This window comes from Thamnophis elegans, chromosome 9, assembly GCF_009769535.1.
Source record: "Thamnophis elegans isolate rThaEle1 chromosome 9, rThaEle1.pri, whole genome shotgun sequence".
NCBI lineage: Eukaryota > Metazoa > Chordata > Lepidosauria > Squamata > Colubridae > Thamnophis > Thamnophis elegans.
Window position 1 is genome coordinate 61,289,159 of NC_045549.1, and position 288,358 is coordinate 61,577,516.

The 288,358-nt window shown below is 37.4% G+C and overlaps 4 protein-coding genes across 7 annotated transcripts in view; 1 reads left to right on the forward strand and 3 right to left on the reverse strand.

Annotated features, from left to right (window-relative positions):
- The window catches only part of NAF1 (nuclear assembly factor 1 ribonucleoprotein), a 10,150-nt gene extending 7,993 nt beyond the window's left edge, over nucleotides 1–2,157 (reverse strand). Inside the window, exons 1-2 of the mRNA XM_032224617.1 lie at nucleotides 1,564–2,157; nucleotides 478–610 (exon numbers count right to left, since the gene is read on the reverse strand). Coding sequence (XP_032080508.1) covers nucleotides 478–610; nucleotides 1,564–2,123 — 693 coding nt within the window. The 5' untranslated portion in view covers nucleotides 2,124–2,157. The remainder of the gene's footprint in view (nucleotides 1–477; nucleotides 611–1,563) is intronic.
- Nucleotides 2,158–49,287: 47,130 nt separating this feature from the next.
- On the reverse strand, nucleotides 49,288–50,958 carry NPY1R (neuropeptide Y receptor Y1). The gene is made up of 2 exons (XM_032224618.1): nucleotides 50,263–50,958; nucleotides 49,288–49,743 (listed from the first exon to the last, which is right to left on the reverse strand). Exons 1-2 carry the CDS (start codon nucleotides 50,956–50,958, stop codon nucleotides 49,288–49,290), a joined length of 1,152 nt encoding a protein of 383 aa, XP_032080509.1.
- A 31,596-nt stretch (nucleotides 50,959–82,554) lies between these two features.
- On the forward strand, nucleotides 82,555–97,850 carry TMA16 (translation machinery associated 16 homolog). The gene is made up of 7 exons (XM_032223589.1): nucleotides 82,555–82,654; nucleotides 84,845–84,957; nucleotides 87,794–87,831; nucleotides 91,981–92,065; nucleotides 92,765–92,913; nucleotides 95,765–95,807; nucleotides 97,444–97,850. The coding sequence occupies exons 1-7, from the start codon at nucleotides 82,652–82,654 to the stop codon at nucleotides 97,613–97,615; spliced, it is 603 nt and encodes a 200-aa protein (XP_032079480.1). The 5' UTR covers nucleotides 82,555–82,651; the 3' UTR covers nucleotides 97,616–97,850.
- Nucleotides 97,851–100,889: 3,039 nt separating this feature from the next.
- On the reverse strand, nucleotides 100,890–226,101 carry MARCHF1 (membrane associated ring-CH-type finger 1). Of its 4 annotated transcripts, XM_032224061.1 has the most exons (8): nucleotides 225,170–225,251; nucleotides 187,762–187,901; nucleotides 161,117–161,167; nucleotides 142,735–142,814; nucleotides 141,749–142,483; nucleotides 124,621–124,801; nucleotides 107,879–108,026; nucleotides 100,890–103,993 (listed from the first exon to the last, which is right to left on the reverse strand). In XM_032224061.1, the coding sequence occupies exons 2-8, from the start codon at nucleotides 187,861–187,863 to the stop codon at nucleotides 103,695–103,697; spliced, it is 1,596 nt and encodes a 531-aa protein (XP_032079952.1). In that variant the 5' UTR covers nucleotides 187,864–187,901; nucleotides 225,170–225,251; the 3' UTR covers nucleotides 100,890–103,694. The 4 variants fall into 4 exon arrangements, with proteins under 4 accessions (XP_032079952.1, XP_032079953.1, XP_032079954.1 ...); XM_032224062.1 differs by lacking the exon at nucleotides 187,762–187,901 and having other exon boundaries at nucleotides 225,170–226,101; XM_032224063.1 differs by lacking the exon at nucleotides 141,749–142,483.
- Between the last annotated feature and the right edge of the window lie 62,257 nt (nucleotides 226,102–288,358).

The window sequence follows — 288,358 nt, forward strand, 5'->3', positions numbered from 1 at the left end:
TGACCAAAAGCGGAATTATTAGCACTTTTATATGAAAGATCATTTCAAATCAATTAGAAAGTACATAAAATATAGCACAACTGGATGAAATTCCTCATCTACAAATAATTCCACTTCAAAGCAACAATTCTCAAGGAAAAAATAGATATTTATAAGGGGAGTGAGCATAACCTAGCATTTTTCCTCTTTGTTCCTGCTTATATTTAATTCACCAATTCAACCTTGCAAATACCTACTGCAAAGAATTATTTGCAATTGTTTTCCATGCTAATTTAAGCTATGAATAAGAATATCTGATTGCAAAAGAGTCTGCTATAAACAGTTATATGAGGGATCAAAGAAATAAAATACCTCAATTTGCACAATATCCTTCTATCTGTTGTCCCTCCCCATAGTCATTATTTTACTAAATGTAGATTGGTGATAATTTTTCCTAGGTAACACCCAAATGTGTTTTACAACAGCAAAAACACTTACTTTTTTAGTCAATTCACTTTTTTTTTTAGTAGCAGTAGAATTGTTTTCATTTTTATCTTGTTCATCATCATCAGTCAATAATGGAGGAGAGGAAGAAGAGGAAAGAGAAGATGAACTGTCTGCATCAGTATCACTGTAAAGGGAGATACTATTTTTCAACATATGTTCTGCCACATTAATTTGAAAGAAGCATTAGCAATGATCATAAGGCTTGACTTGGACTGGAATCTCCTTTTTAGTAATAAGTCACAATGGGCATAAAGGACTTGTGTCAGGTGTACTGCAGGTTGTGAAGTGGCTATTAAGAAAACCCCCTCCATTTTGCATAACAACCTACAGTACTGCCAAACTGGAAGAGGGAAGTTTTTAATAGTTCATTGTTAACTGTAAAGTTAGAGTTATTAGGGTTACCTGTTTAGTCTTTAAACAGCTTTAAAAAGGGTGAGTGTCAATGCATTATTTGCCTTATATTTACAGACCCCTCGCATCTTGGACATAAATTGTTTCAACTCCTACCCTCAAAACGACGCTATAGAGCACTGCATACCCAGACAACTAGACACAAGGAAAGTTTTTTCCCCCCAAATGCCATCACTCTGCCAAACAAATAATTACCTTGCCACTGTCAAACTATTCACTAAGACTGCATTACTATTGGTCTTCTCATCCTTCCTATCACCCATCTCCTCCCACTTATGACTGTAGGACTGTAACTGTTGCTTGTATCCTTAACAATTTATATTGCTATTGTTTCCTGATTGCTTATTTGTACCCTTTGACTATCATTAAGTGTGGTAACTTATGATTCTTTACTAATGTATCTTGTCTCTTTATTTACAGAGAACATATGCACCAAAGGCAAATTCCTTGTGGGTCCAATCACACTTGGCCAATAAAGAGTTCTATTCCATTCCTATTTTTTTCTATTATTTCTTATTATTCTTATTCTATTATTACTCACCTAAACTGGCTGACGTGACTGTAATAAAATAATTACAGATTACAGCTCGCTTCCTCTGGCTAAACCAGACTCAGAAATAAAATGTGAAGAATAATAAAATAAAATGGGAACTTCCCCGAACTAACCTGTCCGATTCCGAAAGGCCCAACGACCCCTTCTCGCTCCGTTGTGCCACCGGCGTCTCCTTCGACAGCGCCTCTTCCTCTAGGAGACCGAGCGTTGCCGGGTGGCGGTCGAGGCTCCCGTTCTGTTCGCTGTTACCGTCCTGAAAATCAGAGGAGGAGGAGGACGGCTGAGGATGGTCCGCCACCTTGGCTTCCTCGGACGGCTGGCGCTCCTCTTCTTTATCCGACGGTGCCTCCTCAGCCGGGCAAGCGGGAGAGATCCGGCCGTTGCTATCTCCCACAGCAGCCGGCTTCTCTTCAGCGGCGTCACTGGAGTGAGGAGCATCTCCCGCCACGCCGCCGCCTCCCTTCGGGGCGACCCAGGGAGGCTCTGGCTCTGCGGAGTCTCCTTCCCAGAGGCGCTCCGGGGAAAGCGGGACTTGCTCGCCGGCCTCCTGCGGGCTCCCCGCCCTGGCATCGGAGCTTCCCTCGCAGGCGACCCTCAGCGCCTGCAACTGCTCTGCCATTATGGAGCCGGCGAGGCCGGAGTCGCCGTCCGGCGGGGCCGAAGAGGCTTCCATGCCCGATCCACGTGTGGCTACACGAACCGATGACAACAAGAGAGGGCGCGCTGTACTGACGTCACGTCCGGGGCGGTTTCTTTACAAGGGAGCGGGTGTATGCGGTGTAAACCTCGGCAACTTGCAGACTTGTGGACTTCAACTCCCAGAATTCCTCAGCCAGCTTTGCTGAAGAATTCTGGGAGTTGAAGTCCACAAGTCTTAAAGTTGCCAAGGTTGCTGGTGTAAACAATGGGAGGCTCGTAACTTCTGGGGGATGCTCCACGTCCATCTTCATTTAGATCAGCTGTCAATTACAGTTTCCTATAGTACACACCATCAGTCTCGAATAATGTCATGACCCGCCCACGCCCACAAAAACACACTTATCAACCCTCTTGTGTTTACACAAGCATTTTGACATCCGCAGAATCTTTGACACACATGATTCAAGGGGTTACGAATTGCCCCATTAACTCCAGTTTAAGAACCATGGTTATAGATAGGTGTGAAGGCTTGATGACAGGCCCAGAGCTAATCTCCAAACTGAATTATTGTAAGACCTGAAATTCTGTATTCTGTATATCAGTGTTTCCAGCCCCTCACGTGGCACTTAGGCAATTGCAAATGGAATCCCGTTACAGAGAAGCTCAGGTTCTTCATGCGGTAGGTAGGTAGGTAGGTAGGTAGGTAGGTAGGTAGGTAGGTAGGTAGGTAGGTAGGTAGGTAGGTGGTAGGTAGGTAGGTAGGTGTGTGTGTGTGTGTGTGTGTGTGTGTGTGTGTTCTTGAATAAAGTGTCACAGAGGTATCCAATTTGGGTTGGTTTTGCATGTATCTAAAATTCTCACATAAGGACTCAATCTGATGTGGGTTTTGTGTTTTTGTGTAAAACGAGAAAACACTGGCTAAATTGGATTTATGTTATTTATTTAAATGACTTATACAGCTCTCCCATCTCTCAGGAGGGATTCTGTGCAAGGTACAAGGCTTAAAACCATCACTACAACATACTGTCTAACTATTGATGCCCTGGTTATACGACACTCACAATAAAAAGTCACACCACCAGCTGAAATTATTAATTTCCTGGCCTAAATGCCTGCAGAACCATGTGGATCTAAGAAAGATGCTATTCCACAGGGCTTGTGCAAACACAGAGATGGCAGGATCCTACAAAGTGGCATGTTTAATGGAATGGACTCTGAGCATGTCTTCTCTGCTAGACCTGGTTTAGATGTAATAAACACTAGGTATATTGTTTCATTCTATTTCATTGATATTTAGAAAGCTAAATTATTAAAAGTTTGCTGTGCATTCCAGAGGTTGGTTTATCTTTTCACCCTTCTCATACTACATATTATAGGAAACTCAGAAAAACATAAACTATTGATGGTTGTTTAATGGGTGAGTGGCTTCAGAATCTAAATATGAGTTCCTACGTAGTTTTATGTGGAAGACATAAGCATTTTAAATTTCTCGTGTCAGAAATCTTCAGCCCTAGATTCTTAAAATAACTCATTTCTATTCTTGACAACAGCGAAGCCCCTGCTATGGTTGTCTATTCATTCACTGAAACATCATAATGGTCCTAAAGGACAGCGCTCCATATTAAAGATAAAGGCACTAATAGAGCAACAGACACTTTCAATAAAAATTAAAACAAGAAAGAATTATATTTAACACATTAAAGAGTTGGAAACTTTAATGAAATAATTGACAGATTGAATATAATAACCATTTTATCATTTAGGTGATTTTTATGAATTGCATGGTGAATTGTATAAGAAATTAATTTATATGAAATGTAGACAGTATTAATTTTTTTGTAAATTACTGTTTAATATTCACATTAGTGCTGTTAAATGCAGTACTCCAGCAGGCTGTAACCTTAATTATTTCTGTAGTTTAACTGCCACTTTCAATAAGCTTCTATTACCACAATATGTCAAGTTCAATAATATTAAATAATCTAAAATTATTGAAATATGCATTTTTCTCACTTTCCTTCCAAAAGTACACTTTAATCTTTCATTTGTTAAACAAAAAGGAAAAGTAGTCATTGTAAATCTTAATAAATACTGAAATCCATATTAGAAATACTCAAATCCATGCAACTTAGAAATCACCAAATTGCATATGTTTTTGAAAATTTCAGGATGTTATATAAAGATACATTTTATCCCATCATTGAAAATTATAGTTTTCCATAATTCTCATTAAATTTGTGCCTCTAGATCTATGTTCCTTAATTATTCCTATTGTTCTTGCTCCTTTTAGTTGGCAGATTTTGATGTTGCTAATGAATTCCATTGTGAAAGGTGTTATGGAGATTTACATTGAGGATCTGATAAACTAGTCATGCCTGAAGGAGTGTGGATGACATTGCAATAGAAGTTAGCAACTAGGGGGTAGATTCTGACCACCAAAATTTTTCCAGAGCAAGAAAAGATCATCCACATATGTTCTGACCCCCCTCGTCCTACACCAAAGCACTCCAAGACAAAGATACTTCAAGGATTTATTAACACACAGACAGGACCTTGGCAGCAATCCAGCACAGTCCAGGCCTTGGTAGCAATCCAGCACAGACAAGACGTTGCCAGAAATCCATCACAGACTAACCTTGGCAGCAATCCAGCCTGCCAAGCTAGCCATGAGAGTTCTCCAGCTCTAGTGAATACGTTGACTCCTGCAAAGGGGGTGTGCACAATTATTCCTTTTATAGTCTTGAGAGGAGCCTAATTACCACCAGCTGAGTGCTATTATCTCCTGTAACTGCGTAACTGTTCCTTACGCCTATTAGCTCTCCGTTGCCGGGCATCCAAGAACAACTCCCTTGTCTCCTCCCCACTGCTCCAATGCATGACGTCACGATCACACTCCCTTGTCTCCTTCCCACTGGTCCAAGGCTTAGGCGCCTCCTGGTGGCCAACTAGCCTCTCTGGTCCCTGCTCAGAGTTGGAGGTTCCAAGGTTCTCCACATCCTCCAGAGCCGACTCATAAGGCCCCTTACTGTCGGAGTCTGGTGGCAGCTCCAATGGCTCCTGCTGGGCCACAACACACATGTATCCTGGACTGCTTCTTTCAATTACACTAGCAGGATCCAATTTTTTGGTGTGTGGGCAGCTGGTGAGATGAGCAATTGGATTCCATCTAAGCTCACAGTTGTAAAGTAGCCCATATGGACATAATGTTCAACTGAGCCTCATTTTTTAATTACTTTTGGAATTAGTTTTTTATTGCTTTTCAAATATCAAGAACTTTGAAAGAGCGATTTTTAATCTGTTTCAAGGTTCCATATGGAAACAGACGTGGTCTGAAGCTGCAGCAAATAACTGCAGACAGGAATATAATTCAAATGCCTAGCAAAGAGTGCATGCCTGAAAAATGCTAATTACAACCCACAATATATTAGCATACTCCAAATACATTTCTAGAGTTACAAAGCCAAAACAGGTGGTCAACCAGTCGAAGAATCAAAGAGTCACAAACAAGAATCAATAACAACAGTCATAAATTAGGATTTTGAATGGTTGTTTACAACAAAAACTCCAAGCAATTGCAGTGGCTGCAATTATTTATTCTTCATCTTTTGCTCACTTCTTTATGAATCTAGATCTTTGACATTTGCAGTGGTGGGATTCAAATAATTTAACAACCGGTTCTCTGACCTAATGACCAGCTAGGTAGGCATGGCTCGGTGGTCATGTGACTGGAGGGTGTGGCCAACTCAAGGTCACTCACATCGATGGGCGCTTCGCCTTAGCTGTTACAATGTAACAAGGGTTAACAGGAGAGGCAGTTTCTATAAGCAGGGCAGTAAAAATTAAGCTAGAAACAACACCAGAATGTTTCCTTCCTCCCTTCCTTACAGGATTAGCCCTGGAAAGTGGAAAAAAACAAGATGGGATTTCTTCCAACAACTGGTTTTGCAAACTGCTTAGAAAGTTACCAACCGGTTCTCCCGAATAGGTGCAAACTGGCTGAATCCCACCACTGTACTTGTGGATTATGTGTCATCATCTCACTACTTTAGCTGAACAGGAGATACCTGTGTCTGATAAGCCTCTATTGAATCCTGCCTTAATGATTCCTGAGGTTGACAATTGTGAAGCACTGGCTCAGCTGGACCTATATTTGGAGGGGGGAATAAATGACAAAAAGATGGTTAGAGTGTTGCTTTTGGAAAGTTATAAACTAAGTAAAGGTGCAGATGGGCTTTAAATATTTTGAAATTAATTTTAAGAATCCTTTCTGTGTCTATGGAAATGTTCAAGCAAAAACAAAGCAAGCTCCAGTTGCCTTTTGAAAAGTACCCTTTGGTACAGTCCTTCCCATGGAAAATAGCTGTTGAATTCTGAAAAAAATCACAGAAGTTAAATGTTGAAATTAAACATTAAAAGAGAACTTTGGACATAGTGAAGACAGGTTATTTCTGAACAATGGACTCAAGTTACTTTTACAAATGTAAAAGTAGTGTGCAGTAGATGTTAGGGAAGAGAAATAACTTCTATCAAACAAGACTTTGATTGATTTAAACCTAGAATTAAAAATGATAGACTACAAGAATGATCCGGAAAAATACAATACACTGGACATACAAATGAAAGTGGCTGATAACATTGAAAAAGGATGTACAAATAATAAATTAGAAAAGTGACTTGGATAACTTTCCTATATTAGTTTACAAAAGAGGCCTGTTAAAGGTTTTGAAAGATTTGATGAGAAGGGACAAAGAAAAAGAGGGAAAGAAAATCAAGTTCTAGAATATTATTTGAAGGGATTAAAATCCAAGATTGTTAAAAGTAAAGGGAATTTTGTGTTACTGGACCTACTTCAACATCTTAAATACAAAGATTTGTGATTAGGTCCAGTTTTCAGTGTTTCCATCGCTATAAAATTCCTATCTTGTGAAACTTCTAGAGCAGACCTTACGAGCAAGTTACCACTATTACTTCAGAAAACCTATCCTTGTTTAGGATTGTGGTCTGAGCTGTTAAAGGGATTTCGAGAGCTGCAAACTGAGTATTTTATAAGGGACTTCATATTTCACACAGATTGTGTAACCCTCTAATAAATGTTTCTCTTAAAAAAAAGTAAAGGGAAGGAAGATAACATGGCTTTATTTTATGTTGTTTTTAGTAATCATCATCATTATCAGAGTTGGAGGGGACCTTGAAGAGCCGAGGTGGCGCAATGGTTAAATGCAGCACTGCAGGCTACTTCAGCTGACTGCAGTTCTGCAGTTCGGCTGTTCAAATCTCACCAGCTCAAGGTTGACTCAGCTTTCCATCCTTCCGAGGTGGGTAAAATGAGGACCCGGATTGTTGGGGGCAATATGCTGACTCTGTAAACTGCTTAGAGAGGGCTGAAAGCCCTATGAAGCGGTATATAAGTCTAACTGCTATTGCTATTGCTATTGCTATTGCTATTGAAGGTCCTCTAGTCCAATTCCCTGCTTAAGCAAGAGACCGTACACATCTTCAGACAAATGAATATCCAATCTCTTAAAAGCTTCCAGTGATGGAGCATCCACAAACTCTGCAAGCAAGACAATCCACTGGTTGCTTTCTCACTGGTAGGAAATTTCTCCTTAGTTCTAGGTTGTTCTCTCCTAATCTAAATGGTTACTTTCCATCCATTTTTCTTGTTTTGCCTTCTGGTGCTTTGGAAAAGCTTTAATGGACTTTGCTGATCAGGGATGAAAGCAAGATTTTAGTGTTTGTTATATAGAAATGAAGAGATTGTTATATTTTAAGACAAGTTAGTAAGTTGTTAAAATTGTCTGTACTTGTGAAGCGGGAAGAACTTACTTCTTTATATATTTCTTTTTTCCCCCTTTGCTATCCTTGTTTTTCCCTTTCTTTTCTAGTTTTCCTTTCTGCAGCTGGACCTAATCTGTGATTATCAAAGAGAACATATCCTATAACCCTAAAGTTATGGGTAGTTATCAGCTATTTGCCCTCATAATTAATTTCACTAAATCTAAAATACAGATACGGTACTATTTCTTGAATTCTGCTGAATTGCTGCCTATTTTTGCTGTCACTTCAAAGCAACACACACCCCAAATCATCAGTTACACCTTTAGGCAAAAATACTCCGCCATGAAACTTCTATTTTACTTGTTCAGAGCCTTTTCCCCTCATTTTCATGTGCAAATGGTGGATACAGCAATAAGTGCATTCTTAATCACATACCAATTCCAAGAAACTGAAAGTGGTTTGTCATGGACTGCATTGAACTCGCCAGAGCTCTGACTATTGGCTCTCTTTGACTCATGCAATGTTTGTAAGGGCAATCATATCACTCTCACCGAGAAATGATGTTAAGGATGATGCACTTACACTACTACATACTTTTGAAAGTCCTGTATTCACATAAAAACACAACTGTTTCCATAGTGATCCAAACTAGTTGCATTGGTTGCCTAGTGACAGAGTTTATCAGTAGCCTACATTGCAGTATTTTTTACAAGGAAATAGTTATGCACAGGCATCCAAATAGATGCTATTTCTACTGATACTCCCCATGTAATAATGGGAAATGTATTATTTAATGTGCATTAAATATATATTATTCTGCCTTGGAGGACTGATATATAGGCAGATTTCCGTATTTACTTGCATTGTGTACTGAGTTACAGATTTGACTTTGCAAAAAAAAAATGTAATGTTCAATAAAATATGTTTTAAGTTTGGGAAAAGAGAATATTAGGGAAAAAAATTAAACTGGTTCCACCTTAACTCTGATCAGTATAAAACTCAAGAAGAGAAAACTTGGTCAGCCTTTCAAGAATCTATGACTATAGCCTATAATCAATAAAGTAGAAATCCAATATTTCTTGTAATTTTGCTTCCTGATCTGGTCTACCTTAAAAGGCTGACACATTGACAGGAATGTGTACATGTACTGAATGTGTGATTCAAGGGGGCTTCTTACTCAGTAGCTTATATTCCATTTTTCTCTGCTACTAAAGTCCAGTTCATTGTTTGAACAGACTTGTAGATTCCTCATTATCTGTGCATGCACATTCAAGCGAGACTGAAAAAGCGACAAATTGGAACTATTTCAGCCATGTCACCTTTGTTCTTTCTTGCCTGCTCCATCCTGAAAATATACAGGCGATGCTATGATGACGGAAAGTAATGTTTTTGAGCCAAGAGGGTCAGCACAGATTGTTTTGAAAAAGAAAATAATACCGTGTAGGCATCAAGAAGGGCATCCAGCCAGTAAATGCTGGACCTCCATTCAGTCACCCCATTCCACCCCATACAAGGGATTGCAGGATCATTGAAGGAAAAGAATACCATGCTTCTTTATAGCAATAGCAATAGCAATAGCAGTTAGACTTATATACCGCTTCATAGGGCTTTCAGCCCTCTCTAAGCGGTTTACAGAGTCAGCATATTGCCCCCACAGTCTGGGTCCTCATTTCACCCACCTCGGAAGGATGGAAGGCTGAGTCAACCTTGAGCCGGTGAGATTTGAACCGCCGAACTGCAGATAGCAGTCAGCTGAAGTGGCCTGCAGTACTGCATTCTAACCACTGTGCCACCTCGCTCTATAACTAGAGCAGCCTTCACTTAAGGTGTTTAAACAGAAGGTAGTAACAGACTAAGTCCAACCATTTCAAGTAAACCATTTTAATGGAGACCGCCTACTGCCAATTACCTCCACTAGACCGATAAGATCGCATAGATTAGGCCTCCTCCGAATTCCATCAGTCAGCCAGTGTAGACTGGCAACTACCCGGAGGAGAACCTTCTCGGTGGCTGCTCCGACCCTCTGGAATGAACTCCCCGTGGAGATTCAGACCCTCACCACCCTCCAGACCTTCCGCGCCGCCCTTAAAATCTGGCTGTCCCGGCTGGCCTGGGGTTAAAGACTCTAACCCCACTCGAATTGTATGACTGATGTGTTCTTAAATGATGTAGTGTCTTTATGTTGTAAATTGTTTGTCCTCCCCCCCCTTTTGAACTGTGAGCCGCCCTGAGTCCCCCCAGGGAAAAGGGCGGCATACAAATAAAATGACTATGACTATGACTAATATATTTTCAGTGTAAGTACCACCAACATACACCTTGCAGGCAAGGAAGAAAGGTAAAGTGATATCCCAATGCTGAAAATATTATCTACTCCTGCACACTGGGTGAGACATGAAGTAAGTCACCAAAGGAAGATGAAAAGGAGTAAACTGAAATACAATACAGTAGGGATATCAACATCCAAGGTACCTTAGAAAATATTCCTTACATACAGGCATATCTAATACTAGAAGTTAAAATTAGATCAGCCCTCCAGTCATTACCAAATTGGAAGGCTACAAGAACTGATGCAATATCCACTGAATTGTAGCAATTAACAGAAGAAGACTCAATCAAGGTTCTCACCAAGCTATACCAGCAAATATGGTATATGGAGAGCAGGGGTGGGTTCCTGCCAGTTCTAACCTCTTCTATAGAAGAGGTTCCACAAATCTACAGTGCCGTTTAGAACCGGTTCCAGCTCCCTCCCCCCGCCCGTCTGCACATCATCAAGATTGTTTAATTGAAGATATGCAGACAATGCAGGTGTGGGTTCCTGCCAGTTCTAACCTCTTCTATAGAAGTGGTTCCACAAATCTACAGTGCCATTTAGAACCCGTTCCAGCTCCCTCCCCCCGCTCATCCGCACATCATCAAGATGAAGAGTGAGAGGATGAATTCTGGGAGTTGAAGTCTACAAGTCTTAAAGCTGTCAAGTTTGAACACCCCTTGGGGTTTTTTTTTTCTAAAGGGTTAAGGGTGCAAGGTCTTGTAACTTGACAACTTTAAGATTTGCATGCTTCAAATGCCAGAGTTTCTGAGCCAACATTTTGGTTGCTAAGCAAGAGTGTTTTTAAATAAGTTTCACCACATTCTACAAGTTGGCCATGCCCACCCAGTCACATGGCTGGCAAGTCATTCCCACCTGGTCACATGGCCAGCAAGCCACTCCCACAAAGCAGGCCACACCTACAGAAGAGGTTCTAAAAAAAATTGAAACTCAGCACTGATGGAGAGTAACACAGTGGCCAACTGATTAGAAGAGGTCAATCTACAAGGAGATGTAGCAGAGGATATTAACTATCTTACAATACCCGTTTCATAGCAGCAACATGGACATATTGAGGTTACAATGGCAATGAGTGCACCATTGGAGTAGATACTGTAGATTGTCATGAAGAAAATCTGTTCATGGAATCAAAAACAACTCAATGGTATATGATTAGTTAAAGTAAATGAGACAAGTTAATTGATTTCAGCATAACAACATGGTGCCAAACTTCAATTCTACTGTTTAGCACCTCAACTACATCAAGCTGTTGCATTTAAAATAGAGCTATTTTTAGTTGTGTAAATTCTGAATGTAGGTAGCTGTTTTCCAGACTCTTTTTTGATCTGCAGCTTTTATCTAAGAGAAAGGATCCTTTGTAGTTTTATTTCAATAGCAACTATTTTGCGGTTTTTATGACTCTGTTGTATAACCTGCATATTTGTTTGTCCCCTGCCTCACATAAGTCTTATGTCTTTAAGAATTCTTTTCTTAAAGGTTAAAAAACTAAACCATTAGGTTAAATAATAAATTAAAAGCTAAACGGTGAGGTGATAATAAATCCCATAGCCTTTTTGAGACTGAGATCAATATGTGCAATTTGAAAAGACTATGAATTAAAAGTAGATATTTTGGTCAAAATTTGTTTCCAGTTGTGGAAGATTCTGTTTCTAATTCTGTATGTGCAAATATGGAGTGCTCTGGGATACCTGTGCATATATGTGAAGGTAGATGCTTCAAAACCACTGCAGGTACTTCCCACCAATGCCAGTTAGGGCTGGAAATTCTGTCACTAAGTGGCATCACCATAAAATGAAATGTCACATGACCATGCCAACTTACATTAATTCCACTGAGGTTGTTAAATAAATTACCATGGATTGTTAAGTGCAATGTCACATGACCATAATTTGCAACTTTCTGCTGGCTTCCCTATTAATTTTGCTTGTCAGAAGCCAGAAGTGAAGATCACAAATGGTGATCACTTGGCTGAAACACTGGAAAACTGGTGGAAACCCCTTTGGAAGAATCTCCCTAAGTGTAGAGAGATTCTAATCTAAATGTACATTTAGTTTAGATTGAAGGCTCATGTCTCAGATCTGGTACAGATTTCTGGGATATAATGAGGCCCCTTTGAGTAAAAATAATTCATCATAGTTATTTGTGATTGAGCTTCACTGAGCACGAGCTTCGTAGGAAAGATGTGTATTCCTAGACAGAAAGGTGTGGAACAGCATTTTGACATATTTAGAGATATGCCCTTCAATCAGAGACCTATTTATTTGCCACATATGTAATTTATAATGATGTCAAGAAAATACTAGAACTTTGAAAATAATTTATTAATAATCTTCCTTCTAAGCAGAAAAATATCACATCCCTTAGTGCCCTTCTCACTCCTATCTGTAAAACAAACATACCATAACTATATCATCTGCTTACAAAAGTGAGATAATTGCTTATAATTGCTAGAATGGGATGACAATGATCAGGGATTGTGAATGCTTTTATTATGAAGCAGTTGTTTTAAATTAAGATGCTACAACCTTGCTTTACTCCTCTCTGTGTTATAACAAGTTCATAAAGATGGTCCCAGGAACATTAACTCTCAGAGTTGTATTAAAGTAAAAAGATTGGGCAAGAGGAACCTTTTATCAATGGTAGATGTCTTAATCTGTTCTATAGTCTTTCCCATTGGATTATGTCAAAGGTTGATTTAAAGTCAACAAAGATTGCAAACAAGGAGCCTCCAAGAAGAGTGGAGCAGAGTATTTTTCAAGTGGATGATGAAGGACCATATAATGGTCCAAAATTGATTGTTCCCCTCTGTGGCCAACATGCTCTTCCACAATAACATTATCATTTTGGATCCATTCCAGTAATTTTATATATAAAAGTCTGGGATATAACAAGTAAACTAATGGCCTGGTAATTTGTAGGGTCAAATCTATTGCCATTATTTTTATAGAATAATATGACAATAGCTTGGCTCCAGTCATATGGGAAGTATGCTGCGTATGAGTAAATAAATCAACCAAAAATAAGGGTCAATCAATCTTTATTCTTTCTTATTAGTTCTGCGGGGATGAAATCTCCTGATGCCTTATCCAATTTCAATTGCATAATGAAATCCTTGACATCAGCTGCAGACACAGGTGGCCAGATCAGGAGATCATTGTAAAATGTAATCTAACTAAGGTTTTCTAATGACACCCTTTTAAGCATATTTTTGAAAATAATTGTCCCAGTCTTCCACAGAAATCTGAGGCAGTGCATCTGTCAGTAAAAGCCTGGTTAATTAGATACCAGAACCAAGAAGGATTCTTAACCTTGACTGCTGCAATTAAATTCCTGCAGTCCTCTCTCATACACTGTCTTTTCTTTAATTTTCAAAGATCTTTATAATTTTGAATAGCTGAAAGGCACTTCGTAAATTGCTTTGTCGGAATGTTTTGAGCACATAGAGGAAGACCCTTTTTAACTCTGATGCAGTTTGTAAGGTTTGAACCTTATAAAAGATGGATGTGACTAGCAAACTGATAAGTAATATTGTTGTTCACTAGAGTAAAATGAGCATATTAGAGAACGCAATTGAAAAATAGTGTATGTATTTAAAAGACCAGACAGATAGTTTGCTTGGAAGACCGTTTGTTCTGAAAACAGCCAATTTGTTCTGAAAACAGCCAATTGTTATAACCTCAATAGGGGAATTGCTATTTCTAAAGACTCAGGTTTTGTTTTAAGATGCAGCTAACAAATTAATGTCGCTTTAATTATCACTGTTGGGACATCCACCACTATAAAGTGGTGAAAATAACTCCAAGGAATAATTATATAATCTATCACTGTAGCCCAATAATATCTAGCCTGATACACTATAGAACATGGGAGGATCTAACACTAATGCTAACACACTGGAGCTATATGAGCAACAAATGTAAATTCCCCATTGATATCTCCTTCGCAGTGCCATGTAGCACAGCTAAATCCAGTCTGTCTACTGACTGAGCTAAAACGGAACTTGCAAAATTGCAGAATTTGTCATCAGATTGTCTAATCTGAAGGTGACACACACCTTTGCAGCTCAGAGGCCATTTAAAATGAGTTTAAATGCCCCATATGAGCATTTAAAACCTTGGCAAGACTGATGATGGTATCTGGGTACTGACATATTATCTCATGAATTACTTATTCCTAATGTAGGAATATATATATTAAAAATTAACATGGAGGAGGGGGAGGAGGAGGAGGAGATTATCCCAACAGAAATATGAGATGGACATAAAGCCAAAACTGCAGGCTCCCACCAAACCTGCCAAATTTGTCACAGAGAGACCTGGATTTGGGGATTAGCTTCAACTGAATAGCTCGGTAACTTTTATAGCGTGCTCCACATTATAAAAATAGGATAATATGCTTTCAGAAAGTAGAACACTGGGATCTAAAAGATGACAATAAAAAATTTAACAAATAATCTGGTCTGACAAGCTTCAGCTAGCTTCTGTTCTGCTACATTAGAGCCAGGACAGATAGCATTAAGAGGACATACTCCTGCTGAGTCTTTATCTGTCGCAGGACGGAAAGGGCTGGGGACAATGGGAGACAAAAGATCAACAGGGGCTTGGCAATTGTAGCTAGTAAAGTTTTCTTGAGTTTATTTAGCTTTAGTATAGTATTCTCTTGTTCACCCTTAATCAGGGATACAAGGGCTGATAAGACCAGTTTCAACATCATGTGGCTTAGCCTTATTATATAGAGTCTGTTGCAGTGGTGGGATTCAGCCAGTTTGCACCTATTCGGGAGAACCAGTTGGTAACTTTCTAAGTAGTTCAGAGAACCCATTGTTGGAAGAAATCCCATCTTAGTTTTTTCCACTTTACAGGGCTAATCCTGTAAGGAAGGCAGGAAGGAAACATTCTAGTGTTGTTTCTAGCCTAATCTTTATTGACCTGCTTACAGAAACTGCTTCTCCGGTTAACCCTTATTACATTGTAACAGCTAGGGCGAAGCGCCCATCAACCTGAGTGACCTTGAGTTGGCCACGCCCACCCAGTCACATGACCACCGAGCCCCACCTACCCAGATGGTCATTAGGGCAGAGAACCGGTTGTTAAATTATTTGAATTCCACCACTGGTCTGTTGACTCCCAAAGCCTTGCGTTGTCAAGGACGGGCATGAAGAAGAGGAAATATTGTTACCAAGATATGTGCTGCTTAAAAAGCGATAAAATCTAGCTGGTATGGATCTAACCAAATAGATGGTTTTTATGTCATAAAAACGTCTACTAGAAAAATTATTAAGTATCTTAAATGTCATTAGAAGCAAAATAGATTGCCGAAAGGTCAGCAAAATTCATGTGTATGTGGTGAACCTGGGAGCCATTCAACTGCACATAAATCTGTTGTTAATGGCAATAGAAGAGTTGTTCCAGAGAAAGTATAATTGCTCTTGTAGAAACCCAGCAACCAGAATTGACTGTTGAGAGAAATATGAAGAGAAACTGTTTTGTTTGAAGAGAGTGATTTTGCATATAGGGGTCAGCTGATTTTTTTTGAAGTTATAAGAACTTTGGATTATCTAAGACTACCACTACTCATCTTCATAGCAGGTATTGATTTATTAGGTTGTTTTAGTTGTTGATCATAGCTATCAGCTTTATTAACTTTATTAGCAGTGCAGTTTTTAGTTCTTTGTTCTAATGAATTCTCCTTTTTTATGAGCGTAATGAGTTTAATTCTGCCTGGGCTTCAATACAAGCAGAGAGTTTTTTTAGTTTATATTTTTGGACCAATGCTTCTAAATTATTTTACCCTGAATCCAGATTGTTGTTTTGGTTGCTTCTCAAACATGGCAATTTGATCTGTAGAAAGGCATTATTTTGCTATAAATTTAGTGGAATTTTCTCATGGAAGTAACCTCTCCTTTGCAGAAAGTAGTAACTGTTCTGCAAAGCCTTGCTTTTATTTTTATTCTTATCTTAAGAGTGACAGGTAAGCTGACAAAGTTAATTGATATTAGGAGGAAGTTAAATTGGCCAGTTATTTTTTGTTTTTTAAAAAACTGAAAGATCTAAGAATTATTGTTTTGGAACTTCGGTCTGAAAGTCCCATTCAAATGCTATAGATTTATTAGACATAGAAGGGTCTATGATCTTCTCACAGATTTGTTGCATGTAAAGTGATTCACTATCTTTGGTTGTTTAAGTAAAGTGAATGTTGGGTGAGAACAAGAACTATTACCATGTTATTTCCTCCTTTTCCTTCATTCTCTTGATTGAAAAGCTTTAATAACCTACTGTTTAATTATGGGAATCTTATTTAGAAAATCAATTGCTAATACTTTTGTCACTTACACATCTTCATAACTTAGCTGAACAAGCAGAAGATTTTTCTCATTATACTACGGTATATGTATGGACCAGAGGTGGGTTCCTACCAGTTCGCACCAGTTCGGTAGAACCGGTTCATCAAATCTACCAAACCGGTTAGAAGAGGTTCCACCAGTGGACCCAGAAAGCAGGCCGCACCTACAGAAGAGGTTTCAAAATTTTTTGAAACCCACCACTGGTATGGACCAGGGGCAATGAAAATGTAGAGATCCTTATAATTGAAATAGAGACCTAACATGGCCTAACATGAAATAATACCAAGACAGTGGATTAGATCACTATTTCGTTTTGCATAGAGGTAACTTATAGCATCTTTAGGGTAGCAATTGCTTATGGGGATTATTATAAGTCAACATATAAAATAAAATTATACTCAATGTTACATCATTCCCATCAGGGATTGGTTCCTATACCAGTCGGTACTGGTTTGCTGCATGCATGCGCATTGCTAGCACATGTGCCATTGACAAAATATTGTTCTGCGCATGTGTAGAAACATGCCAGCAATGGCATAGGAGATCAGGGAACCAGTTCGGGAGCATGGCGAGCCTGGATTGCTGCCGGTTCTGCAACCCAGGCCACAATTCCACTACTGGGTTGGTGGAACCGGGCCAAACAGGAAGCAACCCACCTCTGATTCCCATTCTAACATTCTTCAGTTGGGGGAGTAATGTTCCATGGAATTCAATTTCTATTATTGTCAGCAGAACTCAGTCTTGAATTAATTATTGCCATCAATATGGATAATTATTAGCATGTAATAGATAAGCTACCTGCTTATTACACAAATCAGGCCTAAATATGATTACCATTTCTGTTTATCTAATATGTTGTTTTTTTCTGTTATCATTAATAGCCTCATACCTTGCTGATAATAAATAAATATTTCCATTGACTTAAGATATATTTAAGTCTACACTAAACATGGCTATCTCCAGATAAAATCCAATATATAAAATCAGTATCTTTCTTTTAAAAACAGTGCTAGCTAAAAAAAAAAAAAGTATTAGACTCTGCAGCTCTGATTCTACTAAACTGGTGGTATCTCGGATGAAATTTTCTAGAGTTATTCATTTTATAAAAACAGTATTTAAAATGAACATTTTATTTGAAGGATATTGAAAAGTAGAGTGTGGTTCTTTTTGCCATGGTGGTGCAGTACAGAGGTGGTATTTAGCCAGCTCTGACAGCTTCTGGAGAACTGGTAGCAAAAATTTTGAGTAGTTCAGAGAACCAGCAAATAGCCTGGTCCTGCCCCCGCTGCCTCCCAGCCTCCCAGCTGATCTTCTTTTGTTGCCCTGAATAGGAGAACGGAGCTGGAAAGCAGGTTAGTGGGGTGGAGAGGGAATGGGAATTTTGCAGTATCCTTCCCCTGCCATGCCCACAAAATCACGCCCACAAAGCCTCCAGGTAACCTGAAACCGAAGCAGCCTTTGAACTGAACAATGGAATGCCAAGCAGCATTTGAAAACCTTAAATGGCTGTTTTCAGCAGAGTCAATTCTAAAGCACCTGGACACATAGAAACCATTCATCATACAAGCAGATGCCAGTGATGTGGCAATAGGAGTGGTCCTGCTTCAGAAAAATGAGCAAGACCAATTACAACCATGCGCTTACACATCCAAAAAATAGAATGAAAGTGAGCAAAGGTGGGCCATTTGGGAGAAAGAAGCTTATGCAGTTCAATGGGCACTTTTAACCTGGAGGCACTTCCTAGAAGGGAAGTCTGTATGGATCATAAAAATTTAGAAGCCTTAAAGACCCCAAGGAAACTCTCCCCAAAACAAGTACGATGGTTTCAGTACTTTAAACAATTTGAATTTATGCTCAGGTATCTCTCGGGGAAAGTTTTTTTCTGGCAGATGCACTATCCAGAAAACAGCAATACAATAGTACGAAGCCAGATGTAATCAAACCCATGGTCGAAAACAATCAGCTAGCTGCTAAAGTAATCACCAGATCCCAGGCAAAACAAGAAACATTGATGGACAATGATACTACGTAAACTTTTAAACAAGCTTTAGCCACCAATGAATGGTTTTTGAGCCACAAATCAGCTGCCTGATAAAAGGTAACTTAGCTTGGGTGGGAGGGAAGTTGTATGTTCTAGCTAGCCAAAGATTGCACTTAATGGCAAGGTGCCATGACTCCAAGTTACCTGGACACTTTGGTTTTGTGAATACTTTACACCTCATTAAAAGACAATTTTGGTGGCCAACACTAAAAAAGGAGAAAGAGAGCTATGTAATTAACTGCCCTATTTGTGCAGCAGCTAAAATACGTAAAGGGAAAATCCCAGGACTCTTAAAGAAGCTAGCTGAACCTTCAGACCCTGGAGAGAGATTCTGTAAACCGCTTAGAGAGGGCTGAAAGCCCTATGAAGTGGTATATAAGTCTAACTGCTATTGCTATTGCTATTGCTATACAATACTATAAATACAATAAAGTAGAGCTACCAGAAAGTGCAGGGAATACTATCATTTGGGTCATAACAGGCACATTTTATACCTTGCCAAACGGTCCCAACTGCCAAAAGTCTAGCCAAATTATTCCTGATACATATTCATCATCTTCATGTAGCCCCAAAGAGAATCATCTCTGACAGAGGGGTCCAATTCACCTCAAAATTTTGGAGGGCATTTTTAAATTTACTTGGCACTGCCCAGGGGTTGAGCTCATCACACCACGCCCAAACTAACGGTCAAACTGAAAAAAATAACTCAGTCCTAGAACAATATCTAAGATGTTTTATTAATTTTCAACAGGATAACTGGACTGAACTTTTACCTTTTGCGGAAGTGGCATTCAGTAACTCTGTACACTCAAGCTCTGGTTTTACTCTTTTTAGAGTAGCAACAGGCCAGGATTTCATGCCTACCCCAGAAGAACCCACTATTCCCTCACTTAAAGAATGGATAGACAACCTACGAACCTACACATGGCCAGTAGTTAGATTAGCTTTAGAGGAAGCTAGAGCGGCTTTTAAAATTCAAGCTGACAAGAAAAGAGTGGAACCCAAACCTTTCCACATTGGAGATAGAGTATATTTATCTACAAAATTCCTGCAGTCATTGCAGCCATTGAATAAATTTCATTGGATCTTTCCCTATCACTAGAGTCATCAACCCATTAACAGCAGAACTACTCCTTCCAAAGACACGCAGGCAAGTCCAGGCAAGCCCAGTATTTCACATTAGTTTACTCAAACGAGAAGTAATCTCACCACTCAGACCACCTGCGCCTACACCACCTGTTTCTAACATAATAGAAGGTGAACAAAACTTTGAAATCAAGGAAATCCTTGACTCTAGGATCCACAGGGGAAAAACCCAATACTTAGTTGCTTGGAAGCATCTAACCTCATCTCCAAATGAATGGATAGCTAAACACCATGTTAGGGCCCCTACCTTATTAACAAAAATTCACTCCCAATACCCTGACAAACTTTGTTAAAATACTATGATGGATTTTTTGTTCCTATTTTTTCACAGGTGGATCTCTCATTTTTCTAAGGAAGGCAGCATGTCAGATCCCTAAAAGTGATACTGCCATTCAATTGGGAGGAAGGGGATCTTGGAGTTGATTTATTAGCGGTGCCTGTGACAACTGATATTTTACAACAAGTTTCCTGGTGCCGAAGTGCCTTGAGATCCCCTCACCTTTTGGGGGAATGTTTTTGATGGCCATGTGGGATGGTTCAGTTTAATGTCTAATGAAAGATAGCTAGTGGTGGGTTCCAGATCCCGTTCCAACTGGTACAGTTGGAACGGGCCCAGTGTCATCCACATGGCACGCGCATATGCGTCTTACTGTCCAGCGATGCCTCAGTGAATCTCCACTATGCTCCAGGTGTTCAGCAGAGCATTGCACAGGCACTGTACATGTTGTGCACGTGCGTAGAAGCGCAGAAGCCTTTAAAGGACAGGTAAGGAGCTTGGGCAGGCGGGTGGGCTCTCCAGAGCACCATACTGGAATGGTACCCGGTGCTCCATGCAGGTTCCGGTATGCTTGTACCGGGGCGTACCACCTGCAACCTACCACTGAAGATAGCCATAGGAATGTATGTTTATTCAGTTCTCAGGACAGTTGGTAAAGGAAACATCTTCACACTTGTGTATTGGCTAAAATCTGCATTCTAACTAATGGGAGGAGTCTCTATTGCTTTAATTCTACTCACATTGCCTAAGGGGATTCAGACATTGCTTTGAACTTAATGATTTCCATTCTACTTAATAAAAGGTTCCTCCTTTCAAGAGTCTTCCCCTTTTTTAAGCTAGGAGAGGAACCTTTATATAAAAGAGTTTTGGACCTATGCATTTAAACTTCTACAATCCTCTTTAAAATAACTGATGAAAAAGATATATATATATTTTATGGCTTCTAATGGTTATACAAAGGGAAAATAAAGTTTCATTTGCTGTTATTTCTCTCTATAAATATGAAAACTATTTTTTCTGCCGTATCTCTATTATCCATCCTAGCACAGATGTGATTATTTGCTTATCGTCTTTGCAAAGAGTAGTGGAAAGTAATGTAACCTTTACATAGTATTAGACAAACATCATGGATATAATTGTATTGGTATAACTAAAATCACAATGGTTGAAATATCTAAGCTAAAATAGAGTAGAAGAGTTTGTAGGATTTAATTTTTATTTAATTTAATTTTACAGTATTGAGAACCTGACTATAAGCTTGGCAAGACTTCTACTTCTGAGTAGCCCCCTTTCAAATCAAACAAAGCTGAAAAATACAATTTCAAATCAGGTAAACACAATCCTCTTTCCCTTGCATCCTGTAATACTTAATAATGTGGTTTTTGTCTTGCTACACAAATGTAAATTTATCCTATTGCTACTCTTTAAGTGGTGCATAAATTTTCAAAACTGGTAGTCCTTTGGGATTGGGCGGCCTATAAATTTTATTAATAAATAAATAATGAATAAATAATTGTCTGAAACAGAACCAACCTTTTAGGCAAAATATTCATTTTAATCACAAATTCTTCCCAATAATGACAAAACATATCATTTTTGTTTTCTTATAGCTTGCTACAAACCACATTGTTTTAGAGATTAAATTAATACTACAAGTATTATTTGGTTCAAAATGCATGTCTTAGTATATATTTTCCTAACATATTTAACAGAATAACAGAGTTGGAAGTGACCTTAGAGGTCTTGTACTCTAACTCCCTACTCAGGCAAGAAACTCTGTTCCATTTCAGACAAATAGTTGTCCAATCTCTTCTTAAAAACTTCTAGTGCTGGAGGATTCACAACTTCTAAAGGCAAGTTTTCCACTGATTAATTCTTCCAACTATCAGGAAATTTCTCCTAAGTCTAGGTTGATTCTCTCTTTTATTAGTTCCCATCCATTGTTTCTTGTCTTGCCTTTTGGTGTTTTGGAAAATACAGGTTGACTTTAGTATCTCCTCAGATATTGGAACAGTATTATCATGTGACCCTTAGTCCTTCTTTTCTTTAAACTTAGCATACCCAATTGCAGGAACTGTTAATAATTTATGTAAAACAATAGCAGTGTAGACCTATTGGATTAAAAATAACTTATTAGGCATGAAACATATCACACAACATAGTCAACATTTTAAAAAGAAATCAATTTGGGAGTATGATAACATTATTCATCCTGTTGGAGGAAATTAAAGATAGGAATTAATGAAGAACAAATAGATAACAGCTGTATTTTGTCCAGTAGATAAATAAATACTAAAAACATTTTCTCCTCACCCACCCTTTCAATCAGTGTTTCAAGAAATGGCTTAGTTGCCTGTAGCTTCTGATTTGCACAGCACCAGATATGATCAATAACTAATAATCAGTTCAATTTTAGGCAGATGTTTCCTTACTCTCAGTGCATGACAAATATTTCAGAGAGAAACAACATATTATATGCAACTACTGCATCTTTATGAAAATCAAATACTCAGATACTCTTCTATAGATTAAAGAAATACTTTATTTATTTAAAGTATCTGACTTTATGACAAAATGCTTCTAAGGTGGCTAATTATAGCGACCGTTAGAAGTTGTACACATTTAAAGTCATTCTCCATGAACCCATCAACATGCTACTCATCTAATTATGTTATTATGTCTGAAACACTGTCAAATAGCATACCATAACCTTTTAAAGTAATGCATTTGTATTGATAATACTCTGTTCTTTAATACATTTTGTCCCCCACAAAAACCCAGTGAAACTGGAGTGGCTAAAGTAAATTAAGCTTTCAAATCAGACTTTAATTACCATTTTGAGCCTAAGGTGCGGCAAAATACTCTAATTCAGTTCAGTCTACAATGAAGGGTTTTACACGAAGATCAATCTGTCTCTGAGCCTGTAAGATTACCACCTTCTGTGTGGTAAAATGTCTCCTGTTGTGGCAATTCAAAAGATAGCTTCTTAAGCTGTCTTAAATTCAAAGGCATTGAACACTTTATGCCAACGCTGTCGAAGAGCCATGCTTTTCCTGTTAAAATTTAGTCTAAATACTAAAAGCAGATAGTAGCAAATACATTTTAGCAAGCTGAATCAAATGCTTTTCGAAGGTGTAACTATGTGCAAAGAAAGAATACCCAGATTTTGTAACAAAGGGGGATGCAACCTTTGCTGTCCAAACTTAACACCAGAGAGAGTTGAGACTAAATTTGCCTTGAGACTTAAATGGTTTCTTTGAGTTTGGGGGGGGGAGGTGTTATGTTTTCATTGAGAGGCCTATTTTAATTGTTTCATGTATTTTCTAGCTTAAAGTTTCAATTGTGCTGCTGGTTTTCATGAGCCTGAGATTTCTAATTGATTATCCTTCCACAAAAAGGTAATCATGGATGCAGAGGCTATTTAGCAAATATTGTGCAGATCCCTGGCTGCTAATTAGCTGTTCATTCTTATATAGACCATTTAAATTAACAATCCAGAAAACAGAGCAGCTCAAAGTAATCTTTACCACCATTGTCATCCTCCCACAGGAGCCTGAATCTGCGGAGGAGGATGAGCCAGAGCTGATGGAGATCATGGAGATGACTTCATTGGCTTTGGAGGAATGTGGAGAGGAGCAGGACGAGGCAGCCAAGAGTCCCTTAGGATTGGGGCAGCCTGATAGCAGGGAGGAAAAGGGACAGGATAACCAAGAGAGGGCAAGCAGTGGAAACAGGGACTGATAGAGGTCAGGCGAACAGCAAGGACCACCCCCTCCTGATCCCAGAGCACAGAGAGTGGAGAGAATGTGGGAACAGTGCAAGCTGAGCTGATGATTCAGGAGGAGAATGCCACGCCGCTCTTTAAGGAGACGCTGTGGGGAGTTTTGTATGCCATTGCAGACTTCTGGCACTTGCAGGTCTGCTTGCCTTGTTCCTTACTTCGTGGACTTAGTGCCTTGTTCCTTGCTTTGTGGATTCATTTTCCTATTCCTTTGCTTTGCTGGACTGCCCACAGCCAGTCTGTCTCTCTCTCTCTCTCTCTCCCTCCCTCCCTCCCTCCCTCCCTCTCTCTCCTTTCCTCTGGGACTTGACATGAATTTGGGAGTGTTTGGGGGGAAAGTTGGAGCATTAAAGGGGAGTTTGAACTCTCAACTGGCCTTGTCCCGGGTCATCACATAAGCTTCTAATAGCTTCTACTAAGAAAGGCAATCTTCCAGCATCCTTGAGTGTAGTAGTGACTGGTAGTTGGAAAGAACGAGTGGATTAACAGAAGAGTTTCTATTGTGACTTACCCTAGTTGTCCTATGCGAAAATTGGATTAGACTTAAAATAATTAGATTCTGTGGTTCCTAAACCTGAAATGCTCTGGCATGGCATTTTTAAATAAATTCTCAACTTTCTTATTTATGAGTATCTGTGAATTAATGAAAATTAATTAATGAATAGTTATTAGATGAAGATGAAGTGGATGAAAACAGAATAACAGCCTATCAGCATACCCTGCTCTGAACAAGTCCTGCTGAATTTCTCAAGTGAGTGTGTATGGCTCCATTCATGAACTGATAATTATGTCATCCAAGCCAACAACTCTGGCCTGCTTCTCTCACAACAAAGCAGAGAAAGAACAGATTGGTTTCTTTGGAGGCCTTGAAAGGAAAAGGCTAGGTTCCATGACTCTCAGATGTATTAGTCTATATGGCTTATTAGCTATGCCTACTTACTTCACAGAAAACAATAGTACAAATCAGAAAGATGTGCAGGAGTACACTGTTCACTGATGAGCCATAATTTAGATTAATGTGTCATTAATGTGGATTAATGTGTCATTCACAGTCTAATTGAAGACAAAACTTAACTCAAAGAATGAAGAAAATTAATATAATATATAGAGTATAGTATAACAGAGTACTGTATACTATTTCACAGAGAGATACAAGTACTCATTCCATTTTTTTTTCTTTCATTAATGTAAACTGAATTCAGTCAGGTCAAAATATTCCCTCTGGGTGAATCAGTTACCAATGTTTTTCTTTTTCTTTTGGAGTGTATTTTACAAAATAATGAACACAGCATGCAAGACTTATACTTTTCATCTGATATAATAAATCACTGCCCCACAGGAAATTATTTAAATTACTAATTGTCTTGTGAGCTAGTTTCAGTCAGTTTAGCACAGGGAAATATAACTATTATTGGAAGAAGGAAGATTAACTATGCTGTTTTGTCTTCATCACATAGAATATAAACAATTTAATCTAACATATACAAATACAGTCTCTATTAAGGTATAAAAATTATCTATGGAGGAGGGTGACTTTTGACATGCAAATTCAAAGAAGAAGTTATTAACAGACATGACTGGCAAAATTATATCCATAAGGGCAGTGGTGGGTTTCAAAAATTTTTGGAACCTCTTCTGTAGGTGTGACCTGCTTTGTGGGAATGGCTTGCCATCCATGTGACTGGATGGGAGTGGCTTGCCGTCCATGTGACCAGGTGGAGTGGCCAAGACGATGTCACTGAATTCTTTGCCCCAATGGATAAACTACAATAAGATTAAAATAAGTGGACAAAACAATAAAAGAACTACTTACAGAATGAAGATGACTGTCCTTGCCAGTCTTCAGTATCACTGACTCCAATGAATGGCCTGCACAAAGAAGAGACACAGAAATGAACTCTTCCATTGCATGCACTGCGTTAGGATGAAACAAGCACACAAAACAATAAAGACAGCTACTTACAGAGGGAAGATTACTGCCTTGCCAGGTCTTCTGCACACCACCACCTCACCATCTTGCTCCAATAACCTGCAAAAAGAAGAGACACAGAAAGGAAGACTTTAATCGCATGCACTGCATTAGGATGAAACAAGCACACAAAATAATAGAAAAGGGAGGTTACTGTCCTTTCGTGTGTTGAAGTCACCCACTGACTACCTTGCTCCAATGAATGGCCTGCACAAAGAGATACAGAAAGGAAGACTTTAATTGCTTGCACTACTATATTAAGGATGAAACAAGCACACAAAGCAATAAAACAGCTACTTACATAGGAAAAATGATTGTCCTAGGGGACATACTCTGTTGCCTCTTCATCCTGTTAAATAATACTAACTGCAGAAGAAATAAAACAATATTGGACTCAATTGTGGTTGTAAGCTGAGGGCTACACTACAGGTAACAGAAGGGACCTCTGTTTTCACCCAACAATGTACAGTCTTTTCAGGAAGGATGTCCCCCAACAAACAGGAAAGATATAGTCATTCATCCAAGAGGTTAGATCAAGAATGAATGTCATAGGTAGATTCACAGAGTAATACAGATTTCTTTTTCTGAAATTTAGTTTTCAGTTCAAAAAAACAGGAATATATGAATTAGGTTCAGTACTCAGGTTGGTCCAAGTAGCTATTCAAGAGTTAGTGGTTAGAAGCAATGGTAAAGCAAGATATGGATTTAAAACCAGAAATATTTTGTTGACTATTTGAAAGGGAATACAATACATATTTAATTTTACACATGTTAGCAGCTGCTGGAATTGTGTTTGCACAACAGTGGAAAAAAGAGATATGAACATGAATAAATATTAGAATGTGCAGGAATAAATACATTGACAATTAAAATCAAGAAGGCTTTGAATACTTTTTCATGTGGGATTTGTTTTAGCAATTGCTAACTAACAGAAACAGAAATTAGAAATCTAAAAGTATGAAAGAAAATACCAATTATGTAAGGAAAGGTCACTAAAATGGATAAGTAAATATTATTAGTACTTGATCATTATTAATGTATAGATAACTGCAGGATATTACACACCCACAAACTATGACAGTACCAGGAAAACACCAACAAAATAACAATTTTCCCCCAAAAGACTTCAGATGAAAGGACAGGAAAGACAAAGCCACTGGAATAAAAACCATCAAGGCATTGTGGGAAATTATAAAGGACAGTGCCAGGAAGCTCACAGAACCAACAACCACCTCACAATTACCCAAACAACCAGGTATCACACAGAAACACACAAAATCTGGCAAAGCTGCCTTGCACTAACCTGGCCTGCCCATAGAAAAGCAGCCACTTTGAGACACATAAACCATGCACCAATCTGCACACTTAAAAGCAACATATTGCATCACAAATAAACCATTTGCAAAAAGGAATAACATTTCTTGTAATAAACATATTCTATAAACAATAAATAAATAAAAATTCCCTAAAAATAATTAAAATATGTATTCTATAAATAAAAAAGTCCTTAAAAACCATTAAAATATTCTATACACAATAAATTACAATAAAACCATTTAAAATATTCTATCCACAATACTTTTAGATGTATTGAGTATAGAATATTTTTAAATGGTTTATTTTAATTTATTGTTGATAGAATATTTTTTAAAATAGTCTAACACAATTTTAAAAAAGATTCCACATACAATAATATAAAATGAAACCATTTCAAAGTATTCCACACGATAATTTAAAATGAAACCATTAAAATATTCCATACACAATAAATTACAATAAAACCATTTAAAAATATTCTATACACAATACATTTAAAAGTATTGAGTACAGAATTTTTAAAAATGGTTTATTTTAATTTAATTTTGATAGAATCTTTTTTAAATAGTCTAAGACAATTTAAAAACAGAATCTACACACAATAAATTGAAATAAAGAATTTTAAAAAATTCTATACTCAATACTTTTAATTAAAATGATTTTAAAAAATTGTATACACAATAAATAAAATATTCTTTAAAAATCATTAAAAACATAAAAGAAAAAAAAACCCGGGTCACTTACCAGCAGGCAGAATCAGCAGCTCTCCGATGCGATGGATGCAGCAGGGAGCAGGCAGACGACAAGGCAGCAGGTAAGCTGGACTGAAGGGACAAGGGACAACCAGGTCAGCTAGGTCCGCCGCCTGGCAGCATTAGCCAGCCAGGCCAGGCTGGAGATGGGAGGGCGCGGGAGTGTGTAGCAAGAAACCCCCTTTGGGCCATGCAGTGTACTCCAGCTGGCGGCTTTCACAAGACAAGGCCTGAAGGCCTTCCCTTGTGAAACACGCGAGCTGGCGTAAGTTAGCCTCCTGCCGTCATCTTCTCCTTTCAGCCATGCGGCATATGCCAGCTCGCAACTTTTGTGAGGAAAGGCCTTCCCTCGTGAAAGCTGTGAGCTGGCGTAAGCTAGCCTCCCGCCACCCTCACTGCCCACGCCACCCCTCCTCACAGTTAGTTGCTTACCTGATGGAAGCACCAAGCTGTTGGAAGGTGAAACAAAACAAAATGAAATGAGGGGAGGACCCACCGTGCTTTAAACGGGTGTTAGAGATGGGCGGGTCGACTCCAGTCCACTCACTGATTGGCTGGAGTCCAGCCAATCAGTGAGCAGTGGGCTGGACTAGTTTAGTGTGGACAGGCGGGGGAGTAAGCGAGCTGCAATGGAATGGGCAGGGAGAGCGAGTGATAGGGCCAGGGCAGGCGTTCCAGAACTTACTTCCGGGTTCACCTATGGAACCTACTTCCTGGTCCACCAGTGGAACCTCTTCTAACTGGTTCGGTAGATTTGACCAACCGGTTCTACTGAACCACTGCGAACTGGTAGGAACCTACTTCTACATCAGAGGTGGTCACAACTGAATCACAACAGTCTAATGCAGGACTTTAAGATTTTATTTAATTTTACATTTGTGAGTTGTAAATTGACTGGCAAAGTCCCTAAATATTGCATCAGCACTCAGCAATCTAATAACACTCCCATTATAATTCAGTACTATTCTCAACATTACGATATTCATTTGTGATTCAGAAAAATGGAATAATGATGCTTTGGCTCACAGAAATACTGTAGGGTTTAAATCACCACCATTTCTACTTTGCTTTTGAAAACATTATTTTGCATATAACTAATCATTTAATTCATTTATTCACTGGTGAATGAATGGAATCAACATGTTAAATAACATAGATTATATAATGAAAGCTATGAAAGCATATGATGGCAATTTAAGATGCTTACATGAAGCCAAAATATAAAAAGAAAAATGAGTACCAGAAGCTGAAAAATATTCTGTATTAACATCATATTCAATACAACTGATTCAGCGACCTAGGCATTTTATGTTATGATACAAGTACCAATCCCAAACCAACAATAGGCAAGTATATCAGCAACAAATGTTTTGCAGGGTTTCGGCAGCCCAATGCTTATGTTTTTGCACAGGAAACCAGAAGCAGAAATACAGACAGTCCTCAACTTATTACCATAATTGAGCCCAAAATTTCCATTGCAGGACAGTTGTTAAATGAGTTTTGCCCCCATTTTATGAACTTTCTTACCACAATTGTTAAGTGAATCACTGCAGTTGTTAAGTTAGTAGCACAGCTGTTATTGTGCTAAACTGACTTAATCTAATGCACAGTAACACAGTTGTTAAGAGAATCTGGTTTCCCCATTGACCTTACTTATCAGATTAAATTAGATTTTAGATTTATTACATTTATATGCTGCCCTTTTCCCCGAAGGGGACTCAGGGCGGCTCACAATTCAGTCAGGGAAAGGGGTACAGACAGGGGATAAAAAGACGAACATAACAGTACATAATTTAAAACACACAACAACCATACCATTCGAGGAGGGGGGCAGAAGCTCTTTAGCCCCAGGCCTGTCGGAATAGCCAGGTTTTAAGGGCTTTGCGGAAGGCCTGGAGGGTGGTAAGGGTTCGAATCTCCACGGGGAGTTCCTTCCAGAGGGTCAGAGCAGCCACAGAGAAGGCTCTCCTCCGGGTAGTCGCCAGTCAGCATTGGCTGGCGGATGGAATTCGGAGGAGGCCTAATCTGTGGGATCTGATCGGTCTATTGGAGGTAATTGGCAGCAGGCGGTCTCTCAAGTACCCAGGTCCAATACCATGAAAACATTTACAGCAGGTGATCACATGACCCCAGGACACTGCAACCCTCATAAATACACGCCAGTTGCCAAGCATCTGAATTTTGATCACATGACCACAAGGATGCTGCAATAGTTGTAAATGTGAAAAATGGTCATAAATCACTTTTTTCAGTGTTATTGTAACTTTGAACAATCACGAAATAAATGGTTGTCAGAGGACTACCTGTATAAAGAATAATTTTAGTTTGTTGCTTTTAAAAACTAGAAACTAAAAATCTTGCTAATCTATTGCAAATTACCCAAAGATCTGTGAACAGATCTTTGGGTAATTTATAAAGCAGGAATAGATCATTCCTGCCCTATATTGGCAAGCAGCAGTTTTTAGAGACACCTTTGGCTCTCAGCATCATATTTTAGGAAGGTTCTACTGAGACAGTATTTGGAGTCTGGTTGATGAAGAAAGATCTTTTCAAGTGTCAATCCTTCATTTCAGTTAGAAAACTGTTCTTGGACAACAGTTACAATTCTCATAACTCATTTTTATTATCTGCTACAAGACAAATATTTACTTGCTCATTAATATTGAAGTATAGAGCATCTATAAAATTATGAAAACAACATCATTTTAAAGACAAAAAATAGGACACTGGAGATCTGCAAATATTTGGAAAAGATTCAATACATAGCAATAAATATAGCTGTTGACTTCTTGTTATAATTGTCAACTTCAGTACTGATTTGCTGCCTGAGAGGAATGTCCTAATGGGCTGTAGAGAAATAGGGAGGGAGGGAGCAACTTAACTGACAATATGTTCTCTACACTGCGGCTATTAGATATGAATTTGAATCTGCTTGAGAAACTTAATTGATCCGAAAGGCACTATATTTCAGCTGTCTTGTATTTCTTAGTTGAGATATTTTTACTTCTTCACAAAAAGATTAAGAAACGACACTTTAGAATCCAAACTGCAAAGAAGATAGCAAGAAAGGAGGTCCAAAAGCAACTTAGAAAAACTATCTCAAAGGAACTTTTTTTCTTCAAAAGGCAACAGGACTGATTTTTCCCTGGAGGAAGAAAAAATTTCACTTCTCCTACCCTTCCCCCTCCTTCTCCCCCTCCCTCCTCCTCCTCCTTGGGAAAAACAGTCCAGTTTCCATTTGAAGAAGCACTAGCAGCACTATCTCCAAGAGAGAGATTCCATTTTCTGTAGGATTACATAATCATGTTTGCAGTGACGTGCGGTGAAGACGAGGAGGAGTGAGGCAGCGACGGTGGCTCCTCAGGGACAGTGACAGAAGGGGCTCCGGACACCTGCACCATCTCCCGCCCGTCTTCCGGGATTCGCTCAGCCCTTTAAAGTGCATGCCGCCACCCCGGCCATACAGCAGGACCTGCTTTATGTCCGGAAGGCACGCCGGCACTTTAAAGTGCATGCCGTCTCACCCCGCCATAGAGTGAAACATGTCCTGCTTTATAGCCGGGAGGCGTGCTGACACTTTAAAGTGCATGCCGCTGCCCCGGGCCCAGCCATACAGCCCACCGGCACTTTAAAGTGCATGCCACTACCTCGGCCATACAACGGGACCCGCTGTATGGCCGGAAGCCGGCGTGTCCCGCTCTATGGTGAGGCGCAGCGGCATGGCTTTAAAAAATAAAAATTAAAAAGTCATGTGAGGGTTATAGCTTGCTAACAATATTCTATTATAGTTAGTTTGCACAAAGAAGCAGAAGCAGACTAGAACGAGTAAGGCTACCAAGACAGGCAGAAAAAATACAAAGAAAATTGCATTTGTAGTCCAGCTATTGGTATATCATCAAGGTCTTCTCATAATGCATAGTTTGCACATAGTCATTAAAATATAAACTGGTGAAATGACATTACAATTTTCCCTGAGAAAAAGTCATACATATTCCTGACTCTGACTCTGAACTGTATAGGTCATTGAAAGATTGAATATGCATACTATATCAAGAGACATACCTTTATTTTTATAATGAGGAGCTAAAGGTCAGAAGTCATATTTTTCTCTCAGACATTCTCATCTCATTTTAAACATTCATTTTAAAACTGCAGGGGGATAAAAACTAAGGAAACTTACATTGCCCATATTCAGTAGCTTAGCAGATAGATCTGTTTTAGTCAGGAGGAAAAATTGAATTGAATTGAATTTATTGGTCTTGTATGCCGCCCACTCCCGAAGGACTCCGGGCGGCTTACAATAAACAAAGGAAGGGGATAAATAGACAAATGGACAAACAACAATTTAAAATACAAAACATTCATAGTTACCGTGGGGCTGACTATTTCAACAGCCCCCCAGCCTGCCGGAACAGCCAGGTCTTTGTGGCTTTGCGGAAGGCCGGGAGAGTAGTAAGGGTCCGGATCTTGATGGGGAGCTCGTTCCAGAGGTCTGGAGCTGCAACAGAGAAGGCTCTCACCCGGGGAGTCACCAGCCGACATTGGCTGGCAGATGGGATCCGGAGGAGGCCTAGTCTTTGTGATCTGATCGGTCTATGGGAGGTAATTGGCAGGAGGCGGTCTCTCAGGTACCCAGGTCCGATGCCATGTAGGGCTTTATAAGTAACGACTAGCACCATGAAGCGAGTCCGGAGACTAATAGGTAGCCAGTGCAGCTCGCGGAGAATAGGTGTAACATGGGTGTACCTGGGTGCACCCACGATCGCTCGCGCAGCTGCGTTCTGGACTAGCTGAAGTCTTCGAACACTCTTCAAGGGCAGCCCCATGTAGAGCGCGTTACAATAATCCAGTACAGTAAAAAGAGCTTGTATGTACCAGTAGCGTTTAAGATGGTGTGACTGAATCAATTCTGTTGGGCTTTTTTACTCTACTGCCCCTTGAAAAACATTTTTGTCAGTTTTTTCCTCACTTGTTACCTTTTTTATTGATTAAAAAAAAAACTTTTACAAATGTTTACCTCCCCCCCTCTGCCCTCCCCACCCAACCCCCCCAACCTCCCCCCCTCCCGACTTCCCAGAACCAATACAAGGTATAAATCTTTAACAAAGATGTTCTAAAATAAACTTTAAAAAAGTTGGTATCATCTTTCATTTGAGCTTTAACTCCTCTTTGCTAGGCTAAGTCTAAACAGATTATATCATTCCTTGTTTCTTCAGTCATAAACTATCTGGAATTTCTTAGTCCCATATTTATTTTGAGTATAGTCAATCCATCTTCTCCACTCCAGTTTATATCTCTCACTTGAGTGATCCTTGAGATATGCAGATATTTTAGCCATCTTAGCTAGATTTGTTACTCTCAGTGTCCATTCTTGAATAGTAGGCAAATCTTCCTTCTTCCAGTATTGCGCCACCAACAGTCTTGCTGCCATTATTAAATGCAAAATCAAGTTAATCTCTATAACTGTACAATCAGTAATTATACCTAACAATAATAACTGAGGGGTAAACTTTATCCTTTTTTAAGAACATTTTGCATTATCCACCATATTTTTATCCAAAATGCTTTTACCTTTTTACAAGTCTACCATATATGATAGTAGGTAGCATCGAGACAATCACATCTCCAGCATTTAGGTTGTAAATTCGGATACATACAGGCTAATTTTTTAGGATCTAAATGCCATCTATAAAACATCTTATAAAAGTTTTCTCTCAAATTTTGGGCTTGTGTAAATTTTACATTTCTTACCCATATCTTTTCCCATGTATCCAACATTATTGGTTCTTCAAAATTTTGTGCCCACTTTATCATACAGTCTTTAACTAATTCTGTTTCCGAATCCATTTCTATTAATACATTATATAATCTCTTTATATGCATTGGACTTTGATCAGTCACTTGTTACCTTTTTGAAGTAGGTAGGTCAATGAAAAATAAATAAATAAATATTATACATCAGTGTTTTTCAACATTGGCAACTTGAAGATGTCAGGACTTCAACTCCCAGAATTCCCCAGCCAGCGAATGCTGGCTGGGGAATTCTGAGAGTTGAAGTCTGGACATCTTCAAGTTGCCAACGTTGAGAAACACTGTTATACATAATGTAAATATTCACAATAGTATGCTCAGTATTGGCAATATATATATAAACTTATGTACATTTACTAATACATAAATATGCCCAATATCTGCATGAGGAGATCACTATTAGTCTAAAAGATTTACACGTATTACAGAATGGATGATCAAGGGGGCGGGGGGAGAAAGATATAATGCAGTTTCTTCTTTTGCTATTCCATACTTCTAAGTGGGAAACTTTTTATTTCCCCTGGTTCATTTAGTGCTAAAAATACTTTTGTCTCTATATAATTTAAATGGATCTTTTATCAGATCAAGTAATTGGCCTTTTATATCCTTGCAAATATTCCTGGAAATATTTCACGTTAATTTGAGATTTTAAAAATTGCCTCAGATCCTTAACTTAAATCTTGGATTAAGTATTTCTGTTCCCTTCGACGGCAAATAACAATTGCGGTTAGATTTATATGCCGCCTCAGCATCCCATAGTGGTTTATGAGCGGTTTACAAATGTCAGAACATTGCCCGCAACAATCGGGGTCCTCATTTTACTGACCTCAGAGATATGGAAGGCTAAGTCAACCTTGACCCGATCTGGTTCGACCTCCAGGCTTTGGGCAGAGTTAGTGTGCAGTACTGCATTCTAACCATTGTGCCACCACAGTTCATAATGAACAATAGTTTAGTAATAGTTAGTAAAACCTTTGTTAAAATTCTGCAATACAGTGTTACTGCCTTGTGTCCAGCTTATGCAGAAGAAAAGTAAACCAACAGTTTTACAAGGAGACCTAGAGGGAGGTTAATTATTCACAGTGTAACATCTTGTCTCCTTCTGTTTCAGGTTAAGCAAATTATCATGCTGCCTGGGAACACATGGAGATAAATTCAGAACATTGAAAGATCACGGTGGAGGTGGGGGAAGACCACTGGATCAATAGTTGTAGACTTGGAAATAGCAGGGAGGCATCTCTTAGGTTTTCAAGAAATAGAAGTGAAATGAGGCAGAAATTGAATGTTACACCCATACATCATTGCTCCATTTAATTCTTAGAAGCATTGAAGAACAGCAAAAATCTGCTGAGTTCTCCAAAAATGTAGAAAGCTACTCAAGGGGATAAAGCAATGGCTTTATTCTTATTTTCCAGAAAATGATAGAAAACAAAGCAAAAGATACCAAACATTCATTGCTCTGCTTACAATTGCACTGGTTCCAGAGGTTACCAATAAAAGGAGTGGGGGAGGCCATCACTCCTGCTTCACAGCAAAAGGGAATAACCAAAGAAAAAATGTGCTGTATTTACTGCTGTGTATGTGTCATATATATTTATTTTGTGATGTAACCCACTCTGTTATTTATGTAACCCAATCAATGCCCCAATACTTCCTTGTGTTGTATGGTTATGAATGTGATCAGAAAATGTGATGTCTCATATGTGCATCTTGCAGGCCTGAGTCCTGTTTAATCTCAAGTATTTTGTTACTCCAACCAGTAATACCTCAGATCTTTTTGAATTGGGCCTAGAATCTTATTATATTATTAACCAGCTGATAACCCGGCATTGTCCGGGTATTTATTTATAGGGGGAATATGTCCAGACCAAACATAATTTCTAATGTTTGATTCCCCCCCACCTTACCAGAGGGAGCCCCCTTATGGAGTACTGTGAAGCCTACAATGGCAATTCCACTACGCTGTACAGTAGAAGCCATTTGAAGGCACAACAGGCTGTATTGTAACAGACCACACACCCCAAGGATGTCTTACCCCCGCAATATTTGTTTCCAGAGAGTGATACACACACACACACAATCATAACCATTGATTGATAGGTAGGTAGGTAGGTAGGTAGGTAGGTAGGTAGGTAAGTAGGTAGGTAGGTAGGTAGGTAGCAGGGGTGAGTTTCAACCGGTTTGCGGCGGTCCCCGCAAACTGGTTGGTCGGCGAACCCGGAAGTAAGTACCGGTAACTTCTGGGAACGGCGAAGGGCCCGCCCGCCCGCGCTCCTTACCCGGTTTTGACGGGTTCTGCACTTCCATGCATGCGCAGGACGCATACAGCGCCTGCGCGATCCTCCAGGAGCAGCTGGAGCATCGCACAGATGCTAGTACGCATGCGTGCACTGCGCGCGTGCACGAGGACGCCACCGGCCCCATTCCAACCGAACCGGTTGGAACGGGGCGAGAAACCCACCCCTGGTAGGTAGGTAGGTAGGTAGATAGATGATAGATAGATAGATAGATAGATAGATAGATAGATAGATAGATAGATAGATAGATAGATGATTATAAATAGATAGATAGATTTTTCTATCCTGTCTTTCATTCAGATAGTGAAGGGGCATATATAGTACTCTATCTTCTTTTTTCACCACAAACCAACCCTGTGATTGGCTTGAGAAGGAGTGACTGTGCCAAAATCAATGAGTTCTGCAGTGAAGGTAGACAAGAAGTTGCTTATTGCTATTCCCAGTCCAACATGATAATCACAACATACCCAGTCACTATTTTCAGTTTTGAATATAATTGCAAAAGATGAAGAGCTGATCTGGGGCTTTTGCCTCTTTGGAGCTCTCCTAATTCTGCTGATCAAACAATCTCTTCCTTTTATAATACAATCTATATATCATAAATAATTCCAAATATTTTAAAATATTGCTATAATTTCCATTTACATGTCTTTCTAAATCATGAAGAGGATTTCTTGGTTTTGGCTTAGTTTATGAGTGAACACAGAGATATAGGATACAGAAATTAAGATGAAGTTAAAAATCTATTGACTGCAGAAAGATGTAGTTTTCAATAATTTTCATAAACACCATTTAATATATATGAAAGGAATTGAGAAAATATAAAATGGAATTCTAAATTTAATTTCAATCATACAAATAATGAACATGTAATAGCAAAAGTACATTAAATTTTATTCATATTTGATACAGAAAAATGGATTAAAGATTGCATGACAAAACGGACTGCTAATTTTGGATATAACAGAGATGGATACTCGGATTAGAATGGGATTAACTGGCTCACAATGTGTCATAATCTAAGAGAACATTTCTTCAAAAGGATATACTAATAGCATTTGACAGCAGGGAAATTATAAAAAATGGATAAAGGTATTTCAAACCAGTGCCAGAAATGTTGGAGCATGAAGGAACATTTTATCATGCATGACAGGCTTGTGAGAAAGCTAAGACATTCTGGATACAAATTCATGTAATGATGCAAAGGATTTTTAAGGATTAATATTGTTAAGAAACAAAAACCGTCCTTACTGGGATTTACAGATATTGAATCGAAATTATTTTCTGTAAATTGATACTGTAAATGGTAACTGCAGCAAATTTGTTATATGGATAATTTCCACTGTGGAGGAATGGATTGTGAAAACGTCAAGATTTACAGAAATGGAGAAACTAATCTGTTTGGTCAGAGGAACTTTTTTTTTTAAAGACTGGTAGCCTTTTATGGATTTTTTTTTTTTTTTTTGCTGAAGGAAAAAAAATGAATAGCTATTTATGGATCTGAAGACTAAAGAACTTAAGATGATTACATTCATAAGAATGTAAACATCTGTTGAAAAGAACGTTGGAAAACATTGATATGTTTTCTAACTGGTTTCTTTTCTTTTTTTTCTTTTTTTCAACATTGTTTAAACATAGTTTACTGATATTACTGCAGTTGATTAGAAATGCCCTTGATTAGAATCCATGATTAGGTTCTATAATGGTACGGTTGGTAGAACCATTACACTCATAAATAATCAAATCAAATTTTAGTTCTCTAGTTCCATTAGGGAACTGTAACCAGGATTCAAAAACACACCAAATTAATTACTGTATATACTCGAGTATAAGCCTAGTTTTTCAGCCCACATTTTGGGCTGAAAAAAGCCGCCTCGGCTTATACTCGAGTCAGTGAAAAATTTGCCCGAAATGGAGGAGAAAAAGGGGCGGGACCATGCCGCTGGGTGACACTCGTGAATGGCCCAGTGCCCCTGTGAGTTTCCCCTCCCTCTGTGTCAGTTTGCCGCGCAGCGCGCACCGCACCATCCCCCCTCCTCACGTTCTAATGTAATGCAGGGCTGTCTTACGATTCCCCTTCCTCCCCCTCCTGCCGCTCTGCAACGATGTCCCACCTCCTCCTTGTTATGGCAAGCAGCCACATAGCGATGTCCCACCTCCTCTGGTACAGTGATCCAATGATAGGAATCACTGTGCCGTGTGTCATAGGAGGCGGGACATCGCTCCCGCGGCTGCACGGGACATCATCATCACAGCGGGACATCAGCATCATGAGGTGAGTGAAGTATTTCATTGAATACACCGCTAGTTTACTGTTTTTCTTTGAAATAAATATTCAAAAACATTATTGGTATCTATTTTTATTTTTGAAATTTACCGGTAGCTGCTGCATTTCCCACCCTAGGCTTATACTCGAGTCAATAACTTTTCCAGTTTTTTGTGGTAAAATTAGGTGCCTCGGCTTATATTCGGGTCTGCCTATACTCGAGTATATACGGTATGTGAATTTATGGAAGCTTTACAATTCTTTTAAAGCAGCAGGATACCATCGCCACCTGGCAATGCAATAACAAATTGCTTTGAACCTAATTGGATAACCATTTGTCCGAAATGGATAGAGTTTCCTGGCTAAGCAGTGGGTTGGACTAGAAGATCTCCAAGGTCCCTTCCAACTCTGTTATCCTATCCTATCCTATCCTATTCCATTCCATTCCATTCCATTCTATTCTATTCTAAGGGGAAATCTCAAAACTAAAGTTTAATATGTTAATTAAATATGTAAACTCTTTAATATAGTAAAACTTTCTTTTTTCCTACACTCTGACTAAGAAACAAAAACAATATACACCTATATGCATATATGTCACAAAGAGAAAGGGATTACAAATGCCATGGCAATAGGTATGAATCCAAGCATGCATTTGAGTAACTGGTTGGTGCATCACATTTTTACTCTCTGCCTATAAACATAAAGTGTCTCTCTACTTAAACCATCTCCATGTTTAATTTCTAAAATGGGCACGTCCAGTAATATCAATAAACTAGGTTTAAACAATGTTGAAAGGATAAGAAAATGGGTCTTAACTGTATCAAAGGCAAAAACAGTTAAACTCCATTGCTTTCAGTGGTAAGACCTGGAACAAATACCATTGGTGAAAATCATCTCAGCATAGTACTGCCATCTTAAATATAGGTGACAAGGTAGCAACCTTGCATATATTTACTTAAGATGATATCATGCCAAAATAAGTTTGAAAGGCTTTTGCTTTCCAATAAATGTAGATCAGATCCTCTGGTCAGTTGAGTATAAGAAAAAAATAAAAAAAACAGTAAGAACTTCCATCCTTATTGTAAATGAACATCTTTAGAACAGAAGACAAGATATATAGAGCAGAGACAAATATTTCAAGGGTTACAGTTAGGGTTTTAAAAAAATTTCAGATGCCATGTAGAAGAAAATAACTTTGAAGCAAGCAATAGCAAAAGCATGCAGTTCACGCATTATTTTCCCCTCTCTGGAAGTGAAGATTACCCAAATGAGAAAAAAGATATCAAATAAAAAAAAAATACAACTGGCTAAATAACATATACAATAACACATTTTCATGCTATGCATTGCATTATTTAATACACTCAGCACCATTCTGAGACTTTCAAAAATTATCAAGTATTTGTATCTCTTTCTACATCTTTTCTTTCTTGGCAATTTGTTAATATATAAAGTCAGTCATCTTTAGAGATAGGGAATCTATCTGGCTGAAACATATTAAATAATGAAATCCAACAAGCCTTGATGTAATTTTTTCAGTCTTGGAGTAAAGAGTTACCCAACCGGCAATATTCATTTTAACAACACTGATAAGAAAATGGAATATCGTTGTTTGCTTCATTACAGTTTTATCAATATTGACGATAGCTTGGCAGCTTCTTATATACAGTGGTAACTTGGTACTCATCTGCTTTGAAACTCATCAAATTTGGTATTCAATGCATTTTGATGCAAAAATTTTATCCAGATACTCATGGTTTATTTGGTATTTAATGCACAGGCTAGAACCTATTGTTGTTGGCTGCCTTGTAACTTACTACATTATTCCTTATGGGAATAATTTTATTAGTACTTACCATTTTTGATATTCATTTTGCCCCTCAAAACCAATTAAAGATGAGTATCAAATTACCATTGTATTAAATATTCCAACTTCCTACTACTGTACAGGACAATTATATATACAGGTCTTATACAAAAGAAACAGACGTCTCCAACATATTCTTAAATATGCTGTATTATAATTGGATTATAATTGCTATAATATTGTGCTGTCCCACTCACTCGTGCACATGTACACACACACACACACACACACACACACACACACACACACACAGTGTGTAAGGAGTCTTTATTAAAACTTCGCCGAGTTGGCGCAGTGGTTAGAGTGCAGCACTGCAGGCTACTTCAGCTGACTGCAGTTCTGCAGTTCGGCTGTTCAAATCTCACCGGCTCAAGGTTGACTCAGCCTTCCATCCTTCCGAGGTGGGTAAAATGAGGACCCGGATTGTTGGGGGCAATATGCTGACTCTGTAAACCGCTTAGAGAGGGCTGAAAGCCCTATGAAGCAGTATATAAGTCTAACTGCTATTGCTATTCTGAGCCTGAATTTGTATTCCCCAGCAATTCCCTGTGCTAGCATCAACTCAACCCCAATGAGTTCCACAGGCTACTCAAATGAAGCCAACATTAATCCTCAAGGCAAAGGGAAGTCCCATCCACTAGGCAAAACAAGTTCCCAAGGCAAAGACAAGTTCCAAAAGAAAGGCAAACACAAGGCAAGCAAAGACAACAGCTGAAGAGACACAATCCAAAGTTCAAGGCAAGAATGCACAGCAAGGAAACAAACATGTTGTTCCCAGCATCACCTCCATCTGTCTGCTGTGCTAGCTTCTGGTGCAGCCCATCAAGAAGGGTGAGTAATCTGGCTGACCTTCACTGCTCCTGCCTTTTCTCTGTCCTACATGTTCTTGGATCAGGTGCAGAAGGCAGTTCCTCTTCTTCACCACTGACTGGCTGCAGCTGCCTGCTTTTCCCACCTGAAGTCTCAGGGCTGTCCTATGCAGCTGCACTTCAGCCAACCTCCTCACAGATGGCTGCTTGGAGCACTGACTAACTCCTTTCCAAATCTGCTGGAACTGGTTCACCCTCCTTCGAGCTGAAATCTGGAGAGGTACAATATCTGGGGAAGTGTTCGGGGCAGTTATCACAAATATCCAATGTACACTGCCTCTCTTGGCCCAGAAATGATGGAACCTTGAACCCAGAACCTTGTAGTCTGATCTATCTGTGAAGGTGAAGGCTGTGCAAAGCTCCAGGATTTTTCTTGTTCTACAAACTTTTGCCATGTTCAAAGAATGCTGTGAAGTTTGTATCACAATATATTCCACTAGAATACATTCCAGTATCTGAGGAATTTTTTAGGTAAACATTTTCTCTGCACACATAGAAAGTAGGCAGAACAATATTTCACATTTTGTAGTGCAATTTTTCCACTTGCTGTGAGAGACTCGATATACTAAAAGTACAAGCAAGTCCTTCATATATTTGGACAAATTTCCCATAATCCAAGGCAGCAAGGCATAGTGTAATCATAATCAATAGTATATAGAAATCAAAAGAGTTCCCATTTCAGCTTTAAAATTTTTAATGCCATGATTTTAAAAATAGAACTTTTAAAAATTCAGAGTCTACTGCTTCTTAGTTTTCCCAAAGAATGGTACCAAATTGGCCATGAGAATAGAATGGAGGTAAAGAACATATATTTCTATAGATGTTGCTGTACTACAGTGCCCAGCAACCAATTCTCATTAATGATCATAACATCTGGAGCCTCTTGGAATTATATTTTATCATTTAGAGGCCACAGTATTCTATGACACTACAATGTACTGTTGATAAAATGCAGACAACAGTATGTTATCGTGCAAAATAGGATTTAGAACAGGCATGTCTATCCTACAGCCTATGACTGCATGTGGCCCAGGACAGCTAGTAATGTGGCTCCATGAGATTAACATTATTATGTGATTTATATACATTAACCATATTATTTTATATGCACCCTGAGACAATTCCTTTTCACCCAGTGCAACTCACATAGCAATAGCAATAGCAGTTAGACTTATATACCGCTTTGTTCTGACCGCCCTCTTCCCGGCTCGTTAACAAACGCAGGCAGGAACTTAAAAGGACTTTTCTTTATCAGTTTTGAGTTCAAACTGCCTTTGAGCCCAAAAATAACAGAAATACAGTCTTTGACCAGATAACGTAATGAAAACAAATCCTTCTTACGGCAACTCAAGTTGAACAAAACGAAAGCAAAACATTTCTTCCAAGAGTTTCTCCGAATCAGGGTTACAGACATACAGAGCACTTATCCAAGTGAATCTTACATAAACCACGTCTGATAATCAAACAATGTTGTACAAACCAAGGTACGCACGAAGGAACGACGTTGACTCCAGCAACTGGGGCGTGGCAGCATCTCTCCTTTTATCTCCAAACCTCCTCCCACAAGCCCCAGCTGCATACTGAATTTTGTATCCCGAAAAAACTCTCAGCTGAACTGCTGAATCACAACACTGAATTTTGTATCCCGAAAAAGCTCCCAGCAGAACTGCTGAGTCACAACACCGCTTCATAGGGCTTTCAGCCCTCTCTAAGCGGTTTACAGAGTCAGAATATTGCCCCCACAGTCTGGGTTCTCATTTCACCCACCTCGGAAGGATGGAAGGCTGAGTCAACCTTCAGCCGGTGAGATTTGAACCGCTGAACTGCAGATAACAGTCAGCTGAAGTGGCCTGCAGTACTATACCCTAACCACTGCGCCACCTCGGCTCTCGGCTCTCAAATCAAAAGGTTGGACAACATGTAGAATAAAGACTCCATCTTGCATACAGGAATATGAGTATGCATTTTTATTTTCTTTATTTATCAAATTTAGGCAACAATCATCTCAGTAAAATAGGGATTCTGAGCAGTTATTGGAGCAAAATTTGTCTTTGTTGCAAACTTGACAATATATGCAAAACTGGTTTCTTGTATTATTTACTATTAGCAGAGAAGCTATACATGGCAAAGGCTTGCATAAAACTGATAAAGCTAAACTAGTTTTATTTTGTTAAAAAGGGTTAAATAAAAATTTGGTTGATCAAAGCCATGATAAGTGATGAAAATCAAAGTGCAAGGAGCAAGCTGCTGATGACATTAGATATGAAAGATGGCAACATGAAATGTAAGCAAAATAATGTTGTTATTGTTGTTGTTAGTTGTGAAGTCATGTCTGACCCATCACGACCCCATGGACAATGTTCTTCCAGGCCTTCCTGTCCTCTACCATCCTCTGGAATCCATTTAAGCTTACAGTGATTACATCCAGCTAACTCATTCTCTATCATTCCCTTCTTCTTTTGCCCTCAATTTTCCCAGCATTAGGTTCTTCTCCAGTGAGTCCTTCTTCCTTCTCATTAGGTGGCCAAAGTATTTGAGTTTCATCTTCAGGATCTGGCCTTCTAAAGAGCAGTCAGCGTTGATATCCTCTAGGATTGATCGTCTTGCAGTTCACAGGAGTTTTCTCCAGCACCATAGTTCAAAGGCCTCACTTTTTTGGTACTAAGCCTTTCTTATGCCAAAAGTAATGTTAAGGAATATAAATTAACAAATGAGATAAAAAAAGGGAAATAAATAATATTGTGTAGTGAAGGATGTAATAAATCTGAATAAAAATCAGCTGATTTGGTGGAATGCAATTGATGAAATATGAATGGAAGTGAAGGTATAGGACTGTGATGGTGAACCTATGGCACGCATGCCACAGGTGGCACGCGGAGCCATTTCTTAGAGCACGCAAGGCATTGCCCTGTCAGCTCCAGTGCGCATGCGCACTAGCCAGCTGACTTTGGCCTTCATTTTTATACTATAGGTTATACAATTATTAATAAAGCGTTAAAACAGATGTCACAAAATATGAATTGATGTATTCTAGAATGTTGTGCATGCATATAAAATTAGGAATTAATAACTTGTGGATAGTTGCATGTTACACTCCAATAAACGGTAATAGTGAAGGAACAGCAATGAGTTCTGAGAAGAAGAAAAATGTATAATCTTCTGAATAATTATGATCTGGATAAAATACTCTATAGATGATATAAATATGTGGATGGATAGGACATGAAAGTATTTTTTTAAAAAAGAAATCAAGTTATTTAGAGATCCAAAAAATGAAATAGAATTGTATATTTGTATTTACAATTTGTAAATATGATTTGTATTTCTTTCAAAAGAAATACCATTCAATTATACAGTTTAAGAATCATCATGCATATATAGCTAGAAAATGAATTAATCTAAAACATGATTAATTTGATTATTAGTCTTATGAAGGACTAAGTAATAGACATAAGGAAACAATTTTGGTAGAATTCTTATTCAAATGTTACAAGATATGGCAATGAAGAAACTCTAGAAATTACAGGGCAACTATATCTGGTCATACTGTGTATTCAGACGAGAAATGGGTTGCTAAATTTTTAGTACCCATGCGCGATGCTTCTGCGCATGCACAGAAGCGTCCAGATGGGTGGGTGGAGCCTCCCACCACCGCTACTATCAGTTCAGCTGATCCAGGCCAAACCGGCAGCCACCCACCTCTGATTCAGACAATGTAATGTTGGGCCCAAAAGCCTGAAAGATTATGCAGTGAATGTTAAATATATTATATGATGTAGTAAAAAATGAGCAATTAAGAAAACAAAATGGTTGTGTTTAAAAAGGAAAATCGATGGGATGAATTGCAAATTTTATATGTAATTTTGAAAATTTACAGCAAGTAAATGAACAGGTGTAATGTATGTTTATTAAAGAATGGGAAATAGATGTATAATGTTTAAGGCATACAACAGCTAGTAGAAAAATAATAGGTAATATGTAAGTTATTGAAAGAAAGAAATGCTTTTTAAAAAAAACAAAAATGGTTATGTGCTTCTCTTCAGTTAATGATAGAAAAGTGAAAAAATGGCTCATATCAGAAGAAACAATAAAGTTGAATGAAGTAGTAATGCAGTATTTAAGAAAAGTCTTTGCTAAAAGAAGAAATGCTTTCAGGAATAGTAGCAATAGCACTTAGACTTATATACTGATTTACAGTGCTTTACAGCCCTCTCTAAGTGGTTTACAGAGTCAGCATATTGCCCCCAACAATCTGGGTCCTCATTTTACCAGCCTTGGAAGGATGGAAGGCCGAGTCAACCTTGAGCCTGGTAAGATTTGAACTGCCAAATTGCAGGCAGCCGGCAGGCAGCAGTAGTAGCCTACAGTACTGCACTCTAACTACTACGGCACCATGGCTCAATAACGACTGATAAATAAAGATTAGATTGATAAAAATAAATTACTGCAATAAATAATAATAGTAGTAACAACACCAACACCTTGTGTGATGGTTCTTTTGGTCATAGAGAATCACAAAGCTATCAAGTGAGAAAACAAATATGTAAAGGAAGAGTGTCAAGAAGAAAGGGAAGGTTGAGAAAAACGTGGTTGGAGAAAGAAGAAGGTGAGAAGTTCAAAAAAACCAAAGCAATGTATGAATCAAAATATGCACATGATGGAAACCACATTATTTGCAAGGTCAGGAGGTACAGAAGGTAGAGTGAATTGTGCTGATCTAAATTAGATGTCCTTAGATTTCTTTTTCTTTCCTCTCCTGTTTTAAATTTATTTTGCTGTCTGCCTCTCACTCTTTTCCTGCCCTTTGCATAATATGATTTACCTTGAAAAGAAATGACATGATGAGTGGGAATGTGTGTGTGTGTGTGTGTGTGTGTGTGTATATGTTGTATTTGTGCTGATAAATAAATAAAGGGAGACTCTAAATATATATATATATATATGTATGTATGTATGTATGTATGTATGTATGTATGTATGTATGTATGTATGTATGAATCTATGTATGTATCCACATATGCATGCATGCATATTTACAGAGGGTCTATTTAACTTCCCATGTCCAAAAAGTAAAATCAAGTGTGCTTATGTGAGCAATGGAACCGAGTGTGATCAACATGCATTTTCATCTTTACATCTTCCCCAATAAAAGTGCTTTTAAGTTCTCCTATGATAAAAAAAATTTAGGGGCAAGGGACTGGATTTATTTTTTATTGTGGGAAGGAATATGTATGGTAGTTACAGCCATAAAGATTTCACAATAACAATTTAAAAATACTGCATCATAAATAATAAATATAGCTGATGATAAATGAAAAACCATTGCCAAGAAAACTTTTGAAATGTTCTTACTAGGGTTTTGGCAGATTGGACCTCCAGATTGTGCTCTGACAATCCTACAGTAACAGCCTTGAACAGTTTTGCTCACTGTTATATATCACTGCAGTTAGACAATGAGGAGCTCTAAGTAACTGAATTATTTTTCAAGCAGAAATCATAATGAACACTGTGCCAGATATGTTTAAGAACAAAATAAATCATGAAATCTGAACTCTCATTATCACTGTAAATTGCAATTATGTTACTGATTTATGATTATGAGAGTGAATACCACTATCTTATTATCTTCTACTTCTTTCAAAATATGGATAAAACTGCTTATTAGATTAACACACAAACATGAATTAGTCCTGTAGTGAACGGGCAGATTAATTCCCTCATTATCCTCATCAACAATCAGAGATAATCCATTTCAACATGAGCTACATGCCATGGTCCTATATAGTGTCAGGCATGCACAAAAAATTCTGCTAGAAATAAAAATGGGTTGTATTTTAAAAACAAGACTGAAGTTTGGAGCAAAGGCTGAGAAGACAAATGAGGAATATTTTACACACACACACACACACACACACACAAAACACACACACACACACACACACACACACACACACACACACACAGAAGAGGCAGTTTGAAATATAACAAATCTTCAGAGATCTGGATATAGTACAAAAAGAACTGAGATGGAAATCTCCTTCAGGAAAAATAGCTATCTCTGAAAGAATAAGTTAAAACTGTAAAACTCTATGAAGCCCAGAATTACTGGGTTAAAATCGGCAGCCATGGAAATGAAATACATGAATTTAGCTATGAATATTGCATACAATATTATGGGTCTCTTTATAAAGTCTAATATAGTCTCTGTAATTATTGTCTCCATGAAAGCTTAGTTCTGGGACGCTTCATGCAAATTGGCATATCTGTAGGTCAGGTATTAGCAGCAAAAATGCCATCTAATTTAACCAAGATGATTAAGGGACTGGAGACTAAAACATACAATGAATGGTTGTAATTACATGGCATGGCTAGTCTAGTGAAGAGAAGGTCCAGGGGAGACATGATAGCAGTGTTCCAATATTTGAGGGGCTGCCACAGAGAGGAAAGCTTCAAGTTACTTTTCAAAGCACCTGAAGGCCAGAGAAGGAATAATGGATGGAAACTTATCAAGGAGAGATTCAATCTGGAAATAAGGAGAAATCTTCTGACAATGAGAAAAATCAACCAATGGAACAGCTTGCCTTCAGAAGCTGTGGGACATTCATTGCTGGAAGCTTTCAAGAAGAGACTGGACTGCCATCTATCAGAAATGGTTTAGGGTCTCCTTAGGAAGGAGGATTGGACTAGAAAACCTACAAGGTCTCTTTCAACTCTGTTAATCCGTTAGATTTTTTCCGTTAGATTTTTTTTTAGATTTTAAATAGTTGTGTATGTCTTTTATAGACAATTACTTAAAGCTAAAATGATTTTTTTAACATTCTTTCTTTTATTATATTTCAAAATAAAGTTTCTGACTCTATCATTCATACTCCTGCAGGCTTCAAAATATACATTTTAAATGGCTTACAAAGGCTGCACAGCAGTGGTGAAATTAATTTTTTTACTACCGGTTCCGTGGGCGTGGTGTGGCTTCATGGGCGTGGCTTTGTGGGCATGGCAGGGGAATGATACTACAAAATCTCCATTTCCACCCCACTCTGGGGCCAGCCAGAGGTGGCATTTGCCGGTTCTCTGAACTACTCAAAATTTCCGCTATCGGTTCTCCAGAACCTGATGGATTTTACCCCTGCTGCACAGGCCACATACTTATGGCATAGTCACAGAGAGATACCGTGAGAACTGCAACTGGATCTCTTTTTTTAAAGTGTAATAAGTATCATAAAGAAGAAACTCAGTGGGCTTATGATATTAAGGGAACTATATTGACTTTTTCTCCACTTAAAAACCATATAGTGGCGATTATTTTTACAAAGATAAAACATACAGGAATAGATTGTTCTGATCCATAACTCTTATTTACAAACACAACCATCAATGAAAATGTTGCATTATAAGTATTTAGAAAGACCATGGGTTGCCTTAATTACTACTGAGGTAAATGCTGAAATGTCCCATCCAGAGAAAAACACCACAATGCCATGATTATGATGACTTGAAAAACAGGGTCATTTAGTTCACTGAGAAGTGATTCTTCACAAGTGTCCTAAAAAAAAAGCTTTAAAATATGAGTGTTAGCCTAACCTGTTTCTACAATTCGTTCTATATTTTATTTAATTGCATAGAGGTTTTTAGGTTTGAATACTAAAAACCTTTAAGAAATGCATACCAACCTGTTTCTGTCAATTGTGAGAAAGCAGGAAATCCAGGCAGGTCAAATAAATATAAAGGTTTATTGCAAGCTTAAACTCTCACCAAGAATCTGAACTACTAATGGTCAAAGAAAATTGGTGGTAGATAAGAGTCAATGGAATTCAAGATGGGCTGGAGTTAGATCTCCTGTAGGCGCAAAGTGACTGAAGACTGATGATACATTTGATTGCTCCTCAGGCTCAGTCTGTCCATCTCCTACAGTTTGATTTTATTTTAATATGATGCTCCTAGAATATATGACTAAAATTGACCTAGTTCAGTATGAAAATAAAATTTAAATAGAAGGCTTTATTGAACACTGTACAGCTTTCTTTCTTAGAATTTTTAATTATATAAATTCTATATTAATTATAGAGAATGTATATAATTATACAAAGGAATACTCTTAAATAATATACTGAATTGATAGAGAAATATATGAAAGCACAAATAGTTGGGGGGAGAATTCCATTTCAGGCAGCAAAAGTGTCAATTTACTCTATAATATTAGAAAGAACTCTTCATTTAAAAATAGCAAACATGCAAAACAACAGCAACAGCAGAAACATGAAAATGACATTTCAGAGTTGGTGGAAGAAAAATAAGCCTCTTTAGAATCTGGTGTTTGTTCATGAAACCATGTCAGTCATGACACAGCAGCTATATTTTTTCATCGGCGTGGTCATTAATTTTTTTAAAAGTGAGAGGGCTGGCTTGCTTCAGGGAAGTCTTTGAAATATCTGTGTTCATTGTAGACATGGCTATTGTTTCATAGTCATCGACTCTGGTGTGGAAATCACAGAAACGAAAGAAAATCTGTAGGTCCCGTTGAAAGTTCTTGTTGAGGAATCCATAGAAGATGGGATTCACACAGGTTGAGATCATAGCGGTAAGGTGACAGATTAAAAAGAGCAGATTATGGCTGCAGGCTGCAGGGAGAATTTCATGATTCCAGTCAAACACCGTATTGAAGATGGTGAGTGGTAGCCAGCACACGGCAAATGCCACCACAATCGAGAGCAGCATAATATTGATCCTTTTTGTTTCGGTAGACCTGTATTTATTATCCCTCATCTTATCCACCATGTTGCTTCTTCTTTTTAAGCGAATATAGATCTGTGGAAAATAAGAATTCAGTAACAACCATGTAAGACATATCCGAGAGGTGCCATTTTGATAAGTATTGTATTGTATTGTATTTGGTTTATTTGTATGCCGCCCTTCTCCAGGAGGGACTCAGGGCGGCGAACAACTCAGGAGGGAAAGGGAACATAAACACAATACACATAATTAAAATACATGAAAATCACACAGCCATACCAGTCGAGAGGGGAGGGGAACTCATCAACCCCAGGCCTGCCGGCACAGCCAGGTTTTGACGGCTTTCCGGAAGGCCTGGAGAGAGGTGAGGGTCCAGATCTCCGTGGGGAGTTCATTCCAAAGGGCCAGAGTTGCTACAGAGAAGGCCCTCCCCCGGGTAGTAGCCATATGGCATTGGCTGGTGGACGGAACCCGGAGGAGGCCGACCCTGTGAGATCTAATGGGTCTTTGGGAGGTAATTGGCAGCAGGCGGTCTCTCAAGTACCCTTAAACAAAGAACATGCAAAGTATGTGACGAAAGATACACTTCCTTACCTTTAAGTAGCAGATGAATATAAAACAAAGGGGCCCCAAGTATTGTATCACCAAGAGAATAGTAGTGTAGGACAGTCTGGCTGACTCCCATGGAAATGAATCCAAGCATACATATTTTCCCTTGTAGTCCTCTATGGTTATATTAGTGAAAGGTTCGTCGGTTAAAACATGGTATACGAGGAAAGGCAAAGACGAGGCTATTGCTAGGATCCAGGTGGTGGCAATTCCAACATAAGCATGTCTGTTATTAGGCCTCCAGCCGCGAGGGTTGATAATCAACTGATGGCGTTCAATAGCTATGAGGACCAAGGAAAAAACAGAGACTGTGACAGAGACACACTGCACGAAAGGATTAAGTTTGCACATGGTCTCCCCAAAAACCCAGTGGTCCATTAGAGTATATACAAATGTGAAAGGAAGACACATGATAGTTATTAGGAGGTCTGAAAAGGACAGATTGACAATGAGAATGTTGGTCACATTGTGCATTTCCTTTTGCTTCAAGATTATAATAATTAATGCCAGATTTCCAAAAATGCCAAGAAGGATAACAACTCCATAAGCCAAGGCCAAGGTGAATACTATTGCCAAGGGCACCTGGCAGTCAACGTCCTGGAAATGTAAGAGACCAGAAGCCTCATTGGAGACGTTTTGAATAGAATTATTTCCTGTGAAGGAGGGGAGTGATGTATTCATATTGGATTCTTCTCTGAGATCACTCTGAGCGACAGTCTAATAGGCTGTTCAAAAGGCTTCTCTCAAGAAGTTGATTTTTTTCTTCTCATTACATAAACCACGGCAACGAAAGCTGCAACAGAAATGTTCCTGCCATTGATAATCTTGAAGGATCTGCAAAAAAGTGGAAAGTTCACATAATAATGTTTTAAGGTTATACCAAAAGATAATTCTGCAGGCATTTACTCAGAAGACTGCCCTTAGAGTATTTTGTTGATATCAATACGACATTATTTTCAGTTATGAAAGAGTAATAACACCAAGAACAATAGATGAATTAACATCATGAACAATTATAGGATTATGGTATTAATTTTCATTAAATAAATTTGTTCAATTTCCACTCTGTTCTCCCTAAAGCATCAAGACTGAAAAAAGTCGTATTGTTGTTATTGTACTTAAATAGAATTCATTATGCCTAAAGTGAGAAAGTGTAACCAGACTAAGATTCAACAACAGCAAATCCTCCTGAGGGAAAGTCTCTTAGGATTTTAAAACAATAGTCTAGCTCAGGAGTATCAAACTCAATTTCATTGAGGGCTGCATCAGGGTTGTGTTTGACCTCAGAGGGCCGGCAGGGGCGTGGCTGGGGTGGGCAGGGCCATGGCGGGCACAGCTAGCTCAATGTCATTTGCGCTTTTTGTAAAAAAGTTTTATTTTTTCTTTCCATATATATTCACAAATATACATTCTCAATATACATTCTCTAACTATTAACATTTATCTGTTGACTTCTAACATTTATCACAATTTGTTTAAAAATATAAAAAGCACAATCGGGGTCTCTTTCTTACCACCCCTCATATCCATCTTATTTTGCAATAACCTTACTCCTTTCTTCCCAATCTCCCTTCTCTGCCGTCCTCTTTCCTCCTCTTCTTCCTCTTTTCTTCTTCCCCTCCCTCTCCCCCAGTCCTCCTCTCTTCTTCTCTTTCTTACCCTCTCTCCTACTCTTACTACCCTTCCTTACTTCCTCTCCTTTACCCTTTCTTCTTTTCCTCCTCCTTCTCCCTCCTTCCATTTTTGCCCTTGCTTTTTTTCTTCACTTTGATGGATTTTTAGGGGGTAAAATACAAACTTCAGAAATTCCAGTGATCCGGGCTTCATATTTACATAAAAATAAATTTATATAAAATAAATTTCCTCTTCCACATTTTATTTCCCTATGATAATTCCACTTGTATCATCTTTTAAACTGTATATTTCTAGCTTAGTGCTTTCCTCCCCCCCCCTTTGATTTAATAATGTGTCATCTGGATTGCTTATTCTGTAATCTTCTCTTTTTTTATTTATATTCCTTTTCTAACCAATCCTAAAATCGCCCCCATGTCCTGAAGTACATTGATTCCTCTTTGTCCTTTATTCTCAATGTCAGCCTGTTCATTTCTGCACAGTCCAATATTTTTCTTTATTATCTCTCCTTCTGACAGGATTTTGTCTGTTTTCCAGTTCTATGCAAATACAATTCTAGCTGCTATTATTACGTGTATAATCAAATATGTATCTTATTTACTATATTTCTCTGATAAGATACCCAATAAAAATACCTCTGATCTCAACTCTACGTGTCGATGTTACATTTTCTCTAACCATGTTTATTTTCACCAGTGGTGGGATTCAAATAATGTAACAACCGGTTCTCTGCCCTAATGACCAGCTGGGTAGGTGTGACTTGGTGGTCATGTGACTGGGTGGGCATGCGCAACTCAACATCACTCAGGTGGATACTGAGTGTTACAATGTAGCAAGGGTTAACCAGAGAGGCAGTTTCTGTAAGCAGGGCAATAAAGATTAGGCTAGAAGCATCACCAGAATGTTTCCTTCATGCTTTCCTTACAGGATTAGCCCTGTAAAGTGAGAAAAAACAAAAGGAGATTTCTTCCAACAACTGGTTGTCCAAACTGCTTAGAAAGTTACCAACGGGTTCTCCCGAATAGGTGCAAACTGACTGAATCCCACCACTGATTTTAACCCAATAGCTTCTTGCATCCCTACACGTCTACCACATATGGTAGTATGATCCTGGCAACACTTTCAACATTTAGCTGATTTGTCCTTAAACATTTTTGCTAGTCAAATTCAATTTCACCGAGGGTTGTGTTTGACCTCGGAGGGCTGGGAGGGGGGGTGGCTGGGGTGGGCATGGCCATGATGGGCACAGCCAACTCAATGTCATTTATGTGAGCTAAGGCAGGACTTCCCTGAAACCTTCACTCACTCTCATTATAATCTTCCTTCCTTCCTTCCTTCCTTCCTTCCTTTTTCCTTCCTTCTTCATTCTCCTTCCTTCTTCCTTCTCCTCTTTCCTTATTTTTCTTTCCTTGATCTCTTCCCATCTTTCTTCTTTTTCTTTGTCTTTCCTCTTTCCCTTTCTCCTTTCCTGTCCTTTCTTGCATGCTCAGATGCAAAAGGGAAAACATTTCTACTTTTGTTTTGTTTTTAGTTTGTTTTGCTAGCCTTCTGCCAGCAAAAATGGGACACAGGGGGACAGCCCCGAGTTCCATTTTTACTGGCAGAGGCACCACGGGCCGGTCCTTTGTTGTTTCCTGGCTGGTCCCCAAAACCAGATCTAATCACCATGTGGGCTGGATCCAGGCCACAGACCTTGAGTTTAACATCCCTGGTCTAGCTGGATCTTCAAAGATTAATCCACTTCTATAAATGTTTATTGGTAACAATCCTACCAAATCCTATCAAATACAACGGTTTTGTGTTGCAAAGATTGGGCAGGATGGTTAAAATTAACTCTTTAACCCAGAAGTTGCTTTTTATTGTGTGTGCTTTATTCATTACTCTTTATTGTCCTTATGGACAGATAGAGATTGAGCTCAAAATTTCTGTTGTTAAGCAAGACAGGTGAAAAGTGAATTTTGCTCCATTGTAGGGCATTTGTTGCCACAGTTGAATCACTGCAGTCATTAAGTTTGTAGCACTGGTGTTAAATGAATTTAACTCTCCCATTGAATTGGCTTGTTAGAGATGGCCATAGGATGCTGCAACCCTCATAAATATGAATGAGTTGTCAAGCATCCAAATACTGATCATGTGATTTTCCCATTGTGATACTCCACAAGAATTCTCAGTCTCATCACAACAAAGGAAGCAAAGGTTTGCATCGGGTGGAAATGGTGAAAGTTAGACCAACAAAACAGAAATGTAACAGTGCTATTACTCTGTTGCGTTGTAGCATTATGCAACACTTGGGAATGGAAGGCAAAAAGTAATTAAAAGTGAATGAAGGAAAATATATGTGTCCTGGGATAATATTTTAGGATCCAATCTGAGTCAGTGTGTGGGACCAGAGTTTTTCCCAGCTGTTGGACTTGTACTAGAGGCATCTTCAGGGAACCTGTCCATCTCCAGGATGTGAAGATTGAGAGAAATTCACTGAGGGTGGGCTACAGCACAAGTCTGAAAGCTTGGAAGAACAAACCTCTAGTCAGATCTGATCCTGCAATATTTAAAAGTGCTCCGAGGTGTGCAGTAGCATCTGCCAGCAACATAGCAAATTAAACATAGCTTTTCCGAGATCCCAGGGAAAGGGATCATTCTTTAAGGAACTGCTTCCTTTAAGGAACTTCGGATAGATGCTACATTCTGGCTACTATACACACAGGACTTATCTTTTTACTTCCAGATCTAAAACAGTGCTGCCTAGACCTACTGCTGAGTGTGGCTTTTATGAATTATTTATGGAATTTTATTGGTTTTTTTTTAAATAACTTTATCCTTTTGACTTATTCTTTGACATTTACAGCAGGGAGCAGCTAAAGGCAAATAAAGTTCTAAATGCTGGTTAAGCACATTTTTCTGCTTTTCTCTCTGGCCTTTGGAATCTCCTTGTATGAAGGAAAATAATGAAATGGAGCCATGCCTCGCCCTGCATTATGCTCAGCAATTGAATTTTAAAAAAAAGCTATCCTGAATTACTTCATAATAATGTAATAATTGGGTTAAATGCCATTAAATAACCCTTCTATAAAATATTCCTCTTGTTTGACAAAATATATCATTAGTAACTTGTAAGAAAAGAAGAAGAAAAAAGATCACCACAGTTCCTAGATAGGTTATAAACAAATGAAAACATCTGCATTTTTAATGATAATCAACTTATTTATTTATGCTTCATTTTTAAATACATCTTAGGTTTTAGGTCTGAGCTGCAAAAATAATTTGGTCAAAGTGCTCCAAGCCTTGCAGGGGTACATCATGTTTCTGCTCACTATTAAAGCTGCCTGACCATTTTCAAACTTCCATGAGAGTCTGAAAAAAAAGTCAACCCTTCTCTTTTAAGCTCACCTGAAGTCTGACTTCTGGGAAAACAAGAAATGAAATAACTTGTGTAGTTTAAAATGTTTAAAACTGTTCATTCCACCTTTTTAGGATGCGCTTCTTAGATGACCATCATACAACATGAAATTTAGCATGCAGGAAGTGCTTCTGGATACTGTCAAAAAACATATTTGCCCAGCACTGAACATTTGAGGAGATGATATAGGAAATGAAGGATTGTATTTGATGAGAGCATTTGCCACCATTGTTGACTCTTAGAAACCATATAGGTAGATTTCCTCCATGTCGTGACCCGACAAATGCATGCATGACAAAGCGCGCTGACAAAACCGCGGTGAGAACACCACAACATCATAAATGCGCCCACAACAATGCACTGACAAAACCTTGCCCACAAAAGCGCGATTTAAGTTGAGGTAAGGGTTAGGGTTAGGGTTAGGTTTACGGTTAGGGTTAGGATTAGGGTTAGGGTTATTAGGTTGTTATTAGTTGTTTGTTGAAGGCACGCTTTTGTCGGCACACTGTTGTCGGTGCTCTTCTGCGTGCATTCGTCGGCGCAATTTCAACCTTGCAGTTTTCTCGCCGCGGTTTCGTCAATGCGCTTTTGTCGAGCGCGCATTTGTCAGTGAACCCCTCCATGTAACCCTAACCTGGTCTTTTAGGTGTTCCAACAGGTCACCCATTGCCCCTGTGATTGAGACTCTCCACCTTGAAACTGTTCATTCTCTTCTCTTTTCTTCCAACTTTCTTTACCATCAGAGCCTTTTTTATAGAGCTAGGTTTTTGCATAAGTATCCAAAGTAGGATAATTTGAGCCTGGTCATTTGTGCCTCAAGTGAGATCTCTGGGTTGTTTTATTTGATGATATATTAGGTTTTATAATTATTATTATTTTGGGGTATGATTTGTTCAGGAATTGCAGTAGGATGGAAGAGTAATTCCTTTAAGACAAGGGTGTCAAACTCAAGGTCAATAGGCCAGATCTGGCCTGTGTTTAGATCTGGTCTGTGGGGCCACACTAGGAACAGCAAAGGTTGGGCCACAGTGCCTCTCCTAGTGAAAATGGAGCTTGTGGGGGGAACTGCGTGCAAAAACAGGGCCCAAGAGCTGCATATATCTCCTTCGAAGCTCCATTTTCTTCGGCAGACAGCTGGAGACTGTTGCAGCTGAAAATGGGGCCGCATGAGTCCCTCCTCCCCCAAGCTCTGATTTCAATAGCAGACGGCTAGCAAAACAAACTAAAAGGAGAAATGCTTCTTCTTTTGTATTTGAGCATGCAAGAAGAGACAGGGAAAGAGAAAGGGAAAAAGGAAAGGAAAAGGAAAAGGAGAAAAGATGGGAAGAGACCAAGGAAGGAAAAATAAGAAAAGAGGGGAAGGAACAAGAAAGCAGAAGGAAGGCGATAGGAAAAAGAAGAGAAGAGAAGAGAAGAGAAGAGAAGAGAAGGAAGGAAGGAAGGAAGGAAGGAAGGAAGGAAGGAAAAAAGGAAGGAAGGAAGGAAGGTTGTCATGAGAGTGAGGGAAATCTTGCCCCTGACCCGAGAGACATTGAGCTGGCCATGTCCATGCTGGCCACGCTTACCCCAGCCCCCTGACGTCACAACTCTGATGTGGCCCTCAATTAAATTGAGTTTGACACCCCTCCTATAAGAAAAGAGCCGGAAACATTTCTGCTGTGAAAGTCAGAGATGTTTTACATGTATACACAGAACTGCATAGGTTTTTCAAGCAAATAAACAACAGTTAACAATGTGATTATTTGGTAGAAAGCCTTCTTGTGCCTTCATTATACTTGTCTTCATTATACATTTTCTTCAGAATTTCTCTGAGCAGATTGGCACTTTGGTTCGTTCCTGTAAGAACCTTTATCCATAGAAACCTAAAGATGCTTTTTCCAAAGGCAACTGGACTTTGTCCTTGAAGATGTTTCATTTCTCATCCAAGAAGCTTCCTCAGTTCTGACTAAAGTTCTTAACTTTAAACAAAAATAAAGTTGTGATTTACTTTTGTTTTTCAGGGAGAAGGACATGCCGGTTGTATTTTCATATTTATTTCATATTTTCAGGGTGGTTTTTTTAAAAATAATTGGGGTCTATGCAAAATAGAACTAACCTACCTTTTTTCAAATTCAGAGTGGACTTGATTCAACATGTTATGTGAACATAAATCTTCACTTTGAGATTTATGGAAAGGAGATTAAAACTTGTCCTCGCACAGATATTCCATTACTGCTCTATTTCTGCTGGCATTTATCTTGAGGTGAAGTCGTAACTTATCTTTATAAATTTGAAAACTTTAAAAGTTGAGTTCTGCAGGATGACAATAAATTGTGTTATTATACAGGTTGATTAGAAATCAGCTACATGCTGTACAGAGGTGGGTTCCTACCAGTTCGCACCTATTCGGTAGAACCGGTTCGTCAAATCTACCGAACTGGTTAGAAGAGGTTCTACCAGTGGACCCGGAAAGCAGACCACACCTACAGAAGAGGTTCCAAATTTTTTTGAAACCCACCACTGGTCCTTGGATATGATTATTCTATACTATCATGCTCATATTTATAAAACTCAGTGCCTCTGTGAAAGGTAAGGATGACTACTGCATTTGTGGTGCAATCAGAACATTGCATGTGTTGAAGTTGTTTTAACGCAAACCAAAGATGACTTTTAAAAAACAAGTTTACATCATATTCTTATGCATGTCAGTGCTGTGCGTGAGGTAATTTAAAGTGGTTCTGACAAGTGTCGTCGGCATCTTCATATCCAGTCACATGGGCGGCAAGCCACTCCCACAAAGGAGGCCACACCCACAGAGTAGGTACGAACAATTTTTGAAACCCACCGCTGATGCTATAGCCTCCAAAAGGTAAAACCTTTTTTTCCCCTTGCACACTATAGTTTTCTTGTGGAGCACCAGATCTGTAAATCTGAGTGAGTAAATGGAACAATAATTGCATGTATGCATTGAATGATATGCCAATAACTCCTGTGAATTCTGTGGCCTGAATTCTAATTTTTCCACTACAAATAAATACATTTCTCCCAATTTGGTGAGAATTACCTAAATCCTCTATAAACCTGCTCCTTAAAGCAGGAGGAAGATGAACCTGTTGATCCTGTATGGTTTGGGATTTTGGTCTTAATGGTGATCTCATTTCAGTGTTAAGTTTCTTTTTAACTTTGCCATTTTTTCTTCCCTCAGCAAAGCTTCAGAAAGAGAAAAAGAACAAGCACGGTCTCATTAGTATTGCACTGTCCCCAGGGTTCTTGCAAGAAAATTGTTTTACTAGTTAATATTCCTTCTGGGGATGCAGAAACAGTAAGAGTATAAACACAAATAACCCCTGAGATTTCTTTAATCTCAGTCGGAACGGCCATCTGGGGAAAGGTCAGTCACTGAGATTAAGGGAAAAAAATAAACAAAATAGAGAAATTAAAGGGAAAAGTGCAGAACAATATTTATCATACAAATTAAATAAAGATAGAGAAGAATCTTATGTATTATACAACAGTGTATTATATTTATAATTTAGAAACACAAAGTTACAGTATAGTAAACTTTAGGTTTACAAAGACGACGCAAAACAACAAAACCCCAAGAATCAAAGAAGTCAGCACTTAACCGAGTTGTCTTTCTTCCAGTTAGTCTGGATTCTTGCTGCTCTTCTAAAGTTATCCTATATTATTTGAAAGTGAAATCATTTTGGAGGTGAAAACGTGTTCTTTGATATAGCGTAATAAATTATTAGCTTCCAATTGACTTAAAGCAAGTTATTGTAAATGGTTTCACTCTGTAACTATTCCTGCTTTTGAATTCATCTTTGAATTGCCAAGATATCTGGAAGAATACTTTCAGCAATACTTTATATCAGAGGTGGGTTCCTACCAGTTCGCACCAGTTCGGTAGAACCGGTTCGTCAAATCTACCGAACCGGTTAGAAGAGGTTCCACCAGTGGACCCGGAAAGCAGGCCACACCTACAGAAAAGGTTCCAAAAATTTTTGAAACCCACCACTGACACACACACACACACACACACACACACACAAACACACACACACACACAGAAATAGAAAGAAAGGAAGAAATAAATAAATAAAAAAGAAAAAAAGAGAGAGATGAAAGAAAAAAAGTAAAAAGGGACAAAGAGACAAAAGGAAGGAGAGAGAGAGAGAGAGAGAGAGAGAGAGAGAGAAAACACATGGCCAGCAAGCCACTCCCATCAGGTCACATGGCCAGCAAGCCACTCCCACAAAGGAGGCCACACCCACAGAGTAGGTTCGAAATTTTTTTAAAACCCACCACTGCTTTATATCCCTCATTTTAGATAAACAGCAAACTGTGGCATTACAAACATTGCTGAAAGACGATATTCAGTATCCTCCTCCATCAGCAAGTCTGGTTTGGTCTGTTGGAATTGTCATCATCAGTATCAGACAAAGGGTTCTCCATTTTGTTCGGAAGAATGCACTATGATGCTCAGCATACTTAATGTAAAAGTAATGCTGCAGTCTTAAGGGTTAATTTGATTACATTACTCAAGAAACACTTTCCATTAGATAACAAGTTTCCCTTAGTTAATCATTGTTTGAAACATATACCAGTATTTAAATTGCAGATGAAAAGCTGTTTATTATAAAAAAATCATTCTCCTCCTAAAGGGGGAGAGACACGATTTGTTAGAATACTTTACAGTCTCACATGCTCTAAAAGCAAACAAAGCTTAACACTCTTTTTTAACCTACTTACCTACTAACCTACAAGTGCACATAAGGTAAAGGTTCCCCTCGCACATATGTGCTAGTCTTTCCCAACTCTAGGGGGCGGTGCTCATCTCCGTTTCAAAGCTGAAGAGCCAACACTGTTAAAAGATGTCTTCGTGGTCATGTGGCAGGCATGACTAAATGCCGAAGGCCCACGGAACACTGTTATCTTCCCACCAAAGTTAGTCCCTATTTTTTACTTGCATTTTTTACATGCTTTTGAACTGCTAGGTTGGCAGAAGCTGGGACAACTAATGGGAGCTCAATCCCTATGTGGCGCTAGGGATTCGAACTGCTGAACTGCCAACCTTTCTGATCAACAAGCTCAGAGTCTTCACCACTGAGCCACCACGTCCCTTCTGCAGGTGCACATATATGAACATAAACTAAACTGATCAATTAATGGAATTAAAGTCATGCCAGAAACAGGTTAATGTGTGTATATATGAGGGACAGGCAATCTATCTATTCCTTCAAAGTTAATCCAGTATAATCGCTGAGACAAAGACACTCATTTTAAAACATTTTAGGATTATACTTAGAATTGCTGCTTTATATAAAAGATGTTATATATCAAATGGCATAGATACAGTTCAAGAAACATACAATTGTTGACTAGCAGTGCTTATATCCTACATCGTTTTCATCCAGTAAACCTTTCCTAAATTGCCTGCTGGGCCCAATCTGGACAGATATCTCTTAACAGTCATTTCAAGTACAAGTCAAACCCACACAGGCATATTTTTTTTTCTCCTAAAGCCTAATAATAGCTGCTAATAACCAGATGCTCATTTCCGACCAGGTGTGGCTGAGTTTCCGAGTATTTGCTGCAGCCCAAGAAGATCACAGTCATTAGCCAGCTTATCAATTAGTCCACTTAATTAAAGGATCCAGGAAAGAAGATGGGGGGAAGTGATTCATAACTCAATCCAAAAATCAATTCACACCATATATTGGGGGAAAGGCTTAGTTCTGCAATTATGTGTGCATGCTTATCTGGGAATAATTCCTGATCTCCCTTTTGCTAATACATAACATCTTATGTATTCTCAGAAGTACAGGGTGAGTCAACTATTACTTGAATCTAGTCTTAGCATAACCTGAAATTTGCACAGACCTGTTCTAGCTTATCCCAACAAAATGCCCTTCATATGTCCCCGATTATAATTCCTAAGCAATTTAAGGACACCTGGTGTCCTTAAGGGCCACCCAAGAGAAAATAGCCTTCCAATACCACTTTCTTCTCATTCTCTCTTGTTCCATTCTATTTTTTTTCTCTATTGTGTGTATTGGTCTAAGTCAATGACACAGTAAATACAGTGGATAAATATTTTAAAAATGAAATAACTCTTGGGGTTACATTTTAAGTGATTCAAGAAAATAAAATATAAAGTGTCAGTCAATTATTTTAAAAACGGACGATACCGTTTGTGGGGAACGGGAATAATTCCTGACCCCATTGCTCTCCAGAAGAATATGTGACTCATGGGCTCTGGTCCATCTAAATCCTGTATCTTTTCTTCTTTTTCTTCCAACAATCTGTTTTAAATTTCTGAGCCTGCAAACTGATTATATCAGTATCATGGAAGTCTCTATTTTTCCTTGAAAGACCCTCTGTCTTCCCCACCTTTGTAACGTATTTCCTGAAGAGATGTGGAATGCTTGAGAATTTGGCTACAATTTTATATATTTGGGGTTTAGTATAATAAAGTTTTGGTAGGAGCTAATCAGCACGACTTGTTTCTAAGTAAAATTGCTGTATATTAAACTGCACAACTGAACTATACTGAGCATTACAGTCTATAATTAAATGCAGTCTAATTCATTGGAATGTCACTTCTGGAGAAGATGGGCGGTAAATAAACAAAACAACTGTTGTCATTAGAACTGGTAATATTAATAGTAGAATTTCCAAGGCAGACTCGTACTATCATCCTCAATATTATCACAGTGTAACTTATTTCTAATAAAAGTGTAGACAAAAAGATGCACAGCTACAACTCAGAATGCATTTGTAGGGAGCCAAACCAACCGAAACTCAGGGTGCATAGGATATGCTCATGTCTAGTATTAGGATAGTTGAAAAAAGATAAAGAAAAATGTGTGAGAGTTTGAAGTTTATTTTTTAAACTACTGTCTACAAGGCGCTCTGGCACAAGTATCTCCTTATTAATATATTGTCCCTGAGTTCATGAATGCATGGATAAATCTGTAGGAATGAACAGGCATATAAATTAAAGCCAGCATGGAAACTCCGAGGGTTACAAAGTTGTCATGCTCCAAATATATTAGATTTTAAGTCCCAGAAATCAAGCATTCAAGGTTTTTTGGGAGTGCCAGATAGGTATATTGCGGCTGAAGGCTAACAGTAGAAACTGATTGATTATGGTATCATGGATCTAGCTAGATAATGCTTGGTAGCAATGCCCTCCCTCCCCCCCAAAAAACTATCATTTTGTTTTTCCAATACATGTTTTTGTGATTTTTAGTCTAGCCTACAGCCTGGGATTTTTAGTAGTCTCTGTCAGAGAAGTGTTTCTTCACTGTTCCAAATCAACCCAATTCATTTAGGTTTCCATCACTTTTGATGACGATTCCATATTTTCTTTAATTTGTTTTTCAACTGTTTTCTTATTCTCTTGTCTTTTGAAGCGTACACTGTTACAGGCACAAGTTTTCATTCCCTTCCTTCCTATGCTTTCTCTTCCAGGGACCTCTTTGGTGTCCTTGTTCATTCACAGCAACTTGACAGAGACACGCCCATACTCCATCTCTCTGCCCATCTGCCTCCTTCAGCTCAATATAGAAAATTGAAGTCTTGGCTTGTTTTAAACATTAACCCCAGAATGAACCAAAATTACAGAACACCTGGATGCTTGAGGAACAGTGGGAGAGGTTGAAATATCATCCTTCCCTTTCTCTAGCAAAGAAAAGGTCAAAGTAAACAGATTTCTTGCCTTACATCCTGAGACCTAAAGAAAACCAGGAGCCAGGCAGATATTTTCCATGTTCACTCCCACTGTCCTTGGCCCATGATGGAAATTGGACTTAAAGCAAATGAGTGATGCTCCTTGGCTTCAGAGACTAATTTAGACAATGCTTTTTTTCTCCATTCCACCAAAAGTGGAACTCAGCCTTGGTTTTTCTCTCCTGCCCATGATAGCCTTTCCGAAAAAACCCGGTTATTCTGACCCTCTCTTTATTATCGTAGCCTCACCACCCTCCAGACCTTCCGCACAGCCCTTAAGATCTGGCTATCCCGTCAGGCCTGGGGTTAGATTGTAATCCGTCCCCACCCGGATGATGAATGTTGTGTTCTATTTTTAATTATGTATTGTTTTATGTCTCACTGTTTGTATTCCCCTCCCCATGAATTGTAAGCCGCCCTGAGTCCCCCCAGGGAAAAGGGCGGCCTATAAATAAACTTTTCAATTCAATTAGAAAGGTGACACTCCAACCTCCCCCCCCCCCCAGTTCCTTAATCCAGAGGAATCGTCCCCACCTTGGTTCATTGTGGGGTTAATGTTTGAAACAGGCAAACAGGTCAAGACCTCAAGCAGTACTTCCAGTGATCAAAGACGCACAAGATACTTATTGATAAAATAATCCTTCCCCCCAATCTCCTGCAATATGATTTCCGTGGTTTACAGGCGGACGAAGCTGGGAAGAAACTAGTCTCTTTCTCAGCTGTTCCACGGCACAACAGACGCGCTCCTTCGCAGCGTCTCGCCAGCTTCGAACCTGCCGAATACCAGAACTCTGGCCGGGGTGGGGATGGGGGGGGCTTGGACGGAGAAAGAGATACATTGGCAGGAGCTACCGATCCCCCCCCCCCTCTCGCCTTCTTGCCCTCAATTTCGCCTCCTAATCTCTTCTTTTACCCAAAGATCGGGAAGTTTGGAGGCTGGAGAAGAAGTGTTCAAAAGCTTGTGAGCTGCAGCGGCTGACTAAGAACTGGCTTAAGAAAACTCCAGGCAATTCAGAGCATCCTTAACCGCCACCTCGGTGGATGCATCCCCCACAACTGCACGCGTGGAACACAGAATGGAAACTCGCATCAAGTTTACGGGACTCGCTTCGTTCTCCCCAGTCGGCATGGAAAGAACGGGCAAATTCTGATGCTGCAGAATTTCAGGACGGAGAGGAGAAACGCAGTCATAAAAAAAAAAGGAGCCTTACCTGACTTTTCCTTCCCAGCTCCGCTTGTTTTGAAAGCATCCGGGAGGCTGGCGCAAACAGATGGCGGGGACCTGTCGAAGGCAGACCGGGACAGTTGGGCTGGCACTCGCCTGCTGCCTATCCTGAAGCTGAGTGGGGGGACCAAGAGGCGTCCTCCACCCCCCCCCCACCTTAAAGATGAACACCTTCTTGCCCGGCTGTCAGATCATAGGCGGTGATGAAGGTGAAGAGCACCCGCGCACGGCAGGTCACCCGAAGACCCCCCCCCCCCCATTCAGAAGTGGGTTGTCTAATCTTTCTGGAATAAACGTCCTTAAGTCTTGGGGACTATGGCAGGAGAGGCAGAGGGGAAAGGATGCCTTCTCGGGAGTGGTTTCTGAACGCGGGTGATACTGGGCGTCATGGTTTGCGAGTGAGCGCCACCTTGTGGCCAAACACATCACTACTAAACCAATCTCGGAATGTAATAATTACAGAATAGAATAGAGCCGGAAGGGACCTTGGAGGTCTTCTAGTCCAGCCCCCGGATCAAGCAGGAGAACCTATACTATTTTAGATAAGTGACTGTCTAGACTCTTCTTCAAAACCTCCAGTGATGGACCGCCCACAATTTCTGGAGGCAAGCTGTTCCACTGGTTAATTATCCTCACTATTAAGAAGTTTCTCCTCAATTGCTTCTCTCTTTGATTAGTTTCCTTCCATTGTTTCCCTCTGGTGCTTTGGAGAATAATTTGACCCCCTTCTTCATTGGGGCAGCCCCTCAAATACTGGAATACTGCCATCATGTCACCTCTATTTATTCATTTCTTTAGACTAGAGAGCCAGACCCAAAACCGGCAGCCATTCTTCATATGTTTTAGTCTCCAGGCCTTTAATCATCTTACTTGCTCTGAACTTTTTCCAAAGTCTCAATATCTTTTTTGCAGAATGGTGTCCAAAATTGGTAGCAGTATTCAGGTGTGGTCTTACTAGGGTTTTGTTAAGATTGGGGGGGGGGGGGGTAGACAGAAGGGTGTGGTACAGTTCACTAGACAAATAGAAACAGTGGAGCTAACTCTCCATCTTATGATGTTCCAGATGTTGCTTGCCTATGGTCCTCAAAATCTTTCACTGTGTCCATTCTGGCTGGACAGTTGGAATTTCAAAAGTACCTATAAAGTGGCAAATAATCTAGACTTAGTTAAGCTCAGCTTTCTGATCCAATTCAAAATGTAAATAGTTTTCTGTGTTTTCTTGTTCATTTCTTAATAATTTTTTTTAAAAAAAATTCTATGTTCAGATAAATGGAAGGATAATAATATAATTATAATGGTGGAATCTCATATTCCAGCCTTCCTTTAATATCTTCCAGATATACCAGTGAATGACCTTATCTAGGCTTGTGGGGATAAGTGGTCTTGGGCCTATTGAGGTGGCTGGAAGACTATTTATTTATTTGTCAAACATGTACAAGATAAAGAAGTATAGGTATGGATCAGAGGTGGGTTCCTACCAGTTCGCACCTATTCAGTAAAACCGGTTCGTCAAATCTACCGAGCCGGTTAGAAGAGGTTCCACCAGTGGACCAGGAAAGCAGGCCACACCTACAGAAGAGGTTCCAAGATTTTTTGAAACCCACCACTGGTCCTTGGATATGATTATTCTACACTATCATGCTCATATTTATAAAACTCAGTGTCTCTGTGAAAGGTAAGGATGACTACTGCGTTTGTGGTGCAATCAGAACATTGCGTGTGTTGAAGTTGCTTTAACGCAAACCAAAGATGTCTTTTAAAAAAACAAGTTTACATCACATTCTTATGCATGCCAGTGCTGTGTGTGAGATGATTTAAGGTGGTTCTGACAAGTGTCGTCGGCATCTTCATATCTGGTCACATGAGCAGCAAGCCACTCCCATCCGGTCACATGGGCGGCAAGCCACTCCCACAAAGGAGGCCACACCCACAGAGTAGGTTTGAACAATTTTTGAAACCCACCACTGGTATGGACATAAACATGAACAAAGGAAGTAAATACAGATAAATGGGGACAGTAAGACAGGGACGGTAGCAACGTTGGTGTGCTTATGCACTCCCCCTTTATGGACCTCTTACTATATTTTGCGATATATCAAACTAAAGACTGATAAAACATCCTAGCTATGGCCAGGAAGCTGCATGGAGAAATCAAATGTATCCTTTTTTAAAAGGCTAGAAACATTAGCTCAGTCTACCTATTGTGCTAGCCACATGCTACCTCCATTAAACTACAGTGTTGATAAAAGACCTTCATTACCACCATTTCAATATATAAATCACCCCAACAGTGTGCACGCAACTGATACGCTCCCAAAATATAGACTTATCACTATTTTACTGCATGCCAGCTTCTCCAGTCTATCTATTTAGATTGCAGAAATACAATTATTTTCCATGTATTTAATGATGTATTTCTCCTGTCATGTTAACAATTACATTTTTAGCTGCATTTCTGAACCAGTTTCAGAGCAGAAATTGAGAAAGAGTGAAGAAATAGCTATGCTGTGTGTCCCTAGAAAAAAAACAGCAGATCTATTGATTAGTATCCAGGCTGGCACAGATCTTGCTTGAGATAAATGCACCTATCTGAACTAACGGCTCATCAGTGACAAGGGTATAAGGCGTGGCCACCTTTACGGCAGTAATTCTATACTTGACACTTTCACCTGCTGCTTTACCTGCCAAATATGGAGATGGTACACCGAGCTGATCTGGCCCGGAGAATTGAGCTGGCATATTATAGAAAAGAAAGCTTAAGTGGAGAAAGGAGAATAGTTCTGGGTGTCTGTCATGGAACAGAATAGAAAGGGGGGCTGTACTGATGGAGATGCAGGCTGACAAGTGAAAGTGAGATTAGAAGAACCCAATGATGGTTAGCAGCCAGATCACGTATTCCAGTCTTTTCCCAATTTGCTCCTGTCTAGACCAGTGGTTCCCAAACTTGGCAACTTTAAGACTTGTGGACTTCAACTCCCAGAATTCTCTGCAGAGCTGGCTGGAGAATTCTGGGAGTTGAAGTCCACAAGTCTTAAAATTGCCAAGTTTGGGAACCACTGCTAGATTTCAAATTCCACATAATGTATATAAAATTGAATACAAGACACCAACATAACCCCTGTCGGTTTAAGAACAATCCCTTCTTTGAGAGGTGTTTTTTTTTTAAACGAAAGATTTTTTTAAAAAATAAAATAAATAAATTTGCTATGCAGTGAAGAAGAAGGGCTTGGAGAAAATGCCAAAATTGGAATTAGCACAGCACCGATTAAGAAGTTAATCGAGCAGACCTTTAATGCTCACTGAAATGGCTGCATGGACAAAAAGAATGGGCTTACTTGGATTATTAGTAGGAGCCATGTAGGACTTCTCTGAAATGTTTTGTTCTAGCTTGTGTTCAAAAGGTAGACACTAATACCTTCAGAAAGCCAAAGAGAACTTGCACATTGAAGATTATTCCTTGAAAGGCAAGAAAGCACTTTTAGCTGTTATGGGTCTACTGCCAAGAGCTATCCTGTCAAATTTAATTACCAGATTAATACTGCGCGTAATTATCAATTCTACTTGGGACAAAGCCACATTAGACTAATATATGCCACAGTGTTGGTGGGAAGACTGATGAAACAATAATAGGGGTGGGGGGATTAGAGGCAACGTCCATTTGATGGCAGTTGCAGTATTAACTCTGAAGAGGAAGATGGAGAGTATGCTAAGATTTTTGTGCTTTGTCCTGAATTAGAAATGGCTTCCATGAAGCTTAACTTATCTATACATTTAACTGAATATTGACCAACTACTTTGGTCAAGGCTGACGTATCTGTGAAATTATTATAGAAGTTCTAATCATCCCTGCATTGGAGAAATCCCTAAGACCTGGCATGCTGGCTAAATATCTGACATGTCTCACTTTCCTAATTAAGGAAAAGCTTATTTGGGGCACGGCATAACATCTTGCCATCAGCTTCCTGCCATCACTATCATCCCCTTACTTCTATGGTTCAGAAATTCTGAACTTGCAGTTCAAGATATAGGAAGTTATCACCCAGCCCTCTCCCAGAAAAAAAAAATGAAATATCCTAGAAAATATTGAAAAGGCAGAATATTTCTCTGGATGTGAAAAGGAAGAAACATGTTTTAAAAGACAGAACAGCTGCCTGTAGCTTCCTGCCCATCCCCACTTTGTTAATGGGCCATTAAGAAGGCCAAGCTAGTCCACCTTACATAATAAAGAGTTCTCGCCTTCAGCTCCAGGGGGATGGGATTAAGGCATGATAATATTGGCCCTTTACCCAACTCACCACATGGCATCTGAGAACTCAACCAAACCTGGATTCAAAGCCTAGAGAGTTGCCCCTGCATGGCCCCATGGGAGTCTGACAACCAATCAGAATACATTTCTTACACAGGAACAGGAAACAGAGAGGTGGGACTGAACAGGTTATAAAAAGCCTAGCAAGCCCCTCCCTCAGCCCTTCTCTTCTTCTCCACCACCATTGAAGCATGTGATCATTTTTTCTGTCCAGGGCTCAAGCCATGTGGTCCTGTCCACCAATAAACCATCTTCCCAAGCAGCCTCCATGTCTCCAGTGTCTTTTTCTCCACTTGGAGCTGAACCCAGAAGGACATTTCTTTCATCAAAGAGAAATAAAAAATGTCACTTCTGGATTGCTGGACTGTATTTTTTTTTTAAAGAAATTAGTATTTCACCTATCTTTAACAACTACCTGGATGGATAGATCTTTGATATGCAGGCTTTTGCTCTCTGATTCCAATGATAATATCACATTAATATTGTGGACAAATTATCTGGTCTTGAATGTAATGATGAAAAACCACTTTGACCTCTGGATATTTTTCCACTTATGAGCTCATAGCCTGTGTAAACTTCCCTCCAAAACTTTTATCTGGGAATTCTTTTTCATTGTTTAAGTGTTATCATTTGAGTAAATGTACGTAACATCTCTTCATTCAAGAATGAAATACGTGGCTAGTAAATTTAAATGGCTCTAAATCTATCAAATACACTTTCTTGGGTCTTGACATACTTTCAAAGCAGTCAGGAAATGCTGGTATTCCATAGAACATAGATTAACATTGTGGAGTTTAGCGTTTGACTACGCTAATCTCTACCCTTCAAAATCAGAGAATAATCCTTCTTGAGATTTATGCATGTACTACGGCAGGGGGTGTCAAACTGGTGGTGCATGGGGCGAATGCATCACATGCAGGCCACGCCCACCCCAGCTCCGCAAATGGGAAAAATGTCATGTGATAGCAACGTGACTCAATGAGTTTGAGACCCATGTATTAGGGGATTCAAGATGGAAATAGTAGTGATTAATTCCATCTTTTCCCACAAACCACTGCAATCAATTTTCACAGGAAAAGTGAATTAATCCAGTGTTTCTGTGGATGAATAAGGGGCAGAAGCAACTATTCTTGTCAGTAGCTATGAAGGGTTGTTTTTGATTTTGAGTGAAATTATGAAATTTTAGGACCTACCTTAGTATGAAGATAATTACTTTAAGAATTATATACATTTATGAAAGCATAAAACTTAAAATAAATACTGTAGCCTACCTGAGAAAGCTAGTTTGGTGGACTGGTTATAAACCAGAATATTGTTACTTCTTTCTTTGAAGAAAAACCAAAAAGTCCAGCTGCCTCTTGAAAAACCACTTTTGGGACAAGCATGACCTGGATGACTCCCTAGACATTCAGAATACTGTGAGTTCTAGTCCTATATTAGGCATCAACCCAGCAGGAGCTGTTGGAGCTGCAAACAGACTCCGACAGCGAGGGGACTTATGAGTCGGCTCTGGAAGAGGTGGAGGACCCTGGACAGGGTTCCGACTCCGAGCAAGGCGCAGAGAGGCTGGTTGGCCATCAGGAGGTGCCTGAGAGAGCCAAAGGGAGTGTGCTCATGACATCAGGCCTTGGAGCAGTGACGAGGAGACAAGTGAGATGGTCCTGGATGCCCGGCAACACCGGGCAGATCAACGGAGAAAACAGCTACGCAGTTACAAAAGATAATTGGACCCAGCTGGTTGTAATTAGGCTCCTCTCAAGATTGTATTTAAGGTGGGACTCGGGGATGAGTCTGATTTGCAGGATTCAACTTCATTCTTAACGCTGGAGAAGCTGTTATCTGTCTCTGTTGAAGTCTGAGTTGCTGCCAAGGTTCTTATCTGTTTGTTGTGCTTGGCTTTCAGCCACCGAGGTTTATGTTTCCTGTTAATAAAGTGCTGTGAAATTCCAGTTAAGCTTGTCCCAGCATTCGTTACTGGATGGAGGAGGGGGTCAGAACAGGTGGGTAACCTTAGGAACTATTTCAGATGGTCATCAGGAGTCAGCATTGTACTCACATAATCTACTTAAGCACTTTGAAAAAACTAAAACTGAGCTATGGTGGCGCAGTGGTTAGAATGCAGTATTGCAAGCTAATTCTATTGACTGCTGTCTGCCAACAGTTCGGTAGTTTGATCCTGACCAGCTCAAGGTTGATTCATCCTTCCACCCTTCTGAGGTCAGTAAAATGAGAGCCTAGATTATTGGAGGCTATAGGCTGACTTTGTAAACCACTTAGAGAGGCCTATAAAAGAACTATGAAGCTATATATATAAGTCTAAGTGCTATTGCTATTTTGTGTTAACTAGAATCAGGGTGAAAATATTAAGTCAAAATATATATTTATGTTGTGTTATTGATTTTAGAAACCCAGCATGAATGAATAAATGAATCCTGCAGAAATACAGCGCCCCTACACTGGTAGTTTGTAGATTTACCCTACTCAATATTGTTGTCAACATCAACAGCTATTTTAAGGTTTAGAAAGACGTCTTTCCCAGCCCTTTCGGCAGCCTCACACCATTTAAGAGAGTTAAATGGTTTCCTTGCACAATAGCACATGCCAGCTAGGCTGCAGCCATGAATATGCCATTTTCAAGAAGACATCTTCCTATTCTGGCTGCAAACTTTACAAAAAAAAAACATGAATGCATTGAAGCAGCAGAGGGCAGGCCATGCTGAACATTTGAAAAGAAGAATAGCCCTGCTAAATCAGAACAAAGGGCCAGATGGGCCAGCATTTTGCTATCAAGATAATGCTGGTGGGAAGCTGACCAATACTTTCTCCCATTCATGTTTTCTATCATTTTGTATTGAGAAATATTCCCTTCCTCCTTCCAGAAGGAATACGTGATTCTAATTTTATGATCTCCCCTTTGAAAGTGATCAGAATAACTGAATATGGCGATATGTAAATACCAAAATAAATAACATGAAGAAAGCTTCTTTTTCACTGGGTGACTCAAGTTCTAATGGTATGCAAGAAGAAGAAAACATTCTTTACCCTGGTAAGTCATTTTTACACCACGTATACAGTACATAACACAGGTATGTGGTGGCTCAGTGACTAAGATGCTGAGCTTGTCGATCATAAGGTCAGCAGTTTGGCGGTTCAAATCACTAGTGCCGCATAATGGAGTGAGTTCCCGTTACTTGTACCAGCTTCTGCCAACCTAGCAGTTCAAAAGCATGTAAAAAATGCAAGTGGAAAAATAGGAACCACCTTTGGTGGGAAGGTAACAGTGTTCTGTGCACCTTCAGCATTTAGTCATGCCAGTCACATGACCACGGAGACATATTCAGACAGCGCTGGCTTTTCGGCTTTGAAACGGAGATGAGCACTGCCCCCTAGAGTCAGGAACGACTAGCACATATGTGCGAGGAGAACATTTACCTTTACCTTTTTATATATAACAAACTTCCTGAACAAAAGAATTAGACCCCCCTGAAAAAAGAACCGCCAAAGTTTAAAAATGTAGAGTGACTCACATTTTAAAATGTATTGTATTTAGTCTGTTATGGTATTTCTACTCCACTCTATTCTACAACAACACCAAGCCATTGGGATTATGTTTTTTAAATATATAATTTATTTGGTGCTAGACATTTTTCTGTCTCAGGTCATACATATTTTCCCCTAGATCTTTCATGAGTTTACTTTACAGCTCCAATCCTATGCATATCTATATGGTATTAAGTAGTCTCCTTAAATTTAGTGCCTATTATTTTTTAAATAAATAATGCAAAGCTAAAGGCATCCATTATGCTCCTTTATTCTTTCCAAAATTTAAAAACATGAATAATGCTATATTTTTGTCTCACCTAGCTTAGTACCTGTTCTGACCCCCCCTCCGTACGCCGAGGCACTCCAAGACAAGATTACTGCTAGATAATTTATTCACAGTAAATTAACACACTGACACGACTTGGGCAGCAATCCAGACTTCCAAGATAAGAAATACACCTGAGCGCTTCTCCAGAATTGGTATATTAGTTGAATCCTGCAATCAGCCTCCTCCCAAAGTCTCTCTTTATATACTCTCTTGGGAGGAGCCTAATTACAACCACCTGGGTCCAATTATCTTATGTATCTGTGTAGTTGCTCTCTGCATTTATCTGCCTGCCTTTGCCTGGCGTCCAGGACCAACTCCCTATGGCTTTCACCACTGCACCACACCTCAGGCACCTCCTAGTGGCCAACCAGCCTCTCTGGTCCCTGCTCAGAGTCTGAACCCTGTCCAGGGTCCCCCACATCTTCCAGAGCTGACTCATAGGGCCCCTCGCTGTGGGATTCTGTTTGCAGCTCCACCGGCTCCTGCTGGGCCGCAATAGTACCTAGTCATACCTTTTCTTTTAGTTCAAGTTTAGCATCCATGGTCCAACTCAAAATAGTAGTCACACCCCAGATATCTTGTCCGTATTTCATCAACTGATCCTACCAAGTCAAGTAGGGAAAATATTCCATGGACCCCAATTCTATGGTTAAATAACTAGTTGGCAGAGTCTAGTGAACCTTCTCTGCTGTTACCCTTGCCTTATGAAATATTGTTTTCAATGTCAATTTTCATATTTTTATTTGTAAAACACCCAGACTCACTTAAGTGAGATGGACAATAGAAAAATTTGATAAAGAAAGAAATGATTGCAAGATCATTGCAAGATCGCAACCAAAACACCATAGCATCACATTGAATAGTTAGAAGATATATATTTGAGTAATAGGGCACATTTTTCTTAAATTGAGATTTTTAATTCTATTGCTGATGTCATTCCTAACAAGTTATATTCTTGTTAGGCAGAAGAGCAAGCAGAAGACTAGCAGAGCGCATTTATGAACATGATGAAATTGCCTTAATTTCACAGCACATTTCAGACGTAATTTCCTCACCCAAAACCCAGATGAGCAGAGAGAAACACCAAGATCAATAAACTCAGACAAACAAAATAACAGTAAATAATATCCTAATCAAGGAACCACCAAGACCATTCCCACCAATGCTGTCAGTGTTGGTGGGAATGGTGTATAAAACGAAATCAAACCCAACTTCCTTTAACCAGCATTCATGACGTTAACATAGTTTGATAATGAAATGACAAGACAACAACCAAGCTCAGAGAACACCAAGAACTCCAAGTTATTTTCTTATTATGTGAATGATTAATAATAAAAAGAGACCCATAATTATGGAGGCTTGTTAGAGGAAGGAAGTGAAAACATGATATACTTGCATATTCTTGGAGTGTTGTATTGATGATGGATTCTAGTCAACATTCATTCAATTAGCCATGCATCATTTACTTTTGTTCAAGCTATCTCCTGCATTTAGGGCAGAATATGTCAGGCTTCAAGTTTACAGACTTGGATGAAAAAGAACATTCCATTTCTATCTTAGTAGAAGCAAGGGAGAAAGTATTAGGAAAAGATGTGATTAAAAATGAGAGACGATAAATAAAGTAGTGGAGAAACAACTTTCTGATCTAAATATAAGATGGGAGGGAGATTGGAACCAAATATTTTAAGATGACCCTCTTACATGTTATCTTAGATCTTGGGGCATTGTTTGAGTAAATGATAGACAGTTCCTGCCAAAAAAATATTAGGGGATTTTCAACAATAGTTGCAGGAACTCAAGGCTTGAATAGACACTATTTATCAATGTTATTTGCCAATTTTCCAGTTTCAGTACCAAGAGGATGAATGAAAACAGTACAAAATGTATTCTTCACCCTACTGAGTAATCTATTCATCACATCAAGAGTGTGAAAAACCTTTTCTAAAACAGAGTTTTATCAATAGGTCTTGGGTTTATTATCATTTTAGTGGTATGACCATTTTTTTTTATTATCTTAACAAAACAAAGCGTAAGATGTAGAGAACTATTGAGTTTAAAAGGCTACTTCAGTCAGATAGCAGTAGACTTATATACCGCTTCATAGGCCTTTCAGGCCTCTCTAAGCGGTTTACAGAGAGTCAGCATATTGCCCCCAACAATCTGGGTCCTCATTTTACCCACCTCGGAAGGATGGAAGGCTGAGTCAACCCTGAGCCGGTGAGATTTGAACCGCTGACCTGCTGATCTAGCAGTAGCCTGCAGTGCTGCATTTAACCACTGCGCCACCTTGACAATGTTTGATAAATGTTCCCCAGCTGCTCAAATCACTGGGAAGAGGAAGCATGATTGAGTTAACAAGAAAGGATGGGACCAGCATGGATACTATCAGATTCGCGAGATACTGTTTTCCTGCATTAGAACATTCTGAGATCTGTTGTGATCAGATGATTACTAGGGTGCTGTGTCCAACCGTGTTGGACAGCAATAGAATAATAGAGTTGGAAGGAAATTGGAGGTCTCCTAAACCAACTCCCTGCTCAAGCAGGAGACTCTATATCATTTCAGACAAACCTCCATTGTTGGAACACACACAACTTCTGGAAGCAAGCCATTCCACTGGTTTATTGTTCAGCAGGAATTGGGGCAAGTAATGAGAGCTCACTCCATTGCCTGGCACTTGTGTTCAAACCTGGGCTGTCAGCTTTCGAACTGACAAGTTCAATGTCTTTAACTGCTAAACCATTGTGCCCCCTTGAGCTTAAAATAATGGTTTGAAACCAATTTTGCTAGTGTCATATTGTCATTTTCTGCAGATACGTTTTCTGACCTTGTTTGGCGAATAAGTACCAGGCATCAGCAGCATGCCAGACTATTTCATTTGCTAGTTCTACTTTAATCAGGCTTTGTAGGAGAAGAGCAGACAGAGCTGGAGTGGGGCAGAGTTAAGTGCATCATCAGTTTAGAATCATTCTAAACAGGTACTCCCACAGGCACTCCAATCTCTCCTGGATTCTATTGACCCTCATCTGGCACGAATTTAGGACTGAATTTTAGTTGTCCAGATTCTTGTGAATAGGCTTGAATAAATCTTTTATGCTACAACCTTACAGAAGAGCCGAGGTGGCGCAGTGGTTAGGGTGCAGTACCGCAGGCCACTTCAGCTGACTGTTATCTGCAGTTCAGCGGTTCTAATCTCACTGGCTCAAGGTTGACTCAGCCTTCCATCCTTCCGAGGTGGGTGAAATGAGGACCCAGATTGTGGGAGCGATATGCTGACTCTGTAAACCGCTTAGAGAGGGCTGAAAGCCCTAGGAAGCGGTATATAAGTCTAACTGCTATTGCTATTGCTATAATCATGATTCTTTGTGCCTGGCAAGCTTTCAGCAAATTCATGTTATTCAAAGTATTATAAATGTAATTTCTCTCTTGTTAACTGAAATCAGTTGATAGATACATCCTTACTATGTTATTAGCAATTTTGTGGAAGTTGAGTGACACATCACATCTTGTCAGGTGTTTTTCTTCAAATTCTCAATCCAGTGTCCAGACATGGGATTTCCTAGTGGCCTCCCAGTCAACTTTAACCTGCTCAGCTTTTTTGAGATTAGCCTTACAATAAATTCATTCTTATATATCTTCATTTATTTCCATATTGTCTAAAGATAAATGTTTTGTGACTAAACTACATTTGTTCTTTCTTTCCAAAGCATTTGCTGTCAGAAGCTATTTTCCAATAAACTGCTTATAAAAACATAATGAAGACATATGTTGGCTTTTATCTGCCTCTGCTTTTTCCTGATAAATGTTGCTTTATACCAAGCTATCTTATGCCAAGAAATATACAATGCTTGGTTTTATACATACCACACAACCATAACCAATCTTTATTAATGCCAGTAGCTGGCTTCACACACAATTTAGATAAAAGTCAAATAGACCACATTATGACTAAAAGTTATGGATGAAACGAGTTAGTATTTAATCTAATTAGTAATCACATTTGAGTTCTTTTTAGAATAATTATACTAGTGTACAAATGTTGGGCCATTTTGTCATCTTCAAAACATTTGGACTCCATGAGAATACTAAATTCTAATGGGAATTCGGGAACAAACATTAAGGTCCTATTGGTATGATTTGGTCAAAATTTAACAGTTTAACAATCTTTAAATTTAGTGGGAGCTAAGCACATCTAAACTTCTCTTCCATTTCCATTTTAATTCCCAGTTCTAGTGAGAATTAAAAATACTTGGTTGGATTGCACCCTATAGAGAAATCAGCTTTTAAGACCGAAAGGTTTTGAATTGCCTTGTCAGTTCCTGCAGTAACACTATATTCATGACTAAGAGCCGAGGTGGCGCAGTGGTTAAATGCAGCACTGCAGGCTACTTTAGCTGACTGCAGTTCTGCAGTTCGGCTGTTCAAATCTCACCGGCTCAGGGTTGACTCAGCCTTCCATCCTTCCGAGGTGGGTAAAATGAGGACCCAGATTGTTGTTGGGGGCAATATGCTGACTCTGTAAACCGCTTAGAGAGGGCTGCAAGCCCTATGAAGCGGTATATAAGTCTAACTGCTATTCTCCATGAAATTGTACAAAGATTGCATAACAACTCCTCTCAATCCATTGGGTGAATGTTATTGACTAAAAGTGCACAAAACATCCAAGAGGATGTTAAAATTTCCAATATAATTTGATTGAAGTCATCTACAGCAGTGGTCCCCAACATTTTTGGCTCCATGGACCAGCAGTGGCAACAATGGCAGTGGCAGGGGAGTGGTGGTTTCACATGCTCAACCTAATCCCATGCATGCACAAATAAAGCTTTAAATGCTTGCCCGCTGCCTGAGGGTTGGAGGCCCCTGATATGTAGTATTTGACTCAATGAATCTGTTTACTTTAAAATTCTGTTTGGACATCCAATTTACTAAACAAAAATATGTAATTTTTCAGAGAGAGAGGGGAGAGAGAGAGAGGGGGGGGGAGGGAGGGAGGGAGGGAGGGGGAGGGGGAGAGAGAGAGAGAGAGAGAGAGAGAGAGACTAAATATTCTCATGACCTAGAGAAAATAAAAAATGGTCCCAATGGGAGCAATTAGGCTGTAATTCCTAAGCTGGGAGAGTGGTTTCAACATCTCCCAGGAACAACATCACAGCTCTTTGTCCAAAAAATGCATGGTTAGAAGCCGCTAAGATCCTGTGTAGAAGCCTCTGTTTAGAGGCTTCCTGGGCCTCTCATATTAGACCATCCATAAAGGTAAGAAGGAAAGTATGTATATACATACACACACACATACATGCATGCATGCATACATACATACATACATAGCTACATACACTGTGTATGTGTAATTTGTAACTGAAAACCAAAACAGAATTGAGAGTAGCTACCCATATTATCCAAACAGTACCAAAATCAGCCTTAGGGTTATGTTTGATCTTGGGAGGCCAGTGTGACTGTGGCCACGGTGGGCATGGCCAGCTTGACGTCACTTGTGATGGGGAGGCCTGGGGAAGCCTGAGCACTCTGCCAGCAAAAAGGGCCCTGAGCTCTGTTTTCAGCTGCAACAGCTCCCTGCAACCCTCTGCCAGTGAAAACAGCTCAGAAGGACTGCCCGCGGCTCTCAGGTGCTCCATTTTCACTGGCAGAGGCACCATGGGCCAGTCCTTTGATGCTTCCAGGGTAGCCCCATAGACCAGATCTAAGCATCCTGTGGGCCAGATTCAGCCCTGGTGCCTTGAGTTTGACACCCCTGCCCTATTTCCATAAGAGGCAGATACAGAAGAAAACAGTAGGCAGCTATGCTCACATTTTTAAAAATCCATAAATATGAAAGGAGGAGAAAAGAGGTAAGAATTGGGGTCTGCTCTGAACAGGTAGGCATCCAATGTTCTCTAGTGGGTGAAAACTTCCAAGGAAAACAGAAGATGGCAGCCTTCTAGCTTTATGGAGCAACACCTGAAATGACAATCTTCAATGGGCATGAGTTACTAAGTATATAGACATATAGGTTACACCAGAACAGGTAGAGTTTTGCATGGCTCTGAGCATCAACTGCAGTAGAAAAGAAACAGTAATACAGGAACAATTGCAAGGAACATAAACAAAACAATATGAAAGACCCACTGATTTTTTAAAAACGTTCTTTAGGAAAAAGAACTTGGCAGCACTGGAACTTCATTGAAGTGACTATTCAAAAGCAAGAAAAAACTAGATGATGAGCTTGTTGAAAGCTGGAACTATTTCAAAAGACATGAAAAATGGTTGAATCTCATTTGAATATAACCCAAAAATATTACTGTATATATCCCAGTATCAAAAGACTCAGTGCCTAAACTTTTGTGAGATCCGGAGGACCACAGATTATTCCAAAGTGACACAATTCAATGGTAGAGAAAAGCCTTTGGTATTCCAATCGGAAAGCTGACATTAGCTCTAATTCCAGCCTGCTTTAAAAAGAAACAGAACAAAACTGAATCTCCACTGGCATGAAGTGAAGTTAGTCTAAGGAATTTTGAAATAAATATTGCAAATGTATTATTCTATAACTCAGCCAGAGTTCCATGATTGGTATGACACTTATTGTAATCGTGACTAAATCAAAAGTAATTTCCACTTGAAGTCATGAAATCTATGTGTCATTCTCTACATTTCCATAATGCCCTTTAGAAAATGTGTTTTTCAAAACTCTTGATTTTAAATGAAGCATCAATCAGGATAGCCTTATTTTATAGCTATAGCATTTTTTCGGCTCAGAAGACATAGACATATTCTAATACCTGCAATTGTAAAAACATTTGTAAGAGGTGTTTGCAAAGTGTGCATATCAGCTTTTCTTAAAACATTTAAGTAGCCATCTCCTTTGAAAGTTGTCGCCAGTAGCCTGTCCACTTTTTTACAGGTCCCTATAGAAGTGTTGTTTGTGCTGCACATATGAAGAAATATTCTGCATAGTCACTAATGAATTTAGCCTCCTGTTCTCTTTTGGAGATTATTGGCTAGAAATAGGGTTTGCAAACTTCGATCTTGAGTGCCAAAACTTTCTATCATCCCCACCCACCTTCCAGGAGACCTAACCATTCAAAGCTGAAACCCTTTCAGAACTAGTTTTCAGATTTTACTTTAAAAACTAGCAGCCAGATTATTTAAGCAGACTGATAGTTCTGACAGTGAACCACTATAAACCAGCTTGTGTATCCAAAGCTGGAACTCTTTCAGAATTTGGTCCCATCCTGCCAGGAAAAATAATAGCTGTCTTCTCTAGGATAAGCAGTAACATGGTCTGATGGGACTTCAGCAGTGTGTCTGCAAGTGACATGATCTTGCTGATCTAAAGTTGGATTGTTGCCAGAATTCACTTTCTCTCTGTCTACTCTAGACAGTCAACAGTTGTCTTGATCTAATCACTGAGGTACTTGAGTAGGTCTGAAGGAAATAAATAATAAGTTACTATTTTATAAAAGTGTTAAATGTATCAATAAACTATAGAGTTGTTCCTGTTACAAATTAAACATCAAATGTGCTCAGTAAAACAGTATGTGATGACTTGCTAAAACTAACTTCGTTTGAAAACAGAAACATACACCTGAGACAAGGCCACCGTTTGGTGAGATAGGAACATCCGCTGCCTAGGACAAAACAACACGGAGACACAGATAAGACAACTGGGTTTCTGCAGGAAGGGTCATGTTGACCTTTTGTAGTGCAAAATAACTTAAAGATTAATTTAGGAAAAGGGGAGGACTTCTTAGGCATGGCATACATTGCTTAGAGCAGCAGTTCTCAACCTGTGGTTTGCGACCCCTTTGGGGGTCGAATGACCCTTTCACATGGGTCGCCTAAGACCATCAGAAAACACATATTTTCGATGGTCTTAGGAACCGAGAAACCTGCGTGCCAGTGTTTGGAGCCAGGGGAACAGCGGCGGGAGTGGTGGCAGGGGTGGGCGCTGCCTTGTGAAAGGGAGGAGCTACCTGACAGGCGCAGCAGTGCGAGGACATCCAGTGCCCAGCCAATTGCGACATGAGAGGCACCGGCGGATGGATCAGATGGCTGCGCTTGATGAGGGGAGAGGAGGGGGGGAGAATAGAGCATGCAAGCCCCGGCGAGGCAGCGCCTGAGAGCGTCCCAGCTGCAAGGAGAGAGAGAGGATTCCAGGAGTTTAGGGGCAGAGGGGAAAAAAGATAGCTGTCACAAAACATCTTCAGCAGCCGCTTTGAAAAAAAATAAAGCACTACATCTTTTTAGTTTTAAGCTTCCATGCTTAGAATAGAATGGAATGGAATAGGAAAATGGAATGGGAATGGGAATAGGAATGAAATAGGAATAGAATAGAATAGAAAGAATGAAATAGGAATACAATGAAACAGAAATAGAAATGATTATTGGTGAAGTGTAATAAGACACACAAGGAATTTGTCTCCAGTGCACCAAATCAGTGTACATATAAACAGCAAAAATAGGTCATAGGTCATAATAATAGTTAAAATCATAAGTTACAAACAATAATGGATAAATCATAAAGAACCAGTAGGACAAGATGAAAAATAGGAGGAGATATCCAACCTGGTACTGTATTTCTCTTTGACCCATTTTTTTTTACTGTCTTTCTTCTCTGTTTTATTTTTATTTTGTTACCAACTAAAATGTTTCATGGACTTTTTGTAACAAGGTTATATTATATTATATTATATTATATTATATTATATTATATTATATTATATTATATTATATTATATTATATATATTATATTATTATATTATATTATATTATATTATATTATATTATATTATATTATATATTATATATTATATATTATATATTATATATTATATATTATATATTATATATTATATATTATATATTATATATTATATATTATATATTATATATTATATATTATATATTATATTATATATTATATTATATTTATTATTTTCATTAGCAAACCATTTCACAATATATAATTACATATTGTTTTTGTGATTAATCACTATGCTTTAATTATGTTCAATTTGTAATAATGAAAATACATCCTGCATATCAGATATTTACATTACAATTCATAACAGTAACAAAATTACAGTTATGAAGTAGCAATGAAAATAATTTTATGGTTGGGGGTCACCACAACGTGAGGAACTGTATTAAAGGGTCAAGGCATTGGGAAGGTTGAGAACCACTGGCTTAGGGACTATACATTGTATAGCTTGAAAACTGTTCTTTGCTCTTCTTGGTCTCAATCCAACTTGGGAAGAGAATAGGGGGTCGCGCTTGCAACCACGTTTTCATTTTTCTTAAGTAAATCTTTGAATTGTTAACCAGACTTGTTCCGTATTCTGAGAATTAAACTAGTTGGGTTTTACATCTCACAGGTCTAAGGTTCAATTCCACTTACACTCATTCTCTCTCAGCTGAACCGTCCCTGCAAGGGTGTTGTTCTGTGGAAAAAATGAGGAAAAATTTCCCTTTGACCTCCTGAAGAAAAGTACATCTAACAAATAATATATAATATAAAGTCATTGAAAGAGAAAGCTAGCAAGTCTTGGAAGCCTATTTTTTATTATTATAATTTCATCATTTCTACTTTTAAACATGCTGTAATTCAGACAATCTCCTGCTATCATGCATACATGAAATAAACAGTATTCGAATTCTATTGCTCCATGTTTCTATTATCCGTTACTTCCGAAAAATCTGTACCCTTAAAACAAATGGGTGTTAATGCTGCATGTGACATCAGAAGCGTGTTAATGTTAAAATTATTGTTGGTGGGATGGCTGTCACTCTTTCTATGTCCACGTTTATAGGTGCCATTCCTTTCAACGGCCGAATCAATTGATTCTTTTCCTAAAGAGTAATTTAGCTCATTAGCAAAACAGAGACGCTCGGAAGACATCCGCGATTTTTACCCTTTTTCAGCGGAAGGAATCAGCAGGACACAGCTTAAAAAACCGACATCCTCAGACTTATTTTAACCTAGCAGGGTTTATAGAAGCGATTTCTATACGCCCCGTAAACGCTCCCTTCTGAATTAGGAACAGGAATTAATCCAACGTATTTACTAAAGTCGATCTAATAAATATTTTCTATTTGAACGGAACGGAACGGAGCAGCTGGCGGCCCGTGGATCCAGCCGGGAGGGTTAAAGTGTGGGACTCGCCTGGGTTCAGAAAAGCACATGGGCGCTTTTTGCCCTTTAAGGAGACGCGCCTGCTTTTCGCTTCGTGAATATGGTGAGTTTAGCCGGTGCAACGCGGGGAGAGGGGAGGATTGTATTGAAAAACATAATCATGCATTGCAGTGGACTCGTCAACAGATACGATGGAGTTTCGATGGCTTTTTAAATAAGCACACTTTTTATGCCGAAACGTATTTGTTTAGTTTTAGCCATGCTGAAATGTATTTGTTTAGTTTTTAACGTACTTCAAGCATTGTGCGTTTGTGCGGGCATTTGTGGTGAACAAGAAATTAAATTGTTCTTATTTCACAGTAAACATACTAGAGATTGCCATGGAAATTCTTAAATTCGACTTCCACGTTGAAACTTCATACAACATGCCTGTGTTTATTTGATAAGTTAGTTTTATCATAGCCCGGGCAAAAAGACTGCTTGCATGATACGGAGATTTTGTACTAGGTATGGTCTTTATTAACTCACTAAGTTTATTTATTGACACTAAGTTAATTGGCTTTTCCGTTGAGATTATTTATTAGATTTGTTTGCTGCACATCTCACTTCAAAGATTATGTTTTCTTATTACATTTTTATAGTGTCGCTATAAAGAATTCGGAGTTCTGTGTTCTATATAAACTAGGAAGCATAAAACTTATATTTTTTGATTGTAATCAGGGAAATCAAAGAGGTGTATTGGACACAGGCTTCATTTTTTGGGGGGGGGATTTAGGAAATCCTTTTTAGGAACATATTTTTTATAAACGTTCAACATTTAAAAATCTGAACAATTGAGATCTATTACACTACATTATACAAAATTTATGTTATGTTAAAATTGTGTTTGGTTTACTTAGTGTTTAATAATTCTATATATAAAGGGTTTTAAGCTCTCTGTGAGGGCATGTACTTCATTTAACAGTTATAGAGTAAAAACCCTTTCAGCATCTGGTGGTTACATGGACATATCTTTTGTAATTTTCTTGTAGGGAAACATAATTTGCTTTAACAAACTTTCAGATTTTTTTTTTAAATAGTCTTAAACCTTAAATTTCTTGGTGGCCTCTCTTTCAAATACTAACCAGACTGGTTCCTTCTTAGTTTTTTCAAAATTAGTCAAGGTTGGATAGATACTTCTGCATACCCTTTGAATCTCTCAGTAGATTGGACTGGCATCAAGAGTTGAGAATTAAAGGTAGCATTTTATAATGCTTCAGGTCTATACTTAATAGGCAGCTCCAGGTTTGCGGGTAGGGATAAAAAGGTCAGCTGTGCAGTTGTTTCCTTGTGGAGTGCCATTTTTTAAATCCCCTGATATTTAATCATTACATGAAACTAACAGGCAAGATCATCATCATTTTGGAGTATTCTGTTAATAATATGCTGATGACAGTGTGCAAATGGTGACAACAATATGTTGGTGAAAATGTGCATATGGTGATATCATGTAAAGTTTTTATCTGCTTGTGTCCTGACATCTGACGCAAATATGTAAGTTGTGTCATTTTCGGGATATAATCCCTGCTGATGTCTATAGCACTCAAATGCTGATTTGTATTGGAAAAGGCAGTTTTATAGAAAGGAGTGTACGGTCTGGATATTTGCAGTAGGGCATGGGGAAAAAAGTATATATGATTATTTAGCCCAGTGTCTTAATTGCTCAGCCATCACACCACTGCAATATTTAAACAGTGATATTAAATATCCTGATTTTTTACGTATGTAATTTTATCAGCCTAAATTACGTATATATTGAAAATATTGAAAATATTTGATTATTTTATTTTTCCTTGTGTGTATTTTATCACTTCTTCAAGTATTCATTTTGAGTTCTATGGTTAGAATGCATTCATCTTTCATTATTTTTGTAGTCGGTGAGTAAATCTAAAATGATTCCTAAAGCCACTTCTAGGTTGCCAATGGGGAAGACATACAAAAGTAAAAAACTGAAGTAAAAAAAGTTTTATGAGCTTACAATGAAAGAATACATCAGTTGATTATCGGTATAGAGTCAGATAATAATTTAGGAACAGTATTGATTTCTATATATTTTTAGAAGGCCTCTTTTTATTTTGAATAGAAGTACAGATATATATAAACAAGATCCTTATAACCATCTTCTATAGTTAAGTGTTATGAATACATGGTAGATGCTGACTGATGCTTGAAAGTTAAATTATTTTGCTATGCTTCAGATGATATTTGAAGTAGTTCTATTAAATGTTTTCATTATTTTGACTCATTATTTCAGCCTAAAATTGCCAAAGCAAAAGGGGGGGAGCAGGAGAAGAAAGCCATCCATCCTTACAGCAGAAAAGCGGCTCAACTTACAAAAGAAGCACACAAACAGGTTAAAAAGGAAAAGTAAGTGTTTATATATTTTCTAATGTTGAATGATATCTGGGATAATATTCTTGCTTTAGAAATATTGATGGCTCAATGGTTAAAGATGCTGAGCTTATCAGCTACAAAGCTACCCCAGCTCCCGCCCGTCAGTTTGAAAGCATTCAAATGCAAGTAGATAAATACCTACCACTTTGGTGAGAAGGTAAGAGTGTTCCTTATGCCTTGGCATATAGTCATGCTGGTCATTTGACCATGAAAGTATTTTTGGACAACATTGGTTCCCTCGACTAATAAATGGAGATGAGCACTGCCCCCTGGAGTCAGATAAAACTGTCAGGGGAAATTTTTTACCTTTATCTTATTAGTCTGGCATCTTATTTAAGGATGTATTAAAAATGAGATAAACATATAAGCACAAATGATAGCAATCCATTACTGTCCAGTTTTAAGATCTTTCATCATTTGCAGTGATATAAACCATGATTGATCTTACTGCTGTGTTTTCCCCAAAAATAAGACCCAGTCAGAGCGCAGGAATAGAAGGCAGGCGATCCCGACGACTCACACAAGCCTTAGGCCAGCCAAGAGACACAAAGATCAGCCTTCTGCAGCCACCCATCCATTGTGGCCCACCAACTCTTGGCTTTCCTGCAGCTTATACGGCATGTCTGGATCGCCTGCTTTTCCTCCAAAACCTCTGCCTACATCTGCTGCTGTGCAAAGACAAGCGTCCTGCAGCTGCCCGCCACTCTGGTTCCAACTCTCTGCTTTCTTATGGCCTGCATGGTGCATCCAGGTCGCATGCCTCCCCCCACCTTTGCCTCTGCCTGCTGCTTTGACAGGTAATCAACTCACCTGCACTGCCTGGGCTGCTGCTGCTGGTGGACACCATTGGCTCGCACACGCTTGTTGCCTCCTGTGCTGGGGACACACACTCACACACACACACACACACACTTCACTAGGACTTATTTTGGGGGGTAGGTCTTATATTAGGCACACTTTAAAAATCAGGCTAGGAGTAATTTTGGGGTAGGTCTTATTTTCAGGGAAATGCGGTATTTCATTATTTTATTTTGAGCATGTGATACACCCAAAACTTGCATCGTGCATACTCCTGAATTGTCTTGAATAACTGCCAAAAACTGATCTGGCTCTGATGGTGGAAACTAGATAATTGATTTTCCACTGCTACTAAAAATTTAAAACTCTAGTCTGTAGGTAGGTCACTTTCTCCAGCATTCCTGATCAAGATCAGTGACAAGGAGAAGTTAATATGTGTGTAACTCCCAGCCCAGGAATTTACAATGGAAATAGAATTCTTTATGATATTGATGCAATTTCTGTGCAAATAATCCTTAGTATTAACAGCACAATGCAATACAATATTATAAAACCTTAACTTTGAATCCTGCTTTTTAGATTATCTTTTTACAAGTGATTTAAACAATTTTGCTGTGGTGTTTTAGAAATAAAAGTGATAGTCACTATTATATGTTAAAATGTATTAGTATTAAATCTCTGGTTTATGATAAAATGAGATATTAGTGTCCTATACGTTATATTTATCAGAGACTTTGGTGCAATATATTTAGAGGCAGATATGTAGAACTTAATCTTTAGTTAATGCATAGTGGGCTCCAGATTTTCTCCTTTACTTCCAAAATATTTGCTATGTCACCATATGCTTTCTTTTCATTTAACATAAAAAACCCATCAATGGTATAATGAGAACACACTTTCTGTTCCTGTTCCTGTGTCATTTCAGTAAAATATCTTGTAGACGTTCAGGAGTTCTCCCTCCTCTTTTTTGAGAAGAGGTTTTTAGCAAGTCACTGTATCTTCACACAGCAGATAGGAACGGATAATTTTCCTAGTAAAATAATCTGCTCAGTATTTCTAAAATGTTTTCTACTGTTCATTAGTCTACTAACTTTCTGATCTTGTCAGTTGTCCAATTCTGCACAACTCTTATATTTCAAGGCACAATTAATGAGTCATTTGTTCATTAGGTATTGTTGGAAATAGTACCATAGAAATATGCCGGTATAATATAATTAGCATTATAAGGTAAAGGTAAAGATTCACTTCGCACATATGTGCTAGTTGTTCCCGACTCTAGGGGGCGGTGCTCATCTCTGTTTCAAAGCTGAAGAGTCAGCGCTGTCCGAAGACATCGCCATGGTCATGTGGCTGGCATGACTAAATGCAGAAGTTAATTAACTAATTAACATTGTTAATTATAATTAGCATTATAACTAGATATAACAAATGCACAAGTACAATGTTTACCTTATTTATTTAATTATGTTCTCTTTATCTACGGCGAATGGAAAATAGATCATGCTTAAGTTATATTTATATAGGAATATAGAATATTCAAAGGGTTCATAAAGGGTTCTTAATCACTTTTTAACATGGTAAAATGTGAGTTAGATGGTTGCTTGGGGTGTTTTCAGATTTGTTATGATGAGATTCTGTAATTTCAGAGCTTTTGTGTGCCATAGGGAAAAGCTAATGTTAAAACAGATATTAAAATATATTTTGTAAACATCTTTATCCACCTGCTTGACGTTTAGGGATAAGAATTCACATGGTAAATAAAGTAGGTATTTTCTTTGTTAAACAGATTCCTTCTCTTTCAGAGCAAAATAGTTCATCTGCTTCTGTGTTTACATATAGTTTTTTTAAAAAATTAATTCTTGTATAGTTTCTTCAATTTATATACTTTATCTAATTGGCTATACATATTTTAGAAGTTAGATTGTGCTATTGTAACTATTAAATATGTCCTGAGATTGCAACAGAATATAAAGTTATTAAATAAATATATTGTATTTTTTTCTTCTTGCAGATTGAAAAATGAAAAAGCCTTTCGGCTCAGCATTGTGGGTAAGTGTAATTTATATTTTCAGATTTTGTAAAATTAATCTTTGTTGCATTTCCTTGGAAGAAGTTCTAGCCACTGCTAATATTTTTTAAAAAACTTTTATATCAACTATGTATTCGGTTTAACATTAGGGATACTACGCTACTATTACTTGGAATTTTGGAATACTGGTTCCTTTATACAGTTCTGATTTTTTATTAATGTTTTCTATAACATTTGGAAGTTTTGCATAATTCATAAACTTTCTTTAAAAGAGAATTTTAATCAGTTTTTAACTTTAACTTCACTTAATTTTTCATCTTTGTAAAGCATATCTTTTGGAAATTGTGCATGTGAGAAACTAAATACATTTTGTAATTAACATCAATATTCTACATTAGTAAATAAAATCATTTATTACATTTACATGTTTAATTATTTTTAGAAATAACCAGATTTATTTTTTTCTTCATTTGCCTGGCAATAGATAATACACTAGCTGGCTTTTTTAAAAATAAAAAAAAATAATATTTCAAATAGGAGGACTTCTGATGAAGATTAATTGTGTACTAGACATCTCCAAAGGAGTGAACTTGACATTACGGCCAGATGATCAGCCAGATGGTGAATTCTGGCTGACAAAATATTTGTACTTCTCACAGGTGCTTCTTGTGAGTAAATTGCAGGAACAAATTTTTTGTGGTTGGCTCAGGAATCAAGGAGCAAAGAACTGATGAAGTCTAACTAAAAGCTCTTAGCTGATATATATGCCATGTGTACCCAAAGCTCACCTAGATTTAATCACTTTTGGAAATTGCTTTTTAGCTGCTTTCTAGTCATTAGTAACCAAAGCAATTACACATCTTATAGTGAAAGATTTATACGATCTGAAGAGAAACCAGAGTATCTAGGCTTTCTCCTCCAGGACACTAACCCGGTTACCACGTATGCAGTGGCAAAGTTCTGTGCTGCTGCAATGTCCATAAGAAAAAAATTGGCTACAGAAGTATAGTACCATCTTGTATCAATTATCTGGACATACCTTTAACAATCTTTGGCCCATTATGTTATTATTCATTTTTATTGTCAATACTTATAATTATATTTTAATGTTAGTATTTTTTAATATAGTGTAAAAACAAATGTATATTGCTGGTCTTTGACCGTAATAAAGATCTTTCTTACTTACATCTTATAGCAATATGCAATTCTTAGCAAAGGAAGACATATACAGCAAAAGGGTGATTAAAACATTAATTTTGAAAAATTACAAATGGATTGAAGGTCCAGATGAACTTTTGAAGTAGGAGTTTCAAAATAAATTATAAGAATCCTTTCCATGGGGAAAAAGCCGTTGTTTTGAATTCTTAAAAAAAGAAACATGAAAAGACGTGACTTTGAAAGCCGGATACTAGAGGGAACCAGAAAGAATTAAAGATTGCAATTAAAAGAACAGAACATATTTGATTTATTAATAGAATATAAAAAAGTACTTTAACATTGGATGTGATGAAGGATATTTTTAAAACTGTGGTCCCATAAGTGTCTTGCATTATAGATAAGACTATTTTTAAAGGAGGGTATGGAAGAGACGTTTTATTGGACAAGACAGAGATTGATTTAAAGTGGATTTAAAAATGACAGTATAAAATGGTGATGGCAAACCTATGGCATGTGTGTCACAGGTGGCATGCAGAGCCGTCTCTGTGGGCACATGAACTGTTGTCCCAATAAGCACCACCATGCATGTGTGTGAGACTCCTGCCAGCCAGCTGATTTTTGGGTCTCTGCCGTGCATGCTCGGGGTGTGGGGTGCATGTGGGAGATGTGCAAGCATGCATGGGAGGCTGGGGGAGGTCACATGTGCATGCATGGGGGAGCGCGGGGGCGTACACGCTTATGACACAAGACAACAAAAAGGTTAGCATTCACTGGTCTAAACGAATCGTGTGGAAAAAGATGTTGCACTGCATATACAAATTAAACTGCCTGGTGACTTAATAATTTAAAGGAAATACACAAACAACAAACCAAAAGAGTGACCTGGATAACTTTTCCACATTGGAGCTACAAAAAAACCTTGTTAAAGTTGGACATGTAGACTCTAGTATCAGATAAACATTTTAGCAGGATTCTCTTTTGCAAATTTTCTCAGCATTTTGACAATTGTAGCAACACTTTTTGTGATCATTCAGCATACAGTTACTGTATTTTTCGGAGTATAAGATGCACTGGAGTATAAGACGCACCAAGGTTTTGAAAAGGCTAGTAAGTAGGGTATAGAGGGATAGAGAGGGAGAGAAAGAGAAATACAGGAGGGAGGGAGGGAGGGAGGGAGGGAGAGTAGTTAGGTAGATAGATAGATAAAGGGAGAGAGAGAGAGAGAAAACGCACATGTGCACGCGCGAGAGAGAAGGTAAGTTGGTAGGTAGAGAGATAGAGAGAGAAAGAGAGATATATGATAGGGAAAGAGAGAGTAGTTAGGTAGGTAGATAGGGATAGATAGATAGATAGATAGATAGATAGATAGATAGATAGATAGATAGATAGATAGATAGATAGATAGATGAGAGAGAGAGAGAGAGAAATAGAGTAGGTAGGTAGGGCGAGTAGGTAGGTAGGTAGGTAGGTAGGTAGGTAGGGCCAGTAGGTAGGTAGGGCGAGAGAGAGAGTAGGTAGGTAAGTAGGTAGAAGGATAGAGAGAGAAAAATAGGGAGAGAAATAGAGAGTGAGAGAAGTACAGTAGATAGGTAGGGAGAAAGGGTAGTTAGATAGGTAGGTAAATAGATAAAGGGATAGAGAGAGAGAGAAAGAAATACAATAGATAGGTAGGGAGAAAGAGAGAGTAGGTAGGTAAGTAGGTAGGTAGAGGGATAGAGATAGAGAAATAGAGATAGAGAGAAATACAGTAGATAGGTAGGTGTTTCTGCTAGCACAGCACTTGATCAATGTAATTTTCACCAATCAGTTAAAGAGCTTTCCAAAAGGAAAAAAAAGTGTTTGCACTCTGCAAACCTCCCAAAAACGGCCCATTTTTCACGAAAATGGGCCTGTTTTTTTTTTTTAAAAAAAGGCATGAATAGCCTTGGGGGGGGGGGGGCTTGCAGAGTGCTCCTGGGAAGGGCTGCCCCCCCCCCAAATGAGCAGAAAACAGTCCGTTTTTTAAGAAAATGGGTGTTTTATGTCACACAAATTGCATGCATAGCCTTATGGAGGTTTAAAGAGTGCTCCTGGGGACTGGGAGGAGACATAAATGGTCCATTTTTCACTCATTTCCGCCCTCCTGAGCCCCCAGGAGCTCTCTGAAAGCCTCCATAAGGGTATACCCTTTGAAGCTGCCCTTTGAAGCTGTTTTTGGGTGAAATCCTGATTGAAATCCTGTCAAAACTTTTGTATCTTGTGTATTTACTCTTATTTTGAATTTGTAAACAAATGGCATTAAAGTTTTGTAGGTTTTACAGTATGTGTTCAGATTTGCAGAAAGATGGGTTTAATTTTGTATCATGTAGAAGTTTTGCTTTACTTACAAATTCATTGGAAAACATCATTAGATTAGGAGATTCCAAAAGTTTTACATCTAACTGTGCTATATAGTATTTGCATGCACTGCTTATTGTCCCATTTCTCTTGGGTTATCTTTAATCCTTAAAAAGTATATGCCAAGCATTTGAATTATCTGACTATTCCCGACTATGATGGTGTTTTTTTCTAGAATGAAATTCAGTTCTTTTCTATCAACTTATCCATTCTATAAATTGATGTTTAAATTGCATAAAATATGGTTCATGTGCTCTTTCCTCATAATTTCTGTAGGGATGTGAGCTCTATATTTATTAGCCCTTTCTTAATAAAATATCCTGGAAAAATGAATAAATGATATATGACCTTTTACTTGGCAGTAATAGCAAATTACTGATTGAAACAGATGCTAGTTTTTAGACAGTAACCATGAGCATATGAAAGGAAATTTCAATGGAAGTAGATTTAGTTATATTATGGGATTAATAATTTAGTATTGTTTTACATTTTTATTAGCATTAGAAGCAAGCAGACATGAAAACAATAACTTTAAAGATGTGAGAGGAAATTATTAAACTGTATAATACATTTTTTACACTTTTGTAGGTTTTACAAATATCTCAAAAATTATTTTTGTTCTCTTTTTTTGGTAGGTGAAAAATTGCTGTGGTTTCAATGTCACCTTGATCCTGACAAAATGGAATACACAAAAAAAGAAGCTTCTGAATTAGTAGAAAAGTAGGTTTATAGCAAGCTACCTAAGTCTTCTGTGTTTGGAACAAGAATGTTGAGTTGATGTTCATAATTTTAACTGCTTGGTATGTTTTTCAAAATAAAAATTCCCTGTTCTATGTAGTTCATTAGAACATCTGTTGGTATAGGTCATCTTTAGTATTTATCCATGCAGTGTAATTTTAACTTCATATATGTTAATTATTATAAGTAATTAGAAACAATTAAATTAACTCTTCTAATCTAATTTTTTTCTGGAATAATATATACCTGTTGTGTACTATTTGTATGCAATTATTGAAGACACTTTTAGTCTCAAATATCCTGTTCTGGATTTTGTAAATAAACAAACTTATTTATTTTAAATATGAGCTGAAATTAAAAAAGCAACTTTAATTTGAAACATGCACAAAATAGTTTGATAAAATATATATTTTGTGTATTTTGTGCTTTTTAAAAATCTTTTCCTGGCTAAAGAAAACTATGCTATTCTTTTGTTGTCATATTGCTGTTTAAAATCTGGATAGCTGATGACATTAAGATAGAGAACAACCTTGCCTCTGATATTTAGTTTAATATAAGTGGTTTTGTATATATTCTTTATTCTTTAATATTCAAGATGATTTAATGTTTCTAAATAATTGACAAGTATTGCTTTAAAAAAAAAAACCAATGTTCCTAAAACGGCAGTATACTGTGTTTTAGTTATTTGCAGCGATTTCGTGATGAGTTGGAACAGATTGAACTGCACAACAGCATTAAAGGACGACAGTCCAGACAGCATAGTTCCAGGGAAACTGTAATCAAGCAGACCATGGAACGTGAAAGACAGCAGTATGAAAGCTATGGCATAGGTATGCTGTGTTAAAAAGTAACCTGTTATTAAAATGTGCCCCAAATATAAGAACTCTAAATAAAAGAGCAGTAACATGAGTTCTACCGTATTTTTCAGAGTATAAGATGCATCGGAGTATAAGACGCACCAAGGTTTTGAAGAGGCAAATTAAAAAAAAAGTTTTTGCACTCTTCAGACCTCCAAAAAGCCAATTTTTCATGAAAACGGGCCTGATTATTTTTTTTTAAAAAGGACATGAATAGCTCTTAGGAGGCTAGTAGAGTGCTCCAGGGTTGCCCCCCCTCAAAAAACAAGCAAAAAACAGACCATTTTTTGAAAAAAACGGGCCCATTTTGTCAAAAAAAGGGCATGGATAGCCTTTAGGAAGTGCTCCTGGGGGGGGGGGGGGTGGGAATTGAGCAAAAAACTGGCTGTTTTTTGCTCATTTCTGCCCTCCCCAGCCCCCTGAAAGCCTCCTACAAGCTGTGCACGGCCATTTTGGTGAAGGGGCGGAGTTTCGCGAGGCAAAAATGCTGTATTCAATGTATAAGACGCACCCAGATTTTCAGCCTCTTTTTTGAGGAAAAGTGCGTCTTATACATTGTGCGTCTTATACATCCGAAAAATACGGTACTTCCGAAGTAAATAAAAGTACCAGCATATCAAATCACATACAATGCAATACGACACCACACCAAACCAACCTGGAAGGGACCTTGGAGTCTTCTAGTCCAACTCCCTGCCTAGGCAGGAAACCCTACACCATTTCTGACAAATGGCTATCCAACATCTTCTTAAAGACTTGCAGTGTTGGGCATTCACAACTTCTGGAGTCAAGCTGTTCCACTGATTAATTGTTCTAACTGTCAGGAAGTTTCTCCTCAGTTCTAAGTTGCTTCTCTCCTTGATTAGTTTCCACCCATTGCTTCTTGTTCTGCCCTCAGGTGCCTTGGAGAATAGTTTGACTCCCTCTTCTTTGTGGCAACCCCTGAGATATTAGAACACTGCTATCATGTCTTCCCATGTCTTTCTTTTCATTGAACTAGACATACCCAGTTCCTGCTACCGTTCTTCATATGTTTTAGTCTCCAGTCCTCTAATCATTTTTGTTGCTCTTCTCTGCACTCTTTCTAGAGTCTCCACATCTTTTTTACGTTGTAACGACCAAAACTGAATGCAGTATTCTAAGTGTGGCCTTATCAAGGCATTATAAAGTGGTATTAACACTGATTAATACCTGATTATATTAACATTGATCTTGGTTAGACAGATGCTCATGATTTTCTTCCCTATTTTAACTTGTGTTCCTAACCTGATTTTTTGGGGGCTATTTTTGGTAGGTTGGACTGGTTTTTTCCCCTTTGTGTAAAAACAGATGCAAAAAAATGAATTAAATAGTTCTGCTTTCTCCATTGCTTGTCACCTTCTTGCCATTTTCTCCCAGCAATGGACCAGTTGTTTCCTTAACTCTTTTCTTTTTTTTAATATGTTGGAAGAAGCTTTTTTTTGTTATTTTTTACTTTTGTGGCAAGCCTTTCGTCATTGTGAGCCTTAACTTTCCTCACTTCATCTTTACAGGCTCAGGCTATTTGCTGATATTCTGCCTTAGTTATGTTCCCCCCTTTCCACTTTTTATACTTATCTTTTTGTCTTTCAATTTGTCAAAGAGTTCTTTATGCCGCCATGCTGGTTTCTTTTGGGAGCTGTTATTTTTCTTCTTCATTGGTATTGTACTAGACTGGGCTTTTGTAATCTCATTTTTCAAAATTTCCAAAGCTTCTTGAGTTTTCTCCTTGAGGTTTCTCATCCATGGAATTCTTCCACTTTTTATATTTATCCTTTTTGTCTTTCAATTTTTCAATTTGTTTTAATGAAGAAATATGCAAGGTGGATAATCTGTGTAATCCCTTCCAAATTGTGGTAGTTAATTTGATGCATGCAAAAGATTTTTTAATAATAAATAGATGGTCAGTGTAACCTTGTTCCTGATGAATTGCTACAAGTTTAGACAAGTTTGCTTGAAAAATTCATGTCCATAAGAGCACTTGAAATGTTCTTCAATTCAACTTAAAATTAACAGTAGATATGCTATATATATTTCAAGTCTCTCTCTATAGCCTATTCCTTTAACTTTTATGTATGTATAATTTAATGCACATTGTATTCAAAATTATCCAGGTCCACTCCCCTTTCTTTTACTGTGAAATATTTAACGAGAAATAATCATTTGCATATTTCTTGATTAACTGGGTTCTAATTTGAGAAAAATGATTTATACTTCTAGGCAGTGTTATTAGAGATGGTAGTTTAAAATGAAGTTATATTGACTAATTTTTAAAATGCATATTTCTATTGCCTTTTACTGAGAAGAAATGACCAGTGGTGTGACTTTTCTTTCTCTCCCAGTATTCACCATTCATTAGTTTTTCTTACCAGACAATTATAGTTTTGTCTGGAAAAATTAGGCGCTTTTCCAAATTTGATGTGAAACATTTAAGAACTAAATTAGCCCAATTGATTAAAGTTGGTTAATTGGCTAAAATAATATCCTTGATATGGCAGCATGTAATTTTATTTTCTTTGTTGCAAATAGTTTTCTCCTGAGAAAGTACATATAATGCATGTACGTATTTTTTGTACATTGCTAACAAAGTAAATCTAATAGCCATCCTTTTGAACATATTCTTTGGGGTATCCTGCAATTTGAAATAAGATATTTTGATGAATCAGTTTTAATTTCTAAAGTAAGCAAAATAAAACTGATGAGTTTGTCTCTTTCAACTACAATAACAAAATAAGACAGTGGGAGATCAGTCATCTTTTAATTTTCTTACCCTATGGATTGATCTAGATTCAATTTCTTTCCATAGAAATCCCTGACATTGTAAACTGTAAACATCTTCGATATTTCAGGTGAGTTATTTTCTAACTACCCCCAAATGGGGCGGGCAGAGATACATTACTCCAGCATAATTTCTGTTAATTTTTAAAAGAGGACACAGTCTTTTAGTCCAAAGTAATCTAGTATGAACAGTCTATTTTCCAACAATGACATGCATCAGTTTCAAATAATAAAACATTTTCAACATCATATTGTATTATTCCTTGTGTTATACAGAGTATTACATTATAAAATGGGAATTTATGTATTATAACTCAGAAATAAACTGACAAGTGAAAATTGAGGGTTTATATAGTTGTATCTTTGCCTTTTTCTCTATTTTTAATTTTATAAAAATTAAAATTTTAATATTGATGTTATTTTAATTGCTTGACACAATGCCTGGGGAAATCCTATTTAGATATAAATTCATGGTTAAGCTTGAAATCAGTGAGAAAAACAAACATCATGGATAGAGTCAAAGAGGCTGTTTATGGAAAGTAGGCTTCTTATGTTCCCTTTTTGCTTCATGTTATGTTCCAGGAAAAATTAATAGGAAATCCTACTACCTAGTTGAAGTTTAGACTTCCTTGAAATCTCTAAAAATAAACAAACAAACAAAGATCATGGTTAAATTTGGAGAGGCTGTAAAGAGATAGTGGACTTTTTACATTCCTATTCTGCCTTATTTCAGGGCAAAATACATGATAAATTCTACTGGGATGGAAATCAGCCTGTGGTTAGAGTTAGATTTCCTCGAAACCAATGTGAAAAACCCAACTACACAGAATATGATATGCTTTTATGGCTAGAGCTTTCCTTTACTTTTCCACTCTGCATCTGATTACGTGTGGAGGGAAGGATTTTACTGAACAGTACATCAGTTCAGTGGTTCTTAACTAACCCTTAGTGCAGTGGTTCTCAATCTGTGGGTCGGGACCCCCTTGGGGGGTCGAATGACCCTTTCACAGGGGTCGCCTAAGACCATTGAAAAACACATATTTTTGAAAAAATACGGAAAACATAAAATAATTTTATGGTTGGGTGTCACCACAACATGAGGAACTGTATTAAAGGGCCGCGGCATTAGGAAGGTTGAGATCCACTGCCTTAGTGCATAATCTCAAGAGTTTTCCAAGGTTGAGTCATCCTCGTATTAGAAGTCAGCTGCAGAAACTGATGAGCTTTGAGAAAGCAATGCACATTAATTTCTGTCCCATTTAACAAAATCCAGGAATGAATTAATTGAAAAACAGAGAAAGGAGGTTGTATTTGGGGGGAAAAAATCCTGATAGTGCAGTCAAATTTTCTTTTGAGATACTTTCCTCGGGCTACGATAGATAGGATCAGTTAATAAAGTAGGTAGAGCCTTTTGCATATAAATTGGACCCAAAATTTTTGTTTTTCTTTAATTTGGTGTGGGGTTATATTCATTTAAATATTGTAAGCCTATTTTGGAATATACATAGTAGTTTTCCTGTCTTTCCTGCATCGTAGGAATTTCAGTATAGTCTCTTGAAAACATCTCTTCAATTAGGTGGGTTTATTCCAGGGTTATTTTACAAAGACCTTTCCAATCAGTTTTTTCTTTTTAAATAGGAGCAATGATTGATCACCAACATAAATATTAAAGGGTTTCCATCAACTAATGCTTGCCTTTTTTTCCAGAGACTGGGATGGTGACTTGAAGAAGCTACCAAATATTAAAATGAGAAAGTTATCCAGTAAAGATCTCTCTAAAAATAGAATGGAGAGTGCAAACATTGAAGCTGGAAATGAACTGCCTGCCACACAGGATGTGGATGAAAAAGAAATTGTTGGGAAATGTGAAACAGATTGACAAACCAGTGTTTAAACTGGCAGCAAGAAACCTTCCTTTTAATCAACCAAGAGTACTTGCAGTTCTGATCACTATGACAATTTATACTGTAGTTTATAATATTGCATTGCCTTTTTAAAAAACAGTGCAATGTGGGTAAGGTTCATAAAAAATACTTGATATTATATTGATAGAATCAATTCTGATTAGTCTAAAATAATTATTCTAATTAGTCATAAAATGCAACAAAACAACATTTAAAGGTCATGAAGAAAAAGTCCAATTTTTAATGTTGCACCTCACCTACTACCTTCCCGCACTTGTTGTTCTTCAAGAGAAAGTACTGATCTGATTGTCATTACAATAGGAGCAAAGTATTTTTAGGGGTGAACTTAAATGCATCTTAAACATTTTTTAATAGTGCATTCTGGCATTATTCCTTCTTGAAGAAGCTGAAGATTGGAAGCATAGCGCATAACATCACTTGAGAGGTTGGGATTAAAAAATGTCTAAATTTTGGAGCAGATACAAGTGAAACTCGAAAAATTAGAATATTGTGCAAAATTTATTTCAGTAATGCAACTTAAAAGGTGAAACTAATATATGAGATAGACTCATTACATGCAAAGCAAGGTAGTTCAAGCCGTGATTTGTCATAATTGTGATGATTATGGCTTACAGCTCATGAAAACCCCAAATCCACAATCTCAGAAAATTAGAATATTACATGCAATCAATAAAACAAGGATTGCACATAGAACAATATTGGACCTCTGAAAGGTATAAGCATGTATATGTACTCAGTACTTGCTTTGGGCCCCTTTTGCAGCAATTAGTGCCTCAATGCGGTGTGGCATGGAAGCTATCAGCCTGTGGTACTGCTGAGCTGTTATGGAAGACCAGGAGGCTTCAATAGCAGCCTTCAGCTCTCTGCATTGTTTGGTCTCATGTCTCTCATCTTTCTCTTGGCAATGCCTCATAGATGCTCTATGGGGTTCAGGTCAGGCGAGTTTGCTGGACCAACACCAGTAGATGACATGGCTCCCCAAATCAACACAGACTGGAAACTTCACACTGGACTTCAAGCATCTTGCAATTTGTGCCTCTCCATTCATCCTCTATACTCTGGGTCCTTGGTTTCCAAATGAGAGGCAAAAGTTGCTCTCATCAAGAAAGAGGACTTTGGACCACTGAACAACAGACCAGGTCTGTTTTTCTTTAGCCCAGGTAAGACGTTTCTGACGTTTGTTGTCAGGAGCGGCTCGAAAAGAGGAATACATTTGAAGCCCATGTCCACAATCCCTCTGTTTGTAGTGGCTCTTGATGCATCAACTCCAGCCTCAGTCCACTCCTTGTGAAAGTCCCCAACACTTTTGAATGGCCTTTTCCTGACAATCCTCTCCAGGCTGCGGTCATCCCTGCTGCTTGTGCACCTTTTTCTTCCACACTTTTCCCTGCCACATAACTTTCTATTAATGTGCTTTGATACAGCACTTTGGGAACATCCAACTTCTTTTGCAATTACCTATTGAGGCTTTCCCTCCTTATGGAGGGTGTCAATGATGGTTTTCTGCACAACTGTCAGGTCAGCAGTCTCCCATGATTGTGATTCCTACTGAACCAGACTCTTTTAAAGGCTCAGGAATCTTTTGCAGATGTTATGGCTTAATTAATTGATTAAAGTGAGACACTTTGAGCCTAGAATATTGCATCATTTCACAATATTCTAATTTTCTGAGATTGTGGATTTGGGGTTTTCCTGAGCTGTAAGCTATAATAAACACAATTATGACAAATCATGGCTTGAACTATCTTGCTTTGCATGTAATGAGTCTATCTCATATATTAGTTTCACCTTTTAAGTTGCATTACTGAAATAGGTGAACTTTTGCACGATATTCTAATTTTTCGAGTTTCACCTGTACTATTAAGGATTCTATATTTCCCCTTGAACTCTTCCAAATTGTAAAAATGCATAATGGGAGGAACTGTTTCGCCATTCTCTTAACACACCACATTTAGCTCTTTTCTTTTTACAAAAAAAGCTTTCCTGTTCCTGCTAAGCATACATAGGTACATAATTGTGTGTCCCAGTATCTAATTTATTTACAATATTGTTTTCAGTTGGAAAGAATAAAATATAGGCTATAAAATAAAATTGGAAAGAGTAAAATATGGGCTATAAAACAGTACTGAAGAAAGTATACTAACCAGTATATTTAAGCTTTCTTGGATTTGATCTTTGGGTTCTTCAGTTGTAATATTCTACGTGGTAACTTGTAATATTTTCCCAAAGGTGCTTTTTCAGGAGGTAACTGGACTTTTTTTGTTGTTTTTTTATGATGTTTTGCTTCTCATCCAAGAAGTTTCTTCAGCTCTGACAGGATAGTGGGGAATGGAGAGCTGAAGTAGCTTCTTGGATGAGAATCGAAAGAAAAAACGAGAAAGTTCAGCTGCCTCCTGAAAACCACCTTTGGGACAACCATGACCTGGATAACTGACAATCTTGTAATATTTTCATAATTTAAAATTAACTCATTTTTGGACAAGCAAATAACTTGCCATCACCAGTTTGGCTTCAGAGAATCTACTAGTGGGCTTTCTACTTTGGTACTGATCTCTTTTTAAAACAAAGTTCCTTAACATTGATTTATAAACCAGATTCTGAAGCACATTCATGCTACTGAACTGACATTAAACTACATTCCTGGATTCACCAATAAATGCGCGCTCGACAAAAGCGCGACCAACGAAACCGTGGCGAGAAAACCGCAAGTTCGAAATAGCGCCAACGAATGAGCGCAGAAGCACGCCGACAGCGCACCGACAAAAGCGCGCCTTCAACAAACAAATAACAACCTAATAACCCTGAACCTAACCCTTAACTTAAATCGCGCTTTTGTTGGCGCATTGTGGGCGCATTTGTGACATCGCGGTTTTCTCACAGCGGTTTTGTCGGCGCGCTTTTGCCGTGCGCGCATTTGTCGGGTCACGCATTCCTGAAGAATGGGGAAAGAAGTTCTTGAGTTAAACTTGCTCAGGAAAAGGACTGGACTACATTTGTTTTTAACTAGGCCATTCCTCATTTAATCAAATGTAATCTGAAGCATATAGACTGAGCTTTCATTTAAAATATTCTTCTAAGGGCATTTGACAAGGCAACAATATCCTCAAGTTTGAAACTTAAGACTCGAGTTCTGAAGTTCTTCAGACTGGAAATACAAAATACATAATATAACTACGTAATGGAAACATGATTAGTTTCTATTAAAAAAAAATAATAATTTATAGCCAGTTAAGAGTCATCTGTTTATTACAAATACAAATTTGTTCCACAACAATTAGGTTTTTTTTCTCACCCCAAGAACCTTTTTAATACACAAATCACCCACAAAAGCTCTTCCCAAAGAGAACTGGGAAAACAAGTAACAAACTTGCAAGTCCAATGATTATATATAATAAAATATTTGCATCATAGATTGCAGTGCAGTTTTCAGAAATTGAGAGATAACTTTCAGATAAATGGGGATCTGTGCAACAATGCAATACTCACCTTTTCTATTGATTGCTTTCCACCTGTAGCAATTATACTAATAGTATTTTAGATTTATAGCCAGGATAATTTGGAATTGAATGCTGCCTAAGAATAAACCAACCAACCAACCAAAAAAAATACTGGAATTTAAAAATTTGCTTTTTTTCCTTAAAGGATGATATATTCCACATTTTTCTGGTATCTGTAATACACTTTTTCTTTAACTGGTACTCGACAGCATAAAAGATGGCATATTGCAAATTGTGGTACAAATATAATTTTCAAACACAACTGAAAGCTGTCCCTTCATGCCTGGTTCCATGTGAATCAGCTTTTAAAAATAGCATAATTCCCTAAATTCCATGGAATTAAGCCAAAACAAATCTTGTTTACAACGCTTGCTGGCATAATGATAAGTTGTTTCTAGATCTTGGTATGGGAATCATGTAGACCTTTTCTTCCAATGCATCCATGCTATATAAACATGCCAACATTTCTATGAATCTACCGTAATATTTTACTGCCACTGAATATATGAATAACCAGCCATTTGCCTTTTGTCACATGCATGATAATCCTTTTACGCAATGTTGCTCTGTATGGGCTCCATTGTACGGTCTCTGCAAAATATGCAGTTGGACAAATAACTGCCTGGACTGACATTAACATTAGTATAATGATAAGAAATTCACATTGCAGTATTATTCTGAAAGTGCATTTTGTTGTATATAAGTTCAGTTTTCAGTTTTTAATGCCATAGTGATCTTCTATGCAAAGCATAGTAAAATCATAAATATTTATAGTTGGAGAAGAAGCATACGTTATCACTCCAAATTATAAATATAACCCAAACTATATCCTGATCTTTTATATGTCACTTAGGAAAAAAAAATGCAAACCGTTCAGCTTGAGTTTTATTTCGGCTTGTGGCCAGACTTCTTTTCCATTTGTCCCATTATCTGTATTAAATTATGGGATCATCTGAACCCCCACAAAATACTATAATGGCGTTTTTTTTCTTTTATCTGAAATACTTAGTTTACAGTTCAGTTATCCAGTTTTCATTTCAGAAAGCTTTCCAGCATTATAATTCTTGTCATATCCATCATATTGTATAATATTAACTTTACAGTTAATATGTTTTCAACCAAGCTAGATTTCTGATAATACAAACAACTCTGACTTCCTGACATCAAGTGAGAAAATACCCATTTATCTTAATGAAGTTAACTGCTTTTGCAATTTCTCAATGGAACAAACAAATATAATCATCTCAGGGCAGTTTACTATTTTTTAAAATTTGCAGCATGAATTATAATTCTTTTAGAAATAACCAATTGCAGTTTTCATCATAAGCTCCCCTTATTACTGTTTTCTCGTATTAACTCACATTACTTGGGCACAACTCACAATACAATCAACAAGCATAACAGCGATAGAAATAAGATACTTATTTTTCTGTAAATATCTTACTTTCTTTAAGCCTCCTGGGTAAATACTTCTGAAATGGGATGCCAAATTATTCTTTGGATCCCCTGCAGGCTGCATTCTTACACTGATTTGAATTTAAGCATCTCGTTTAATCATACCTCATTTTATATTAATATATTAAAATAATAGTATCAAATGAACTACTGAATCCTTGACTGTTAAATTCTTTCTTATATAGAAGTTTCTGCATTTACACTGCCAATTAAGTTCACATTGAAGAAATATTGTCATAATGTGAATGCTGTCCACATAGACTTTTTCAAGGCTATTTTTAAAACAATACCTCACCCAAATAAAAAGATAATAGAAATTATAAAGCCTTTTGTTAACAAAAGTACTCTGTTGTCTTAATACTCCGATTTAATGAATTGTCCTTTGGAAGAGTAATCTTACAGTGGCCCGGAAATTTTTAATGTTCTACTATATAAGAATAATTACAAACTAAGTTGCTATTCCAGATGAATGTAGCAATTTGTCAGGGAATTTCTTGTTAATTATTTCTGTGTCTATGATTGACCAAGAAAAATATTCTAATACTCTACTTTACAAATACTCAAAATCCATTATTACTTGATAAGTGTGGTTGTTTTTACATAAATGTTATAGGGTAATCACCTTAGCATTAAATATCACATTATCAAACAGATAATTTGTGCTTCGATGCATACCTTTATAAGAACCTTAAAAAGTTGTTTGATCTCCCCCCCCCAAGTTTACAATAATTAGCAAAAAGACCATAGTAGCAAATACACATAAACTTTTTTTTCTTGTAAACAGAACATAAGTAGAAGTTCTGAAAACGCAGTTCTTGTAAGCCATCAGTAGTAGTGTTGGCATGTCCTTTGCCTGTTAGAAGTTTTTGCTTTTCTATCTTCCACTTTTAACTGTACTTAGCAAGAAAGGTGAAAAAACATTTCTCAGTTACATTTCAGAGGTAATGTGCATGTTATCAATTTTCCTTGCTATTTTTTATATTTGTTCTTTTTTCAAATATAATCTGTGGATTTGATTATTTTTTTCCTTGTAGCTAACAGAAACGTTTCACTTTGTTTTCCCAAAGAAATGCTACTTCCATCAAACTGGCATGACATCAGGAACAGTTTCTTCTGTTTGCTGACAGTTTGTATCTGTCTGTGACACCGGAACCACAACAGTATCTTTAATTTCAGTGTTCTGAATGGTGGAAGAATTTTTCTCTTCCAGTTTTTTGGCAGTATCTGGACAGTTCTGAACAAATATCACACGGTTATAAGCCTTCAGCCTTCGCCATAACTGAATGTAGACTTTACATTGCACATACATGAAGACAAGGCCTCCAGTGAATCCAATGGCTACCACAACCAATTTTGTCCAAAATGGCCATTCTAGGACTCCTTTCCATAAGAGAGGGAGGGAGAGAGAGAGAGAGGGGTTAATGTTAAATTGATCAGGACTATTTCTGTTGCTTTCTCTAATATTTACTATCAACTATATTTGCTGAGTGGTTCAGAAGCACACTTCCTACTATTTTCATATAAAGACAAAAGTTACAAGTAATCCTCAATGACATCATTCAAGACACGAATTTCCACTACTAATTAAGTGGTAGTTAGGTGAAAGTTCTTATGATTGCATCATTTAATAATGGCAGTTCTGGTAATTGCAGCTTTGATTGTTAGGCAAGGGCCTCATGCTTCTCTTGAGCACACTCGTCTCCCACTCACTCCCCCATCTCTGCTTTATTGTTGCCCTGAATGACCAAATATATGCATGGGAAAATGATGGATAATGTGTTATGGATAAAAGGCCTAAAATATAGCTTAAACAATTTGAATTAGCAACCAAGTGGTTGTTTCAGGCATATTAAAGGAGCAATTAGTGGCTATCAAGTTCCAATTACTGGTATGTAATATATCCTTTTTATTAGGTGACAAAAACACAATGAGAGAATATAGAGATCCAGGAATGAATAAGAATTCTGTTTGTTTTGTGAAAAACCTGCTTAGAAAAAATTGTTCTTCATTTTTCATGGTTTAAGTGAATATCTATCAATCAATCAATCTATCATCCATCCATCCATCTATCTATTTATTGTCTGTCCATCCAATATAAATCTAAAAGCATCATCAGTTTGATTGCTTCTGATGAAATAATGAGAAAATTGGTGAATAATATGAGGCAAAGAAAGGCTGCTGAAAATATGGAACAATGATAAGCAGAAATGGACTGTCACTGTATAACTGCTCGACTGTGGCCTGCTTATGGTGTGTCTGTTAGATTTGCTTAGTGCCTGTGACAACTGCCTATGCACCTGTCAAAACAAATACCTGACTTGAACGAATGCATAATTTCTTAAGTTTATCTGGCAAGGTGTTTGGCAGAATTCTGTCTGAAATAATACAAGAGGCAAGGAGAAACAACATTTGGGAAGTGCAGTGAAACTTTATTTGAGGCTGCTCATGTGCAGATTTTTGCTTTTTAGCAGTCACTGAAAAATGTCTGAATGTGAGAAAACATTTATGATTGGTTAGATTTAGTAAATCTAAATAATACAGTGTTTTACATGGATATAGAATGGGAGGTCAATTGCTGAATGCAGTAGAACTGTTATATGTTAGAAGCAAAGCATACTTGAGAATAAATGATACGCTTAGTATGGTTCAAGGTATAAGTCAAGGTTTGTGTAATGTTCCTTAGATTGTTTACTACTTTTTATGAATTAATTTATACGGAATGCTTGCAGTGAATGTGCCTGTATCTTTACATTCCTAAGATTCCATATTGCAGGCCGTGAACCTAAACAATTTACAATAAATGTTATATTGTATGATACAATACGGAACATGGGTCTCGCTATCAGTCAATCAAGGCAATCTAAGCTGACAAGAAAAATCGGATGAATGTAAATGATACAGATATTCTACTTCTAGCAATTAGCAATAGCAATAGCAGTTAGACTTATATACCGCTTCATGGGGCTTTCAGCTCTATCTAAACGGTTTACAGAGTCAGCATATTGCCCCCAACAACAATCTGGGTCTTCATTTTACCCACTTCGGAAGGATGGAAGGCTGAGTCAATCCTGAGCCGGTGAGATTTGACAAGCCGAACTGCAGAAGTGCAGTCAGCTGAAGTAGCCTGCAGTGCTGCATTTAACCACTGCGCCACCTCGGCTCTAGGTTGTTCTAGGTTTTTTTAAGCATTTATGCACCATGTGGAATGCTTACTCAAGATGAGAAATTTTAATCCAAGGCTGGTAATAAGTAGTATATAGTCTGTTACAATGAAATAGTTTGCATATGTTTATATCTACGTTCTTATAAGGAAATGAGAGCTGGAGAGGCAAAGTCTGCAAGATGGCTATCTATAACAGGAATGGATGTTAAGTGTTGTAATAAAAATAATCAAGAATGAATGTAGACTGAAAACGAAGTGATTCAATGATGCAAAACAAATGGTTTGAGTGGATTTGATTGTTGTATAGAGTGAGAGCTGCCTGAATTTCAGAACAAATATATGAAGGACAAATTAATGGATCAAGAAGAAAAAAAAGAAAACTTCATGTTATCAGGTCAACTGAAAATGTACAAGTTTCCATGTTTGAAGCAATCAAAAGAGCAAACAATATTATTTCTAGTGGTGGTAGAAAGCCAGTGTGGGTTTGTTATATACACCTATAAATTATTTTGCAATTTCAATAGACTTTTAGAATCAAAAGATGTTTCCTAACAATAAGCAAGGATATTATTTTGAGATCAGATTTGCCTATTGTCAGATTGTCATTGTTAATCTATCACTGAAGGTTTTTTTTTTTTGACATTTTCAAAAATGCCACACACCATTTATTTGTCACATGGATCATTAAAGGATAAAATAATGCACTTTTTAAAATGAAGATCATATACTTGGCTTTATTAGTGAAAAGTATATAAATGAGAACATAGTGGAAAACAAGAAAAAAAGGAAAGTTTTTTCAGAATAATTTGAACTATTTAAGTTATATCTAGTGGAGCATACTGATGGATTCCTTTTCCATTGTTTATTTTATTGTTCTATTATTTTATTTCTGTTTACACTCCATTTTTTCCCCTTTTTTATTATTGTGAGCCACCTAAAGTGCCCCCAAGGTGATAGGAGACAAATGAATTTAACAAATAAATAAACATGTACACTTGAAAGTAATAGCTGAATTTGTGCAATCTATTTAAGATCACTAAATTGACTATTTTCTATCTTTGCACAACGTTTTGAAAGATCAAACAAGCTGTGTTCACACAATTCCTCTGCATATATCTACATATCTACCCTAACCCTAACCATTTGATAGAAGCAAGGTGATGTAATAAAGTTGTATATCTCTCCCTAATTGAATATCTATATCTAGGAGTGTTTTATTTAATAAAGCAAATAATGGCAGGCAGATACACTGTCCTAAGTAGTATTTAGAGTGTTTTCTATAGAAGCTATATTTTCCTGTGGCAAATATTGGGTATAGGGGAACAATAACATTTGATTCTGCAAATAGTTACAGTATAAAACACCTACAGAAAGCACAGACTCTTTCTGGATTCAGTGTTTGCATGAAACACACAGAATAATATTATTTGCATTGCATGCTTCTGCTACTATAGTTGCGATTGGGAACTATATAGGATCATTGATTTATTATTTCTATTTTGATTTTTCTTGCAAGTTTCCATCCTTGATCTCAGCTGATGGCAGATGTTGTCCAACATTTTATGGATGTGCAGAAGGTTAGGCCTGGTTAGCCTTGGATGAGAAGTCACCAGGCAATAGTAAGTCTTGGACAAAACAAATCCTGGAAGAAGTCAATGCAAATTACTTCCAACTCTTGCCAAAAAAAACTTTATGGGCATGAAACGTTCAGGAAATCAACTTGAAGGAAATTATTTCTATTCAGAGAATTCAAGAGGTAATTCCATGGAATTGCCATCCTTGGGAATCATAACCATTAAAATACCTGTTTGGAACTACTTATTTGGTCTATAAGAGGTAATGATTTGGTTTCATGAAAATATAAAGCACATTCTTAAAGTGTTGGATTCTGTGAAAAAGGGGGGAATGTAAGGGGATATGTTTATACAATCATTAAAATTGTGTTGTTCAAGAACTAATTATACTAGGTAATCAATCTTTGTAGAAAAGATATGCAACTAAAACCCGCTATTGTGTTTTGAGTGTGTGTACTTAGTGAAGTATATTATTAGTGATTCTGCAAGTAGCATAATGTTAAAGTAGAAAATAATCAATATACTCACCATTGTCATTGCCTTGCTTAATTTCCTCAGCAGTCCGATCTATCAATACGTACAATGACCAAACTACACAGGTAATAGCAATAATGTGGAATGTGACTGAGCAAATTATTTTTCTTCTTTCACTTGTTGTCATCTGCAGTTTCTCCCACTGCAAAGTGAAAAAAAGGGTTTACAGGACTTCAAAGAAAGTAGGTTATATTTTTTTTTTCTGCAATGAGTTGAAAATAACTTGGAAATCTGTCATTCTTAGTACATACTGTAGGTGTTCTTTTTCAAAACACACAACTCAGAATTTATTTGATATACAATAATGTTGAATAACCTATTTGTAAAGTATATTATAGTAACGTGGTATTTCCTACTATGGGAGTTAAAACAAAGAATACATTTTCATGGACTCATATATTTCTGTGGGTCAACATAGAAATTTCTTCTTTAGAACATAGCATCAGTTTGAACTGTTCAAAGTAATGTCTCTGATTTGATGTCCTCAAGAGTTATTAGACTACAATGCTAATTGTTCTTATTTGCATTTTTACAATTTATATTATAAGCTATATTGCCTAGATAAAAACAGCAAAACCATGGCTAGATTTTCATGGTGTATTATTCCGTCCTCCATTCTTGATTTCCAGGGATATATACTACAGTTTCTTCCTTGGTGATTCTTCTAATAATAAAAAAAATTCTCTAGTAGCCTAGTGTTTTAGAGTATTTCCAAATTTGTTTTAGAAAACTAATACTATTTGTAACAAATATTGCTAAGTGATATTGGCAGGATAAATATGTACTCAAGGAAATATATTTGGATTATATAAGCAGCACTGTATACAATTATCCTAAAGTGAAGTGTTATTTTGCTCAAATCTAGATTTAAATCATGAAATTGTTTTTCTTCTTCTTTTTCTTCTTCAGAAGCAAAGGTGGGTGAGAGAAAGACCACTTTTTAATTTCTGCTATGGTTATAAGCAATTAAGCATGATTTTTGTTTATAAAAAGGCACACCAGAACCAGTCATATAATTAAAGTTTAATTAAGTTCACATAACAGATATCTAGCCAATAATTAACAAAAATATTTAGATATATTTTTCTTCTATTAAAATAGATGCCATTATCCTTAATAAACTACTTTAAAAATGTGCTGTTAAAAGTTTATAATTTGAAATATTAGTTTTGTATCTTATAAAAATAGTTCTTTGGTTGAACATGGTGCCACACTGCCATCTGCCTGCAATGTGTGATACAGAACATCAAATCTCAAGCAGTATTTAGGTAAACTTTCAAATAAATTCAGGCAGCAGGAACATCACAGAAATAAATAATAAAAAAAAAACCCTGTAAATAAGAATGGAAAATAAAGAGCAAAAGCTGCTAATCTTAAATTAGTGATCTTCCCTAAGTCAATTTTGACTCTTGTGGTTTTATGGACCAATTTGTGTAGTTTTCTTTTGCACAATATGGAAATGGCACAGCATTGCATTCCTCCAGATAGTTTTCTTTTTAAACTTTCCAATCTATTTTGTAATCCTGCATTTTCTGAAGACCTGTCACCAAAACACTAATCAAAGCACTAAGCAGCTAAGTCAGACAACGTTTGTCTAGATACTGTCAACCTGTAAGCCTACTTAAAATGGGGTTTTCTTTTAAACAATATTGAATTGTGACATTGTATTGTTATATTATACACAATAAATTAAAGCTCTCATGACTGTATAAAAATCTTAATAGAAAAATATTTTGCCTACATAACCTACAGAACTGTTATTCATTAAAGTCAGAGGTTTTATTTTTTACATTATCCTTCATTTACCGCTTGCATGAACAACCAAATAGATTGCTGGATCAATCCAAAGTAGTGGTTTCCACCTATAAAACTCTTTATGGATGACCTCCTCCATATCCAGGGGTGGTATTCAGCCAGTTCGGACTGGTTCGGGCGAACCAGATCCTAATTTTACATTTGGTTCACCGAACCTGTAGTTGCAAGGACTGAATGGCTACCCCGCACTGCCCCTCCATGTGGCCCCTTTTGGATGCCAAGTAAGCCTGCATAGAGGTTCTGGGGAGGGCAAAAAATAGGCCTCCTGGAAGTTCTGGAATTCTGAAAACAGATCCGTTTCCGGCCTCTGGAGCCCGGTGGAGGCCATTTTTGCCCTCCCAGAGGCTCAAAGAAAGCCTCCGGAACCCAGGAAGGGAGGAAACATTCCCCCCGCCATGATGCAGGAAGCCAAATAGGCCATGGCCACACCCAGCGAGCAACCGGGCAGAGAAACGGTTGCTAAAATTTTTGAATCCCACCCCCGTCCATATCCATGCAACCAATTTCGTTGTATTTAAGTACAATGACAATAAAGATTATACTTAGTTTGTCTAACCCATTCAGTATATAGTTCACAAGATTGTCTGGTAGTGATCCCTCTCGGCCACTGAGGTCAGAGGGCATGCAATCCACAAGCATTTTTTTTAGTGGTGGCCCCCACATTATAGAATAATCTCCCTTCGGAAGGTCTAACTTCAGAAATTAGATTATCGTTTTTAGGTCATATGGGCAGTAGTTGTTCAAATGCCCTAAAAACGATTTTCAAGAATATTTTTAAAATGAAAATCCAACAGATTTCTCTCTCTCTTTCACAAGCATTGTGGACTCACCCAGAAAAGTTTGGTACAATGTATTGTTCTTTGCTCACAACACTTCCCTTGACAAAAGCTTTATGTTAACTTTGTATCAGTTTTCTTTTTCATTTCAACCCACTTTAAAGTACTGTTAGAATAAAACTGGGGAGGTGGGCATACAATCTCTCTTAAGTTCACAGAAATATATTAGGGTGTAAGTAGAATAAATAATAATGTGGATTGTTTAGATTTAGCCTACTGTAAATTTAGCCACAATAATTTATTCTGCAAACTAAGTTAGAAGAAAATGTAGTTTATCATATCAGCACTGTAACGTGTAAAATATTATTGTATCTATCTAGCACAGTAAGTTTGTCATCTTTACATGTTCACGATCAATTAATTGGGTTACAATCCTCCTGCCATTCCTATATCCATATTTTGTTAAAGAGGTTTTTGCTAAAACCGTAGTAAGAACAATGTTGTATATTCCAAAACGTGACTTATTATGCTTGCCAAACATATGGAATCAGTTTAGAAGTCTATCTTTCAGAATAATAAATTTTCTCTTACAAGCAATATTTCATAGAAAATACTATCTTCATAGTTTTTCCACCTATTTTTTTAAAAAAATCTGTATGACTTTACTTGTAATTTAGTAATTTTTGCAAAAACAAATGTGACATTATGCTATTTGTTTGTCATAAAGAAAGAAAACTCTGTACTTTCCAAAAACTGGGAACAGTATTTTTCCCCAACCTTGCTTTAGAACAGGAACATCCAACCTTGGCAACTTTAAGACTTGTGGACTTCAACTCCCAGAATTCTCCTGCCAATCCTATAGAGACTCTTTTTAATAGGCATACCAGGATTTAATTTCTGTTTGCAAAGCATTCTATAATTAAATTGCCTTAAATTATTTGCATTAGGTTTGTTTAAATCCCCTTAGGACCATGGAAGCATTTTCTCCTAATTTAGAAAGGTTGAAAATTAGTGCAATGCATTATTTATTAGCATTAAATCTGAAATCTGTCTTCTTTACAACTTTCAGCTAAATTAGAAGAATTACCATGCAGTAATTTAGGCTAATAATCCTGTATATAATTTGAAGCTTTAAAACTATATATTAATAGTATGAAAAATTTAATCACTTGGAGATGAAATCTGCATATTTACTGGCAGATTCATGTCTTTGTTGAATTATTTATTGGATTTGTTTCTACTGAAATTGCTAGATTCTCATTAGTAAAAATATCAATCGGTTATTAGTTATTACATGTGTACTCCCAGGCTTATGGTCATTCACTCATAGACTTGGAAAATAGCCACACTCAAATTACTTTCAACCAAACACTGAGTCACAAACAATTCTTTAGTATACACAGAGACCCAGTTAATTTAAAATAACAGCAGAACTTTATTGGTTACAATGTACGTCTATTTGCTCTTACACACAAGGACACATATACTCATCCACACTTAGCGAAGTCCTCAGCCAGCCTGGCAAGCGCTAACCAGAGGGACGGAAGCCACCAAATCTGGATCCAAACATGATTCAAAAGGTGGGCAGGCTCGAGGATCCCTTTTATCCCCCAAAGTCATTGCTTTGTTGGTTCACAAGATTGGCAGCTACTCTTGTTACAATCTGGTAGCTGTTGATGGGGTTTAGGGAGAGATTTCCCATGTGCCCAACTTCTTTTGTTTGGTTTAGGTGACATTTTCCCTTTATTTCCTTAATGACTTAGTTTCTTCTTATTTCTGTCCTGAAGACAAGATTTTAGACAAGATTCTTGACTTAGATCACCTCCCGACCATCAGCTGTTTCAGGCTGCAGGGATTGGCTATTGCCGCCTCCGCGCGCCCCATTTTTGGCCTCCGCATCCTATTTTTGGCCTCTGTGCGCCCCATTTTTGGCCTTTCCATGCCCCATTTTCTGCCCATTCCAATCCCCGCCACCCACAATGGGCAGAAAATGTGGCACGTGGAGGCGGCAATAAGCTATGGCAATCCCTGCATCCTGAAACAGCGGATCATAGGTAGGCCAATCCAACCGAAAATCAGCTGCTTGTGCTAATCAGGCTAAATGGAAACTGAAACAGTCTGTTTGTTGCAAGGAGGCAAATTGCTGGGAGGCAGAAGCAGATTTTTTTTATTGTTTTCCTCCCCAAAAGCTAGGTGCGTCTTATACTTCGGAGCGTCTTACACTCCAAAAAATACGGCTACTCTAAATGCTGTTGCTGTTTCAAGTTCACTGCAAAAGAGTGGTTTCCCTTGTGATCATTTGTAGGGTAACACATTCACAAAAAGTTTTCTGCTTATACTTTCATTTGTCTTGATTATATTTTACTATTCTATCTTCTTGCAAAAACATATCTAATTAAGCAGTTTAAACAGCTTTCTGCAAGAATTAACTACCATCGATCAATTAACAATTTATGGCAAAATTATCTTGCCGGGTGTATTATACCTTATAGTACTTGGACAATTTCTAGGCTCTACAATGGAACTTGAATGTAATCAATATAAAATATCTGTGTTTGTCCTTTCGTACTGTAGTATTCCTCTTAAAGGAAAAATAAAAGACAACACATGGATTGTTGAATTTTTTCCCGTTAAAATGTCATATATGATTTCTTTCAAGCAAAGAAAATGAAACAGATGAGTCAGTACTTAAATAAATTATTTAGGTATAAAGGAAATATATGGCAAGCAAGTAAGAAAATATAAGTGTTATTGTCTAGTTGGAGATATGAAAATGTCCACAAGAGGGTGTAGTAAGTCTGATTATTGTTTGAGTCTTATTTTCCAGAGGCCCATCTGAATAAAAACATTTCCATTTCTTTCTTTGTCTAAGCTTTTTGATAAGAAAGCTTTAGTTAACTGTTTTGATGTCTTTGACTTTCTTCTTTATTCCATTATGTAAATTATTAAAAAGGATGGACATATTTTAATTTTTTTCTTCTTCCCCTCTCATCCATAGGAACAGCAGAGTAACTGTTTTTTTGTTCTAAAAGAATTCACTTATATTTGATTTTGATTGTTTGGGATTGGAGGAAGTTGCAGGGATGCCATATGTTCTAATGTTATTAATGGAGGAAGGGTGACGTTAGTTTCTATGCGTTGCTTTCGTTTGTTACATTGCATGCTACTTAGGTGGCTACAAAGAACGCATAAAAAGAAGCCAAATATAGCTCTGAGCAAAGAACCCTTGTTTTTGCATACTTTTTTCTGAATTGCCTATAAATGTTATAAAATTACTTTAGCTTTAACATGCCTAATCTGTGTACTTCCCCCACGTTGTTTTCTTTAATGACATGAGAACAAAATAAAGAACAAAATCAGCGTCATGCCTTTGTGCATAACTGGTGAAGCATTTGACCTTACAAGTGACCAAGAATGACAGTGATTTAAGGTTAGCCATGTCACAGTCTCACAACCACAGCTTATTGTTGGAAAGAAAACGCTGAGGCAGGTTACCTTGACAACGTCTCCGAGCTGCACTGAGAAGTAAAGGAAACACAGACCTCTCAGTTATGGCAAAGAAGAGCAAAGATGCTACCAGTTTGATTAAAAAATAAAATTGCTCCAGAGAAAATCAGTGTTAGCCATCCCAAACAAAATTACCTGTCATTTTTTTTATCATGGTTCTTACTATAAAACTGATGAGAAAGCACAGAGATTTATAGTTGCACAACGCAATAGGTAGAACAATACTAGCAATGTATTATAGTCAAGACTGTTCAGAAGTTTCCTTTTTCTCTGAAGAAATTATACAGGTCGCCTGCAGGTCTAAGAACGGCTTAAAGTGCTGAAGGGGGGGGGGAACCCCAAGAAGTCCTACTTTCTCCACAGCCGCTGTCTCCACAGGGAATCCTGCTTTCAAGAGTCAATATAGCCTGGCATAATTTTAAATTATGAGAGTAGCTCACATGAAGCAAAACTAGCAGTAAATATTTGCTGTTTATTACAAATACCAGCATATTAAATGAACATAGTTCCAAACGGAGAATGATACCGTGCACAGATTTGTAACTGATTTTTTTTTTTACATACCTTGTTAAAATTCTCTTGAGGTTGAAAGTACGTTTTTAGTTATTTATTTATTTTTAGCATATGGCATGACAATGTCAGGGAAATCTGTTAGGTAAGCTCCCTGTTGGGAGAGCAAGTACATTCAGTGAAGTGTTGTGAGAATTGTGTTGGAGAACACACAAACAAGCATACAGAGACACTGCAGTTTAAATAGGCTTTTACTTTCGTAGGAATAGAGGTATCAGAGTCCATCAAACAGTCCAAGTCATACACGGATAAGACAGTCAGTCATCAATGTCTTTCAATTAAGGGATAATCCAAATAACATAGTCCAGTATCATATAATCAGTTCAGTACTCTAAGTTTGCTAACAATTGCAAAACTTACAATAGCTCACGGCACTTCCAGCTTCCAAAAACACTCAGATCAGATCAGCCCAGCATCTAACGAAACAGAGAGCTAACAGTCCTTCTGGCTCCCTCTTATGGCTGATTGAGGAAAACAGCAACCAATCACATTTTACAGTATGATTTAAAGAAACAGGTATAACATTGTTACATGATTTATACATTGCCAACCGAACCGTTAGATTATATTCCTAACAAAACCTACAAATGATAGACACAATGAAATCCTGAAAGCCTATATTGATTGTTCATTCTGTTCAGCCCTTGCGTGCCTTGGAGCATCACAGGAGACAAACTAGCGTACACCATCTGACTAGTAACACTCGGGTTGCTGGCTCTTCTAGGCTCATCCGCCAGTCTTGGCTCCCCTAGCCTCATTTTATTTATTTTATTTAGTGCATGGCAAATACATGGACTTATAGTAGTTCAAATGTTAATGTCCAGTCCACCCAACCATTCAAGGACAGGGTGATCTATGTTGAAGAAAAAATCAGACATTGGGCTGGTATAAGGTCTTGATGGACATCCGGACACAATGCGATGGATATTTTGTTGAGGAGCTCCACAGTCACACTGAGGGATAGAGACAAGACTCCATTCAAACAATGAGTCCTGGCAGACACGATATTGGATGCGGATCCTGTTCAGACTTGACCAAAGATGAAAGATCAAAACCTGGCACCTTTTGTGTAGGGTCATCTACGTAACTGCCTTGCCTCATGTTGCATCCAGCCAGGTCCAGCGCCAAGTTCTGCTCTCAGCGTACACAAATGCAGCTAGGTTTGTTTTCTCCACCAAAGTGGTACCAAATATCTACTCACAATATTACATGCTTTTGAACTGCTGGAAGGGAGCAAATGGTGGGAGCTCAGACCCTCTCACAGAACTGGGCTCAAACTACTGGAGTGCAGACCATTTCTGGCTGGAAGTTCCAGCATCATTAAGCTATTGTAGCACTGCATCACCATGTTTTTAGTATTATATGTTTTCACAGAAGACTATACAAATTAAATGTATTTTAGCAGGCTATTGTAACTGAAGTAATTGAGAAATTTCTACCTTAATGCTAGGGATCATAATAAAGTTGGAATGAGGTTCACATCCCAGAAATGTTTCCAACTTGGAACCTACCACTGGCTATATCATCTAGATCTGTCTGTTAGGAAATGTCAAAACCTCTGTCAGATTTCATATTTTACTCCCTCTAAACCTAAGGGCAGAAGATGGTACAAAGAAAGATTGCAATAATTCATGACAGCTAAGATTCTTTCCAATTTTGAAGAAAAGCCTTTAAAAAGAATTAATAGGTTATTGAACCATTAAAAAACAGGAGTTTAAGCCAAATCACTACTGAAAATATTGCCAATTTCCATGCCGATTAAAACATTTAAAACACATTATAGCAAATAATAATTCAAATGCAAGCAAACTACAACAGGTGAATGAAAATAAATTAAAGACCAAAGACCAAGATGTATTACCTAGAACAGGGGTCCCCAAACTTGGTCCCTTTAAGACTTGTGGACTTCAATTCCCAGAATTCTCCAGCCAGCATGGCTGGCTGGAGAATTCTGGGAGTTCAAGTCCACAAGTCTTAAAATGGCAAAGTTTGAAGACCTCTGACCTAGAGCAATAAAGATCAAGGAAGAATGGGAAATAATAAAGCAACAAATAAGTTACAGCAAGAAGATCATCAGATATGAAGATTAGATTGTAGGACAGAACTTTGCACTTCAGTAAAATCAGAAATGTTTCTACCAGTGCATCAATGGGAGAGAATGCAATTAACCAGTCAACACGATAAAGAAGAAACAGTGTAGTTCTATGGGACAAAGAAATACAACAAGAATAGAGCTTGGATAAAGGACATGGATAAGAATAGAAAAGAAGCTGAAATGAAAGAACTTCTAATAACAACAAAAATGATGGAGAAAATGGCAAGGAAAATCAAGAACTGATCAGCACTAAATGAAGATGAAAGGCATGGTTTTTGACTGAAACATTTGACTGGTATGCACTCATTCAGTGCCAAGCAGTTTAACAACTAAGCAATGCACACCAAATACTTGTTAACCAATGTCTCAAATTGCTAATATATTAGGTAGCTGATTCAATCCAACAACATCTATCTGAAACCAAGCTTGTTTTCAGCTAAAGCAGAAAGAAAATTACCCAAACAGCAGAAGAATATAGAAGAATCAACTCCTAATTGACAAAATGGTTTTGGCAAACTTTGAGAGAAGGAAATCCAACTTGAATGTTGCATGGACTGATTACAAGAAGGCATTCTACTCCATAACACATGCCTGGAAAATCATCTGTCTAGAAATAAGAGGAATCAGTAGGAATCAGTAGCAACAGCTTTGCACAAAGTTCAGTGGCTGAATGGAAGACACAGTGGTTGATCAACGAGAATAGACTGAGAAAAGTCAATATCAAGAGAGAAATATGTCAAGGACACTCATTAACACCACTATTGTTTGTCATTGAATTGATTCCTCCGTCAACAATACTAAACAAGTCAGCCATGGCTATCAAACATCAAGAACATCTGCCAGGCTAACACACATGCACAGTCTGAAACTGTACATAAAAATACCATTTGAAATTGAATCACTGCTAAATACCATCTCTATAAACAGCCAAGACATTTCAAGGTAGTTTGGATTGGAGAATTTGTCACCCTTACCATTAACTGGGGGGGGGGGGAATAGTGAAAATGAAGGAATCAAGATGCCCTATTTGAAATGACATTAAAAATCTGAATGAAGCCAATCACTACAAATACCTGGGCATCTTTCAAGCTGACAACAACAAGCACCGAATTCAAGGTTAAAATTAAGTATACAATGACAGTAAAGAAAATCTTAAATTCCAAACTTAGTGGATGAAATACCATCAAGGCAATTAACAGCTGGGTCATTCCATTACACAGCTGAAATGGTAGACTGGACTCAAGCAGAACTAAAAGCCCAGAAAAATAAGGACAAAGCTCTTCATTCAGGCAGAGATATTGACAGACTCTAACTACCAAGCAGCATTAAGTAGGCATGGAATGTTGCAAGGAGACTAGAAAGTTGAAAGTTGAAGAAGAAAGGGCATTGGAAGAATATCTGAAGGACAATTAAGACAATGCAATGAAGCTAGTACACCATGAAAGCTTACTGTATACTGGAGATACCAAACTTGCCTGTAAGCAAAAACAAAAGAATAGAAAAGAGACATAGCAAAGTAAAGTATTACATGACTAATCTAAACAAAAACAATTACCATAGTAGACCAATTGATAACAACATGGTTAAAATGGTTTTCCTCTTAGTGCTTAAGAGGATAAAAGTTTAAGAAAGACAGAGAAGGTAATTCTGGCTAATAAATCCTAAGATTAAGCCTTAAGAACAAAAAACATACAGAGTAGGGGTGAAATCCTCCCAGTTCGGCCGAACCTGTAGGGACCATTGCTCTTGGTTCTGCAAACTGGTAGTAAAAAAAAAGCTTCTGAGGATCGTGCGACTCAGCCGTGAGCTGCACGATTGTTGGAAGCTTTTTTTCTGCTTTTTAAAGCATTTTTCCTGCCAGTTTGGGTGAAAAGGCAGGAAAAATGCTTTAAAAAATGTTCATGTGGGAAGCTTCTGAAGATCACGCAGCTCACAGCTGATCCGCGTGATCGTTGGAAGCGTTCCATCCCCACTTTTTAAAGCATTTTTTTCCTGCCTATTCCCCCGAACCAGCAGGAAAAAATGTTTTGAAAAGTGAAAAAAAGTTGGCCACTCCCACCAAGTCACATGACCAAGCCACGCCCACAGGTGGCAAAACAATTTAGATTTCACCACTGATACAGAGCCAGAATTGAGAAGACAAATGTTTCTCCTGCAAGTAAGATGAAGAAACGATGGGCCAACTGGTTACTTCTGTGAGATCACAGAGGCTGACTATAAAAAGAAAGAAAAATAGAAAAGAGCAACAATAATGCACTGAAATATCTGCAAGGAATACCACACTAAGAGCATACCAAGAAGAAAACTATTTTGTGACCACAAAATAGACAAAGTAATAGAAAATGAAGAAGCTAAAGCTTCTTTAGAATTCAAACAAAAAAAAGCACTTGTCACTTGTCACGTAACAATTAGCAATGTTTCTATATGACCATGCCAGCATTTTAGGAACAGAAAGAAAATCAGGATATTCACTCCAAAGCACTAATAAAATTACAACATGCATTTAAGAAAAAAAAATGTTTTAAACAAATATTATTAAATAAGAAAGGCACTTTAAAAACATGTAAGAAGCTTTGAGGAAAACTTTGAACATGTATAATGTATAATGTGCTTACAAGCATTTTAATTTTCTGATCTGTACCATAAGGATTTTAGTAGTATTATTTGAATTATAAGCCACCCAACTCCAATGGACTCGACATTGAAGTATTACTTCAATGAAGTATTCAGATTCACTATATAACTCAAACTTGGCCTGGTGCACAATCTTTGTCAAGCCGGCAGTGGAATTCTGCTGTTTCTCAAACATGTCGCTTAAACTTTCAAAGTCTCTGATGTGCAGGTATAAAAAGAAAAGGAGAATGGAAAAGATAATTGTGTCCTCTATTCCCACCCATATCTTCCCATAATTATACCATAGTCTTGAGAAACCCTGACAAATGAGCTTGATCTTTATTTTCTCTGATAGTCCTTTTTTTAAGCAGGTCCATTAAATTTCTTTAACCTTAGGCCAGAATTAGAACCAACAACGAAAAGTTAGCATTATATTTCTGAGTTGACATTTGAGCAATATAGGTGGAAGATGTTACCATTGGCAGTCACTTGTTTACTGAATCATCGAAGTTGTCCTTCAGATATCTTATAGAATTGGTCTCCCAGCCCATCAGAAGAGTATTTGTAACTCTTTGGCTATAGGACAATTATAAATCCCCATTCATGATTATTAATCCCAAGAGAAAATCTTCAGGCCTTAGAGAGATGTAGCATTCACATTGAGCAAGGAAGCTAAAAATTTGCTAGGTTTCACACTATATTTGCCAGGCATGAAAAAAAATACTTGATGCTGTTCCAGTTGAATAGTTTGGAATTTATATGGGAGTCATTAGCTATGGTATACTTTGTTTTACTTGTTGTTAAATAATTCTTGTTTGGGTTAACAAGCAACTTGGTTCTTAAATTGGAACAAGGGATTGATGACTGTAGCATTGCAAAAGATATTGCAGACATTGTTTAACCATGGTATTGAGGTACAGGTCGTCTTGTAGGATTAGGAATATGGACATGTACTTACTTACTGCCAGACTAAGATACAGTCAAAATAACAAATTTGGAATTTTTGGATGCTTATCATTATTTTCAGGAAGTTGCTTATTACATACCTCGGTACACCCACGTTACACCTATCCTCCGCGAGCTACACTGGTTACCGATTGGTCTCCGGATACACTTCAGTCATCACTTATACCCTTGTCACTTATACCCTTGTCCACCTATACCCTTCATGGTATTGGACCTGGGTACTTGAGAGACCGCCTGCTGACAATTACCTCCCAAAGACCCATTAGATCACACAGGGCTGGCCTCCTCCGGGTTCCGTCTACTAGCCAATGTCACCTGGCTACTACCCGGGGGAGGGCCTTCTCTGTGGCAGCTCCGGCCCTCTGGAACGAACTACCCGCAGAGATTCGGACCCTCACCTCTCTCCAGGCCTTCCGAAAAGCCGTTAAAACCTGGCTGTGTCGGCAGGCCTGGGGTTGATGAGTTCCCTTCCCCGCTTGATCTGTGTGGCTGTCGGTCATTTTTATATGCCTGTATTTGTAGTTTTTGTGTTTCCCTTCCCCCCCCTTGGGTTTGTGCGCTGCCCTGAGTCCCGCTGGGAATAGGGCGGCATATAAATAAAATGAAACCTGAAACCATATATGACATGGTAGATATGATATTTCACTGAATACAGAAAATAAGTCACATTTATGTCAAAAATATGCCTTTTCCACAACACCAAAATCTATCCATATACCCACCCACATCCATTTATACAAATTTGGCCATTCTAGAATGTAAGTTGCTGTATTTGTTAGGTACTTTCATTGTTTTAAATGAAAATAAGGCATAACTGTTTATTTAGAGTTACAAGATTAACATTAATAAATATTAATGTGGCAATTAATCAAATGCAAATAATAAAATATATGGAAACATGTATAATGCTTTAAATAAAACTTCTGTGTATGTATATTCAGGCTGATCAAATTTTAGATTTCATCTGGGTGCTCAGGAAATATGAATGACAAAGAGCCATTCTATTCAGAATTCTGATTCTCACAAATAGTTGTACTGTTTGACCTAAACCTTCTTCTGTTTAACAATTATTACATACTACATATCTAATCAATATGTTGATTAGAAAAGTCTAACATAAATCAATGAATGTTGCCACACCAAAAAATGGGGGGAAACCCAAAAGAAACTAAATCTATGAGGTGACTTTTGAAGTAACTTAAAAGTCAATCCAAAAAGTAATGCCACATGATGAAATAATGATGTGAACTGCAATTTACATAATCACAAAGTTCAGCTTGTTGCTCCTATGAGTCTACACTTGGTTGCCTGGCCTCCTCCCTTCTCCTCCTCCCTTCCCTCTTTCTCAAAGCTCTGATACTTTGTGCTAGAATAATGACAATGTATGTGAAGTGTCAGAGACCAGGGAAACTGTTAAGGTTTTTAGTCATCACAGTAAATTCAATGTCTTGCAAAATATTTGTCTTGACGATATATTGTAGAAGAATTAGAATAACATATAAAACAAGGGGAATCAACTAAACATACTCTTTTTCTATAATCATTCTGCAAGTGGAATTAACCAATGAAAGCGTTGCCCAGATATTTTCTTGCGATTAACATAACTAGTATAAAAGCAGTTTTATTGATATCTGTATGAACATATTTTTAAGCTTTTCTCAGTACCGAACTACTATCCCAAAAATAGTACAGAAAATATATATATACATTATGAAAGGAGTGGAAGAGAAAGCACAGAATAGTTTATAGCTCTGACATGCTCAAATGGCTGAATGGGATTAGTAATCAGTTTAAAAAGATTAGTGAAATAAATCAGGAACATCTAAAGTTCATGTAGGTGTCAATTTCAGCTTGTATAACTGTCACAATTATGAATGCATGTGGAGTTACTGATGCAAAATTATAAAACTGTGATCAATTCATTAACCCCACAATTTCAACCTCTGCAATGCCAAGGCATCAAGTTTATAAATGAACATCCTAGGGTTTCACCAAGATAAATATTCTAGATGATCTGATGAATATTTTTAACTAGAACTATTTCAACACTGTAATAAATAAGCAGATAAGTAAATAAACAAGCAAGCAAATACCATAACTACAGAAAAAATAAAATTATATAGTAGAGTAATCTATATTGTCATGGAAAAATAGAATTTTACCTGCTGGTTATATATTATAACCTGAAATTTTATTATAGAATGCATTACACTCTTTGTCAATGTCTGCTAGGGCTTCCTGCTCTCTTAATAATGGTTTGGTATAAGTGATGGCTGCATTTTGCAAAAATTATGTTTTTTTTCTTCTTAACAAATGTAATTGAGAAAGCTTCTAACACTCCTATAGATAAAATGCTTGGCAAAGCTCCATATTCATACCTTTCGAAGGGTTTAAATTATTTTAATAAACCATAAACCTGTTTTAAAACAATGTAAATAACCATTGGGATATATCTTTTTAAATAATTGCTTTTATTTTTCATTAATATTATCTGTTGTTCTTCTGCAGTTCTATGCATCATAGCATGTATACAGATTTAAATATATTATACAACATGATTAGGTTTTGCAATATATGAAAGAATTTGCACTTCTTTTTCCTAAATTGCTGAACAAATAATTTGATCAAATGAAACAGTAAGAACCCTCCCATAATAGCAAATATTTCGCCAAATATGGCTATAGATAAAAGTCCTGGAAAATCTGCAGAAACGTATGTGGCATGGAATGAGTTAGAAAGGGTTTGTTTGGGGCTTATATCTAAAGCATATTTACTAGGCAATCATATAATCAATGCTATTAAAATAATACTGTTATCAGTGCACTAGATTATAGCAGTAGCAGATTGTAGCCTACAATCTGAGATCCTTGGGCTGTGTTTCCTCCAATCAGAATGTTTGAATATAACTCCTAGACACCAGTTGTCTCCTTGTCAGGTTGCTCCAGGTTTGGTTGGGTGAACCAGTAGTAGTGGCGGTGGGAGGCTCTGCCCACCCGCCCGAACAATTCTGCGCATGCACAGAAGTGTTGTGAGTGCGCCTGAACCAGTAGTAAAAAAATTGGCAACCCACCACTGCTCTGTGTGATGTTTAATGTTAAATGATGTTTAAAGGAAGAAGGCTTGAATACATGACTAGGTAGTAATCATGTTACTGTATTAAATGGAAATTATATTTAAAATATCAATAAAATGAAACTTAGTTTAAGATTATCCTATCTTCTCCCCACTATAGGGTAAACAGCCTCCAACATATTACCCAAAGGCCAATAGTGGCACTCAGTCTAGAAATCCAGTCTCTGTATGCATGGAATGTGATCAGATTTGTAATCCTTTTGCAATAGCAATAAGCACCTAGACTTATATACTTCTTCATAATAATGCTTTACAACCTTCTTTAAGTGTTTTACAGAGTCAGAATATTGTCCCCAACATTCTGGGTCTTCATTTTATCAACCTGGGAAGGATGGAGGGCTGAGTCAGAATTGAACTCCTGGCAGTGAACAATGAGTTAGCCTGTAATACTGCTGTCAGCCTCTGTTTTGCTGCTTGCTTTCGGCTGCCATTGAAACGGGAGGGGGAGGGATGGTATTTGGGTGAGGGAAGTATTCTGTTCAGGAGTGACTGAAAAAAGGGAGTTGTTCTCACCACCTACTGCGCAGGCTGCAGAGAGAGGAGTTGCCGCCAAGGCCAACTGTCCGGCAAGAGCCGAGGTAGCGCAGTGGTTAGGGTGCAGTACTGAAGGCCACTACAGCTGACTGTTATCTGCAGTTCAGCGGTTCTAATCTCACCGGCTCAAGGTTAACTCAGCCTTCCATCCTTCCGAGGTAGGTGAAATGAGGACCCAGACTGTGGGGGCGATATGCTGACTCTGTAAACCGCTTAGAGAGGGCTAAAAGTCCTATGAAGCGGTATATAAGTCTAACTGCTATTGCTATACCAACCTGATGATGATTTTTGAAGATATCTCCCAGATGACACCTGTGGGGTGTTTGGATTGGACTATGGGATGGGGTTACCAAGGGGAGGGGGTTGGGTTACATATTGATACATATGATTACGCGTGCTTTTGCCTCATATCTTGCTCTGCCTAGCTACTATCTACTCATAACCAGTAAAAGTACTCTTAATTCTGCAAAATGGAGTTGAGTGTTTTCTTTCTTGGTTACTGAGGGAAGCAGCCCTGACAACTGCATTCTAACCACCGCACGGCCACAGCTGTCCGATAAGATATCAGCTTACTGGAAGTAACAGCTGGCTTCCTTTTACAAAACATAATACAATGAACAGATAGCACAATACCAAACAACACATATAAATCTATGCTTACTAACCAGATAACATAGAAAAGAAAAAGTAATGGCAGATTACAGTTTCTTGGACTGTTTTCATCTTACCTTTCGCAGAGGTTTAAGTTTAGTCTCCATGATGAAGTCGTACTTGCAGAGTTCACAGCACCGCGTGTCCGAGCTCTTAATCCATTGATGTAGACAGGCCTGATGTACGAAACGCAAGGTCCCTGTGCAGCGACATGGGGTGATGAGGGGACTTTCATCGTCTCCCTCACAGTGACAGATCCTGATAGAAGGACAGCAACTGAGTGAGAAGATCTGAAATTTATTTAGACCCACTTTCATGGTGGCAGCTGACATTTAAAACATTCTAAGCATATCCCCTTTGAGATTGGAACCCATAAATTAATCCCTTTTCCATTTTGTAGCTTTCTATTTCATGGAATAGCTTTTCACTTTTAGTATTTCTGAAAGGGTCTAGCTGCTTTTCTATATTTTAAGCTATTCTGTGAGTAAACTGCTTCATACTGAACATATTAACAATATGTAGCACCGCCATCAATATGAGCCACCACCGCCATCACCGCCTAAGCCCTCCCAGGAGCCAAGCCGAGTGACAGCCCCGAAAGCCAAATGTATCCTTTCCAGCTACCATGATTTCTGCAGTGCCACTGCTGCTCCCACTGGCTGGTCAGGCAAAGGAAGTGGGTGGGCGGGGCAAGCATGGTGTGGATGGGCAGGGCAAGAGAGCGAGCAGTGACCAGGGGGAGCCAGTGGGCCCAGACCAGGAGACGATACTGGTACAGGGGTGTGGCCAGGCCACCATCGCCAATGGTACGCTATGGCCGATTTCTACTACCTATTTGGCCGTACCAATCCATACCTGCAGGAACCCACCTCTGGTGTCAATCTCAAGGCCCGGGGCCTAGATCCGACCCGCAATATGGTTAGATCTGGCCGGCAAGATTGTCCTGGAAACAGTGAAGGACCAGATCTCGGTGCCTCAGTCCCGGCCCAGGTTGGGCGGGCAGTGATCTAAAACTTCGTGGAAGCAATCTGGGCCAGAACGCAGTCAGCCTTAGATCTGTGGGGCTGCCCTGGAGTCAGCAAGGAACTGCCACCATCCCAGGAAACAGGATCTCCCCAGCCCCAGCCGGACCCCCCTGACACACCACCCCAGTCACACCCAACTGCCCCCCCAGGGCAACAAGAACCCTAATGCGGCAATTAGCTTCTTAGAATGATTTTTTTTTACTCATCAGTAAAATTATCATAATAAAATCAGTAAAAACATTTTTTTCATATATTTTTTCTCCTTTCTGTTCTTTTTCCTTTCATTCATTTTACTTTGTATCTGATTTTATTATAATAAAAATTCTTAATAACATTATATATACAAAAAAGAAACTCAGACTTAAGATTGAAGCGACCTGCCCTTTGAAGATATCATTTTCTAGGCTGAACTGCCATTTGAGGATGTTCTTTTCTCATTTGTTTTGACAAGGTCCACTGACAAGTTCAGCCTATTCTGTGAATGACGCATTATGCGCTGCTTACGCATCTTTCTTTAATGTGATTACAATATGTTATCACTATAGCATATGAAATATATTATTTTCTAAAAAGAGCATATAATATATTAAACAGATCGGTAGGAAGCACATTTTTTCAGATCCACCCCTCAACGATTAAGACTCTCATTCATTCTGAGACAAAACAATTAGAGAAACAAATCAACATTTTGAACATTATTTCGGGGAAGAATGTCCGTATAGCACATATACAGAAATGCACCTATTATTATCCAATTTTCCACCATTAATTTACAATATATAATTGTTCATCCCAAACACAACATATAAATCCAATAAAACTAAACCTAAAACTAAACACAACTAACCTGGCCTTTGTAGACTAATTTTCAGATCCATATTCCTCATGTGATCCATCTAACGTTCACTGCAAATCATTTGAGCTCTCAGTTACCAACATGACATTATCTTATACAAAAGTTCACTTACAGTGTCTAACGCCATACCCCTTAAATCAATATAAATATTCCTTGGATATCTATTGCAGACATCCTTTTCTTATTATAGATTCAGTGCTAAACTATTAGCTAAGCATTATCTTTATTTCTGCACGTACTTTAATTCCATCATATACTATTCTTACTACTTGCAATGTTCAGCTCCATATTCAAATATTCCATAATTGTTCAACTTCAATCAAACATCTTTTCTTACACCTTCCTCTAATTCAACTCTGGTGCTCTGCAACATAATTCTTTTTACTTTGATTCAAACCTTTTCTACATCCTCTTTTCTTAAGTCCACTTTTCTAATACTTTTTCATAGGTGATAGTTTCTGTTCCTGTACGGTTTCTACTTTCACACCCATTTCTTTTATTTCTTTCCTTTTTTTCTAAGCCTTTTTTTTTTTTTTTTTTGGTAAGAACCACTCTTAACAAGATCAAAAAATGGTTTGCCATCCCCTATTTAGAACTGTTTATCATCCTCATATTTTTCATTAATTCTCTAATTAGTGAGAGAAACAATTCTTTACGTGGTTGTGATTGCATGTGTGTTTTTTCTAAGTCATCATTTTCATCCACCCTTTTATTTCCAACTGTTCCTGTGACTTTTTCTATGCTCTCTCCTCTCATTTCTACCCATCTATTCTTATTAGGTAGCAGATTATTTTCCTTCTTTCTCTTTCCCATTCCCAACTTCTCTTGTTCAGAATGTCCCACAATTTCCCATATCATCATCATCATCATCATCATCATCATCATCATCATCACAATTGTATCACAGAGGCCAGTTGTTTCGCCGGATTTAGCATTGATTACTAGTCGGGTCCCACTCAGGCCCTAGGACGTCGTAACGTATTTTCATAATATGCGTGCGGATCAAAGCAGTGCGGCTTTTTGCATTTGACTGATGGTAATTTTGTCAATTTTTAACTGTTTTAAAAGTAATTCCAGTGCTTTTGGAATAGCACTCAGTGTGCCGATTACCACTGGAATAACCACTGCTGGTTTGTGCCATAATTGTTGATTTTCTATTTTTAAATCCTAGTATTTTGTGATTTTTTCATGTTCCTTCTCGTCAACGCTGCTATCACCTGGTATTGCGATGTCTATGATTGTAACCTTATTTTTCTCAACCAGTGTGATGTCTGGTGTATTATGCGCCAGTATTTTGTCCGTTTGTTTATGAAAATCCCATAAGATCTTGACCATCTGATTTTCGGTGACTTTTTCAGGCTTATGTTCCCACCAATTTGTTGTTGTTTTAATATTATAATTTTTGCACAAATTCCAATGGATCATTTGTGCTACTGAATTGTGCCACAATTTATAATCAGTCTGCGTGATTTTTTTACAGCAGCTGAGTATGTGATCAACAGTTTCATCAGCTTCTTTGCAAAGTCTGCATTTGGCATCATCAGAGGATTTTTCGATTTTGGCCTTAATGGCATCATTATCATCATCATCATTAGTCCTCCAAATTAGCCCAAGGATTTTCTTGTGGTCTCTCATCATAGTACTGATAAAGACTGGTCCTGTTTAGCATCATGAAATCAGCTATGGTTAGTTAGTTATCTATAAAAGAAAACTATTCCTAATAAATTCTTTTGAATATTTTCTTAACTGTATTATTTAATGAGTAATATCTCATCAGTTAAGACAAGCTAGGCATAATTTTGAATTCTGCATCAAATATTACAAGAAGGTGGCAACATTTTTTTTTTAAAAATGAAACTTATTTTCCAGAGGGGAAATACAAGGCTTTGTTCATTTTAATTTCTACTATAATATAATTTACAGATTTAAGTATTTAAGCCATTTAGTCTTTTGACAAATAAATTAATACTCAGGAGTCCTTTTCAACTACAGTCAGAATTGTTTTAAATTATTTTAAAAGCTAAAATATCAACCTAAATTCCTTTGGGATTGGCAAATAAAATTGACCGAGCTACTTTTAATGGGATGTACCAATTCCTCAGTAGAAACACTTAATAGAAACCACTGGCTGAATTATAATTTAAAACATTCAATGAGAATACCGAATGCTCTGACAAGAGTAAAAGCTGTTGATGACTCTGAAAATAAATTTAAATGTGCTAACTGCTCTTGTCTTCTGCTTCTTTGTGCTTTATTTTGTAATTTATTTATCCGTAAAACCATTGGTTGAGAATGTTGGAGTTTGCCTCAGGATATTGACAATGAATATTTATGCACAGGGCATAGAGAAAGGCAAAACTGCAAGAAAAGGTTGAACTATTTTGTAGTTTCCTTCTTAGTTCCTTCCTCACAACTAAATACTTGAGATTGCATAAGAAACAGAACTGTCTCTTTGTTTAAGCAGGCTATGTAAATGTAGGTGGACAATGGTATAGTACAAGGACCACTACAATTTGAAAGTTTACCTCTTGTGTTGTTTTCAATGCCCTTTTGGCATATGTCACATATTTTGAAGACAAGAAAGGGCAAATAAAATAATGCCAGTAAAAGGATCGTCAATATTTTTAGATAGACCTTTTAATATGGCCAAAATAAAAAAGGGGGTAGGCGGGTGGGTAGAATTTTATATTAAGAAACTGTTGGTGTAATAATTTCTCTCTTACTGTCCAAAATATGTACGTTGAGAACAATTACAGGCCGAGATCTAAATAAACAGTGCGTTAATTGATATAGGAATTTATGGCCTTCATATTCACTGTCCGATAAGTATAACCAGGTTCAGGCCAGCTAGTATTGGCAATATAAAGAGATACGTAAACTTTAATTTAGGAAAAACTAGGAAACCATGGAATCTGCTCCTCTGTTCTTACTTACAACAAGAAAGCAAACCCCTAGATAATTGTAATGCTACTATTATTTTTATTTATAGAAAAAGCTTAATTTTACTAACATTAATTATTAAATCATGCACACAAGGAACAGACAGCCCCAAAATGTTACCAATTGATTGGATAAATAAAGCATATATCAGGACATACAAGGTATACTTTGCATTAACAAGTGAATAATGTATCTTGCATGAAAACTGGCCTTTGGGCAAGAAAGCTTAATAGTAGGGTAATCCTGTCATTTTTACAAATCAATTAAGATCTGATGACTAAGGTTAAAACAACTGAACATTCCTGTAAAACATTTCAAAATTTGTGGGAACAATCATGACTCCTATAATTAGAAATATTGTATTTCCGGATATAAAGGATTGAGAAAGCATATTGTTATTCAGTGACATGAGAAGGCATGGTAAAGAAAAACAGAATGAAGACAAAACACAAAATATAAACTGGTATTTTGATAAAACATCAAAGAAAACTTGCAATTTATCATAAAATCACAGAAGGTAAGGGCTGATACTTCGGAAAACATCTAGTCTCTCCATGACCTAATGAAGAAATACACCCCTACAGCATCCCAACAAATGGCTATCAAATCACTATTAAATACTTCCAACAAAGGAGAGTCACCACCTCTCAAGGTAATCTGTTCCACCATTGAACAACTATTACCATTTGGAAATCATTCCAATGTCAATCAATCAAAATAGAGCTGGAAGGGACCTTGGAAGTTTTCTCGTCCAACCCCCTCCTCACGCAGGATACCTTTTTGTACAGGCATGCCAAAAGCAAGGAAAGCGTGGGGGGGGGGTAACACGTGTGTGTGCCGACACCCATAATGCAATGCCCTCCCCCCACGCACGTGTGCACAATCCCCCCCCCATGCATGCGCGCAGGCCTCACTGAAGCTTCTGGACTTCTGGGAGACGCGTTGGGCTGTTTTTTGCCCTGTGCAGTTTTTTGGGCTGTTTTTTGCCCTGTGCAGGATTCAAGAAAGCCTCCTAAAGCTTCAGGAGGGAGAAAAACAGCCCAACAACCCAGAGGTTCGTTCCCAAACTTCCGGTGGGGCCCATTGGACCGTTTTTCATCCTACCCAGGCTTCAGTGAAGCCTCCAGAAGCCTGGGGAGGGCAAAAAACAGCCCAACGTGCAAAACCAGAAGTCTGTTCCTAAACTTCTTGTTTGCGCATTGGCCGGTTTTTCACCCTCCGGAGGCTTCAGGGAAGCCTCTGGAAGGCGAAAAACGGATAAAAATCAAGGCAGCCAGCACGCACATGCGCACTGGAGCTGACATGGCAATGCCTCGTGTGCCCTCAGAAATGGCTCCATGTGCCACCTGTGGCATGCGTGCCATACTGTAGGTTTGCCATCACGGTCCTATACCATTTCAGACAAGTGATTGTCCAGTCTCTTCTTAAAAACCTCGAGTGATGAAGCACGCTCAACCTCTGACAGCAAGCTATTCCACTGGTTAATTGTCCTCACTGTTAGAAGTTTCTCCTTAATTGCAGGTTACTTCTCTCCTTTATTAGTTTCCATCCATTGTTTCTTGTTCTGCTGTCTGGTGCTTTGGAAAATAAGGTGGTGATCCTCTCCTGTTTTGGCAACATTGGAAATACTGGGATACTGCTATCATGTCATCCCTAATTCTTATTTTCTTTAGACTAGTCAGACCCAAATCTTGCAACCGTTCTTCATAAGTTTTAGTCTACAGGCCTGTAATCATCTTAGTTGCTCTTCTTTGCACTTTTTCCAAAGTCTCAACATCTTTTTTGTAATGTGGTGACCAAAACTGGATGCAGTATTCCAAGTGTAGCCTTACTAAGTCTGCCCAGTTTGTATCGTGGTTTAATGCAGCCATACATTCTAGCGGTTGGCATGACATACTTTATTAAATGTTAAAGATGGTTTCCTTATCATTTAAACTTTGTCTTGTCTTTTGAAACAACACTCAAATATGCATCCTACCTTCTATATAAGAATTCTTCAGCTATCACATTTGTCCACAGTATACTCTTCACAGGCTAACCATTCAAACACCTCTTTAACCATTCCCCCTTTGGTCCTTCCAGGTCTCTTAAGATCCTGGTTGTTGTCCTCTGGAAAGAATCCTTCAAAAATCCTTACTAAAATACAAGGTCCAGAACTCGATGTTCTAGGCATGGTTTATCAATACAGAATAAAAAGGGATATTGCTTATTTTCATCTTGACACCATATATATTTTTATTTAGACTAGCATTGTTTTTCATTTCTTTTGCAGTTGGAACACACTGTTGACTAATGTTCATCTTATGATCTACCAGCTTATTATCTACCAAGACTCTTAGAACTATATTACATCTACTGCTAGATGTAAAGCATGTGTAATATTCCTCAAGCTGTATTGATTCTTTGTATTTTTCATATTCAAGTAAAATACTTTGCATTTTCCTTTTTGAAATTTTGTTATTTTCTATCATTCCAAATTGTCAAAAATTTTTGAAGCTTGAGGCTATCCTCTAAATTTTCCCATCCTATCTTTGTATCATCTGCAAATTTGACAAGAATATTTTATAACTCCAAGTCATTTATATAACTATGTTGAACAATACAGAACCATATTCCGTTGCATAAAAGTAGACATCTTCTTCTAGCCATGCTGGATATGATTGTTCAACCAGTTCTGTATCTAATTAATGTAGCATGGTTTAATGCAGCCATACATTCTAGAAGTTGGCATGACATACTTTATTAAATGTTTTGCTGAAGTCCAGGCACATTATGTCAGTTGCAATCCTGCAATCAATAAAACTGGCATTTTTATCAAAAAGAAGGAGTGGGTGATCTACTTTAGGCCTAGTACTCTTCAATATCATCATCAATGAATTAGAGCAGAGGATAGATGGGGAAACTCATTGTATTTGCAGATGACATCAAGCTGGAAGGAATAGTCAACACACCTGAAGATAGGCTTAATACACTAGGATCTTGACAGACTTGAATATTGGCCACTATTTAAGAAAATGAAATTCAGTGGTAAAAAAAAGGAAGGTTTTACATTTAGGCCAGAAAAACAAATGCACAGGTATAGTATAGGTGGTATTTGGCACAATAGTAGCAATTGAGAAGGATCTTGGAAGTCCTAGTGGACAATCACTTAAATATGAGCCAGCAGTGTGCTGCAGCTGCTAAAAAAGCCAATGCACTCCAATGGGATAGAATCAAGATCACATGAAGTGTTAATACCATTCCATAATGCCTTTGATAAGGCCACACTTGGAATACTGCATTGAGATTTGGTTGCCATGATGTAAAAAATTGTTGCGATGCTAGAAAGAGTACAGAGAACAGCAACCAAGGTTATTAGGGGACTGGAGGCTAAAACATATAAAGGACGATTGCTGGAATTGGGTATGTCTAGTTTAATGAAAAGATGTATTAGGGATGACATCATAGCAGTGTCCCAATATCAAAGGGGTTTCCATAAACAAGAGGGAGTCAACCTATTCTCCAAAGCACCTGAAAACAGGACAAGAAGCAATGGGTGGAAACTAATCAAGGAGGGAAGCAACCTAGAACTAAGGAGAAATTTCCTGACACTTGGATATAGCTTGCCACTGGAAGTTTTTAAAAAGAGACTGGACAACTATTTGCCTGAAATGTTATAAGGTTTCCTGCTTCTAGGATAGGACTAGAAGACCTCCAAAGTTCCTTCCAACTCTGTTATTTTGTTAGTATCATTTTATTTTTGGTAAATTTAATAATCTATTCCAAAGTTTTGTCTGGTATCAACTTCAAGATAACAGTTCTTAATTATATCTTTTTTATTTATTTATTTATTTAATTTGTATGCCGCCCACTCTCAAAGAGACTCAGGGCGGCTTACAAGTAAAAAAAGGGAAAGGGAAGGACATACAAAAACAAGACAACATTAAAAGATCCACAACATTCACAACTTAGGATGGGGCTGACAAAATCAACAGCCCCAGGCCTGCCGCAACAGCCAGGTCTTGGTCGCTTTGCGGAAGGCCGGAAGGGTAGTAAGGGTCCGGATCTCCACGGGGAGATCGTTCCATAGGGCGGAGCAGCTACAGAGAAGGCCCTCCCCCTAGGAGTCGCCAGCCGACATTGACCGGCAGATGGAATCCGGAGGAGGCCTAATCTGTGTGATTTTATAGGCCTCAGGGAGGTAATTGGCAGGAGGCGGTCTCTCAGGTAGCCAGGTCCGATACCATGTAGGGCTTTAAAAGTAACGACTAGCACTTTTTTGAAGACAGAAAGATCTTTTCCAATCCTCTAGCACTATGTTTTCTCAAAAATTACAGAAAGGGACTCCAAAACAACATTTCTGATATTCTTCAAGACTCTCAGATCTAACTGAATGAGTTCTGGAGACAAACCCATTCAAAACCCTAGCCAGAAGCTCCCTAACCCTTTACTTTCTTTGGGTTCCCATTCCTTTCTTGTGTCAATTGTTCTATTTAGTACTGTCTGAATACAATTCCCTTCTGTGTGGAAGATCAAAGCACAGTAGGAGTTGGGGAGTTCTATCCTCTCCTTCACATTGTTTACTATCCTCAAAAGGGTTTTTTTTTTTTTCAGATGGGGGTTGCTTTTAGTTTTGCAAGCTTCAGTTCCTTTCACACTTTAGGGTTTGCCTTTCTGATTTCTTCTTTTTTGGCATATTTCTTTTAACTCTTGTGCCACGGCAGCTTCAAGTTTCATTTCTTTTCATTTAAATCATGTGCGATTTTACTTCTGGGAGCGCATTTCTAAGAAGTTCCTCACCGTCCTGTGGTGGTCATTTTAACCCACAAAGTTTGTACAGGGTAATCTGCCTCTATGCTTGTTAAATTCGCCTTTTAAAAAAATCTAATATGCATGTATGATTACGCTGCAATCTTTCTTGCTGTTGTATCTTAAAATCCACAATGAAATCATTGTTTCCTCCCAACGCAGCCAGTTGTTACCAGTTAAAACAGTTCTTTAGAACTGATTAGAAATAGATCTAGGAAAGCTAATCTCTATGATGCTTCTCCAGCCTTCTGGAAAATAAAACAGTCAGCAGGATTATTTGCAAGAAATTTTGAGGATGTAGCAAACTTTATAAACTTAGATTTACAAAGACGTCTGCTATTATTACTATAACTTTTCACCTTGAACATTATGTAATTTTATCCATGAGATTATTATCTAGATATTTTGTCTGGCCTGATAATCTATACCACAATTTTTTTCTACTTTTTCTTCTTTCTTATCCCAAGTAGTATTCACTTAGATCCTCCTGTTCAAATTCTGGAGGGCTATATGTCTGCACTTCCTTTACATATAATGACATGCCTGTTTTGCCTGGCATATTCATTTAGGATATTCATGAAATTCACCCCATCATGTTTAATGATACCCATATTTCTTTCACATTAAGACTATTTGTTTGATTCTCATATTCAGTGCATTTTTCTGTGGACATGGCAAATTTTGGTTTCTATTACTTGTTCTATTCCCTCCCATATTTACCAGCTCATTAAGTGCCTTCAGATTATTCCATTAATAGACATTGCTGTTGCACTATTTTTTCCTTTTATCCTTCCTAATAAGGTAACTTAAAGTTTAAGGTTATAGTTGCAAACACGCATTCCAAGCTCTTTCTACAAAACTCTTTGTAGTAGATTCTTTCAAGTCTTTGCCTATGACATTTATTCCGATGTGGATCAGTGGAAAAAGGTAATTGTTTAAAAGTATATTGGGAGTCCTTCCATCACATCCTGAATGTGAGCCCAGGAAGGCAGCACATTTTTCTTAACAATCTATCATGTCAACAAAATGTTGCTTCAGTTTTTCACCATTGCCTGTCATTCCTCTTTTTTAGGAGTGACAGATCCTATAAACATAGGATCTTTCCTTCTGCAGGTTGTATAAAAGTTTTGTTCCTCAGTTTCTTAAGTCTGTGAAACTATACTTCTTCCAGAAGTCTAGAAACCCCCTGCGCGTGGAACAATCAACAATCCCTTCTGAAGCTCCAAAGAAAAAGAGGTCTTGACAGCTTCTTCCTTTTCCGCTATATCCTTTGCTAGTCTTTTTTTAATCTTCTGGGAAATTCATCAAGTTTGTTGACTATCTACAAAAACTTCCTGTGTCTGATAAATAATTCAACATCCTCCCTGATAAATTGGAAGGTAGATAGATGTGGCAAAGTTCTTGTTGTCTTCAAAAACAAACATGGCACATTCCACATGTCATGACAATAGTTCTCTCCATTTCCATGATCAGGAATAAGAAACAACTTTCATTTTTGCGAATTCTTCCACAAATGGTTCTGCAGAACACATACACAAATATGTAATTAGCTTTCCCAGTATTCTGGCTTCCCAAAGAGGTAGATTGTTGTTAGTTTGGATCCTGTTTGTTTACCTGGCAATTTCTGGTAGCTGTACTATATAGATAATAGTATTAATGCGCTTTACTGTTCTGATGTGCATGCATATCATTTTAGACAACAATCTTGTGCATGTTCTCTTAGAATTTCTTATAAATGAAAAACTGTAAAATTTTAAATGGAAAAAATAGTAACAACATACCTAATATAGAATTTAAAAGAGGGAGATGATAAAATAGAGAAATTATTCTAGAACAGGGCTGTCAAACTCATGACCCATGGGCCAGATACGTCGTGCATTGGCCATGCCTGGTTTAGCGAAGGGGGGAACAATCCCGATACGCCACATGACATCATCGTGATGACATGAAAAGTTGGCTTTTCCAGCAAGCCGGCCTGGCCTGAACAAAATAAAATAAGTGATTGATTTAATTGTTAACCTTAATCTATTTTTTAAAATGTTATTGTTAATATTAATTGTGTTTGTTTTTGGATACTCTATCTAATTTCCTTTTTAACTTTTGTAATATGTTTTTTTTTAATGTTGTACGCCACCCTGAGTCCTTTGGGAGAAGGGCGGCATATAAATCCAATAAACAAACAAACAAACATGAATTTGACACCCCTGCTCTAGAACATTGGATCATTTTAGACAACAATCTTTCAGTAAATGGGGGGGGGGATCTATTTTTTTTTCTTTCTGTATGTGGCATCTTCCCTGAATTCTATGTAATAAGTTACCAAGTTTCTAATTAACTATATTTTTTCCATTTAACTAAAGTGAAAAAAATTATGGTTATCAGCTTTGGACCAAGCAGAATTGCAAACCATGGTTTGAAGTAGGTTGAAGATGTTGGTCTATTGTGAGGATAATAACCATAATTAAGAACATGTGTCTTATTATTGCAACATTTAATACTAAACAGCAGCAAGGAACAAAGTTTTCTACCTAAAATGCAGCCAACATGCTCTAGTATTCATATTTAATTGCTTGAGTACAGTTAGGTTTTAGATTCTTCTTTAGAGATTTCAAGCAGGGACTAAAACATAACATCAAGAAAATTACTTGGGGTGAGAAAAAAATAGTAATAGATTAGTGCCTTAATGCTAGTGCCTTAATGCTAGTTGATCCCCGGCTAAAGACAATAGGAAACCACAGAAATCTTTTTAATATAATCTCTCGGGGTTATAAGTGTGAAGAGACAAAAATCTGCAAACAAACAGCCTGTTAAATGCTAGCTGTTTCCTGCTTCTGCTACAACTAAGTCATAATTAGAATTTACTGTAAAATGCACCTGGTACAAAAATGCCAACATAGGATTTATTTGGTCTCCGAATAGCTTTTAAATAGCAGAAGGGATGATGTATTTTTAACCAGCTAGGCTATCCACATGTCACCATTTAAAAAAAAAATTTTTTTGCAAATAGAAAAATGAACACAAACATGCATTTTCTTTGGGGGGGGGGGAAGTAGGAGAGAAGTTCCATTACTCAAGGAGCTGCAAAAGTTCAGAATCATGCTTTTTTGTGCATACTTCTATTGCTCAATTGGAGATAAGGCTGATTGCCTCACGACATTTTCTGTTCTCAGTATTTAAAAATGGGCACAACTGACATCTAAGGCAGGGGTCTCCAACCTTGGCAACTTTAAGCCTGGAGGACTTCAACTCCCAGAATTCCCCAGCCAGCTTTACTCCAGGCTTAAAGTTGCCAAGGTTGGAGACCTCTGTTCTAAGGGAGTAAGGACCCTGTCAGGATGAAGAAGTTCCCTCAAAAGCCAGAAGCACCAGGAAAATATTATATTTACCATAATCCTGATTGTAATTACCTCCAGTAAAGATTAGGAAATCCTGTGTAAGTGGGGGAAAAAAAACCTAAGCAATCAGCCGTGCTTGGTTGCTCCTCCCACAGAGAACAATTAAACTAATGAGAAAGTAATGAGGAATAAAAACCTTTCAGTTATATTTGCACCCAGATTCAAGCTCTTTCTCTAGAAAAACTCTTTCAGAGTTTTCTCTGAAAACTACCAAGTTTCCATATTGTATAAAAAGTTAGTTTTAACAGTTCAAGTTAAACATTTTATAATTAATAAAGCATTAATCCTTCATTAGAGAATGGAAACCTTTATGAAATTTTGGGATAGGAAATGCTGTTTGACAAAGAAAACTTGAGGGTCTGCACATTATAAGGAAGGTGTATTTTGGGGGGGGGGCTAGATGTTCTGAAGTATACGCTGTTTTGCAGCCTCACGAAGCTTTGAGACTTAAAAATAAAATCAAACAGGATATGCAAATGAAGTGTAAACATGATACACTTCCTCTAAAAACTATATAGTACAAAACAGTTCTGCTTTATTTTGTATAAACCAGCAACACATAGTACAGAATAGAATTAATAATCTTCAGTATCCTAAAATGTAGTTCTAATTTATCCGCTGTTTCTTTGTGATAAGTGTATGGATGAAGTTCATGGCTGCTATTAAGAGTATACTATACTTACTTGAAACACTAAAATGCTTACTGGAGCTTATAAAGAAATACATAATTTTCTAACTTGGATTCTGTAAACTACAGACAAATTCAGCAAACAGAATTGTACAAAGAATAAAGGATCATCAACCTGTTGTTGTCCAATGTTTGGAACACAGCGTCTTTGATTAGCTTTTTTATGAATAGTATTTTAATACGTAGCTGACAATTTAAAATAGTGAAATGTACTGTATTTTAAGGCCTTTTAGATGCAGTTGTTGAGATGTGGAATACAAGTGTAAATCATGTTAAATTCAAATGAGTCTGTTTACTACTTATTGTCATGTCTTTTTAAATATTTTATTACATTTTTTCTTCTTCCTAGAGAAACTAATAAAGGAGAATATCTGTAGCTCAGGGTTGACATGAGCTTCCTTGTTTCTTGGCAGAAGTTCTATTACCCAAAATAGATGAACGCCAGTAAAGAGTGCTGTTTGCTGTCAGAAGACATGATGAAAATTCTTTAATTTCATAACATATGAAGAGCCGAGGTGGCGCAGTGGTTAGGGTGCAGTACTGCAGGCCACTTCAGCTGACTGTTATCTGCAGTTTAGCAGTTCTAATCTCACCGGCTCAAGGATGACTCAGCCTTCCATCCTTCCGAGGTGGGTGAAATGAGGACCCAGACTGTGGGGGCGATATGCTGACTCTGTAAACCGCTTAGAGAGGGCTGAAAGCCCTATGAAGCGGTATATAAGTCTAACTGCTATTGCTATTGCTATATATATTAGGGAAATGTGACTGTTGGGAGTATACTCCTAGAGTTGGGTAGGATATATATATATATATATATATGTGTGTGTGTGTGTGTGTATATGTGTATATGTGTATATGTGTATATGTATATGTATATGTATGTATGTATGCATGCATGCATGCATGCATACACACATACAACAACAAATGGTCGTTGTTGCTTTAAATGAATGGATGTACTTATCAGGTGTAATTAACTTTACTATAAGAAGGAGTCAAGAGAGCTCACTCTCTCTCTCTCTGCTTGTCCTATGCTTGATGACTTGATGACTGGAATGCGAACTGCGACTGCAAGCTATTGTTTGTTCTTTGAATTGTGTTTGGACTAATATCTACTATCTACTATCACTGCTTGGGAAGCAATTATCAGTAGTAAAGCTACTTGTTTTTACTAGCAGTGTCTGAAACTCTATTCGTGTGTTTCTACTAGCAACATTCTTTCTCTCTAGCTGCAACATTTCGCTGCACTACTTTCTGTCTCCCAACGGAAATACCCCTAACAGTGGCCATCATAAACCAAGCCAAGTCCAAAAATGGCAGGGAATTTCTAGACGTCTGGAACGCTGACAAATCAATAGACAGATAGATATTAACAACATTTACAAACTACTATACAAAATAGACTATGCCCCAGTCTGTTAGCACCCAGTTCAGGGTAGATTAACTCCAAGGATAATATCAGACCAACAATCAAATAAACAATCAGGAAACTGCCAAAGAAGTCAACAGCAAACAGCCTAATCAAAGAATCTCTAAGGCCAGTCTCACCAAAATTGAAAGGCAAGCCGTGAGAATATAAATTGACAGCAAACAGCACTCCTTACTAGCACTGATGATATGAGCCAATTTGGGTAATGAAACATCTGCAAGGAAACAACAAGCTCAGAAAACACCAAGGACCCTTTTCTAAAGAAACTGACTAACCAAAAACACACCAAAATTGGCATTTACTGGAGCATTGCAACTTTTTTTTTTTTTTTTTTTTTTTGCAGTGTAAAAAAAGGAAGCTGACTTTTGGCTGATTCAGGATTACTGTATTATAAATCTTTTTCCTAATGTTTTTTTCAGCTTGTTTAGCTGCAATTTATTGTTGGTAGAAAGTAACAACAGATTTTGCAGCATGTTTTTAAAATGTACTTTATACACATTGGACTTATGAAAAGAAATATGTATGTATCTGAAAAACGGGGAAAGGAGAGACTAATGCCACAAATTCTGTGATGACAGCATAATCTATCATTGTTTTAATCTTTCCCAAATGTCCTCATAGAAGCATGTCAGTTTCCTGGTTTTCTGAGTAACTGACCATACTAAAATAGAAATATTTATTAGGCCATAAATGGGAAAATATGACAAAACATGTAAGAATCCATATGCACTCTAATCCCTTGGTGGCTGTTTCAAGCAAAAAAATCTTTATAGGATAATTCTTGTCCACAATTTAAATGATGGTTAAAATAATTAGATGGATGGGCATAAAAATGTTGCCTTTCACACATTTTTCAAAATGAATTCCCAATGTGTCAAAGATGTTATGCCAAAAAAAAAAAAAAAAAAACCCAACTGCATTTAAATCATTTCCATTTTCAGAGTATAAGGCCATATTTTTTCTAGTCATAGGAAAGGATATGACTATAATAAAATCACTTTATGAGACATATTATGTCTAGAGATTCATAAACTATATGGATTATTCATCCCAAAGTGATATAATTAATAATTTCAGAATTCTTATAGAGTGTCACAAAAAATAGATCTAAAGCAAAGCCCATTTTGGAAAACCGAATAATAAACTAATTTTCAGTATTTAACTTTATTTGTCAGGCATAATATACTAGCAGTTTTCTAATGATCTTAGTTTTCTCCTGAAGCCTTTAAGCTACAATTATCATTGATTTCATTGGGGGAAATTTGTAGAGCATTGATTTCTAGAGATGAGCTGTTTGTTGATTTAATGTTTTGATATCAGACTGAAAAAAATTATTTATTTCCACAGGCACTACAATGTGTTAATTAATTTGAAAATATCTATTTATCTTTATATAATAATATGTAGATATCTATATATCTAGAATAATAAAATTTCAAATATACTTATGTTACCCATTAATGAGTGCTGTCACTAGAATAATATCATTGAAATACATCATTAATGTTTATATTATATTCAGCACCATAAATTCTAACACCCTGCTCTTGCAGCTATAATTCTTCAGAGATGGTTACCACAAATATTAATAAAGGGCATTTTGGTTTGACCCAAAATGGGAGGTCAAAATAGACAGCATAAATTATGGAACATTAAAATTTAGGTCAGGCAAAGAATATATTTATAAAGACTTAACTGAAGGTCTGTAAACATGACAGTTTGCGAATTGGAAAGATGTTCTTACAAATAATAACAACAAAGATTTTCACTGAATTGTTGTTGCACAATTTAGTTAAAAATAAAAAAGAATGAAAAGGAAGAAGAATGTGTTATTTTAAAGAGAAATGTGCTGTGCATCTGTTATTATTAATCTTAGATAGTTCAATATTATGTCTCAAAAGATTTTTTAAAATTGCATAATTAAAGTTTATGCACCATTCGAACTGTTTAGTTGGCAAGCATGTAATCATACTTACATAAACTCCAAAAAGGAACATGATTTATAGAAAAGAAAACATAACCCCATCTTTTTGCGTAATCTATGATAGCCAGCTAGCAATTCCCTTTTGTATTATGAGACAAACCTGCATACGTCAAATTCCTCAGATAAGTCATCATAAAACACAGGACGTTTCCGAGCAGCCACTGTCACAGAAGCCCCTGTCTCAGCAGGTGTTCCATTTCCTGTAACTGTAAAAAGATCTCTGCCTATGCTTTCCTCTGAACTACTGTCCTCCTTGCTTGTGCTACCTTGCCTAATGTAAGCGGAAGGTTCTGAATCTTGATGGCTATTCTGGTGTTTTCCAGACCGTCTCAAGGAGTTGGGTTCCACAGAGGACACAGAAGATAACGAGAGGGAGTTTTCTTTATACCTTCTAATTGTCTTCCTATTATTTAGATTATAGCTTTCAAGATCTGACTTCTTTTCCTTACTTATTCCCATCGTGGCAAGTTCAATAGTGTTCTTATTGCAACGCTCATCTGTAGAAACATTTGGAGGGTTCTGTCTTCTCGTTTTCCTAAGCATTTTGGCTCTATCTTTTTTTCTAACTTGGGCCCAATAATTTTCATCTGAAGTTGAAGAATCGGATGTTGTTTTACAAAAGGCGTTCCATCGAGGATTTGTGATCTTGGGATGTGACTTGACATCCTTGTCTTTTCTTTGCTTTACTATATCATCAGAATTCTCCTCGGCCTTCTTTCTCTGCCTAACACCTTGTTTCACCTTTTTAACATGATTTTTCCTAGCAGAACTCAGCCCCATGACATGGATGGATGTTTCAAATGTATCCTCTGATAGGTCATGTAAAGTGGAAGATCTAAACAGAACAAGAGGACAAGGAGATGGATAGTGATAAAAAAAGAGAGGGGAAGGGGAGACAGAGAGAGAAAGAGAGAGAACATAAATAAAGTAAAAGAGTCAAATGGAAAATGAACATGATATTGAAAATGATAAAAAAAACAGATGGGTGAAAATACATGAAAGTAATTAGACAAAAGTAATATCCATAGCTCATTTGACAAAGAGAACATGTACTAAACAGATTAGGAATATTAATTTAGCACATACCTACAGATGTCCTGAGTAGATGGGCAGACAGATAACCGTGATTGGCTCCCGGGAGCTGTCCCTGTAGTAGGACTACTTGCCTGTTGGAAGAAGTTACATAAATTGGATTCTCTGTCCACAAAATAAAACATAGATATTTTATTACTTTTCCACATGATTTGTATATATTTTGAGCTCTTCACTCTGCTTTCACAGAGGCATGGCTTGTAAAATAAGGAAATTGTTATTAAAACAAAACCCTTTTGAGGAAGTCAACGCTACAAATCACATGAATATTTTCTTTCATTTTTGAGGAACAAGCTTTCAGAAACTGTTCTCATTTGGCTTCAGTTGTGAATGTGTAAAGAAAAACCAGCTGCTAAAGTTTTTTAAAATGGTACTTTTTAAAAATTAAGACAAACAGGCACTAGTATTGTTCTAACTGATTCCTGTATTTAAAAAAATACAATGAAAAAAAATGAGAAAGAAAAATATATATCCTATAGTTCAAATATAATTGTCAGCATTTTGAGATTATTTGAAATTCAGATTGTTTCTTGAAAATACATAAATTATATGATTGTCTGTATTTATTGCATTCATATTTCCCCTTCTATAGTGATATAGCAATAGTGACTGGGTATTTCTAGTCTAGTGAAAAGGACCAGGGGTGACATGACTAAGGTGACAAGACGTCCCACTTTTGGCGGGACAGTCACGGTTTTATCAAAATTTGTCACGTGGCGTGTTCAAAAAGTCCTGATTTTCCAAAAGAAAGAAAAGATGCTGAATCATCAATTTTAAAAAGGACGCCGTTAAAAAAAAAAGTTTTTATTTCTCTGAAGTGTCATTCTTGATGTGGCCTTTAGAGGGCAGTGGTTTTCCTCCCTCCGCTCGGCTTGCTCGCAGCGCCCGATGAGGGGCGAATCTACCTCCCCTCCTGCGTGTGCTGACGCGTGATATTTTTGCGACAGCCATCCAGCGGCCTCGAGTGGGGGGCTTTCCGGTGGTGGCAGCGCGGCGAGGAGGAGGCTTGGTACCGGGCCAAGCGGCTCAGCCATCGGAAGGTTTTTTTTTTGCCCACTTCTCTCGGGCACCACTCTCCCTGCAGCCATGCCGTGCAAGCCGTCGTCCGCAACCTGGTCCGGAAGAGCCGAGGGGAGGCAGGCGGGGATCCGGTTGGGAGAAGCTGGTGATGGGGGTGGCTTTTGAAAGGGTTGGGGGCATTGGGGGAAGGCAATCGGGGGAAGGCTGCTTTGCAACTGCCAGTGAAGTCCTATCTAAACTTCTTGGTTCACCCTCCCCGGCCCGGAGCAGACCATTCTCGGGAAAGCCAGGTTCTTCCTCCCTCCCTTCTCTTCCCTTCCTCCCTTTTGCCTCCCTACCCTCTTTCCTTCCCTCCCTTCTCTCCTTCCTTTCTTCCTTCACCTCCCTCCCTTTTCCATCCTGTAAACTGTTCAAAGAGGGCTGTAAAAGCCCTCTATTTTTTTTTTCTTTTACAGCCCAGGTGCTCCAAGCCCCCCTCCTGTCAATGGTGTCCCGCTTTACCCATCTTAAAATCTGGTCACTTTAGACATGATAGCAGTGTTCCACTATTTAAAGGGCTTCCATAAAGAAGAGGAGGCCAACTTATTTTCCAAAGCACCACAAGGCAAAACAAGCAATGAATTGAAACTAACCAAGGAGACAAGCAACCTACAATTAAGGAAAAAATTCCTGACAGAAACAATCAACCAGTGGAATCAATCAACCAGTCTTCAGAAATTGTGGATATTCTATCACTGAAGCGTTTTAAGAAGAGACATCCATTTGTCTGAAATCATATGGGGTCTCCTAGCTGAGCAGGAGTAGAAGGCCTTCAATGTCCCTTCCAAGTCTGTTGCTTCTGCTGCTATTACTTATTCACAGACCAAATACATTGCACATTGTTAACAAGATTCATCATATTAAAGTGTAATCAGTATACCATGGAATCAGATAGAAATGAGATGGGTGCTGAAGAATCCTTTCCTGCTCCTAGTTCTGGTCTAAATGTAAACATTTCAGACAAATGCTTAATAATAAATAATAAGAAAAGCTTAAGACAATAAGAAAATGCTGTAAACATTGTGAGCATGCTATGTTGATTCCTCTCAATATTTAGGAATTTAATATTTTACAAGGAAATTACAGTAATTAAGTGTATCTAGATATAAATACACTTTGTCTTCATTGTAGTTTTATCATGGGTGTATTTAATTGTTGATATTCTCCTGCTGATTGTTATTGCAAGTTATAATTTAATATACTATAGCTCATTATATGGTACATATGTGAACTAGGGTAAATCATCAACATCACAGACACATAATTTCTTTCCTAAAATGATGAAAATGTTTTCACTAAATTATTGCTATTGTTTGCTAGAAGTCCCACTGGTCATAATTTGGTTTATTTTGCTCAAAATGATTTCCTTTAAAATGAATATTCTATTCTATTTTTCTTTCCAAGCTACATAATGTTTTCTTATCCATCTTTCCACAAGTTTTATTTTCTTCTTCAAAAGGTAGATACTTAAAATAACCTAATATACAAAAATACTGCTTGCCCTTCCTATTATTAATATGCATTTTGTTCTGTAATACAAACCTAAAATATCTCTAAACAATAATACATTCAGTCAAGATGAAGATATGGAATAATTGGTAAAAAAATAGCATCAATAGATTGGTTTGAATGCTTGCTTTTAGTTTCATGAGTAAAACAAGCTTCATTGAGATGATAGAAACACCTGTGGGGATCTTGTCCACTGAAAGCTAGTCCCAATCTAGCATAGGATATCCTACTGCAAGGTTGTTTTAAAATTTATATGTAATTTTCCAATTAAACATTATTTCACTATTTTCAACAAGCAGAGATTGAAATCTATTCCGTTTAATTTCACTAGGGTAAATTCTAGAAATAAACCATAGTTGAGCCGATGATAAAAGACATTTAGCATTGATTAAGCTTTATAACTACTGAAAACAAACGTAAGTTATGCCCAGCTAAACCTCGACATTTATAGGTAATATATGGGGAACAATTAAAGTTTTCCAATTTGAGATAGATCAGTTTAAGACAGCTAAGGTAAATCAGCAGAAGCATCTGACCTGATACCAGGACAAAGGATTGTATTTGCTCCTGTTCCTGTTCACTTCTTTTTAATTTGGAATAAATTTTCTGTTCTTTAAAAAATCTATAATAGCGATTCGTTAAATGCCAAAGAGTTAAAAATATACCATAGGCAATTATCATATCAATTAAAAATAATAGAATCTGTAGAAATATAACACAAAAATAAAAAATCAATACAAAGAGGATTTGACACAATCCATTTTCCATATTGTGATTCCTTGATTGGCAGCTCATTTAACAGGATAAAGAATTCTAAATGTATTCAAAATAGTATTTAAAGTGACATTTACATGAAAGGAAGTTGCACCACATATTAATTTCTGAAAATTTATCAAGAGGATTTTATCAGAGGTGGTCAATGATATAAAATTATGTTTAACAAAAACTAACTTATTAGCCAGTTATCTTATTTTTTGTGGGACAGAATATAGTTTCAGATACAACACACTTTTACAAGCTTAGTTCTAGTATTTTGAAAAGTATTGAAAATAATACACTTATTTTCAAAGTTTTTATTCTAATAGGTTGTACTGAATGCTAAATGTACATGACAAACTAAGTAATCTGACTGTTCTTGCCTTTGCTTAAAAGTTGTTAAACTTAATGAAAGAGATCAGCAAAGCATAAAATTCAGAAAAAATATCTGAATTTTATTATTTAAATTTTCAAATATTTTTTCTGAATCTTATGCTCCTGAAGAAACAAAGCAAACAACTTCTACAAAAGAAAAAAAAGAATTTCTAGAATTTCCTGACAGTGATTGATAACAGGATGCCAAACTGTTATCTACCAACTGACTTCTACTCTAATTTTGGCACCTCATAATCTCCCACCTGTTCTGACCCCCCTCGTCCTACACCAAACCACGCCGAGAACAAAGATACTTCAAGGACTTTATTAACAGACAGACAAGGCCCTTGGCAGCAATCCAGACAGACAGGCCCTTGGCAGCAATCCAGCACAGACAAGACATTGCCAGCAATCCAACACAGACAAGACTTTGCCAGCAATCCAACACAGACAAGACGTTGCCAGCAATCCAGCACAGACAAGACGGCCACAAAAGTTCTCCCACTTTAGTGAATAAAAAGGGCATGTGCACAATCATTCCTTTTATAGTCTTGAGAGGAGCCTAATTACCACCAGCTGAGTGCAATTATCTCCTGTAACTGTGCAACTGTTCCTTATGCCTATTAGCTCTTCAGTGCCAAGCATCCAGGCTCCTTGGCTCCTCCCCACTGCTCCAATGCATGATGTCCGGATCACACTCCCTTGTCTCCTACCCACTGGTCCAAGGCTCAGGCACCTCCTGGTGGCCAACCAGCCTCTCTGTGCCTGGCTCGGAGTCAGAACCCTGTCTAGGGTCCTCCACATCTTCCAGAGCCGACTCATAGGGCCCCTCACTGTCGGAGTCTGGTGGAAGCTCCAACGGCTCCTGCTGGGCCACAACACCCACCCATTTCCTACCTCTGTATAGGAGGAACATTTTAGAGCCTTATATTCACAAGAAGATTTTTCTAGACTTCGATTTAGATCTCAGCACCAACCTGCACACAAATTCAGGTTCCAGTTATAATTGGCTCCTATAATTGCTGAAATAAAGACACCAACTAATCTGCTAAACCCTGGAAAAGCTAAAGACAATGATTTAATCACGCCTGAAATACTACAAAATAATCTGGAATGATGGATCCCTATTACTGTTTTTTGTTTAGATTTGTTTATTGATCGTACTTGCACAAATTCCAGACAAGTGGAGCCTTGACATTATTGTGCCTATTTACAAAATACCTGCTCCACTAACTATTGGCCAATTAGCCTCTTAAATATAATAAGTAAGTTCTATGATAGACATTTATCCAATAAATTAGTCAATTGGATTGACTTAGAATAGTGATGACTAATCTTTTGCGGACCAAGTGTCCAAAGTGTGTGTGTGTAAATGCACACATGCACACCCAACCCCCCCCCCAAATGCAATGCATGAGTGGCCCCATGCATGTGCCCCACTCCTGTGCATGTGCAGCAAAAACCTTAAGACCAGCTGGCCAGTGATCATTATATACTACATTTATTGATTTCAGATCCACATTTTATCTAGTTCCCAGAGAAAGGTAGGATCCAGAAAGCTCTTAATAGACTTGAACAATGGGCCCTATCCAACAAAAATGAAATTTAATGTGGAGAAAAGCAAGGTTTTACACTTAGGCAGGGAAAATCAAAGGTACAAGTACAGATTAGGTGAAACCTGACTCAAAAACAGTAACTGTGAGAGGAAACATGGAGTCCTAGTGGATGAGCCCTTAAAAATGATACAATAGTGTGCGGTAGCAGCCAAAAAAGCGAATAAAACCTTGGTTGTATAAACAGAGACATAACATCAAAAATATGTGAAGTATAAGTACTACTTTATAAAACCTTAGTAAGACCACACCTGGAATTCTGCCTTCAGTTTTGATCACATTACAAAAAATATACTGAGACTTTGGAAAAAGTGCAAAGAGCAACTAAGACGATTAAAAGTCAGGAGTGTAAAACATGTGAAGAACGCTTGCAGGAACTGGGTATGGCTTGTCTGGAGAAAAGAAGAATTAGGGGTGAAAATGTAGCAGTAATCCAGTATTTGAGGGGCTGCCACAAAGAAGAGGGGGTCAACTTATTTTCCAAAGCACCAGAAGGCACAAGAAATAATGGTTGGAAATAAAGTAAGGCGAGAAGCACTATTCCCTAAAATTAGCTAATAGACATATTGCATCCCTGTTGTAACAGATGATATAGTACTTTTATCACAAATAGAAATTGGACTTAGTCAAATTAAGTATCTGGGCATATATTATAATAGCTCTACTAAACACAATGCACATCAAAACTATTTTGGTTTTTCAGCAGTTGAAGTAGATAAATTACACTAATAACAGGCCCCTTTTCAACTGGAAGACTGTTGCAGGGGGGCATTGCGACTGAAAACGGAGCCCGGGAGGCTCTCCTGAGCTCCATTTTCACTGGGAAAGGCACCGTGGGCTGGTCATTGTTTGCAGGGTGGGCTTACGAGAGAGATCTAAGCACTACATGGGCTGGATCGGCATTTGACACCCCTACACTATTGTTTTAATGACATGTTCAGGAAATTAAATATTTTGAATACCATATATTTTACCAGAGGTTTGAAATTGAGGTGATCTTCTTTATTTTATTATTAATTTATCACATTTAACAACCAATTATCTCTCACACAGAGGGAGTCTGGGTGGTGCTAGGTAGTGTACAATAAAATATTAAAAGCAGAAAAACAATATATAAAATTTAAAAGAGGCAACAAATATTAAAAATTAGTTAAAGGAAATGGGACTCAGGGTCTTTCAATGTGCTGGCCATCTTCCTAACCTGTGGTTACTGTTGTGGTCCAGCAGGAGCCGTTGGAGCTGCCACCAGACTCCGACAGCAAGGGGCCCTATGCGTCGGCTCTGGAGGATGTGGAGGACCCTGGACAGGGTTCCGACTCCGAGCAGGGTGCAGAGAGGCTGGTTGGGAGGTTTAAAGGATCGAGGCAGGAACGACGTGAGAGCCAGGACTTCCAAACAAGAACAGTTTATTCAAGAAGCGAGAGCTGACAGCGATTCAAAAGTAACAATTCCGCGCCAAGGTATTTATATTAGCTTTAGTTAACAGGGGAACCAATGGGAGGCCTGGTAGCGTCTAGCAACTGCTGACGCAGTACCCTGGCCAATCAGGTTGGCTTGGCTGGCTAGCAACAGGCTATGCTGTGCCTCAGCCAATTAGGGTGCAGCCTAGACTGTTGCTGGCCTCCCGGTCATAAGTGGAGGATTTTATGAATCTGAGCCTTGGACCAGTGGAAAGGAGACAAGGGAGAGTGAGCCAGAGAATGAGTTGTTCCTGGATGCACGCCATCAAAGAGGTACTAGGCGTCAGGAATAATTACGCAATTACAGGAGGTAACTGCACTCAACTGGTGGTCATTAGGCTCCTCTCCAGACTATAAAAAGCTACTTGTACACACGCCCCTCTTTGCAGAAGTCAACACAGAATCGAATGTCGGAGAACTTTGTAGGAGCTTGGCAGGCTGGATTGCTGCCAAGCCTTATCTGTGTTTATTGCTGCCCAAGCTTGTCTGTGCTGGGTTGCTGCCAAGGACTGTTTGTCTGTTCATTAAATGCTGTAATTTATATCTGGCTCGGAGTGTCCTTTGGTGTGGAACGGGGGGGGGGGGGTTCAGAACAGGTTACTATAAAAGATTTATACCAGGAGAGTGAGTTTATTCAAGTATTATATGTGCTACACACACACACACACACACACACAGAGAGAGAGAGAGAGAGAGAGAGAGAGAGAGAGATTTTGTGATTTTACAGCTTTATTGTGAGATTAAATTTAGCTGCTGTTGCAGGCAAAGTTTGTGGGATCTACTATGGCATTTATTGTCATAGCAACAAGTTCCAGTCTAGCCAAACCACTACTATATTTATAAGCTGTTCAAAATTCTCACTGTCCAGAAAAAAAATACTATTTTTCTTTATACTTCTGCTACTATGTCAGTATGTCTATATTAAGCTATTGTTAAATGTGCAGCTGTTATTAAATTCCCTAAAGAGTTAATTAAGGATTTTTAGTAGAATCTAGCTGGTTTCATGCTTTCATGGCTAACAGTAGTTCTGTCTTCTTTTTGGGCCTTGAATCCTCTTCGGTCTGAGCATCTCCAGCAAGTAAATTAAACTCACATTGTATTGTTTTTCTCTCTGCATTATACTATCCAATGCCAACTAACCTTTGGTGATCTTGAATCACTCAGGAACTTTAATTTATTTAGAAATCTGAACACTCCAATATTATGTTTTCTTGCTAACCTATCCTTGCCCTCCTTTTCTGAGTTAAAATGCATCCTGCCACTTCATTTTGTGGGTCCTAAATTCTGAAATGAAAATCTTATCTGCAGTTTTAGTTTTACTCCCAGTTGTTTCCTATCTACAAACTATCAGTCATAATTAGACTATATTTCTGGGTCAGCAAGCAACAAGATTTAATGCACTATTTAACTTTTGAGGGTTTTTAAAAAAATATAATTTTGTTAAGAATTTTAATTACAACAATAAAAACTAATATAAAGTAAAGTTAGAGTAACCCAAAGGTGCTTTTTTCAAGAGGCAACTGAACTTTCTGTTTTTTCTTTGAAGACGTTTCTCTTCTCATCCAAGAAGCTTCTTCAGAGAAGTTCTTCAGAGCTGAAGAAGTTTCTTGGATGAGAAGCAAAACGTCTTCAAAGAAAAGACAGAAAATCCAGTTATCTCTTGAAAAAAGCACCTTTGGGACAACCATGACCTGGATGACTGAGAATCTCCATAGACATAAAGTTAGAGTAAGAAAAGAAAATTTAAGGAAAGAAGAAAGTGCAAAAAAGGGAAACAATAAAGAAAAAGAAAAATATAATAAAAAAGAAAACAAATATATAATGAACTATCCTCCAACCTTCATAAGTTAGAATAAATTTAATAACTATTCACCTCCATAAGAATAAAATATATATCTTTATTCCATATGCCATTTATAGAGGTAATATAAGCAAACCAATAAAACATCTTTTCAATTTTTATGTCAGCAAAAAGAACATTGCAAAAAAATCTTATTTTAATCTTGATTAAATAAACCAATTTTATTTTCCTTTCTTTTACTTATAACAGTCTTAATTTTTAATTCAATCAAATATTGTTGTAAGATTGGATTTTCCTTCCATTCTTCTTTATTCCATCAGACAGATGAAAAAAATCTGATGGAATAAAGAAAAATGGAAGAAAATGATCTTCAAAATATTTTCTTATAGGAGTTACAAAACCAGTAATTCTCCTGGTTTATAACTTGTTTTTCCTGTTTAAATTTTAAAACTTCAGTCAGTTTCTTTTGTATATATGCAATAAATCATTCTCTTAGCCTCTCATTTGTAGTTCTACATTCTGTACTTTATCTTGTCAGATAAAATTTGTTCCACATCTTTTATTCCTTTATTGATATCTTTTAGACAGTCCAAAGAAACAGACATCATTACTTGACAGGGTTGATAGTATAGTTACTAGCTTTGGCTCCATTTTTCAAAGATCTTCTTTAATATTCCTAAAATCATAAATGATTTGTTTCATTCAGTATGTCCTGATATTTCACGACATCAGGCTTTGTAATTTTTTTCTGTTTAAAATCCTTAATCACTCCAGTGTCCATTACTGAATCCAAGAAGATGCACCAGATCTGTTTTGGGTACTGCAATCCCATCCAGGACCAAAACGTCCGAGACACAAAGGGGCCCACCCACATCTTAATAGGGTTCAATTGAAGCCTGTTGTTCCCCATCCAGGTCTCCTGTCACTGAGAAAGAGTGCTCAGTACCTCTAGATGATGGATGATCTCACCCAGCAGTTTCATGTGGATGTTAAAGAGAAGCAGAGAGTGTTGAGCCCTGTGGCATCCCGCCATGGGCTGGACCACTCACTCCCAATTAACAGAGATTATAACAATTTTGTACAAGTGAAAAAATAGTTTGAAATAAACAAATCACTTATTCTTTGTTATAAAATATCCCTGACTAAGCCATGGAAAAAATATGGGGTTGATGAACACTATATCCCAGGATAACTTGTCAATAAGTTATTACACCTGGCCACATGGCAATCACTAGCAGCATTTTAAAATAAACATATCAATCTAGACAAGCAATTGTAAAACTGTGCCCCATGTGCTCTTCTGGATAATCATTTATATAATGGAAGCATTGTTCAAAGAAGGATGCACAAACAATTTTAATGTCATCCTATCTTGATGACAGTATATAAATCCACAACATAAGTGGGAGCCTTTTATAGGGTACTAAGTTTGCAAACTTCATTTTCTAATCACTTTCAGAAATTCCCTTTTAACTGTTCCAAAGGTACTAGAGATCTTCAGAACTACAGTTATGAAAAGCCTGCATCAGATGAGTTTTATCTTCAACTACAGTGGGGCAAAAAAGTATTTAGTCATCCACCAATTGTGCAAGTTCTGCCACTTAAAAAGATGAGAGAGGCCTGTAATTGACATCATAGGTAGACCTCAACTATGAAAGACAAAATGAGAAAACAAATCCAGACAATCACATTGTCTGATTTGGAAAGAATTGTTTTGCAAATTATGGTGGAAAATAAGTATTTGGTCAATATCAAAAGTTCATCTCAATACTTCGTTGTATATCCTTTGTTGGCAATGACAGAGGTCAAACGTTTTCTGTAAGTCTCACAAGGTTGGCATACACTGTTGCTGGTATGTTGGCCCATTCCTCCATGCAGATCTCCTCTAGAGCAGTGATGATTTGGGGCTGTCGCTGGGCAATATGGACTTTCTACTCTCTCCAAAGGTTTTCTATGGGGTTGAGATCTGGAGACTGGCTAAGCCATTCCAGAACCTTGAAATGCTTCTTACGAAGCCATTCCTTTGTTGCCCGGGCAGTGTGTTTGGGATCATTGTCCTGCTGAAAGACCCAGCCATGTTTCATCTTCAATGCCCTTGCTGATGGAAGGATGTTTGCACTCAAAATCTCACGATACATGGCCCCATTCATTCTTTCCTGTACATGGATCAGTCGTCCTGGTCTCTTTGCAAAGAAACAGCCCCAAAGCATGATGTTGCCACCCCCATGCTTCACAGTAGGTATGGTGTTTTTTGGATGCAACTCAGCATTCTCTCTCCTCCAAACACGATGAATTGTGTTTCTGCCAAACAGTTCTACTTTGGTTTCATCTGACCATATGACATTTTCCCAATCTTCTTCTGGATCATCCAAATGCTCTCTAGCAAACTTCAGATGGGCCCGGACATGTACTGGCTTAAGCAGGGGGACACGTCTGGCACTGCAGAATCTGAGTCCCTGGCGGCATAGTGTGTTACTGATGGTAGCCTTTGTTATGTTGGTCCCAGTTCTCTGCAGGTCATTCACTAGGTCCCCCCGTGTGATTCTGGGATTTTTGCTAACCATTCTTGTGTTTCATTTTGACCCCACGGGGTGAGATCTTGCATGGAGCCCCAGATCGAGGGAGATTATCAGTGGTCTTGTATGTCTTCCATTTTCTAATTATTGATCCCACAGTTGATTTCTTCACAACAAGCTGCTTGCCTATTGCAGATTCAGTCTTCCCAGCCTGGTACAGGTCTACAATTTTGTTTCTGGTGTCCTTCGACAGCTCTTTGGTCTTCACCATAGTGGAGTTTGGAGTGTGACTGTTTGAGGTTGTGGACAGGTGTCTTTTATACTGCTAACAAGTTTAAACAGGTGCCATTAATACAGATAATGAGTGGAGGACAGAGGAACCCCTTAAAGAAGAAGTTACAGGTCTGTGAGAGCCAGAAATCTTGTTTGTTTGTAGGTGATCAAATACTTATTTTCCACCATAATTTGTAAATAAATTCTTTCCAAATCAGACAATGTGCTTGTCTGGATTTGTTTGCTCATTTTGTCTCTCATAGTTGAGGTCTACCTATGATGTCAATTACAGGCCTCTCTCATCTTTTTAAGTGGGAGAACATGCACAATTGGTGGCTGACTAAATGCTTTTTTGCCCCACTGTATAAACAAAAGAAAAATTAATTACAGGCTTAAGAATTTAAAGATTTTGAAACAAACAGCAAAAAGCTAAATAAGCTAAGCTAAATAAGCTTTTGTCCAATCTCTCTCTTTCCCTTTGTAGGAAAGTGAATGTAAGAAAAATGTCAGCATTCCAAATATCATCCAAAATTAAATCAGAGTCCAAGGCAGAACTTTCCTCAAACTTCCAATTTATTAAGAAAAACATGTTGGCACATCTGTGGAAAACCTGAATCTGAAAGCTTCCTGGGTTTTCCACCCAGTTGAAAGTTTAGGATCTTTGGCCTGCCACACTCTCTCTTATTTTACTGTGCTTTTTCATTAGTGAGGAATTGGGAGGGGGAATAGTAAGGAGTCAAATATGTGTTGTCAAAATAAAAAATTCCTTCCAAGAAGCCCAAGGTCATCCTTTGTCTCTGCACCTCTGAGCCTGACTGGAACTGGATAGGTGGAACTGCCAGCGTGGCAGTGAAAGATCGAACCATGTGATGGACTTGTGGGTGTGGGGGCAAGATCATGAACTTTCAACTGGGTGGAAAACCCAGGAAGCTTTCAGATTCGGGTTTTCCACAGATGTGCCAATGTGTCTCTCTTAATAAATTGGAAGTTTGAGGAAAGTTCTGCCTTGGATTCTGATTTAATTTTGGATGATATTTGGACCGCTGACAGGACCCTGGTGGAAATGGATTATCTAGACCATTTATAGGCAGGTTTTAGGGTCAAATATGGGACTGACACTGTATTTGACAGGAATAGTATAGAGATTGTGCATCCATCCTTGCTCTCCTTGACGTCTCAGTGGTTTCGATGCCATCGACCTTGGTATCCGCTTGGACTGGATTGGGTGGCACAGTTTTTCAGTGGTTCACCTCCTTCCTCCAAGGTCAATCCCATTTTCATCTTGAGCGTAAGAGTCCAATGATTATTACTATGGTCTTCTTATCTCCTGTACCTGTACCTCTAGTACCAGAGGTGGTATTCAGCAGTTTCTGACCAGTTCTGGGAAGAACCAGTAGCGGAAATTTTGAGTAGTTCAGAAAACTGGCAAATACCACCTCTGACTGGCCCCACCCCCATTTAGTCTTTGCCTCCTGAGTTCCAGCTGATTGGGAGGGAATGGAGATTTTACAGTATCTTTCCTCTGCCATGCTCACCAAGCATGCAACACTCACAGAACCAGTAGTAAAAATATTTGAATCCCACCACTGTGCCTAGTACAGAGATTTTTGCTATATGAGCTGACAGACAGAGTCTGTCTGTCTGTCTATGATCAGCCAGCTAGCTAGCTGGCTAGCAATATCAGCATACATAAAGTAGTCTGTTAAGAATATTCAAATGAGCCATATTAAATCATACAGCCAACTTGTATATGAACAAGATGGTTTGAGAGTTGTGTACATTTAGATAATATTAGATTCAATAAAATTAATTGCCTTTTTGCTCTTGAATTTAGTAATGGTGGCATGTTTCCAAAATGGCAAATATTAGCTTGGCATCACAGGCAGTATGTTTGGATAATCATGGAAAGCTCATAGATCTTGAAGGGCCCTTCGATTGAAACATCAACACTGACTCTTCTATAACTCTACTCTGATATAAGGTATAACCATTACCTACATAGCAATGGCTTTACCTCTAGTGTATAAACTTTTAACTGCCTATAGTTTATATACAAAACTCTATAAAATTCCAGTATTATTTTTATTTAGCACCTTGTTTGATTTAAATGGCATTCTACCTTGTTTTTGCTATAATTCTGAAAACTCTGTGAGATGTGATTCAGAGGGATCAAGAATGAAAGAACATGAACAGCTTTTAAAAACACACTACATAGCCAGTTGAATTCTTGCCAAAGCCTGTTTACAATGGACAAATATAGCTTAATGCAACTTTTCAGAAATGAAGTCTTCTAGCTTCTTTATTAAATTTCTTCCTACTTGGTTCTCCTCTTTTGCTATTTCTATCTTCAATTTCATTTCTTAAAACAAAACATTATTCCGCTGGGTCAGGAATTGGCAACCTTAAACACTCAAAGAGCCACAAAGGTCCTAACCAGAAGCTCCCTGTTCAATTCTTAAGCCGATTGGAAGACCAATTCCCCCATCATAGTCTTGTCCTAGCGCGGTGTCCTTTTTTCTCTATCTGTCCTAACTGAAAGCCTTATCAATTGTGGAGCTGACTGGCGAGAGGGAGCCTCAGCAGAGGGATGAAAGAGCCACATGCAGCTCCAGAGCCTCAAGGCCCAGGATACCTGCGAGACCACCTACTGTCACCAGTAGCCTCCCACCGCCCAGTGCGATCCCACAGAGTTGGCCTCCTCAGGGTGCTTTCGGCCAGACAGTGTCGGCTAGTGACCCCCAGGGGGAGAGCCTTCTCTGTGGGAGTGCATTCCCTCTGGAATGAGCTGCCCCCAGAGCTTCGTATAATCCCCAACCTCCGGTCCTTCCAACGCACCCTAAAAAGTTGGCTTTTCCAGCAAGCCAGCCTGCCTGAAAAGAATAAAATAAATTATTGATCATTGTTAATTTTAATTCAATTTTTGTTTAAATGTTATTGTTAATTCTAATTGGGTTTGTTTGGGATATTCTATTTAATTTTTTTTTAACTTTTGTATTATGTGTTTCTTTTAATGTTGTACACTGCCCTGAGTCCTTGGGAGAAGGGCGGCATATAAATCTAATAAACCTAAACTTAAACCTAAACTTAAAGTTGCTGACCCCTGAGCTAGGTATTTATCGTGAGGTAGGGAATTAATGATTTACCTTTTCACTATTGTAAAAAGAATTCAAGTTTAGTTGGCAACTAGCAGTAAGCTCAAACGTCTGCCTTGCATCTGGGTCAGTTTCTACTTCGTACTATTACTAATAATGTTATTTTAGTATTTTATGTAGATGAAAGTCAAGCTTTGTATAAAATTTGACCAGGACAGACACAAATAACAGTATGCCAATCACACACAAAAAAAAGTCTATGCAGAAAAAAGGCTGCAGTAAATCTAAGTGACGTTATCAAAATGCTACAGAAACTGATTACAGTACCTCAGTGGCAGATGTCAGAAATAATTCACCCCAAAAAGGGAGTTGAAAACTACTGGACAACAGTTATCTGATGTAATAAGGGAATCAAAATAATAAAAAAACACTTCAACTACATGGCAAGGTCTAGGTTAAATATTGGCATGTATCCAGGTTGATTTGATTTGGTTCTAGACTTCTTACATAGCCACTCGATGTGTGGTTTCCTTCCAAAAGGCCTCCATAAACCTTGTTACCACCGAGAACTGGGCCTTGGAAACAAGCTACTTGAGAGAAATAATTTATAATGCCTGGACACCACTGATGTCAGCCACTTACAAGATGCTGAGTAAAATTGCTCGCTAGAGAGCTGAGAAAATCCAAAGCCCTCTCTAAAAACCTGATGGTCATTTAGGGACAGACTATACTGATCAGTCCCATCACTTAATGGCTACCAAATGCAACTGGACCAGAGCATGATTAACTATGGCAAAAGGATGATGGAAATTTCTTTCACTTCCACCAACTATTGCTTTGAGACAAAAAATGAGATCCAAAATATGAACACCAACATGTGTTGAAGCCAAGATGACCTGACACAAGCGAGGGCTGCTAGGGAAACATGAACTCAACTTTTATCCATGTAAGTCCTAGAGGCTGTCAAATTGAAGTGACTTAACACCACAATACATAGTGCTCCACTACTAATCCCAACGATATATACAGCAGAGAAGGAACCTACTGGACAAGAGATTGGTCAGCACACAAACAAGCTTCTTTTTCTACAAAACAGTATCACAAATAGATGCCATATCCTGATATCCTCACAGCAGTGTCCCTGGTCATGGTCAAAATCTCTCTTATGAGCATAGTCAGCCCCTTTATAGTTATTACTCAATTTCTACAATCACAGATGCCAGCATTTTTCTTCATGCAATGATTCAACACCTGAAACATTTACTTTTGAAATAGCCAATAGCAAGTGCAATCTGGAGTAAATCCAAATTCAATAACGAAACCTAAACAGTCCGGATTTCAATAAGTATATCTTTGTCAGTCTTGCACTACTGAAAAGTAATTGGATATATTCCTAACTTTAATATTGTAACTGTCTTATTGTAACAAAATCAGTATAATAAATTGCCCATTAACAATGTCACCAAGCTGTTCACACAGAGCAAAGTTAACGATTTCTAGGCAAAAGAATAAATGGTCATTAATCAGTTACAAAAGATGGCAAAACAAGTAGCAAACATTTCTGAAAACTACAAGGAAGAAAATTAAGATTGACTCACTGGAAAGGCAACTTAAAATATATTTAAAACAAAAATAATTTTGAAAGGAATATTGCATACAATAATTTATGAACAACGTATTGTAACACCTGTTTTTGTATTTTATATATACATGTGCTCTAGATTAACAATAATTTATGTTACAATGTGTTTGCCATTTCCCCCCAGTACTTATTCCCAGTGTACATTTTGTAACTTTTCCATTTATGCTGAGAAAATATGGAGATATGGATAACATAAAAAAAGAAGAGAATGGGGGACAAAAAAGACAGAATGCTACTTCAGCTACTTTTTTTTTAACTACCCCTTCCTTTGATTAAAATAAGGCCTTCCTCTGACATGCAGCTGCTGAAAAACTACAAGAAAATGAAAGCTTTGTTTCTATAAGGAATATTTTTTACTGGGCCTGTTGCACCCAATCTGGTCACTCTGGAGTGAATATCACAATCACTACTTTCACTACTGGTTTTTGCTATTAAATCACTGCCCTTGTGGGTTTTTTTTTAATTGGTAGAAAATGGCAGCATTTCCTTCTTTTAGCTTGATCTAATATCAAAAACCAATAGAAAGAAACAGATTAAGGCTAAATGAAGGAAATGCTGTACCCTTCTACTAATAAAAGAATAACACTATTTATTTATTTATTTATTATTTTATTTTATTTATTTATTTATTATTTTATTTATTTATTTTATTTTATTTATTTTATTTATTTTATTTATTTTATTTATTTTATTTATTTTATTTATTTTATTTATTTATTTTATTTATTTTATTTATTTTATTTATTTTATTTTATTTATTTATTTTATTTTATTTTATTATTTTATTTTATTATTTTATTTTATTATTTTATTTATTTATTTATTTATTTATTTATTAATTATTGAATTTATAGGCGGCCCAATCCCGAAGGACTCCGGGCGGCTTACAAAGAAGGAAGAAAGAAAAAAAATAAAAGGAAAAATAAAAAGAATAGTTTAAAATTCACAACACACGCACTCGTTCTAAACGGGGCTGGACCATTAACAATAAGGTCAACAGCCCCAGGCCTGCCGGAACAGCCAGTTTTTAACAGCTTTCCTGAAGGCCATGAGAGTGGGCAAGGCCCGGACCTTTGGGGGTAGCTGATTCCAGAGGGTCGGAGCAGTCACAGAGAAGGTTCTCCTCCGGGGGCCCGCCAGCCGACACTGACTGGCTGACGGCATCCGAAGGAGGCCTAATCTGTGTGATCTTATCGGCCATTGGGAGGTAAGGCCAGGTTAAGCCCAGAAATTGGTGACTGAATTGTACAGACCTAGGCCATATGCAAGATTATAAGCAAAATTACAAACTGAAAGACATGGCACTAAAATTTCCCATTTAAAGTTTTATTTTTTCCCCGGATACTAAATGAAAACTAGTTTGATGTAGATGTTAAGACACCACACTAAAAATAGGCAATTCAACTGAGGCACAAACCTTGTAAAGATTTTGCCAAGAAAACTTCCAAGAATTAGTCTACGTAGTCAATGGAAGACAATAATGACTCAAATGCCCTCTCCCCACTATATATTATATATCAATAGTGAAAGAAATAAAAACAGCTGTTAGAAAAAAGTTTTAGATTTGAAGGGGGCAATGGGTAGGTTCTTATAAAATGGAGGCTAAGTCACAGGAAAAACAACTATAGAAGGATTCAGCAAGGCTTTACACCAAATAAAATTAACCCAAATAAAATTAGATATCACATTTTTATCTAATTATTTATTGTGCTCAGAATCCTGAAATAATTCACTTGGAGTGAGGCATTTCTTCCCACTGATCCATTCCTCCATGAAGCTTTCAGAAACAAAAGCATCTACCAAACTTCTTCCTAACTTCAAGGGGAGGGGCAGTTATTTGCCCACCATTTTAGACAAATTGTCCTCCTGAGTTTCTTTACTGAAGCTAGAAATTACTAGGTTACAATTGTGAATACTTGTGACAAGAACCTCTAAAGACTGGCTTGAGGGAGAGATTATAAGGGTGATAGAAGTTGTTAAATTTTGAGAGAAGTACAGTTCAGAAGAGCAGAAGTTCAACTTTTTGTGTATACATGAGAAAATATTTTACATCAGGCATGCTGACTTGTTGAGTCTAACATGAGAGTATAGTGCCCAATTTCAAAGCTTATAAAAATGTGGTGGTTATTCTTGTAGAATCAAAACATATAGTCATGCATCTTTAGTCTTTAGTCAGAACTACACCCCATTTATATCCAACAGAATTCATGTGTACTTACAGTTTAATCAAGATGGTATGCATGTTGCAACAAAAGTCCCTGACAATGATTTACAACTTACCTTTGAAATGTTACTTGATCGACTTGTTGAGCGGCCTGGAGATTTTTCATTCTGTTTAAAAAAAAAGATTTGTTTAGTTTGGACTTTAAAAAACTTACAAGTATTATTATTTCTTCATTGTGAAGTTCATATAATTTGTTTGTTAATAGATTGTTGACTGGAATTCAATGACATACTTTCAGCATGCTGAAGAGCACAAGTGTTCCTACTTTTGCACTCTTTTAACAATAAATCTTTATACTACATTCTAAACTTATTTTTGAAAGTTTCTGCAGTTCAGAAGTGGCATCTCATGGTATGGAGAGCTACTGCCCAAGAAAACCAAATAAAAGGTTCCTTTGTTCAATGAAATTAATTATGCATTTCTTTGGAACCTTGTTATTATTTAACAGACTTAACAATTGAGGTAAATGATACAAAAAGTCAACATAAACAGGTAAAAATACCCAAACTAGAAATAAAGAACATGTAGCTTTTACACTGGGCATGTCAAAGAAGAGAAAGCATATTCAGACTAAAATTTCATACAGATATCACAGTTGAAGGATTACTTTAACCATTCATGGACTCATGCCAAATTAAGCCTTTTGTACAGAACACATTTAGGGGGGAAATATTGCATTAATGTTCATAAAATATGATTTCTTAAATGTATATCAAGGCTTCCCCAAACCATAGTCCAAGATAAGGTAAGAATTAATTTCCTCCATATATCAGTTTTCTAGTTTTTGATGTTTTGCGTTCTGTTCCACTGAAAAGAAAGTCTTTTTGGCACAAACTCTTTGTGTGAAAGATGTAATTGGCCTGGTCTACTGTAATAAAAGCTAGTTACAAAAGGTAGTCCTTATTTTCATTGAAGTTATATAAAACACCTGTAGATTACATTGAAACAAGTTGGCACTCAATCCAGACAAGACCGAGTGGCTTCTGATGTTCCCTCCCAAAGATTGTCCAACTGTTCCATCTCTCAGGCTGGGGGGCGAAATTATACGCCCCTCAGAGAGGGTTCGCAATTTGGGAGTCCTCCTGGACCCACAGCTGTCGGCTGTGACCAGGGGGACCTTTGCCCAGGTTCGCCTGGTGCACCAATTGCGACCCTACCTGGATCGGGAGGCCCTTCAGACAGTCACTCACGCCCTTGTGACCTCAAGACTGGATTATTGTAATGTGCTCTACATGGGGCTGCCCTTGAAGAGTGTTCGAAGACTCCAATTAGTCCAGAATGCAGCCGCGCGAGCTATTGTGGGTGCACCAAGGTACACCCACGTTACACCTATCCTCCGCGAGCTGCACTGGCTACCTATTAGTCTCCGAATCCGCTTCAAGGTGCTGGTCACTACCTATAAAGCCCTACATGGCATCGGACCTGGGTACCTGAGAGACCGCTTCCTGCCGATTACCTCTCTCAGACCAATTAGATCGCACAGGTTGGGTCTCCTCCGGATTCCATCTGCCAGCCAATGTCGGCTGGTGACTCCCCAGGGGAGAGCCTTCTCTGTTGCAGCTCCGGCCCTCTGGAACGAGCTCCCTGTTGAGATCTGGATCCTTACTACCCTCCCGGCCTTCCGCAAAGCCATCAAGTCCTGGCTGTTCCAGCAGGCTGGGGGGAGCTGAGAAGCATCTACCTCCATAGAAATTGTGAATGTTGGTTGTTTTTAATATGTTGTCTTTATCTTGTTCCCCCCTTTCCCTTGTCTTTTGTAAGCCGCCCGGAGTCCTCCGGGAGTGGGCGGCATACAAGACAAATAAATAAATAAATAAACAGGAAGAAATAAAATCATAGTTGGGTTATTAGCCTAAGCTGAGAAGATGATCTAAACAGCCGTAACCCAGTGCCTTATGAATAGAAGTTATCCCACATCATAAACTTAACACTAATTATAATAACTAATATGTACCTGAGTTCCAATAAAGATAAAACTAGTTAAAGCCTAGGTTACTATAACCTTATAATAAAAGAGGGATTCACATGTATAACTTTTTGCTTCCTAGTCTGGTCTACTTTGGAGGACTGACAACAAATCTGAACACATTTCCTCCCCCCACACACATTATCTTCATGAGAACTAGGCAGGGTCTTGTCTGAGATTCATATACAGAACTGTCCCAGAGTAAGATTTTTTTTATCTGAGTGTTGCTGGTTGCAGCTCTTCCTCCTCTTATTTTTTTTTTCTCAAGGTTATTCCACTACATACTTTCAATCAGGTGAATGGATGAACTACCTGCTAAAGTATCTTCACCAGCAGGATCAGCAATACTAACTCATGTCTAGTCTACTTGGACTGGTCAAGAATGTCAAGAAATTCAAGAAGATTCGCAAAGGGAGGAGAAAATGCTACCAATGATGGCAGTAAAAAAAAAAAAGATGGCATACTATTACGATCCACGATAGAAAGTGTCCTCACATATTGTTTAACAGTATGGTATGCTGGTTTAACAACTGAGAACAGGAAGGCACTACAGAGAGTGATTAATTTGGCACAAGAAACCATTGGTTGCCCTCTAATACCAGTGGATGAGATTCACCAGGACTCGCTGTTTCAGCAGAGTAAGGAAGATACTTAAGGATGATTCACACTCTGGCCAGTGTATCTTTTCACTTTCACCATCGGGCAGAAGACACAGAAGTGTTTTGGCCCAGCAGGAGCCATTGGAGCTGCCACCAGATTCTGACAGTGAGGGGCCCTATGAGTCGGCTCTGGAAGATGTGGAAAACCCTGGACAGGGTTCTGACTCCGAGCAGGGCGCAGAGAGGCTTGTTGGCCACCAGGAGGCACCTGAGGCCTGGAGCAGCGGTGAGAGCCAAAGGGAGCGTGCTCCCGAAGTCAAGCCTTGGAGCAGTGGGGAGGAGACAAGGGAGTGTGATCCTGACGTCATGCATTGGAGCAGTGGGGAGGAGACAAGGGAGTTCGTCCTGGATGCCCGGCAACGGAGGGTTAATAGGCGTAAAGAACAGTTACACAGTTATAGGAGATAATGGAACTCAGCTGGTGGTAATTAGGCTCCTCTCAAGACTATAAAAGGAATGGCTTTCCACAAGCTCGTTGCGGGAATCAACATATTTACTAGAGTTGGAGAAGTTATCTTGGCTCTCTTGGCAGGCTGGATTGCTGCAAAGGTCAGTCTGTGCTGGATTGCTGCCAAGGTCTGGTCTGTGCTGGATTGCTGCCAAGGTCTAGTCTGTGTGTTAATAAATCCTTGAAGTATCTTTGTCTCGGCATGCTTTGGTGTATGAAGAGGGAGGGGTCAGAACACAGAAGTACAGCCAGCCGGACAAACAGGTGTAAAAACAGCTTTTACCCATGGGCCGTCAGACTTCTAAACATAATATAGCACCACAAACAGACCAATTGATGAATTTCACTGGTGCCAGCGTAGTGTGTAATATGTATATACCATGATATAAGATTATACACCTAAGTAATATACATGTTGCACAAAATATGACTTACATATGGAAATGTAAGACTAGTTTTTTTTCCCCCTAACTACTTGTCTATGGATTATTCTTTATATTATTCATGTTGTCTTGTATTCTTATATGGACTTGTTGTGGCCCACCAGCTGCCAATGGAACTGGTGGCAGACTCGGATGATAAGGAGGTTGGAGAGGAACTTGGGCCAGTCCTGGAGTCTGGGGAAGGCTCTAATGGATACTCTGTGTCAGAAGCAGAGATAGAGACAGAGCCATCTGACACTTCCCAGCTGCCTTCGGAGACGGAGATAAATGGGGAGGAAGAACAGCTGGGCCCTCTTCCAGATGTCCACATGTGCAGAGCTGTTAGGAGAATAACTGGGGTCAAGGAGCCAATTTGGGAAGAAAGGCAGGCACACAGTGATGCTTAATGGCCCCTCCCTAGCTGGGCAATAAATAGAAGGAAAGGGGAGGAGACAACCATTCGGAATTTTTTGGGAAGATTTGGTCATAGTGTGACTGGAAGTTCCCGGCCTGGCAATTATCTCAAGGAACTGATAAGATCTGTTACTGCAGTTAACCTTTTGAAGGATTATTGCCTGGACTTTTTGGTATGTGAATGCCATTAATTCACAGTAGCTAAACAAAGAGGGGTTTTTCAGAACAAGGAGTCTGTTTATTGGTTCTGCTAAGGCTGGGTCAAAACAGGACTGCACCAGTAGAGGCAAAACCAATTTTGTTGTATAGATGATGTACAACGACAATAAAGGCATTGAAAAAACTTGACTATAGGCAATAATAAATTCCTTCAATAATTACAGATTAGAAAGATAACAGGAAAAGCAATCTTTTTCTCGTTGAGAAAGAAAGCCACTTGTAGTCTTAAATTATTCAGCAGCATGGTATTTCCTCAAGGTTGCAGGGAAGAAGTATATATCTAGTAAATGATTCCAAGATTAAGTTGACATCAGAAAGTCAAGGAGTAGAGACTGAATAAATATGTCTCTCTGTACTTCCATCCCAAAGCCGCAAGGGCTGGACTAAAACAGTGGCAACTAATGTTTTCTCCCAGAACTATAATAATATTTGGCTTTTAGACAATGAAAATTTATTAAGTGTTTATGTAATTCCATGGTTTTTTTTAAAATAAACTCAGTCTTTTCATTATTTTCCATTTCAAACAGATATTTCTACTTAGTATTTATAAATGTTTCATCTATGCTTTTTTTAAAAAATGTTTAAATTCAATTTTTGAGATATTTTATTTCAGTAAATCCTCTTTCCAAAACAATTTTTTAAAAATTATATATTTTACATCAGATTCCCTGAGTATTAAGTACTGCACTTACTAGAAATAAAAAAATAGATAGCAATTGAAAAGGGAAAGGAATCTGTGTTAGTTGTCTACAGAAAAACAATGATTAAATTAATTTGTTCTTGATTTATTACAGATATTTTTATGCTACTTCATCCAATTTAATCTAAGGTGCTTACTGGATCATCAACATAAAAACATTATTGATATAAACTTTAATAAAACATAGATTAAAATTTTATCAAATCAAAACCTAATGCAATATAAAATGATATGTACATTACATGTAATTCTCCCAAGTATATTTATTCTTTAAATTTCTCAGTTCCAAAATGTTCCTTGCAAAACCTAGGGCTTAATTAGTTTCCTGAACATCAAAAGTGAGATTAGGGAATGGTCAAATGTATTGATTTCTTTCTTAGACATAGAGGGTAGAAAGCAGTAGAGCCGGATGTAATCTGTATACTGATAGATTTCTATTCCAAAGTCCTGAATGACCTTCCCCGGTAATTTCACATCAGTGTTAAACTGCACAGGAGATAAAACAGAACTCTGTGGAACATAAAGTCAGAACAGTGGTTTCTTAGCACCACCTGAAATAAAACAGTTTCCTGTTTTACTCTCACCTCACAAAGCATCTGCCAGGACTCAGTATATAACATTTTCATGGTTAGATGGATTAAACATTAGTATTTGAATATAGATCTTTTTAACATTTATATTTTGGTGTGTTTTATTAATCTATGTGAAATGTCAATGTATATTGCAAGCCAATGTATGATATGCCAAACGACAAACAAATAAATAACTGTATGCTTGTCACCTGTTAACAAAATATTTGTAGAAAGTATTTCACCATTCTTTTCTTTAATTATTTCTATTCTTACTGGTCAGCATCTCCTGCATCCCTACTTCCAAATTCTGGAAGTATCAAAAGAACCATATTCATTTCAGAAAAGCATGGAGAAGAAAACTCTATGAAAGCTAGCATTGTAAAAAGAAAGTTCAAAAGAAAAATATCCATGCAAAAATAACATTGGCAGAGTTAGTCTGACGACTTTAGCATGAATACACTTTTTTTTTTATTCTAGCAACCAATGGTTCCATAGAAAGCCAGCCAAATGTGAAGACTGATTTCATTTATAACAAATGGGAAGAGGAGCAGTTGGCAGCAAAAATAGCTGGTGTCAGAAGAAACAAGACAAGGAACCTTTTGCATTTGTAGTGACCCTATGTTATCTTTTGCACATATTTCTTTTAAAAAAGCATTATATTTTTTGTTATGTGCACTGATTTAATACTAGATCTTCCCAATGCCATCTGTATCTATTTGGCTTCTCTCTGTCTGGCTTAGAGACTGGCAATAAAATTCTTCCAAATTTCAAAATAGTGAAGCATTACTGTTTGTAACAGTTTTTAAAAGTCTGGTATCTAAATATTCATATTTAGCTTTTTGCAATCTGCACTGTAGTTATATAAATATGAAAAGAATCTTCATTGGGACATGCTACCAGTCATATAGAAACGAGAAGTATGGAAAATTCTAGAATGATATGTAAATTGGTATAATCCAATCTGTTCTACTCTTTTTTGATGAGTATATACTGTGCTTGTAAAAATTTTGTCCACATTTTAAATTTAATTTGCTTGTCTGTTTAATGGCAGAGGATGGTGGGACTTAGTTTTTAAAATGAACAAGTACCATGCATTCCATGATTACATATTCATTCCAAATAAGCATTGGAACTGACCTCTGGCAGAAATGTTTCTATTGGCTTAGAAGGAATGTTTATTCTAAAAAGAAGGAGGTAAAAATCACAGTTTTGGCGATCCTATGTATATGCAACTCTGAATCAACATTTTAATTTAATTTAATTTATTGAGGGATGGTGGTGGTACTACAGGCTACTTATGCTGCCTGCTTGCAGTTTGGCAGTTCTAGTCTCACCGGCTCAAGGTTGACTCAGCTTTCCATCCTTCCGAGGTCGGTAAAATAAGGACCCAGGTTGTTGGGGGCAATATTCTGATTCTGTAAACCATTTAGAGAGGGCTGTAAAGCACTGTGAAGCAGTATATGAGTCTAAGTACTATCGCTACTGCTAATGTTTTTGCTTGCACTCATATGACTATTATTCCTTTAGTAATGAAAAACCAGAATATCTTCCCAGCAGTTACTGAGTAAAAAGCTTTGGTATTTCTACTTCTTAGTATTTCTATTCTATTGAGTTCTATTGGACTTCCTTTCAGACAAATGTATATAAATTTTATTTAACTCATTTTCTCATTTTTAATAAAAAAATAAATACAGTAAGCATAATAATTAAAAAGTACCCATGACCTTGTATGTCTTCATCATATTTTAAGTAAGTTATATCTCAAATGTCCCCATATTTGATACCAATGGTTGGTCCAAAGCCTCCTGACCTACCTAAGAGCTTAAAGCTCTGCCAGTTTGGGTCCCCAATGGAGTTGGGGGGGGGGGCATCACATTGGAAGTATTTGATCGATTAATAAGAGATTCCACCTCCACCCCCATCCGGCTCCCACTCCCACCTTCTCTTAATCAGATTTTGTATTAATTTATTTATGTTTTTAGTTCATATAGTTTTTTTTTCTTTTAGCATTATAAACCTTGAAGTAAGATAGGCAATCTATAAAGTTTTTAAATAAAAATAAATCAACAAGTATTAATTTGGTATTAAATTGTTTACTATGTTTTGTATGACAGCATTGGAAGTACTTGATTTCTAACCAGGAAGAATTCTTTTTGAAATTGATGCCTCTGCTGAGTTGCACAATCAATGCCAGCATTCTCACCAATGTATTGATCATGCAAGGTAAACATTGTGATGGTTGTAGCACAACATATTTGGGGGCACCAGATATGGAAGGGCTGCCATATATTAATGTATTTAAGAAATCTATATGGCTACACAATTCACCTCCAGGAGGCTTACACATTAAAATTATACAAAGTGAGAAATCCATAAACACCTTCCACATCCAGCAAGCAACAACAATCAAACAATTTTTTGTCTATCAAGATTCTTAGGCATCCAGGTCATGGTTGGCCCAAAGTTCCTTTTTCAAGAGTCAACTGGAATTTCTCTGTTTTTCCTTGAAGATGTTTCACTTCTCAAAGAGGCTATCTATATTAAAATTGAACAGCCCTGCCTTAATAGAGGGGGGGGGGGAAATGACACCACCTTTCTCCTGTTTACAATGCAATCCTTTCAGCAGTTTCAAAAATGTTCCATATCAATTTGTACTATTCAGGTTACCCCGAGGACAGAGATAAACCTCCAAGTGGCCTCAAACAACTCTCAGAAAGAATGCTAAAGACCAGAAGCAAGGAATACTAGATGATTTTAAGATTGATCATCAAAAGATGAAAATGTTAACAAAAATATTAAAATGAAGGATCAAACTCAATTGATGAAGAAAACTGATTTAAGATTTTTTATATATATATATATATATATATATATATATATATATATATATATATATATATATATATATATATATATATATATATATATATATATATATATATATGCGTGAGAGGGGAGGTTTGAAATTACCCAACCTAAAATTATATTATGATGCAATAGCATTATCTGTAGTTAGTGATTGGATTGATTTAACAAATGATAGGATACTTAATATCGAGGGGTATGATCTGGTATATGGCTGGCATGCTTACCTGTTATATAACAAAAAAGTGGACAAGAATTTTAAAAGTCATACCTTAAGGAATGCTTTACTGCGGGTTTGGAAAAAATATCAATATAAATTAAATGATAAAATACCCATGTGGACAATTCCTAGACATGCAATAGAAAATATGAACATAGCACAAAAACAAGATATAATTACTTACAGACAGCTTCTTACCCTAGAAAGGGGTGTATTACAACTAAAATCCTTAGATGTATTAAAAGAGGAAAAGGTAATTCAAACATGGTTCCAGTATGGACAGCTACAGGCCAGGTGGAAAGCAGATCAAAAAATTGGTTTCATGCAAGTCGAGGATAACTTATTTAAACAAATAAGAGATCAAAGTTTAATGCATATAAAGAGAATATACAATGTATTAGTACAGATGGATTCCAAAACAGAATTAGTTAAAGACTGTATGATAAAGTGGGCTCAAAATATTGAAGAACCAATAATGTTGGCTACATGGGAAAGAATTTGGGTAAGAAATGTAAAATTTACACAAGCCCAAAACCTAAGAGAAAACTTTTATAAGATGTTTTATAGATGGCATTTGGATCGTAAAAAGTTGGCTGCTATGTATCCAAATTTACAACCCAAATGTTGGAGATGTGATTCTCTCGACGCTACATATTTTCATATATGGTGGACTTGCAAAAAGGTTAAGGCATTTTGGATAAAAATATGGTGGATTATGCAAAATGTTCTTAAAAAAAGGATAAAGTTTACCCCTCAGTTATTTTTGTTAGGTATAATTACTGATTGTACAGCTGTAGAGATTAATTTGATTTTGCACTTAATAACTGCAGCTAGATTGTTGGTGGCGCAATACTGGAAGAAGGAAGGCTTGCCTACAATTCAAGAATGGACACTGAAAGTCACAAATTTAGCCGAGATGGCTAAAATATCTGCATAACTTAAGCATCACTCAAACGAGAGATATAAACGAGACTGGAAAAAATGGATTGATTATATACAAAATAAATACGGGATTAAGAAATTCCAGATAGCTTATGATTAAGATCAGGAATGATATAAATTGTTTAAAGTTAGCTTAGCAAGGAGAAGCTAAGTTCAATGTAAAGATGTTGTCAATTTTCTATTCTTTTTTCTAATATATTTTAGACTGTTTTTGTTAAAGATTTATACCGTGTATGGGTTCTGGGAAGTCGGGGGAGGGAAGGCTGGGGAGGTTGGGGGGGAGGGGGGATATATATTAGGTTTGACGAGAGGTATTAGATTTTAATGTAATTTGATCCCACATGTATACTGTCTTATCTTATTTTTTCTTTAAAACTAGGATGTGTTAAGTATATTGATATGGAAGCGGAAATACACCAATGAGAGGAAGAGTGGGAAACAGAAGGGAAAAGAAAGATGGGAAGAGAAGGATAGGAGAGAGGGTAAGGGGGGAAGATGAGGAGGATAAGGAGGAGTGGAATGTAGAGAGAGGAGAAGGAGAAAGGAAGGGGAAGTAGGGTAGGAAAGGATGATGGAGGGAAGAAAGGAGGTAGGAGAGAGGTAGAAGAAAGAGGTGTATGGAGAGCAGAAGAGCTAATAATGGGTTTTTATCTTTTTGGGCGTTGATGACAAGGGAAACTGATGTAATTACTATTTAATACTATAGGATACTGGCTATGTATAGTATACATGTAATTGTATCTTATGAAAATGGAAAATAAAAAAGTATACAATAAAAAATGTATATAAAACAATGTACTGTTGGTAAATGACACCAGAAAAATTAAGTAAAATATACTTTATATTTTTTATTGAAAAGGTGACAAATAAGAAGTATTATTTTATCATGTTTGGTGAATGTACAAGAAAGCTTGAAAATTATTTATTTATTTCATTTCTATAGAACTCAATAAGTGACTTGAGATAGGTTAAAATGAGAATGTTCTTATAGTGAGGAAAATCAGAGTGACTTATCTTCTATATCTTTCTTTAGAAGATATTATTTGAAGCTCAGGGTTAAGCTGTGGGATCTTTGGTGTTCTCTGAACTTAGTGGTTTTCTTGCAGATGTTTCATTACTAAACTAAGTAACATCATCAGTGCTAGTAGAGTGGGATTTGCTCTCAATATATATTCTAATGGCTTGTCCTGTGTTAGTGGGAGTGATATTGGTGGTTCTTTGGTTGACATTTTACTGTTAGCTTGTTTGGAAGTTCGTTGATTGGGGCATGATTTGCTTCTTGATTGTTAGTCTAAAGTCAATCTTGGTGCTAATCTCTACTCATTTGGATTGCTGGTGAGGTTTAGGTCATTTTGTTCCCTTTTTATCTTGCTGATTGAATCTTTTGAATGGTATGTGAATATTGTTTGCCTTAGTGAAGTGATGGCAAACCTTTTCGGCACCAAGTGGCAAAAAAGGAGCACTTCATGCCCGTGTGCCAGGCAACATGGCTCCAAGTGCCACTTCGAGCACGTGTGCAATATGTTGTCCATCATGGGCTTACTGCCTGTTAATGGCTGATTAGTTCCACGCTTCCAGGAATTTTCTGGCATTGGTAATGTTTCTCCATTGGTTGACAAGCTGCCTACCTACCATAAATATTTTGAAAATAGCATAGGCAAATTAAAAACCATTCAAGGTTTGACACATTATATGCATTTTTGTACAATATCATCATCACTCACTCCCCCCCCCCTCCAGTCTCTATCATCTAAAGTGTATGATGAAGGGTAAATGCAAATAAAGCTTATCTTCCCCATTCATGGCTTGTGAAAGCTATTTATTATGATCAAACATTGACCTGACTTTCCATTAAGATGCTGCATTTACTGAGCTATTTCAGCAAATGAGTCACATAATCAAACTGCATGCTGATCTCCATGGCAACCAGGTTATAGACTCTGCCAATATAACTACTAAATCCAAGGTTATTCCATCTGTACAGTTGGAATAAATGTAAAGAAAGGCTTAAAACTTCAATGATTAGCAATTTGTTGTGAGATTAGCTTTAATAACAAGATGTCTACAGCTTGAAATGTCATTAAATGAAAGATTAGGACACTCAATTACAGAAAATGTAATAGTACATCATTGTAGTTTGATTCTTCCTGATAATCTCAATCTTTGCAGCCAAGGGAATATAATTAAATTAAAATCTTTCTAATAGATAAACTCTAATCTCAGTAATATATACTGTTAAGTATTAGTAAATTCTTTTTTAACATTACTGATTTTCAAAAACACAAAATTAAAAGATAAACAGAAAGAAGAAGAAATAATAAAGAAAGGAAATAGATGTACAAAAAAGAATAAAAAGTAAAGAAAAAAATGATATCTGACCTTTTTTTTTGCTTCAGATATGGATAAGTAACATACATAAAACTTTTACTTTTTGATTGCATTATTTCTTGACATTCACTGGAGATAGTAATCATGTTTGGAAGAGTCTGCAGTAAAAGGAAACCAGGCCACCAAAGAACATGGTGGTAGGATAACATCAAAGGTGGCACCAGACAGAGCATAGGAAAACATCAAAGAAATAGTGAAATATTGGAAGATATGGACATCTGTCCATAGAATTGCTAAAATACAGACATGACATCATCATCATCACTACATTGGTTCTATATTCCCATGTAATTCTAATCAGATATGAAAATCAACATTTCATTTCTTTTTGTTGCAAAAATTCCAAGTGTTTTCCAAATAGAAACAACATTAAAGTCTTTTCTTTAATCGAGGCTAACAATTTTGACATATCCACCAATTCCATGAGCTTCACCATCCATTCTTCCACTGTAGTATTTGTGAATCTTTCAACCTTTGTGCATATAAAAGTATTTCTGATATTGATATATATATATATATATATATATATATATATATATATATATATATATATATATATATATATATATATATATATATAGTGTGTGTGTGTGTGTGTGTGTGTGTGTGTGTGTGTGTGTGTGTGTGTGTGTGTATGTTCCAGTATAAGCAATTTCAACCAAACTTGGTACACAGATTACTTACTCTCTGGAAAAAAATACTGTGAGGGTGTGTGCTCTGTTAAGATAATGCCTGTTATGCTGTATTGCCATACTGGCTTCTACTGTACAGATCAGTGGAGTTACCATGGTAATAGCTTCACAGTATTCCACAAGGGGGCTCCCTCTGGTAAGGGGGAAAATCCAACATTAGAAATTACATTTGGTCCAGACATTCTCCTCCCTATAAATAAATACCTGGACAACGCTGGGTTATCGGCTAGTCACATATAAAAGGAAAGTTTCACAAGAGGCATCTGTTTATCAGTTAAACCCAAAACAAATGTTTCAATTGGTTTCAATTGTATATTTACTTTTAAAATCTTTTGTATCAAAATACATATTGATTCCTTGAATGTCCACGAAAGATGGAAAAAAATACCTTCAATTTAGTTATATTTCCAACAAATATTTGAAATTTTCTTATACATTTTTGGCTATTTGTCCAGTGTCATATACCAGTGATACATCATTCAATATGGTATGAAAAGGTGCAACAACAACCTGCGTTTTCCCTATGATCACAATTTTCTAATTTCTTCTCACTTGATTGGAGACCATATGAGCAAAGCAAACAGGTATTCTAGTAGTGTGAATCTATTTATGCTTGAGTCGGGTCGCGCAGTGGTTAGAATGCAGTACTGCAGGCTACTTCTGCTGACTGCTGGCTATCTGCAATTTGGCAGTTCGAATCTCAGTGGCTCAAGGTTAACTAAGCCTTCCATCCTTTCAAGGTGGGTAAAATGAGGACCCAGATTGTTGGGGGCAATATGCTGGTTGTGTAAACCACTTAAAGAGGGCTATAAAGGACTGAGAAGTGGCATATAAGTCTAAGTGCTACTGCTACTGCTTGTCATTAATCTTCCAGTGCATCACTGAAGAAATGGTAGATGTTTTCTATTAAAGGGAGAAATATGTTATATTAGGATGAGCAAATGGAGAATTCTCAGAACTATTTTGTTTTTCCCCAAAGCCTGTACCCATTGGAATGGCTAATCCAAGCTTTTAGGCAATAACTTACACATTTCTTTAAGTGTATTTTCTAGAAATATAGCAATTATATATCCAAACTAGAACTGCCTGGTGGCTACGAAAAATCCCAATAAATGCAGAACAATATATATTTTTTGCTACCCTTATCATTACAATGCAATCTCTAATATGGGTTATGACTTGTGCTTGATTGCTTTTCTATAATGGAGCTCCAGAACACTCTACTTGGGCTCAATTTCTCAGAACTACTCATAAAATTAACATACACTCTAGGGCAGTGGTTCCCAAACTTGACAACTTTAAGACTTGTGGACTTCAACTCCCAGAGTTCTCCAGCCAGAAGAGCTAGCTGGAGAATTCTGGGAGTTGAAGTCCACAAGTCTTAAAGTTGCCAAGTTTGGGAACCACTGCTCTAGGGTATTGGGGCAATCTGTATACCCATTGCAGGATGCAATGAGATTTCAGAATTGTTCACCTGATCTCAGTGAAAACCCCAAATTTTCACTAAACCCAACCAACTCCAGCAATTGTCTACCCTGTTTTCCCCAAAATAAGACCTTCTCAGATAATAAGCCCAATTGGGCTTTGAGCGCATGTGCTAAAATTAACCCTCCCCTGAAAATAAGCCCTGCCTGAAAATAAGCCCTGCCAGAAAATGTTGCAACACAGAAACAGCCATGGGGTGACCATGCTCGCTGCCTCTCGCACTTCAAAAATAATAAGACCTCCCCAAAAATAAGGCAAAGTGCTTATTTCGGGCAAAAGAAAAAAGACCCTGTCTTTATTACTACACGGTAATATGGGCCAAATTAACAAGAGTGGCAATAGTAGGTGGAAAAGCAATCAGAAAATGATTTAAGCAACTATTTATATCCTTCAAAATCACATTTCAACTGCCATGAGAACAAGGTTTCATGTGCGACCTCCAATTTGTATCAAGACCCAAACACCTGGAAAAAATCCATGATTTATGTGATTACCACAAATTCCTAAGTTGTTCAGACTCAAGATTGACAAGTGGGAAACTGAAATCCCTGGTCTCAACCACTAGCCCTGCAATGGAATCCAGTAGTACAGGCAGGCAACAATGAGAGCAGTCGAAAAGCAATAATCCATCTGTTCTGTTGTAATAATCGTGAATAAATATTTGCATTTGCAGAAAGAAGAAAAGAGACAACTCTATATCAGTAATAAGGTTGTCAACCCACTCTGTCACTTTAGTTTTGTCATTAACCCTGATCAACACACTTTTCTATTTTACAGCATTACTTTTTTCCACACTTCTCTCCAAAATGCAAGTTTGCACTTTATCCATCTTCTTTATCAGGGAAACTTTAAACTTTACAGAATCAAGGGACATTCTGAACTCCAAAAACTTTCTTAGTTCTACTAAAAATTTCTATGGACAAGATAAAGATTATTTCAACATAAAAAAATATAAAAGTCTTAATTAAGCATTGGTGCAAAATATTGACTGTAGAAGTGAAATCATCATTTATAGAGGAAAACAAAAATAGCATATCCACAGTTATACTTATCAAACCTGAAGCTAGGAGCACATAATATTTCTTGATATTTGCTTGCTCACAAAAACATCAAGTCAAAGAAAGTTCTTTAACCTCCAGGTTTTATGAATTTCAATGAGGCAAAAGCCATAAGCCAGTTAGACACACTTGAAAACACCATAATATGAAAAGAGCAAGTACAAGCTGATTTCAATTGAACCTTGCACAGTAAGTTCTTATATTAATAATAAAGGGAATAAATTTTGTTATTAGGAACACTTTAACCACAACAATTTTATATCAAAATAAGTCAAATGCTGTAATATCAAATATAAGCATCAGTTCATTGCAAGAAACAACTAATATATAGCATGGCTGCAGTTATAACTCAATACCTAGGGCGCAAAATCAATGAAGAAGGAAAAAAGCCAAGCAGTGTGCTACCAGTATGGAAGATCAGTCTGGAAAATGAGATGCAAGCAAGCTGAATAGATGAAATAAAAGAAGCTGAAGACCAAAGAACACCTGATCGAGAAATATCACATAAAAACAAAGAAGATTAAGGAAGCACTGGAAATAATAAAGCAGAAATAATAAGAAACTATAGCCAGGAAGATCCACAGACATGAAGTGCAAATTGCATATTATAGGCAGAACTCCACTTTCAGAATAAAAGACACACATATCAATAAAAGTGATTGCAAGATTTTTGAATGTAAGTCAAAATATCAATTAACAATCTCTTACACATATTATGTAACTGAATGTATAATTGAATAATATGTAATGTGTACCTTATATATTTTCAGTAATAGTTGAACAGTAGTTTTTCTCTTGTTCTCTTCTGAGGAATACCCATCTGAACTAAGCACTCCCATTTTTCTGGAATTAGTATTGATTATTTAGCACACACATGCTTTTTCAAAAATTCTGTTTGTATCAATGGTTTAGCAACCATTTGTCTAAAATAGAAGATGGCAGTGTTCCCCAACCTTTCGCGGTTGGCAACCTGGCATGGGGAAGAGGGGAGAAAGAGGGAACGTTTTTGTGTGAGGGGCAGGTGCATGTATAGCTTCACTTGTATGAGCAGCTGATATATGCACCTACTGCTTGTGCAAGCAGGGTTGCACGCACACCGACCCATCGCTCACGTGGGCCAGTAGGAAATAGCCATGGCCTGATAGTGGACTGAAACCCAAAGGTTGGGATCCCTGGTATATGGTCTCCTGCTAGAGCAGTGGGTTGGACTAAAAGACCTCAAAGGTCCCTCCCAACTCCGTTATTGTTATTCAATACGTGGCGTAAATGTAAATATGTGAATATATAAATGATTTGAAAACTATAAATGGTTTAATTGTTTGACATGAAAGATTGATATAACTGATTAAAGACTAATGAGAAGTTCTGAATGTATTAATATTAGAATGGGAAGGAGAGAAAAGGATATAGTATAAAAAAGACAATTGTAGGAAGAAATAATTCAAGTTCTGTATGAAAACACTCTTTTTAAGATAGATTACTGGAAAGTGGATGTGTCAAAACTCAACAAATGATCTGGAAATGAACACCTAGGGCAGTGATGGGCAACCTTTTTGGCGTGGTGTGTCAAAAATCAGCAAAAAATCGAGCATAACTCGCGTTGTGTGTCACTTCGACAAAAACATAATTTTGCGCAATTTATAGTTGCTGCTAATGGCGCTCACAGTTCCCGTTGGCACTCCGCTGTTCCCTGCTGTGGTGCGGTCGTAACCGACAGTCCCAGGAGTAGACTCTCTGTGCCGGCCTGACTGGAGAGAGGCGCGCACTATTCCCGTGCTCCTCTCCTGCGGGTCCTCCCTCGCCGCGCTGATGACGTGTGCGCGCATGGCACGCACACCTTACCAGCAGCCCCTGCGCTCAGAAAGGGGCGCGGCGATACAGTAAGTGAGTGTGGGCAGGGGAGATCACACGTCCCGCCCCCCCCCCATTCCTCCAGCACAGATTCTTTCATCCTCGGCGGCCGTGCAGGAGCCGAGGATGAATCGCATGAAATCCTGTGTGTGTCACCCCAAATGGCTACGCGTGTCAGCACTGACACGCGTGTCATAGGTTCGCCATCACTGACCTAGGGAAACCAATCTCATTATTTAGATTTATTAAGAAAAGATGACAATGCAAGAATTCCAAGCAGTACCTTTTCTTTCCTCTGTGATTAATTTACATAGAGGCAAAGTCTATGTAATACTTACTACCCTCTTTATCAGTGTGCAAATTTACTCCTTTTTTTAAGCGAAAGCAGAGAAGAATGTGTTTTGCCAGTGGAAAATACAAGATAGGATCTATAGAGAAATGATGAGGTTAAAGAGGTTTTGAATGAGAAAAAATGTACGTGTGATAAAGATTGCTGCATAAAATGGATCAAAGGAATACATTGTATGCAGAGAGAAAAGATTGCAAAGAATGTAGTCAAAAAAAGCAAGCAATAACAGCAGTTCCACAGAGCATGCAAGAAAAGGTCAAGATGTTGGTTGGAGAAATGTGATCAACGTCTTGCCACGTTGCATGTGACATCAATGCATGTATAGAGTTAGGACTTTGATTGTAGTGCCATATGCAGCGTATTTACTTCTTTGTTTACATGTTTTACCCAACCTACAGGCACAATTGAGAACCACAGAATGAGAAAATTCAGACTGGAAACAAATAAAAAGTAAACAAATGTTTTGAATGAAGATGAAAAAAGCTAAGCATCTCCAATGAATGAATAAAATGAAAACAAAATAATGACATCTATCTATCTATTTATCCATCCACCTACCTACCATCCATCCATCCATCCATCCATCCATCATCTATCTATCTAATCAATTTCTACAGCCACCCATCTCAATCGATGACACTGGGTAGCTTACAATTAAAAATATATTATAATCAAAATACTAAAACATTTTAAAACAATAAAAATAACAGAAACATCCAAATTAAATATACATAGCAGCCAAGATTATTGACCAGTTAGCAACATAGACAGGAAACGTGGCTTTTAACACATTCAGCACCTAGGTGCAGGATCATAGCCAGGCATTTGAGTCCTTATGAAAGGCTAACATGGTTAAGGGGGGGGGGGGATTCTAATCGCCAAAGGGAGAATGTTCCATAGAACAGGGGCCACTTCAAAAAAAAACCTCATCTTTAGTCCCCAACAGCCAAAACTTTTTTTGCTGATGGGATGTTCAGGATGCCTATTCTGCTCAATCTAGTTGGATGGGTAGACACTCTTGGACAAAGGTGATCCTTCAAATAGCAATAGCAATAGCAGTAGACTTATATACCGCTTCATAGGCCTTTCAGGCCTCTCTAAGCGGTTTACAGAGAGTCAGCATATTGCCCCCAACAATCTGGGTCCTCATTTTACCCACCTCCGAAGGATGGAAGGCTGAGTCAACCCTGAGCCGGTGAGATTTGAACCGCTGACCTGCTGATCTAGCAGTAGCCTGCAGTGCTACATTTAACCACTGCGCCACCTTGGCTCTTGTCCGGCCATTTACAGCTTTAAAGGTACCATCAGCACTTTTGCACATGGAAACAAAGGGGTAACCAATGCAGCTTATGCAGTAGTGGTTCTCCTAAGCAGCATGGGCGGCACCACCATCTTGTTTTTCAGTTCTGTGCATGCGTAGAATTGTAATTGCATTTATGGGCAAATGTGTATCCATGCAGAGCAAAATTGCGCAAAATTGCACACCAAACCTGCTAGTAGCAACCCAACCCTGGTATGTATTGTGGATCAGCAGGAGCCGTTGAAGCTGCCACCAGACTCCGACAGCGAGGGGCCCTATGAGTCGGCTCTGGAGGACCCTGGACAGGGTTCCGACCCTGAACAGGGCGCAGAGAGACTGGTTGGCCACCAGGTGGCACCTGAGCCTTGGACCAGTGGGGAGGAGACAAGGGAGAGTGATCCAGAAGCCAGCAGTGAGTTGTTCCTGGATGCACACCATTGAAGAGCTACTAGGCGTCAGGAACAATTACGCAATTACAGGAGGTGATTGTACTCAGCTGATGGTCATTAGGTTCCTCTCCAGACTATAAAAGCTACTTGTGCACATGGCCCTCTTTGTAGAAGTCAACGCAGGTTTGAATGTCAGAGGACAGTACTGTGAGCTTCCCAGGCTGGATTGCTGCCAAGCCTTATCTGTGTTTATTGCTGCCTGAGTTTGTCTGAGTTGCTGCCGAGGTCTTTATCTGTTTGTTATGCTTGGCTTTCATCCACCGAGGTTTTGGTGTTTTGCTAATTAAAGTATATTCCAATTAAGCTTGTCTCAGCATTCGTTACTGGATGGAGGAGGGTGTCAGAACAGGTATGTATGAAGATATGTCTCTGCATACAGTATATTAGACAACTTTGGAACATCATTTAACTTTCTCATGATAGACAGTAACTAGCAATAGCCTCAAAGGTTTCTCCTGCAGATTATACATACTTGATTAGCAGTTTTTCAAAGTCCTGTCCCCTTCTGTTTATTAAGTGTTTAAATATAAATAATATCTTTAAATATTTTAAATGACCTATGAATTCAAAGTTCTCCCTAAATGTTTTTTTTTGCTTTGTTCTCAGAATTTTTTATCTAACTTTTCCCCAAATCCCCAAATAATTAAAAAGAAGTGACAGAAAGCATTACATTGTTCATTTTGCCCACAGGCTCTTGGCAGGTACCCTTTGTTCTCAGGTAGCAAATTACATTCTGCTTTCTGTCATCTCTGTTAAGTGAGTAATAAAAGTCAAGTTCTAACACAATGCCTGGGACTTGAGGGGTAACCATGTAAAAAGCAAGGAGTAAAAATGCAAAAATCAGTGGAAGCAGATGCTAACAATTACTTCTAAGCTTTTGGAAACACATGGAAGAAGAAAAAGGGGAGAAAGACCTACACACTTGATAACAGAATATCAAAACTAAGGACGATCAGTAACCGCAAAACTATTCTCCTCTGGTACCAAGAAAATATCTGTGAGATCGTCTTTCTAAATTACACTTAACAGTTCTGAAAGAAGAAACATGCTTAGAATTCAGTAGAAACTAGCTGAAGATGTTAATGATGAAAACTGAATTAGTTTTAAAGGCAAAAGAAACTGTATTTCAGTTAAGTTCAAATACAGGCTATCTTTCTTCTTAGTTCTATGACTGTAGGCTTGTAAGCTAGTAGACCAAGATGCACCAATGAGCTACATTTTCAGAGGAATATTTTGTTATATACTTCAGTGTAGTTGCTTCCCTTTAATGCCATCTATTTGTTGGGAGATATATTCTTTCCTGCACAGTATCAAGGGGTAGACTTACTGGAAAAGAATAAATAAGGGCAACATGTAATGAAGGAACAAACAGCCTAAAAGCAGAGCAGTAGTTCATTGTGAAAAGAAGACAAGACAAAGTGATAAAAAAGGGGTTGAAAGTTAATTGTTTTTATATTTTATTGTTTCAGACAAATAGTTTGTAAACTGACTTGCAGAATATTCACTTTACAAATGATATAAAATATTTGAAATATATTATGTAGTATTGGAGATGAAAAACCATTAGTTTAGTATAAATCAATTACTCCATCTCAGGATAACAAGTTAATTCGGTGAATGCAGAAATAAAGATGGAAGTGGGACTAAGTAGAAAACATCCCAAAATGTCTTTGAATAGAGGGACTGAAGATGCAGTGCTTTTTTCTTTTGTGGAAAAAGGGAAAAAGAGCTTTGAAGATAATTGAACTACAGACAAATATTACAAGATAAAACTGGTAAGAAACAAGGGTAGAAAGATGTTAGAGGACAAAATGAATAATTTTTTTAAAAAAAAGATTCCTGGCAATTTGCAGCAATAAAAACCAAAACACACATTAAAAATACAAATATATTATTTGTAAAAAAAAAAACACCCATTAAATTATCAATAGTACCATTAGGCATGAGAAGACATCTATCTTCAAAAATCCTCAGATTATCTGATTATTCTGTCAATTATTGGGAAAGGGTTGCTTGATATGTTTGGGACTACATATAATACCCTAGCCCCATCTTCGTTGATCGATACCAGTGATGGTGAACCTTTTTTGGCTTGCGTGCCATAAGCGGGGGGAGGGCAGGGGGGTCGTGCGTGGGCATGCCACACCCATAATGCAATGTTCAACACCCCCAGGGCACATGCGTTCATGACAGGCGCTCCCCCCCATTTTTTGCATGCTTTTTTCGCCCTCCCCAGGCTCCAGAGGCTTTATAGGAATCTGGGGAGGGCGAAAACAGCCTTCCCCATCCCCCTGGAGGCCCTCCGGAGGCTTCAGGAGCTTCCTTGAAGCCTCCGGAGCAAAAAACCCCATCCCTACGGGCAAACCGGAAGTTTGGGAATGGACTTACGGTTTGCTCATAGGGCTAGTTTAAGCCCTCCTGAGCCTTCAGGAGGCTTCCCTGAAGGCTCCAGAGGATGAAAAATGACCCTACAAGCAAACTGGAAGACACTTCCGGTTTGCCCGTAGGGCCGTTTTAGTCCTCCAAAGCCTTCAGGGACCTTCAGGAGGTTTCCTTGTTGCTGAAGTTCCAGTTTGCCCATAGGGCCAGTTTTTTGCACTCCTGAGGCTTCAAGGAAGCTCCTGAAGCCTCCAGAGAGCTTCCGGGAGGGGCGGGGGAGGCTGTTTTTGCCCTCCCCAGGCTCCTATAAAACCTCTGGAGCCTGGGGAGGGCGAAAAATGGCTTTAAAAAAGGCTGAACTCAGCTGCCAGCGCGCACATGCATGCTGGCCAGCTGACAGGGCAACGCGTTGCGTGGCCTGACAAATGCCTCCACATGCCAGCTGTGGCATGCGTGCCATAGGTTTGCCACTCAGGTCTATATTATGCTATTCTAGTTTCCTTAAATATTTACACAGCTCTGCCTAGGCTGATTTGGAAGGGGAAAAAAAATTCAGCCTTACAGAATAATCAGTCTTACAATTTGGTGTGAAAAAAGATCTTCCAGCTTTTCTGAAACTTGTGCATTATTTCCAGTCAACATTGTTATGGAACAATCCAGAAATACAAGTAGTGTATTCATTAAAAGGAAGATTATTTTGTCCAGCAAATAGTCTACATTAAAAGTGTCGGTTGACTAAATTAAGCTGAGAAATGAGTATGGAGGCAGATGGAGGCTAACCTCTTTCTTAGAAATGAGCAGTTGTCTATTTTTAATCATTTTGTATAACTATACTACTAGAAGAAAACCCCGTGCTCATGCAGAGTCAATACTTATAGTTTGAGCTGATTAAGCATTTTTTAAATATTTAAATAAAACTGGAGGGTGATTACTTTAAGTCAATTATGTGTGACACTTGATTCTTATCTTCAGACCATTACAAAAGGTTTGCAGAATACGGTGATTGAAAATTAATTCAGGATTTACTTCAGTCTGCTGCAAAAATTTACATCCAGAAATATTTTTTTTTCAAAATGTCCTAGCTTGCTCACTTTCTGACCAACTACTACTGCAACGTGCTCTACATGGGGCAGCCCTTGAAGAGCATTCGGAGACTTCAGCTTGTCCAGAATGCAGCCGCACAAGTGATTGTGGGTGCACCTCGGTTCACCCACGTAACACCTATCCTCCGCGAGCTGCACTGGCTACCTATTGGTCTCCGGATATGCTTCAAGGCACTAGTCGTCACTTATAAAGCCCTTCATGGTATTGGACCTGGGTACTTGAGAGACCACGTGCTGCCAATCACCTCCACTAGACCGATTAGATCCCACAGATTAGGCCTCCTCCGAATTCCATCTGCCGGCCAGTGCCGACTGGCGACTACCTGGAGGAGAGCCTTCTCTGTGGCTGCTCCGACCCTCTGGAACGAACTCCCCATGGAGATTCGAACCCTCACCACCCTCCAGGCCTTCTGCAAAGCCCTTAAAACCTGGCTGTGCCGACAGGCCTGGGGCTAAAGAGCTGTTGCCCCTGTCTCAAATGGTATGACTGTTGTGTGTTTTTAAATTATATATTGTTATGTTTCGTCTTTTATTTTCTGTCTGTACCCCGCTTCCCTGATTTGAATTGTGAGCCGCCCTGAGTCCCCTTCGGGGGAAAAGGGCGGCATATAAATATAATAAAATCAAATCAAATCAAATTAAAATTAAATCAAACTTGCCATTCTTTCTAAACAATGACTTCTCAACTATGTTAGATAAGAAAATTCAGTTCTGGGGAAAAAAAGATTCAACCCTTTTTACATTTTCTGAATTTTTGCCACTATGTAATAAAATTTTTGGGCGGATCTAATTTATATACAAATGGAGTTTGGGTGATAAAATAGCATCAACATTTGGGTCTTGTTTTATATTTCATAAGTAAAATAATAATCTAACATGTAATGTGGAAGTATGAAAATGCAATTGCCAGTTTGGCTCAAGCAGTTCAAGTGTCAAATTAATTAAGACTGTTCTGTGACTTCATGAAACAATAAAGGCTGATTTGGGAAAACCTGTTTTATAAAACCCACAAAATTTGGCCTTCCTCATCATAACACAGTTCTTATAATTCAGATTCTAGAAACATGCTGTGTGTGAAACAAATGAAAGAATTACTCAATTCTCCCATTTTGATGCCAATTATTGAGGGGGGAAAAACCAATCTTTTTAGGTAAGTACTATGCTTGTCTTTCATAATTATTCTATAAGACAAAATAATTGGGAAATATATGCTTACTTTTAGGAATATAAAATTTTAGAGCTATGAGCTCTACAGTTCATCTATGATAAACAGCTTAGTCATTGAGTGTAAAATTGGTTTGACACTATAATAGAAATAAGAAATAGGAAGGTGCAAAGCATTTGAATTATGAAGCAGCCTTTTCTATTAGCAGGAAAATAGTTTATTATTATTGTATGAAGGTTCATGATTATCAGATATGCCTGACACACCTGTGGACACTTATATTCTTTAACCAATCTTTGCCTAGATTGGTTTTCCAGTAAAGTTACTGTTTCTTCTTCCCACCATATTATATGAGGAAAGGGGGACAGGGGCAGAGTTCAGTCAGATGGCCATTCTCTTGGTTATTAGTAGATGCACTCTCCATATAAAAAATTATTGGCAATGTTCTTTCAAGAGCCGCTGAAATAATGTTTTACTACTGCTTTCAGTGCTCTTTAATTTCATTGGGTTCTTTACTTCTTCACTAGTTTGCTACTACTATGTATTATTGCTACTTGTTGTTGTTGTTGTTGTTTGCACAGTTTGCCAACACAGATGGACCTGACCACAGATTAGATTAGAATTAGACTAGATTAACAGAGTTGGAAGGGACCTTGTAGGTCATCTAGTCCAACTTCCCATCCAAGCAGGAGACCCTACACCATTTCTGACAAATGGCAGTTCAATCTCTTCTTGAAAGCCTCCAGTGATGAAGTTCCCACAACTTTTGAAGGCAATCTGTTCCGTTGGTTGATTGTTCTCACTGTCAGAAAATTTCTCCTTATTTCTAAGTTGAATCTCTCCTGGATCAGTTTCCATCCATTATTCCTTGTCTGGCCTTTAGGTGGGGATGAAAATCACTTTTCAACTTCTGAAAACAGTAGACTGACCAACTTCCATTCAAAGTGTGTGCTGGTTAAATTTTCTGATGAAATTTAAAAAAAAAAAATTCTCACAAGGAGAAGAATTTAGAATACATTTAAAAAGCTTGCTTTGTTTTGTTCCATTCCTTATATTATATCTCAGCTTAGCTGAAAAACCTGATTTTAAACAATTATTCACTTCTCTTTTCATTTCAGGTCCATGTTTCATAACTGAAGGACTGTTCCTTTATTTCCTTTTTTGTGTTCCTAATGTTTCTTCTTGACAGCTCTTTAGTAATGCATGACTTAATATGTCAGCCTCATGTAAAACACTAAAAATGTTAAACTAGTGTTTCTCAACCTTGGCAACTTGAAGATGTCCGGACTTCAACTCCCAGAATTCCCCAGCCAGCGAATGCTGGGAGTTGAAGTCCGGGCATCTTCAAGTTGCCAAGGCTGAGAAACACTGTGTTAAACATTTCCGAAGGTTAAAAAAATGAAGTATTAAATTGACATAATATTGAAGCAGAAGTTCCCCATCATTTTAACATCACAATTTTGGTAAGAATTTGGTAATATTGTTGATCTAAACTTATTAAATGCTAAGTAAGTAGCCAATATGCTTAAATGATATACACTTCAGTCATTCTCCATATTGTAAAATATCACAAAATAATCAGCCTACTATGTAGCTTAAAATAATAGAAATCTTTTTTCTACACAACAGATACTTTATTTTAAAGAAAAGTAATTAAATTACATGATTATGTATAAGGATCCAAACAATTCTTTTGAAGTAGTTAAGTAGTAGTATAGTACATTATAGGATAGTATTACAGTCAGAACACAACTTCAAGAAATTCTTCAAAATCCTAATTAATCCAATAGAACCAATTAAATGGATAACAACAACAGAACAGAACAGAGATTCTTAGCATTCCTCATCCTTCCATTAACTTAGTTTAAATACTTTTAGAGGAAAATATGTGCTGGTGATTAAATAGTTCATTTTATATCCCGTTAAATAAGTTGTTGCAACTAGATAAGAGAGATAATCATAATAATCAAAAATGAAATACCAATATTTTGTTATGGTCGATTTTTTATTTTCATTGACAAAACATTAGGAGACAATATCTTTTTTTTTTTGAAAATTAGAAGACAAAACATATATGAAATTCAAAACTTCAAGCCATGATAGTATAAATTTATATAAAAGTCTTTTTTTAAGGTTGGAATATAAATACAGAAATTCTGGAAGTTTATAATAATGATACAAGGATATTTGGTTCCATTTCTAGTACTGAAAATTCTAATTAACCTTGCATGGAAATATTAAAATGGAACTGAAGGATTGCTCTCTTTCTGTTACATATAAATGACTGCTAAGAGATTCAAAGTATCCATTAGTAAATTAGATTGTAAAATAACAAAAAGGAAAATATTTAAAAATCTTCAGATTTTTAATCTGAAGATTCAGATTGTAATAATTTTTATTTACAGTGTAGTATTAAGTGTAGCATTAAGTTTCAAAACAATATTATTTCAACAAATATCTGTCAATCTGGAAAAATGTCCAACAAATTTTATTTAAAACTAAAATGTAATTCAACTTACAGGTATTGTTATATTCTCAATCTCTACACACCATGCAGGAAATGTGAAAAATGCACGTTATTTGTAAAATTCAATTTTCTTGTTCATACCACAACTAACTTTACAAATCAAGCAAAATAGTCCCTTTAAATAAGACCATCCTCATCATATCATGCACAAAAGACTTGTAAAGATATACAGAAAGCTATATATGTTGTCAATATTCTTAAAGGGATAAAAGGAGGAAATATTAGCTGGCAAACTTAAGAAAGCACATTGCAGAACAACCCTCCCCCAATTACTTTAACAGCCATCACATAAAAGACAGGCAAACCAAAAATAAATGAACAAAAAATAGCAACCTTAGAAATGTGAACATGCAACCACTGCAGTGCATTCCAAGCAAAACACAACGGAGAATATAAAGTAAAAGTAGACTCAGATACTGTACAAGCTGTAAGACTGTTGCTTGGACAAAGGGGATGGCACTAGGAATTTTCAATTTAGGGTTGTTTTTTTTGTACAAGCCATCATCATGAAATAGAACTTCCACTCACCAAGGCAGAGATATGTGAAGCATCACCTGTGACTTCGGGAGTTCTTGTGTTGTTTGGGAATCTGTGAGGATTACGAGCTATCGCTTGGCACCAGCCCAACATTTTCTCCTTCCACTTATCCCTTTTCAAATTCTGAAATTCTAAAAAATAATTTACAATCCCTGAAACAATGGTATCTTTAGTTTCTTGCAAATATGTGCTTGGGCATGCAGTTACATCTATTTGAACTGTGCACAAATAAATTAGCTGTTTTCAAGAAAGAGCAGAATTCATATCAGTCATAAGCAGCTCAGTTCAGAAACGAGACCCCCAATAAATGATACAGAAGCTTCCTTCATATTTCTAGTGCTCAAAAAACGGAAGCTACTTATTTATAGAAGTTAAATTTTTTAAAGGTAGTTGAAGTACACCCAGGGGACAAAATACTCAGGCAAAAAACTGTGCATGCAACATTGCAATAATACACTTATATTTAAATATAAACTTTCCGCTGATTGAAAATGTCAGATTAAATTGGGACACCAGTCTAAGCAAGGAAAACCACTTAGTAAAATCTAATCTACATTTGCTAGAAGTAAATTCTGTTATAGTAATATTATCTTATTTGAAAGTCTAATTTTACATTCTTTTTCAGAAAGAAAAAAAACTTACTTCCAGGTAACTGAACCTGAATCTAAGATTACTGTCTATTTGTTTCAAATGTGTATAACATTTCTGTATGTGTCTTCAAATTATAACATATTTTTGGTATATTTGTATTATAAACTATATAGCATCAGATATACATTCTTGTGTATGTTTGGAAACAAAACATCATGACTTGTGAGAGATATGTTGACAGCCAATTATATTAACAGCTGATCAGTTTCAAGGCCATGGAGCAACAGCACTTGCTGTAGATAATAAGGAACTACAACCTCATGATAACAGGGCAACCAACATTTTGATATGACTTTATCTTCATTTGCAACAAAAAAAATTATGTAGCCTACTTTTTCATGTGCCTGATAAAGGTTTTGCTGAGTTCAAGCCTAGCAAATTAGTTAAGCAGAGGTCTTCAAACTTGGCAACTTTAAGACTTGTGGACTTCAATTCCCAGAATTCTCCAGCCAGCTCTCCTGGCTGGAAAATTCTGGGAGTTGAAGTCCACAAGTCTTAAAGTTGCCAAGTTTGGGGATCCCTGAGTTAAGTTATTAAACTCAGCCATATAACTCAGGGGTCTGAGATTTACTGCTAAGATCTTACAGAACATAAAGAAGATAACTTTGATAATTATATGTATGCTTCATTACCTAGGCAAAAGAGTTTGAAGTAATTTTAAAGTCCAGAACTATAAGGTAATATTCAGAAGTAGCAATAGCAATAGCAATAGCAATAGCAATAGCAATAGCAGTTAGACTTATATACCGCTTCATAGGGCTTTCAGCCCTCTCTAAGCGGTTTACAGAGTCAGCATATCGCCCCCAACAACAATCCGGGTCCTCATTTTACCCACCTCGGAAGGATGGAAGGCTGAGTCAACCCTGAGCCGGTGAGATTTGAACTGCAGAACTGCAGTCAGCTGAAGTAGCCTGCAGTGCTGCATTTAACCACTGCGCCACCTCGGCTCTTCACATGACTTCCTAATTCTTAATGAACTATAAGGAGGAGGTGGTACAGCATAATCAAAAGATTCTGTTATCGTAGCTGATCTCAATAAAGATAGTTATAGTTTCCTGGGGAGTTGATTTTCTGCTCTGTTCTACCTGGTGGGGCTGAGTTTATGGTAAGCTGTCAAAATGGGACTCCAAATGTCATGAAGAAAAAGCAGCTGTTTCATCAAGCTCTATAATCTTTTCCAGGTGCTCAGTATGGTAACACGATAAATGATATTTGCCAGGTACAATTCTAATTGTATTACAAATAGAAATGTAAATTCTACCCAATATTTTTTTTTAATTAAATGGAATCATATGCCAATATGATTCTGTTGTAGCCTGTGGTTCTTAAAACTTCTCTAGCAATAAGGGCATAAAATTCATAAAATACACAACAATACAATACATACACAGCTGGATAAAATAGTTTATATGATACAAACTTGTACTAAAAGAAAATGTAATCCTTTTGCTACAATTGGAAGGTCAACTTGCTGACTTCCAATAGGAAATCACTAAATGCTACTATATTTCTTCTTTGGGGAGTAAGAAGATTCCTTCCTTTCATAATGGCATCTGGTCCTCCTTTGTGGTCTGTGAAGACTAGGACAGCTATTTTTAAAATTATGAACAAATACTGTTTGGAAAAGCCCCTGAACTACTGTCACATCTCTAATTCATTTCCTAGATACTTATAAAATTATAGCGCACGTCAAAATATAATAACTCCCTGAAAACACACTTCATTTTTTGATCCTGTCTGTCATTAATTCCCACTATATTTATTTTAACAGAAGATTATTGCTTTTGAGCCTTGTTCTATGTAGCAGTTAAGTGAATGCCATGCAGTGTAGCATTATTGAACAGCTTCTGAACTCAAAAGACTAATTAACAAATGAATGATTTAGAAATTAATTTAACTGTAGGTTTTAAAATTTCTAGATTTTTTTTTTGCTTGAAGATTCCAAATTTTAATTCATTTACAGATATTAAATATTTCTTATGATGAGAGCCGAGGTGGCGCAGTGGGTAGAGTGCAGTACTGCAGGCCACTTCAGCTGACTGTTATCTGCAGTTCAGCTGTTCAAATCTCACCGGCTCAGGGTTGACTCAGCCTTCCATCCTTCCGAGGTGGGTAAAATGAGGACCCAGATTGTGGGGGTAATATGCTGACTCTGTAAACCGCTTAGAGAGGGCTGAAAGCCCTATGAAGCGGTATATAAGTCTAACTGCTATTGCTAAAAAGTCAGGTTATAATGGAGATAAAACTGAAGAAAAACTACACAAAATAGCAACATTTTGGATTTGGGCTCCTCATCATGTCTAGTCAGAAACCCAGTAGCCAAGAGATGTTGTGAATTGTGATCCAATATTTCTGGATAGCGTCAAGTTACCCATCTCTGTCCTGGATTTAGTTCTGAATTTCTCAGATAAAAATGTAGGGGAATTGATGTTGATTTATCCAGCCCCATTCTAAGTTATGAATGTTGTGGAATTTTTAATGTTGTTTTTTTATTTTTTGTATGTCCCCCCCCCTTCCTTTTTTTACCTGTAAGCCGCCCTGAGTCTCTCGAGAGTGGGCGGCATACAAACCAAACCAAATAAATAAATAAATAAATAAGTTCTATAACAACAGCAGAGAACATATTACATCTACTTGACCTCTAGGCAGCTTTCAATACCATCAAACATGGTATCCTTCTCAATCTGCTAAGAGATTTAGGGATGGTGGCACAGTGATGTTCTAGTTTGCCTCCTTTTCACCTCATCCATTTGGTGATGATTGAACAAGAGGGATCTTCCCCTCAGCCCCATCTATGTGGGGTGCTATAGGGTTTGGTGTTGTCTCCTCGGCCTACTCCATTAGATCTGATAGAGACAGAATTTTGCATGTTCCACAAGTTAGGGATTAACATGCCTTCTCTGCCATGGTATCAGGTTTATGAAACATCCTTTTCCCTAAAATTATATTAGATCCATTCCTCCAATGATATTCTGGAAGGACCTCCAGATCAGTTATCCAGCCTGGAGTTCCCAGGTCATTAAAGACTTGCTGTGATAGCTCTATTGTTGAGATAGCCTTTTTTTATCTCTCTCATCACCAAAGGTTTGTAACTTTGGTTTTATTAATATGGAGTTTTACATTTTATGTTCTGTGTTATTTATATTCTTTTATCTCATTGTTGTTAGTCACCTAGAGTCATTTTGGAGAAAGGGGAGGCTAAATAAACAAATACATTCCTACATGTATTTACTATTTTGAGCGGCATGGTGGCCTAGTGGTGAAGTCGCTCGCCTCCTACTCAAAAGGTTGAGAGTTCAAGCCTAAGTAGATATTTTTCTCCTAGGACACAAAGAAAATATATCTGCTGCAAACTATACAATGTCAGGAAGGGGGTTCCACCACAAAACCGCGAAGCCCTTATCCGTGCCGACATAAGTGCGGAGGGCAAATCTGCGCTGTCCGAAGCGCTAAGGAAAAACGCGATCCTACCACGATGACATAATCGCGGAGGGCAAATCCGCGCCTTCCAAAGCACTCAGCACCCTAAACCTAACCCTAAACCTAACCCTAACCCTAACCCTAACCCTAAACCTAACCCTAAACCTAACCCTAAACCTAACCCTAAAGCAAACCCCTAAACCTAATCCTAACTCTTACCTTAATTTAAATCGGCTTTCTGCCGCTGTGCTGTTTTAAAGCACCCTTCTGTCGCCGCGCTGTTGTCGTGGCGGTGATGACACGCGGTGATGACATCGCGGCTTTAGCGACGCGGTTTTATCACCGCTATTTTGACGAGCGCGGTTTTGTCGTGCCACGCAGTAAGGGCACCCAGCCAGTAAATACTTAGCTATATCCAGCTGCCCCAATTCTACTCCAAATTAAGGAATTACCTGGTTGTAAAAAGGGAGTCTTATATATATTTACTATTAAATAATACTTATAAAGTTCAGCAAGTTTACTTTCAGCTAGGAATAGTGGACTGGAACAATTTCACTGGCTCATTACCAAATAAAAGTTAGAGAACTTAAATGAGTAATATAGCAATATATTCATTGACAAAATACATATTCATGGTTTGACAAAGAGAAGTTGATACCTAATGGCATTTTACTCATATGGACACTGCAATGAATAGGAATGGAGAGAAATGGCCTTTGTTGTCTTGGGAAAATAACTGGAAAGAGGACTGTGCTAAAGCTGCATTTGAAGAGGTGACAGAAAGTCCTATAGCTGCATTGGCTTTTCTAGAAATCAGATAAAAAGCAGAAATGCGATAACTTGTTTTATAGTTAACCTGTATAAATGTGTAAATAAGGTTATATCACCGAAATAGTCTACCTTTTTTCTAATGAAACTGAATTTCGGATCAATAGTGAGACAAATTACAGTATACTGTAAGAAACTAGGGAACAGTTGCGTTTGCCACTGTAAGATTACTAATTTTTTTACTAAGTTTATGTTTCTAATTTTAAAGGTTTTTCAGTATTCTCTTCTCAATTTTAGAAGACGTGTGTGCACATATGTTTAAAATACAACACTATCAAAATAATGTTCATATCCTAACACTTATTTCAACAGTATTAAAATTGTAGTCATAAGAATCGGAAGTCTTTTCAGGCTTAATGTCATTTCTGCTTTTCCTCAGCTCTTAACATTTCTCAATGTATTCATAGCAAATGAAAGGAAAAGGAATGAACACTTCTATTAGAAGTAGGCATGAAAATGAATATGCTATTCTGGGGTATGAGAGAATCTATAGCCAACGTTTTCATCAATATGTGTTTTCAAAGGAGATCAGATGTCTTAAATTATATTCTAATTTTATTATTCTCCCCTGTAATTAAAGTTTAATTTAAAATAAAAAGTGGAAATTCAGCTATTAAGCTTCTTTGTTACGCAGGGTTGTCTATCATCTATCTATCTATCTATCTATCTATCATCTATCTATCTATCTATCTATCTATCTATCTATCTATCTATCTATCTATCTATCATCTGTCTGTCTGTCTGTGTCTGTCCGTCCGTCCGTCCGTCCATCCATCCTAGGAGTTGAAAGTAACTTGAAAATTAGGCCACCTAGCTAGATATATGGGTATATAAGGTTATGTAAAATTACATTCCCTCTAACACAGGGGTGTCAAACTCAAGGCCCGGGGTTGGATCCAGCGCATGGGGTGCTTAGATCTGGTCCATGGGACATCAAAGGACTGGCCCACAATGCCTCTGCCAGTGAAAAAAGAGCACACAGCCCTCCCAAGTTCCGTTTTTGCTGGCAGAGGGTTGCAAGGATGCCATCACATCCGAAAACAAAGCTCAAGAGGCCCTTTTCACTAGCCAAGTGCTTGGGCCACCACACCTTGACACAAGTGATGTCAAACTGGCCACGCCCCCCCTGTCCCCCCAAGGTCAAACACAACCCTGATGCAGCCCTCAATGAAATCGAGTTTGACACCCCTGCTCTATATCTTTCAAAAAGAACAATCCAGCTGCAATTTGCATTTGACCACCATATTAGATTTGTAAGCCAATCCTGAACTATCAAAGAGATGCAGAGACCAATTTTAGAGTAGTATCACCCAAGAGGTTCTTTCCCTATTTTTCCGATATGCAAAAGATCATATGTTCTCTAGATTACCTATTACTTTTAATAGTGTTTCTCAATATTTATTATTTTCCATTCCCATATATTACTCACTACTCCCACCCATGATAGAAGTATACTAATATATTGAAACATACAGCACAGCATTTTTCCAAGGATGTTTCTATAAAGATAGACATTAATGCATGTTGTGTATCATTACAGCGCACTTTTTTTTTTTTACTTATCATCTTTTAGCATATATTTTATGTATCTTAAAAGATTTGGAAATATGAATTCTCTTCTTGCTCTGCCACATGGGAGTTAGGCTAGCAAAAGGCAAAGGACACCAGAATGACTTTTGAGACTTTCTCCCATCTAGCTCACTTTCCAAAGCCACGGTTACTTATATAAGCCCCCTTCTCCAAGTTCTGGGTTGGAACTCAATGAAATAGCCCTTGGGTGCACATAAGCTTCATTCTTTTCATGTAGTAAATGGTTGCTCTGCAAAGCCAACAGCACTGACTTCATTCGCCTCAACAGCCCATGTCTGCCTGACCTCAATTCACTACCTCCCAAGTATGTTTCTCTACTTGACACTATTCAGTCTTATTACTCAGATATTTATAACACCAGTCAAGTAAGGATTTATGAGAAATGAGTATAACAGAGCAAGGCATTTGACTTATCCACATGCAGAAATGCTGCTGGGAGGATGAGGAAGGAAATGCTTCTCTGAACTGTAGGTTTTAGTGCTTTGAGCACATCCTACAGATTACTCTAAAATCTCCCACAGGCAGCAACATCTGCTTCTGGAATTACGATCAATAGGAATCAGCAGGAATTGGATATACTCAATGAAGACTTTTCCAATCTCTTCATCTTCTGTCTATCTGCCTCCCTGCCTGCCTATCATTCCCAAGATTAATTTATGTTAATAAATGAATATTCCTTATTTATAGCATTGCTCTGTGCATCTATGCTTTCAGAAGCTTAACACATTGGGAAATGTAATGGAACTTCCTTATATTTTAGTATTTAGTATTTTATTAGGATTTATAGGATTTATATTGCTACTGTTGCTACTTAACAATGCTACTTAATAGTACTATTTGAGTTCTGACTGTCTTTATCTCTTCCTTAGTCTTGGCATTCCAGTTATTGCAGGACACCTGGCTTATTTCTCTGTTGCTGAAGTTTATATATTTGTTGGTATTATTTTAATCTGTGCAATTAATTTATGAATTAACATAAATTTGTTACCTGTCTAAACTGCTAGAAGTCTAATTTGAGGTTTTGGATATTGAAATGTGGAACACAAGATGTTAAACAGCAAACCAGAAAAAAAGTATAATGAATTCCAGTATTCCACTAGTATTCAACATTTCTGGAGAATGCTGGCATTTTCATGTATAATCATATTCATTGTTCTTTTGTTTAGGATATTCAAATACTGACAGGGACGTGTTAGCATTTATTGTAAATGTCAGCATTTCAAATATTTATTATAATGTTATACATGTTATAAACATTGTACATTAACCTTGGAAAGTACTCTCCATAGAAACAATGGAAATAAACAGAGCATAAAGCTAATTATATTGCCCTAGGAAAAAAAAGTTCTTTACATTATTACCATCATGAAAGAAACCAAGATGTTTAAATTTAATATTCAAAAGTGTATTTTTGTCCATTAGTTTATTCAAAACTAATGTCATATTGATCCAAATCCAGAATTAAACATGCTTGTACCTAGAAAAATATAATGGAACATGGTAAGTGGGTGAGATTTGAAAGACTCCATCTGGAATAAAGGAACAAAAATATTTTGGATACAAGTAAATTTAGGGTCAAAATATATGTATTGTGTAATTATTAAACTATGCTATTATACACTGAAAATCTATTAATGTAGGCTTTTGTCAGGCAATAGATTGCTTGAATTCTGATCATAACAACATAGGGAACACAGAAAGAATTAGCAGTTTGTTGCTTATGAAATTTATGCTCTGGTATAGATGTACACCAGGCATGAAATCCTCTTATTTTCACTACCGGTTTGGAACCAGGAGTGTGGGCATGTGCAGAGCGCCCATGATGACATCTGGGTGGGTGGGTGGAGCCAAAATGTTATACATATGACATTCAGTTGAATAAATCCCTCACTACAAACCACTTGAAGCTATAAAAAAGTTTTTGGGAAGTCTTTAGAAGTGCCTACATGTTTTTGGGAAGTCTTTGTGATGTGATGTTCAGAAAGGAAAAGGTGAAACAAAAATGAAGCTGAGAGCACGGCTATTAAGATTTATCTATTATTTCAAATGCTACTGTTGTCCATCTATACTGATAGATTTGGGGCATCAATTTATATCTTCATGGCAACATGCAATTTTGGCTAAAGTTACTGCTTGAACAATTGATCATTTTGGAAAGCACTCAGCCAAAAGAATAATTAAAGATGGGGGTCTTTGAAGCAGAATTGCAGAATGAGGTCAGTCATATTTCAAACTATGTTAAAGAGTTTTCACAACTTCTTCACCTGGGAACTGGGAAGATACTTGATTACTTCAATCTTGGCTGCACGGCAAACAGAATTTTTCAGAAGCAGACTTGATCTTTTACCTCTGAAAGTCTTAAGGAGAAATTTACCAAAGTCCTCATTTCTACAAAAATCTGTTAATGTAACATGAATGGTATTGACCATCATGCATAAGCTTTTACTCTTTTCCTGTTTACCAGTGTCATTAAATAAACTTTTGTCCTTCCTTTATTGACACATATATTATAGGTCATAATGAAAATATTTTTGGTTGATTTTATCCTCTCACACTAGTCAGGAACTATTTATAATCATTAGATTTTGCCTGCCAGCAATTAAAATTAGCAAAGTCCTCTTTAATTTTTATCTTTTTCTGTTTTTACATTCTTTTTGTGACTTCCATAGTGTCCGTCTTTAGTCCATAGTATTAGTAATGGTATTAAGAATTTTATAGTGTTATTTTAATGTTTCAATAGCTCACAAGAGATTTGTTTGTCAAGGCTTCTGGCAAAAAAAAAGGAGGTTAGAAAAGGGGCTCAGAGAGCTACAAATGGATCTCCGGGCCTCCTATCTCACTGGCAAAGCACTTGAGGATTGCAAGCCTGTAGGCTTTGGCAGTGCTTTTCAAAAATCCTTTGCTGATAGGAACAGAGCTTCAGAGGAAGGTGTCTGCCCCTCGCAAGTGCCACCGGTGCCAATAAAGGCTTTTTGCAAAGGGCTGTCAAAGCCTTCTCGAACGCAATCTCCCTGCAGGCTTTGGCTAGGAAACGGCAAACAGAGGGCAAAACTGAAGGACTAAAGCTTCCCTCTGTTTGCAAATGCCCAGGCATTAATTCACAGAGAATAGAGATCGTATGAGATCAGTAGCACGAGATCTCACACTACTGATCTCGCATGATCTTGTGGAACCTTAGGCCTCTGTTCTCTTGGATGCACCAAGAATGCGAAGCAATGAAGCAGGCAAAGAAACCATGACAGAGAGATCTTTGCAACGTGAGTGAGTCTCCACAGACAAAGTTCCTGTGAAGATGCAGCCGGGAGCAGGGGAATATGTAAGGCAAATGTTGCAGAACTTCTGCGGTCATTTGTAAGGGCGAACCACTGCTGTGATGAGGCAATATTTCTAATTGCGAATATTCAGCAGGCCGGGGGGGCTGCTGAATATCCAGCCCCTTGGAAATTGTGACTGTTGTGTATTTAATATGTTGTTTTGTGTATTATCCCCTTCCCTTGTTTTATTGTAAGCCGCCCGGAGTCCTTTGGGAGTGGGCGGCATACAAGATCAATAAAACTAAACTAAACTAAACTAATTTCAGGAGTTGTTCATAAATGCTAGGGGACACTTATCACATAACTTCGAACGTTCGCTAAAGAAAATGCTCTTAACCTGGAGATCACCTGTATTAAAATGGGTATAACTTTTTATTGTATTTTATGTTGGTCCATGACTGAAATAAAGGTTTTTATTTTCTTGTGCTGCTAAACAGTAAAAGAACTATTGTTCAGAAATTGTTATAAAAGTATGTCAATCATTAAAGTTAGCTCATACAATATAAGGAAAACATCGAGTAGCTGAATTATTTTAACTTAAAATTTTAATTAGCCAAGCTCCAAAGGACTGAAAGAACAAAATGTATTTCAGCTTTCTGAAATATGGCAATTGACTCTTGAAATTATAATCGGATCTCAGAGAAAAATATCCAGTAGCGATTATACCTATTCTTAGGAAATTTCTCTAACTCTGTCAATACATGTCTGTCTTCTATTGTAAGCAGCAGTCACATCTCTACATTTGACCAGAGATTTGACCAGATCTGACAAATGATTAAGTAATTTTAAAATATGAACAATAGGAAGACAGATATTAACCAGTTTAAGACAAGGCTGGAGAGTATAAAATAGGATTGATTTACTGAATTTAACTGGTGTGGAGTTTGATCTAATTCCAAATAAAGAATTGATTCAAAATTTTATTTATGCTATGAAGGAAGATGGTATACATATAAAATAAATATGCCAAATAACAGAGATGCCAAATGGTTCAAGTAAGAACAATTTTGAGAATAAAACATGTTTCAAGAGAAATTAGCTTCAAGATATGCAGCTAATGCTCGTCTTGCTAGAATTACTTAGAGGCTGGAATATAGCAATGGAGGACTGAACATCTGGCAGCTGTTGATGAGAGGCTTAGAAATAAAGTCAGGGAATTGCTATGACTGGGCTTGGACTCACTGTCGATGCTTGTGTGGCTTCTTAAACTCATGTGTATATCTAATTGTCTGTTTATGAAACTGGTCATGGAGGCAGAAAAGATGACATAGGACCTGCAGTCACGAGTTGTGCAGACATCTGGCATTATGATGAGAATAAGAAAAGGCACAATGCTGTGGAAGGGACTTTTGAACTCTTTGCTGAGTCAGCCTAGTTCCTTCCATTAACCACCAAGGTACTGAGATCAGGAACGGTGATCCTTTATGAATCTACAGCTGTGTGAAAAAGTCCTGCACGCTTTAAGGTTTACGGTTTACAACATTTTTTGGATGGGCCATTGATTTTATGATATTTTATGCTAACTGCTATGCATAAGCTTTTTGCAATTTGGTGCTGTTTGGATGGGGATTGTGAATTTTCTTGCATGCTTACAATGCATACTTACAATGACTATGAAAACAGATTAACTGATGCATACCCAGTGGCATGCGTGTTGCAATTACTAAGGACGATGCTAGTGTTTTATTAACATTTTTATTGTTTGTGGCCCTAAAAAGGACCATTTAGGTAACTAAACATGGTTACTAATATGAAATTGGCCAGCCCTTATTGCTTATCACCAGGCGGCATCACTTTGGCATAGACTATATAAGCCTTTGCACGTGATCTTTGGTGACAATGTGGTGCCAAGCTGCAATAATGGATTCAATCAGCTCCTGCTTGGTGTTCAGATGCTTCTTGCTTATTTTGTAACCAATCTTGGTCCACAAATTCTCAATTGGGTTCAAATCTGGCCAATCCAGGAGTCGAAGATCATGCTTCTTCATCCATTGCTGGACGGACTTGGCCCGATGATGACCGTTATCATCCTGGAAGTAAAAGTCCTTCCCTACAAGTTGTTTAGCTGAGGGAAGCATGTTTTTTTCCAAGACTTCAACATACCGCTTGGATTTCTTGATTTCCTGCATGATTTGTATCAGAATCAGAATACCAGAAGCAGTGATACAGCCCCAGATCATCACGTGCAATGGATGCTTCACAGATAGATTCAGGCAATACGGCCTAAATTCTTCAGCTGGACATTTTCTGACACACTTATTGCACTGATTCCCACTCAAGTAGAAATTGCTTTCATCACTGAAGATGACCTCGGCCCACTGTTCATTGGCCCACTTGGCATACTTCTTGGCCCACACTCATCGATGAGAGTGATGAGCATCTGTGAGCTGTGAGCATATTCGAGCCCTGCACCTTTGAGCCCTCTGGCAAGCAGTCTGCGACGCACTGTGCTTGTGCACACTTTTACATCACATGTTTCACCCCAAATTCTTATAATCTGAGATGAGGTGAGCTTCCTGTCAGCCATCAAAATGTGTTGCGGAGCCCGATCTTGCCATTTTGTTGACTTTCATGGTCTTCCAGAGCGGAGCCTGTCATCAACTGAACCAGTTATTTGGTATTTTTCAACCACTCTGCTCATTATGGTGCGATGGCATTTCACACTCTTGGCTATTTCTGTACAGGAGTAAGCCTCTTCATGAAGCACAATGATGTGATGCCGCTGATCAGCACTGGTGAAAGCAAAGACCTTCATCCTTGCCCACAGCCAGAGCTATATTAAATTTCTCGATGCTTTTCATGCCTATTTATAGTCAGAGAGTATGACAACATTGATTGGCTCATAGATTTAGCCTCTGTGCATTTTGATTGGTCAGCCAAAGCTCGCTGCTGATTGGCTACTTTTGATCCTAACATTCTCGAAAATTCAAGTTGTTTGTTTTAGCACATAAACTCACTCAAAACCTTTAAAAGACTTTGGTTATATTAATAAAAATTATGCATCTCAATCCGATTACAGAAATTTTCATAAAGTGCTAATTTTGCGTGGTTTCTATGAATGAAAAGTTGATTAAACATATAAATACAGCTTAAAACTGAAAGTGTACAGGACTTTGTCACACAACTGGCCATCATTGTTGGTAGTGGTGGTGTCGATAAGCCCAAGATTCCAGCAGACTGCTTATTTTCATGAATTAGAACACACTGCGAGCCTGGAGGTAGTATAACATATCATCACTTCAAACTATGGAGATCTTGATTCATGTGCATAAAGCAGCTTTCAAGGACTGGTTGTCAGTGAAGGCTTGAAGTCACCTGTGATGCAGATGATGGCTTTCCATAACCAATCCTTCTTCATGGTGAAGGATACAAGATTGCAAAATAGGTTACAAATATAGCTTACAAATTAGCTTACAAAGCCATTCTGCAGAGTCCATCTCTTTGGGCATGTGTGCAATGTCACATCTACAAATAAGGTGGGCTTTCATTGCAATAGCACAGGGCTGGTTTTACTCCTTCACACTTTGGGTGTCTTCAGATGTTACTGCTACCATATTTCTAGTACTACCATCCTTATGAAGCAGACAACAATCTTAACTGTGTAGGTTACTCAGGGAACAAATGTTTGCTGTTAGTAGCAGGGTGCTCGATTTAAATTGCATTCACTTTAGACATCCATACCATTAATAAGCACAGCATCTTAGCCAAGATGGTTTAATGATCATGGGTAGCGGGTCAAACTGAAGGGCAATCTGACAGGCACAGTGTAGTACCAGCAGCTGCAGTGCCTGCTAACAGAATCTGATTGTGTGTGAAAATGCTGTTGGTTGATGATTTTTTCTGTCCTTTGGCAGCTCAAAAATAAAAATAAATAAAAATGCAGCTCTATACGACATAGAATAGAATAACAGAGTTGGAAGGGACCTTAGAGGTCTTTTAGTCTAAGCCTCTGCTCAGGCAGGAAACCCTACACCATTTCAGACAAATGGTTGTCCAAGCTCTTCTTAAAAACTTCCAATGTTTCAACATTCAAACTTCTGTAGGCAAGTTGTTCCACTGATTAATTGTTCTAGATAAAGTATGTCATTCTGGGATGAGCCATTTTTTCCATTTAATGCACACCCCACTGAATATTTACTTATGCTACCAACAAAGCACAAAAAGAGCCAAGGTGACACAGTGGTTAAATGCAGCACTGCAGGCTGACTGCTAGATCAGCAGTTCAGCGGTTCAAATCTCACCGGCTCAGGGTTGACTCAGCCTTCCATCCTTCCGAGGTGGGTAAAATGAGGACCCGGATTGTTGTTGGGGGCAATATGCTGACTCTGTAAACCGCTTAGAGAGGGCTGAAAGCCCTATGAAGCGGTATATAAGTCTACTGTTATTGCTATTATTATTGCTAAAGCACAAATTTGGAAAGTCATTTTAAAAAATGATTAACTTATTTCATTATATTGTTTTCCTATGAATATTAGGGATTCCTTTTATAACATATATGTAAAAGATTCAAGAGAGAGAGGATGTCATTGGCCCATATAATCTAATTAGCTTCATAATTAAATGATTTGATAGTTCCCCTTGGGTCTTGTGCAAAAACATGCCTTGGGACTTTCATTTTTGTTTTTTAAAAATATTGAGAAAAATAGAAAGTTTTATCTATGAGAAGGCTTTTTGTTCTTTGGTACAGTTGAATTCCCTTAGCTTATTCTAAAAATAGGTCACTGAATGCTAGGATTTGTACTTATGACAACAGATTTCTAAGAAAATCTTTCCTCTCACTATAAGCCAAAATGTAGCATATAAATAGAATCTGCAGTATACTTCATTTAATTTATTCATTCTTTGGCTTAGAAAATTATCTAGAAAGGGCTTGTTGAATCTTATTGAGCTTGCCCACTAATCCCTTGAAAACTTTCCTTTGGGACTACTTAAGTATAGAAATTGTACTAAAAATAAATATAAAAAGCACCCACTTTCCTATCTGTGTATGTACTAAATCTCATTTTGCTTTTTAAGCTGTGTTAGCAACTTTGAGAAAAATAATGTTGAATTCAATTGTTTCCAAGCTTACAAGCTAAGAAAATTTGTGATCCAAGTCAGATAATTACAAGTTTCAGTGATATCATTATACTGCATGCACATATATCAAAACAGGATAATTAGGCTGGTGTTATGGAAAAAGCTGGCCTATCTCATTAAGAAAGACTTTTCTTAGTACCAATGTGATATAAAAATTAATGAATTTTCTCCCTCTTCCAGAAAAAAGGAGTTCTAAAATACAGTATTCAGATTAAAATTATAGCAAATATACAGCATTTAAATATTATGTTCACCCTATGACAACACAGTTAGAAACAACACTTTTAGTATTTGTTCATTTTTCATAGAGTAAAGTTTACATTATAAGCACACTGAATTAATGAGAAACAATTTCCAATTAATAAAAGTATTCTTGGCTTCTAAAATTGATATTTATGCAAATTATTTCAGAAGCATAGAAAAGAGTTTTGAGAGCAAGAATTACTTTTAAGCAATGTATATAAGAATTAGGTGCTAAAAACCCTTATCTCTTAAGATTAGTTACACAAAGCATATTTTTCCTTAGATTTTTAAGTATTTAAAAGTAAGTAAAGTATTCAGTAGTTAACATGGATGATTTTGCATTTAATTTTTATAAACTTTGTGTAACTTATAAAACAGTTTTGTATTTTTTTACATAGAATTGAAATTGTTATTGTTATTCATCTAGCCTTTATGCATGTATAAGTTTTCTAAGGAAGATTTAAAATCTAATAAGTTTAAATAAATTAAACATTATGCAACAGAAAAGACCAACATTTAAGTAAGTCAACTTTCAAGAATCTCTACAAATGCTCTACCACAAAGAGAATTTCAGTGCAAATGGTTTAATCCTTAGAATAAAGAATAAAGCTAATGATGAAAATGAGTGTATTTTATTACCACAAACCTAGAAAAATGGTGGAAAACTCTATATGAAGAGCATTATACATGAATATGTCTTATCGAAGAATCATGAAATGAAAATATAGAACAAGAAAGCTGCTATAAATTACTCTACTTGAATTTGAAGAACATAGTAATGCCTGAATCATGGACGGAATGGGGCGTTGGTTCTTACCTGATACGCCCCTTCTCGAGGCAGGTGGAGACAGAGGTCATGCATGGGTTAACTCAGTCAGTAACCAATAGAACTGAGTCTACCAAAGTGATGTCATTGCTTCATAGGAGTGTCCTCCCACTTTTGTGACAAAGGAGACTGCTGTGTGTTAGTTGACTACTTTCAATCCTCCGAAACTCCAGCCTAGCTCCCAGAACTCGCTCTGCGAACTAGGCCAGGAACCAAAGGGTGGGGATGACCGCTGTCTCCATCTGCCTCAAGAAGGGGCATATCAGGTAAGAACCAACACCCCTTTTTCCAATGTTGGTGGAGACAGAGGTCATGCATGAGACGTACCAAAGCTGGGCATGTCTAAATTTATCCTGAAGCATAAAATGGAAGAGGAAATCATGAAAGAACAAATGATAAAATGGGAAAGCTCTATATGAAGAGCATTATACATGAATATATCTTATCGAAGAATCATGAAATGAAAATATAGGAGAACAAGAAAGCTGCTATAAACTATTCTCCCTGAATTTGAAGAACATAGTGAAAACAAAAGTAGACGGATCGTAGGAAAAATCAATTGTGGGAATTAAAAAAATATGTGAGTTAGTAATAATAATACAAGCAATTTAATTATATAGTCTGTAGCTCAAATTGTTCAACATTTTTTTCTGAATTTAATTCTATCTCCAAAGTGAGGATAACACTATTGAATAAATTGATTAATTTTTAAATTTTCTGCTAAGGAGCAAAATATTTGCCACAAGTCTTCAAGTCCTACTGTAAATGCAATTAAACTGAATAATTCCTATTTCACTTCATGAATTTATTTCTAATATATATGGTTGGTACTCTTAGGCTTAAATGTCATACCAGACAGAATTTCAGTATAGAAATATTCAGGTTTGTATTTTAATGTGTGCAATCTCTGAGATAGGTAGATCCCACATACAACAAGGAAAAACACTTCAGCTTTCAATTTTCAAATTTTAATTATGTATTATCACAATTAAACCAGTAAAAAAGGTCTCCTACTCATCCCCACATTCACACACAATGCCATACAAAATATGCATAGATACTGTGTGTATGTGTGTATTCATGTATAATAAAAAATCAAGCATATAGCAAAATAATGCCCTACTGATTTACCTTACATGTATTACTGAGGAAGACAATTTGTACCTGGAAATAGAATTTCACCATTCCCAACTAGAAGAATGTGAGCTGAAAAGATGGTGGGTTGCAGATAGTACGCTCTGATACAGGCGTACCGGAGCCTGCCCGGAGCACCGAGTACCGTTCTGGTACGGTGCTCTGGAGGGCCCACCGGCCCGCCCGCACTCCTTACCTGTCTTTAAACCCTTTGGCGCTTCCACGCACATGCATGGTGCGTACAGCACCTGTACAACGCTCCGCTGAGCAGCTGGAGCATCGCAGAGGCTTCCAGAGGCATCACTGGGTGGTAAGACACATGCACGCGCTGAGTGTATGTGCTGCGGCGTTCATGTGGAGGATGCCGGGCCCCATTGCAACTGTACCGATTGCAACGGGATCCAGAACCCACCACTGATTGATGTGTGTGTGTGTGTACATGAAATACATACATACACACAAAGACGCTTAAATATATCTTCAAATATGTAAGCATCCATCTAAAATTATCAAAATTTTATTTGTTTATAGGTATTCGTTCCTATTTGTAACATACATTCCACTTTAAGTGAATTATATCTTAAGAGTCTAAGTGAATTATATCTTAAGAGTCTACTGTGGAATAAACTACTTTCTGATCAGAGGTGCCAACATTTTCAGAAAAAGTGTGAAATCTAGCAAAAACTACAGTAAGAATGTTATGAAGTTAACTATGTTACAAGTAGTTATAAGATTCTTATCTGTTCTACCCTCTACAGATGCTTGATTTCTTCTTCACTGCTACACAAATTTTATGTTGTCTTTTATTTAGGTTATGGCTGCTGGCATATGATTTATTGCATCCATACTCCATCCCATATTTCATTCTGCTGACACAAAGTGACATGATTTTCATTCTTCTTACTACAGCAAGCCACATGCCTTCAGGCCAGTTTAGCCAGCAAATACAAAAGCAGTAACAGGTGTTCCTATATTTCCAATGAATGCAAAAGTACATTACTGAGAGATGGCATTAAAATGCGTATTAGATAAGTATATTAATGGGGATGAAGAGTTACTTCACCCTGGTATAATTACATGTAATCTAATTTCCAGTAAATAGGTTACTGAAAAACCAATTATAACAGCTCTCCCCTTTTAAGAATAACCTGGTTCCCAAGCATCCTAAAAATATATATTTACACATTAGTTTGCTTGAAGATAAAGTGGTAACAGCTCTGCTCAATCCCCATGCTGTGATGAAGATGCTAGTATTAAAAATAACCTTCTATAATTAGAACCAGATTTATGTTATATATTTTTTCCTCTCAACTCAAATGCGCAGAATTATTTTGTTTCCTTGTAATTAAAGGAGAAATAAATCTAAACTTCATTTTGTCTTAGAAAAACTATTGCTCCAACAGAAAGGAAGCCAAGTAACTCATTCAAGCCTACTGATGTTGGTTTCCAAGATTTAAAGCTCAATTAGGAAGAGAGCACTGTAGTGTATTTGACATTCCACAGCAATTTATGCCTTCACAAAACCTGTGTCGTTGTAGTATGCAATGGAAACTTTTTGGGAGATGGCATGCACAGTATTAACTAGCAGTACCTGCTGTCAATCCTGCATGACCCATGTTCAATCTCTAGAATACATCAAACACTGTCCACATGGATAACCTGAATTGCCTTTTGCCAATTGGAGGATAAATTTTTTAAAAACTCTGAGCTGAAAGTCTATGGAGATTCACAGTCACAGATGCCTTTTCAAGAGGCAACTGGACTTTCTTGTTTCTCTTTAAAGATGTTTCACTTCTCATCCAAGAAGCTTCTTCAGCTCTGACTGGATGGTGGGGAATGGAAGGATTTATACTCCTTGGAGAGAGCTGGTCATTTGCATTCTTTTAGCTGAAATGTGTATTTAATTGAATATTTTTGGTGTGCAATAACTAAACAACCAAGCTTAGAGAACCGCAGAGTCCACTCTGAGATACGCATATTCTCTTCATTTGTAATAACTAAAGGAAAGTTTACACATTTGGTTTGGACTTTTTGCCTGAACAAAAAGAAAAAGCAGGAAACTGCAGGGCCATTTCTAAGCTGTTTGCTGCCAGAATTCGTCAGCAGCAACTCAAAAGTTCTGGAGAACAAGGAAGGAAATACTTAAGTCAGTAACTGTATTTTATCGATCCACCCAAAATATTTTTTTTCATGTACCACCTATTACAATTACTTTTTTGCAATTCATTTTTATACATAATAGTAGCATTGTAGAAATCTACAGGGCTAGCCAGAGGTCAAACTCAATGCCAAAAGACCTTATGTATTTAATCAATCACATCTGTATCGCCATCAATCATACAGTTACTAAGTGGCATAGATATTATAATCAAGAATATATAAAAATCATTAAGCAACCAATTTAAATTAAAAGAAATGAATAAAAAAGCAGGAAAACATACAGAGTGCATTCCATTCAACCATCTAACAGGCTCCACTTAACCAGGGAATCCCCAAGCTAGTTGACAAATTATCTTTTAGAAGGCTGACATATTGGGTAAATTGGAAAAAGCAAACATTTTTTTCCCCCTCTGGGATTCTGGGTGTTGTTTCCCTTTGAAGAAAAAAAAATACTTTCCTTTATTCATCTGCTTCTCTTATTCATCTATGTTTGCTGATGGCTGCAGAGTTTTCAAAACATGTGTTTCCTGTTTCCTTCTACTCCTGTTTAAAAGTTGAGACTTTATTGGCAGCTCTGCTGTGCCTTATTTAGGAAAAGGCTCAAATGGGAGGGCGGGAGATACAGCACAAGTACCTGCAAGTTTTCTAAACAGTCTACAAGTTTTCTTTTACAGTCCTTACTGATAAAAGAAAAACAAGAAATCCAAGAAGAAACCAGTATGACTGCACAAATATCTCTTTGATAAACTGAAAGACAAAGGGCATAAGTACAAAAAAATGGAAAGAGGGACACATAATTAAGGCAGAATATCAGCAGATAGCCTGAATCTGCAAAGATGAAGTCAGGAAAGCAAAGACTCAGAATGAACAAAGACTTGCAACAAAGGTAAAAGATAATAATTTTTTAAAAACCTTTCTTTCAACATATAAATAACAAGAAAAAAGTCAAGGAAACGGTCCATTAAAAAGAGAAGATGGCAAGGAAGTAACAGGCAGAACAGAAAAAATAAAGACGCTTAATTCATTCTCTGCATCAGTCTTCACACAAAAATAAATTATAGCCCAACCTACCAAAGTGTAAAAGACAGACTACAAATAAAACTTTAAATAAGCAAAAAAATGGTTACAGAAAACCTGTCAGACCTTGATAATAAAATAATAAACTGTGTGAGATTGGAGAGTCCAAGCCTGAATTAATTAGCTGGAGCTCACTCAACTGTGTCCTGATGGGCCAAACTGAGTTGGAAAACTGGCTTTAAGGAGGAACAGGAGGCATGGTTAAGAAAATTGAACTCAGTCCTTGGGCAACCGACTAATTTAACACGTGCTTGGACTCTCCAAGCAATGCACAGGAGAATTCACATTTTTTACATATCTATTTTAACCTCGATCAAATAAAACTGCTTTAGATTCCTTCCTTTTACTTTTAACAATCCTAATCTTTATTGTCTTCAAGTAACTTTCTTTCTTTCTTTTTCTTTGTCCCACCTCAGAAAATTCTTCAAAGCTTGAAGAAATTTCTTTTGTAAACTCAATATAGGAAAATTTCCAAGTCATTTCTTGGTTTCTTATTTTTATATCCCATTTAATTATTAAGACATTGAGGGTTTTTTCTTTTTCTTTTTTTTTGATTGATTGTTTTTTGGCATGTCAAGTGTAGCATTGGAATTTATGGAAAGAAATGGTTAAAAGCGAATCCAACAATCACAGCAGAATGAAGACCCAGCAAGTATATAATTCCTTTTCAGACAAAGAAAGGAATTAAGACAACCCACAAATACACCATACAGTTTTTGCTCACAAGGAGACCACAAGGCTGCGGTATACATTGAGTTTAGGTATGGGAAATATGGGAATAACCATCGTTTGCTCGAACCACAGTTGGCATTTTCAAAAGTATGTTTGCTTCAAATATGTCCTTTTCTAATTAGTAATTTCTTGTTAACTGATTTTTAGTTATGAGGTGGTTCGGGGTCAATATGTTTTGGAGCACTGGTAAGTTTCCTTAAATCCTTAGCAGAAGAAATTTTGAATACAAATTTAAGGACTAAGCAAAAAATCCTTTGAAATATACAGCAAAAGAGATATTAGAACTTTTATTTCAGGTAGTTACAAATGGGCTAAAGGTCCAGATGGATTGAAATAACATTTTGGATTTAATATCCACAAGAATCCTTCCTGTGGAAAAATCCTTCCTGTTTTTGTTTTTTTCTTTAAAATAATAGTATGAGACATTGAAGGCCTCTAGAAGGAACCAGAAGCAATTAAAGGAGAACACCTTTCATTAACTAATACAGAATTTAAATTTTTTTTTAACATTGGACATATTGAAGAATATTTTTTAAGAATGGACTTAGAAGTTAATTTTTAAGAGTGTCTGCCTCTACAGATATATTGGGTTTCAAAAATGTTATAAAAGAGAAATAAGCTTTATCTGAGACTTTCTGACCTGAAAGTGAATTTAAAAATGACAGCTACAAGAATGATATTGAAAAAGTCCAGGTCATTTCTTCAATTTCTATTACTCCCCATATATCCATGTTATTTGCTACTGTGGGAATTAAGTACTGGTAGTCCTCAACTTAATACCACAATTGAGCCCAAAATCTATGTTGATAAGTGAGACATTTAAGTGAATTTTGCCCAATTATACAACTTTTTTGCAACAGTTCTTTTTTTATTTTTTAAACAAGCACAAACGGACACAACAAAAAACAAAAAAACATTTAAAACAATCTTCCATTACAAATTATAGAAAGTGTGTCATTTGGTTACAAAATGTCTATGCATCCCTTCCATAGTCATCACTTACAATTCATATCAAATCGCATTTATTTATATATTTATATATATATATATTTATATATTTATATATATATATATTTATATATATATATATATATATATATATATATATATATATATATATATATATATATATATATAAATATAAATATAAATATATAAATTATATATATTTATTATTGTACCTCAACCTTCATTTGACTGTGATTGTTTTTACATCCTTTTATATGAAATATTCTAAATTTAAAGTAAAACTATATAATGGCATTCCATTAGATCCTGCTAAAATCATCCAATCACATTCTAAATAAAAATTGGTTATATTTGATATTAAAGCTTTTAAATCTCCTCTCATAGTCTCCATTTATAGTTTATATAAAATTTGATATTATCAAACATATATATATATATATATATATATATATATATATATATATATATGGTTTTTTTATTTGTGCTGATAAATAAATTATCAGCACAAATTAAAAAAACACAAATTTAACAAAGGCAACAGTAAAAATATTGGGTTTCTGTCGTGATGGACTCTTGTGACGAGCCGATTGACAGATGATGGAAGCAGTTAGCTTCCTCCCATAATTGGGGCTTACCAGGGGTTGTAAAAATGTTATATATATATATATATATATATATATATATATATATATATATGTATGTATGTATGTATGTATGTATGTATGTATGTATGTATGTTATATTTGTTATATTTGTTATATTTGTTATATTTGTTATATTTGTTATATTTATGCTGATAAATAAATAAAGGGAGACTAGTATAGATCTATTTCAAGCTATTTAGCTCTCATCAGCTAGCCACACCCTTGTTGGGAATCCCAGTGGCTCCAAGATCGCACATCGTGTCATCGCGACGTGAGCTCCTACTTCCAACAGTTCTTAAATGAATCACTGCAGATATTAAATTAGTTGTGAAGTGAATGATTTCCCCATTGACTTTGCTTGTGAGAAGGTTGCAAAAGATGGACAAATGGGCCTGGGCATTGCAACCATCATATATATGAGTCAGTTGCCAAACTCTGAATTTTGATCACATAATCATGGGATGCTGCTGTTCATAAGCGAGAAATGGTCATTAAGTCACTTTTTTCAGTGCTATTGTAACTTTGACCAAACTATTGTAAGTTGAAGACTACCTAAACCAGTATTTTAGGTTGTTTTATTGTAACTACTCACTATAGTAAAACATTTATAGAAAGGCATGCAATTTATAATTATATAGTTTATAAAGCACTTCAAAACAATAGATTATATAAAGCAAAGCAGATGACTTCAAACGAACAAAAAAAATCATGTGTCACAATTCATGCTAGTTTTTAAATGGTTAATTACAAATTATACCACAGTGACAGAATTCTTAATTTATAAATATATGCTGTGTATCTTATACTTTATAAGGAAGCTATAATTTGGAAGGTCTCAGCTTGTATGCTGTGCATAATTTTACACCACTGTAGCTAATTAAACATTTTAGTGTAATCATCTGTCTTGTTTTTAACATTGAGCCAAAAGAAACATGAAATCAAAGTGATTTACTTTTTGTTAAGGATGGCTATCTGAACTGCAGATATACAAATGTAACATGTAAAACATGTCCAGTCCATCATGGATGGAGACCATGGCAAATAGTATAAACAAGATACAGTATTTAATGTTGGTTTTTGAAAACCATCCAAAGCAATTCTTTAAAATGATAACTCAGAGCTTTGAGGCAGCCACAATTTTCAAAGGATGAGCTTGGCTGCTTCACAGTAATTTACTGGTTTTTTTTTTTTTTTACTTGAGCATGAATGCCATTGGATCAAAGGAAATCAAGGCAGTAATGCCTTGGGGACATGTATTTTCATACTGAGAAGACCAAGAAAAAGGATCAGTGTCAGAGTCAAGCTTTTGAAAGATGTGGATGTCTCTCTGCTCCAATTAGTGGGTTCACAAGGTTGCATTAAGAAGGGGTGTTCTCCAAAAGCTTGCACAAGAATCTCCAATACACAGACCGATGCAGAGGGGCAGCAATAGCAATAGCAATAGCAGTAGACTTATATACCGCTTCATAGGGCTTTCAGCCCTCTCTAAGCGGTTTACAGAGAGTCAGCATATTGCCCCCAACAATCTGGGTCCTCATTTTACCCACCTCGGAAGGATGGAAGGCTGAGTCAACCCTGAGCCGGTGAGATTTGAACCGCTGAACTGCTGATCTAGCAGTAGCCTGCAGTGCTGCATTTAACCACTGCGCCACCTCGGCTCTTGGCAACCTGTCAAGTGCCCACATCTGGAATGCAATCCAGAGACAAACCCAGGAGACAGTATAAAAATATAAATTCAGGATCACAGTCACAGAATAGAACACAATAAGTCTGAATAAAGAAAATGAATCATGGATCATCCAAAGAAGGTCCATCAATTATTCATCTATTTGAATAGTATGATCAGTTCAAACTGATGAAAATTAGTGCAGTATTGCAGCTTAAAGAGGATCAACCCTGCCAGGTAGAAAGGAAGCATGGTTCTGCTAAGTATTTTAAATAAGGCAGGAATGCATGATGAATTATAACAGCAACAGGGTAGAATAATGAGCAACAGGGAAGAGATTAGCATTGTTCAGACATCCCAATGTTTTTTTTCAAATGTGAGAAAAGAACTTTTCCAGGGAACCATAGATTGCTACCATATTTCTTTGCCTGATCATCTCACCTTAAAAATAATCCTAACAAATCAACTGGTTCAAAAACAAATTCTATTTTTAACATAATGAGTGAGATAAATGGTCTCCTTGCACATATGTGCTAGTCATTCCCGACTCTAGGGGGCGGTGCTCATCTCTGTTTCAAAGCTGAAGAGCCAGCGCTTTCCATGGTCATGTGGCTGGCATGACTAAATGCCAAAGGCGCACAGAACACTGTTACCTTCCCACCAAAGGTGGTTCCTACTTTTCTACTTGCATTTTTACATGCTTTCGAACTGCTAGTTTGGCAAAAGCTGGGACAAGTAATGGGAACTCACTCAGTTATATGCAGTGGTGGGATTCAAATAATTTAACAACTGGTTCTCTGCCCTAATGATTTCTTCCAACAACCAGTTCACCAAATGGTTCAGAAAGTTAACAACCAGTTCTCCCGAAGTGGTGTGAACTGGCTGAATCCCACCACTGGTTACGCGACACTGGGGATTTGAACCGCTGAACTACCAAACTTTCTGATCGACAAGCTCAGCATCTTAGCCACTGAGCCACTGCATCCCAATAATATAATGGGTACAAAAGCACTATTACTTTAATTTAGGGAAAGAATAAGTCACTGTTTAATAGCCAAGGACTACACTTAACATTTTTGGGGATTTGAATACCACCAAAGCAAATTATTCTGTATTATGTAACAGACGGACTAAAAGTTTAGGAAAAGCTTTAAGAGAGTATTCTTTACTTCTTAACTAAGATATGCCTATTTTGAGTCTGTTACAGGATTCCCTCCCCCACCACACACACACACACTTTATTCTCAAAGCAACATGAAATTCCAACTAAAGATGTGAGGTGGGATAGAGACTATGTACAGTATCTTGAAAAAAGGATATTTAAGGGGATTCATCTCATCTTATTCATTGGTGGATTAACCATTAAGCAGACTTAGGAGCCGAGGTGGCGCAGTGGTTAGGGTGCAGTACTGCAGGCCACTTCAGCTGACTGTTATCTGCAGTTCAGCGGTTCTAATCTCACCGACTCAAGGTTGACTCAGCCTTCCATCCTTCCGAGGTGGGTGAAATGAGGACCCAGACTGTGGGGGCGATACGCTGACTCTGTAAACCGCTTAGAGAGGGCCGAAAGCCCTATGAAGCGGTATATAAGTCTAACTGCTATTGCTATTGCTATAGACTAAGCACATGCTTAGGGCACTAGGCACCACAAAGTTGAGAAAGAAAAACCAATGAAGATTTGTACAGTATGTACAAAGGATGGAGGCACCAAGATTTGTCAGTGCTTAGGGCACCAGTGAGCCTTAATCCACCACTGATCTTATTCTTGTGTATTTTAGAGCTTAGCAGCACTTCTGCTTCAAAGAAGAAAAGGTGCTTTGGGGCCTACAGAGGGTGTACATATTACCTCTCAGCAACTCCATGCAGTAGCTGCACCTTTCCCTGAGATGTTACAGTTGTTTTGACAGAGCCACACAACTCAAAACTATTTTGATTACAAGGAATATTTTACAAGTCACTGTGGACAAATATCAAACAAGTATGTTCTCTGTTACTTATCCCTGTATACTTTATCCTTGCACAGGAATAACTGAAATTTATCCATTTAAATGAGCAAGCAGAGGCTTCAAAGGTGTCCAGTGTATAAGCATTTCCAGTATTATAATTAGACAGTTCTACTTATCCTTGTTTTTGTGGCACCATTTTTACAATCTCTTTGTATCTGGCAATCAATTCTCAAGTTGAAAAAGTTCACTATAATTTATTGAGTAATGGCTATATACAGGTGTGGGTTCCTGCCAGTTCTAACCTCTTCTATAGAAGAGGTTCCACAAATCTACAGTGCCATTTAGAACTGGTTCCAGCTCCCCCCCCCCGCCCGTCCGCACATCATCAAGTAGCCGGTAGCCTCCCACCGTCCAGGGCGATCCCACAAAGTTGGCCTCCTCAGGGTGCCGTCAGCCAGACAGTGTCGGCTAGCGACCCCCAGGGGGAGAGCCTTCTCTGTGGGAGCGCCTTCCCTCTGGAATGAGCTGCCCCCGGAGCTTCGTATAATCCCCGACCTCCAGTCCTTCCGACGCACCCTAAAAAGTTGGCTTTTCCAGCAAGCTGGCCTGGCCTGAACAAATAGCAATAGCAATAGCAGTTAGACTTATATACCGCTTCATAGGGCTTTCAGGCCTCTCTAAGCAGTTTACAGAGTCAGCATATTGCCCCCAACAACAATCCGGGTCCTCATTTTACCCACCTCGGAAGGATGGAAGGCTGAGTCAACCCTGAGCCAGTGAGATTTGAACAGCCGAACTGCAGAACTGCAGTCAGCTGAAGTGGCTTGCAGCGCTGCATTTAACCACTGCGCCACCTCGGCTCCTCAAAATAAAATAAATGATTGATTATTGTTAATTTTAATCAATTTTTTTAAAAAAATGTTATTGTTAATCTTAATCGGGTTTGTTTTTTGGATATTCTATCTAATTTTTTAAAAAAACTTTTGTAATATGTGTTTTTTTTTAATGTTATACGCCGCCTGAGTCCTTGGGAAAAGGGCGGCATATAGATCCAATAAACCAAACCAAACCAACCAAACCAAGATGAAGAGCGAGAGGAGGAATTCTGGGAGTTGAAGTCCCCAAGTCTTAAAGCTATCAAGTTTGAACCCCACCCCTGGGGTTTTTTTCTAAAGGGTTAGGGGTGCAAGGGTCTTCTAACTTGACAGCTTTAAGACTAGCATGCTTCAAATGAGTTTCTGAGCCAACATTTTGGTTGCTAAGCAAGAGCGTTGTTAAGTGACTTTCACCACATTTTACAGGTTGGCCACGCCCACCCAGTCACATGATTGCCAAGCCACTCCTACTCAGTCACATGGCTGGCAAGCCACTCCTACCCAGTCACATGGTTGGCAAGCCACTCCCACAAAGCAGGCCACACCTATAGAAGAGGTTCTAAAAAATTTTGAAACCCATCACTGGCTATATGTTAAAACTATGGCTTATTAAATTTGTTAACCAATTGTATCTTGAATGTGTCCAGTTACAATGCCCACTCTGCTATTTCTCTACCTTTGTGGACTAAGAAATCCATTGTGAACATAGCATAGTCGACAGTCACACTTATTTGAAGAAACAGTTATGATATTTTAATCTCCCATGGTCTTCTTTTAACACTTTCTCTTGCTAAACATTGCTTTTATGATAAGTCTATATACAAAAAACCATTTGCTTTATGCAGCCTTGGCTTCAGATGCAATAACAGAACGCAAACCAATTCTCATTGAAATAGCAACTGAGTAATCTTACTGCATAATATAAAGCTTTTCTTTTTAAGAAAAACAATGTGGGAAAAAGACTGTGCAGAATCATTCTCACTTTAAAAGTAACAAAGATGTATCACCTTAGGAACATTTTGCACCTCCATTTGAGAACTTTCACTTGGAACTTCAAACTATTTAAAAAATTCCTGTGATTGAGGATGAGAGATGTTTTGCTATCCAAAGTTCAGAAAATTCAAAGAAACCAGGGTTAAAGCAACAATTTCCAGTTATTAACTGAAATAATAATGTAGAAGTCAAGTGTAATTGCTGTGCACTGATTTTCCCTTTCCTTGACATTTTTATGTATAACATTAATTTTTCAACACTATTATTATTAAGATGACTTAATAGGATTGAAGCATTAATCTCATAAACATGCAATAGAGTTGATGATATTTCACTGACATTTTATTTAAATATTGAATAGTAAAAAGTTTCCAATTTTTTTTTAATGCTAAATTATTGACTGTACAACAGGAGTCCCCAATCCCCAGTCCATAGACCAGCACTGGTCCATGACATTCCAGAAACCAGGCCACACGAACAAGCAAACCCCCATTCGTGGGATGCAGGCAGCATACAAAATGACAGCTCCTTCAGTCTGCAGAAAAAATTTATCTGCTCACCACCAATCCCTAGTGCCCAAAAGGTTGGGGACAGCTGCCGTACAATGTCAAAATAAGCAAATTATAGTGCTATATTGTCAAGAGATTCTTATATAATAGCAATAGCAATAACAGTTAGACTTATATACCGCTTCATAGGGCTTTCAGCCCTCTCTAAGCGGTTTACAGAGTCAGCATATCACCCCCACAGTCTGGGTCCTCATTTCACCCACCTTGGAAGGATGGAAAGCTGAGTCAACCTTGAGCCGGTGAGATTAGAACCGCTGAACTGCAGATAACAGTCAGCTGAAGTGGCCTGCAGTACTGCACCCTAACCACTGCGCCACCTCGGCTAATGGTGATGATCACGTGCCATCAAAGTATTTCAACTGTTAGCCACCACATTCTATGTAAGTTAGCCAACAATACAGTGTTTATTGGGAAGATAAGCAACTACTGAATTAATTTAATTATTAAATTTAACATATTAAGATTAAAGCTCTACTTTGTCTGATGTGGATTTAAAATTGAAGGTTTTTAAAAGTCTGTTTCAAAAATTCTTCATAGATAAAATATTGCACGTCAATGGAAAAAATTAATACCCTGCCCAAAAGGTATTATTTATTTATTTTAAAAGCAAATCCATTCAGACAGTAACCAAAAAGTAGTTTAAAAGTACATTAAAAGGCTCCAAGCTCTATTGTTTGATAACACAAACATGAGTAAGGGGAAAAAAAGAAAGGATGATGAACCTAGAAGAAAAGAATCTGTTCTTAACAATGTCTAATACTGATACAAAGTCTAATTCTAGACTTTGATTATCTCAGTGTTTGTGTTTATCAAACTAATGTTTCTATGTACCTTCTCATTCACTTCTTGGAAGCAAAAATAGTTCACAGCCACCGACCGTGGCAAAAAAGACAAAACCAGGCAAAATGAGGACTCAGATTGTTGGGGGCAATATGCTTAGAGAGTATTGTATTGTATTTATTTGTCTTGTATGCCGCCCACTCCCGAAGGACTCCGGGCGGCTCACAATAGACAAGGGAAGGGGGAAGACTAGACAAAGACAACACTTTAAAAACAAAACCGCAACATTCACAATTTCCACAGGGCTGGATGTTTCACAGGCCCCCCGGCCTGCTGGAGCAGCCAGGACTTGGTGGCTTTGCGGAAAGCCGGGAGGGTCGTAAGGGTCCGGATCTCAACAGGGAGATCATTCCAGAGGGCTGGAGCTGCAACAGAGAAGGCTCTCCCCCGGGGGGTCACCAGCCGACATTGGCTGGCGGATGGAATCCGGAGGAGACCTAACCTGTGAGATCTGATCGGTCTTTGGGAGGTAATTGGCAGGAGACGGTCTCTCAGGTACCCAGGTCCGATGCCATGTAGGGCTTTATAGGAGGACTGTAAAGCACTGTGAAGCGGTATATAAGTAAGTGTTATTACTATCAGATGCTGCTGTATTAAACAGGTTTAGTATGTAGATCATCCTATAAGCCTATGGTTCTACAAGGACAAGAGACCTCATGAACACCCTCTTGAGTAAAACCCCTCAAGTAATTATGTTTAGGATTTTCAATCATGTTCAGCCAATCTGTGAAGTTTATTCTCCCCATATGGTTCTCCATTTTAAAAAGGTGAATACGTCCAGTGGAAAATATCTATACCAATGAGACTATCCATCAATTCAGAATATTTTTATGGAGTCCCTATGTATGTAGACAGCTTCAAGGATATAGAAGGTTGTAAATTGTGAAAGAAGATAAAGAAGATAAGAAGATGACATAAGCCTGAAAGAAATCTGGGATCGGAACACCGACACATTCTGTCTCTAGTATAGACCAGCAATATTTGCTAAGAGCCTTCGATCTGCTACATGTACTCTGATTGACAGTCTAAAATAAGAATCTGAAAATATTTGAAAACACAAAAGAAGCCAAGAGTTTGTCACATGATTACCATTACAATTTTTATTCACCATTATAATCATCTAATACAGTGATAGTGAACCTTTTGTAGCCATGGGCCAAAAGTGGAGGAAACCCAGAAGGGTCGTGCACCGGTGTGCCACACCCATAATGCTATGCACACAACCCCAGTGCGCATGCGCGCATGACCAGCACTCCAGCCCCATTTTTGGTGTGCTTTTTTCACGCCCTCCAGGCTCCAGAGGCTTTATAGGAGCCTGGGGAGGGCGAAAACAGCCTTCCCGCCCCCATCCGGAGGCTCTCCAGAGGCGTCAGGAGCTTCCCTGAAGCCTCCGGAGAGTGAAAAAATGCCCCAATGGAAGTTCAGGAACGGACTTCCAGTTTGCTAGGTAGGTTTGCTTCCGATTTTAGCCCTCTGGAGCCTTCAGAGGTCTTCAGGAGGCTTTCCTGAAGGCTCCGGAGGGTAGGGCCCTTTTTCGTCCTCCAGAGCCTATAGGGGCCTTCCAGAGGTTTCCCTGAAGGTTCCAGAGGAGAAAAACGATTTTACAAGCAAACCAGACTTCCGGTTTGCTCGTAGAGTCATTTTTTGCCCTCCAGAGCCTTCAGGGAAGCCTCCTGAAGGCTTCGGAGGGCTAAAACTGGCCCTACGAGCAACCAGGAAGTGACATCCAGTTTGCTTGTAGGGTCATTTTTTGCTCTCCGGAGCCCTCAGGAAAGCCTCTTTAAGGCTACGGAGGGCTAAAACCGGTCCTATAAGCAAACCAGCAGTACGTTCCTAAACTTCTGGTTTGCCCGGGAAGCTCCTGAAGCCTCTGGAGGGTGAAAAATGGCCTCAAAAGAAGGCGAAACTCAGCTAGCCAGCGCGCACATGCGCACGCTGGCCAACTGACAAGACAACGCCTCGCATGCCCAGACAAATGGCTCTGCATGCCACCTGTGGCACACATGCCATAGGTTCACCATACGGATCTAATATATTCTGCAGTCATCATTCAGCATTGTGAATATTTTTTCCACATTATTAACCTCTTATAACTTAGCCAAAATCACCCAGCTGGTTTTCATGCCTAAGGGAGGTCTAGAACTCAAGTTTCCTAGTTTCTAGACCAGCATCTTAACCCAGGGACCTGTAAATTGACTCTGTAATATTCCCTCTATCTATTTTGTTTATCAAAATGCAGTTTTGGAGACATATGTGTCCAAATATGCAGTTTTTATAGCTAATATCTACAACAATGTACAACTTTTTCTATGAACATAACCTACAACCACTTGGCCAAAAACTAACTCTTTAGTTTTTAAAAACAAATGAGTATAAATTCTCATAAGAATTGTATCAATGCAGATGTTCAATTTCCATGGATTTTAAAAATTGATAGTCCTTGTGACTACTTCCTTTCTGTCTGGAATATTTACCCCTTTTAAAGCAGTGTCCTTTAGATGTTCACTGAAGACTCTGTATATTCTCTCTGGGCTTCCTTGTGTGAACATTTATCAATAAATTGTTTTGCTTTATATTGCTTGGGATAATATAATGATGGAATGGATGGGTGTTTCTTTTTCCTTCTATACAAGTTGTGCAGTTGACTGCAAAATTGCATTAATTTTTATATAGTAGTTTTACTGACTGTTTAAACCTTATAATAAACTTATACAAAATGAATACAGATGTTGATTTCTTTATGAAGAGACTAAGTACATGCACTAAAGTATCCAATGTAAAGATGAGCTACCAAGAATCTACAAAAAAAAAAGCACTGTAATTATTAGTGCTAGTTTTAATCATCTGCATCAGCTCAAATTACCTAAACAGGACATTAGCAAAAATGAATGTCATACTGTTTCTGTTCTACCATATTTTGCATAACAGTTATTGCACTGGAACAAATTCACCAATTAAATATAAGACACAAAGACCTAAGTGTAAATAGAATCGATGTTTTATCCTAAAACTTAAGAGGCAAAAAGCCTAATAGACTTATGAGGAGGACATATAATATCTACTACAGTCAAAAGTCAAGACTATAAATTCTATTTTTTATGTTGACAGAATCTCCCCCCACCCCACTTCCTCAGAAGCGCATGGAACAGAAATATATCTTTCTGGAAGCTCTCTAGCATTGATCACCACCTTGATGGAACTTTAAGAAAGTTTCTCAAATTTTATACAATTATCAAAAAATGCTGAGCATCTATTGTTATATTTGAAGAGGGATGTAACATATAGTCAAATCACTCCCAATTTCCACCCTTAAAAACAATTATTTTCCAAATTGTGCTCTGGGATAAACTACTTTCATGAAATACTTTTCTCAATAATTGTAGTAATTTGAAATGTTCCTTCTGCCCTTTTCCATCTTTTTCACATATGGTTTCTTCATAAATAAAAGCTTACCAAAATTTTAAATATTATAAGCTCGAAATATTACAACGCAATATACATCACTGCAATACATAGTAAACCTTGATAGCTGTCCAATGTGCTGAAATTATTCATATTGGTGTGCTCAGATAGTAAGTTATGAAAAATTTAATATTATTGATTTTAAAAGCTAAACTTTTAAATAAACAATTCAATATATTTATTTCTAGATTAGATAAATTTCAAATTTTTTTGATGTAAATTAAGCTACATATTTCATTTAAAGTTTGCTGTTCTTCAAATCAATTGAGATCTTATATGATTCCTTCAGAATTATTCTACCCAATGTTCTATCAAATGAAAAAGGTAAGATTATTTTCCAAATGTTTTATCAGTATTTTATTATATCACCCAAAATATTTCAGACATGTACTTTCTTTTTAAGTCTCAAACTTTTTCCCCCATACTTTCAGTAACAGTTGTAAAGGGATACAAATCTTAAATGGTGTATGCTGGGAAAGCTAAATAAACCATTGATCATGCACCTTAAATGTAATTTCTCCTACATTATGTAACCTTTTGAGTACTAATACTTGACTCCATTTAATGTAATTCCATCTGGCAAATTAAGATGAGAGACAATGACTCTCAACCCATTTTATGACTTTTTATCATTTCTTCCTGCATGCTAGGTAGGTAAATTACAAAATTCTTGAAGTATAATCTCTTCTGCTAAATTTTGAGAAATTTGATTTTCAGTCACCAAGTTCCAATTGCAAAATATAAATAAGCAGCCATAGTTTTGAGGGAAACATTTGGCCAAATAGGTCTTGCATAGCCTTCTAGTAAGACTTACAAACTTTCCAAACAGTATTTTATATTCAAACTATATCATTGGTGAATTTTGTTAATATTCATGTACTGGAATATATATCATTTACTTTTCAAAAGGCACTTTAAAATATTCAATCTACAGTAATTGATGTTGGGTCTCATTATTAAGCCAAGCAGTTAGGGGAAAAAAGCTACAGTTCATCATAAACTAAAGAGCAGCAATTAATATTTTCTTACTTCAGCTCCATCAAAGAATGTTCTACATTTTGCAAGAATAATAAAACAGCATGCATATATAAACACACACAAACACATGGGGTGCGGGGAGGGGATTGAGATCCAAGAAAAAGCTAAAGGACCAAGAGAGAGAGAATATGCAACAAAACTTAAGTCTTCCTTACATAAGTTAAGCACAAGTATTTTGAGTTTCAAATTGTTAAAATGGTTATGTTTACAATAAGTAGAAGAAAACTAGTGGAGGAAGGTTTCATGGAGAGACTTGAAGGAAACTTCCCAAAGAAAAGATTTTTAATTTCAGACAAAAGTTTTCTAAGAAAGCAATCTATCCTTCACGAAAACACAAATTATAAATTTTATTCGAAATTTCTTCAGATCAGAGTAAGTTCCATTAGGCTTTCCAACATTCTCCAGGAAGTAAGCAAATCTCTTTGATTTGGGGACATGGCATTTCCCCAGGCTTGAGTTCCTCTACTGCACAATTTTAATAATCCAAATCTATGCTGACTGGGATTTTTGAGAGTTTAATATATTTTGATGACACCAAATTAGAGAAAGCAGTTTAGAGAGTAATCTAAGAATTTTCAGTGTAAAAGATTTCTTTGGAAGACAAATTTATGTGGAAAGAATTTCCTGATGATAAAAGTTTAAGATCCATTAGAAAGCAAAAAATATAGATTAGGCTTTCACTTAAAGACAGGAACCCTTATTATGATATATATTTTAAAAGTATGAAAACGTGAAACGGAAAGATGACTATGAGATCATTTATACCGATGAAAAAATAGTGTTTTAAATTGGTCAAGCTGGAATCTACTGATGTCATCCAAATAAAGACATTGAAAAAAATGTCTATGGAGATTCTCAGTTAACCAGGTCACAGTGGTTCCAAAGATGCTTTTTCAAAAGGCATCTGGACTTTTTTGTTTTCCCTTGAAAACATTTCGCTTCTCATCACTTCTTCAGTTTTGACTGAATGGTGGAGGATGGAAGGATTTATAAATAAGGAACATAAATCTTCTATCCTCCACCATTCAATCAGAACTGAAGAAACCTCTTGGATGATGATCAAACTATCTTCAAGGGGGGAAAAACCAAGAAAGTCCAGTTGCCTTTTGAAAAAGCACCTTTGGGACAATGAAGAAAATGGATCTTGAACTACATAGCCTCAAGCATAATCTGATAAGAGTTTGAGGGGTAAGAATGAAGAAGCAACTCATCAATTTTCAGTTAGTCCTATATTAAAATAAAAGCACATGATTTTATTTAAGCATTCTCTAATGCAGTTAAAATGCAATGATTTGTTAAATATACTCCTCTGTATGAGATAGCATAAAAACAGACTCTAAACCTGCAAGCACAAGGAATAAACTGAGATGCAGCTTAGAAAACTATGTAAGGCAAAGTATAATATAGCTTGAAGATTATTTCTTTGTCTTTGAAGGTAGAAAGGGGCTACTTCTCGGAAAATGTGGGAGTCAAGATTGTGGCATCTGTTCAAACAAAGGTTGTATAAAGGCTTTTTGTATTCCTGAACTAAACTTAATTCTAGATTGAAAATACAAAGAATTCTCTATTCTTACTGATATTATACAGACATTGTTGTAGTGCAGCAAGTAAACAGGCAAGAAATTCAAAATACCATATGAAAGCCTTGCCACACATTTTTTTAATTGATGAAGTTTATTAAAACCTGTCATTCCTACAAAAAAGAAGAAAATTAATTTTCAATGTTTTGTTGCATTATATTTCTAAATCTTCCTGAATTACTTCTGTTGTCCCACCATGAGATGATACAGTATAGCTATACTGTATATGTATACAAGCATCTCAAGCTTCCCAAAATAAATATTTCCAAATTAAATGTTCCTTTCAAAATAAAATAATAAGGAAGAACTTTTGGGGAATGTTCTAGTGCTCAATAATGGAAGTTGATCAATACTAATTTTGTGAACCTTATAGACAGTTTATGGGTATCAAATTACTTATGTAATTTGTACTTCCATATTATCTATGTAAATGTATGATACGATATTAACTTTTTATTCAATCAGGATCTGTGTAATTGTTTTATTTTCTTAGAGACCTTTTCCCTTGTTGATTCTCAGTTGATTCTCAGTAAGTGAAACTCTAATATACTTTACAATCATCAGTACTTTTTTAATATCATGACCACACCTGGTCTAACTGGGGAAAACAGCTTTTTTTTGGGGGGGAGAAACCTAAGAATGTTTGTAACTGAAAATGGGACTCATAATCTCTACATTAGAAACAAGCCAACTGGCATATGACAAAATTTAAGTCAGGAGTCAGTAAATCACCTGCTATTTTATACTAGTGCATAAATTGCTCTCTGGAATTGAGAAATAAATCACATAAACTATGAAAAAGAGCTGTAATAGGACACCAATAGAAAATGCAGGAAATCTTCTTCTATTAAATATCCCCATTTGTTCTGTTCTGAGTCACATTCATTCACAATTGAAAATGTATGTTAAAGGTCAATTAGGAATGTTTACAAGACAGGGTAATTAAAAAAAAAGCAAGCAGCTTCTTCTCCACATAGCATTAAAGCCTTCAGCCTGAACCACCTTTATAAAATTTACTTTTCTTAGATGAACCGTGATCATTGCTACAACACATGTTTTCTACAAATATGATGTATAGGATGCTAGATACTTAGATATCCAGAATGTCCTAATAAACAATGACAGGATTGGGGAGGGAGGTGTCTTTTTTCCCCCTCTAAAAGAAAGGAAACAATGGGATGAAAAACAAGGGCAACTCAGAAGAAATAATACATTGTGTATTTCCGAAAATTTGGTAGACTGATGCTATTATTGTCTGAATGCCTATCCTTGCAATGAAGATATTTTGATACAATTCCCTTTTGAGACATTTCCCCTATCATCTATGAAGAAGATGCTCGGTTGACTTTTTGCATGTCATCTGAAAACACAGAAAGGACAGTCTCTATTGTTTGCAGAATCAACGGTCTGTGTTTCTTCCTCTGTACCCCTCCTTTTCCTGCAAAAGTGTCCTTTCAAAACGTACAAACAAAGCTTGACAGTTCACATTTTTTTTAATGTTGTCCCCTACACAAGTGCTTATTGCTCCCCTTAATGTGGGGAGGGGGAAGGAGCTTGCATAGGAGAAGCCCTTATTAGGAAAGCACCCGAAGACAGCATTTCAGCATTGCAACCATATATTGGATAGAGGAAGGGATATTCCCCATCCCAATTCTTCCCGTTGAGTAAACAGGGGTATTCCCACCTCCTCCCTCGCCCTTCCCAGCCCTTCCTAACCATTCTTTGTCAATCCGTTTCAACCAAAACCAAAAACCTCCTCTTACCTCGACTTCCCTGTTCTTCTCTTTGTTTCTACCTATGGAACTTCTCCCATTGCTGGTGGTCTCCTGCGCTGGGATTACCGAGATCCGCCGGAGAGGCATTTGGACAAGGCTGTGGGTTGCCTAAGCCTGATTGGACGCCTTTCAGCTTCACTCCCTCTCAGTAGCCCACCTGGAAAATTGTTCATATCCCTCGCGTCGCCGAAGCCGGTGCCTTGCGAAAAGCAGCGCAGCGATTCTGAAGATTTCTTTCGAGGGGAGGGGGCGGAAGGAAAGCAACCACCACCAGCAGCAGCAGCCCTGCCCGTGACTTTCAGGCAGAGCGCAGGAGAGGCGGCCGATAAAAAAAGGCAGAATATTCCCGGAGTTTGTAATTCTCTGAAGAGGCAGAGTTCCTGCTCTCCGGAGTCGGAACTCCGCCGCTTTGTCACTGGAGGAGCAACTTCTTCCCCACCCCCCAGTCCTTTCTCCGGAGCATTGTGGGAGACAATTCAATGTCTCTGTTACCTAATAACTGTCATGGAAACGAAGGCAAAGCTGGGTCTTGATTTTAAAAAAAGGCGTTCCTTTTCCTCTCACGGCTTCGCGGGCGCTTCCATTTTTTGCAACAGTCGCTTTGGTGACTCCTCGTTTGGCCGCCCGGCTGCTGCCTCCCCTCCCGAGAGAGAAAGAGAGAGCAGCCAGCCGCAGCCCGTCTCGGCTGGTACCGCCTGGTGCGCTGGCGCTGCCTAGGTAATCAAATTAAGGGCCCAGGCGAAAGGCGCTTAGCGTCCTATTTTGGAGCCAAATCTCTTCCCCGGAAGGCACCTCCTCGCCCTGTCCTTCACACGCCTCCAGTAATCCGCTTAGGGTTCAAAGAACCTGCCCCGAAGTGGGGGGGGAAAAAGGAATGCTTCAACCTGAAATAAGAAAAGTGGTGCCGGCAGAAAAAGAGCAGCGATTGCAAACGGGCCTCCCTGGGGCAACCAGTAGGAAAACATTTAACCCTTTTCCTTCCGCGTCTTCAGCAAAAGTATTTAAATGGACAGGAGGCGCTTTCTGGACAGTTCTGGGAAAGGGGAGCCCATGGCAACAAAAGAACAGGAGCCGTGCAGTTTCACCAGCAACTCGCTTGCTGAACCCGGCAGGACACTGAGCCGGAATTTCCATAGAGCAGCTTAGTGCCTGGGTTTTTTTGGGTGGTGGTGGTGGTGGTGGTGGACTGAATTGGATCCTAACTTGGTAAAATTTCAAATCCCACTGATGCTGGGATGGGAAATGCCAATTGCTTTTCCTTGCTAGGGCAAGGCACATTGGTTCCTTGATACACCTTTCTATCACCCATGCCACCTCACCTCTCCCCTTTCCATACCCACTGTGGAATATTTTTCTTTCTTTCTTTCTTTCTTTCTTTCTTTCTTTCTTTCTTTCTTTCTTTCTTTCTTTCTTTCTTTTGTGGGAAGTTATCATCCAGCCCTCTCCCAGAAAAATGAAATATCCTAGGAAATATTGAAAGGGCAGAATATTTCTCTGGATATGAAAATAGCAATAGCAGTTAGACATATATACCGCTTCATAGGGCTTTCAGCCCTCTCTAAGCGGTTTACAGAGTCAGCATATCACCCCCACAGTCTGGGTCCTCATTTCACCCACCTTGGAAGGATGGAAGGTTGAGTCAACCTTGAGCCGGTGAGATTAGAACCGCTGAACTGCAGATAACAGTCAGCTGAAGTGGCCTGCAGTACTGCGCCATCTCGGCTCTGAAAAGAAAGAAACATGTTTTAAAAGACAGAATAGCTGCCTGTAGCTTCCTGCTCATCCCCACTTTTGTCAATGGGCTATTAAGAAGGCCAAGCTAGTCTCCTTTACATAATAAAGACTTCTCCACTGCAGCCCCAGGGGGGATGGGAGTAAAGGCATGATAATATTGGCCCTTTACTCAACTGACCACATGGCATCTGAGAACTCAATTAAACCTGGATTCAAAACACAGCCCAGAGAGTTGCCCCTGCATGGCCCTATGGGAGTCTGACAACCAATCAGAATACATTTCTTACACAGGAACAGGAAATGGAAACAGAGAGAGGGGACTGAATAGATTATAAAAAGCCTAGCAAGCCCCTCCCCCAGCCCTTCTCTTTTTCTCCACCAAGCATGTGATCACCTTTTCTGTTCAGGGCTCAAGCCATGTGGCCCTGTCCAACAATAAACCATCTTTCCAAGCAGCCTCCATGTCTCCAGTGTCTTTTTCCCCACTTGGAGCCGAATCCAGAAGGACATTTCTTTCATCACTTTTTTTTCTCTTTTAGCTTCCTGTGTCTAATTTAAACAATTTCAAACTGGAAATGGTGCCTTGGAAGTTATTCTATCTAGGCCAGTGGTTCCCAAACTTGGCAACTTTAAGACTTGTGGACTTCAAGTTGCCAAGTTTGGGAACCACTGATCTAGGCTGTTCTGGATTCCAACAACTCTTCCAACTGGGTTCATACTGGTGCAGCTGAACTGAAGCCAAGTACCAGGAGACAGACTGAGAGATCCCTGCACTTTCTGGAGATGGCTAGAGCTTTACCTTCACATACTAGTGGGAACTTCAGTAAGATTACAGAGGGAAGACGTACTGTTCAAGTGATGCAGAAAAGAATGCCACCTATTTTATGATCCCCATCCCACAGCTTTCTTTGTATGGGGAAGCAGGGTTCCCACTGGCTGTTGGGTTTCTGTGGAAGACAGCATCAAAGGCCTGAAATGGTTTCTTCCATCCTCTAGTGCACAGGTATCAAACTCATGGTGTCACGTTACCATCACATGATGTTTCACGATGGTTTTTGCCTTCGCAGAGCTGGGATGGGCGTGGCCTGCACGTGACGCACCAGGCCCGCAGGCTGCCCGTTTGACACCCCTAGTCTAGTGAATGCTTTTGGCTGTGACGAGAAACTTGCTTGCTGTTTCCAAAACCGCTGACAAAGAGTTGCAGAAGTTGTTAGTTTCTGGAAGCAGAGAAAAAGAGACATTTAGTTTGATCTTCTAATTACAAGGACGGTATACCAGTTCCCACCAGTATCCCAACTTCTCCAAGAACAGTTTACATGCTGTGTCATAATGTGGACAATTGTCTTTCATTAGGGACTTAGTGGAAACTAGGCAGCAGGTCTGAGGAAAACAATATAAAGGATCAAAATAGGTTACTTTAGACTTATAAGAGAACATAAGAGAGAGATCCCTTACTGTACTGCCTGCTTGTTCTTCCACACAGAGTGCTGGAGGCAATCATACCTAACTAAACAGTGTTCCTACAGGTCAAAGCACAAGTTTTATGCTCTTACTTCAATACTGCAAGTTACCATCTGGTTCACCATTTTGACACGGGCTTTTAGTAGTCACCTCTGATTGCCCAGTTCTACCCCACTGCCCTGGGAATCATTGCCTGGCACTACCATCTTCAAGGCATCCCAAATAATATTCAGAAAACCTCACCCACTACCTGAGGGCTTGTGGTTCATTTCACTCCTCTGCTGTCATCTTTAGTTCCTCCAACAACGGAAGACCAGATCGCTGAACTCTGAACTTTATTTCATGGCCAAATTTTAGTTCAACGTTTAGCAGCATTTTGTGTAACCAAAGCCACAAAGTTGTACTTGAAGAAAAAAGAAGTATTTTATGTAATCCGATAGTTCCATGTAACATCAAGCATATTCATGATGCTTATGGAAATCTTTTTATTTTATTGCCCATCCTTTTATTCCCATAGTGCGGTGTTCCTACCTATTCTTTATTTTCATATCGCACTATGGCCCCTATATAAGATGCTGCTGGTATGCATCGAACATTAGGACTTGCTATGTTGCTAATTTGGTCTCTTTCCTGGCATGCTTCTATCTGGCTAAAGCCAGGATGAGGACAGAATGTTTGACCAGATGTTTAATCCCATTCTGATGCATGAATCACCTTTCTACTGCTGCAGACTGAGTCTTGCACAATGTTTTCAGCAGGCACAAAAGATATCCACTAACTGAACATCCTTTCATTTTCCATTCCCAGAACAGCCAGCTGACCTTTTTCTGTCCTCCTTCATTAGTGGCATAACAACAAAGCTGTCCTGTCCAAGTTTTGCCAAGTCCTGAAGAATGACAAGATAGATGTACAGGGTAAAACTTGCAACTCCCTCTATCTTAGCTGATATGATGTTCTTCAGTGGCCCTTTACTACCAATCAACCATTATGTGAGGAATTGGTGACTTACCCTACCACACAATAGCTATACTTAAGTTCAAGAAAGAGTTAATTCTTAGGCCTACTTTGTGGTAATTTCCAAGAACAATCTTTTCATGGGTAAGAATGTGCTCAACAGCCAGGTAAAAAATCGGTTCCACCACAAAACCGCGGTAGACTAAAGCGCGTGTGACTAAAGCGCGGTGACAAAACCGCACCATCAAAACCACGCGACAACAGCGTGCCGACAACAGCGCGCCGACAGAAGCGCTCTGTAACATAACCCTAAACCTAACCCTAAACCTAACCCTAAACCTAACCCTAAACCTAACCCTAAACCTAACCCTAAACCTAACCCTAAACCTAACCCTAAACCTAACCCTAAACCTAAACCTAAACCTAACCCTAAACCTAACCCTAAACCTAACCCTAAACCTAACCCTAAACCTAACCCTAAACCTAACCCTAAACCTAACCCTAACCCTAACCCTAACCCTAACCCTAAACCTAACCCTAAACCTAACCCTAAACCTAACCCTAAACCTAACCCTAAACCTTACCTTAAGTTAAATCGCGCTTCTGTCAGCGTGCTTTTGACATCACAGTTTTAGCGCCGCGGTGTTGTCGGCGCGCTTTTGACGTTCGCGGTTATGTCGTGCCATGAAAAAATCTCAGCTACCATTGTTAGTCCTAGGCTGAATTAATGTACTATTACCAATTCACAATCTGTGGCCTATGTTGCCAAAGCAAATTGGTATGGACACCTACTCCTCTACAAGTATTGCTGGCTGCAATATTTTAGCCTGCTGGTAAGGTATGGTCACAGATTTTTGACGTATTGAACAGTTTCAAACAGAGCTGCCTGTGTCTTCTAGAAGTTGGCAAGGCAACAGTAATCATTGTTGACCCTAAACATCACCTCTTTCTACTAGTGGTTCTATGCCAGATATATCCACCACCACAGACTGGCAGGGATCCAACACCATGCAGGATGCAGCCATAATATGTTCATGCCAAGATTTGACTGTTCAAAAATCCTGCACCTGGCAGGACAGAATACAAGTGCTGCTACCATGCCTTCCATCTCTTGCTCTGTTGCCAACTGAGGCTCTCAGTATACTAATAACTGCAGCCAGAAGCAAGTCCTTGGCGGTAGCTCAAAGAGTGATGACTGGTCGTCATCCTGACTGTTACTGGTTTTGAAATGGTGGCAGTTCTCTGGTGGTTGGTGTTGATGTCAGCCTCATTTCCTCCGTGAGAGGAGTAGAGCCATTTTTCGACAAATGAAACTGATTGTGAGTGCTTGAACATTTCCATGTTGACTCTTCTCTGTTGCACCATGGCACATTCCTCTCCTGAATATAACTCACAAGAAGCTACCAAACTTACACCCACCTAGATTACTTCATATCCATCTTGAATTTTGAATTAGTTGTTCAGTATTTTTTTTTCTTGCAATTTGAATGTGGAACCAGTGGTATGGCACTTTTCATGGCTTCCTAACATTGCAATGGATTTTTGCTATCTATTGTTGCTACAACTTTTTCATCTATGACCAGCCCAACAACACAACTCCTGGCAATATCAAGAATCTCATGACAAAGATCAGCTGGAACTCAGTGGAAGCTAGGAGAGAGAGTGATATTGCCATTTTGCAGCTTCTTAAAATCTTCTGAAAAAAATGAAAATTGAAAAAGTATTCAGATAGGATACAAACAGTTGTAGCTGTGAGTTAGCCAAGGAACTTCCATGCTCCCCCATAATCAGCCTGTGAGGAAAAAAATATGTGCTGTACACCTTCCAACTAAATGGAAGAAATTAAAGAACACTTTCCATGCTCAGCTTCCTTCACAATCACATCTTAGTAGTCACCTTGATCTCACTTATACTTATGCCCTAACCTGTTGCTTTTCCTTCACTGCAGTTGCAAAACGCAGAAAAATTCAGACCTGTTGCTCTTGATTCTCTTGTATCAAGAGTTTATTGCCATGATGGTTGGTCCAATATTCAACCAGTGATGCTGTAATGGATGACTGAGCCAATTGAGTATGCTGGCAACCAATGCATAAAAGGAAAGGATAGTGTATAGTTCTAGGAGAAATACTCTAGTCAGCAAAGGTAGCATTGCCCAGAGAAAAAGAGAAATTGGAACAAGTGATATATCATTGTTTATGTAGAAAAGGAACCATTGTCCCCAAAGAGTGGTCTGTTCCCAAATGAAAATAGATTCTGGAGTTCAGTGATTAACTGAATTCAGCATTCAGGAATTAGGAAAATGATTGCCTAAAGCTCTGACCAGTGGTGGGTTTCAAAAATTGTTCGAACCTACTCTGTGAGTGTGGCCTCCTTTATGGGAGTGGCTTGCCGCCCATGTGACCAGATGGGAGTGGCTTGCTACCCATGTGACTGGATATGAAGATGCCGACGACACTTGTCAGAACCACCTTAAATTACCTCACACACAACACTGGCATGCATAAGAATATGATGTAAACTCGTTTTTTAAAAGGCATCTTTGGTTTGCATTAAAACAACTTCAACACACGCAATGTTCTGATTGCACCACAAATGCAGTAGTCATCCTTACCTTTCACAGAGGCACAGAGTTTTATAAATATGAGCATGATAGTGTAGAATAATCATATCCAAGGACCAGTGGTGGGTTTCAAAATTTTTTGGAACCTCTTCTGTAGGTGTGGCCTGCTTTCCGGGTCCACTGGTGGAACCTCTTCTAACCGGTTCGGTAGATTTGACAAACCGGTTCTACCGAATAGGTGCGAACTGGTAGGAACCCACCTCTGGCTCTGACCATTTACAGCCATTTTTTATTAACATTACATTTTATTCAGCATAAGGCTCTTTAGATGCTGATTTCCATATTGTAATTCAGTTCTTGTAAATGTTTGAAAATTCATACAATTTGGAAGTCAAGAACTGCTTAGGACAATAAAGAATTAAAAAATGGAATTGTGGAACTCCACAAATGAAAGGGCTTTGGGACATGCTAAATGTGTATTTTACTGAACAGTGAATAATCACAGCCAATCCATGCATGTATGGCAATAATGATAGCACAGTCTTAAATCTAGCTAGGTCTGGCTTTAGCAATTAAATCACACACCAGAATATGTTACTCACTCCAGAACTGAATTTCTATTTACATATTTTTAGTAGGCAGAGGACAATGGCTCTCTTTGCTCAAGTGATTTCATGCTTAATAGCATCATAGACATTGTTGAGGAGATAAAAAGTGAGTCCTTATAATGCAGTGGTGGGATTCAAATTTTTTTACTACTGGTTCTGTGAATGTGGCTTGGTGGGAGTGGCAGGGGAAGGATACTGTAAAATCTCAATTCTGTCTCCTCTTCAGGGGAAGGACAATGTAAAATCCCCATTCTCTCCTGATCAGCTGGGACTCGGGAGGCAGAGAATAGATGGGGGTGGGGCCAGTCAGAAGTGGTATTTACTGGTTCTCCGAACTACCACCAGTTCTCCAGAACTGGTCAGAACCTTCTGAATACAACCTCCGTTATAATGTTATTTTGGAATGATGGTTGGATGACTCTGTAAATCACTACCAGGAAAGTTATTTATAATAACTTTATTTATAATAATATTTCTTGGCCATTCATACGTTCTTTAATAATGAGAAGGGTGAATAGCAGCACTTAAATATTTGGTATTGGGTGTTCCAACTGTCCAGAAAAAATATGAAGTTATGTGAAAATGGTGGGGAACATTCAGGAGAGGGATTATGGAAGAATGATAGTCAAGCAGTCTCAAAAGTTGGGTTTTTTAAAAAAATAATTGGTGTTTTGTACTGGTTAGGCAAACCCTCCACCATGAAACATTTTCAGAATTTCAAATGTTTTCAACGATATCAAGAAGCTTTCTAATTTTGTTTATCAGCATAACACAATTTGTTTGGCTATACAACTTTGTAAATACTAATGAACTTCATCAGTGATATCTTTTGTTCCTGTAGACATTAACATTTCTGCAGAAGTTTATAATAACTTGTATTCATTTTTGTTTAGGTAACACGAGTTAGGAACATTTTACATATTTTGTACAACTACAGAAATCCTCTTTATAACTGACTTGTACCTGATGTATGACATCAATGCTTCTTTTGAAGGGGAAAATGAAAAAAAAACACCAAAAAACAAAGACAGACCAGTTTTCTTCTTTTACGGTGGTTTAAATCAACAGCCTGTTTGAGTTAATGAAAAATAGTATTCTATTATTTTATATATTCATTGAACAGCCCTAAGTAAATCCCATTATATACTGGACTGTGATTTCAGAGCAGGATATAGAGCACCATGTTTAAAACTAGTGTTTAACATGTGGAAAATGAAGATGTTCCCACTTTGTTTATGTCTTAAAATAGCCTCTCTCTTTTTTTTTTGTTGGACTGAGATTTTGTTGGACTGGGATGTGTATGTTATCTTGAAAATAAATTTTGAAAATGACATTTTATTTGCATTTAAGTTTGTTTTTAAAATATATCAAAGCAGTTAACAAACAGGAATTCTTCAAAGAAAGTTAGTTATAGAAAAATTGTTTTGGCTCTTCTGATTATTCTCTATTTCTATATGTTCTTATATTCCTAATTTGCCTGAAGACATGGTTTCTCCTTTTTCTGAAATTAAATCATGGATTAGTTAATGATTCTTTTGAGGATTTTATAAATAATAAATATTAGCAACTAATATAATATTATTTTATTCTATCAATACACAAATTATAGAAAAAATATGAATATATTATTATTCACAAAGTAAACCAGTACTTAAAGCAATATATTTAATTTTTTTAATTGGATGTATGATAAAACATTCAGCATAACAGAAAGATCATCTAATAAATTAATGCCAATAGCATCTGATGGCATACAGTTTCAAATAGCAGCTCCAGGAGCACCAATGAAACAGATCAACTATGCAGAGCAAAAATAACACTTAATTACATGCTTTAAAATGGTAAAGATACTACCACTGAAATACTTCTGAACAAGGTGCTTCGTGAATAGGATTTCTCTGGTTTTCAGCATCTCTAATTCACTTAACAGATCCACAGCTGACTTTTGACCATCAGCTGTCAGCTGTGACCAGGGGGGCATTTGCCCAGGTTCGCCTGGTCCGCCAGTTGCGGCCCTACCTAGATCGGGGGGCCCTCACAACAGTCACTCGAGCCCTTGTGATCTCTAGACTGGAATACTGCAATGGGCTCTACATGGGGTTGCCCCTGAAGTGCATCCGGCGACTACAGCTAGTCCAAAATGCAGCCGCGCGAGTGATAGTGGGCGCACCTCGATTCGCCCACGTTACACCTGTCCTCCGCGAGCTGCACTGGCTGCCTGTTGGTCTCCGGGTGCGCTTCAGGATAATGATGACCATCTTTAAAGCACTCCATGGTAGTGGATCTGGGTACTTGAGAGACCGCCTTCTGCCGATTACCTCCCTAAATCGACCAATCAGATCGCACAGACTGGGCCTCCTTCGAATTCCATCTGCCAGTCAATGTCGACTGGCGACCACACGGAGGAGAGCCTTTTCTGTTGCTGCCCCGACCCTATGGAACGAGCTCCCCATGGAGATCCGCACCCTCACCACGATCCAGACCTTCCGCGCAGCCCTCAAGATCTGGCTCTCCCAGCAGGCCTGGGGATAGGCTTCCAATTACCCGCCCGAGTGTTTGATTGCTGAATGAAAGTTGTGTTTTATTATTTTTCTTTTGTTCACAAAGTGTTTGTTTTGACCTTGCACTTCCCCTCCCCTGTGGTTGTAAGCCGCCCTGAGTCCCCTCAGGGAAAAGGGCGGCATATAAATCCCAATAAAACCTAAAACCTAAAACCTAAACATTTGATGACAAAAGCACTGAGGTTACAGTAGATCCATAAATTTCATATCTAGTAGTGTTACTAAACATTTCATTTAGTGACCATTCAAAAGTTATGACAACACTGAAAAAGGTGACTTATGAGCGTTTTTCAGAGTTGCAACATTTGCAGCATCCCCATGAAAATGTGATCAAAAGTCAGATGTTTGTGAACTAATTCATACTTACGATGGTTGCTGGGTTCTGTTCAGGGGTGGGTTTCTGCTGGTTCTAACCGGTTCAGAAGAAGAGCTTCCACAAATCTACCGTACCAGTCAAAAGAGGTTCCACCAGTAGACCCGGAAGTTGCCCGCTTGCTCGCCCCACCTATTCCATTGCAGCTCGCTAGCTCCCCCGCCCATCAACACTAAACTAGCCCAGCCTGCACTCATTGATTGGCTGAAGTACAGCCAATCAGTGAGTGGGCTGGAGTTGACCCGCCTCTAACACCCGTTTAAAAGCATGGCGCCAACAGTCAACATTCCTCTTTTGAAAAGAGTCTTTCTTTTTTTTAAAGAGTCTTTCTCATTCCCAAGCAGCTGTTGCATCATGCTTGCTGATCGGGTCCTCCCTTCACTTCGCTTCGCCTTCCAGCAGCTTGCTGCTTCCCTCCCTTCGGTAAGCAACTAAGCACAAGGAGGGCTGGCGGTGGCGGCGGAAGGCTAGTGTATGCCATCCAGTGGCTTTCACGAGGGAAAGTCTTCAGGCCATGGTCTGGCATACACTGCATGGCCAAAAGGGGCATGGCAGCGGTGGCGGTAGGCTAGCAAAAGCCATGGACTGGTGTATGCCACATGGACGAAAGGCGCGCAGTGGTGGGAGGCTAGCGAAAGCCATGGGCTGACATACGCCACATGGCCGAAAGGGGGGAGGTGGCAGCAGCAGCGGGAATGCCAGCTAGTGGCCGAAAGGGGCGCAGTGGCAATGGCGGTGGTGGCGGGAAGCTAGCATAGGCCAGCTCGCAGCTTTCATGAAAGCATACGCTGCGTGGCCGAAAGGGGATGGACGGTGGTGGGAGGCTAGCATACCCTAGCCTGTGGCTTTCGCAAGGGAAGGCCTTCAGGCTTTCACAAGGGAAGGCCTTCAGGCTTTCATAAAAGCCATGGGCTGACATACGCCATGTGGCCGAAAGGGGGTGGGCAGCGGTGGGAGGCTAGCGTTCCCCAGCCCATGGCTTTTGCGAAGGAAGGCCTTCAGGCCTTCCCTCACGAAAGCTGCAGGCTGGCATATGCCCCATGGCCAAAAGGGGATGGGTATCGCTGGCAGCAGGAGGCTAGTGTACCCCAGCCCGTGTCTTCCATGAGGGAAGACCTTCAGGCTTTCGCGAAAGCCATGAGCTGGCATATGCTGCGTGGCCGAAAGGGGGTGGGTGGTGGCGGGAGGCTAGTGTACCCCAGCCCACAGCTTTCGTGAGGGAAGGCCTTCTCTCAACACAGGCTAACAGGTCCATCTGGCTGGAAGTTGAATAGTTGTCTGCCATATCTATTCATCTTCACCTTTTATAACCAGAACTAGGGTGGGGCTTCAATAGCAGCAGTGGCTCTTCCTTCCCAAGGGTTGACCCCCAGATTTCCATGATGTCCTCTCCTCTGCCTTCTGCACATCCACGCATCAGGCACTGGACGTAGCTGTTCCTCCTCTTCCTCATCAGTCACCTCCAGACCTGGGGGATGTTGATTCTCCATCTAAGGGCTGACAGATAGCCCAGGCTCTGCCTCTCTCTCTCTCTCTTTCTCTCTCCCTCTCCCTCCCTCCCCCCCCCTCTCTCTCTCTGCCAGCTCCATTCCCTCTTCCCTCTCTGAGCTCTCAGGTTGCTTTAATGCTGATCCTGACTCCCACGCCTCCTCCTCTTCCTCCTCTGATTCAGCTGGTGGAGTGGTTGGCAGTGGACAGGCCGCAACATGCATCCAGTGAGAGGTTGAATAGTTTGAAATGACATATATCTTTCATACTTTTGGGGTGAATAAAAATACATTCTATTTCATTTCTAGGACTGTGTATTTCTATTTCAAATCCATTTGTCCCCTCCCACTCCCAATCCCCCCCCCCCGGCCAGCCCATACTGTAACAGTAACAGTCTTCTACTACCTGACATCCTGTCCAAAGCCTGTCATGGTCCGTAAATCAGTGGACTTTGCATACTTCTGCTCTCTAGTATTATGTAGGGCATATATTCAATTGCATCTAGCTATCAACTAGGTCATGTTATTATTATTTTTTTAAAAAACCATATTAATTAATATCAAACAACCTAAAAAGGAACATTTGTCTCCAGTAGGCTTATGTTTAAATGTGGTATCTCACGTAGTAGATTCCTGAGTGAATGGGACAGTGGTGGGTTTCAAAAATTTTTTGAACCTACTCTGTGGGTGTGTCCTCCTTTGTGGGAGTGGCTTGCTGCCCATGTGACTTGGTGGGAGTGGCTTGCCAACCATGTGTTCTCTCTCTCTCTCTCTTTCCTTCCTTTTGTCTCTCTGTCCCTTTTTCCTTTTTTTCTTTCATCTCTCTCTCACTTTTTCTTTCTTTTCTTCTTTTTTTATTTCTTTCTTTCTTCCTTCCTTTCTCTTTCTCTTTCTCTCTCTGTGTGAGTCTGTCTGTCTGTGTGTGTGTGTGTGTGTGTGTGTGTGTGTGTGTGTGTGTTTCAAAAAGTTTTGGAACCTCTTCTTTAGGTGTGGCCTGCTTTCCGGGTCCACTGGTGGAACCTCTTCTAACCGGTTCAGTAGATTTGACGAACCGGTTCTACCAAACTGGTGCGAACTGGTAGGAACCCACCTCTGGAATGGGAGTAGAGAATACATCTGTCTCAGATAAAATTGGAACAGCCTTTGGAATATATACCATGAGACCTTTCTATGAAAGAAAAATAGCTTTCTATCTGAATCTAAAAATCAATACATCCCTAAAAGTATATTTATTGCATTGTGTCAGCAATGTCTTGCAAAATCTTTCTACCAAGAGAGCTTAACATACAGCCATGTCATTCTTCAATAAAAATATTTAAATGAAAAATGTGTCAACAATATTTCCTTACTTGATCAGGGATTAGATACAGTAGGTAGGCAACTGACAAAACAAAGCTAGGCTCTATTCCATCTAAGCAGTAGGTGTTTAAATTGGCTGTCGCCTGCCTGCCAGATTTTAAAAGCAGTAAGATCAAAACATTTAACAGTTAAAAGTTAACACCAGTCAGGTTCTCTGAGAACATTAGCGCTTCCAAATGATGATGGCTTCTAAAAATTTAATACCAGTGTTTCTAAAAGGATCTTCCTGCTTAATTTTATCAATCCCCGTTAAACTCTATGATAATTCATATGGTCACATCAAGACATCATGCTTTGTTTGATTTGTTGGTGACATTTAAAATATCTTATAGTTTTAAAACATTTCTGTAGAACTTTGACCTGAAAACCCAAGCTCTTTCCTTTCTTCTGAATGCCTCTGATTCACTTAGGCCCAGAGGAATTATTTATAAAAAAGAAAAAAGACTACAGAGGTAGAAATTCTGCTTTTAGCTTAAACTGCATCAAGAAAAGGAAGAGCTTCCTGGCTATGAAATTGATGGATAATAAAAGGAAGGCAAAAAAAAAAGGAAAGCTAAACAAGATGAGGGGAAAAAGAGATTTGGTAACATCATATTAAAATAGTGATCAACCAGAACCTTGAAGGTCAGATAGGATTCTCCAGTATTGTATATACAATTCCAAAATACCTCCAGGGTAGTAAGGCCAATCAGTTTGGCTCTTTGGAGGGGAAAATGTAGTGGTAGAATTAAGAGATGAACCAGGTGCTTTACAATTTCTCTACCATAGGAAAAAACAATAGACAAGACAAGAGGTCAAAAGCAACCAACAAAAGGCTAATGTGTATGCGTATATTATGGAAGAGACCAAATTTCCAGAGCAAATGATTTGTAATGATTTTTAGTACACTTTTAAAATTCTAGGTGTGGTCACCACTTTTTCAAGATAGAACTGCAATCCATAGTAAATATTACCCAAAAATTAGGAATGCACCTATATTCTCATTATATTTTTTATCAATTGATTATTGATAAATAATCTGTGAGGGAGAGCAGCAATTCAAAAATGTGATAAATATTCTCTGTTCAGTATTATCACCGATACATAATGGTAATACATGAGACCAGAATTCTTTGTTTTTATTTAATTGTGGTCTAAATAGATTATATTTCTGCCCATTTTACATATGGTGGTCTTCTCCAACACCAAAGTTTGAAAGCATCAATAGTCTTTCTATCCTACTCCTTTCACTTCCCATGGCTGAATAATTCTGGGAATTAAAGTCCACGTGTCTTAAAGTTGCCAAGGTTGGATACCCCTTCTTTAACTGAAAGGTGAGGTGGTATTCAACCAGTTCTGAAAGGTTCTGAAGAACTGGTAGCGGAAATTTTGAGTAGTTTGGAGAACTGGCAAATAGGCTGGCCATGCCCCTGCTGCCTCCAAGCTGATCTTCTTTTGTTTATTTATTTATTTATTTTATTTATTTTATTTTATTGGGATTTATATGCCGCCCTTTTCCCTGAGGGGACTCAGGGCGGCTTACAACCACAAGGGAGGGGGGTGCAGTGTCAAAAACAGAACAATATGTGAACAAAGAAAAAATAGTAAAAACACAACTTTCATTCAGCAATCAAACACTCGGGCGGGTAAATTGGGAACCTATCCCCAGGCCTGCTGGGAGAGCCAGATCTTGAGGGCTGCGCGGAAGGTCTGGATAGTGGTGAGGGTACGGATCTCAACGGGGAGGTCGTTCCACAGGGTCGGAGCTGCAACAGAAAAGGCTCTCCTCCGTGTGGTTGCCAGTCGGCATTGACTGGCAGATGGAATTCGGAGGAGGCCCAGTCTGTGCGATCTAATTGGTCGATTTAGGGAGGTAATCGGCAGAAGGCGGTCTCTCAAGTACCCAGATCCACTACCATGGAGTGCTTTAAAGATGGTCATCAGTACCCTGAAGCGCACCCGGAGACCAACAGGTAGCCAGTGCAGCTCGCGGAGGACGGGTGTGACGTGGGCGAACCGCGGTGCGCCCACTATCACTCGCGCGGCTGCATTCTGGACTAGCTGTAGCCGCCGGATGCACTTCAAGGGCAACCCCATGTAGAGCCCATTGCAGTTGCCTTGAACAGGAGAATAGAGCTGGAAAGCAGGTTAGTGGGGTGGGGAGGGAATGGTGATTTTGCAGTATCCTTCCCCTGCCACACTCTACAAGCCACACCAAGCTGCACTGGCTACTGATCGGTCTCCGGATACGCTTCAAAGTGCTAGTCGTAACTTATAAAGCCCTTCATGGTATTGGACCTGGGTACTTGAGAGACCGCCTGCTGCCAATTACCTCCCAAAGACCCATCAGATCTCACAGGGTCGGCCTCCTCCTTCCGTCCCCAGCCAATGCCATCTGGCTACTACCCGGGGGAGGGCCTTCTCTGTAGCAGCTCCGGCCCTTTGGAATGAACTCCCCGCGGAGATCCGGACCTTCACCTCTCTCCAGGCCTTCCGGAAAGCCGTCAAAACCTGGCTGTGCCGGCAGGCCTGGGGTTGATGAGTTCCCCTCCCCTCTCGACTGGTATGGCTGTGTGATTTTCGTGTATTTTAATTATGTGTACTGTTGTTTATGTTCCCTTTCCCCTTTGAGTTGTTCGCCGCCCTGAGTCCCTCCTGGAGAAGGGCGGCATACAAATAAACCAAATACAATACAATACAATACACCACGTCCAACAAGTCACGCCCACAGAACCGGTAGTAAAAAAAAAATTAAACCCACCACTGGATTACACCTTTGATGATCTTGCTGGAAATATATACTTTTGGCATATACTGCCATGCTTCTTCACTAATCCTCCCAGAAAACACCTCCTATTCCCCTGTCATTATTAGGCAACATAGCAAGTCTTGAAGCGAATGGGCATAGTTTCTCCCTGATGTTAATTAAAGTAGCTCATCCTCTTTACTTTGCTTAGAGAATCTTTTCATTAAGCTCCATAACACCCTTTTCTCATCCTTCTGCAGAAACCCGGGAGGGAAAAATCAGGGTACATTTATTTATTTATTACACTTCTCCTCCACCACATGCAAATTACACTTCGTACTTTGCATAGAATATAAAACAAGTTAAATCTTACAGTGTGTGATTAAAAATTGAAAGCAAGTTTCACAACAAAGTAAAACAGTAATTACAAGAGAGAGGCGGGGGGGAGGAAAAAAAAGATAATTTATAAGCCTAAGAGAATGTCCTCTGAAAATATCAGTGTTAACAATATCGGGGTGGGGGGGGACGGACGGGACAGTGAGGAATGTGGTTTGCCTGATTTCTATCAAGAAGCTGTTCCACTGTGTTAACTACTACAGAGAAACAATGTCTTCTACCTTCAGCCTTCAATTGTCTCATAAATGTGGGTCAATGAGCAATTTGGCTGCATTGCTGTTTTTAATAAAAACTCAGACTGATATTGGTTGAAGCAGGAAACCCTGGAGGCTTCTCAGAAGAGACTGTTCAGTCTCTTGTCTAGAATGGTAGACGGCAGGGATTCCCAATACCTTGGCTGAGACCCATTACCTAGCTGTGGCCTATTCAGAATTGGGTCACACAACTGATTGGATGGAGTGCACGCTTGTGTGCATGCGCAGCTCAACTTGCACAAGCAGATATGTGTGTGGCCATGCACGTGAGTACCAGCCCATTGCTCGCGTGGCCAAGTTTCCCTCTCCCCCAGATGGGCCACCAAGCTACAAAGGTTGGGGACCGCTAGTATAGGGTCACCTGCTTGAGCAGGTGGTTGGATTAGAAGGTCCCTTTCAACACTGTTATTCTTTTATCCTGCAGGTACTCAATGGATAGCAGAGATAATCTTCAATTATGTGAGGTACAATTATATTTAAATAATAAAGCCTTATTATTTAATTGTATTGTATCTACATTATATATAAATACTAATGGAAAACAGTCCAAATGGGTAAAAATGAATATTTTCTATTTAAAGTGAACAAAAAGCAAATCAATTAATTTGTTAACAGATCACACAAATCAGGATCCCTATTGCATTCTATTGAGTGCTGTATTTTTCACATACAAATTTACTGATAATATATACAGTATGTATCAAAATTCTAATAAATTATTTTGAACAGGTAGTCTCATGGTGAATATGACTAGCATTTTATAGCACGGCTTTTGCTATAAAATGCAAATGTTGCATGATTCTTGCATTTTATAACAATGATAATTGTTATAACCCTTGATGATAATTTATGATATTTGTATTTGTGTGTGTGTGTGTGTGTCTGTGTGTGTGATAGATATATTTGAAAAATATGTCATATCTTATTAATGAAAGTGCACTCACATACTCCAGCTCCTTCTTGGAAAAAATGTGGTGAAACTCTCAATTGTAATGGCAAAACAAAAATGTTTTCTGTAAACAGAAATGTACAATTAAGGAAATTAATATATTATGGTTTTAAAAAAACCAAATAGTTGACACCTGAGATAAATAAATGCAAAATACTCTTGTTATTTCACCATATAGAAAAAATGATCTGAAAAGGGATTAATATGAGAGAAAATAAGACAGAAATATGACTCATTTGCTATTTAATAATGTATTTTTATCCCAGAACAATTAAAATATTAAATAATATTTTATATTAATATTTTAATAATAATAATTTAAAATTGTAAGAGACTCAGTAGATAAACCAAAGAAATAAGTAATTAAGCAACCGATGCATTAGGGAAATTTATTCAGGAATATACATTATAGCAATAGCAGTAGACTTATATACCGCTTCATAGGCCTTTCAGGCCTCTCTAAGCGGTTTACAGAGAGTCAGCATATTGCCCCCAACAATCTGGGTCCTCATTTTACCCACCTCGGAAGGATGGAAGGCTGAGTCAACCCTGAGCCGGTGAGATTTGAACCGCTGACCTGATGATCTAGCAGTAGCCTGCAGTGCTGCATTTAACCACTGCGCCACCTTGGCTCCTATGACAAAAGGCAATGAATAAGATAAGGTATATACTGTACATCAGTTGAAAATTTCTTTTTCTGTCATCATGTGCAAGACATGGGCAGGCTGAGGCCAAAGGAGGGGTCAAATGCATCATAATTCCTTCATGCCCACAAGCAATCTAAGGTCAGCCCACCTTGAATCCCTATCTTATCTTTTCTGTATTTCCTTTAATGGTCAATTGGCCAGATTCTTGTGGAAAGCTAAAGTTTGCATTAAATCTTTATTCTCATTTGAATTGCTGAATCTCCTGTTTTCCCGTGACCCGACAAATGCGCGTCTGACAATTGCGTGCCGACAAAACCACGCTGACAAAACTGCGCCGCGACGAAACAAACAACATAGTGGGACGCGGAAACATTAGGGGTTAGGGTTAGGGTTATAACGTTGTTTTCACATCCCACTATGTTGTTTGTTTCGTCACGGCACGGTTTTGTCGGCACGGTTTTGTGGGCGCGCATTTGTTGGTGAACCCTGTTTTCCCAGCGCTTTACATCTTGTCCAGGTAGAGAAAAACTGAGGAGAGAAAGAGACATTACTATGATTTATAGACACCACATATAATATATAGACACCACATATAACTTTATCTTCTGTCACAGGCACTGAGATCATTGATGACCCATAGGTGCTAGAGGTTAATGGTAATCACAGCTACTTCTCTTGCTTAATGAAAGGTATTTTAGGAATTGTTTAAACATGTCAGAGGATTTCAGTGATCCGATATACATATGAAAAGTTTATGTAAGAGAACATGCATCCCATTAATCCTATTAAAGGCAACAGGTGTTTCCTTTCTATTAAAACATGATTACACTAGATATTGGTTAGATTAAAACAATCAGGAGACTTAATGTTTTGAAATGCCACACATAAATTGCTTTCCTTCTTCCAGCTTTGCTTGAATGACCAATCAAGCTACGGTAACTAAGGAAGTAATGTAAGTGCAAAATAATCAGGTATTAACATCAAATTGAAAAAAAAAAAGTCAGATAGCACAAGTATTCAAATTAAAGCTTGCTTAAATTAATAGATGTGTCCATAAAAACTTGAATACTGGGAAAACAACTTTCACCAATTTGCCTATTATGGACAACATGCATAATAATTTGATTATTCATCAGAGAACTATTTTTCTAAGAGATAAAAATAGATTTTAAAAACCCTTCAGGAATAAATCATTATGATTCAACTACAGAAAACAAATGTTAGTATGATGTAAGAGTGGAAAAAAAAATACTCTACTGCCTTTAATGAATCTACAAATATTATATTCAAACTGCTTCTAGCAAATAAATAAAACCTGAACGCTCAGTTCAGTTGAATAACATTTCCAATAATAAATTCAGGCAGTGGATTTATGGATGAAATATCTATAAAGATTAGTTTGAAAAATTCAAATCAATTCACCTCAGTCAAGCCTACCAGCTGTGTAAGATAACATAAAATAAACAGAGTTTGCATATATTCTTATTCTAACCTATTTTTGAAATCAGTAAAATATGATTTCTAACAAATAAAAGAGACTATATTTAAATGGTAAATGGAATACTATATAGTGTGATATATGATCTGACAGGACTGTCAAACTTGCAGCCTGTGGCCCAGGTGCGTCATGCACTGTCCACGCCCACGCCTGGTTTAGCACAAAAGCCATGAGACGTCACGTGATGCGGCCGTGAGGACGTGAGTTTGACACCCTTGAGCTGAGACACTGGGATATAATTAATAAACTATAGATGATGACAGTGATGAGGTATAGTATATTTAGAAAGACCATTGTAGTAGCAAAATATTCTCTAATCAGCCTATGCACATAGAGTCAGTAGAAAACTTCACTCATTCCAGGAACTTTGCTCCCAGGTAGGCATATCTTAATTGAATTTTGACAAAGAATAATTGAATATTAAATTTCCTCTTGCAAAGTTCAGAATGTTCTTAATATAGCCAAGAATAATGGCAATAATAATAATAATAATAATAATAATAATAATAATAATACTCAGCTGCTGTAAAAAAATTGCACAGACTGATTATAAATTGTGGCACAATTCAGTAGCGCAAATGATCCATTGGAATTTGTGCAAAAATTTTAATATTAAAACAGCAACAAACTGGTGGGAACATCAGCCTGAAAAAGTCACCGAAAATCAGATGGTCAAGATCTTGTGGGATTTCTGTATACAAACGGACAAAATACTGGCGCATAATACACCAGACATCACACTGGTTGAGAAAAATAAGGTCACAATCATAGACATCGCAATACCAGGTGATAGCAGGGTCGCCGAGAAGGAACTTGAAAAATCGCAAGATACCAGGACTTAAAAATCGAAATTCAACGACTATGGCACAAACCAGCAGTGATAATTCCAGTGGTAATTGGCACACTGGGTGCTATTCCAAAAGCACTGGAATTACATTTAAAACAGTTAAAAATTGACAAATCACCATCAGTCAAATGCAAAAAGCCGCACTGCTTGGATCTGCACGCATATTATGAAAATACGTTACAACGTCCTAGGCCCCTGGGTGGGGCCCGACTAGTAACCAATGCCAAATCCGGTGAAACAACTGGCCGCTGTGATAAAATTGTATAATAATAATAATAATAATAAGAAGAAGAAAGGTGAATAATAATACGAAGAAAAAGAATGTATTATAAATAGTAAATTTAAAAAAAATTAAAATATATGTTATTTAAAAATTCATTGAAAAGTAGAAGAGAATGTTATAAAGCTTCTTTATATATTTCCTCTTGAAGGTCCAATACCTAAATCTTTTAAAACCGAATGTTGAGATTTTGAGCATCATGGATAAACTGGGAGAAATGAGTACAGGTGCTCATGTATTTAATGTTAAGTAAATGTATGTAGTCACAAAAGAAGCCAAGTTGCTTTAAAAACACGAGCATCTCTGACATATGTTTCAGAAAACTCTTATTGGTTAAATTTCTGCCTAGCCACACCTCTCCCCATATCATATATCCTAATTTGTTTTTTTTTTAGAAGACTCAAAGGCCAAATTATGTATTTTCTCAGCTACAGAAAAACACGTGTAGAGATATTGGCACAAAAAAAATGAAAGCATTAAATGAATCAAATCAAACATCACAGGCCTGTGCGCAAATAAATCAAATTTCTTCTAATCAACAGACTCACCTGCACATGCTGATATATAAAAAACTTCAGAAGTATGAAGACTTTTGGATTCCTTTGGTGATTTGCTGTTTCCTTGCTTTAACTGAACAATATGATTATTTGACCTTTCCTAATTTCAGAAGCCGGTAACTATTTGAATGGGGGACTTCCTGAGAATTGCAGGCTGATGTCTAGATCATTAAAATTTTTGGTAAGGTGCCAGGGAGATTTCCATAGCATCCCTCCATAAATAATATGCTACTTATTTTCTTAGAGTAGTTCTTCTTCTTCTTCTTCTTCTTCTTCTTCTTCTTCTTCTTCTTCTTCTTCTTCTTCTTCTTCTTCTTCTTCTTCTTCTTCTTCTTCTTCTTCTTCATCATCATCATCATCATCATCATCATCACCATCCTTGTTAAAGTTACCCAAAGACCTGGCACTGTCTCCAAGTCTGGAATTAGGACATTAGTGGAGCTCCTGTCATTTTTTTATTGTTATAGCTGTTTTTGTCTGAACTATTATATTTTATTATTATATTTTAATTGTTTATTGGGCCATACAATAAACAATGTGTAATCCATACACAATCTTTCAAATGAAATAGCCATAATCTAGATGATGATGATGATGATGATGATGATAGCAATAGCCTTTAGACTCATATATTTCCCCATAGTGCTTTAGGTGGTTTTACAGTGTAGAAGCATTATTATTTACATATTGCCCCCAACAATCTGGGCCCTCATTTTACCAATCTCAAAAGTATGAAAGGATGAGTCAACCTTGAGCCCCATCGGAATTGAACTTCAAGATGTGGTTGAGTTACCATGCAATACTGCAGTTTAACAACTGCACCACTAAGGCTCATGATGATGGTGGTGGTGACTCCAGAATCAAGTCATAAATCACCAGAAGTTGACCTCACCTTGAGGGCTTTTTCTTTCTTTTTGTAATGCTTCCATCCCCAGGATACAATCATTTAATAAATTTAAGTCTACATAGAGCCATGTTAGAAAGCTTGAAAAGTTAAGTGCTGCCTAAGGTCTATCTATGATTTAAAAATATGCAAATCCTAATAACAGAAAGTTATTTCTAAGGAAATATATTTAGGTCTGCAATCTGTGCCTTTTCTTTTTAAACAGAATGCTGATGTTATCTACTATCTATTATATTTAATCAACGTATTCTGATCTTAAATAAAAAATGCAAGTCGGTTGACTTTGAAAAAATTAGCATTAAATTTCTTAGGCAGTATCTTTGATATGGTGAAGAACAATAAGACCTTAGAATAAGATTAACTACATTTACACAATAAAGAATAACACATTGAATTATTAAGCTAAAACATTGTAGCTCTGCTAAAAGACTTGGAATGAGAAAGACTATAAAATAAAATTAAAGGTTGATAGTATCCCTTTTCTTTATTAAGAAATCGGGATGGGTAACATTTATAATATAAGGGTACTTACAAAACAAACCTTACTTGTTGCAGCCTTCAACTGTTACATAGGAATAGGTTAACTATAAGAATCTTGAAAGCATGATCAAAGACTACTGTAGATGTCCTTGCAATGCCTGATAGGAAGGTTGGTTCATTTTGAGACTGAAAAACCTTGTCTTTGAACTGCCCTTTTAGGCAGAGGTGGACTGCATATAAGTTCACAAGCAGTTTGCTTAGCTTCATTCGACGCACCCCTTTGGGAGTGAAACACAGCTTCTAAGAAGCAGGTAATCAACTCAGGCACCTCCGGTGACTAAAACAGAGGTGGCGTGAAACTCAGATGGTTAGAGAGGATGGAGGGAACGAGTCAGAAATTTAGTTAAAAATGGATAGCTTAGCACAAGGGTGTGTGTGAGGGCAGCGATCAAAGCTAAGGATTTGCCTGAACTTCGTGACCATTCAGCAGCCCACCACTGTTTTTAGGGATAGAATGATATTATAAAGCATGGTCCCTTCCAATGAGGGACAGGAATATAGGATTTAAGCTGACTAAAGCAGATTGAATTTCCTTTTTCTTCCAGTTGGTGCTATAAAATCCTGAAAGATGCAGTAACTCTAGAAACAGACTTTTAAAAAAATCTGGCTGGGCCTAAGATGCAGGTTTTCCGCCCTACTAAAAAAAATTGAAACCAGTCAGGTCAAATTTGCAGCAAAGAATCAAGCATTTTTTCCCCATGCTGCTGTCCTGGTTTTGAGCAATGAAGCCAATTGAATCAGGACTCAGAAGCTCCATTCAGGCTTGAAAGGACTTTTATTGAGTACATTGTATTGGCACTTAGAAAGGTGAAGCTAGCTCTGGGTAATTCCCACACTTCACAGTAATAAAAATAATGGAAACTTCCCATACATCTCTCAGGTGTCTTGGGTCACATTAACCAATCAGTCCAGCAGTAGCTCCCCCTCGTCTCAGGAGATGTTCATTGCCATGAACATCGCTGGTCGATGTTTGGTCTAGTGGACTCAATCATCACATTCCAGTCCTTTCTAACTTCCCACCTCCTCCCAAGAGTGACAACTAAGAAACGAAGAGGAAGAAAATATAGCTTCGAAGCAGTGGTGGGTTGGAACGAGGTTCGGTTGGAATGAGGTTGGGTTGGAATGAGGCTGGCGGCATCCTCATGCATGTGCGCAGTTCACGCATGTGTCTTAGCACCTGCGCGATGCTCCAGCTGCTCGCGGAGAATCGTGCAGGCGCTGTATGTGTCATGCACCTGCGTGGAAGCGCAGAAGCCTTCAAAGACCGGTAAGGAGCGCGGGCGGGTGGGCCCTTCACCGTTCCCAGAAATTACTTACTTCCGGGTTTGCCGACCAACTGGTTCACGGGGACCGCTGTGAACCAGTTGAAACGCACCCCTGCTTCGGTCATTTTGCAGTTGACAGCTGCTTTGTTATTCTTTGTCCCTCTGTCTTTTTTATTGTTTGATCTATTGGTATATAAGTTAATGAAGGTTGACATCATTATGTATTAGAAATCTTATTGCAGCTAAACAATTTCTCAAGAACTTGATTGTTTTCCTCCAGTATTACTGCAGTGTTGACATAAACCACTCTAAAACAAAGTCGGCCCATTAATCCTGATTAAAAGAAAACAAGGGGGGAAATTATTTTCTCAGATGTTTCCTTCAGGTATTTTATTTATTTAAGTCATCACGGCTTTGTATTAACATTCCCCAAATTGTATCAAATATCATGTAGCTTTACTGGGTTAAATATTGCTTTTGAGTCACTTTTTTCCCCTCAAACTGCCCTGCTAAACAATAACAAAAGCAGAAGAAAGGGGAAAGTGCTTTCTTCCTATCTCACTACAATAATCTAAAGTAGTGTTCTAGTAGATAAAAATGTCTTTGGGCTGTTATTTTTAGAGAGAGAAAAAACACTGTGTAAGAAAGATTGGAAATGATACAAAAGAAAATGAAATCCAAAGCAGGAAAGAAGAAGTATTGATTAGCCTTTGTCAAAACACAGCGTATCATATCTCTATATTAATTCTCTATATGTATCTCAGAGTTACAGGTAGTACAATATTACAGACAAATAAACACTGCAATTTTGCTTTTTTTCTATAATTCAGCTGTGACACACTCAAAAAATAGTGGTGACTTTTCTAGCAGAGCTGGGTATTCATTATTTGGTTCACTCAGATGTCACTGCCAAAGGTTCACGCCAACGAACGCAACATTGTTTTATATTTCATTGTGGTAGTAATGAGGAAGAATGGTTTTGATGCCTCTTCATTCTGAATCCAATCAGTTGTGAGATTTGAGGTCATTGCCTGCAGCTGTAAGGATGTAGACCCTTTCTTTCAGTGATACCTTTGCCACTGCTATATGCTTCAGAAGAGAACTTTTCATTCCTTCCCTTGTGTCTTATTGAACACCTTCCCTAGGATTCAACCCTTAAGCTAAGTTAGTGTTGCTGAGAACTCTTATCTTTAAACTAAATCTCTAAATGGCCCAATCCATTCAGCACTACAGCAACCAGACAAGTTAGATTACAGTGGATTGTTGTGTAAACATGAGGCATTTTATTTCTGCTATTTTTTATGCCTGTTATCAAATCAATAAACAGTAATACTCTTTGAATGCTTTTCTTATTCAAAATTAAGGATAAAGTTATGACTTGAGAGGCAGACATGCATTTTTATGTAATTATTTATCCTTTTTCACCAAAGCTCATATAATGGATACTATATGTTTGCGCAAACATACTTCTATTCAGATTTTATGAATCTTAGAATTGTAGGAGGCTGTGCAAACCATCAAGTCCAACTTCCTGCTGACTCGAAGAATCCAAATTAAAGCAACCCCAAAAGCTGACATTCTAATTTCCACTTGAACACTTTCAGGGAAGAAAAGCTCACTGCCTTTCTGAGTAACACCTCCAACTTTTCTTATGTTAAGAAATTTTACCTAACAATCATTTAAGATCTCAAATACATTATTTTGTGTCTTACATTTTGGAATAACAAAGAACAAGTCTCAAACCTGCCTTGCAGGATTATATGTAACTCAGATCTTTTTTCAAGATTAAAGATAAACAGTTGTTTAACATCTTCTTTCTGTTGCTTTCAGCACATTTCTTGAATCCATTACAATATTTTTTTTTTAATTCTGTGGCTTCTAGGGTAGTAGCTATCACAACCAATTTTGTATTGTTTGTCAAATTGGTAAGCATTTCCTCCCTGTATTCATCCAAATTAATAAAAGATCAAAGACCTCTCTCCAGTTCAGGAGGAATCATTAATAAGGAATCAGTTTTAAGTCAGCTATACATCCACTTAATCATATGCCATCCCACCAATATACCATTAGCTTGCCAATCAGTGTTGTCTGTTGATGCGTTTTGCTGGGGTCAATATATAGTTTTCCTACAGTATTTCTACAAGCTATTTAAGATCCAAACATGACATAAGAAGACTTTTTGCTTAAGTAATGTGAATCTCAGATTAGTTGGCATAAAGTTTTTTAGATGTACTTTTCTACAATTTTGAAGATTGGTGAAACATTCCTCTAACTATCCCCACTCCCAGTTATCTGGAACTCCAACGTTTCTCAATTTTTCAAAAATAATATATAATGGTTTGGCTAGGGCAGGGGTGTCAAACTGCGAGCCAAATACATCAGGCCACACCCACTCCACTTCCATGAAGTGCCATAAAAGTGCCACAAAATAGCACATGATGGCAACATGACACCGCGAATTTGACACCCATGGGTTAAGGAATCAGTCTTTATAACATGGGCTATAACTCATTTAGTCCTTAAGATCTAAATTCATTTAAAGTAAAGCTATATTCCCAATCTCAAACTTCACTTCTGGCCCTTCATTCAGTTTTTCACAATAGCTTAACATCACACACACATTTTAGGCAGAGATCCAACCTAGGACGGAATTATGTAGCTTTGCCATTTGTTTGTTAGTCTTTAGCATTGCTAATCCAAAATAATCCAATATTGGGAAAGAAAAGACAAATATGTAACTCTGTTATAAACCAAAATGCAGGATTGGCGAACTAACCACATATAAAGGATAAAAAGCATACATTAGAGGCAGGGCCACATTAATTCAGGCTTAATTAAGGAACATATCTCTTCCCACTTAGTAGGATCCATAAACTGTACTGGCACATAGATTCAGTACAGGGCATGAGAATACAAATGATCAAACTGCACACTATATTACATTTATAATATACAGCTAGGTATCTCTCATATTCTAGTTCTTAAGTAACTTCTGGAGTATTGGACGAATAACCCTGTATTTCAGAGGATAGTATTTGGGACAAAGGACAAAACACAAGGAACTGACAAATGCTATACTATGAAATTGTTCTTACTAGTTCAGAAAATATGTATTCCTCTCCATAATCACCATGTTTTTGACTATTAATTTTGACTATTATAACACATATTTTTATAAAACAAAAGTGCAAGTGTAATCAAAAATAATTACATGACATTGTTTAAAAGCATTACTAAAAGCAAGTAAACCAAAAGATTTGAATAAATTGAACTGTGCTTTACTAATCCCATTTCTTCTCATTTTCTAACAATTCATACTAAGTTGTATGTAAAATTAACAGCGATAACAATTGAATAGATGATTTATAAATTTCAATCTAAACAATTGAAAGCACGCGAAGCAATTACGTTTTTATTTATTTATTTAGTATGTCAAACATCTACGAGATGACGGGTATAAGTATAAACATGGACATGAACAAAGGAAATGGGTACGAATAAATCGGGACAATAGGACAGGGATTGTAGGCATGCTGATGTGCTTATGCACGCCCCCTTACAGACCTCTTAGGAATAGGGTGAGGTCCAAACTAGACAGTTTGAGGTTAAAGTTATGGTGGTTTGAGGATGTAACAACAGAGTCAGGTAGAGCATTCCAGGAATTGACCACTCTGTTGCTGAAGTCGTATTTTCTACAATCGAGTTTGGAGCAGTTTACTTTGAGTTTGTATCTATTGTTTGCCCGTGTATTATTGCGGTTGAAGCTGAAGTAGTCATTGACAGGTAGGACATTGTAGTAGACAATTTTGTGTAGTACACTTAGGTCAGACCTTAGTCCGCATAGTTCTAGGTTGTCCAACACCCAAAATTTCAAGCCTGATGGCATAAGGGATTCTATTGTGAGTAGAGGATTGGAGTACTCTTCTCCTGAAATATGTCTGGACTTGCTTGATTGTATTAATGTCTGAAATGCAATGTGGATTCCAGGCAGACAAGCTATATTTGAGAATTGGTCTGGCAAAAGTTTTGTATGTCCTAATTTGCAGTAAAATGTTACCAGAGAAGAAGCTTCTCAAAATTAGGTTAACTCTTAATGCCTTTTTGTCATTGCTGTTACAGTGACCTCTGGGGCTAAGATTGTTTGAGATGAGCATTCCTAGGTCCTTGATTGAGTGAGGGTCATCTTTATTTTTAAAAGCAAAAAAATAAAACTGTCTGGCCAGAAGCCACGATAGAGTTCAAAAGCCCTGTAAGTTTATTCGATGCAGCCTATACAAATCTGATCTAATAATCAAGACAAATTGGCAGCAGATAAGATTCAACAGACTTCAAGAGGGCGGTGGACTTAATTATCTTTCAGGAGTGGATGGACTCCTGACTAATGATCCATTTGACCCCGCCCTAAACCATAGCCTGGTTATCTTCTTAAAAAAAAAAACAGGGATAGGGAAAAATAAAGAAAGAGAAAAGAAAACAATACAAATGGAGAAGAAAAGATACAGAATGATTATACAGTATGGTAAATATTTTGCACCTTACTTAATGAATTAAAATAATAAAATATTATTAAAAATAATTTATACTAATAATTAGAGTCAAAATTTGAATAATAAATTCATACATACTGACTTTCATTTTCATCTGATGTGTATCTGTTTTATCTAGACATTTTCTCTCTCTCTCTCTCTGTATGTGTGTGTATGTATGTATATGTATGTATGTATATATACATACATACATACATACATATATATATATGTATACATATATACATACATACACATTTATATAATATTATATATATATATATATATATATATATATATATATATATATATATATATAATTCTCTACACACACACACACACACACACACACACACGTGTGTGTGTAGAGGATTTAATATATATGTATACTCCTGCAACTGTGTGTGCAGATTATTTCATATTTACTAAAAAAAAGGCAAGCCAAAATCAATAACAATAAAATGTCACTTATTCCAGAGAAGACAATCAATTTTATATTTGGATATAGAAAAATGAAATGTGTATGCTGTCATTTAATATTATAACAATCCAAAATTAATCATCATGATGTCAAAGTTCAAATAAGCAAATGGAAATAAATATAAACTTCATATATAGGCACCTATGAACACAGTTTAATTTCTCCCAGTAAAAATAGGAAACATCTCTCTTAACTTCATACTGTATTATATTTTATACAATTTTCAGCAGTGGAACAAAAAAGCCAACTTGGAAACATAAAAGCCAAATCTTTGAAAATACAATTTTTTTTTATGATTAATTTAACCCAAAAATTCATTAAGGTTAATTTCACAGTTACTATGCTCCTACAAGTCTCAGTCCTATAAGCAATCTGAAAATCTTATTCTTAGTTGAACCATCAGAATTGGCATATCTTACTGATTTGTCAAGTTTAGTATACCAATATTTAATACTTGTTTTCCACCACCAAAAGTAATGAATAAAATTAAACCAAAGCAACTAAAAAGGTTCTAAAATATCTTTAACATTGGGTTAAAGCAATTTAGATGCCACTATCCCCGAATCCTGGATGGAACATTTGTGAGCCAAATCCAAATATTAATGTTATTTGTAGGCGTTTAATTTTATTTTTAGTGAGTGGATCTTTCAGAAACATGCTCTGTTGTGTATCTTTAATGGGATGGCATGCATTTGTTCTTGAAACTTTTCCTTTAAATACTCTTTTTCAGTTTGTTTCTAAGAAGCCAAATATCTATTTTATTTCAATTCAATTATATTTATTTAAAGTCCCATGTCTGAGATGTCATCTAAAATAAATAATCCCATTTTTGTTTTTAGTAGAATATTTGGGTTTTAAGGATTGTTTTAACTACTCTAAAAGAAGTTATTTTCCTTATTTCATAAAAAAAATCATGTTCTTTGACATAATGCTAGATTTTTACTAATTTGTTGATTTGGCATAACAAAAAATATTTCAAATCGTAGGTTTCTTTAAATATTTTCTCAATAAACCAATGAATATATCCCACTATCACCAAAATTGATAGATTTTCCAACCAACATAATTTTTTCTATGCATTTTAAGTGGATGGATTTCAAAAAAAAATTGAAGCATAGAAAAGTTGGATATAATGGAAAGCTTCTCTGGCCAATTAGGCAGTAAAATGGATTCAATATTTTTTAAACGATCTGCGCTGCACAATTTTATATACAAAATGGATTGCTATCATTAGAACCAATAAAGAAATGCAACTATGTTCCATATCTTTTCAATTCACAGTTCCAAAATAATAGTCTAAAAAAGCAGGTGCCAATATTTTTCTTTCCACAGCCCATTTCATTATCATTTAAAGCTTTTGAGACTAACCATATAAGTTAGGGATATTTATTAATAATTCTCCATTATTTATTGATTTATACTTGTTGTTTGCAAGAACTGTGAAGTCTCGGCTCTTCACTCAGGCCTTCGATGAGGGAGAGTGAGGTCCTTCAGTTATTGTGCTTGCCATTTTTCTCTTTTGCAGTTTTTGTTGTAATTTTTCTTTGTTTCATTGTTGAGATCTCTCATTACAAGGACATAAATCTCTCAAGAGTTTGATAATAGCATGTAACATCCTTAATAAGCTTTGCTTGATTGTTTGGATGTTAAGCATCTGTTTGTAAATACTTCTGTTAGCCCATACAGCACACATATATTCTGCTCAATATATACCTCATGGATCCAGCCAAGGTTATTTCATTTTCTCCCCTATCTGATACATATCAGCTTTGTTGAACATAGTGCTTTACAATAGTTCTTTCCCACTTATTTTTCCAAATGGGAAACCCTACAATTTGACTTACAGCTATATTATGGAAATCTCATCCAAAGTATGCTTAAAAAACAACAACTAAAAACACTTGGATTGAAATACTGTATATACTCGAGTATAAGCCTAGTTTTTCAGCCCACTTTTTGGGCTGAAAAAAGCCGCCTCGGCTTATACTCGAGTCAGTGAAAAATTTGCCCGAAATGGAGGAGAAAAAGGGGCGGGGCCATGCCGCTGGGTGACACTCGTGAATGGCCCAGTGCCCCTGTGAGTTTCCCCTCCCTCTGTGTCAGTTTGCCGCGCAGCGCGCACCGCACCATCCCCCCTCCTCACGTTCTAATGTAATGCAGGGCTGTCTTACGATTCCCCTTCCTCCCCCTCCTGCCGCTCTGCAACGATGTCCCACCTCCTCCTTGTTATGGCAAGCAGCCACATAGCGATGTCCCACCTCCTCTGGTACAGTGATCCAATGATAGGAATCACTGTGCCGTGTGTCATAGGAGGCGGGACATCGCTCCCGCGGCTGCACGGGACATCATCATCACAGCGGGACGTCAGCATCATGAGGTGAGTGAAGTATTTCGCTAGTTTACTGTTTTTCTTTGAAATAAATATTCAAAAACATTATTGGTATCTATTTTTATTTTTGAAATTTACCGGTAGCTGCTGCATTTCCCACCCTAGGCTTATACTCGAGTCAATAACTTTTCCAGTTTTTTGTGGTAAAATTAGGTGCCTCGGCTTATATTCGGGTCGGCCTATACTCGAGTATATACGGTACAAGGTATATATCTAAACTTAGAGCATAGTACACTGCAGAACCTCTCCTTTGTCTCCTTCAACCTGATCCAGGTGTAGGATTCTATCGGTTGCAACCGATTCGGACTGTTAAGCGCGTGATCACTGAATTGGTTGTTAAACTGGTAGGATCCCACCACTGCTCTGATCCAGTTACTTTGCAATCTTCTGGCTGAAAACTAGGTCTTCCCGACTGCATGCTATAGAACGTGGGGCTATTAAGTCCTTTACTATAGGATATGAGGTTGTTTGCAGATACTATTAAGACTTTGTCTGCCTCTAGAATTACTCACTAGTATTATTCTATTTAACTATTTCCTCATATTTTTGAGCTCAAATTGATCTCTACAATAGTAATCGTATGAGATAAATTGGGTTGAGAAATAATTATTTTGAACCTTGCTTCTCTTTTCTTTTGCTTTATTTGAAGTAAAAATATTGTTGGTTCTTCCTTTGCTGTCAGATTGCTCATATCTGCGAAATAAAAGATAGATGTAAACAAAGCTATAAATTCTTCTCAGTGTCTTTTAGGCATAAGACAAATGGAACACAACCTTTTAATATATAACATTCCAGTTCAGTTTGCTAATCATGTCCTTCTTCCTCATACTCTATTATATCTCCCTTTCCATTTTTTAAAAATGCCGCCCTCACAGTCACAATTTTGTATCCATTAACTAGGCTTCCTTACTTACTTCCCTGCTTTCTTCCTTGGTTATATTTACTTATTTACTTATGCATGTCCCTGAGATAAATTATGAAAAGCCATAAAAAGTGCTCCTCTTTTTCTAACAAGCAGCACATAATTCCCTGGTATTTTCTCCTCTAAATACTAACTTTTCTTCTGAATCCAATAAAGGAGAGCAAAATAATGCCCAAATATTTAATATTACAAGTATACAAACAGGATTATGTTCGATAATAACCCCTAGCAGAATTGTTCAGTTTTGTTGAATTTGGCCCATTGCTCCCAGTTGAAATCTGTCTCTGTAGGTACTAAGAATCGTTGCTCAGTGAATTTCTAAACATTTTAAGGACACTTTGGAAGCTGAGAGCTGCAACAAATATTATATTTTAATAGCCATAATTATTTCAGGGAGAGAAAATTTTCCAATATCTCATCGTTCAAATGCACTCCCTGTTAAGATCAAATGTTCTTAAAGTATACAAAAATTGTTTTCTCCATTGAAGCATATCCACTCATTTCACCTTCAGAAAGTCATCATTTCCATGTATTTTAATGAAGCATGAGATTATATTCTGAGTAAACTAAATTATACTTAGGAACACCAGGGACAGATGTTGAATTTCCAAGTGTCACTGATTTATTTATATCATTTTATATTCCCATTATATTCTGCATAAAAATCTGTATAATACATAATGAAGCAATAAATGGAAGACCTTTACAATAATTCACTTTTTTTTTTGATGTGCTAGACAGGTTTATACCAGCTTATGATCACAAAGATGTATGTAGAATATAGAGAAGAAAATTAAAATTGCCATAGAGTTCCACATTGAAGTTAAGAATAAACTATTTAGTTTAAAATAATATAAAGTCTTCAAAAATTGAACATATTCTGATTGATGATTTGTCTTTATTTATTTAATTGGGATGAATTTCCTTAGTTTATTCAATTTTTTTAAACGTAATAGAATAAAGCATGTTAAATCCAAATAGTTAGTCTATAATTCAATACAATATACACGTTTTTTTAAAACAGATTTTTTTTTCTGAGTGATTCTGTAAATATAAACATTACTTAAAGCAGGTACAATGAAGGGCATGGCAATAACAAATGAGATAAAACTTCCTTTAGTTTATTAAAATGCTAACACAAATAATAATTAGTTCATTCTTTATGAAATATTGTAGGTGGTACCCAGTAGATACCAAAAAGATGGATTAATTTCACTTTTAATTCACGTAGCATAAACTTAGTGTTATGTTTCCTCTCAATCTCATTCATTTAAAAGAAACCAATATAAACTAGTAAAAACACGAAGGTCTTAACTCAATGAGTCAAATTGCAAAGCTAAATTAATTTATCAAAGTCTATTATAGAGAAAACTATTTCTAAATAAGTACAAATATATATAAATAGAGATACATTTTCTACTGAATCCAATGGGATGGATTTTTAAAATAGTTCTTCAAGATTTTAACTGAATTTCAACTGAATTCCATGACAACTAGACAGGTTTTTTTACTTTATTCTATTACAATTTTGAAAATGCACAAAACCTACAAAAATTAAGCTATAAACAAATGTTTTAAAATGCCATAATTATAAACCATAAAAACAAAACAAAATGGATAAAGATTATAAAGTATCTAAACACATCACAACAATTTCTCAAATGTGAAATAATACATGAGAATTTCAGATCAAAGAACAAAAAGTCTTTTGTAAATTATCATGAAATTTATGCCAAAGGAACCATATCGTATTGTTTCTTGATCTCTAGAAAAAAAATGTTATTTTTTAAAATGGGTATAACACTTAATATTCTTTTTTTTCCAATTTTTATTATTTTTTATTCTGACTTTCAAAATAATTCAAAGTGGTGAACATACCTAATACTAATTCCTATTTTCCTTACAATGACTTTGTATAGGATTGGGCTGAGAAAGAGTGACTGGCCCAAAGCCTCTCAATCAACTTAATAAATAAAAATATTTTTTTTTAAAAAATAATTATTTAAAAATAATTGTGCAACTCTATTTGCCTGATGCAGTGAACTTTCTTGAAAAACAACAGGTTACCACATTTTATTTATTTATTTACTTACTTACTTATAGTACTTACTTACTTACATACATACATACTTATTTACTTACTTACTTATTTGTGTTAGAGTTTTGGCAGCATGACTAATATTATGAGATAAACCCAAGAGCAAATCACGCACACAGCACACAACACACAAAGCCTTTAGACAATTAACAGTGGTTTATATACAAATATATACAGACGTACATACAGAGATAAATTCCTTACCACTCAGCTATGGACACAAGGAGAAAAAAAAATGAGATACATGATGAGAGAGAGAGAGAAATGCCCTCTAATGACCACCTATATATATAGACTTGTGTGGACCTCCCATCAGAGTCTTAGAAGGGTTATACCATAGCTTCGATGAATCAGCCTCATTGCATCAGCCTTACATTACATTGCATCAGCTTACATATTACAATTTACAACCTTTCATCAGCTGGCAGCTATTAAATCCTCAGTACTTTGACAATTTGACTGTCCATCTCATGTAAATTACTCTGGGTGTCCAACATTTAAAACAGAATAAAAATACAACTAATAATTAAAAGCATAAATAACATAAAATAGCAGCTGAGAATAATCAGACAGCTCACAATCAAAATGACCAAAAAGGAGTTCACTACATTATCAGGGATTCAAGCTTAATAGCAAATCCAAGCTGTTAATATCTTGCAAAAGGCCAGAAGGATCAGGGCAAATCTGATCTTGGGATGGGATAATATTCCAAAGGGAAGCCCCCATGGCAGAAAAGACATTGCTCCTGAGTCCTGCTAGATCAGGGGTGTCAAACTCATGGCCCATTGGCGAGGTGCGTCATGCACTGGCCACACCCACTTCCGGTTTAGCAAAGGGGGAAAAAGTCATGATACATCATGTGATGATGTAAATCATGAGTTTGACATCCATGTGCTAAATGGACTCTCTTGCTGATAGGACCCAGAGCATAACTTGCCAGCTGAATCTAATGGGTGGGCTGATACCATCAATCAGTAAGTATTATATTTTGGAACATAATTCAATGATGAATTGAAACATTTGACTTTGATAAATTTAGTTACAATTGTGCCAGTAGCTCAGAAGACCAAACCATATGAATCAATGACACCTCAAAATTTATTTATTATCAACAGAGAAAATCTGATGTCTATCGGTTCAAATATTTTGTTTGGAGTAGCCAATAGATCCAAAGTAGACATTTTACTGAATATTACAATCCTCAAATCTGAGGAAAATGGTTTAGCATTTCTTAATATTTATAATTATTGGTTTCCCATTATCACATATGTCAGTTATTAAATCCATACATAATAAATGTCAGTACTTGTTCAACTTTAAAATTTTTTTTTTTATTTTTGAAACAAATATAATAGATTTGGTTTCTGAAATGAACTCCATCTGACAAAAAAAACCCCACAACCTTTCAGATTTCTTAGTAATGGTTCAATATTGGTCAGTATTGGGCTCTTAAGACACCCTGAGTGCATTTGATTATTTGTTTTGAACATTTATATGACGGTTCAACACAGACTCCATAACTCTGTACCTTCTACAGTTAGTGAAGAAATATGGTAAGCAGAAATACTAAATATGTTGTCTTCTGCTGTTCTTGGAATGCTGGGAAGGAGGTAATATAGCTGGTAAACAGAAGCAACAGTCTGGAACACCATCTTCTCTGAATAGAGAAGACTTCTGGTGAGACTATTAAAGAAATGTGGCTTCAATTGTGACTTCCTATTTCTCCAGCAGAGGCTTTAACTTAAACTCCTAATTTAAATCTGAAATGTACAGACAACCATTTAAACTTTGGAGATTCATTGTAATATTGCTGCCAGAGACATAACTGTCTTTGTGTCACTAGTGATGTAAAAAGCAATTAATGAACATGTCTCAAAATATGCAGTTAAAGTTGATATCCTGAGGAAAAAAGAAAGTTTTTTAATATAATATAATATAATATAATGTAATGTAATGTAATGTAATGTAATGTAATGTAATGTAATGTAATATAATAATATAATATAATAAATATAATTATATTATATTATATTAATTATATTATATTAATTATATTATATTATATATATTATATTATATTATATTATATTATATTATATTATATTATATTATATTATATTATATTATATTATATTATATTATATTATATTATATTATATTATATTATATTATATTATAATATTATATTATATTATATTATATTATATTATATTATATTATATTATATTATATTTTATTATATTTTATTATATTTTATTTTATTTTATTTTATTTTATTATTATATATTATATTATATTATATTATATTATATTATATTATATTATATTATATTATATTATATTATATTATATTTATATTCCTTTATTGGGGTAAAATTAACATTTATTGTCATGCAAAACTGAATCAATAGATTGGTTTTTATTAAAAAGGGAAGAAAATGTTTTGGAAGTATAGTTTAAGATGGGATAATTACTCATGTTCAGTAAACAAATATGATATATTTTAAATTTTTGAAAAATTGGGAAAGGAATACCATTTTCCTAAAATGAGAACATATATTATTGAAACATATGCTATTGTCTTGGTTGGGTATGTATGCTTTAAGAATTTCCAAAACCTCTGCTACTTCTCCTACTTTTGGATGTATTGAGAATTTTTTTATGAATTAAAGGAATTTGTGACATAAATATACCAGTATAATTTGCTTTTTAAAACTCCTAACAGATGATTGGTGAGCTAAATGAGAAACCTCTCAAGAAAAAAGAGATCGATTAAGCACAAAAGGGAAGTAAGTAGTATACAGCAGCTTAGGTCTATATATTTTATGATGCATTAATTCAAATTATTATTTCCTAGAATAAATATAGATGTATAAAATGTTGGGAATCAAGGGCCATGCTTAATTTGTGGCTTTAATGTAATGTGTTTCTTATGATATGAGCTGCTTTGTTGTTATTTAAACGGTAGAATTTAAAACTAGAATGTTTTTCAAGATGCAAGGAAAATCTCATTTGCAAAACTTTGATCTTTTTGAATGTCTTGATGCATACATTTAGGAAAGATTAAAAGCATCTTACAGATCTTCTATACTGCTTTGTTCCAGTCTTCCTCTTCTTACACCAAGATGTTTTGCAGAGGTAGTATATATTTATATTTGTTTGCAAACTGTCCTGTTCTTATTCTTTTTTATTATATTTTGAAGTTTGTGTATCATTCAGACTGAAGATAAATTGTGGCAATGTTGAAACTTTGTTATTTAATTTACTGCTAATAAAATTATTAAAATGGAGCAATATAAAAATTGTACATTTCTTGCTTATTGAAAGTGATGAAGGAATATTAAAAACATTAAGTCAAAGCATATGCCCACTTAAGAATACAGCACTATGTTTATTCAGATTTTGAGAAATGGAAACTACCTACTAATACAGACATTTCAATCTTTTTATAGTTGGGAATATCTTAATTTTAGGAATGTGGTAGAGACACATGATTACAACTCACACTATTGAAAAATTAAATTAAACTTATATATTTAAGACATGGAAGTGATTACATACTTTCAGAAGTCAAAAGCTTTTATCTTTGTTTTCAAAATTGCTAGTTCACAGAGAAAAGGAAGGTTTCAAACATTTTAACAGAACAATAATGATGATCAGAGAAGCAAATGTCACCCCAGTAATTTGCAGGAATCTTTAACTGTGAACTATTCATGGCAGCGATACTCATATATAAATAAAGTATAAAAAGTATTTAATGCAATTATATTGCAATGCCTTCTCAATTCTGCCCATCACTTATTTAATGATTTAATTGACAAATTTATGCCACCATCCATCTCACAAGAAATAGTTGGGATGGTATACAATCATAAATGATAAAATATGTATATTTTGTGGTTGTTGAAAACACAAACAATTAAAAATAGAAAAATTAGTATTAAAACTAAACTAAAAATAATTAAAAATAAAAATAAATGCAAACCCTAAAGCAAGAGAGGACATCAATCTCAATAGGGAAGCCATCTAAACAAGTCCCATTTTTAATGGACATGCTCAGATCTTTCCTCCTCCATGAATTTGATTTTTTTAAACAAAAATCGTTCTTGTCACTATGTACTTACAAAATAGTGATAGGAGTGTTTTGTCTTATGTGATGCTTATAGGCAGTGGTGGGATTCAGCCAGTTCGCACCTATTTGGGAGAACCAGTTGTTAACTTTCTAAGCAGTTCTGAGAACCGGTTGTTGGAAGAAATTTCATTTTGTTTTTTTCCACTTTACAGGGCTAAACCTGTAAGGAAGGCAGGAAGGAAACATTCTGGTGTTCTTTCTGGCCTAATATTTATTGCCCTACTTACAGAAACTGCTTCTCTGGTTAACTTTTATTACATTGTAACAGCTAAGGTGAAGCACCATCGATCTGAGTGAGGTTGAGTTGGCCAAGCCCACATGGTCACATGACCACTGAGCCACGCCTACCCAGCTGGTCATTAGGGCAGAGAACCAGTTGTTAAATTATTTGAATCCCACCACTGCTTATAGGTATTACTGAAATATCTGATATAAAACAGATTGATTATTCAAAAGTATAAATCAATAAATGACATTCCATCCTCTAGGCAATTTCATTTGGCAGGCTGTTTTCTGCCTTCTTGGGCACCTGCATTGAAGAACCTTTTCACCTAAGATTGGTCTCATCATTTCTAAATTTTTGAAGGTCCTTCAAAATTTTATTGTGCCAGCAGACCTGGGAACCCAAGCAGATGGATGTACAAATGAGGTGGCTCCCTTATTGTTAATCCTTCTCCACATACTACTTTTTCTGTCATTTATGCTTTTTAATAATTATTATGCAATGGATGATAATGGCTGATTTATATTTCTATTATTCTATTGGATTGTTTTACACCAAACAGAGTTTCTTTATGTGAGATGGACAGTCATATAAATTAAATTAAATAAATAAATAGTTAATATTATAGTTAATTGTATTTAATTAAACTGATTTAATTAAACTGATTTTACATTTAAATGCTCCTTCACTTGGGCTAGAGCTGTACTTAATTCTGTTTCATTACACGTCAGAAATGTAATGGGAAGGCACACACACACAAACACACACACACACAGGGAGAAGGAGGGAGGGAGAGAGAGGGGAGAGAGAGGGAGGGAAGGAGGGAGAGAGAAAGAGAGAGAGAGAGAGAGAGAGAGAGAGATGCTCTTAATATTATCTGACAAACATCTTTTGAAATTTGGCTCACCTTCTAACGGACTTTGCCAGACTCCAGAGGGAATTAACATTCAGAAAATTAAATTTAAAGATTCCATGTTCTTACTGATAATTAGTATCTTTAATATAATTGAAAATATTATTTTAATTCTGGCTAGGCTTTTTGTTTTCTTTTACATTTTAAGCATCATGGGCAGTTGTTTTTCAAAATCCAACTGGCATGTTTGCAAATCCTTCTGCAGTTCTAACTGTGAAATATATTTTGCCAATTAGAGATCAAAGTTTCTTTGTACAACTTCTGCATGAAATATTCCATGATACCAGGGAAGAAATTTTGTTCATTTTGATTTGATTATTATTTCAGGGAGAAAGTTCTTTCAAAATTCAGCTTAATGAAGCATAACAGTTACAGTTTTAATTCTCACCTTTTCAAACATAGCTGTAGTGTTAAAAAAATAAAAAAGAAATTCTGATGGTTTCTCTCATTAAAAGTTACAGGTAGATGCTTGATAAGGTCTAATAAAATAATAATGCAGGAATGTTCACATAATGAGTGCCTTAGATTTTTAGTCAGTAGGTTAAATGTTTCTCCAGAATCTACAGTAGATTTTGATGATTCAAAATCTGTAAGGATAATAGCAACATACTTAAATGTTAAATACTCCTTTTCTTTGCCTTTTTAGCCTTTTGAATTTTTAACTTTGAATTCTACTTTTACCGTGGAAGTTTTAACTTTGTTCTTAACTCTATTTTAATCTGTGTTTGTCTTTGTGTGTTTATATTGTTTTATTATGTTGTTGTAAACAGCCCAGAACCACTTAGGTAAGATGGGTGATGTAGAAGTTTAATAAATAAATACCTAAAATAAAGCCACATAAAATCGTTTTTCTTAATCTTGGCAATATCTTCAGCATCCAGAATTGCCCAGCTGACATATGAAGTCAAAATTTACATATCCTAAAGTTGAGAGGGACGTGATGGCTCAGTGACTAAGGCGCTGAGCTTGTCGATCAGAGAGGTCGGCAGTTCAGTGGTTCGAATCCCTAGGGCCTCATAATGGAGTGAGCTCCCGTGACTTGTCCTAGCTTCTGCCAACCTAGCAGTTCGAAAGCATTTAAAAATGCAAGTAGAAAAATAGAAACCACCTTTGGTGGGAAGGTAACAGCGTTCCATGCACCTTCAGCATTTAGTCATGCTGGCCACATGACCACAGAGATGTCTTTGGACAGCACTGGCTCTTTGGCTTTGAAACGGATATAAGCGCTGCCCCCTAGAGTTGGGAACAACTAGCACATATGTGTGAGGGGAACCTTTAACCTTTAAAGTTGCTGAAGTTGAGAAAGACTGATGTAGATGTCAATGAAATGAAATGAAGATGAAAATGAAAAACAAAAATATGAAGGAATAGCAAACAAGTAGAAGGGAAAGGACTGGCATAGTTATAGTTCAGATATTGACGAAATCTTTTTAAAAGTGGTAAGAAGCATTAGGAAAGAACAAGGACAATTTGTATGGCTGTGGTAGAAATGACGATGATTTGTAGAAACGTATGAAAAAATACTGAATGGTTTTGAAATTAGGTTTAATTGCATTTCAGGTTTTATTTCTGATTTCATGCCTTTAGTTTATTTGGCTAATTGTCTCATTTTACACATGTTCCTTCAGCAGGTACATATGTATGAGAACTTTATAGTAGTCTAGTTTTTCAGCCTGAACCTTATAGTAATTCTTGAATCTCTGCAATTATGTTATGTTAATTGATGTATTTGATATACAGTGTATTGTCTCTTCACTGTGCCAAGCACTTCCTGCGATTCAATTGTATTTTGTCTCATTTACATCTACATACTGAAAGACCAAATTGCTATATTTTAATGACATGACAAAGCAGTAAACCGCCTTTTTAATGGGAATATTATATCTACAGCTCCTTAAACATCTGTTTCAAAAATATGGCTAGCTTACTATGGGCATAATCTTCGGGGAATTTATCCTGAACATGCCTTGCTTCAATAAATAAATACAGTAGAAGAATTCTGTCTTATCATTTTTTTCTTCTTTTTCAGAGAGTGGCAACTGAGGAGAATAATCCTATGAAGGTGAAGAATAACCCATTCTTTATTAGCATTCTGTCTTCTTGCTTTACCACACACAATTCTTAAATATTTTTATTTAAGAATACTATTTAAGAATTATTACTTAGACCTCATTTTACATGAATATAAATAATATATTAATAGAATTGACAGCATCACATAAATTTTTCATATTAATTTAGAAAGTCTTTTTACATTTACTGATTAAATGTATTTCCATATATATACTGCTTAATTGGAAAATAAGACAGAAAAAAATGAAGCAAAAGATTCAGGTGTTTGCAAGCATTTAGAAAGAAATACATTGCTTGGCAAAAAATTGGTATGAGATAATCAATAATAAACCACATTTTTTTAAATAAAGCAACAATTTTAAACTGATGCAAAAATTCCATAGGTAAAGTATGTTTTTGACTTCAACAAACTCACCCATGTGATTTTAATAGTGAACAAAAGAAAAAATTGTATTGCAGGTAGTTCTCAAACATATGACTGATTATAAGTCCAGGACTATCTTTATATTATTATTCAATCACTACAGAGATTAATAATTTGTGGTATGTATTAATGTCTTTTCTGGCATGAAATATTGAATGTCATACTAGAGAATATCATTCTAGGCCACATATTGTTCAATATAGTTGCATATGAGGGTAGAAAATATTTTCATAAAATACAAAAATTACACATAATAAGCATGATTCTTTATTGTTATAAAATGGATTATGATTAACCAGATATTCCCATGAAGGATTTATACACTAATAATCACCAACACCATCATCTGCCTATCCTAGGTCCCCCAGAAGTTCTCAGTAGGTGAATAAAAATTCCAAATCAAATCTAGATATCTGGCTGACTGTAATAATAGAACTCAAACAGTCACAGTTACCTGCCATATAACATCCCAGACTTACCAAATGTCAGTAAGAAGGACAAAAAAGTCTGGATAGGGATGTGGCAGTATTTGGAGACAGCAGAATAGAAGAAAAAGACTTAGAGAAGGTAACAAAATACAAAGACCTGCAAATAGAAATAGAATGATTTTGGCAAAGGCGCTTTGGGTGCAATAAGTCAATTGCAAAAGGCAGTTTTACCTCTAACACTTAGCAAAATATCTGCCAAAATCTACCAATCCCAGATTCTTGGGAAGGACTCAATAGGCAGATAGAAATCCAAATCTAGTTTAAACATCTTGCTGACTCTATGATGAACATAATAAATAACAATTCAATCATGGACAATGTCAGTTTGTGAAAATGTGTTTTTCCCCATTGCAATTTTCACTAGTATTCAGATTTTATCCGAATGGAGTTTTATCAAAATAGCATATAGACCGAAATATGATACCCAAACCCCTTCCATTTCAAACACATTTTCCCCAAAGGTATGACTCAAATGAAACTAAACATATAAAATGCATTTATTTTTTAAAAAGCCATTTTTCTTCATTTTTCTGCAAAGACTTTAATTTTTTCAGTTATTAGAAACCACTCAAAGAGCAGCTAAGCAGCTAGTACTATATTCATTTATCTCTTTGTCCTTTTAAGCTTTCAGACTGCAATGTATCCATAGTAACTCTGTCTTTTCACTCTGAAATCCATTAACTGGATTCAGTTCTACTATAAAATCAAAGCCAAGAGGGTTTTTTTTTAAATGTTGGCTTAAACATTTATAACAAATATTCCTGAAGGGGGAAAAATCCTTTAAAATGGAGCTGGTTTTCCTCATTGTAATTTAACTTTAAGTGGAAAGTAATGTCTATGAAAGAGCATTGTTTAGGCTTCAACGTCAAATATTTCATTGGTTATGTTTAAAATTATTTCAAAATAAATAAATTCAGTACAATTGCCATTTGGTACAATTGTCATTAATTGATCTAATGAAATGATAGTGGTATCATCAACAATTTCTGGTTCATTCAAACTCAAACATCATTCATATGAGCATAAAATTCAGAATAAAGATATAGGTAGAGGTTCCTGTTGCGCATATGTACTAGTCGTCCCCGATTCTAGGTGGCGGTGCTCATCTCTGTTTCAAAGCCAAAGAGCCAGCTCTGTCTGAAGACGTCTCTGTGGTCATATGGCCAGCATGACTAAATGCCGAAGGCACATGGAGTGCTGTTACTTTCCCACCAAAGGTGGTTCCTATTTTCTACTTGCATTTTTATACGCTTTCGAACTGCTAGGTTGGCAGAAGCTGGGGCAAGTAACTGGAGCTCATTCCATTATGCAGCGCTAGGAATTCAAACCGCCGAATTGCTGACCTTTCTGATTGACAAGCTGAGCATCTTAGCCCCTGAGTCACCATGTCCCTTAAAATTCAGAATACCATATCCTTTTATAAATAAATATCTTGTTTTTATGGAAGATATTCATCACACTTATAAATATAAAAGTATCGATGCCTGGTTTCTTTTTCCTTGACTGCCTATAATAAATTGAATCAAAATCTGGATTGAATTAAATCCCATTGAATTCAGTGAGAATGTTTTCCCCATATGTAATGGTACAAACATTAGTTAAATACAGTTGTCCATTTAATCAGAGCCTGTGAAATTGTAACGGCAGGCCAATTTTGATTCGTCACTTTTGGTCCTCTGTTATCAGAGGTCCTGCATTCAACTGGATTTCTGTTTTTTGTTTATTCTCTCTCCCTCCCTCCCTCCCTCGTTGCACCTGCATTGTGAGTTAGGGAAATGTTGGGGATTGACAAAGTTTAGAAAGATGCTCACCCATCCCACACTGATCTGTGTTCAGGACTACCTGAGATTGAGTTATATCAACTAAGGAAAGATGCATTTTCACAATGAATATGGAAGACACACTAAGTCATCTGAAGCAGAGTTACTCAGATATAGGAAATCAATTTATATATGTGATCACTAAGAGGCAATGCTAACTTGGTGGCATATAATAGCAAGAGCAATAGCACTTAGACTTAGTGCTTTTACAGCCCTCTCTAAGCAGTTTACAGAGTCAGCATTTTGCCTCCAACAATCTGGCTCCTCATTTTACCCACCTCAGAAGGATGGAAAGCTGAATCAACCTTGAGCTGGTGAGATTTGAATTGCAGCTTGCAGTCAGCTGAAGTAGCCTGCAGTACTGCACTCTAACCACTGTGTCACCTCAGCTCTATAAGCAATCAACCATTCAAAACCCAACAGACTGTTGTCTCTTATGTAAATGAAATTGCCAGTTCATGAAAGAAATGTGTAAATACTAGCAGATCTGAAATCTGCTGAAGACTGAGCATATAATTAAAATATTATATTATAAATGAGGGGATAATAATTGTTTGCAACCCTGCAAGGTGTCCAGACCTTTTTGGTGAATGGGTAGCCTTAGAAATATTACATACATACATACATACATACATACATACATACATACATACATACATACATACATTAATGAATTACATTGAAGAATTTTAAGGCAGCTAAAAAAAAAACCCCACAATCATTATCCTTTTGTAAATTGTTCCTTGACATACAGCAACTATTTAATTAAGTCAATATGATAGGGTATAAAATAATATTATAGCTGTTATGAAACAATATCCCCGATGTAAAATTACAACAACAAAAATAGTTAAACTAGGATTTCAACAAAAACAATTACATTCCAGAAACAAATGCCCGCAACATTTAACATTATCCAGAGACATTGAATCTGGTAGCACTCAATTTATACAATGAGGAACTCCAGGAAGATTAATCTTACCCCTTGTTTTATTTTCAACACATAGCATTATGAGCTATAGAGAGAAATAGAGAGAGATAGAAATATATATATAGATATACAGTAGACACACATATACACATACACAAACATGCACATTAAAAATGTGAGTGTGTACATGTGTAGAGGAAAGTAGTTTAGGGGAAAGTATCTTTTTTCTCTCATGTAAATGTATGTATTCTAAAACGTTAAAAAAATCTAAAACTGGTCTGTTAATTACTGTTACTAAAGGAGCCATTTATGATTTGACTGGGCCTTTCTTGCAATGTTCTGTTTCACTGCCCTTCTCTTTTCATTTAGAACAATGCCTTCTTCAAAGGCCTTCTTTATGCTCCAATAGGGCATCTTTAGAATACATTATGTTGAACAATGTTGCTCGTAGAATTCTGTCACCCTGTTAAACCCTCACTTTCTGTTGCTGTCTTCTAAGTTATCTGATGCAGATTACATTTTATATCTAAACTATTACAGGCATCAAGAAAAAAATCTTTAGCACAAGCATCTGTGCAAATTGGCATCACCTCAAATAGGTTAACATTGTATGATGAATGCCTGAGGAGTCCAAGATCTGGCTTTACATTCAGGGCTCAGACTCATTTTGTAAGGTATGCCAACTTCTGGCTGTGTCCCATATTGTCCCTTCACACCACTGCTTTTTAAATAGAGCCAGAAAAGATATTTTTAAGACATTAAGGAACAACCATGAAACTGAGGCTTAACTCGATCGCATAGATTAGGCCTCCTCTGAATTCCATCATCCAGCCAGTGTAGACTGGCAACTACCCGGAGGAGAGCCTTCTCGGTGGCTGCTCCGACCCTCTGGAACGAACTCCCCATGGAGATTCGGACCCTCACCACCCTCCAGTCCTTCCGCGCCGCTCTAAAGATCTGGCTGTCCCGGCTGGCCTGGGGTTAAGAGTCTAACCCCACTCGAATTGTGTGACTGTTGTGTTTTCTTTTTAATATGTTGTATTGTCTTCATGTTGGAAAATTGTTTGTCTTCCCCCCTCCCTTTTTTGAACTGTGAGCCACCCTGAGTCCCCCCAGGGAAAAGGGCGGCATACAAATAAAGGGAAAATGAAAATGAAAAATTAACTCAGTTGACGTGATGCATATTTATTGTAAGGTGAATTCCATTATGTTCAGCATGGTTTTCTACCTAATAGTATGTTATGACTGCAGAATCTGCTCAATCATTTTATTTTGATCTTTTATGCTGAAAAAAAAAATCACTATTGTATCCTATGGAAAAGCCTGAAAAAAACCCTGAAATACACAATTGGTGACATATATGAGTGCAGATGACATTTTAGGAATAGATACAAAGTTTTGCATCTGCTGGATCAACTCAAACTTCAGCATTTTTCCTTCCCCTAACTTAATTTCAGGGTTATCAAGAATAGCACTGGTTAGAAGAGCAGAAAGAATATGTATTCCTATTGTTCAACCTGTACCTTATCACTATTACTACTAAGCCTCGGCATGTTACACAGCATGGACAGCATTCGGCTTTAACAAAGGTGCTAATACTACAGTTGTGTTGGGAGTACCTAAGTCCTTCTGGCTTGAAACGTTTGAACAATGACATCACAATTGCTCAGGGGGGAACCACCAGTTGGGGGCTCCTTTCATATCTCCATTAAGTTGCCCACCAAAATGGTACCCATTTATCCATCTGTGGTTGCCCACTTTCAAACTGCTGGGTTGGCAGGAGCTGGACTGTGTGATGGGAGCTCATCCCATCCTGCAACAGCAACTGGGTCTCTAACACGAGCTTGCCAATTATCAGCTCAGCATCCTAACCTCTTCAGCCACTGCACTCCTTTTAACAGTGGTGCTAAATGTGCAATATACACCAGGTGAAATTTTGGACCAGCATGACTTTGATAGACTGTTTTGGAATAGGAGAATAATTGAACAGCAAATGTGACCTTAAATGGCCTAAATGAGAAGCATGTAATATTTTTCAAGAAGTGGGTGTCAAGTATATTAGGTATGGTGTTTCCTTTTTGCACACTTTCTATTATTGCATAACACATTTGGACATATTTGTATTTGTGCTTGAAAGATTATGTTCAAGCTTTTCCAGTCTAACTCTAAACATATTGTATAGTTTCTATTTTTTTATTATAGAATAGATACTATAATAACTTTACCTACAGAAATACCAGGATCATCTTTGGTATTTCTAGTTCAAAGAATCAAGTAGTAAGAATTGAAGAGTTGCTGCAAGCAGAGTAGACAATGTTCAGAGGACAGTTTAATTCTGAATATATATATATATATTTACAGTTCTTAATTCTTAATGGGAAAGTTGAGAACCTCTGGCTTGCAAATTGGAAACATTGCTTACAACACTCTTTTTTTTTTTCAAAAGGCCATGTACCTTTTGGACTACCCATTAGAGAACACACCTGATTCTCTTTCAAAGTTCTTGAATGCAAAACCTGAATGCATAGTCCCTACCTTTCTCAATAGAAAGGGGAATCCATCAGGGCCACCACCTCATAGGTGGGTACTTTGCAGAAAGGCCATCTTATTTTCCAATAAGCTAAGTAGGGTGAAAAGTTTCTGTGGAGATGAGATTGCACCAAGGAGAACCTTACATTTTCCAAACATTCTTGGCCCCCATGCTGCATATCTCACTAAGAAATGCAGAAGACCAAGGAATGCAAACCTGATTGGCTGCTTTCTGCAATGCTGCTTTTAAGTACAACATAGAAAGTCAGGAGGAAGAGAGGAAGAAGGATATGAATTCATATATATCCCTTATGAGAAAAAAAAATAGCGTAGCCCATCCATTGCCCGAGTTTCTTACCTGAGTCATCTACTTGAATATATTACAGCAATGCAGCTGTATAGCTAAAAATAATTCCTTGTTTTTTTTTTTGGAGGGAACTTAGAAGCCTCTGAAATGAATGCCAAACAATTTTTTTTCTTGAGAAATATTGAAATCTTAAGCAAAGGTAGAAAAACACCTTATTAATAACATAGCAATTTACGATCTTCGGTTTGCCTTTGCCAAAAAGTCCTGTTCTGTTGCTCCATCGATTCATATTCTAAAGTTCCATAAAATGACAACTTTCCTAAAATGCCATAACTGCTGGGATTTAAATATCAAAAGGATGAACTAAATAGGCAGGGTTTTTTTCCCCACTAATGCCTGTGTGAAAGGCTGTAGGCACATCACATTTATAGTAAATAGATCAGGCATAGGAAGTACTATCAAGCATTTTACTGCATGAGCACAACTTCCACAAACCTGTCATTTGTAATGATAATGTCTTAAAAGTGTTAGCAGCATGTTCTTTATTTGAAATCAAGGAACCCTGCAAAACAGGTCATGTTCTCATGTTAACACTGTTTCTTTCCCAAAAAAGTAGCTAGTGACTCCTATTGCTTCTGCATACAGCAAGGGCGGTAATGGCAACAAATATAACGATAACAGCATCATTTCTCTGGTGAAATACCTGGCTCTCACCTAAGCTGCATTTTCATATGTTTACCATTTTGCTGTCATGTTCCTTGAGTGCTCATATCCATGGGGCAAAAATCTACTGGGTCATCGATTCATCACCTTGGTTCCATTGTGTTTTGAACTGTAACAGGAGTACTTCTTGTGCCTTGTCTAGATAATTCATTTTTGCCACCTGTTATTTTTTCTTCAGATCTCTGCTTTTATCTGAAGGTTATTACTGAACATCACAAATTGAAACCCAGAGTGAAACTGTAGTTCTCATTTCATTCTTAATAGCCTTGCTTGTCCCTTCCATAATATATTCCATACATTTATATTAGCAGTGTGTGTTTGTGTGTGTGTCAGCGGCGGGTTGCACATTTCCTTACCACTGGTTCGATGCAGGCACATGGGTGCCAGTGGTGGGTTTCAAAAATTGTTCGAACCTACTCTGTGGGTGTGGCCTCCTTTGTGGGAGTGGCTTGCAGCCCATGTGACCAGATGGGAGTGGCTTGCCGCCCATGTGACTGGATATGAAGATGCCGACGACACTTGTCAGAACCACCTTAAATTACCTCACACACAGCACTGGCATGCATAAGAATATGGTGTAAACTTGTTTTTTAAAAGGCATCTTTGGTTTGCGTTAAAGCAACTTCAACACATGCAATGTTCTGATTGCACCACAAACGCAGTAGTCATCCTTACCTTTCACAGAGGCACTGAGTTTTATAAATATGAGCATGATAGTGTAGAATAATCATATCCAAGGACCAGTGGTGGGTTTCAAAAAATTTTGGAACCTCTTCTGTAGGTGTGGCATGCTTTCCGGGTCCACTGTGGAACCTCTTCTAACCGGTTCGGTAGATTTGACGAACCGGTTCTACCGAATGGTTGCGAACTGGGAGGAACCCACCTCTGCGCTTGGGGTAAGGCAACATCCTGTCTTGGTGTAGTTGTTTGGTAGTTACTGTTGCCATCACTTTTCTTCAGGGATCCTAAACTTGATTTGTGATTGAAAGGGGTCCCACAATCTTCTGGCTATTAACAAACAGATTCCTGTATGAGTGTGCATGTGTGTATGCAAATATTTGATATAGCTCCTGCTTCTGTCCATTTTGTGTCAAGTATGTGACTAGAACTATTCAGTTATTCTCTCTTAGAAATAAAGATCTTGCAATAGATAAGTGAAAAGAAGGGGAGAGGAGGGGAGTAGAGAGCAGGAAGGAAGGAAGGAAGCCAAGAAGTCAAGAAGGAAGGCTCAAAAGATCTGATATAAATACAAAAAGGTATGCAATGCTTCTAGGAGACCATATATCAGTGGTGTTTCCACTATAATTAGCAATCTTGGAAAAGAAATGGCTTTCATGATATTTATCAGCTGTCAATAAATTAAGGGTCTTGGTCTGAAATTACAGAGAATGCAATTTCTCTGCAGGTTCTCTTACCTACAGAAAATCAGAAGTAGATTTGACAAACCGGTTCTACCAAATAGGTGCGAACTGGTAGGAACCCACCTCTGATGGGTGCCTTCCGTGCATTCATCCGGTCTTCTGCGCATATGCTTTGCTTCAGTGGTGGGATTCAACAATTTTTACTGCGGGCTTGGCTTGTGGATGTGGTGTGGCTTGTTGGGCATGGCTTGTTGGGCATGGTAGGGGAAGGATACTGTAAAATCTCCATTTCCACTCCACTCCAGGAGAAGGGCACTGCAAAATCCCCATTTCCTCCAATCAGTTGGGACTTGTGCGGACAGAGTATAGATGGGGGTGGGGCCAGTCAGAGGAGGCATTTACCAGTTCTCTGAACTAATCAAAATGTCTGCTACCGGTTCTCCAGAACTGCTCAGAACCTGCTGAATACCACCTCTGCTTTGCTCGCACACATGCCTTCCACATATGCACCTGGCCTAAAACATGTGCTTTAAATAGGACAGCATAGAGCCAGGGCGGGTGAGCAGGTGGGCTGGGCCACTCGCTATTTCCACTACTGGTTCGGGTGAACTGATCCAAACAGGCTGAATACCACCTCTGTGTTGTGTTGTGTGTGTGTGTGTGTGTGTGTGTGTGTGTGTTTGTGTGTATTTTGCTGAATATTTTTAATCTAGCATGGGCTACGACACATACAATTATTGTTAAAAATAGTAAAAACAGCCGCACTAATATCTACTTTACCTATTGTAGCTGGTGTTTTTGGTTTTCATTTGTTTAATTGTTTCTGGCTGTTCATCCTCTGAAGAATACAATTTCACCCTGATTTTCTATCAATAACTGCTTCTCTGAAGTTTGTAAACCCCAACTTGCATCACCAGTAATAGTGTCTAGCTATCTTGCTTTTTGTTAGCCTGTCTTCAACTGCCTTGATTTTTCCAAGCCTCAGTGTCTCATCCAATGAGTTTTGCTTCATGTGAAGTATCCAAGTTATTATTAATGCTTTCAAAAGCAGTCTAGTTTTACTTCATCTGGTGTTGAATGGATTGTTCTTCTTGTGAGCCAAGATTTTCCAACAGTTTTTTTTCCACCACCACAATTCAAAGGCATCTATTTTTCTTATTTAGCCTTTCTGATAGTTCATCTTTCACACAGCATGCTTCAATTAGTAGATCCACTTGATAGTCTTGATAGTATGTGAATTTGTCTCTATACTATTTTCTCCAAAACAGACTTTTCTTTATGAGTCACCATCCCTATGAATTTTTGAGCATAACAAGATAAAGTCTGTTACACCTTCAACAACTTCCTCAACCATTTGCACTAGGTTAATATTGCTTATTGACATAATCCTTGGATCTTTGTATATCAAACATCTTTGGATGCTATTCTTTTTTCACCCTCAACAAGATAGTTTTTAAATATTTCTGACTTCTGCTATCCAAGTAGCATTATCAGAATATTTGTGTTGTCAGTTTTTTCCCCTCCAGTAACTTTAATTCCATTTTTTCTTATCTAGTGTAATATTTCTAACGAACTATTTAGCATGTAAGTTAAATAAGGTGACACAACATAAGACCTTGGTGCATTCTTTGTCAGATTTTTAATCATTTGATTGTTCCATCCCCTGTTCTGCATGTTACTTCTGGACATATTTTTTTTAAAAAATTAGGAGATGGTCTGCTACATTATATTGTTAAGGGCTCAGATATGTTGTGTCAACATTGTCAAAAGCCTTAGTGTAATTGGGAAAATAAAAACAGCATTCTTTTTAAACACCCTTCCCCGTGCTTTTTCTATTATGCATCATATATTTGCAACATGATCATAGGTATAATTGCACTAGTTTGAGCATTATTTAGCTCTGCCCTTTAAACATACTGAACTATAAATTGACATTTCCCAATCTCTTTGACACCATGATATTTCTGACATCCATAACTTGCTTATAAAGGGCAGATAGCTCTTTAACTACATCATCTTGCAAGATTTAAAACATTTTAGGAAGTATTTCAGTTTGTTCAGCTTTGTTGCTAGAAATGTATTTTACCATGAATTACTTTTCCAAAACATCTGGCTTTACATCAGTGATCAATATTTAATATGCATCATCCATTTTGAGATTGGTGTGTGTGTGTGTATTGTGTATACATTGCAGTTTTTCCAAAATTTGCAAAATATATTTTATATGTATGTTCTTTTCCAAGTACAACTTTGCTTAGCATGCCCATCATTACAAAAAAAAAATCATCTTGGTTTCTATAATTTTCTAAGTGTGTGAATTAACCATTTACTGGTTAATTCCAGTTTCTCTTAGATATTGTATTGTATTGTATTTTATTATTTGTATGCCTCCCTTCTCCGGGAGGACTCAGGACAGCAAACAATTCAAGGGGGAAAAAAAGGGGAACATAAAAAGACAAAATACAAATAATAAAATTAGACAACAGTTGCACAACCATACATGTCGAGAGGGAAGGGAACTCATCACCCCCAGGCCTACCGGCAAAGCCAGGTTTTGACGGCTTTTTGGAAGGCCTGGAGAGAGGTGAGGGTCCAAATCCCTGCGGGGAGTTCATTCCAGAGGGCCGGAGCTGCCACAGAGAAGGCCCGGTGGCATTGGCTGGTAGATGGCACCAGGAGGAGGCCAACCCTGTGAGATCTAATGGGTCTGTGGGAGGTAATTGGCAGCAGGCAGTCTCTCAAGTACCCAGATCCAATACCATGAAGGGCTTTATAAGTTACGACTAGCACCTTGAAGCATATCCGGAGACTGATCGGTAACCAGTGCAGCTCGCGGAGGATAGGTGTAACGTCCTTATTTCTTCTTGTTCCTTTCTAAACTAGTTTAGTTGGAGAATAGTTTATCTGTCTCTTCTATCTTTTTCTGGCAACATTTTTTCAGCGATTTTCAATGTATCAGCAGACAGCCATTTTGCCTTGTTTCATTTTTTGGCATTTCAAAATATTTAATATATTATCTCTTCAAAATGTTTTGAATTTCAATTCAGAGTTTGCCAGACAATTTACGTATAAGATTTATCTCAGTGATATATTATTTACCATCATTTGGAATATTGATCAGGTGGTATTGTGTTACTGTGATTTGTTTTAAAGTTTAATTTTGCAATAAGGAGTTTGAAATCTGGCTACAATTAGCATCAAATCCTGTTTTTGTTGACAACAGAGATTTGCCTTCTTTGTGACTCTTCATGTTGTCCATTTTCACATACATTTAAAGTACCTTTATAAATTCTAGAATATTATTCTGCAGTCATATTTCAATAGCACTTCATAATATAAATGTCAATCTAATTACCACATACTTATGCTCTTGCATCAATATGTCATATCTAAAGTTCCTAGTCCACTTTTTCAAATACTATTTAACTCGTTCATTTTCCCTTTCAAATTACAATAAAAGGGAAGAGACCCAGAGGACTATGGGAAGCCCAAGGCATGGGAACCAAAATGTGGGATATGTCAGGGGGTGGGAAGGCCTTGGGAGGCTGATGCAGGTGGGTTTGTGCCTGCACTAGGCTTCCCAGGGTTTTTTCCCACCCCTAAAGCACCCCATGGTCCATTTAACCACCAGTGCAATCATTAAGGCACGAGGAAAGCAGTCATTAATGAGATGGTTCACTGAATAGCTGTCCTGACTTCTGTAATGAGCAGGTTCCATTATAGTTATAATTCGAGAACTATCTTTATGCAAGGGACAGAGCCATCTATTTTCATCATATCTTTATTCATTCACTGTCATGCCTCACCTTCTCCCAAAATAGTGAATGAAGTCTGCCATGCTACTTAACTTCTAAGAGAAACTCCTACTCTACTCTTTCTTCATATATTGGAATAATTTTGAATACTTATTTCCAAAGACTACAGATAAAGTTGCCACAAGCTGTCCCTTTAAATAATGAGCATGGTGAAAATACAGTATTAGCAAGAACCAGGAAATTGAATTTAAAATATCAAAAAAGATTCTACCCAAACTTCGCTTCCCAGCACAACTCTTCCAATCTAAATATAATATAATACACCATTATAACTGGTTTACTGGAATGAAGGAAGGAAGGAAGGAAGGAAGGAAGGGGAATGGGAAAAAGAAGGGAGAAGAAGGAGGGAGAAGAAGGAGGTGGAAGTAAGGAAGAAGGAGGGAGAGAGAGAGGAAGAAATGAAGAGGAGGGGAGAAGGGAGGGAAGGAAAGAAGAGAAAGGAAGGAAGGAAGGAAGGAAGGAAGGAAGGAAGGAAGGATTTCCGACACTCAATGCCAGTTTTCCGCAAGGAAATTAAATGGGGTAGCCAAAAGGAAGTTGGAAGTTGCTCCCACTACCACTGATATTTTTTTTGCCTTCCTATAATCATTTGGCTTCTCTGTTTAGATAAGAAATATTTCTGAAATGATGACCCACCTATCACAAGTTGTATAGAAAATTTCAACTGGCTTCCAAATTGACAATTTTCTTTATTTAGCACAGTCTAACTGGCAATTTGACAATCTGACAATCTTATCAGTCATCTTAAATAAAACAAGAAAGAATGTAATACTCTTGGAGAATAAATAACATTTATTTTGAGAGAATTGTGTTTCAAGCATATAAATAAGATACCACGAAATATTTTTACAGTTATAATTCAGAATGAACAATGGCATAAAAATAACATGCCTGGCCATTTTATCAATAATCTTCACAAATCTTATTTACAAAAGGAGAAAATAATTAAAAAATGCTGTTCCAACTATAAACTGTCTGTTGCAATATTGTTCTCCAATCAATTTAACACAATTAACATAATTTAACATAATTCCCTACAATGCTTGATATATCACTGTATTATTTTTTCTTTTTAAAATCAAGCAATCTCTCTCTCTCTCTCCTGGATGTTTGGAATCCGAATTTGGCTTTGCTCCTATCCATATTTAATCACCTTTAATCAAACAATTTTATTAAAAAATAGTTCAAATTTGACTTTTTAGTTGTTAGTTGTGATCAATAAATTCATTGTTATTATTATAAATAGGTTACTAATACTATTGCTAAATAAGTTACTATTCTCTAGTAGCTTTATTATCAAAATAATTAGCTAATTTATTTGCTTTCATGTTTTCTAGACTACATTAATAAATGTAGGTTCTGTAGACCCCTTAGAGAGGGCTGTAAACAGTGGTGATATTCAGCTGGTTCGGACTGGTTCGGGTCAACCGGCAGTGGAAACTTGTGGGTGAACCAGTAGTGGAGACCTGTGGGTGAACCGGTAGAGGTGACTTGCAGGGGGCCTGCCCACCCACCCACCTGCCCTGGCTCTATGCCATCCCATTTAGCCACATTTTCTAAGCATGCGTGCAAGCAAAGCACATGCGTGGAAGGTGCACACTCACAGTTTCGGTGCATGGCAAACCAGTGGTAAAATTATGTAAAACCCACCTCTGGCTGTAAAGCACTGTGAAACCATATATAAGTCTAAGGGCCAAGTGGTGTTGCTATAGGTAGATGTACCGCAAACCCAGTATGTGTAATTAAGAAGAGAAACTTGCAGCTTCCTTAGAAAAACTCATTAATATAAAGTCAGTAATTAAATATAAACAAAGAGTTGGAAGGTTATTCATTAAGAATAACCTTATGCTCAATAGAAAAATCCAAATTAAAACATTCCAGATAAATGAATTGTCTAGCCTCAGCTTGAATATCCAATTAAGAGTTCTTTTAAAACAAATGTTCTAGCATTGCATAATCACTTTCTTCCAACATTTCTGCTATTTCAACATCCTCAACTATTTGAAAAATAAAAAGAAAGTGATAACTGGGACTCTTGTGCTTTCTTCTACTCTCTGACGGAAGAAATATTTCAACAAATAAGTAATTTCATATAAGATGTATGCTTATTATAACACATATTCTCTCTTTTTTAAAATATTTTTTTTATTTTTAAAACCAACAAAAAAAAACCACATATAAAAGAACTTTCCTCAGTTTCATCAAGCATGTCATTTGGTTACAAACTTTTGTGCATCAGTTTTTACAATTAAAAATAAGATCACTGGTTATCCATCAAACACTGAGATGGCACAGTGGTTAGAGTGCACTACTGCAGGCCACTTCAGCTGACTGCTATCTGCAGTTCCGCGGATCAAATCTCACCGGCTCAAGGTTGACTCAGCCTTCCATCCTTCCAAGGTGGGTGAAATGAGGACCCAGACTGTGGAGACGATATGCTGACTCTGTAAACCGCTTAGAGAGGGCTGAAAGCCCTATGAAGCGGTATATAAGTCTAACTGCTATTGCTATTGCTAACATAACTAAATATCATTATCATTGAGCATTATGTGTCCAAGTTACCGCTAATATTAATCATCCATAGAGTATACAATACTTATAGTGTGGCATATTCAACTCCAGAAATGGTTTCCCGTTGCTAATCCAAGTAGTTATTGAACATTTCAATTCATATATGTATCAATTATTCATTACATCATCATTAGTCCATTTAACATATAAAAATCTTACCAGTATAACATGGTCAATGCTTACAATTATACATAGAATTCAAATCATCCCATTCTTGTACATTGAATTCATTATTATCCTTTGTATATCATAACAACACATATTCTCTTCTAGTGCAGCCAGAAAGCAAAAAGGAGACTTTTGGCTTTCCTAATACTTTGGTTCCTTTTGAATAAATTATATCCTTCGATTATTATATTCTAGCCAAGGGAGTCCACCTATCCAGTCTTTTTACATCAAATGACGATATTCATCTTTTTACTACAAGTTCTTTTTCGCTTCCCATATTCTAAGCAACAACATGAAGGTTATGAAATTGTTGAGCCTGTTTTTTTTTTTTAAAAAAATAGAGCTTTAAAGGGGACCATTTCAGCAAGACTTCCCATTTTTATAGTGCATTTTATCTGAAGTTCTTAATTAAGGATATTTATTTTCATCCCTCCCTCAAATGATTCAATCAAGCTCACCAAACATTTTTTAACCAGTCCTTCTATGATGCTGTCCATATTGTGGCAGTGGTCTGTCAGAAACCATGGTTTCCTCAACAGATTTACTCCAGTGACAACAATTGTGTAACCAATCACTGACTTACATCACTCTTCTTTCCATTTCTGTTTCCTTTCCACGGAGTCAAAGAATGAATGAAAATGCCACCTGCAGGGTGATTGTAAGAAGAGCAAAAAAAAAAAAAGTGTGCTTAAAAATGTGGCAGCCACCTTTGTGTAGGTAGTGAGGATTTGCACAAAATGTTTATATGACAAATAATTATACCACTTTATAATGCCTTGGTAAGGCCACACTTGGAATACTGCATCCAGCTTTGGTCACCACAATATAAAAAGGATGTTGAGGCTCTAGATAGAATGCAGAGAAGAGCAACAAAGATGATTAGGGGACTGGAGACTAAAACCTATGAAGAACGGTTGCAGGAACTGGGTATGTCTAGTTTAATAGAAAGAAGGACTAGGGGAGACATGATAGCAGTCTTCCAATATCTCAGGAGTTGCCATAAAGGAGAGGGAGTCAAACTATTCTCCAAGGCACAAGAGGGTAGAACAAGAAGCAATGGGTGGAAACTAATCAAGGAGAGAAGCAACTTAGAACTGAGAAGAGGTTTCCTGACAGTTAGAACAATTAATCAGTGGAACAGCTGCCTCCAGAAGTTGTGAATGCCCCAACACTGGAAGTATTTAAGAAAATGTTGGATAGCCATTTGTCTGAAACAGTATAGGGTTTCCTGCCTAGGCAGGGGATTGGTCTAGACGACCTCCAAGGTCCCTTCCAACTCTGCTATTATATTGTCTTGTATTACAGCTCCTCCGAATGGGGTACCTGCAGTTCCACTTAATGAGGGTTTTCAATCTTATAACCTCCCTTCTTATGGTTTCATACCAACTTGGACTGAGCAGACTTTCAGGCAGAAAACTATCTTCTGTAAAATAAAACAAACACGTTCACCATTAAAAGGGAAAGGGCAGAGAGAACTGTTAAGAACTTTGATGGCAAATAGCCTGCTCTGCATAGTAAAAATATTAAAATTCATATAATGAATCTCTTAAATTTATGGTTTTGTGTAGAGGCTTATCTGCAAGAGCAAATGGGAGGGTAAATGAGAGAATCTGCAAAAGAAGGTCAAAATATGATCATCACTGAAGTGGTTTAAGATGACACAGTGGGAGTTTTTGAAGAGAAATATAAATTGCATGTCAAGGAGCTGGTCTAATTGTTTATGACCTGTGAAAAGATTGTAAGTAGCAAGTCCTATCATTTCTCTAATCATTTCTTCCAAAATAAATGTAACACACAGTATTAAAAACCTCCTGAATTCAAAAAGCTAGATGTTTGTGCCTTTCAGCTCCCTTTTGTTTCTCTAAACTCTTTTTTAAAGACATCCATGAGAAGTAGCATAAATAAAATAGGAAAATTACAAATCCTCTTTCTTTCTTGTCATATCATATCCTAAGAAACCGATCACTGTACTACAGTATATCCCTAGTTCATTACATTTCTTCCTCACTGTTTTATTGTGATCCAAGGAATTTGGAACAATTATCTAAAATTATGTATGATAAAATACAATGAACTGGGCTGAAAAAGTCTGGATGGCCTCTATGAGACAAAAGAGTGATTTGGAAATTTGACTTTTTTCACATGGAATGGGCTAGCAGAATTTTGCGGTTCCACCACAAATCCGCGAAGCCCTTATCCGCGGAGACATAAGCGCAAAGACTAATTCGCACCGTTCTAAGCGCTAAGGAAAAATGCGACCCTACCGCGATGACATAATCGCGGAGGGCAAATTCGCGCATTCCCAAGCACTCAGTACCCTAAACCTAACCCTAACCTAAATCTAACCCTAAACCTAACCCTAAACCTAACCCTAAACCTAACCCTAAACCTAACCCTAAACCTAACCCTAAACCTAACCCTAAACCTAAACCTAATCCTAAACCTAACCCTAAACCTAACCCTAAACCTAACCCTAAAACAAACCCCTAAACCTAATCCTAACGCTTACCTTAATTGAAGTCGGCTTTCTGCCGCGGCGCCGTTTTATAGCGCCCTTCTGTTGCCACGCTGTTGTCGCGGCGGTGATGACGCGCGGTGATGATGTTGCGGCTTTAGCGCCGCGATTTTATCACCGCGATTTTGACTAGTGTGGTTTTGTCGTGCCACGGAATTTTGCAGCCAATATGAGGTAGCCCTATAAACAACTTCAGGGATTAACATATTTAATTGCTGGCAAAACCTTATTCTTATTAAGAATTTCAAAATGATTTGAATGGGTACAAATATCTAAATTGGATATTACCAGGTAAATCCATAAAATGTATTATCATATTTAAAACCACACACAAATATTAACCTAATACTTTATTATTCAACTACATCTTAAGCATTTACTGGAACAGTATAGGGTTTCCTGCCTAGGCAGGGGGTTGGACTAGAAGACCTCCAAGGTTCCTTTCAACTCTGCTATTGTATTGTATTGTATGCTATTTTTTTTAAATTCAGGCTATCTCAAATTAAATTAAAGAAGAGTTAACAGAAAAGAAAAGGACACAGTTATCTGTCGTGATAGCGCAAACTGAAAAATAAATGTTTCCTTTCATTAGAATCTGTGGTTGAAAGATATTAGTGCTCTTATTTTTTTTATCCTGAAAATTGAGAATTTTTTTTGACAAAATGGATTTAAAATTTTCAATGGATTACTAATCTTACTGAGATGAGAAAATATATTGAGTTCACACATCACACTAAATTATAGCTCCTCAGTTTTATATATAAAGGCAAAAATGTGCACATCAAAATATTCCTTAGTGCTCAGCAAAATTCTCGTCTTATTTAATTGTATGTTTTAGACACTAGCCTAAATTATAACCTGCATTATGTAAGACTCTCTAGGGATATTCTAGAGGCAGGCTGTAGCCCAATATATTCTTTGCATCTTTGCTGCATTCATGATTTATGACTTCCCAGATCCACTATGGCAATTATTTTGTGAGTACCCACTGTAGGCTTTAAAGATTGCTCACTATTTCAAAAAGTTTGGAGAGTCTAAATCTAAGCCTTAATATAGCTTGCTTGGCTGATGTTTTTATAGACCGATTTATCTCAGTATAGGCTATATGAGGCCCCTTCCTGGTCTACTTATAGCCCCTTTAACCATTTGTTACAGACCCTAGAGCCTCCTCTGGCTATAGTTCAGTGGTGGGTTGCAGGCGGTACACCCTTGTACAGGCGCACCAGAGCCTGCCAGGAGCACTGGATACCAATTCGGTATGGTGCTCCAGAGGACCCACCTGCCCATGCTCCTTACCGTGTTTTAAAGCTTTCGGCGCTTTCGTGCATGTGCATGGTGCGTACAGCACCTGCTTGATGCTCTGCTGTTTGCAGCTATAATGCATGCACCCACGCCGCACACATCCATGTGGGTTCCGCTGGAACCCACCACTGCTATAGTTGCTGACTATGTGTAGTTTCTGAAAAATTGGGGACAATGTAATGGTAGCACTAATGTAATTGCATTCATGTTGTCTGAAACAACAAAATGTCATTTTCTCTTTCTCTTAAAAATTATTAGCCCAAGATTTTTTGGCTTCATATGATACTAAGTATCCCAGCCAGTGGTGATTTAATTAACAAACAACAATTAATATTGCTATTATTTATACCGTCTGTTTGAAACAGATTCAGTTTATAGAAGGAACCTTTTTGAATTGCACAAGCTTATATATATATATATAAAACACACACATACACACATGTATGTATATATATATTTATCAGCACAAATAACAAATAACACACACACACACACACACACATATATATTGTTATATTTGTGCTGATAAATAAATTAAGGGAGACTAGTATAGATCTATTTCAAGCTATTTAGCTCTCATCAGCTAGCCATACCCTTACTGGGATTCGAACCCTAAGGGTATGGCTAGCTGATGAGAGCTAAATAGCTTGAAATAGATCTATACTAGTCTCCCTTTATTTATTTATCAGCACAAATATAACACAAAATGTGTAACAAAGGCAACAGTAAAAATATTGGGTTTCTGTCGTGATGGACTCTTGTGACGAGCCGTTTGACAGATAATGGAAGCTGTTAGCTTCCTCCCATAATTGGGGCTTACCAGGGGTTGTGACACTAAAAATATAAATATAAATATAAATAATATAAATATAAATATAAATATAAATATAAATAATATAAATATAAATATAAATATAATATAAATATAAATATAAATATAAATATAAATATAAATATAATATAAATATAAATATATAAATATAAATATAAATATAAATATAAATATAAATATAAATATAAATATAAATATAATATAAATATAAATATAAATATAAATATAAATATAAATATAAATATAAATATAAATATAAATATAAATATAAATATAAATATAAATATAAATATAAATATAAATATAAATATAAATATAAATAATATAAATATAAATATAAATAATATAAATATAAATATAATAATATAAATATAAATATAAATATAAATATAAATATAAATATAAATATAAATATAAATATAAATATAAATAATATAAATATAAATATAAATATAAATATAAATATAAATATAAATATAAATATAAATATAAATATAAATATAAATATAAATATAAATATAAATATAAATATAAATATAAATATAAATATAAATATAAATATAAATATAAATATAAATATAAATATAAATATAAATATAAATATATATGTATGTATGTATGTATGTAAAAGCTTGTGCAATTCATAAAGGTTCCTTCTATAAATTGAATCTGATTCAAACAGATTTCCAATTGCAGGGATACTTCATAAGCCTTCAGCAGTTTTCCTTTAAAAATATTTCCTGAAGTCTGCATTATTTTCCCCTGAGTGAAATGTTTGTCAAAGGGTGGAATAGTGAGGAAATCCATATTGTTCAGCCTTTCATCTCAAAGCCACCACTGTTGACAGTGCAATTATATACCATCCCCAGAAGTAATGGGGAAAATCCTTCCAACTGAATTAATTGAGAGATGGAGTAAAGTTGAGGCAACCTTGTGGAGAATTATACCAGAATAAACTTCGTAAAAACTAAAGCTGCCAAACAAAATAAGAAAGCACACTGCCCACTTCAAAACGTCTGCATTGTACACAAATTGTCAACGTGCTTCCAAGCATCTTTATCCCAGACAAATGTAACACAACAAAACATGAATAGGAATTTCAGCTAGTTTCTCTGGTCAAGAAGATATAATCTTACAAATTCTGTGCTGAACTCAGTGAATCAGTAGCTCTTCTTTATATAACCTGTGAAATAAAGAGGAAGAAGAAAAAAGCACAAAAAGCAAATAAAAAAGCTTAGCATGGAAACGCCACTCAGTTATTACTGGTTTTATTTTTAATACCTTGAACAGAAGTTACTTTGAATGAGATCACCAAAAAGGCAGTCGGAGATTAAATATGGAAAGAAAGAAGGCATCTGAAAGACGATATAATAACTGATGGCAGCATACATTTGGAGATTGATTATAGCTTTTATTTCATTAAGCTGGTCTTCTAGTCCAGTAGTTCAAAACACAAATACATTACAATTAATTAATGTAAAGGGCCTGGTTGTACAGTTGTTAAAGTGCAGTATTCCAAACAAACTCTGCCTATATCATGGAGTTCAATCAGGACTCAACGTTGAGTTAGTCTTCATTCTTCCGAGGTCAGTAAAATGAAGACCCAGATTATTGGGGGAAATATGCAAATTCAATATTGTAAACTGTCCAGAGAGTGCTGTAAAGCCCTGTGGGC

Bases quoted from the DNA above. Each gene is read 5' to 3' on its own strand.
- NPY1R (XM_032224618.1), bottom strand. From the start codon at position 50,958: ATGAATACATCACTCCCCTCCTTCACAGGAAATAATTCTATTCAAAAC. The intron at 49,744-50,262 runs GTAAGGAAGTGT...TATTTTCCACAG, and splicing joins TATTCATCTGCTACTTAAAG to ATCTATATTCGCTTAAAAAG.
- TMA16 (XM_032223589.1), top strand. The intron at 87,832-91,980 runs GTAAGTGTAATT...TTTTTTTGGTAG, and splicing joins CTTTCGGCTCAGCATTGTGG to GTGAAAAATTGCTGTGGTTT. The intron at 92,066-92,764 runs GTAGGTTTATAG...ACTGTGTTTTAG, and splicing joins GCTTCTGAATTAGTAGAAAA to TTATTTGCAGCGATTTCGTG.
- MARCHF1 (XM_032224061.1), bottom strand. From the start codon at position 187,863: ATGTTGGGCTGGTGCCAAGCGATAGCTCGTAATCCTCACAGATTCCCA. The intron at 161,168-187,761 runs GTGAGTGGAAGT...TTTTTTAAACAG, and splicing joins CTTCACATATCTCTGCCTTG to AATGAAAAATCTCCAGGCCG. The intron at 124,802-141,748 runs GTTTGTCTCATA...TCCTTCTATCAG, and splicing joins GAGGAATTTGACGTATGCAG to GATCTGTCACTGTGAGGGAG.